We start from the raw sequence: 288,358 nt of genomic DNA on the forward strand, positions 1-288,358 counted from the left end.
AGGAAGCTGTGCCATGTGCCCCACAAGGTCTGTATACCATTTGGCTTCTGGCCTCTCCTGGCTGCATCTGGTCTCGATGGAATGTGCTTATCAATCTCACTCTGGGAAAATGAAGCCAAACAGCCTGGTACCCTGGTAGCTAAGAGGCTTGTGCAAGCTTGTGACATGTCATCAACAAGTGGGCTGACACAGATTTTCAAGTTCTTATCTGCTGGTAATTTCTATCAGACCATCATTCCTCCCCACGTGCACACACACCTCCAGACTCCCACCTCCACCCCTCTCTTCTCTGCTCAGTCTGTTAGCATCCATTGATTGACATTATGCTGAAAGTAATGACTGGGCCAGTGAGGCTCCCAGACTTAAGTTTGGAGATAAGCTTTGTCATCCCCCGAGGCAACAGCATGGGGTAATTGGAGGACTCTGGTGTTGCATAGGCCTGGCTTTAAATCCAGCTTCCTTTGAAGAGTATTTTTAACTTGTCTTCATATCTCTGAACCTGTTTCCTCATCTGTAGAAGGACAGCTCTCAACTCCACCTCAACAGGTATTGGTGGGAAAGAAGAAGACATAATAGGTCATAACTACTATTGCCAGCAGCATCGCTATTCCCCTTAGGATAGTGATGGTCAACTAACAGAAACCCAATTCAAAGCATGCTCTTTTTGAATCTACAACTTGGTTGGTAAAAAACAAAACAAAACTGTAGGGCACTAGAGGAACCAGGTCTGAGTTCCAACATCCATATTGTAGCTCACTACCACTTCTGTGAACACCTGGCACCCACCTGGCAGGCAAGACACCCAAACACAGAAAACAAAACAATGTAAAAGTTAACCATGGGATGCAGAGACATCAATTCATAATTTTTAAAGACAGTAGCACAAGGCTACTGACACATTTCAACTCTATTTCTCTCACTGAACAATTTGGCTTTTCCCACTTTGAAGATGAATGTAGCCAAAAGTAATTTGTGTAAGTATTTGTGTGTGCATGAGTGTGTGTACATACCATGGCATGCATGTAGGCATCTGAGGACAGCCGGGGGTGTCAGTCCTTAACTTCCACCTTGTTTGGGACCAGTTCTCTTTTGTTTTTGTACTATACATGCCAGGCTAGCTTGCCTATGAGATTTTGGAGAGTCTATCTCCACTTCCCTTCTCCCCATAGGAGCACCAGGGTTACAGATGTTCGTGTCTAGCATTTACATAGGTTCTGGAGATCCAAACTTGAGTTTTACATGCTTACACAGTAAGCATTTTATACACTGAGTCATCTCCTCAGGCCTTGTATCAGCATTTCACTAGGAATTTTGGAGGGAAAATAGTATATGTTAATTATATACTTGTGTAAGTTTGCATGAATGTGCATGCATATACAGACAGATACACACACACACACACACACACACACACACAGTGCCAAGAACAGGAGCAGTCAGATGTGGCCCATCACACAATCTTGCCTCTCAAGCTGGGAGAGAGCATGTAGGGCCATGAGTCAGGACGGAACACTGTAGTCACTGGGGCAGGGAGGCTTGCAGAGTCAGATAGCAATTTCTGCTTAATGAAGCCTCTAGGTCTCAATAATTGCTTTGAAATTTGAAATCCACATACATTGCCAGGTAGTTCTCAGAACTTGGCAAGCCAGAACCCCAAATGCAAGGCACACATAGACAGCATCTTATCTGTACACCAAGGTTCAGGGAAGGCCCAGTTTCATCTCCCATTCAGCATTGATGGAGAGCCAACCAAGATACATATTTTCCAGTACAATCCTCTGGTCATCACTAGGAGGTTAAAAACAAAAACAAAAACACCCTCCAGCCATCTAGAAGAGTTGTCTAATTTGAGGTTTGGGATAGGATGTGCTCCAGGCAATCCTAGAGACCGGCAGCCTCAAACACACTCTGCACTGGCCATCCCTATTTGCTCTATCTTTTGGGCTGTTCCCAGAACTCCTATGCATACTGAGGGTTGTTTGTATGCTTGCTTGCTTTTTTAAGATGTATGTGTGTGGTATGTACACATGTGGTAGAGGAATATGAGCATGTACAGAAGCCAGAGGTGTATATTGGTTTTCTCTATCCGGCTCTGCCTTGGTGCCATGGGACAGGGTCTCTAACTGAAATTGGAGATTTCCCTTTCAGCTAGACTCTTTGGCTGGTGAGCCCCCCTCCACCCACCTGTCTTCACTCCCCAGTTCTGAGGTTATAAGTATATACAGTAAGGCCCAGCTTTTCTTTATGAAGACACTAGGGATAGGACCCTGGGTCCTTCTACTTGAACTGCACGTATGCTTCCTCACTGGACCACCTTCTCAGCTTCGTTTTCATTCTTTGAGATGGGGTCGAAGTTCTGGTCCTCCTGCCTCCACCTCCTGAGTGCTGGGATTGTAGGTGTGTACTACCATGCCCTGTTATCAGTGCCAGGCTTCATGCATGCTGGACAAGCATTCTATCAACCAAACCACATCTTCAGTCCTTGAGTTTAATCCACTAAGTTGAAGGGTCAGTTATCACACAACCAACAGTGCGGTGTCTCAGACTTCTAAGCTATAGTCCTTCACTGTTATCATTTATATTTCTCTTCTTTTCAGTGAGGTTAGTGTAGCTGGCTTTTCTATTAGTTATGAATGCTCAGCCTTATCTTATGCTGTCCCACTAGGTCTATAACTTAACCTGTTTCTCTTTATCTCCATGTTGCCTCAGGGCTTTTTACCTTCCTTCTTTCCTTCCTTCCTTTCTTCCCTCCTTCCTTCCTTCCTTTCTTTCTTCCTTTCTTTCTTTCTCTTTCTTTCTTTCTTTCTTCTTTCTTTCATTCTTTCAGTCTTTCTCTCTGTTTTACGTCTTACCCCCCCCCCCCACTGTTTCTCATGTTTGGCTGGCTGGTGACTGCCTGGTTTCTGACCCTGTGTGTGTCTGTTTCTTTCTCCTTTGTTCTCTCCTCCTTCTCTCTCAAGCCTCTATTTCTCCTCCTACTCATTCTCTCTGTCCACCAGCCACACCTACCCCCTTTCTGCCCAGCTATTGGCCATTTTGTATTAAACCTGTCAGGTGCTTTAGGCAGGCAAGGTGAAACAAATATAACATATCTTTACAGTGTTAACAAAGGCAGCATAAACAAATGTAACACCCTTTACACAGTTAAAGTAACATTCCACAACAGGTGAGTTTTTCCCTCATGTATTTAAGAGGATTGGGAGGCTGTGTACAACAAAGCCTGGATTCCAGGGATGGAGAGATGGCTCAGTAGTTACGAACACTTGTTGCTCTTGAAGAGGACCCAGGTTCAGTTCCCAGCACCCACTTGACTGCTCACAACTACCTATAACTCCAGTTACCTAGGGATCGGATTCCCTCTTCTGAATTTTAGGGACACCAAACATGCACTGCACATACATGCAGGCAAAACACTTATATACATAACACAAAATAAATAATTATTTACAAAAAAACTTAAAGGAGCCCTGGGTTCCATCCCCAGCACCACGTAAACCAGGTATGGTGGTGTATAAATCAAGTATGCTTCTGAGTGCTCTGAAGGTGGAGGCAGGGGAATCAAGGTCATTCCTAGATATATAGTAAATTGGAGGCAAGCTTAGACTACATGAGCTCCAGTCTTAAAAAAAAGGGGGGGGGGGACAAACAAAAAACAAAAAGCAAAGGTAGAAAAGAGGGGGAACTTTCATAAATGTATGATTTATGCCTGTGGCCATTATTTCTCTTTCATTGCTCCAAAATAGTAACTATCTAAACAACTACCAAAACTGCCTGCAGGACACATCTTCAGTGAGCCCTGAATGAACTTGGGGTCACACTGAGGTGCCATTATCCTTACAGCCTCCAGCATTAATAGACTCCCACAGTCACCTGCCTGTCCCCTGAAATGCACAGTAAAGAGGAAAAATCACCAGCCTGGCTTGAGAAGCAGAGCCCTGACCACTGTGGAGTTTGGGTTTCCCCTGCAGCCTTGACTCTGCTGTTTTTAAGATGCACATAGGTTCTTGTCAGAGCTCCTGTCCCCATACAGGGTGTGGAGAATGTGGGTGCAAATCTTTTTACACATGGATTTCCTTGGTGTGCATCTACCAACCCATGAAGTGCAGAGCTGCTTTGAAGAGAAGCTGACTCTACACCACAGCTTTATCTTCCATGGGGACAAAGGGCTCCTGGAGGGAGGGGGAATCTCTGGACCACAAAACTGCATTTCCTTTCCCTGTTTGTTTTGTTTTGTTTTGTTTGAGTTTTCCAGTGCTCAAAAGACCTCTTGTTAAAACCCCATGCCCATGCCCAGCCAGCAGCCGTTGCTGGGATTCGAGCACAGGCCCCACCTCCCTCCAGAGGCCTCCTGGGTGGCTGGGCATCCGGTCTCTTGCCTTCTTATCTAGCATTCCTTTTCAGTCCTGCCCTGGACACTGTCACAGGCTCCTACCAGCCCTTCTCTTGCTGGCCCCACTTGCAGCATGTGACGGATAGTTACCCTGCTTGCTTTTCTCACTTGAAACTATGGAGCAGAGTCCTCCCCCACGATCCTGGACTATCATTAGGAGGACCAACACCTTCCACTTCCCACACTACCAGTTAGTTATTGCACTCTAAACCAGGGCTCCACTCTCCCAAGACAGTGGCTGTATCATCACACTCTCACATGCATAGACAACACGATAGAGACAAACCCAAGTGGGACCTAATTAACATGGGCATCTCTGAGAGTTCTGTACATTTGGTTTGGTTTTGGTTTTCTATTTGTTCATTAATGACTGGCCAGACTGATCTTAATGCCTTAGCCTACAGAATGCTAGGATGTGAACTGCCATGCCCAACCAAACAATGCAAATCTTGAACAGCTTGCTCTCTCTCTCTCTCTCTCGTATCCACTCTACTATAGGGGGAAATAGCTGTCAATCAAGTAGAGAGATGTAGTGATGCACACCTATACTCCTAGCACTTGGGTAACAGAGGAGGAGTGGAAATTTTGAGTCTCTCCTGGTCTACATAGGGAGCTCCAAGCTAAATGGGGCTACTTATGGAGGCCCAGGGTATGGTTAATTCTCACTGTCAACTTGATGGGATATAGAGTCACCTAGGAGACACACTTCTGGGTGGTTTGGGGGGGATGCTTCCAGAGAGGTTTAACTAAAGGGGGGAAAGGCCTATCCTGAAGATGGATAGCACTATCCCATATGCTATGGTCCCAGTATGAATAAAAAAGAAAAAGAAAAGGATGAAAGAGAGCTGAACATCTCTTTCTGTTTGCTACCTGGGATCCAATGTGACTAGCCACATCACACTTCTGTGTCCATACCTTCCCCTCTGTAGGGAACTGTGTTCCCTTAAACTGTGAGCCAGAATAAACCTTTTCTCCCTTTTCTCCTTTAAGTTGCTTTGTCTCATGGATTGCCCAAAGAGAGAAACAAGGAATGGGATTCCTCTTCTTCAAGTTATGGTTTTACCTGCCACTTCCCACCCAATGCCATCAGCCTAGAGGCTCCATTCATTCTACAACAAAGGGACCAAGAGGACCATGGTTTTCCTTTCCCATTCAGCCTTTATATTATATATTGTCTCACACATGGCAAGCTACCAACCCAAAACCCACAGTACTCCATGTGCTCTTAGGGTGAGTTTTCCATGTTGAAAGGGTCAGAGAAGGAAAGTATGGACAACTACCCTCCTGTTCCTTCTTCACACACAGAGCAGGGTCACTGACAACGACAGTCTCCACCCCCAGCTCTGATGCAATAGGGCAGAGGTTATACACGGGTAGAGTGAAGTCCCATGGTGACTGTATGGGAGGAACTGTATGTAACAGAGACTGGAACCATGACACCTGTTTTAGTCAGTGTTCTACTGCTTTGAAGAGACACCACAACCAAGGCAACCCTTATCCATTATCATCATGGCAGGGAACAGACAAGAATGTCATGGAGCAATAGCTGGGGTAAGCCTTTTTGAAACCTCGAAGCCCACCCCCAGTGACACACCTCCTCCAATAAGGCCATGCCTTCTAATTCTTCTCAAATGTCCACCAACTGGTGACTAAGCATGCATATCTGTGAGCCTATGGGAGCCATGCTCATTCTAACCATCACCCCACCTATGAACCAGAAGACCTTGAAGATGAGGTGGAGGATGATGAAGAGGAGGCTGTTTAGTCAGTAACATGAGCAAAATAGCAGAACAGACAGAAGTTTGACAGAACCAAGGCAAGAGACCTGCCATGGCTGAGTCAATACTGAGAATCCAGAAGGCTGTGTGCACATGCAAGGCTACCCCACACATAGGATGTGGGGTGAACTTGAAAGGATGTCCCCCTGGGTCTCATATAGGCCGTCAATACAAGGTGAAGTTTTACTTGAACAAGCTACTTAAAGCCAGCCTCTGAGTATATATTCACTGAGTAATAATTTCCCTTGTCCCAGAGGAGCAGCTACTGAAAGGCTGAGCTTAAAAATAAAAGTCACACTCAACCAGTGGATGTCTGGAAGACTGTGTATGCATACTTAGGACTGTAACCTCTTTGGAGCCCTCAGAGAGGAAGCTTGCAAGTTCTGAGGTCCTGGCTGACTGTGGGGCAATGTAAACTTCCTGAACTATTGGAGCAGACTCCAATCCACATATGCATCCAACAGTCAAAGGTAAGTTTCCGGTCTGGCATCTAAAAAGCCAGAAGCCACTAAGTATTCCCTCCTAACAATGACATAAAGCTAAATAAACTGGAAATTCAACCCCTTCTTCCAAGGTCCATTAGAGAAGTGAGATTACATAGCAAACCTCTGCTCCCCAAATTGGAGAGACTTACACATGACCACACTTCTTACCAGATCTGTAACCCTCAAGCTGAAACATCCCTAGTTCAGTCCCTGCCAGGACTGAACACATCTGTGGTGGGTTGATAAAATACTGCAGCCTCTACATGGGCAAGCCTGGGAGATGAAAACTCCAGGGACATATGGTTCCTGGGGCTCCCAGACTCCTGTGAATTTTGCATCCTGGAGCTCTGATAGTTTCTCATGGTGATTGTCAAAGAACCCCCCACCCCCACCCCCCAAACACTCCCCAGTGCTTCTGGCAAAGAGAGAAGAAAAGCCATGTTGAAATACCAAGCACATTCCAATCTTCTTAGCAACTTCTGCCCTGGGGAGAAATGATTTAACTAGAGCTGAACCAGCTGGAGGTTTAGCAGAGCAGAAATGACAGGGGAAGGAGAGATACTCTACTCCAGCTGGCTCTAGCTTTCCATGGAGAAGAAGAGAAATACTGAATTCCAGCTCCTTCTAACACACACATGGACAAGAACAATGCCCAGTCCACTCCTGACTTTTGCCTGAACCAGTAGGGGCTGCTGAGAAGTGCTTGTGATATTCTCAACCTAAAAGCAGAGGTTCACTGTGAGACTGATAGCTAACCACAGGCCTCCTAGAGAACGCTAACATACCCAGTTACTTGCCACCACCTTCTGAGACAGCTATTGGTGACAGTCCCTTGTACCCTAGACATCATATACAATGCCAGATATCAATAAAAGGGCCTGAAGAGATGGCTCAGTGGTTAAGAGCACTGGCTGCTCTTCTAGAAGACCTGGTTCAATTCCCATTACCCACATGGCAGCTCACAGCTGTTGGTGACTTCAGTTCCAGCTTTCATCTGACCTCGGGCTCCAGGAACATATGTGGTGTATGTATGTGCATGAAGGCAGAATGCTCCATACACAGAAAATAAACAAATTGTGTGTGTGTGTGTGTGTGTGTGTGTGTGTGTGTGTGAATTACAAACTGGACATATTGCTTCACAGTTGTAATCTCAGCACTCTGAGGTAGAAGGATTGCTGCGAGTTTAAGGCTAAGGTCACAGAGTAAAACTCTGTCAAGCTCTCTCTCTCTCTCTCTCTCTCTCTCTCTCTCTCACACACACACACACACACACACCATGTTAAAAATAAAAAAGCAGACTTTAAGCATCAGAGTCTGGGAACAGAATTCTAATCTTCAGTGCTCTTAACTGCTCAGCCAACTCTCTAGCCCCCTAGCATCATTTCTTTGCATATGACTGTCCTAGAACCAGGCTGGCCTTGAATTCATGGAGATCCACCTGCCTCTGCCTCTCAAGTGCTGGGATTAAAGGTGTACACCACCCCTCCACCTCCCTGTACATGTAACATTTTATGTAATCATGTGTGTAATCCCAGCACTCAGGAGACAAAGAGGTTGAAGGGCTTAGCTTGGACCACATACAGACCTTGTCTCAAAAACAAACAAACAAACAAACAAACAAAACACAAAACTGGCAAGGTGAAGGAGCCAGAAATCCCAACACCTGAGAGGTAGAATCAGAAAGATCCAGACTTCAAGGCCATCTTCAGCTAAGTAGTGAATTCCAGGCCAGCCTGAGCAACATGAGACCTTGTCTCTAAATAAATAAGCAAATCTCAATAAATGTGTTAACATAGCAATCATGGGCTGGAGAAATGCTCAGCAGTTAAGAACACTAGCTGCGTTTGTAGATCAGTTTAGTTTCCAGATCACAATAAATCTGTAACTTCAGTTCCAGGGTATCCAACACCCTCTTCTGATCTCCACGGGTATCAGGCATACACATGACATACATACATACATACACACACATGCATGCAGGCAAAACACTCGCACCATAAAATAGAATAAATCATTCTGAAAGAAAAAAATCAATACATTAAGAAAATTTAGAATTGTATAAAATCTGAATATATGTAGAAAAGACATTTGAGAAAACTTAGCTTCCTACAGATTAAGACTAAACAAGAACTTCTTGCCTGAGGAGAAAAGATCATTACTCTCCCCACCCTTAGAACAAACAACAAAACAACAATAAAAAACCAACAAAGCCAACCTACAATGTAGAAACATAACACCATAAGCTGTGGAAGTATAGGGCATTTGGTGCTCATATATTGCTTGTGGTAATAGAAAACAGCACTTTTTCTACATAAACTGTTTTAAAGGTTTGTATAAAGTTAGACATAGACTGAATCTATGAACTAAGGGTCTGGCTTCTAGGTATTACCCCACAGAAATAAAATTTAGGACCTGTATAGAAGTATGTGTTTGCTCAAAATTCAACCATCTTAAATGGTCATCAGATAGAAGAATAAAAGTTTATATTGTAATAAAAATATTTAGCTGGGCTAGAGATGTAAGTTGGCGGAGTACTGGCCTAACATGCATAAAGCCCTAGGTTCAGTTCCCCAGTACCATATAAACCAACCACAGTGGTACACTCCTGCAATCCCACACTTGGGAGGTAGAGGCAGGAGCATCATGAGTTCAAGGTATCTTTGTCAATACATACAGGGCACTCAGGGCTATAAGAGCCTCTGCTCCAAAATGACACCAACAAAACAAGCTGGAGATGTAGTTCAGTGGTAGAGTACCTCCCTGCTATACCCAAGGTCCTGGGTTTAATTCCCAGAACCATGCATATCCTCTACATAATAAATAACAAACAAATACATAAAGCAAGCTGCAGAAATCTGGAAATTATCTAAAATTAGCATGACTGCAGAATTAAGGAAAATTCAGCTTCATGAGTACTAAGGGTCTTAGTAAGTGCCTTCTACACAAATGTCTAAGACATTCATTCACCTTTATAAGGGGATAGACTCACTTTGATTTCAGAGTTTCAAGTCCCTATTCTATTGACTCTGTTGCTTTTAGGTCCATGGCTTTATCTCATAGCAGGAATGCCAGGAGTATGTGTGAGTCCAAACTGGGTTCTTCATGGCAGAGAAAAGAAATAAGGGACCTGGGACCCACTGCTACATCAAAGCCATGCCACAGTGGTCTCCACACCTCTTATTAGCCCTTCCTGCTTCAAATTCCACCACTCCTAAATGGTGTCATCCTGGGGCCTCAGACTTAACCCTGTGCAGCATCAAGCAACACTGAGATTCAGGGTAAAGAACTTAGTCCACTCAAAGGCTGGATTCTAACAATATTATTAAGCCAGGAATGGTGGCTCAAGTTGTAACTCTAGTACTTGGGAGGCTGAGGCAGGAGCATTGCTATGACTCCCAGCACAGCTGGTATCCACAGAATGTTATTCTGCCTCAAACAATATCAGTGATTTATACTGAAATTAAGGTAAGGAAAATACTCTTTAATGGAAAATACAGTTACTCATAATTTACATGTATGTTACTATCACAAAGTCATTAGTAAAATTTCCATAAATATATGAGTTCAAATCCATCACTGCTGCTATTTAGTAAATTTTAGTCTTAAAATTCATTCCTTTAGGGATGGCTAGATGACTCATTGGGCAAAGGCATCTGCCTTGTAAGTCTGATAACCTGGGACTCACATGGTGGAAGAAAGAGATGACCCCAGAAAGTTGTTCTCTGACCACCACACACATGTGTCCTTTCACATGTATACCCTTACTCACCCCAAATAAATAAATATAAGGAAAATACTTTAAAACAATTTCCCTTGGGAGTTGGGGATATAGCTTGGTTGGTAGAGAGCTAGCTTAGAAGTCCCAAGGCCCTGAGATCACTCCCCAGTACAACATAAACCAGACAAGATGATACACACCACACCTGCCATTCTAGCACTTGGGAAGTGGAGGTAGAAGGATAAGAAGTCCAAGGTCATCTTTGCCAACACGTGAGTTTGAGGCCAGCCTGAGTTACATGAGACCTCATCTGAAAAAACATTGATCTGAGACCAGGGCCTTGCCAGAGTGAGCAAGTATGTGGTGTAGAGATGGTGACAAAGAAGCAGAGTGGTTTGTGTGCTATGAAGAGAGGTAGGATTGGAGATGGAATGGAGATGAGGAATGGCCTGATGTGACTAGCCTGCACTGCCTCCTGAAACCGTGGTGATATCCTCTGTGCTGCTCTGAGGACCATGTCTGGGTCGTGGTCCTCCTGTAGCCAGGGTTTGTGTTGATGTCTGTGGCCTGTGTTGCCACCAAGGACAATGTGTATGTCCGTGGTCGGTACTGCAGCCTGAAGTCATGTTGATGTCGAAGGGTTCAGCCTCTCATAGGCTTCTATATAGTGATGCCAGCGGGGATGTGGGCTCGGGGAGAGCTGACCCCACCCCTCACCTAGTGGTGAGGATTCAGTGGACCCCAGTGGTCTGAGTGCTGGAGAGTTGATTGCGCACCTTGCCTGACCAGTGGGAGAGTTGGCAGGCTGACCAACTTAGCTATCACCCAGGCCCAGAGCTGGGGCTCAGAGTTGTCCCAGTCTAACACCGTCCCCATCTATGAGCTGTTGGAGCACAGGAAGTAGTCAGTCCTTCATATCCATAGCCACAGGATCTCCACAACTCGGGGTAACAGCAGGATATCTGAGAGGAGTGAGTGTCTGTGAGAGCCCAGTATTGATGATGTAGCAGAAGCCAGAGGTCTCAAACTGACTAGTGACTCATTGCAATGAACATTCACAAGTAAAGCTCTTTGGGCCAAAGGGTATTATACTTTGTGACATACTGCAACTTCCAAAGCCACTAAGATAAACAAGTAAGGTGATGAAGAGGCAGGAAAGACAGAGCAGGGGAATGGTACATGCACAGCAGGCTGTGGTTGATAGAGGAGCAGGTTGTTGGCCGGAGGGGTCAGTGAGATGGTGTTTCCTATTTTGTTTCTTTGGTACTTTTTTCTTCTTTTCTTTTCTAATTTCTTTTTTTTTAATCATTTATTTTCATTGGTTGGGAGGCTACAAGAGTGGAGGGTGGTTATAGAAGGACTGGAAAATGAGTGGGATTACGATGCATGATGTGAAATCCCCAAAGATTCAATACAAAATTCTATTAAAAATGTTGAGTGGAGTTTTTTTTGTTTGTTTGTTTTGTTTTTTGTTTTTGTTTTTTGTCATGACAGTATATTTGTCAACATTGAAAGATAGCACTGATCTTAATCGTGTAAAGTTAGCCACATAATATGTCATCTTTGTGTTCTATAGTGGTCTTGGAAAATATGAACACAAGTGGCTGGAGAGATGGCCCAACAGTTGGGAACATATGTTACTCTTACAGAGGACCTGGGTTTGATTTCTCATCACCCACATGGTGGCTTATAACCATCCATAACCCCAGTTCTGGGGGATCCAACAGGCATTTATGTGGTGCACATACGTGTATGCATGTAAAAATTTCATACACATAAATAAAATAATCTTTTAAATAAATATTTTAATATAAAAAGGTAAGAATTGTCCACAAGTAAATATGGCAAGATATTATCAACATGCAGATCTGAGTGGGTAAATCCAGTCTTGGTTATAGTAATCTATGTGTTGTAAGTAGGAACAGTCTAACTTTTTTCTACTACTAAGTGCTAAGCTTATGATGAGCAATGGATGGTTTTTATTTTACTCTGTGTACTTTTCTCAGTTATATAAATTTTAAAAATATTTAACATTTCCTTTTCCTGAAATAAGAGGTAGAAGGAAACTTCACAAAAGAAAGAAAAAGAACTATGCTGAAATGAAGATTTTTGAACAGCTGGTACTTGTGTGAACCTGTGTAAGCATTCAAATATTTAAAGAAAAACTGACCAAACAGGCCTTGTCAGTCATTCACAGGCCTCTGCAAGTACCAAATGAGGTGGGATGGGGGTGGGTTGGGGATATAAGAATTACAAGAGAAGGTGAGAAACAGTGCCAAGTGACATGAGCTACAGGAGAACTTGCCTCAAAAAATCACATTTTGATAATATATCATGCATACATTAATACATGTCTGTATTTGTACGGTCCCATGTGTTGTTTCAGGCTATGTATGCAGTCCTGGTCAGCTCAGAGTCAATATTTCCATCTTCTTATAATTTGTGTTTAGAGCCTTGAGCTTATTCTATCCAGGTTTTTATAAAATGCATGAAAGGTTATTGTGAGCTACAGCTGGCCTGCAACTGTGACTTGCTTTGCCCAGTAAAATGTGGTGTTTGAGAAGCTGAATGACTTGAAAGCATTAGGCATTGACTTTTTTTAAAAAAATATTCACTTTAATTTTTAGTTGTGTGTATGTCTGTGTTTGGGTGTGTGCTCATGAGTGCAGGTGTCGATAGAGGCCAGAAGAGGGTGTTGGGTCCACTGGAGCTGAGGCTTTAGGTGGTGTTGAGCCATCCTACATGTGTGCTGGGAACTAATCTTGAGACCTCTGGAGAAGCAGCAAGTGTTCTTTACCACTGAGCCATCATCTCCCCAGCCCTTGACATTGGCTTTTTTATTATGGTGTATAAACTGTTCTCACTAATGGGATTTGGTAAAATATTTCAACATGTGCATGAGTGTTCCCTGATCAACCCTGTCTGTAAACACCCACCTCCAGGTTTTCTCTGTGTAGCCCTGGCTGTCCTGGAACTCACTCTGAAGACAAGGCTAGCCTCAAAATTCACAGAGATCCACCTGCTTTCCTGAGTGCTGGGATTAAAGGTGAGTGCCAAAATGCCTGGTTTCTCTAGTTCTGTCTATCTTACTGCAAATGACAGGGTTTCATCCTTTATATGTCTACCGGATATTACATTGTGTATACACATCACATTTTCTTTATCCATTCATCCATTGATGAAGATGAGATTGATTCTTTCCTTAGCTACTTCGGGCTGTGATAGATGTGGGTATACAGTGATCTCTTTGCTACAGAGGGCATTGGCTTTCCTAGTTTTTCAGCATTAAATGAGTTAATGTGTACAGAGACTCAGGGTTGCTGCTGGGATTGCTCACCATCACATTCTTTGAGGCAATGGCTCTTACTTTATGATAAGGCTCACTATACAGCCAATCTAGCTAGCCAGCTTGCTCTGGGGGAGCCTCCCCAGTGCTGTGTGTACAGATGGGGGTTATTTAATGTGAGATCAATAGCTCAGAGGACTGATGGGGGAAGAGAACACAGTCCTTCAGTAGTAAAGTGTTCTCTACTTAGCCAAGGCTGGCTTTGAACTCTAAGTGATTGTTCTATTTCAGTCAACAGTGGCTGTTTCAGGTGTTGCATATAGCTAATAACATTTATATTTATTATATATGGGACTGCCAAGTGTTGGAAAGAAGATCATGGTAGGTAAGGTAGACAGAAGTCTGAATTGAATTCTTTAAAAAATATTTCAAAAAATGTAGTGTGTGTGTGTGTGTGTATTCTCATGTGCATGGGGCATGGAACCCAGAGACTTGTGCATGACAGGAGAAGTCTCTCCTACTTTAGCCCCACACTCCCCCCTCTAACACACACACACACACACACACACACACACACACACACACACACACACACACTTCCCAAGAACTGCAGTTTCCCAGCTAACTTCAGCCAGCACTCTCATGAGGCCACCAACAAGAACCACATAACTGAGCCATTTCCAAACACCTAGCCCACAACCAGGAAGTGATTATTATTGTTTCAAAGTAGCAAGTTATAGAAGGATTTTGTCAGACCTGAATCTGAAGTAATACAATAGGTCGTCAGGAGACAAAAAAAAAGGAGGCCCAGGATAGACTTCCTTTTTTTTTTTTTTTAAATAATTTATTTATTTATATTTTATTTACATTGTTGTTTTGGCTGTATGTATATCCATGTGAGGGTGTCATATCTTGGAGTTAAAGATAGTTGTGAACTGCCATGTGGGTGCTGGGAATTGAACCCAGGTGGTCTGGAAGAGCAGTCAGTGCTCTTAACTGCTGAGCCATCTCTTCAGACCCCGAAAGACTTCCTTTTATGAAGCAACATTTTGCATTAATATCAGGAGAAGAATCATTCGGTAAAAGAGGGAAAGATATTTTAAAGAGCTATATTAAACACCCGATGGGCAAATGATAACTTAGAGGAATTAAAAATGACCCAGTATGTGACAAACACACAGAAGGAAGAAAGAAATGTAAGATGCCTGAAAATGTACATTGGGAAGGTGAGCTCATTCAGGGTCCTAGAAAACCTTTCTATTCTACACATGGCCATGTACTCTTGAAGAACTTAACTTAGGAGGGGGTGTATCCAATCCAGCATCTAGCTTTGTGTGACTTTTCCAGATGACAAATGCCTATGGAAGGCTGAGTCTACATGGGAGGTTGGGGTTCTGCACAGGTTGTTTGAGAAACGTGTGAGATATTTAGATGGTAGTGCCAAGCAAAGGATTTGAAATACACATTTGGCATTCCAGAGAAAGAGATGGATCACACCTGTATGGAGGGAATGACAGCCACAAACAGATAATAATGGAGACCATGGGAGTGAAATACCTAAAGGCTATAAAACAAAGCCAGCAGAGAGTCCACAACGCACAATCACAAACTCTGAAGTTAACTACAAGAGCATGAATCCTCAGAGGAAAGAGCAGAAAAGCCCTGGGGATAGGAAGAAAAGGAGAAAGTGGTCACAGGGAGGTGGCAATCATAACTGACTATCAATCCAGATGTGAAGTAAGGCCATAAATGGATGGAGTAGATGAGCGGGGAAGCCCAGCTAGAGAGGCTGGAGAATCAGAATTGATGGGAAGGAAGCGAAAATAAAGGACAGTGGGGTCTAACAGTTGCTTTCAGAAAGGGTTACAGTGAAAGTGAAGACAGAGACAGAGATTGGGGTGAAGAGAGACTGACAGAAGGTCTGTTTGTCATTCTTTCTTTAAGGATGGGGCAGAGATTTGTGCCCACTTAAATGCTAAAGGGAAAGATCCCATCTGAAGTTGAAGATCTGGAAGGGAGAGAGGGTACAGTGGTTGCAGAAAGGATTTTGCAAGTAGAAGGGCTGTGATTTAGAACCCAGGGAAGCTGCTGGTCCCTGGGAAGAAGTGGAATAGTGGTATGCATCTTAAAGTTCTCAAAAAATGTAGATCTTGGGCTGGAGAGATGGCTCAGTAGTTAACATTTGTTACTGTTCCAGAGGACCTAGGTTCAATTCCCAGCACATACATGGTGGCTCCCAACCATTTGTAACTCAAGTTCCAGGGGATTGGATGCCCTCTTCTGGCTTCTTCAAGTACCAGGCACTGAAGTGGTACATAGCCATACATATGGGCAAAACATTGTTTATACAAAATAAAATTAAAAATTATAGATATAAATGAGGAGGTATATACCTGTTACTCAAACATTTAGGGAGGCTGAATTAGGAAGATCAGAGGTTCAAGGTCATCTTCAGTTCTGTAGTGAGTCTGTAGTCAATCTAGCCTACATGAATCTCTGTCTCAAAACAACAGAACTGTAAAAATACAATAGATACTTGAGAGGCAGAAGCAGGTAGACCGCCAACCTGGTCTACATAATGATTTCCAGGCCAGCCAGGCTATATAGTTAGACCCTGTCTCAAAAGGATGACAACCACAATAACAATAGAAAGGGTTAAAAAAATTGTTGTAGTGGATATTCAGTAATTGGGCAAAAGGAGCACATTGCCAGCCCCACCAAGCCCTCCCCTCCCACCCTGGTTCCTGTCCTCATTGCAATGTACCGGACAACCTAGCTGTATGGCCAATCATGTCATTTGTCTTTAGTTCTTTTTAGTTTGCTTCTGAAATAACTACCTCTGTGAACCATGGCTTCTTAACCTGTGGGTCACTTAACTGAAAGTGGAGGGTTATGAAGACTCTGATAACAGTGAAGGGGTTCTTAGTGTGCAGTGACCAAAAACCATTTCAAAATCAATCCTAATGTCTTTTTCTTTTTCTTGGCGGTGCTTACCTGTGCTGTTTTTTTTTTCAGCCTTAAATCTGAACATACAATATGTACACTTTGTGCTGCACATGCCAGTGTCCCACGACACCAAGGATTGTTGCCTGAATGACCTCAGCTCAGACTGGAGCTGTGTCACAGATTGCAGGGACTTGACTCTACATACACAGATTTCCACTTTCATAGAAACAAGGTGGTTGTACATTTTATAATCCCAGCACTTGGGAAGCAGAGGCGAGAGGATGGGGAATTCAAGGTCATAGTGAGTTTGAGGCCACCTCAGGCTATATAAGACTCTGAAAGCAACAACAACAACCAAAACCAAACTAAAACAATCAAAAAAACTGGATATGGTACAAGTGGTGGTACATGTTTTAATGCCAGCACTGGAGTGGTGTGTGGGGGAGTGGGGGGAGGCAGAGGCAGGTGGATCTTTGTGGGCTTGAGGCCAGCCTGGTCTACATAGTGAATTCCAGGCCAGCCAGGGCTATATGGTGAGCCCTGTCTTTAAAAGAGGAAGGAAAGGAAAAAAGAAGGAGAGAAAGAAAAGGAGCTTGAGTAGTAAAAACAAATTATTGTTACAAATGGATTTTTAGCTTGGAAAGAAGTAACTTTCTTGGCCATGACCTTCCCCAGGGTTCTGCCAGCTCAGAGGACTGGGATCCTCTTCTCTTTCTCAGGGAGGTGTGTCATAGGAACTTAGGGTGGGATGGGGCCTTTGCGGGGCTGGCATGGTCTCTTATGTGTTACAAGTTATCAGTTAGCTTCTTTCTGGGGAAGGCTTGAGGGACATGGACTTTTTGTATCATTACCTAGCATATAAGGTTGCTACATCTTGGGGGGGGGGTTAGTGGCCCCTGTAGGACAGTGACCTTTTAGGTTCTATGGAGTTCACTGGAGGTGCTGAGAGCATGGCTAAGAGCACCAAGTCTTAAGTGGAGCTGCCTGGGTTTGCATCCTTGCTCTGAATTTACTAAGCACACACACCCCAGTCCAAGTTATCTTACTTCTCTGGTCCTCAACTTGCCTGTCTGTAAATCAAGAATAATAACAGTACTTACTTACCCCAGGGCTGGAGAGATGGTTCAGCAGTTAAGAGTGCTTACTATTTTCTGTTCCCAGCACCCAAATGGTGCTGCTTACAACTGTTATAACTCCAGCTCCAGGGGATCTCACGCCTTCGTCTGGTCTCTGTAGGTAACACCCCTCCCGTATATATGCCCTCAGATGGATTCAACCATGCATAGCCCCAGACTCATAGGTCCTATTTATTGACCAGTGAGATGAGGAGAGTGCAATGTATGGCACAGATGGGTAGAGAGATGATGATTGACTTGTTGGTGAGTAGGTTCTAGATAGAGTACCCCTAGCTGAATGAGACCTTGCCACTGTCTTATATGAGTAAGTATGAGCACTAACACACACATACTGTGAACTGATAGAACAAACACATCTGACATAGTAGACCTAGTGGTTTCAAGATCCTGGGAAGGAGACATCCACATAACCAGTTTCCTCCCTGCCCTTTCCCCTTCCCCCATTTCCTTCTTTTTCTCTCCCCTCTTCTTCTCCAGACAAGATCTAATTCATTAGCCCAGGATTCCCTTAAACTTGTGCCAATCCTCCTGCCTCATCCTCTGGATTGCTGGGATAATAGGCAGGTGCCACTATGCCTGGCTCCAGCTGAACAGACTTTCTTGAAGAAAAGGATTTTTGTTTTAAATATACATATCAAAGAATGTGGGTGTTGGTGGGAGAAGTTGTAGAAAGTACTGGCCTAGGAATTATAGCACACCACAAATAGCTTTGAATGTTAGTAAGAATGAAAACACCAAATCACCAGGAACAATTGGAGTCTGAAGGTTAACTAGCCTGTCATGGGCAAGGTAAACAGTGGGTTAGAAATTTACCCACTACTTAGGCTGGCTCTGCTATTGGACTTAAAAAAACTCTTATTTATTTATTTACATATAAGAAGGTTTTTGCATGCCTGTGTGTAAACCATGTTTGTGCCCTGTGCTCCCAGAACTAGGATTACAGACTGTTGGCAGCTACCATATAGGTGCTGGTAACAATCAGTAGCCTGGTCCTTCGCTAGAGCAGTGCTTTCAACCGCTGAACCATCTCTCCAGCTTCTGTGATCCGACTTTTTCCCCCCCCCTTTGGTGCAGTTATAGGAAATTTTCTCGAAAGAAACACATCTGCCATGGTTTTAAAGCGAAAACAGTCGTGCATATTTTCTAATAATCTGTATAGGCAGTTGAGGTTCTTATTGTCAGTCTGTCACATTACTGGACCAGAATAATACACATTTGTACTTGACTGTGGTGGACATATATATATATATATATATATATATATATATATATGTGAGAAAATTGTATAGAATTAAACAGATACACACAGTTGTGTACAAGTAGATCTGAAAAATCTGCACGAAAATTAATAGTTCGATTGTGATATAATTTTGGCTGTCATGGCTTGAGGAAGAGCTGGGCAAAATGAACAAAGAATGTCTCTGTATTACCTTTTTCCAACGGCTTGCGAGTCTTTAATTCTCTTGATATAAACTTATAAAAATACACCAATAAAAGATATTCTTGTCATAAAAACGCATCAGTAAACACTGTTTCTAAGCAAACGCACTGCAGTGAGTCCCACTAGCTTTCCTGAGTTAGGCACTGTCCGGGAATCCTCCAGCACAAAACAGGCGCCATTAGTTTGTTCTGAAGCCAGAGCTGAAAGAAGGAAGTCCCAGTCTGGGAAGGGCTCTCTCTTTTCTGGGAAACTACGGACTGCAACTAGCCCTAGCTGCCAGCATGTCTGTCCTGGCTACCGTTAACTTTACCCGAGTTTCTGAAGTACTGTAGCGTCGCCCACTCCAAAAACAGATTCAAACGTTTATGACTGACCCTTATTTTCTCCATGAAGGGACCGCACGAAGCTGCCTTTTGCAGCAGAGGAAGACTTTTTATTATTTCATATTTTATTTAACCGGGTGCAGGACTTCTGTAGAGTGCAACTCGCAGCACGAGTTAACTTCATTTCCAGAAAGACAGGGCGGAAGGCAAGCGAGAACTCTGGGATGATCCAACCGTAGTTCGCAAAGCCTAGGATTTGTGTGAGCACCATGAACTTGGGTAAAGCGAAAGGGCTAAAGGAGCAGTGGCCGGCTGGAGAAGCCGCCCGCCCGGGCCTCAGTTTCCAGAAGAGCGACCTTTCGTCCAGCCCGGGAGCGCCTGTGCCCGTGCGCACCAGGAAGAAGTAAACTGAGGCACAGCAGGAGGAGTCGCGCACACCACCCTTCCTAGCGCCCGGCCACCCCGCCTCACACCGTACAAAGCCTTGAGCGCGCGCCATCGCGCGCGGCCCGCTCCCCCGTGGGCACCGAGCCCCGCCCCGCGCTCCCCGCCCCACACACATGACGTCACCGCGGCGGCAGGCCCCGCCCCACCCAGCCCCGGCGGCATGACGTCACCGAGGCCCCACCCCTCCGGAGCGAGTTCGGTCCTGGCGTTCATTTCATTCCTGTCCTCATTCCGCACATTCTTCGCATCGCTCGCGCCGCGCCGCGCCGCCCGAGCCGAGCCGAGCCTCCGCGGCCCCGCCGCCCGCCGCGGGCGCCCCCCAGTACTTCGCACACTCGCTTCCAGCCCGCGGGGAGTCCGCGCGCCGGGGCCCGGGCCCGGGGCGGCCGCGGCGGGGCGCAGGCCATGCGCTGACCCCCTATAGCGCCCAGCGTCGCCCGAGCGCGGGCAGCTGCCCCGGCGCGCCCTGCCTGTCCCGGGAGCCGGCGAGGCCGGCCTGGGGTGGCCCGGCGCGGGAGCACCGCGGGGAGTACCGGCTGGAGCAGCGCAGGGGCGACGGCCCAGCCTCCCGAAGTTTGCCGCGCCCGCTCGGGCGGCCGAGGTAAGTTGCGCGCGGGGCGGACGCGGGGGCGCGGGCTGCCTAGGCGTCACCGCGATCGGCGCTTTGTGTGCGGCTCCCAGGGCTCTCAGAGGGGAGCGGCCGCGCCGCCCTGCAAGTTGGGCCGCAGCCCCGCGCGGCAACAGGCGGCCCCGCTCCGCTGTTATGCGCGCCCCTCTCTCCCGCGCTCCTTGCTCCTTGTCCAGGAAGCGCCGAGTTCTGTGCGATCGCGGGTGGGGAGAGCGTCCGGCGCGCAGCCTACAGCCTGCAGCTCGGCGACTCTCCCTCCCGGCGCCCGGCCCCTTCGGGGTCCGCGCCGACCCGGGCTCCTCCTCCCCGGAGATGAAAGAGGGCTCTCTCGCGGTTGCCGCCTCTCCAGCGCTGCCGCCGCTCCAGTGCACATTCAAGTGGAAAATTTTCAGGAGTCAGCAGAAACATTGTGTCCAAAAAAGACTGAGTCGCAGTTACCACCAAACCCGGGAGCCGACTCTCCCTGGAAAACTTCCCCTCGGTAGGAAATACTGGGGGATTTGTTTGTTTATTGGAGGAGAACGATCCCCAGGAGGGCAGAAAATCTGGGGACACTTTTAGCCTTTGTTCCAGACAGCACCACTTGTTTTCAAAGTCCAGAGGCCGGTTTGAAAGAAAGTTCAACTTCTAGGAGTTTCTTTTTTCTCTTTTATTGTATTTTTTTTTTTAAATTAAAGATACATTCTAAAAAGTCAAAACAATGAGAGGCTCACACTTCTTGCCATGAAAATAAAACCCAGGCCACGGTTTTCCTTTCTTTTTAATCGTCTTTCTTTTTAAAGATTTATTTAAAGTTGAATGGTGTCACCCGTATAAAAATATTTATGAAACAATGAAATACCAGCCACCAGCATTTCTCAGGAGACTTGTTAAGTTCTTAGAAGCTGTCTGTGATTTACAGAAATGCAAATTGATCTCAGTCAGCGCTGGAAACTTACAGACAGATATTCCAGGAATCAGGATCGTAGAAAGGCCGGGTTTTAAAATAGCGCATTTGAAAGGAGCCGAGGTTCTTGGGGCAAAAAGGTCTGTAAATACGATCAGATTTCAAAATAGTGAAAGGAAAATATTTCAATTCCTACAGATACTGCAAAGTAACAGAATTCAATCTCCTTCCCGCCTTTTGGCCTGGATTCATTCTGAAAGTTTAGGTGGTCTGTTGGTTTAGGGTGTGCTAAGTACCTGCAGGTGGCTCCCCGGGTGGACAGATCCTTCCCGTTAGGGAGACGCGATCTATCCGGAGCCAAGGGGTGACTTGTCTGTGCAAGCCTGAGCTCTTGGGTGGGGGTTAATCTGCCTTGAGACTGGGGTTGGAATAGTCCTCAGGCTGCACAGGCTGTGCCAGGGGCTTCTGCCTTTCAGCCTAGTCTGCGCTTTTCTGAGAATAGTAGGATTTTTGGGCCCAGGCACATCTGAATGCTTGTAAGGGTCAGACTTAGGTCCAACTTTGGTAAGAATCTTTCCTCTTAAGAAGGAAACAGTAGAACCAGTTACATACAGCAAGGCTCCGGAAAGACAAATGCGTTTAGTTGAACCTTTGTCAACAGCAGGGTTTTAAATTGCTGATGATTTTAAGAGGGGGAAGGCATATTTTTCTAATCTCCCTATTTCCATAAATGGTCACAAGATATTTTTGTGTAGTATTTCTTTGAATGTGTAATTATGCTGGACTCTCAGGTTTCAGGTTTTCAACAGTTTACAATTCTTTTGTTGGTATAAAAAAAAATGAACTGATAAGCTGTCTCCCTTACTGGATCTTGCTGATGTCCTCAGTAAACCATTTTGTTTTCAGTGTAATGGCAAGTATTGTTTAAACTGTATACTTAGGGAAATATTAGAATACTTTTTATTTATTTTTTAACAAGTTTGAAAAAAAAGCCAGAGAGACACTTTGCCTTTATAAAATAGTTAAAAAAAAAAAAAAAAAAAAAAGGTAGGGGAATCTTTGTGTGAGTTCTTCCTTCCTAGGGTTTTTTGTAAACTCTAGAGAGCACTCTGGGATTATTGGAGATTTTGTACAAGCAAAGGCCAGGATTTATGTATATAGTTAGTGACCTTTAATCTGAAGCAGGCAGACATCCTAGCAGTCTGACCAGGCTGCAGTCACTCTGAATGAGTAACTCTGGCTTGTACTGTGGTACAAAAAGAGTGTGCTTCCTACACAGCACTGTGAAATGGTAAGGGTGGGCTTGCAAGGGTCACCTGTTGGGGAGTCAGCTTCCTGCCCTTCCTGCTTTCTCTGCCCCTATTGCTGCATACAACTGGAATTATATATGTTCATGTACTCTGGGTGCTGGTGTCTTCTAATTAGGGAAGAAGGCAGAAAATGAAGAAAAAAAATTTAGTTAAGTAATGCATAACCAGTTTTGATTTTAACTGGTTCTGCACACAGAAGCAAATGTAAGAAGACATATCTTCATGGGACTATCTGGGGAGAAATATCCATTTAATCACATTACTGGATTTAGACTACATATTGTCTGGGGACAAGTATATAACCGGAGCAGTTGAGAGAATGGAGACCCCAAGTGTGAGACAGGCCATTAGCAGCATTAGGGAGTTGCCTGCTTTGGAAATGGATAGATCCCCTCTGTCCCCAACCCAGGGCCGTTGTACAAGAAGAGCCTGAACATTTGTAGGATTGTTTTCCTCTTTAATTTCATGTCTTATGGGTTAATTGTAATCATAATTATACTGCTTGCAAATGGAAATTGTGGTGGTGTCTTATCACTCCAGAGGTCTATACAGATAACTATGATCTCATGGACTTAAAAATAATGACCATAGCCACACAAAGAAATTAGGGCCCTCTCCTGGAAGCTATCATTTTTGGTGCTTGATTCTATTCTACAGTCAAGGGAGTATGAAAAAGCAGAAAAAAGTGTATGTGTGTTTTTCTGAGTGAGACTTGTGCTGAATCTGTTGAGTGATAAAACTTTGAGTAGTGTCTGATTTTTTATTTTTGTGTTTCTTTTCTTTTTTCTGTCTTTTTTTGTTTGTTTTAATGTATGAGGTTTAAGAAATACTGTCTAAAGCAAGCTTTCTCATCCAACTGCAAGAAAACACTGCTTTTGTTAATCAAGGCAGGTTCAGCTTCTCCTTAAGAGTTCAGTGACTGGAATGGCAGACTGCTTATGTCCTACTTCTAAACTCAGCAAGAAAAATACACTGTTGCTCACCTTCATTGATCAACATAGGCTGTGTTTGGCTGTCTGGACATTGGTGATGGCAGCCACCATGTTTCATTTTACCTTTTCTTAGGTGTAGAGGCTTTAGCTCATCTTATTTTTAAGTTGGAACCCAAGTCATGTAGTATTGATATGCTTTTTTTCATATCCATCAAGGTATAAGATGAAGCAATCAGGTCTGTCCTTAGCGCCATTTCAGGGTTGGGCTTTTTGATAGATTCTAATTTAGACCCTGTTGTGTGGCAGCTACTGTGCATATCTTAACAGGGTGCTCCACCCTTCTGGTTTTCAGGGCGTAGTGTGTGATGCTGGAATATTTGGGTCTCTGTCTTTTTTGTAGGATTTTTGTTTAGTTTTAGCGCTGTGAACCTAGGTGCCGGTCCTTCAAGTTTCTCTTTTAAGGGCTTCCTTAGCACTGTTCCATGTTTGAACTTGAGGCTGAAATGTGAAATGATCTGTCTTTGTAGTGGGTCAGAGTAGATGTATTTTGAAATGTGTATTTTTTTTTGTTTTTTTTTAAACTTGGCCCAAGTGAATGGAAGGTCTTGGTTTTGCAGGGCTGGGATTGGGCCAGTGTTTCTCACAGGGTGGGTTACTCTCAGATCCCAAGTTCCTGTTTTGTCCACTTATGTAGCTGGGTGTCTCAGGGTGGTTTCCTCAGTCTGGGGTTGGGGATAATGGACATACACACATTGGTCTCTCTTCTGATTGGATACTGGGAGTGGTTCTCCAGAGAAGCTGTGTTTTCAGTTTTGTGGCTGCCCAACTGGGGAGGGCTATACACCCACCCACCCCTGTTTCAAGCTGGTATTTGTTATCCTGGTGCTTTCTACTCCCTTTCCATACTCATTCTAGTTTCCAGGGCTCTGTCTGTGATTTCATTCTCTTTTTTTCCTCCTTCTGAAGAGATCCCATGTAGCAGACTTTTGGCTTACTGTGTAGCCAAGGATGATGCTCCTGCTTCTGTTGCTCAAATGCTGGATTATAGGCTGGTTTATACCCTTGCTTGGGATCAAATCCTGGGCCTCATGCATGATAGCAACCCCTGTAACTATTGAGCCACATTGTCAATCCTGCATTACTAACTTTTTTTTTTTTTAAACTGGGAAAGACAGGGTGTTGGAAAATTGAGCTTAGATTTAAATGTGGACTAATTTACCAACGCAGAGGCTAAGCATCCACCTCTGGAGGGGTACGGTCTGGGGTCTTCTAGGATCTGGCAGGCTTAAATGTACATGCAAAAGATGACTGTAGCACTGAGGTCTGGGAATACACACAGTACTGATAGGTAAACCAAAAAACTGTTAATGGTGGGAAATGTTAATTATGTGAGAACATACTGAACTTATATTCTCTGGCATGAACTTTTTAAAAAATACATCAACTGTACTGCCTTAAAAAAAATAGAGGCACAGCTTTCTAATTATCATAATTCAGTTCAGCTTCGCTCTTGGATGGAGTTCAAGTGTAATCTCAATTTAACTTGAAAGGAATTTTTTTTTTTTTTTTTTTTTTTTTTTTTAAATCTAAGAATGTTTAAGAAAATTTGAGAAGTTCATCCAAGAATGTTGTCCCCTTCGGTGCGAGGATGGTGGCGGGCAGATGAAACCAGTATACCCTTTTGTAGTAGTTCTGCTGTGGGTATTGAGGGAGAGAGAGCCTTCTGCCTCCATTTTTACTTTGAATTACCTGGGGGACCTGCATCTTAGGCATTTTTTTTTTTTTTTTTTAATGCCACCTGATGCTACAGCTGCAGGGTTCTCATTGCAAACCAGTGTCTTCTCTCTAATAGGTAGTCAGTTAGATAAATAAACATTTTGTGATCATCCACAAAAAGACAGGGGAATCTCTAGGAAAATAGGAAGATGCATAGAATACTTGTGAATTCATTTGACAAAAGACCCCTGTTGGTCTTCCATGCCAACCCAGCCTTTGTAAGGTGACACCTGTTTGCTTTCACACCATGACTTCCTGATGATTTTGACAACATCCATCCCAATGCCCCATATCCTGCAATTTTTCCATGACCTTACTGTCTTTTTTCAAGGAAAATGAAGTTAATGAAGAAGGGACAGCTTAGATGATGCTACTGATTGCCACTGCCGAAGTGCACAGAGAACCTTCAAAAACCAAATGACTTCATTTGCTCTGGCTCCGAAGAACTGAATTCACTTCCGTGGTAGTGGAATAAAAGGAGCCAAGCGTTTTAAATAGCCATTCCCCGAGGCCCGCCTGGCCCAAGTGTTTTATTTTTTTTGAGAAAAGCTGCATTGTCTGCTCCTGCACTAGCCGTGAGCCTGCCTGCTCACCCTCCCCCCACCAGCCATGTTCCAGTTCTGAAGTTGACATCTGCTTTTCTTGTTCACCTGGTCTGTCCCCACTCATAAGTACATGTGCAGTACACCTGCATTCTGTAGGTAGCCCTGGTGCCTGACACGAAGTGTGTATGGTGTGTGTTTCAGGTCCTCACTGGAGGAAAACACAAAGCTAATAGCACAAAATAAAATGTAAACACCACAGCCGCTGCCTCCGCTGCCGACATGCCTCTGCTGCTGGGCTTCTGTCCCACAACGGTGCTTTCTGGGCAGGCGAGCCTATTGTTGTGGCAGCAACAGGCAGCAGAAGTTGGGGCACCATATGGCCCATGAGGGCCTCAGATAAGCTGTCTAGTGAGTCAGCTTATCAATAGCACTTTGATATGCCTCATTTTCAGATCACCCATCACCCGGCCTGGGGTGTGCTGGGACCTGACTCCCAGACCATTGTGAGCCCATGTTTCCTTTGGAAGGCTCTCTTTCAGTCCTTTCCCTCTGGCTGCCTCCTCATCTCAGAGCCTCTCAGAGACAATGGGGGTTAAAGTCATTTTCCATCAGCTGAAGGGATGGACGCTGGTGCCATCCTAAAGTCCTCAGGTGTTGCCATGGACAGACCAGAAGAGAACAGGCTGTCAGTGCTCATTTCATATTGGTGGAGCCAAGAGTTCCCGTAATTCAGAGTTGGCTTTTGTTTTAAGTACCAAGGAGATAACATTGCTGTTTCTAGTCTGATAAGAGGTTTTTGTTATTATGTCCAGAAAACCTCCTTAATTTTCTTTCACCTCATCACAAAGTGCAAAAATGATTGAGGTGTAATGTCTGAAAGGGCTGGCAGTGATTTGGAGACAGGAAGTGGCTGCTTTTCATACCCAGGAATTGTTAAGAAATACTTCTGGAACATCACTCAGGTGTCTAGCAAACCTGAATCCAAGTCACAATCTTCCCGATTGGTGAGTGGCTAGTGCTGCAGGGTTCTGTGCACACGGTAGATGGTTTAGGAAGCTCGGCCATGCACACAAGGTGGCACACAAAACACCACCACTGGTTTATCAGCAGATGTTTTTGCCTTAGTTACATATGCCTGGGAAGCCAGGGTGGACACCTTCCCCATCACCTCCCACATGTATGTGCATACCCATCCTTCAGGACCCTCACCCATTTTCACATTTTGACATTTGGATTAGTAACTGAGGGTATGAAGACCCATTTAGTGGCTGATTCACGGTGCTTCTTTCTGCTTCATACCCAGGTCAGCCTCTACTCCTTCATATACCATGAGCACTAGCCATAAAGACTCAAGGATTGGGTTCCTTAGTGCTCTATGATTCTAAAAGGCTTCTGAAGATAGCTGCTCATGGGAGGGGACTGTATTCTATTTGTTTCTCTTTTAATCCTCTGATGGGGTAAGTGGTTTCTCAGTTATCTGTTAGGTTGTGTGTGCTTGCAAGTTTAGAGGAATCTTCCTGGAATTAAAAAAACAATGTGTACAAAGTCCTACTTTTAAAAAAATTATTTATTATTATTGATTGTGTGTGTGCCATCTTACTGCCCACCTTTTTGTACAGAAGAAGCAATAAAATAGTCTAGACCATGTTCTCTGTGTCGCCATCACCAACTCCCTGGAGGGTACCGTAAGTTGTTTGCAGATATGCAGATTTATGCTCTGGCTGCTGAGGTTCTGCTGTTTGAGCAGGGAAGACTCTAGATCCCCTCTGTGCTTTGGAGCAGTGAGGGGTCAGGAGGGTGAGAGCCCCAAAGCTGCGCTGAATCAAACTCTCAGCAATCATGGTGCTCAGCTTCCTGTCCTCATGCCTCCTCCTCATTCCTCATCTTTATAAAGCTGCTGCTTGCAACTGTGCCTTTAGACAGTAACACTGACTTAGCTATCAGGAAAAGGCAGCCAGTGTGCAGTCTCCAGGCCTGTCCAAGACAGACATGCACAGAGAAGTAGTGACAAGCCAGTGGGGAAGGTACGTGTATCGAATTTTTAACTCCTGAATTCTAACAGGTAAATCTTTATTCTTTTCACTTTTGTGGTGCTAAGCATCACATTCTCTCTGTTTCTCTCTCTCCCTCTCCCTCTCCCTCTCCCTCTCTCTCTCTCTCTCTCTCTCTCTCTCTCTCTCACTCACACACATACTCTCTCACTCTCTCTCTCACTTTCTCTCACATATTTCTACTAAGTTACATCAGGCTTGCCTGGAATTCATGATGTAACCTGAGGATGACTTTGAACTGATTGCCCTGTTTCCATTTCCTGAGTACTTGATTAATGGGCATGTATCACCATGGCTGGTTTATGTGGTGCTGGCAACGGAACCCTGGACTTCCCATAGATAGGTAAGCCCTTCAGCAATGGAACCTTACATCTCCAGCTGGCTCTTGAGAGTTTTGGTTCTGGGGTGTGTAGAAGTGGGAGAATTGTGGCAGGGCATGAGGCAGTCCCGATCTTATATGTGATACAGATACTCTTCAGAACCTGTAGACTGTGTGCAGTCAGTGTGAGATGTCGCAAAGTCAGTATAAGCACACCTAAGAATGTCACATCACTAGGGATGAGATTGTGTGGAAAAGTGTGAACTTTGGTCATTCTGGCCGTCTTGGCTACTATGACCTTGAGCAGATTATTTTTTGTTCTGGGCTTTGGTATCTTCATTTTAGAAGTGCTCTCCCCTTTCTTATCCCCTCCTTTTTGGACAGGGTTTCTCTGTGTAGCTCTGTAGACCTCACATAGATCCACCTGCCTCTGCCTCCCAAGTGCTAGGATTAAAGATGTTGTATCACCACAGCTGCCACCACTACCACCACCACTGACACTGAGTCTTTTTATATAGCCCAGTTGGGCCTGGAATGCTTAGGGTTACAAGCCAGTACCACCATGCCTGTCTGCCTACCAATCTGTAAATCTGGAGAGAAAACCCATTGTACACTAGAGTGTTGGCCTGGCAGGCTAGGCTTGTTAGGGACTGCCTGGAGGTTAGCCTGCAAGGTAGCTTTGGAGCATAGCAAAGGCTGAAGTGGTATCTCAGAAAACCGGGATCTGTCTCATCCAGGCAAGGCTGAAGCAGCCCTGCAGTCTCTACTACCTTCCTTGATTGGAGGCATGCCCCCCTGTGCAGTGAGTGGAGGAATCCATCAGTAAATACAGAATAGTTGAAGTTTCCTTTGCCAAGTGGTAATACAGAACTAAATGGAAATTCTTCAGAAAATAGGCAATTTATATTTGTTTAAAAGAAAAGCCTTTTGGAGGCTTCCACCCTGATTCTGAGCATGGCAGCTACAAGTTCTTTGCTTCTGATTGTGGGAAGGGGCCTTTTTCCTAGGGAGACTGGACTAAGGGCTCAGCCCTACCTGGAACCCTGGGGGTTCTGAGAGCCCCTAGCTTTGGGAGGCAGAGAGCAACATGGCTCATGCCTAACATTATCGTTGTCCTCTTTGTAATTTTAGTCTTTCAGACAGGGTTTTACTAATGCAGCTGTGGCTGACCTATAACTCACTGTGTAGACCAGGCTAGCCTCAAAGTCACAAACCGCTGCCCCATGCCTGGCCCTCTTGAGATTGCGCAAGGCAGGCTGCCTTCAGTTTCCTCAACTGGAAAATGGGCTGAGGCATTGGAGTGGTGGTTCCACCCTTTGGAGTGGCTGCTCTTAGCTCGATAGCCGTGTGCTACCAAAGACCACAGACTGCCTGTTGGTCCCTGTTCCAGTAAGCTTCCTTTTCTGGGCATCAGGTACTTTTCACATGATAACTCTGGTGCCTTGGGGGCAGGGACAGATTTTTTTCTCTCTCTCTTTATTTGCTATTTGCATATTTAAGACTTGGACAGACATTTGTTAGCCAAGTGATGAATGTCTAATCCCAGGTATCCTGGATAAGTGAGCTGACTTGACTCCTTGGAAGCCACAAAGCTGAATTGCCTGTTGAGTTTTTTTTTTTTTTTTTCCTTCTTTTGAATTCTTTCACAATTTCGTGTGGGTAGTTTTTTTGAAGTCAGCTGCTTGTAACTGGTCCTGCTCTGCTCAGATTCTCAGTATAGTTCAGGGTGTGTCACTGACCCTGAGTTTTTAGGCCACTCTGGCTGAACAGTCTGAGCTTGCTCTGTGGGAGCTGAGCCAGGGACCACCTGCATTTTATCGGCTCCCTTTCCTTATCTCCTAGGAAGCCATGCGTGCAAGGGTGTGCTACTCAGTCAGGTTTCCCAGCCTGAAAAAGTTAAAACTAAAAATGTTGCAGGGAGGAGAGTGGTAGTGCTGGAGCGAAGCTTTTGGAGGCGGGTAGACTGGCAGCCAGCAAAATTTCAAAACTTGACACAGCCCCAGCCCCAGCCCCAGCCCCAGTGGCTTTCCAGAAAGCTAGTATGTGTATACTTTCAGAGGTTAAGTTTTACAATGTGTGAGCTGTGTCTTCAAAGTAATAGATCCAGGATCTGGTCACTGCACTGACTGGCGTCTGTTGTACCCCCTGCCATGTCTCATAAATTTTGTGGTGGTTCAAGTGATTAATATTTAGACCTAATGAAAGGCTCTTATATCAGTTTGCTGGGTCTAGTGAGGGGACAGGAAGAACCAGAGAGAGGTCCCTTAAAGGGACCCACAGGGGTATTTGAAATGGAGCTTGTTGGGTTGAGCCCTGTGCCAGCCTGTACAAGGACCTGGGTTCATCCTAGCATAATTTGCTCTGCTAGTCAGAAGCAGGCAAGTCTCTGTGAGTTCAAGGCCAGCCTGAGCTATATAATGAGACTACAAACAAATATGGGAAATCTTTCACCTAGTAAATGCTAGTAATGTTACTGGCTCCTGATGAGACAAATGTTCTGTGTAGTTACTGATTAAATTTATTTATACATTTATTTTTTTGAGGCAGGGTCTTTGTAGCCTAGGTTAGCATCAAAATTACTCACTGTTTAGCTAAGGATAAACTTGAGCTTCTGAACCTCCTGTTTCCACCTTGGATCTTGAGAGCTAACCCAGGGAATTGTGCCTGCTAGGCAAGCACTCTACCAGCTGCTCTTAAACTTGAAAGCATCTAATGAAATGAAATCATGAAGGATCAAGTAGATGAAGTCACCTCTAGAAGGCACACGGGGCTGCTTGCCCATCATGTTCAGTATGTAAGTTGATGTCAGGTGGGGAGGGAGGAGCCCAAGTCACTTTAATTGACAGCCTCTGCCCCTCCCCCCTTTTTCTTGTTTTCCAGACAGGGTTTCTCTGGGCTTTGGAGCCTGCCCTGGAACTCTGTGTAGACCAGGTTGGCCTGGAACTCACAGAGATCCACCTGCCTCTGCCTCCCAAGCTCTGGGATTAAAGACGTGTGCCACCACTGCCTGCTTTTCTTAAGGTTCACGGGGCCTTTCCTGTTCCAATGTCCTCTAGTCAAACCGATTGTCTTCCTCAGTACTGTGGCCACTGTTGAGTTTCTGACACGGCTGCTCAGGTGGCTTGCCTCTTTTACTCCTAGGATGTCCCAGGTCATGCTGGGTGGTCCGTGGTGTTGCATACAGAGAAAAACCCTTTATCATGTCCCAGTTCATAGCATGTGGTGTGTGGCATTTCTAATAGGAGTTTGGCCAACTCCCTATTATTGATCAGAAAGGAGAGTGTGTGGATAGGAGGCCTTTGGTGTTTAGCTTTGTGGTCTGTGGAGAAGGGAGCAGGGGTTGCTAGGCTTCCACTACCTCCCTCTCTTCTTGGGAAGACTGTTGGTGTCCCACACACATGGGTGGGAAAATGGGCTGGAGTCTTACAAATGTTTGGTAGAAAGCTTTGTCCCAAACCAAAAGTTAGTATGAATCACTCAGTCCTAGTGGGTTTTTTTTTTTTTGTTTGTTTATTTTTTAGATAGGGTCTCCCTGTGTACTTTGACTGTCCCAGACCTCTTTACTTGGACCAGGATGGCCTCTGAACTCAGAGAGATTTTCCCTGCCTCTGCTTTCCCAGTACCGAGGGACAGACGTGCCAGGCAGACAGCGCTTATGTGAGAAGTTTTATTAGAAAGGGAGGTGGGGGGAGGAAAGAGGTAAAGACACACAGAGATAAGACAAGAGAAGGGGGCGGGGCGGGGAGACAGCAAAGGTCCTGTGTGCTTTCCTGAGGAACAGTGGGAGAAAAAGCCAAATGGGTGGGAGTGTGTGTGTGGGGTGAGGATGTGGGGTGGGGTGGTGGTGGTGTCTTTCTTTTAAAGAGCCAGGCTATATAACCTGCCATTCTACGGTTGTTTAGAGGCGGACCAGGTTTGCCTGGATTACAGCACTGGAGCCTCTGGACTTGGTCTTTGAGCCCCAGGAACGTGTCTTAATTGAGGCCGTTGACAGAGAGGGGCATTGAAGATACTCGAGATTGGGGCTTTGCCCCTGTTGGCTGGGGAACGTCTCCTATTGTTTCTCCTGTGGCCTTGCCATATGCTGGGGACAGGACTCAAGACCCCACACGGGCCATGGAGTCCTGCCTTCAGCCAACCACGGGACTTTAGATCTAAGGTGATGTTGGGATACCTACCCCTGGAGCTGCTTGGGTGTGAGCGACCCCCCACCCCCCAGTCCACACTTCGGCCTCTAAAGCCAGTTCACCCCCTTGACCTTTTTAGTTGTGATAATTCCTGGGCTTCCCAGCAGGACTTTGGGTAGGTAGGGGGGGTAGGTTCTTTTTAAAGCAGCCAGTTCTTAAATGCCAGTCATTTAAATGTAAAAGCTCTATTTGTATTTGAGGCCCACAAAGATGCTCAGAGAGGTTTAGTGAGCGTCCAAAGGTCACATAGCCAAGTTCTCAGCTATGCAGGCTAACAAAGGATTTAGGATTACCTCACCTGTCAGGTTTTATTGTGGAATTTGAATGAGTTAAGATAGGGTGATGTGGAAACAAAGAGGCTTCTCTGTTAATGATTTTGCCTTGGAAAGGGGGTGGTGAACAGTACTTTACCTTGAGTATAACTGTCCCTGAGATCTTAAAAAGCAGTCGGGTGTGGTTGGGGGAGCTTTCTTTTTATCTGGCAGGAAAGAGCAAAGGTCAGCTCTACCTTTTGGACTGTGAGGACCTGAGACTGGCTATTGGAAGTGAGAGCTTGGGGTCTGCCCGCCGCCTGTGGTTTGTGGGGGAGGAGCGAGTGTGACTGGGAAGCTGGGGACTTCTCTGCCCTGCTGCTCTCTCTGGACCAACCGGCAGTCTGGATAAGTTAGCCCTCGAAGCTCCCTGAAGGCTTCTTTATGCAAATAGATCCTGCTAGGATAGCACCCCTCCCCCCAGTTGACCTTGATTTCATTCCTCGGTGGATTCCACTGCCCACTTTCCCACCAGGTCATCATCTGCTTCTCAGTGGCTGAAGTTTGAGTTGGGGTTGGGAATAGGGTGATACTTGTCTTTGACACCTTGGTTGCTTTGGGAGAGAGAAGGGTTTGCAACTGTTTTCCTCTTCTCTCCCTAGGTGGTGGTTGGGGTCCCTACTTGCTAGTTGTAGTGTAGGTTCTAGTCTTTCCCTTCATTACAGCACCACCCCCTCCCCAATCCCTTTTTAGATGCTTCAGTTTTGGAGCTTTGGTGAGACCCTCAATCAGCCTGGTTCACTATTGTGCTTGGTGCAAATTAAGCTACCAGAGTAGCTTTGCCGTCAGATCTAGTAACTGCATGACCCCACCCAGGCACAGTTTCATCTCCTGAAAAGGGGCGAAGGGAATAGTGCCTGTGGGTATGAGGCCCATGGGGACACAGCCAGCCCCCAGGAAGCTTCCCTCTGTGCTTCTCCAACCTTGCTGCTCTCCACCCCAGGTCTCATTCCGGCTGGATGGAACCTTTCTCGTTTGTCTCCTTTGGGGAAGGAGTTAACTTTCAGGCTTCCCAGCTCTCCTTTTTGCTTGGCTTCCTGCTCTTACTACACACCCTTCACCCTTTCTCCTGCCTTTTCTTTCCCCCCTTTTAGATAATTATGTTTTTGTTAGCCTAGGCTACCCTCAAGCTTTCATCCTTCTGCCTCTGTTTCCTGAGCTCTGGGTTTGCAGATTGCCAGGTCTGGCTTTTCTCCAACTTCAGTGGTTTCTCTTCTGCACGAATGCATGTACATTTACACACACACACACACACACACACACACACACACACACACGGAGAGAGCCAGCACACACACATGGGAGGGGGGAGAGGCAGAGACACACACAGACATTCACGGGGACACACCCATGAGACAGATACACACACCACACAATCTTTCTTCTCACCAAAAATGGCCATGGAGACATCTTCCCTCCTACTCTGTTGGAGCCCTTGGCTTATAGATCACAGCACTCAAATTGTTTTTGCAAAAACAACTAACTCATCGTGATTTTCTTCAACCACTGTACTGGAGTGTTTGGCTTCTCTTGTCAGACTATAATGTTTGACCTTGGCAACTTCATTGATCCTGAGGAATGCTGTTTCTTACCTGTGGTATGGACGTAGTTGTGGGCAGGATTCTGGGTTATTTCAAGGATTGGCATGGTGCCTCTTAAACAGTGTGATTGTCATTAGGACTGTGGTCACTGTCGCCCTGCGGCTATGTTCTGTCCATCCCCTCCACTGTCAGACTTTCCTGTTTCATTCTGTTTTAGATTTTTAGACTTTATGTCATGAGAAAGTGCAGCCTAGCAGAGGGCCAGGAACCCACGACGAGCCATTTCCACCCAGCAGCAGCCTTTTCTTGGCCCCTCTCCTCCAACCCTGTCCTGAAGCACTTCTGAATATCATACTGGTTCATCTCTGAAGTCTCAGTGTGTGTTTATACAGTGATTGCTTTTAAAGGACACTGGCTGTGGGATGAGTGGGGATGGAGAGATGTCTGGGAACTTAAGAGTGCTTGCTTGTGCTCTAAGCAGAGGACTGGAATTCTGTTCCCAGTACCCATGTAATTCTAGTTCTAGGGGATCCTATACCCTCTTCTGGCCTCTGTAGGCATCTGCACTCCAGTCCCAGTACCCATGTAATTCTAGTTCTAGGGGATCCTATACCCTCTTCTGGCCTCTGCAGGCATCTGCACTCAGTTACATATACCCCTCCCATAACAGACATAGACACACACACACACACACACACACACACACACACACACACACACACACTTACTTGCACATGCACCTGCACACACATACACACCTAAACATTTAAAAGACAACTTAAACCCCGCCAATCATATCACAATCCTGCTGGTACCTTAATGATTGCTTAGCATCACTACTCAGAGCTCCTTGATTGCTTCATAAATGTTTTTCTCTAGTTCAATTGTTCAAATCAGGGTCCAAGCAAGACTCTTTCTTAAAACTCTATAGGTTGGGGAGATGACTGGGTGGGTAAAGTGCTTGCCACACAAGCACCAGGACCTGAGTTTTGTTCTTTAGAAGCCATATACCTCTGTAAGAGGCAGCGCAAGTGTCTATAAACCCAGTCTTCCCACAGTGATGTGTGAGGTGAGAGAGCTAGCTCAGAGCACACACCAGTGAGCAAGGCTCCTGCTTCAAATAAGGGAGAAGGTAAGGATCTTCCAACCCTTGAACCCCATCCATGACGTGTGTGTGCCTGCACTTACACATAAACTCTCTGTGTGTGTATGAGAGAGGGGGGAGGGAGAGAGGGAGGGAGAGAGGGAGGGAGGGAGAGAGAGAGAGACTGCTCCCCAGCATTTTTCTCATTGTTGGTTCCATCCGGATTTTGCAGCTGAACACAGAGAGCAGTTTATCATGCTCTCTGCTCCCAGCTGTATTTCAGCAACTAAGAGTTTAGACCTAGAAGCTCATGAACCTCCAGTTTGATCTGTTTCCTGTTGGTTTAATCTTTTAAAAAATGTGTCTGAGCTGGGTGTTGGAGGCAGAGGCAAGGGGATCTCTGTGAGTTTGAGACCAGCCTGGTCTACAAGAGCTAGTTCCAGGACAGCCTCTAAAACCTCAGAGAAAGAAACCCTGTCTCGAAGTGAAACAAACAAACAAACAAACAAAAGTGTGTGTATGCTCGTGTGTGGGTATGTGTACGTGAGTGTGAGTTCCAGAGGAGGCCGGAGGCATGGGTCTTTTGGAGCTGGAGCTGAGATGTCCATTGTGAGATATGCCTCCAGCCCCCAGTTATTTAATTTTGTATTTGACCTACACAGAATGTCTGCCCTGTCTCCCAAAGAGAACATGGTTATGCTTGCTGCCTCTCTCTGGTATTTGATGAGAACTTTACAGATGGATACTTCATATCCCATATTTCAGTTACTTTTCCTTTGTTAGATAGAATACTATTACAAAGATACTTTCACCAGTTGTTTAACTTTGCCTTCAAGTTTCTTAAAAGGAAGGCAGTGTCACAACCAACTCCATGCCTTCCCTAGGCAAGTGTCTACCCATCTGCTATACCCCGCCATTTTTTTGGTTGTTTTGTGATTTTTGTAGTCATAGATTTTAGGTTTTCAGATGTGTTTGAATCCATTCTAGTTCCTCATTCATGCTCATTGTTGGTCAGCAGTGGTGGCTTTCAGTGTCTCCTGTGTATTTTTGCTGGGACCCTATGCTTCCTCTATGCTTAGTCTCTTGTGCACTCTCAGGCTTCCTACAAGTGTCTCTGTAGTTTATAGCCCTTCCGTGGGAAATATTTTGATGGCACATTTTGTTTTGCTGATATACCCTGCTGCAGCTTGGAAGTGTGTATTCCCTTGCCTGGCCACTTGGGTCTCACTTGGCACTTCTACCTTGTGTTTTTCCTGAAGAAAATCTCTGGTCAGGTACAGTGGCATGTGCCTATAATCCCAGTGGAGGATGGCCATGAGACCTGCCTGAGTATATAATGAGACCCCCCACAATCCCACCAAACACTCCCCAAATTGAAGACTAACCTGTGCTTTGATGGTAGTTCATGGTTTGACTTCAAAGCTCATGTTGCCTTCCCCATGTGTCCCTATTAGGTGTGTCACCTCCTATCTACCTAAGCACAGGGGGCATGCTCACTCCATGGTGACTACATGCTGCAGGCTTTATTTAAAGGTGTTACTGGGGCCATTCGCATGCTTGTGTTCAGTAAATGCTAGATTAAGTGTCGTAAGTCCTCTGTTCAAAGTATTGAAAATAGAATATATTTAGTGTTTCAGTCATTTAAGGAATTTATCACTGATTTATTATTTTTATAGGTTAAAAAAAAAAAAGTTGACTTTGTAGTTCCTGGCAGATTTCTGTGTTGAACAGCTATTGCTTTACCATGGTGGGAATGCATGCTCTATATGTCAAAGATGAGTGTTTTTTCATCCAACAAGTCTGCTACAAAATTTATTTTTAGTTATCCCTGCCTCTGCCTTTTGGAAATTCATGCCCATGTTGGTACATCAGTTAGGCAGGAAAAAAAGAGGTTGTGGCGGGGAGAAGGCTCGTTTTTTAAAATACCAGCCGTACTTAGAAGTTAAGTTGGCGTTCAGGCTTTCTGCTTTAGCGGATACTTTTCTCTCATTTTGTTGGCAAAACAAAGCCATGTGCAGTGCAGCCTAGAAACAGCCTGAGTGAGGAATTCCAAATGACTGTTGTCCTGACTCTCCTGAGCTGACCTCCTGGCTTGGGAAATCATGATACACAGTTATTGTTCCCCACCCCACCCCTCTATGCTGGGAGTGCAGTATTGGTTTGTCTCCACTCTCTCTGCTCCATTTGTACCCAGAAAAGGCTGCAGAATTAACTCAAAAGGCAAGCCTCTGAGTCTGGAGGCAAACAGGGTTTCACAAAGGGAATTTTCTTCACTGCCTTGTGGCTCCCCAGCACACTGGAAGCTCCAGGAGGCAGTGTTAAAGCTGTCAGAGAGGACTCTGGGTGGAGCCACTGACTTCACAGGAAATCTGATGGAAATCTGCTGGCTGCTGGCTAGCCCCTGCGCTTTGCCCCCCCCCCCCAGTCACCTGTTCCCCACACTGCCCCCATCCCAGCCTGTGTTCCTGTTTTCCTTTCCTCTCTGCCCCTCTCTCCCTCTGTGCCACCCAGCTTGTGTTTAAATCTGTACTCGTCTATGAAAACCACTCTTGAAACTTGCCCTGTGCCTCTTGTACTGTGTTTAAGAGGGGACTCCGGGATCCATGGAGCTGAGGATTTTCCCCCAGTGGACTTCTCTGTGATGAATAAACTCAAGGAGATCTTTATGGAGCATCCAGAAGCACAAGGTCCCAGTAATTGTAACTAACAGCTTTTCAATTTATTCTTTGACAGTTTCGTAGATTAATAATGCATTTTGATCATATGCACCCTCTGAAACCCACTTAAAACCCTTCATATCCATGGAACCCCTTCTTCCTAACAAGCCCCTCCCTACTTTGTGTTTTTTTTTTGTTTTGTTTTTTTGTTTTTGTTTTTTTTTGTTTTTTTTTTTTTTGTTTTTTTTTTGAGACAGGGTTTCTCTGTGGCTTTGGAGGCTGTCCTGGAACTAGATCTTGTAGACCAGGCTGGTGTCGAACTCAGAGATTCCTCCTGCCTCTGCCTCTTGAGTGCTGGGATGAAAGGCATGTGCCACCACCGTCTGGCATTCTTTCTTTCTTTATTTCTTTTGACCCACCGAGTTTAATTAGGGTTACTTGCATGAGTACAGTAGGTGGGGTGTTGTTCTTGAGCAGATTATTGCTCAGAAATTCTGGGCAATATGTTTGCTTGTATATATGTGTGTGTGTGTGTGTGTGTGTGTGTGTGTGTGCGCGCGCATGAGTGTACATGTGTATCTCCCTGTGTGCACATATGTGCCTGTGTCTGTGGGCAGAAGGGAAAGTGAAGTCTGGTCAGCGTGAGTGGGAATAAAACTGCAGTCTTCTGCATGCACAGTGGACGCTGTTAGCCACTGCTCGTTGGTCAGCTACTCTCCAGGTCTTTCCCTCTCTCTCTTTCTCACTCTCTCACCCACCATGTGCTTCTGCACATCTTGGCTGTATGGAGTCTCAACCCCACATGGGCCTGAATTAAAATATTGCTGTGCTAAATCTATTTTTACTCCTAGGGGAATGATATCTGAAAATAGCCCTATCCCACCTGTTAGGCACTTTGGGGAAGTTGGGCTGTTGTCAAGGCACACCCTGTGGATTAAGCTCTGATCACCGTTTGCCATGTGATGTCCTTCACTTTCCCTGTCTGCCTATGGAATGGTAATCTGGTGTCCTGTTTATTCTGCTCTGAATAGTTATTTGTACTATAAGAATGGAGTGTGCCTTCAGGTTGGTTTTGAAGTTCCCCAGTCTTAGGGTCAGAAACATACTAAAGGCAGAGTCTTATCCGTGAATCATGGGATGAGTCAGTTCCTGAAACCACTACAAGCCTCATAGTTCTTGGCTACAAGTAAAAGCAGGAAATCCAGGCTTCAACGACTTCCTTTCCCAGTCCCAGTCCCGGCTGCAGCGGTGGGGAGGTTCCGCTGCCTGCATGGGTGTCTCAGGAACAAAGGCTCTCAAGTCAATTTGCTGAAACTGTTTATAATTTGTGGTCTCACTCTGAATCTCGGCTGTATTGGCACTCCTTGATTTGCTGTAGAGCCCGGCACAGCCCAGTCCAAAAGGCACAGGCTGAATCCCCAGAGTTGCTGCTGCACACTCTAGACACTTGGTGCCAGGGAATCCTCAAACCTGAGGGCTTGGGAGCAGGGTTCTTTTGTTTATTTCCCTTGTGAGGGAGAGAGAAACTGACTGATGGACACAGAGAAACACAGACACAGGAGAGGAGAGGGAAAGAGGCAGATCAACACTCTCCATACACACTTGTGTGCCCGCGAAGACAGAGACACAGCCCCCCCCTCCCCAGCTCACTGGGAAGGGGGATGGGGAGGGGGAGGGAATCAGAGTTGGATAGGCCAAGGGCCTTTTTGCCTAAGCTCTGGCCTGTGTCCTGCTTTTTTTCTGTAGTCGACTTCCTAATGCAGAGTTCTTTGTGCGTTTCCTTTTTCAGTGTTCCAGCCAGTCTCCCATTTGTTTCTTTCTAAACCAAACTGTTTTGTGAGCTATCTTGAAGGAGTTAGAGAGAAATGTGAAGCGGTTGTCTTTGGGCACCTTGGCTCTGCTGCTACGACTTGCATTTTTCCCCCCTTTCTCTGCAGCTTTCTCTCTGCACAGTCAGAGCCAGGGTCTGTGCCAGGCAGGGACTGTTGCTTTGTGTGTTAGTGTGCTAGGACTTTAGTGTGTTAGGACTTTTCTCAAACTTCAGAAAACCTGTGAATGGTGGCGAGCTTGCCTTTTTATCTTTTTTTCCTCTGATAATTGGTGTTGGTTGCAGATTTTGATTAAAAAAAGGGGGGGTCTGAAGGAGACCCCTGTCTCTAAAGGTTTTTATGGAGTAGTCTGTCCTTGGAAATTCTGATTGGATTCTAAAATTAGAGTGGGTCAGCAGGCCAGTAAAAGCCATGGAGAAAGGAAAAAAGCCCGAGAGGCTGCACAAACGGCTCTGGACTGTCTTTAAGTGGGGACTGTTTCCAGCTCATCCCCAGCAGTCATTCTGAAATGCCAGATGCTCTTTCAGTCCCTAGAAAGAATAAAATCAGCAAATGCAAAAGTTTGCCTGGATTTTTATTTAATTGTATCTTTGGGACCAGAACCCAGGTTTAGCAGTTTAGCATGCAGCCTGGCAGAGGGCCGCTTTATGTCTATTTGTCACTTGTATTCGGGGTATGTAGGTACTTTTTTGTCCAGATTGAAAGATTGTGATGGGCTTTGAAAAGATGAACTTATTTGATCTTAGAGGTTCCAGATACCAGTCTGGCATGTGACTCCCACTCCTCATCCCCTTTCATGTGGATACCGCTATGAAAATCTAGCTGACAGCTGATTTTCAGGGCTTTCTCCTGAGGTTCTTGTACTGAGATCCAATCTTTGTTGTTGTTAGTATTGTCTTGCACGGAGCAGAAAAAGCCCCTTTTTAATGTAGATTCAAGGCTGGTGTTAGAGACCAAATCTGTATTGCTTACTGTCTGTGCACCTAGTTTTTCAGTGGGCCAGGAATTGATTCATTAATTAAAATCAATTTAAATGGATTTGTAAGCCTCCTGTAACAGATTATCTTATTAGCCACCTCACAGAGCAGCCCTTGATCTGTGAGGAATGTGTTTGTTTCTTTAGGTGCAGTAGATGCAGAAGGTGGACTCTATGAACACTCCAGTGGTGTTTGTCAGGACAGGGCCCCAACCTATAACCGTCTCTCCAAACATCTTCCTATTGCAGGAAATTATTCCTGAGATTGTTCTGGAGTGTTCCAGCTTTGTGTGTCTTGTACGTGTTGTGTATATTGTGGGTTTTTTTTTTGGTGTTTGTTACATGTTTTCCCTTGTGTTTATGTGTATCATCTGTTATGTTTTACGTGTCATGTGTGCTGTGTGTTTGTCATGCATTTATATGTGATGTTTGTGCATCATGTTTGTTGGCACTCTGTGTGTGTGTGTGTGTGTGTGTGTGTGTGTGTGTGTCTGTGTGTGTGTGTGTGTGTGTCTGTGTGTGTCTGTGTCTCCCCAAAGGCTTCTAGGGCCTTTGGATGTATTAGCCTTGATTATGCTTCTCTCCAGGCAAGATTCTTTTTGAAAACCTTCATCTAAAGAGACAAAGAGGAATCAGAGATGGATTTCCTATTCGATAAGAAATGGTCCCTCACCAACATGCAAGCTACAAAGGTGTCTGCCAGTCTTTTGAGGATTTGTTGGTAAAATTCTGCTTCTTGGACAAATGATAAAATGGCAGGATCGATGCCCTTGTAAAAACATCGTCTTACAGCAGGGTCGGGGTACTTTTGGCTGCTGTCATTCATGCTTCTGTTTTTTGCAACCACACCTGACAGGTAAATGTTTTCAGTAGAAGACCAACTCTCCTACCTTTCCTCTGATGTTAGGATCAAAGAGGCTACCTGACCCAGGCTGGACTAACTCTGCTCCTGAGGTTTAAGGTAGTGTTCTAGTCTTTGATGCTCACACAGTAGCTCAGGCAGACACTCTCCAGGCAGATGCTACCTGGGGAGTAGGTGTCTGGCACGTGTGTTCAGAGAAGCTTTACAGTGATGCTGTATCCTTTCCCTACGCCTTAGGTAAGGAAGTATGTCCGGTGGAGTGCTTTAGAAAGGCAGCTTCGTTAGACAGTTGCTCTGAAGCAGCTCCATCATGCTTTGTTCTTCACTTGATCTCAGTGGCAGCAATGAAGTCCCCCAGTCATTTTCATAACAACAAAAGGGGATTCAAACCTGCACTGAAGTCCGTTGCCAGCCTCTTGCCTTCCCTTTCTTCTGCTTGCCCACCCTGGGGGTTAACACTGTGCAGAGTGTGGCTCCAGAGTATGTGGCAGGTGAGGGATTCTCCCAGCTGGCCCCAGGACACCATAGAGTTCTGGTTAGCTCAGCAACTGGTGAAGAGGCAAGCCAGGTGTATCATTAGACCCGAGTGTCCTGCCCCTCCCTTGTTTCACTCCATCTCTGAGCAATATGGAAGAAATGTTCTAGAAGTTTTTGGCAAGTGCCTGCCTGTGATCAATTGTATAAATATGCAGTGTACATGCCAAGGCTTCTGTGTCAGAGTCTTTGAAATTCAGTGATTCTCTCCCCCCCCCCCATGCTTCCACAGCAAAATCTGCTTTCAAGGAGACCCATAAGATCTAGATGAGCAAGAGAGGAAAGTGGAAATAGGCGGGGAGAAGGGCTCATAGGCACACAGACCTTCACTCTGGAGGCAGAGGCAGGTGGACCACTGAGTTCCAGAACAGTCTGGTTTACATAGTATAGTAAGATCCAGGCCAGCCATGGCTACATAGTGGGAGACTTAAACTTTTGATACAGTGGAGTAAAAATCATTTATCCCTTCACTTTTTCGTCATTTGTTTTCTTCTTGTGGTAGAGATTGAACTTAGGGACTTGCTCATGCCAGATGTGTTTTCTTCTACACACACACACACACACACACACACACACACACACACACACACCTCTACCCACCCATACCCATCTCTAAAAAAATTTTCAGAAGATAATTTAAAATAAAATAACAACTCTAAAATGGCTGGGCAGTGGTGGTGCACCCCTTTAATCATAGTTAGTAGACATACATATCTATCACTCTCTCTCTCTCTCTCTCTCTCCCCACACACACTTTTTGGTGTCTTACCAATTATTATTGTGCTTTGCCTGTTTTACTCATGAAGTTTAGTTTTACATTTAAAAGTGGAAATATGAAATGTTGTGAATCGAGTGTGGAGATGGGAGCTGTAGGGAGTTACTGGTGCCCGCAGGGTGTGTGGAGATGGGAGCTGTAGAGGGTTGATGGGGCAGGGGCAGGGATGTGAGGCTTGGGCTGCTGTGTTTATAGCTCCTACCCATTTAGTGCAAGCACAGCTGAGGCTTTTGCAGTGCTTTGTGGCATGCCTAACTTTTTTTTCTTGCCTTTTTTTTGGGGGGGGGGTAGTTAATTAATTTGTTCATCATATAGGTTGTCATCTCGTTTGTGTGTGTGTGTGTATGAGAGAGAGAGACTCCCACACCCACCCACCCACACATGCACCCCTTCAGTCATGGACTCCAGAGGATAACTTTGGAGATCTTCCTCAATCACCCTCCATATCATTTTGGGGGGTAGAGCTTCTCAATAAACCTGGAACTTGGGTTTGGCTAGTCTGACTTGTCCTGGAGCCCCAGCTGCACCTGCCTGTTTTAATGTAGGTGCTAGGATTCACACTCAAGTCTTCATGCTTGTGAGGTAAGCACTTTGCCCACTGGGCTGTTTCCCAGGTCCCCTAGCTTGATGTTTATAAATGAGAAAGTAAGCAAGGCAAGGCGGCCTATCCAGAGTCACACAGCCGAAGGGCTAGGAAGACCTGGGCCAGCCACCTTTGCTGTGCCTTCTTCATTTGTCAGCTTCTATTGTGGGGAAATGGGGTGAGAAGGTCTGATGAAGGCAAGTGGACAGGTAACTCCTGTGCAGTACTCCAAAACAGAAGAAAGAGCTGTACCAGGCTCAGATGGTTTCTGCTATTTTTTACAGCAGGCTCACTCAGGAGTCGGGGTGGGGGTGGGGACAGGGTGTTGTTAGGCTGTTCACACCTGGTTTTCTAAATCAGAATGTCCAGGGGTGACGCTCCAGAAGTTTCAGTGGTCTGAGGCCAGGTTATTGTGTGGCCCTATTAATTCTGGCCCTGTGTATCTGGGTACTTGGCATAGATTTTAGCTGCTTTACTTGTCGCCTCGATTAGGAGCCTACAATCAGATACTACCAGACTGCATCAGGTTCAGGTCTGTAGGATTCATGATTGCCTCTTCCTGACATTCCAGATGATCGGGCTGTGTGAGTTAAAATTTAAGAGCCACACTGTCTTACAAGTACCGTAGGGATGCTGCAGATGGAAAATGAATGACTCTTTCCAAATGTGTTGTTTTCCTTGTATAATTTATCCATGCACAAACTATGAGTCAAGTTATCATTTCTTCTTGAGTTTGTATGTAGACTTAGACTTTCCTATTTGACCTAGACAGATGTCCTCTACATAAGATATAAAACCAGAATGTGCTTTATGTAGTTGGATATGTATAGAATATTGTTTGGATGCTATCAGGAGTGAGGTTGGGATCTAGACCTAATGGCTGGCTGATCTCCCACAGAGGTGACATCTTCTCATTGACTTCCCCTTCTGCGGCTCTATGCCAAATTCAGTATATTCTAGTATTGTTATTAGTTAATTACTGTAGCTCTGTAATATGTTTATTTAGTGTATGTGTGAGCCAGTGCTTGCCATGGTGGGTGGTGCATATGTGTGTGCTTGCATGCTTGTATAGGATAGAGGACAACCTGTGGAAGTTCCTTTCCTTCCTCTCTCTGTAAGTCTTGGGGATTGAACTCAGGCTGTCAGGCATGGACACTGAGCCATCTGGCTGACTGGTGCTGTCAAGTATTTTAGTATCTCACAGCTACTCCTTCCTTCCTTCCTTCCTTCCTTCCTTCCTTCCTTCCTTCCTTCCTTCCTTCTTCCCTCCCTCCCTCCCTCCCTCCCTCCCTCCCTCCCTCACTCACTCACTCACTCACTCCCTCACTCCCTTCCTTCTTTCCTTCCTTTTTTAATATTGTTCTCTTGTCTTTCCTCATCAAGTTTACATTTACTGAATGAATTTTAGGAAAAGCTTATTTGGGTAGAAGATTACAGAAGGTCTTTTATTTGTTTTGATTGTCACTTCCCCCACCTTTAAAGAAACAATTGTCTTTTCTAAATCCTGTGTGTTAGTATTTCACTTTTTTAGTAACAAGCCCTTGCAATGCATATTTGAAAGTTTTGTCCTTATTCCTTTCAGTAACAGGAACTCTTCACCTGATTTGCCCACTAGATTACAGCCTCTCAAGAGACAGCCCTGTGTGTGTTGTGTTTATTAGTGTGTGATTGCTCAGTATCTGGTGTAACAGGCTTTCTTTTAGGCCACCAACCAGCTCCTAAATCATGACATGGAGGCTTAATATTGGTTATGAATGCTCAGCCTTATCTTAGCTCTTATTTTAATGTTTCTCTTTACCTGCATTTTGCCTTGGGGCTTTTTGCTCTCCCCCATTACCCTTCTCACTCTCCTCCCCTTTCATTTATTTTTGTGTATGTGCATCCATGTAAGAGTACATGTGTGCACACATCTTCATGCATATGTTAAGGTTAGGCGACAACTTGCTGGAGTCAATTTTCTCCTACATGTTCTTCACAGGGATCGAGGTCAGGTCATGAAGCTTTGTGACATACATCTTTACCAGCTGCAAAATAAAACATTTTTACCAAGAACTTTGGTTTTTTATTTTGTAAGTAGGGATTCCGTGGTGAAATTTGCATTACCTAATTAAGCCATTTCATTTGAGGTACAGCTAGCCAATTTATAAGCTCTCCATTGGCAGGAGTGGAATCTCTTTGGTTTTGTAACTGCTAACATATGGATATTAAAATATGCTTAAATAACAAGAGCAACCAAAGTAGAGATGAATACACAATGCATTTGAAATTCCAGGCAAATTGAGATTATATCTAATTTAGCGTGTGTGCAAGCATGTGAGTGTTTGTATGTAGGTCTGTGTGTCTGTGTCTGTGTGGGTATTGTGCACATGCTTAAGGAGAAGTGCTCCCTGATGACAGAATCTGAACTCAGGTCTTTGTGCTTAAGAAGAAGCACCTTAGCCACCAAGCCATCACCAAAGCATGATTAAAAACTTATTTTGAGCTCAATTACCACGGCCCCTCTCGGGGAATTTTGCTTTCTTGTTGCTCTGTCCACCATTCCCCAAGCAGCTTTACCTTGGACAAGACAAAGCAGGTGCCTGGGCCCAGCCTTTGAGCAGGCCACAGTGGTCCCTCCCCAGGGGGACCCTCCTGCCTCACCCACCCTTTTGGGTTCCTTATGTGTACAGTGTACAGTATTTGGAAAGTGTAGAGCCACCGTGTTTTCTTTAATAAAACTGCTTTTATCCTTATGTGGACAGACTGCGTCCAAATGCTTAGATAGCCAGGGGAACTGTTGACTTAGATTTTTTTTTCTTTCTTTAAATAAAGGTTTCCTCTGGTTCATCAGCTATAAAACTGTTGAAAACTAGCCAGAAAAAGTTGGTCAAAGGAGAAGGCAATATTCTCTAGAGTGTTTTTAATTTTAGTAACTATATTTCGAGGATAATAATAAGGGTTTGGCTTTGCCAGAAACTGTAGCAATGAAAACCAAAACTTTTAGACATCAAGCCCAAAATACTTTTTTCATCTGAGGCTGGAAGTGGAAGTCTGGGGAAGTTCATTAGGGTAACTAATCAGGCCTGTTTGGAGTGGGCAGAAAAGCTGAGTCTCTGAAGGGGGTCTCGGCTCGGGTTCTAGCTCACTCACTGTCTTGCTGCCCCAGAAGGTGGTGTGAAATTTCAGTTCGTTCTCCGTCAGAATATGAGCTGTGTGGTAAAGATTTAGAGAACAAAGAGAATTCCACACTCCATACTAGTGGCTCAAGGAACCTCAAGCAAGTACAGGGAGCAGCAGGAAAGAACGGCTCTAAAAAGAGCATCATTACAGGCCACCACATCAAGCCACGTGATATCAACAAAGCCTTGGAGCCGGGGCTCCTGAATTCTTCCTGTATAGCCCAAAGAAAGTGGATAGGAGCTCGTGGGTACAGAATCTTAAATCATACAGATTTCTATATGAAACCCTATCCAGTGAGTGCCATGGTAATGCAGGAAGTGTAAACACATTGGTTACAGATGGAGGCAGTGCTGAGGGCAGTGCCTGACCAGGGCAGGGCAGACTGCTCCTTAGCCCCCTCGCTCCTTCTGGCCAGCTCCAGAACCTTGTTTTCTGGTCTGCTCACATATTTTATGGCTTTATGACTGGTTATCAGGAGGGGAATGAACAAGGGCTGTTATTTTTTTCTGCTCACTTCCTTGATTCATGCAATGGTTTGCTACCATGAAGTCCCTTTCAGGGCTTGGGGATTGTCCCATAGACCAGACTTTCTGTTATGTTTCCCCTTCTTTCTTCCTGTGGCCACTTCAGATAATCCCTTGGTCATCGGGTGGTTCCAGCCTGAGGTTGTGTGGTGAGTTGTGGGACATAGAGCCTGGGTGTCCCTATCTGGGAACAGGCAGAGTTCAGTGGGGGCTTTCTCTGTCTTTGTTTTCCAGGTTAGTCCCGCCTTTGCTTCATGGCTTTCATTGTAAGTCTGTGGTGGCCAGCTTGAGCCTCCCAGCTCTGCAGAGCAGAGGATGTAAAGCTTGGTGGGTACATTTTAGACTTGGAAGGACTGGGAGAAGTGGGCCTGCATGAATGCAAACAGACTGCAGGCTCCCTTCTTCATTTCTTTCCTTCCTTTCTTCCTTTGAGACAAGGATTAACAAAAATGAGTCCAAGCTGGCCTCCAGCTTCCTGTGTCTCTGAGAATGACCTTGAACTTTGGATCTGCCTGGTCCCACTTCCAATGCTGGGATTGCAAGGCATCACATGGGTTCATGCAATGCTGGGAACCAAACCCAGGGCTGCTGCATGCATTCTGGACAAACCCTTTAATTCTGTTACACCCCAGCCTCCTTGGTCCTTTTAAAAAATTATATTACATTTAGTGTGGGGTAGTGGTGTGTGTGTGTGTGTGTGTGTGTGTGTGTGTGTGTGTGTGTGTGTGTGTGTTAGCGGTGTCTGTGTGTGCGTGGGTAGTGGTGGTGTATGCTGAGTGTGTGGGTTTGGGCATCCATGTGCATGTGTGTAGATGCCAGAACAGGAGGATGTCAGGTGTCATTTTCAGTCACTCCTTATTACTTTGAGACAGGGTCTCTTCAGTGAACCAAAAAGCACATTTTTGGGCTTTTGGAATCTGTCTTCACCCTCCCCCCTCTCCATTTACTTCAGTGCAGAGCAAATGTTCTTACCCACTGAACCATTTCCCCTCCTCCCCTAGCTTTTCTTTTAAAGATATTAAAAATAATTGTGTGTATGTGTATATGCATGAGTGTGGTGATACCTGTGGCCGCCAGTCATGTCAGATACCCCCTGGGGTTGGAATTACAGGCAGTTGTGAACTGCATGGTGTGGTCTGGAAGAACAGCAAGCACTCTCTCCAGGCTTCCAAAGCTGAAGCAGGAGCTAAGCTGACAGGAGCTCCGGGAGTCCATTTCATTGTGTTCTGGCTTGGAAGCACAGTGCCTTCCATATATATATGGTTTCATGTTTTCCATGACCACAAGTTTTTATCTTGTTTTTACCTTGCTCATCAGAGTCCTAGATCTGCCACAAGCTTTCAGTCTCCTTTGGAAAATGCTCTGAGTTCTCGAGTCTGAAGCTGCTGTGTGTGTAGATGGTGCCATTGCATAGTGATATGTCACAGAAAAGAACCCTGGATGCTCCTTATGGGTGAAAAGCCCGTGCTCAGTTAGCAAACACAAATAAGACCCGTTCTTTCAAACACTCAAGAAAGCTTGCTCTGATGTTTCAAAAACAATGGATAGAAATCTTTCAGGCACGATGGTGTGTGTACCAGCTAGGACCCACAGTTGGGTGTCACATACGAAGATTCTGTTATTAATGGATAGCCTTTGAGAACAGCACCACACACAAGTACATGGAGTGTTTGTCATGCTAATATGTCTCTTTGTATTCTTTTGGGCTACTTATGGTAATAAGTATAACCATTCTTAGCTGACTTTTGCAAACCAGTTTGTTGACCACTCAAGGAAAGGCTTGAAGTGCAGATATTTCAACTAAGGTGATAAATGACATTTTTTTTTTCTTTCTTTTTTTAAAGTCATTGCCTCAAAGAATTTTCAATGTGCTAAATCTCTCAAATGTAACAGTTGTTGCTTGTGTGTCTTGTGGAATTGTTAAATGAGTTGATTGCGATTTGTTAGGCAATCCAGGCTACGTGAGTATCTTGCTTATTAAGAGAGGAAGGCTGACAGAACAGAGCCAGTAGTGAAATTGAGACTTAGTTTGAACTGTCTAGGGGAAAGAATACAAATGTGACTCATATTAAAAAGTTTTGCGTAAATATCTGTTGGAGCCAGAACCAAGTGTCTGGGGGTAGTGAGAGCCGACTTCATTGAGCTTTCTGTTTTGTTCAGGGTATGTATGCTTTAACGTGTTTCCCTCAGAGACGAAGCTAAACTGGCCGAGGAAACCCAACTCTGGCTCCTTCTCAGTTCAACATTTCCTAACAAGAAATAAGGCATTACTAACGAAAAGAAATTATTTGAAAATGTTCTTTCATGCACTATATTTTGATTATACCCTTTCCCCCAACTTCTACTAGATCTTCCTCAGTCCCACTTTTACTCAACTTTATGTTACCTCTTTCTCAAACAACAACAACAAAGCCAAAATAAAAATCAAAATGGACAAACTAAAAAACCAAGGAAACACCAGGCAGTGGTGGTAAATGCCTTTAATTTCAGTGCCCAGGAGGCAGAGGCAGAAGGAACTCTGAGAGTTCGAAGCCAGCCTGGTCTACAGAGTGAGTTCCAGGGCAGCTAAGACTACACATAGAAATCCTGTGTTGAAAAACGAAAACAAAACAAAACCAAAAAGATACCAACCAACCAAAAACCTAAAGAAACAATAAGACAAAAACCAACAAAACCAAAAGTGCACAAAAGTACCATGGAGTCTGTTTTGTGTTGGCTGACAACCCCTGGGCATAGGGCCTGCCCTGGAGTGTGATTGATAAACCTAGTGCCACTCCACTGGAGGAAAATACCCTTTTCTCTTTCCCAGCTAATTCTACTTTCCCTTCTAAGCACAGGGATTTTGTTTGGTTTGAATTTGTGCAGGTCTTAGGAAAGATTCATTTCTTTAAACTGTGCATGTGCCTGTCTGTCTGTCTGCATATTTGATGCTTTTGGAGGCCAGAAGAGGACATTGAATCCAGCAGAGTTGGAGTTACAGATAAACTGCCAGCAGTGGGTGCTGAGAACTGAACTCTAGTCTACAAGAGCAACACAGGCTCCTCACTGCTGAGCTGACTCAAGTTTCTTGTTGTCCACCCTGCATGGCCTGGGGACTTTTGCGCATGTGCCTAGGTGCTTATCTCCTTTCTTCTCGAGGATCAAGGTTGATAATATTCTTTTAAAACTCTGGCCCTGAGCCTGGGTCCACCCTTTACTCCTTTACATCCTTTACTCTGGTGGTCTGATGGATGTCTGACCCTGCCTTAAAAACAATTCCTCAAGTAGACGACATATCTGAGCTTTAACAACTTTAAGGCTTGCTTGGTACTCAGATGTTGTTATGTAGCATAGGCTGGCCTTGAACTCACAACAGTACTCCTGCCATCTGAGTTGCTAAGATCCTGGATATGACTCACCCACCAGCTTCAGTATTCAGATTGTGTGGTGGTCTTTGAGTTAGTTTTCACAAATTCTGGATACCAGAATTTAGCTGTTGCACTTCATCTTCTAGAGCAGACCTCCTCACATATAGACAAGCTTCTGCAGACTATCTTCTTGTTCATGTCTTTTCATTTCTAACCTGACAGATTTCTACTTCCCAGTGTTAGTATCTACAAGCAGAGAGGGAGTTTGCTAGGGAAAGTTGGGGGTGGCACACGTGCACTTAGTGGGCTTCTAAGCCTGTGCAGAAGGTCAGTGCCACCAGATCCTGTAGGACACTGATCTTTAGGAAGCATCTGTCTTGAGAAAGATGGAGGATTTTAGAAAACTCAAATGGAAAGTTCTGCTCATCTCAGTGTTGATGAGAATTCATACTGAAAGCAAGTCCCTGAAGGGCAATTTTCCCACAATGATTCTGCCAGCATGAAGTATGAAGTTCCATGCTATCCTGGCCAATAGCAGTGATTTTAATTTTGAAGAAGTATCTTCAGGGCTAGGAAGTTAGCTCAGTGGTTAAAGCACTTGCCATGTAAGCGTGAGGAACAAATCCTGGCACTGGTGTAATTCTGGGTGGATGTGGCTGCCTGCCCACCCAGAACCAGTGTTCTGAAGGTAGAGATGGGGGATCACCATAGCAGGCTGCCTTGCCAGGCTAGCCATATTGGTGAGCTTTGGGTTCAAATGAGAGACCCTGCCTCTACGAATGAGGTAGAGAGTAATCCTCAACGAGCATAGTAGAGTATGCATGTGTTTCAAGACTGGAGTTTTTGGTATTTTCCATGAAAATAGTGTGATGCATTATCCAACATCCACCATGTGCAGTAGCCGTTGGGAAGAGGGAGGCTGAGAGAAGGCAGAGGAAAGCTAATGTTGAGGAAGGATGTAGAAGAGCTGGAGATGCCCCAGGCAGAGGGTGTATCTGGTGTGAGGGTGCAGTGGCTGTGTATGGGAAGCCTGTCCATTCTTGAGGTGCCTATCACAAGGCTGGGGTGGAGTCTGTAGGCTCTGCTCTGTATTTAGGAGTCTTGGTCATAACTTTAGCGACCAGCTGGCCTGCTCGACTTCATACTGGGAAGAGGTGTGGCTACATGGTGGGTGAGGACATGTCCTGTGCTGGATTGAAAGGGAAAGAAGGCAGGATTGGAGCGGACCCCTGAAGAGACCCCTGCAGTGGCTCAGGGTGAGGTAGTCAGGCTGTGGCACAAAAGGTGGGTGAAGGCAGAGCACACAGTGCAGAAATCAACCCGGACCAGATCATCAGTAGGAAGACACCATGGCAGCCAATTCATTCTATGTATTTTAATAAATGTTTGTATGACATCCTTACAGAATTCACCAGAGACTTCTAAGCTATACCTTGGCCTTGTCCAGTTTAACTCCCCGTCTTTAAGGAATATTTCAAGCCAGATGTGGTAGTGCATACCTTTAATCCCAGTACTTGGGAGGCAGAGCCAGGTGGATCTCAGGGAGTTTGAGGTCAACCTTGTCTACAAAGCAAGTTCTAGGATTTCCAGAGTCATTACACAGAGAAACCCTGTCTTCAAAAACAAAACAAATACCAAAAAAAAAAAAAAAAAAAAAAAAAACCAAACAACCCCCCCCTCAAGGAATATTTCGTTCCATCCCACCCTCAGGCAAATGCCAGTCCTCCTCTGTGGGGGGTCTTTCCCTGAGGGGCCTGGCTGAGAATAATAACCGAGGCCTCAAAGTTGGATCAAGCCCATCAGTCTTTCTGGTCTGTTTATCCATCCACCCGTCCATTACAGGGTCTCTCTGTAATCCTGTCTGTCCTGGAACTCAATGGGCAGATCAGGCTAGCGTCGAATTTACAGAAATCCACCTGCTGGATTAAAGGCATGCACCACGCCTGGTCCTCAGGTCCTTGCTTACTGCTCCCTATATCCACTTCAGTCCTTCATGTCCCCTTCCACCAACGAGTGAGGGTGGAACCGCCCACCTCCTCCCCCAGTTGTTCCCTAAAGCCCAGCAAACACGCCCTTTACCCTCCCAAGGTTTCCTAAGAGCCACAAGGAAGCTGCTAAGAGAAGAAGAAAACAGCAACAAAGGTAGCCATGGCAATGAGGTTACAGATTGACAGTCCCAGTTCAGTACAGGGGTCGTCCTCAAGAGCTATTATCCCTGATATCTGGTCCCTGACTCCCCCAGGAGGCATACCAGGCTTTTTTTTTTTTTTTTTAAATCTTACTGCTATCACCCCTCAACTGTGCCTGCTTCCCTCTCTCTCTCTCTTGCACTCCCTACTCCAACTTCTCACTTCCTCCTCTGCTGCAGCTCTTCCCGAGTGCCCACTGCCCACCTGGGTAATTTGCCTATATTGTGGGGCATTCTGAAATAGCCCTTAGCCATTAAGTAAGGGAAATCTTCTTAAAGTATTTCAGGGGATCACCTATCTTAAAAATCTCCTACTGGCCACCCACTTGCCCACCACCAGCCTGTCTGTGTATCCATCTATAGTATAGCTCCTTTTGGGACCATGCCACACTGTTCTTAGTACTCAGGAAATAAATCTGAGTTGGGTTTCTTTCTTTCTTTCTTTTTTTTTTTAATAATATGTGTGTGTGTGTGTGTGTGTGTGTGTGTGTGTGTGTTGGGGCGGGGTTGTCTGTCCGTGTGTCTGTGTCTGTCCATCGCCGCCCTTGTTTTTGGAATTGTTGGTGTGATCTCTCCCTCTTCCCTTGTTTAATCTGCTCAGCTTCACCTTGGTGTCTGTGGGCTAGGACTGCCCTCCTGGATATCTTTGGGTGCTGCATATTTTTGGGTGAGCCCCTTCAACTTGTCAACCCATTGTCCGTTGGTCTGTGAGTTCTCTGTGCTTTTCTTAGTCTGCTCTGAAGGTGAAGCTGAATAATTCATGCACAACACTTGCCCATTGGCTAGGTCAGACTAATTATACCAATATTTACCGTCAACACCAGCCATCATTACCATTAGTGCTGGCACTATCACTATCATTCTTTCTATCCTAGGAAATAGATCTTTGGCTTTTTGTTTAGTTGCAAGGTACTTTTGCGCATGTGTGGACACATATGCAAGCATGAGTGAGGTTGATGTCTGGACCACCACTTACCTTATTTACTGAGGTGAATTGAAACTCAGAGCTCAGCAATAGATGGCATCGTTCACTAGCCAGTTGCCCCTGTGGGTCCCTTGTCTCCATCTTCTGAGGCTGGAATTGTTGGCAAGCATATCAGCTTCTGGGGGTCTGAGGCTTGGTTTTGTTCTCAAGCTTGCGTGGGAAGCACTTTCACTACTGAGCCATCTCTCTAGCTAACAGCTAGAGTTTAAAGGGTTTCTTGGGTATGCTTTGAGGTCTGTGCAGTAAGTGTGGCATTTCTTAACCCCTTGTGCATGCCAGAAAGTGTCTACAGCTCCATTTGGTAGAGGGTGTGTTGTTAGTGGAGACACATGAGTGTTTGCATATGTGTCCATATGCCTACAGAGTGAATCCAATGGGACATGTTACTGAATGGTCTGTTAGGTGATTGGTTCTTTATCATTGCATATTAAAAGTAGGACCATGTTAGATGGGTGGGCTGTAGAATGTTCTGGTGTTAAAAGGGGTTCCCAAATTAGTTATCAAATTCAGAACTGTAGATTGTGGCCAGTGAAACCCAAAAGATGATTCTAGCAGCCTTCTATTGTATGTAGTATGACAGCAGCATGAAGCCCAGGTGAACATGGCTTGATGAAGAGAGCAGAGGTTTTCCAGGATGAATTCCAAAGGTAGACAACCTTAAATTGGCAATTTGGGAACCTTAATAAACACCTGGTTCTTAGCACTTTTCACTCTGCCATCCTTTAAATGTTAGCTTCCTCCTTTCATGGTCCACAGTGGCTGCAGAAGCTCCAGCCATCACATCACCACAGGAATGCCCAGGAGTAGTTGTTCCCTTTTCTAAGTAGGCATCTTGTCCTACAGTCGGTCATCTGTCAGACTTCCTTTGGTGCCTCATTTCGACAGTAAGGTCTAGCTAAAATACTTATTCCTAGATGAAACCAAGGATCCAGTGAATGAAATCATCTCACTCAGGGGTCCTAGTGGAGGATGAACACATTCTAGGATTAGGACTCTGCCTTCAAGAAAGGTAGGGTGAAATATTAGGGTAGGAAAACAGCATCTCTACAAGCAATAATCTGGACTACTGTGGAACCATTAAAGCCCTGGGCAATCAGGTTCTCAGTAGGATAACAGCCTCTCTTGTTGCTCCAGGTGATGAGGTAGGAATAGAGGTTGTAACCCCTTTATTTGGCTTTTGACAGTCTTAGGGATAGAGCCCAGGATCCTGTAAATGCTTGGCCAGCATAATACTTCTGAGCTGAGTCCTTAGCTCTCCCTTTTGACCTTTTCATTTGAGTGCTCACCATGAACTGGCATAGGCCTGGAACATGCAACAGAAGACAAGAAGGGGCAGTGTGAACGCATCTTCCTTTCTTTGGCTGCTTTGTACGGTTGTTCCCAGGGCTGCCATAACAAAACACCACAGATGGGGTGATAAACAACAGACATTTGTCTTCTCACAGTTTGGGAGGCTAGAGTCAAAGATCAAGATGTCGGCACATAGCGGTTCCTCCTGATGCCTTTCTCCTTGCTTGCAGACAGCTTCTGCTGTGTCCTTACATGACCTTGTGGGAGCGCTCGTGTGTGTGTGTGTGTGTGTGTGTGTGTGTGTGTGTGTGTGTGTGTTACAAGAGTAGTGTGTGTGAAAGAATAACATGCCCCTCTGTGATGGTCATCTCTACTTTTATATTTTATATATATAAGTGTTTATGTGCATGCATGCCCAGTGCCTTTGGATATCAGAAGAAAACAGCAGATCCCTTGGAACTAGAGCTATCATGTTGGTAATGGGAACCAAACCTGGGTCCTCTATAAGACCAAGTGTTTTGTTGTTGTTTTTGTTTTTTTCCAGCACAGGCTTTCTCTGTGTAGCTCTGGATGCCCTGGAACTTGTTTTGTAGACCAGGCTGGCCTTGAATTCTGAGATTCTTCTGCCTCTGACTCCTGGGATTTAAGGTGTGAACCACGATGGCCTTCCTAGAACAACAAATTTTGTTAAGCACCGAGTCATCTCTCCAGCCCCCAGATCTCCTCTTTATAGGACAGCAGTCAATTGGGAACTCATTTCAGCTTAGTATCACCTAAGGTCATTTAAGGAGCCCAACTCAAAATGTAGTCACATCTTCAGTCTTTAGTAGATTGGGTTTCAATGCCTTTTTTTGGTGGGAGAGAGGGCCTTAGCTATCATAGGTATCTGTTGGGTGTGAGTGGGTGTCAGGCATTTCATTAGACACTAGGAAGACAGCTGTGACAATAGTAGAGAAAAATCCTGCCCTGTGGAATTGACCATTGATGCCACACTTACTGATCCTGTTACTGCTTCTAGGTTTGATCTCGGAGCCGCTAACATAAAATGACTTCACCATATTTCTCTTCAGATCAACACTGTGGTTGTCAGTAGCTGTGGCCTGCTGTAGCCAAGGAAGGATCCTTTCCAGTTGGAAAGGGCTTCCTGAGAGAATGCAGTGGGGACCAGGGCCTGAGTACATTAGGTATAGGAGAGGCAGGGCTCATCTCTTTTGACAGGGGCTATTTGCATTCCTGCTAGCTGGCTACAGGGGATGATTGCTGTGTGACTGGTGAGATTGGAGTTGCATGTAGTATCCTTCATCCTGTAGTGGTTAGGGGAGCTGCAGTAAGGCAGGACCAAGGTCTAGACAGCTGTCATGTTAGGGTTCAAGGAATCACCCCCTTTTAATGATTGGTTCTGGCTTGACTGCTGCATAGGATACAGGATGCCCAGATACATTTGCATATCAGATAATAGCAGCACTTTACTGCACATCTATGATTTCATTTCACAGAAGCAGTATTTGCAGCAAAGTTTTCCTTTAAAAAAGGAACAAATTAAGCTTGAAGTGATATATTTTTATTTATTAAATCCCCAAGTCTAGGATTTATAATACAAATAGTAATAAAGGAGGCAAGGATTATGGGGAAGAGGAAGCCTGTCTTAATAAAATAAAACTTGTCAAAAATATTGGACTCTTTTTAAAGTGGGGATTTTAAAATGTATTTTTCTTAACAATATATTTTGATCATGTTTTTAATCTTGATAACTCCTTCCAAACCCTTCATGTCTCTTCTCACCCTCCCCAACCCAAAAAACTAATAGGAGAAAAAAAATTTAACTCAGATTCTGTTCACCCCATGTACGGCTCCCCTGAACTCTGACTGCCATGTCTTTTCTGCTAAGAGTCTCCTAGAGGCCATGGCTTGATGCCTTAGGCTGGACTTCATGTCCATCTCTGGTTCTTTGTCTGGCTCTGTCAGGCTGCTGGGCTAGAAGAATGAGGGCAGAATTGTGGCAGAAACTTCCTTCCATTTTGCCTTGCTGTATCTTTCAGTTGCATTTGAGCTGCAGGACAAGTAGAATGTCTTGGTCCCTTGCAGATGCTCCTGGCCCTTAGGTAGGCAGGTGTGTGTAAGCTGTCAAATCCCTGAACCTGGATCCAGAGCTAAGAAGTAACTGTGTATTATCATCCCAGACTCTGCCCTTAGGTCAAGGCCTTTTCCCAGTAGTGCTGTGGCTCTGGCTTGTATGTTAGGAATCAGCAAACTTTAAAAGCTAGACAGTAAATATTTTTGACAACACAGGCCATATGGTCTGAGCTACCCCACCACCCAGCTCTGAGGAGTCAGCGTCCAAGTACCCACAGACAATGTGTAAACCTGTGGCTGTGACTATGTCCCAGCAAGAACTCATTAGGGACATTGAAATGTGAATGCTAAGTAATATACCCTTTGGGTTAATTTTCAACCATTTAAAAATGGCAAACTCATTCTCCCGCCATGGGCCATATGAAAACAGATGGTGGGACCAGATTTGCCCTGTGAGCTTCAGTTTGCCAACCCTTTTCTGAGTTCAAGCTGGCAGCCCCTACTTTTAGGCTGAGTGATCCCCCCACTCCTCCCCAGGTTACAGCTTCTGCGCCTCCCAGGTAACAGATTGGACCAGAATATTAAGGACTGGGTTTAACTTTTCAGCTGCCCATGGATGCAGGTCCAAGCCCACATCTCATAGTTGTCCAAAGAAAGTGCTCTGGTGGACCTGTGAAGAATCTTAGAGAACACACCATTTGTGCTCAAGTCTAGTCAAAGAGTCAGTATTGTAATGAATATAGTTTATAGTGATCACAGACCACAATATCCCAAATAATTTGAGGCTAATAAATAGCCAGCAGAACTGAACATTGGACATGATGTGCCCCTCTGGAGAGATGCCACCTAGTACGCACAGCCTTGTTCATGCTCACCATTGTGTAATCTACATGGAAAGATCAGGTTAGGTTTGACTTCCTGTCACCAGATGGGGCCTAGCTGCACCTTCCATCCCAGGATGGGAGGCAAGACCTTTCGTTCCTGAGATCTGTGATGGATGGCGGCTTTGGCTAACTGCACCTTCCATCCCAGGATGGGAGGCAAGACCTTTCATTCCTGAGAACTGTGACGGATGGCGGCGTTGTGCTTTATGGATAGAAGATGTGCTGGGTGCAGCGGGCAATGGAATTACACCTCCACAGAAATCACCCCTGGACGGAGAATCAAGTTTGCACATGTGCCCTGTAGCATTCACTCTTGCTGAATGCTGAGACGGGCTTCTTATTAGGTTATGTCAGAGTAGTGCTCACCACAATAATACACAATGCTCCTGCGGTAACTCAATAATGCCGGGGGTGGGGGGGGAAGGGTGCTGACTTGCTTATTTCTAAAGTGCTGGGAACAGTGGGCAGTTAGTGTTCTGGGTCCACCCCTCCCTGGAGCCTTGCTTGCTGGGTTTGAATCTGCTAATGCTGGGCTTCAGTTAGGGAGTAGATCTTGGTGGTTGTTGGAACAGCATCCTGCCCCTACTGCCTGGCTTCTGGCCCACCAACCCTCTGCTTTGGCTCACTCATTCATTCCCACCTTCATGTGCCTGTTCTTTGCACAGCAGTTTTGAACACCTGTTCCATTGCTAGCACTGTGCTAAGCATGGGGCATGTGGAACCGACTAATATCTTGTGAAGCCGGGAATAATTTCACTGGAAAAGAAGATGATGGAAAAATGATCACTCTCTTGTGTCCTTGTGTTTTCAGCGCCATAACTCTTTTGTATTGAGTGGAGGAAGCACCAGCCTTCTAAGTAAGCCTCTGCCCCATCCCATGTACATTATGTGTGTGTGGTGGTGTGTGTGGGGATGGGCATAGAGGGGTTTGGGTGTTGGGACTTGGAAGCTGTTGGTGTGATTCATAGTTGGACCTGTTGTGCCTCTCACTGTGTGCCTGAGAGGCTGTTAAAGGTAGGCTGTAGTGCCTCACTGGGATGCTAGCATTTGCTGACTCTGGGCTGGGACAAGTGCTTTGGTCTAACAGCAGCCTGAGAACTGACCTTGAGACAGTGGGGAACCCCTTTTTATTGTGGAAGCTCTTGTCCAAAGAGAGAGAGGAATTGGAAGCTGCAGTGGACAGTGTGGACTGGGCTCTGGGGCTGTCCATGTATTGGCAACATCTCAGCCTCCTGCAGGCAGACTTAGACCTAACACACTTCCTCAGTCTCCCGTCTCCCTTTCTTCTTCAAGCTTCTTGCTGGGAGCCAGAGTTTGGAGAGCCCCAAGGCTTTAGGGATAGGTATGGTGTTTGGCACCCAACCCTACTCCTTAGGCATCTGTTCTCCTTTGAATATGAGCCAGGCAGTTGTCTGTACACCCTGTGGTTTTTCTTTATTTCACAAAAACTCCCGAACAACAACAACAAAAATCCTCTAACCATAATAAAGGAACGAAAACAAAAGGACAGAGGGGGAAAAAAAAAAGTTCCCTCAAGGGCCCCCTGCTTTAAAATAAGCAGTAGCCCTTGACCATAGTGCCAGGGGTTTTGTATAGACTTGGTGTCATATGGAAGCTCGATCTGGCCTCTGCTGTCTCTGTAAACCTTAAGTAAATGCTTTCCAGATAGCTCCCTCATCATCTTCAGAATGACTTTTAATGGTCTTATTCTATCATCCCACAGGCTGAATTTACTTAGCCACTCATCCATTATTGGGCATTTAGACATTTCCCCCACAGTTTTGTGCTGTTATAAATAACACTTTGAGATACAGCTTTGTCACGATTGTAGATTATTTTCTTAGGATTAATTCCCAGAAGCAGGATTTGGGAGTTAACAGGCAAATACTTTTTTGGTTCTCATTGGACATTGCTAAATTGTTTTCTAGAGGGAGCATCTGGAACTCTACAGTGCTGCAAGTGAGGATGAAGGCCCGGTCTCAACTTCGTGCTCTGCTGTAGACCCTGCCCTTTTTGCAAAGGCTTGGTTGGCTTAGGGGTGCACCAGTGTTCAGTTGGCCTTTCCTGGGTGATGGAAATGTTGCATATGGCTTTATTTATTATTTCTTTAAGCTTTTATTTCCTTTGCTTTTTATAGGCAGATCCTAGCTAGCTCAGGTCAAATTTTTCTGTGTAGAATTTTTTAGATTCGAGGATTTTACAGATAAAATACAAACCAACTAAACTAACAACCGAACCCAGTGCCTATCTGTATAATAAATACTTTGGACATATTTTATGGTTGGATTAGTTGTTTGTGATCTTAACTTCCTTGCAGGTCATGAGTTAATAGGGTGACATTTGGAGAGTCGAAGGGTCTTTTCCTCTTCTTAAACTTTTCTTTGTTCTTTCCCTTCAGCCCCCACCCCCATTTCCTGTCCCCCTCCTCCCCTTTTGTGCACTGTTTGTGTCTTTGGAGATAAGAACATAAAAGGATTGGTTTTTAGTCCTGTGTCTTCAACTTATAAAAACTCAGCTTTCCTAAATTATGTAGTGTGGAATGGGAAGAAAATCATGGATGGCATTGTAACAAATTGCCTGTGACTAAAGCACGGAATCTTAGAAAGGTGTGTGTGATGGTGTAATCCTAGCTTATGGTTCAGGGGAGGTAGTGCAACGTGTTTTTCAAGTTGGTCTTGACTCACCCTGTTCTTTCTGGAATGTTTGCCATCCTCACTCAGCTCAGTGTGACAGCGTCTCCTTGATGACAAGCTCTCACTGGGCTGTGCATACCAGGGCCCCAGAACTGGTTTGTTTATTTGCCTGGGGTAAATTGTGGAAACACCTCTCCCCTGCCTTGTAGCACCCAGCATCTCACAGCCACCAGGTGAGACTGTTCTCCAGGCTCACAGTGGGGATGCCAAACCTATGACTGGTCTGACAGTGATTCCCCCACTCCTCTGGCCCCCTCCCCCCAGTCTCTCCTCCCATAGTGATGGTTGTTCTACTTAGATGATGCTGGCCAGGCAGTCGCCTGGTGGGAGAATCTAAAGTTGGCAGTGTAGCTGGGTGTGTGGTGGCTCTGTTGCTGTTTAATTTGTTAATGAAACAAGGAGCACATTTTCCCCTCCTGCACACCTCTTGGCTGTTTGCGATGAGGCACAATTAATTTATTTGTGCTGTCTGTGGAGGCGGATGCCAGCTAATGCAGCGAGAGCTTTTATCTTTACGTTTGTAATGAAGGGGGGCCAGTTGCTGGCAGACTGACAAGGCTTACTGATGACTCACTAGCCGACTGCAGATGCTTTCTTCTGAAATAATAAAATGTACGCACATGTGAGCCTGGTTCCTGTATAAAACGGGCAGAGCTGGTTTGGGAAAGTTCATGCAGGAGAAAGAGGAAGAAAAAGGCGGGAAGCTCCCCCTGGGCAGCTGGGCCTGACAGGTCCAACCAGGGCAGGGCTCCTCTTGTCCTTTCCAGAAGGGGAAGTCCCAGCCTCCCCTCTGTGCTCACTCCCTGGATTGGCTCCTTTGTGCTCCAGTAGGCAGCCATGCTCACAGCCTTCTCTCATGGGGTCTGAGGCTTCCCATGCCTCATCTTGGCTCACTGGGTGAGACTTCCCTGGGAGGACACAGCCCCCCCCCTCCCATTGTGTGTTCACATTTGGGGTCCATTTGGACTCAGCCTGGTGTTGAGGCCTGAGCTTTGGTGTTTAGTGTGAGTTTATTGTGAGTGGCTTTCTGTCACCTAATTTGAAACTTAATTTAGGAGAGCTGTTTTATAAGTTAAAGGCACATGGACGAGAATGACTATTCTCTTGGCTTTCCAGTTAGGGTATTCTGACACTGAAATAGTTTTGTGTGTTGTGTTTGATGTAGTGCACATTCTAGGGACCAGGAAATGGAGGTGAGTAGAGCTTAAAATACTATGTCCATGATCACATGAGAAGATACTGGCCTTAAACCCAGTGTCTAAAACTTAGGTCTTAAGATCTTTATAGCACAGTTATTCACTAAGGGCGAGCAAAATGAAACATTTAAAAACAGCTGATCATTGAAACTCAAAAATTATGTTCTGGAGGTTAGCTGGAAGCCACAGGGTACTTAAAAAGGTCTACTACCCACAGGTCAAACACTTTGAGATAGGTAGATTGTCAAGTCTTGGAGATCAGCCTGGGTTTGGGCTACAGAATGTGACCTCCCCCCAAATGCCCCACACCTTTCAAAAAAAAAAAAAAAAAAAAAAAAAGTTAAAAGTTGGCCCTGGGTCAGAGAAATGCATTGTAAAGTGTAGTCTAGGTAAATTCTCTTTCCTGGATCACTCACCTGGTAGACCTGGTTGTGCTGAGGGCCAAGTGTCAATGTCCAGTTGGCTCTGTCTCCTGTGACAGCAACACTTACATATGCATGCATTTCCTCACTGTGAGTCAGGAGGGATGATGGAGATCTTACAGATGGGCAACTCTTAGGAGGATGCCATTCATTTATCCAACCCATGTACCCCATAAATAACCAACTGAGCTTCTGCAGGGCTGGGGGACAAAGCATGGGCTGTGAATGGAACATACAAGCCTGTCTCCAAGGAACATGCAGCCTGTGGAGGAAAACACAGCTGAACGGCACAATCATGGCAGGTAGCAGGTCCTGTGAGGAGCAAAGTCAGGGTACCAGGGTGCTTCCAATAGAGTAGAGAGACAGTGAGGAAGAGGCACCTTGAATAAGTGGAACCTAACGGGAGACTTAAGGGTTTTGTAGAAAGTAAAATTGAAGTTTTTAGATGAAAAAATTTTGTGCCTTATGAATCTCAAATTCAACTAAAGTTGGTTGTAAGTAGGCACAGCAAGAAATCACTGAACAAAGCTCCTCTGTAGAGAGAGAAGCAGTTTGTTAAGAGCAAAACTGCTGAGCTGCCTCTGATAGTGGAGGACAACATCCAGCAGCAAAAGCTTGTTGGATTTTATATGGATATATGATGGGAGGTACCTTGGGAGCTGGAACAGCCAGGTACTTAGTGTAGTAGCCAGCCACTGAGGGCTTCTGAGAAATGCTTTAGGGTCTGTTTCCTAACAAAACCTTTCCCAGTTAGGACTTGACATCACCCTATTAGCACTGCCATTTTGGGGCTCATTTTATGACCCAACATTCTAGCTCTTTGTTGATAAGGGGGAGAAGGTGGTTCGTTCAGCTGAGGGGGATGTTGAAAAAGGGTTTGGTTCATATCAGGGGCTCAAGCTGGCTAGCAGTGCTAGGAGACCTGAGGAAATGTCTTCAGATGCACCTGACTTACTGATCCTTGGGTCAGGTTTTTTTTTTTCTTCCTGAACACACACACACACACACACACACCCCACCCCACCCCTACCTGCCTGAGTAGTCAGGGCAATCATTACTGTGAGGTGAACATTACTATGAGGTAGACATGGAGCAGAGGGCTGAGGAGAGGCATGAGACAAGGTCCCAAAGGAGTCTTGTAGATGTTTAATCCCCTCCTATACCTGCTAGTACTCAGACACCAACTAGGACAGTCCCATCCTCTGTGAAGCAAATGTGTTTGGAGTTACGGAATGTGGAGGTGGGGTGGGGGGTCTTTGAGAGCCTTTGGAAGTAGTGGGGGTGCCACAGCTCTGAGAGTAGGCTGCCTAGGGGATGAAAGTCGATGGTCCTGCGTGACAACAGGGCAGGAGGTGGCACTAAGGATGGACCTAGTTTTGGTAGCATGTGTCTTAGATTTCCGTGCTTGTCACCTTATTTTAGTGGTGGGGAAGGCAGAGAGAACTTGCAGTGAGAGGGGGAAGAAGGAACCCGTATTAGGTGTCCTCAGGTGTAGAAAGCAAGTGAGAAAATTTAGGCTTTAGGGTCCTGTTGACTGAAGGACTTGTCAGAGAATGGGTTCAAAGCCCATTTGAGCTGTGACAGATGGACAGTTGAGACTTCCTGAGGTTGAGCTGCCATTGTAGTGAGGATGACCACATGTGGACTGGTCCAGCCTGGGTTGAGGGCCTGTGAGCAGGAGGCTTTCAAATAAACCCTGTCTCTGGTAAAATGATTTGGGTGATAGGATCAGTAAAGAGCTGAGGGAGGATGTTTGTTCCCAAAGTCGTCTTAAATGAGAGAAGCCAGCAGTCATGGAGTGGACTGGTTCCAAAGACATAAATGTCTCAAAAGGATGGCCCCCTTTATCTTCAGTGAGGACTAGGGAATGAGAAGGTGCCACTGTACCCCTAGAGCCCTAGAAACTAGCTGGTTAACTTAAAGAGATGAATGCTGGGCCATTACCCCATTGTATGAATCTCGAGTATGAATCTAGAAAGTATGAACCATTCAGGAGGTGGGAACAGTCCACTTCAGCAGTCTACCACGGTTAAGAAGATATTTGTTTCTTGTTAGGAGGTATGTCTGTGAAATCTGCCTGTCCTCCCCAGGAAAGTTCCCCTGAAACAGGTATGGACTGAAGGAAGGAGGGGGTTGTAAGGCTCCCTGTAGGGAAGTTTGGGTGCATGTGTAACATCTCAGGATGATAGCCTTAAAAAAGGCAGAAAGGCAAGGGTGAACAAAAAGAGGTTGGAGGAAGCAGTAAAGAGGTTAGGACTCATTGCGAAAGCATGACTTTGCCTGAGCTCCAGGGAACCAGTACCTGTCTTGGGGCCCTGCAACAGCTCCCATGGATGGAGGGCTTGTCTTTGTGACTTAAGTATGTAGGGGTTAAGTTTGGAGGGGTCAGGAAGAACATGGAGGAAGATGGGAAGGGCTGTTGGCTGAGCCCCCAGCCCCCCCCCCCCCTGTGCAGTCTTGTGCGCAAAAGCATTTCCCAAAGCTCTGTCACTGGTAGGGGCCTCGTGGCCTCAACAATGGGTAACTGCTGCCTGCTTAGCCCGTTGGTAATAGACTGCCTTTAGCGATGGGGAAACTCCCCTCCTGCCATACAGAAGAAGCATGGTAGTGTAGCATGTGCTGTGTATATTTAGAATGTGTGTATATTTTGATGAACTTGTCTTCTGCTAAAGTGAGGGCTAGGGGCTCTGCTTTCGGAGCAGTGGGTGGTAAAGAACAGATTCTATAATCTGGTCAGGAGAGAATTAAGCCTAGTCCCCCCTGGGGGAGCTGAAGGATCTGAGAAATGCACTTCCATCTATAGTTAGGGTGTGGCAGAGGGAGGGGAAGTAGAGTTTTGGATTCTTGTGGGTGAGTGATTCCAGGCCCCAGTGGGTAAGGGCAGTAGCTGTAGGGAGGAGTGTAGCTGAGTTAAGGGGGGGTGGTGGCCACAGGAGAAATTCTGGGAGTTTTCTTAAAAGGTGATGTGGAAGAGGTGGAGGTTAGAGGGAAAAGGAGTAAAAAGGCTTAGGTGTGGTTGTAAATCTGTGAGGGGAGAGGACCACAGTGATCAAAGGTGAGTTTACAGTCCTCCTGGGATAATAGGGAGGCTGCTAGCACCCTTAGGCAAGGTTGTATCCAGTTGTGTGGAAAGATAAGAAACAGGGCCAGAGGTAGGCTTTGTCTGTTCCAGGACCCCTCAGGCCATTCACCATTTGTCAGCAGTAGAGAGATAAAGGGTTAATGAGATCTGGGAGAGTGAGAGCTGGAACTTGTAGGACTAGAGAAAGTAGGTGTTACAGGTATGGTAGGGTCTAGGGTCTCTGCTGGACCCTGAGCCCCTTGATAGAGGGGGTAGCTGAGAAGAGCAAAGTTGGAATCCAGGTTCTGAGATGTCCCATGAAGCACAGGAAGGAAAGAGTCCATCCTTAGTGGTGTAAGGAGAAAGGGGGCCAAGACCTGTCTGTGATGGAGAGTGAGCTTGAGAGGCAAAGCAGAAAACCAAGTTCTTGACCCGAGGGCAGAGAATTGCACCTTGGAAGGAAGGACCCTGTATCCCTTGTTTCCTAATAGTTGAGTGTACTGGTTATGGTGAGAAGAAAGGGGACTATAGAGTAGGATGTTATCTACATATTGAATCCAGCAATTAGGAGAAAGGAGAAAAGAGGGAGGGAGGCTATTTTGGAACCCCTGAGGGAGGATGGTCCAAAGGCAGAGATATTATGTGAGTTTAGGTATAAAAGAAGTGTGTGTGTGTGTGTGTGTGTGTGTGTGTGTGTGTGTGTGTGTGTCTGTGTGTGTCTGTGTGTCTGTGTGTGTGTGTGTGTGTGTGTGTGTGTGTGTGTGTTTAAAGAGGGGAGGGGATGCTTAAAATCCAGGAGGTAGATCTCTGTGAGTTCTATGTCAGCATGGTCTACAAGGAAAATTCCAGGATAGCTAGGGCTGCTACAAAGAGAAACTCTGTCTCTATAAACAAAACAAACAACAGCAAAGATCCAGGATAGTAAAATGAGAAGACAGGGGGAGTTCCAGACAGCAGAGTGTAGAGATTGGACACCATTGGGTAGCTAGGGAGGTTAAGAATCCCAAGGTCCTGGACCAGGCTGTAGGGTCTGTCAGGTTTTACTGGCAGGATAGGGGTGTTGAAGGGCAAATGAGTGCGCTTGAGAATACTTTGTATTCTGAGAAGTCGTTATATGATAGGGTTCAGACTTTGTATGTTTTAAGGGGATGTATGGTATTGATGGTGACAATGGTAGGAGGTATAGGTTTGGAGTCATCTTACTAGGGAAATGATGGAAAGTACCAAAAGAGAGGAAGTAATCCACACCTTGGGGTTGATGAGGGAACCTGGGATGAGGGTAGGGTGAGGCCTCAGTTTTTTTTTTTTTTTAACAGTTTATTTAAATATATTTTATGTGCACTGGTGTGAAGGTGTCAGATCTCGTGGAACTGTAGTTACATACAGTTGTGAGCTACCATGTGGTTGCTGGGAATTGAACTCAGGTTATTTGGAAGAACAGCCAGTGCTCTTAACTACTGAGCCATCTCTCCAGCCCCGAGGCCTTAGTTTAGTCAATATGAAAAGAGACTCTTCAGGGGCGAAGGAGAGCCCATCTCTCTTTAACTACATTTCGCCTCTGGGCATTTTACCTTTCTTTATTCTATATATCTCTCTCTTCTTATTCTGTTACTGGCTGGGTTGCTGGCCCCTGCCCTCCTCCTCTCCTTTGCCTTTTCTCTTCCCTCTCTTCTTTAGAACCTAGCCTTCTCTTTCTATTTATTCTTTCTGCCTGGCAGCCCTGCCTATTCCTCTTCTGTGTAGCTATTGGCCATTCAGCTGTTTATTAGACCAATCAGATGTTGTAGGCAGGCAAAGTCACACAGCTTCACAAGTTACATGCAACATAAAAGAATGCAACACATCTTTGCATCATTAAACAAATATTCCACAGCATAAGCAAATGTAACATATTAAACTGATATTCCACAATGATGTCTCTGCCTAGAAGTGGGGTAGAGAAGCTAGGTGTACTGAGGAAGGCATGAGTGATCATGTGGCCTCAGAGGGAGCAGCCTAGTAGGTCAGGAGCCTAGGCTGGTGGGTCATCATGACCCATGACAGAGGCCCGGGAAGGATAAGTTGCACTGGAGTGAGAAGCAAGTATAGACCAGATGGCCCGTAAATCAATCAAAAATGACAGACTTAACTCCCATCTGGCCAGGTGCCACAGATTATCTTGATAGTTCCGAGGATGGGCAGAGTTCCCAGGGCGGCAGCAGCAAATCTTTAGGCACCAGGTCCAGAAGACCCAAAAGATTTTCCTGGGGAGGAGGAACTTGGCCAGGGCGGCAGCAGCAAATCTTTAGGCACCAGATCCAGAAGACCCAAAAGATTTTCCTGGGGAGGAGGAACTTGGGTGGCTGAGCTAAGTTGGAGAAGCAAAGAGGGGCAGTCCACTCTCTAGTGTCCTGTCTTCCACAGTTGGGCAGTGTCTGGTGGTGGACGAGGCAAGGGGCAGTTCTTTGCCCAGTGGCCAATGTGGCTTCATTTAAAGCTGTGCCTGGGTGGAGTTCTTTGGTGCTGAGCCCGCTGCTAGAAGGGGTATTTTTGCCTATCTAGGAAGGCTTTTTGGCCTTTCCTGCCCCTCCCTCTTTCATTAAACACCTTAAATGCTGTATTCAGCATGTCTCTGTGAGGGCTTTGAGGGCCATCATCCAGGCTCTGTAGTTTACTTCTGATTTTGGGAGATGACTGAAAGAGAGTGGGTATTGAGGACAAGCATGCCCTCCTCAGTATGGGTTTATTTACTAAAGTGAAGAAGAAGCATTTGGGCTGCAAGAAGTTATCATCTGGCCTCTGGAACCTCTCCTGTCCAAATTGACCACTTCATGGATGCCTTTGACTATCTGTCAGGAGGCAGGCAATCTTGTTGGGAGGCCTTTTTTTTTTCCCTTCTTCTTCTTCTTCTTTTTTTTTTTTGGTTATTGGTTTGGTCATTCCAGTGGGATCAGTATGAGGGACGACAATCACCCCCATGGGAAAAAAGTCACCATCAATACTGAGGACATCATCTGCATGAGCCTGAGCAGATGCCCAGAACTCATTTATTCCATCTCTTCTGGGATGAGGGTGGAGGAAAGGACACATAGATATGCCAGGTGAGGTACCTAAATTCCTTGAATACACCTGGTGCTATTGGACAGAAATTCAATCCAGAGGGCATCCCCAGGTGTATTGATGTTCTTCCAGAGAATGGCTAGATCACAAGGGATGGGAATCCCAGACCCAGTGATAGGCACTTAGGAGGGCCCTGGAGACTTAGGGCAAGAAAAGCTGAGCAGGCAGTTCTGAGAGAAGGGTCAAGGTAAGTCAAGGAGAGTAGGTGTGCAGGTGAGAGAGGTGGACCCAGGGTCAGGTGTTGAATGTGATGGATGGCAGAGGCCAGCAGAGGCAAATGAACCATACCACAGGGGGTTGAGTCAGCAGTTTTGTTCTGTTAAGGGAGAGGACCAGGTAGGTCTTCAGGCTTTCCTCCATGGGTGCAAGTAGGTGTAGCAAGAAATCACTGAAAAAAGCTGCTCCCTGGAGAAAAGCAGTTTACTGCATGGCCTTGATAGTGGAGGACAATGTCCAGTTGCAAAAGTTTGTTGATTTTAAAAGGGTATAGCAGAGAGGTGCTCAGAAGTTGGAACAGCATGAGGTTAATGTGGACACACTTTGAATAAATGAGGTGCTGATGGTTATGGTTAAGAGCCTTCAACCAACCGTTAAGGACTTCGAGAAACATTTTGACCAAACCTGGCCCTGGTAGGACCTGAACTGATACCCTAAATAAAATATTGCTATTAGTACTGCCTTTTGGGGGCCCAGTTTGTGATCTAACATCAGTGTCTCTGAAAAGGCTTTATGTGGGTAGGAGCAGCTAATGCAAGGCTGTGAGAACCAAGCATGTGTGAGATGCCCTCTAAGCCTGTACCATGCAGTGTGGGAGCCACCAGTGCTGGGTGCTGTTGGGTGTGTGGGCAGTCTACCCTGAGAAGCACCATATGTTAAGAGTGATCACAGCCTTTGCAGATTTCATTCAGAGGGGTAAATGCAAAAATAACTTATTAAGAATGTTGCCTATGCTACCTCCAAGACAAGGTTGATACATTTTCAACATGGGCTAATAGAAATTAATAAAAATTAATTGTCTTCAGTTTTCTTTATATCTTAAATAAGGTTTTTTGGTTGGTGAGGTTGGGTTGGTAGTGACTTGCAAGAGGAGGTGGGGTTGATGGTTCTGGAGCTAGGTTCTGGGATATACAGTTCAGAAGCAGGACTGAGTTATAACTTAGAGGCATTTTGTACCTCAGCCTCCCTACCTCTCTAACATGGCCTTGTTAGACAGCCCTCACATTGCAGCTAAAATGTCAATGAAAAGCATTTTTAAAAATATCTAAGCTGGGCATGGTGGCACTCATGAAACTGAGGCAGGAGTATTGTTATGGTTTTTGTTTGTGTGTGTGTTTGTTTGTTCTTCAAGACAGGGTTTCCCGGTGTAGCTCTGGCTGTCCTGGAACTGACCTCAAACTCACAAAGATTGCCCACCTCTGCCTCCCTAGTGCTGGGATTAAAGGCATGAGATAGATTGCTATGTTTTGAGGCCAGCCTTAATCAACAGTGTCCCTGTCTCTGAGTTATAATTGAAGAGCTCATCCCACTGAGCCTGGTTCTCTCTGTAGTGAGACAGTGTAAGATAAACACATTATATATACACCGTATTGATATTTTTGAAGTTAGACAAGAAGCATGGTCAGTTAAACAGTAGGAGTCTAGTGTGTAGGAAATGTCTTCCATGCACTATAATTGCAGACTGGGTGTGAGTCTGTGAGGTGCTGCAGGTAAGAAAATTCCTTTTGAGTTGCACTTGGCTACTTGGTGGCAGGAATTCCCTCACCAGGCTTTCATAGTTCTTGTCCCTTTTTAAAACTGAGTATCCATTTTCCCCCCTTAATTTTGACTTTCTGAGACTTGTGAAATTCTTGATAAATGTATTTGCATTTGGCTGCTATTTTTCCTGGAGACCCAGGATGGGCGAGGGATCTACTGGGCTAAAGGGATGTGGGGATGAGTTGGCCATATCTCTCGTACCCAAGGTATTCTCTCTGCTGTTAATACAAGGGCCAGGACAAAGAGGAGACCACTGGAGTATTGTGGAAGGCATCTTCATGTTAAGTCCTGTGACTGACAGGGTGACCTGATTGAAAACCTGGAAGGAAGGAAGGAAGGAAGGAAGGAAGGAAGGAAGGAAGGAAGGACAGAAGGACAGAAGGACCTGTAGTCTTGATCCATTTGTAGCTACTTGGAATCCTGTTTCCTACATGGTCTTCTGTGAACTCTGAAGCCACAGATCTTACTTCCAGGGGCATAGCAACATTTAGCATTAATGTCCCACCTGTCCGTTGCTTCCCACTGCCAGTCTACCTGCTGTAGAGATAAGGCAAACAGCCTTTCCTGAAGAAGAGTGACACAGGCTAGCTGGAAGGCTGTCAGGGGACCAGAGGGCACAGCCTGACAACCAAGCAGGGTCATTAGGTAGCTCTGACCTGGTGCAGTCAGGAGGCAGGCAGACGGTCATTTGAGTGGCTAGCATCTGATACTCATCTTTCCAGGCTAGTCTTATAATGGCAGTGGATAAATAAGCTTGCTTCCAGTGTGTTCCCAGAATATCTCTATCTGCAAAACATCTTGAAGGAGATGTTTGACTTGCAAGCTTGTGGTTGATAAAATAAATTTATTTTTTAAAATGTAAACCTCTTTGGGAGAGGTTTGAGTTTCTCCTGTCCTCAGGGGGAAAAGGAGGTCCTTAGTCAACCTCTTTTCTTCCCCAGTGTAGAATTCTTGCCATGCTTTGTTAGAAAAAGCATCTTTGGAATGTGCCACCTGCAGAAATAGAAGGAGCTCTGCCCAAACCTCTGGGCCTGGCTATTGTTTGGGCGTGTCCCAGCCTGAAACCTGCAAGGCATTTGAGGACCTGGAATCCACAGGCTCTGACATTGTGTGAAGGCAGACAGTCTGGTTCTAACACTAAGGGAGTCTTCCATTCCATTCAGTGTTACCTGGTTAGAACAAACCTTGGGGCCTAGAGCGAGAACCTGGCAAGATGAAGGAGTGGAGTTGCTGAAGAACTGGCTGAATGAATGCGGCAAACTGTCAGGTTGTGGTGGAGTAGAGTTCCCAAGCTCCACCTTGTTTTAGTGTGTGCAGATCCAAGGGGCATTGTTCAGATGCAGATTTGGACTATGGGTCTAGAACAGGCTCTGGGAATCTGAATTTCTCAGAAGCTCCCAGGCAATCTCAACAATGTCTGTCCACTGGCAACAGTTTGAATGGCCTGGTTCTTTTAGGGTTCAGCCAAGTTATGTCTTGGGTAAGTGTCTGGTGTGTGCTTAGGATTGTGGAGAAAGGTGGAAAAATCACAATTCATCCTTGTGAACTGGAGAAAGATTACCCATTACACCACTGTCTGGGAGGGCAGGTGGTCAGAGGAAGCCTGGAGGGGTGGGTGTGCTTTAGATATGTGGCTCTTGAGCATAGTGTGGGATCTTGTGATGAGATGGGTCTGGCATAGTGGAGCCGCTACGCTGCTGGCTGATGTTGGTCATGTGACATCATTGTCAGTGCTTTTGTGTAGAGAACATGCTGTGTCTCTAGTCTCCAGCTCCTGTTGTCCTAGAGATGCACAGAGCCAGGAGTGTGCCTGGGTGAATAACAGGGTTTTGGTTGTGGCTTGTCAAGTCCTCTGCCGTGGATTGACAGTTCTGCACATTGAAGGCTCTGTGGTGTCTTACAGGAAGATGGTCAGTTGGTTAACCTTGTGTTATCCGAGGAAATTGAGTTCAACATATTTGAACTCAATTGGGAGTCCCCGCCCCATTTTGTTAGTGCTTGTTGCCTAACCTGAAATCAGTAATTCATCCCAGCTAGTCAGATGGGACTCACTTGTCACTGTCAAAACATCAGGTAGGGACTGGTTTAGTTGATAAAGCGTGAGGAGCTGGAGTTGGGGTCCCCAATGTTTGGGTCAACCCAGGGCTTTGTGCATATGAAGCAAGCACTCTGTCAGCCAAGCCAAGCCACACTTCAGATCTAATGATTGATGTCTCTTTCAGTCAGGGGTTGGAAAGAAACCAGAGTCCAGAACCTTCTCACTCATCCCTGAGTTGCCATCGTGATGTGAAGGCAGCATGGCAACTTTGTTCTGGGCTCACTTCTGGACCCTGATGTGTGACCGACCCTTCAGTATCAATTTTATTAGGTTCCTCACCTGTAAAAAGAGTAGTACTTCCTTGCTTATTCTCTGAGGCTGTGCAACTAAGTCACTGACCTTTATAGTGCTTTCCAACTCCAGAAGACCAGGGATGGTCCAAGGGTTGTAGTTCTCTTCGCCCGGACACTTTTCTTTCTTAGGCAGTATCTGAATCTAGGACTCCTTTCTCCTCATACGTTGTCACTATCTTAGCTGAAGGGGAGACTTCTCTTGAGGGGTTCCATAGGGGTCCAACTCTGCCTGTAGTAGTTTTAGCCTAGAAGGCTTGTCCAGTGGTCTCCAGGAGAATATAGTGGGCTTGTCTTTGGGTAAACCCTTGCTGTGTGTGCAGGGCAAGCATGCAAGTGTCTGAGGCAGATGCAGTTGACTTTTCCTGGCTCTCTGTGGTGCCTGGCCTACTTCCCTCAGCCATGACCAGGCAAGTTTTCCTTTACCTAAGTGTAAATGCCTACTGCTGACTTGATTTACCCAATAGTGTCTACATGGGAGTGTATGCTAATACTCAAATACCTGAGTTTGGAGACAGAACTCTGTTACAAAAACATCCCAGAACCCAGATAATGATTTCTTTTTAAAAGAAGTTAGGGCTAAGATTAGGTTTGTTAGTCAGCTTAGATCTTTTGGGCTGATCAAGTATTAACATTCTGCAGTTACTCTTAAGTAAAGTCCTTTAGTAAAGGGAGTCAAAATCAAAGATGCTGGGGGGAAAATAACCCAGAGTAAACGTCCAGACTCAGAGGCAAGCCATAAAAGCAGGAGCTGGAATGTTTCAGGTGTCTAAGACTGCTTTTTCTTTAAAGTTCGGGAATGTGAAGTCTCTCATAATACACCCCACATCTTTTTCACGCCCATAGTTAACCAGGAATTCCCTGCCCCCCCTCTCTTCCTCCAGGCCCTTTTCCTGAGACTTTTTGAGTCTACCTTACGAAAGGAGTATGGCAGATGGAAAGGAAAGTAAACTGACAAAACAGTCCCTCCTCCAGGTTCATTCTGTACTGGGATGGTTCTGGGTCATTCTTGGTCCCAGCTCTGGGCAGAAGGTAGCACAGAGAAATTGTCAAGCATTCCCCAGAGCAGGGATTGGAGTGGATGCCTTTGCCTTGGCCAGCATTCTGTGGTCTCCTCACATCATAGACCCCACCCTCCCCCCCACCCCCAAGACCACACAGGGCACCAAGCTTTCAGGGGTGGCAAATGCAATGCTCTGGAGCCCAGCTGCAAAGCCTGACTGGTTCAGACCCAGATCTCTAGGTCTGGGCCATGTTCCATACTCTACCTCTCTTTCTAGTTCTCTGCTTGACTTCCCTGCATCTGTGTTGCTCTCCTCCCCTCCTTTCTTTTCTTTTCTCCCCATCCCTCTTGTGTTTTTCTTTTTCTTTGTCCTGTGTTCTGGGTAACAAGTGTGACTGAAGTAGATAGATACCTGTGTGAGCTATGCTGACATGCATGCATCCCCACCCCCTGCCCCAGCCTCTTGGTCCTTTCTACAAGTTTGTCCTCTCTGTCCATGTCATTGTTACTGAGGTGTCTTTATATTCCCTGTTGCTGTATCTCCTGGGCACTTCACTATAGGTCTATTATTATCTACAGCACAGAGCTTGACCTGAATTTAACCACATGCCTACTTAAGGCCATTTGTGATTTGGTCTTATACAAGGACAACCTATGTGTGGATTTTAATTGTATGAGCCTTATTATTTAAACAAACAAAACAAAACAAACAAACAAACAAAAAACTTGCCTTCCCCCCACAAAAAGTCAGACCAAATTTAGCCAGACCCAAAGTCTGTATATCTCAATTGGAATAGAGATTCTGAAGCCTCATATCTTCACATTGGACTTTACACTTTTACTATCAATATATTTATGCACTTATCCAAGACCAAACACAAAACTCCATGCAGAATTAGAGCTAGAACAATTAATTAGCTTTATGTTTTCTTTTGTAAATCGTTTTCATTACTTCCATTCAGTCCTTTCTTATTCATTAGTATTTAGCCTTTTTTATTTTCTTTTCTTCATGTTACACTGTACTCACATATACATTTGCTTCTATTTGTACATATGTTATTGGCTAGATTTTGCATATGAGAACATACTATTTTTTGAGATTGGGTGATTCCATTTAAAATTATACATTCTGAATCCATCCTTTTCCCTGCAGACTTTTAAATTTCACTTTCTTTATAGCTGAATAGTATTTTATTTTTATGTATACCAGATTTTTCATTATTCATTTATCTGTTGATGGACAGTTAGGCTGAGTCTAGTTCTTTGCTATAGTGAATAAAGCAGTGATAAATGTGGGGTAAATATCTCCACTGTAAGGTATGGAGTTTGTACCAAGGAGAGAAACAGCAGGGTCATTTGCTAGTTCTGTTTTTAGCTTTTTTGAAAAACTTTCAAACTGTTTTCACAGTGTATTAATGTGTATCCCCACTAACAATGAATAAGGATTCCACTCTTTCCATATCCTCTCCAGCTTTTGCTGTCTTTTTAGAGACATGCTGGCAGGTGTTTGTGTTCCTCAGAGCATCCCTGGCTTGAGTCAGGTTTACATGGGCCCTTTTAGTGTCCATCTTAACTGTTTTGTTAATGGTTGGAGGGAAACAGGGACATATTTTGCTCAGTGGCAGATCCAAACATTTTGTTTATCTTACTTGAAACATAAATTAAAAGTCAGCTTGGGCCGGGTGTTGGTGATGCAGAGGCAGAGGCAGGCAGATCTCTGTGAGTTCCAGGCCAGCCTGGTCTACAGAGTTAGTTCCAGGACAGGCTCCAAATCACTACAAAGAAACCCTGTCTCGAAACACCCCCCCCCCCAAAAAAAAAAGTCATCTTGGAGGTATGTGTCCTAGAATAGCTTGGGCATGCATTTAGAAGGTTATGTGGCAGGAACCATGGGAGATGAATTAGTAAATGTGTGGCAGCCTTAAGGAATGGAAAGGACTTGAACCTGGGAAGAAAAGTTACCACCCAGTACGTTCAGTCCTGACTTCAAACTAGCCATAGTGCTTTAGCAGCTGTGACGAATATTTTCTAATTGTAGTCCAAAGAATAGGTGTCTGACAGTGGATCAAGCTTTAACTGAAACTTCTATTCTTGCAAAGAGGAAAATACTGTTGATTCCTAGAGAATTTAAAAGGTGACAAGTGTCAAATCCCCTTTACTGACCCTGGCACCTGAGTCTTAGTCCCAGATTATTAGATGATGGCAGGGGTGCTGACTTCCGTGGATGTGGACATTCTGGACATCATCTTGCTCACAAACAACTTTCTCATTCTCTAGAGGTGGAGGAGGCTGTGCATGCCTCCTGATTGTGTCTCCTCTGCAGCAGGATCCTTTTGTTTGCATTTCACGTGAGAAGCTGTTGTTTCCTGGCTCTTTACTGGCCATGCTGACCACCATGTTAGAGGCCTTGTGTGTGAGCTCTGAAGATCACTCCTGACCCTTGGCCTTCAACACTTCCTGTGCATATTCAGTAAAAGCAATGGGTTCAGGGCTGGAGAGGTGGCTCAGAGGTTAAGAGCACTGCCTGCTCTTCCAGAGGTCATGAGTTCAATTCCCAGCAGCCAAATGGTGGCTTATAACCATCTAAAATAAGAACTGGTACCTTCTTTTGGCCTGCAAGCAAACGTGCAGTTAGAACACAACAACAACAACAACAACAACAACAACAACAACAATAATAATAATAATACAGGTTCAGAGCTGAGTCCCAAGAGAGGACAACAGGAAAGTAGGACACTGTCTTCACTGAGCTAAGTGTTGGGAAGGTGTTTGAACCGGCTAATTTTTTTTGCGAACTTGATACAAGGTAGAGTCATCTGAAAGGAGGGAATCTTGATTGAGAAAATGTGTAGATAAGATCTGCTGTAAGGTATTTATTTTCTTACATTTTTGGTTATGAGCCTAGCCTTTAATAGCTGAGCTATCTCACTAGCCCAAGGCATTTTCTTAACTAGTGTTTGATAGGGGAAGGACCAGCTCGTTGTGACTGGTGGTCCTGGTTTCTCTAAGAAAGCAGTCTGTGTAAGCCATGATGAACAAGCCAGTAAGCAGCACTCCTCCATGGCCTCTGCATTGGCTCCTGCCTCCAGGTTCCAGCCCTGCTTGAGTTCCTGTCCTGACTTCCTTCAGTGATGAATTATGTGGCAAACTTGATTTTGGTGATGGTGTTGATCATAGCAATAGAAACTCTAACTAGGACGATGGTCTTTACAGGCAGGTTTTTAGGGACGGAAGCAGGGCTGTCCAGATGGATATGGGTGCCCAGGAAGGCTTCAAGAGAAATCTAGGTCTTTTGATGGGTGAGTACACTTATCATGGTAAGATGTCTGAGTATACTTTTTGAACTTGTGATAGACATTTTATATGTTCTGCTTTCTTTAAGGTCCCATGTTATCAATCTATCTTTATAACTGTGGAATATATAATACACAAATCCAGAATTCCATCCTGCTTATTTTAAGTGTGTAGTTGAGTGATATTCAGCACCTGGCATAGTTTTGCTGCTGTCACCACTCTCTATCTTCAGAACTCTTCTGCAAAAGTGAAACTCTGGGAGCCGGAGAGATGGCTCACAACCATCAGTAATCCAGTTCTAGGGAACCGGACACTAAGATTTTGTCTTCATGGGAACTGCATATTCGTGGTGCACATATGTACTTGGAGGCAAATAACCTATACTCATTAAGAAAGGGGGAAAAGACACTCGGATTCTGCTCATTCAGTAATTCCCCATCATTGGCAAGCACCATTTCTCTTACCTTCTGTCTTTATGAGTTTGACTCCAGCACCTTACATGAGTGAGGACATCACAGTAGTAGGTCTTTAGTTCCTGGTCTATTTCACTTTATGGTATTTTGTAGCATTTGTCAGAATTACCCTGTTTCTCAAGTATGAATATTTAAGGTCTCATTTTTACCCTTTGCGTGTATGAAATATTCCTGCCCAACACCCTCATTGTCTAACTCTGTCACCGAGAAGTCATCCACACGCTGGTCTATTTAACTACCAAAAACAGGTGATCAGCCCTTCATACATGTTTAACTTTGTGAAGAGAGGGATTTTACAGTTGGATGCTGGATACAAGGATTCAAGTATTTGACCTCTGTACTCTGTGATCTTTTATTCAGATGTTCAGCTGTTTCAACTTCAGTCTGATCTTCATCAGAAATTTTTATTTATTTATTTATTTATTGATTGATTGATTTGGGCAGGGTCTCCCTGTGTAACAGCCTTGGCTAGTTTGGAACTAGCTCTGTAGAGAAGGCTGGCCTGGGGCTCACAGAGATCTGCCTGCCTCTTCTTCCTGAAGGCTGGGATCAGAGACATGTGCCAGCACTGCCCAGCCCAGAACAATTTTTAAGAAATAATTTGAAATTGATTTATTTTGAGCACGTATGTGGTGTGCTTGCTCATGGTACATGTGAGGCGCATTGCTCATGTGTGGAAGTCCTGTGACAGTTTGCAGGAGTCACTTCTGCCTTTTGCAGCACTATAGAAGTAGTTTGTAGTGCTGCATATTTTTATGGTCATTCTAGTCTCCTCTTGAGTTTTTATATAAATTTCTAGGGGGTCACAGAATTTGAGCCTCTTGAGGCTTTCTGTCAATGTAGCTTGTAGGGTTTTCACAGTCACAATGATTTACTCACCATCGTGCTATGGGTGTGTGGCCACCTTTGAAGGTCTGTTGATCAGAAGTTTTAGAATAGGGCCCTAAGTTTGCTTGATACGTAGCTCACTTCCCTCTCTCTTGGTGAAGGTGCATATGTGCTTGCTGCCTGCCAAGGGTTCCTCCATCTGTTTCTAGTTGAGCTCTGTGTATATTTTCCAGTATAGATTTTAATTTTTTCATCACCACAAAGTTTGGTGTAGTGTGGGAGGAAAATCCAGGCCAGGGACTCTTTCCTGGCCAGACAGTGGCAGGCCACTGAGGATGTGGAGTAGCAGAAAAGCCCTGGGTTTTGCCTGGGTATCCGTTCCACTGGGTCCCAGTGGCTAGCTTGACTCTGGAGCAGCTTTGCTTTTCTGTTGCCTTTTCTGGTGTTTGTCTTCAGCTGCCTTTAAAAAAAAAAAAAAAATGTGCTGTGCTTGTACATGTGAGGGCATGTGTGTGGAGACTAGAGACCACCCTGGGGTATTGCTCCCATCCACTTTCTTTGACACAGGATCCCTCAATGATCTTGCCAAGTAGCCTGGGTGGCCAGTGAGCTCCCTAGCACTGTGATTACAGGTGTGCTTAGTGTACCCAGTCTTTTTTCTTTCCCTTTTTCTTTTAGTAGGGCCTGGGGATCAGTTCCTCATGATTGTGTGGTAAGCATCATGCTAATTGGACTGTCTCCCCAGTGCTTGGCTGCCTCCCACCCACCCCCTTTTTATTTGAAGAGCAGAAAGTACTGTGTCCTGTGACCTCAGTGTAAGATGTGTTCCCTTCATTCATTGCTCTTCATGCCTGGTAAGCCCTACAAGCAGACCTGGCATACTTCAGTTTGTTTTCTGCCATTGTAGATCAGAAGATGGAATTAGACAGATCTTCCTTGACATCCTTCTTCCCAACCTGTCTAACATATCCCTGTTAAGACAGCTTGTAGCTGTTTATTGATTATCTCCAATGATGTGAGAGTAGGTACCTCATAATATAGGTTCAAGGTGACAAGGCTTGGGTTTTAGTTTCAAGTTTATCTCTATCAGTGGTATGACTTCAGGTAAGCAATTTAAAGTTTTTGAAGTTTATTTGTTTTTCCAAATACTGGAAAGTAAGATTACATCTTTAACTCATAGTTACAGTGTGGATAAACAAATTAATAAAAATATGATTCAAAAATGTGAAAAATCGAACTTACAGAAGCTGGGCGATGATGGCACACCTTTAATCCCAGCACTCAGGAGGCAGAGGCAGGCAGATCTCTGTGAGTTTGAGACCAGTCTGGTCTATAAGAAGAGCTAGTTCCAGGACAGCCTCCAAAGCCACAGAGAAACCCTGTCTCAAGAAACAACAACAACAAGAAAATCAAAACAAAACAAAACCCCAAAAAACAAACAAACAACAACAACATACTGGAAGGTGGGATGATGGTTGTTCAAAAGCTGGTCATTGGGCATAGGAAGACTGGAGAATACCATCGTGGTTAGAGGGTCAGAATGAAGAAAGCACTCTGATCATCTATTTGACAGAACAATGACAGTAGCAAAGAATGTATATTTAAAGACCAGAGAGGTGACTCTACAGGTGTAGATGCTTGCCACCAAACCTGACAACATGTGTGAGTTCCTTTCCCTGGAACCTACATGCAGAAGGAAAGAAGAGGACAGAGTTCCTACAAGATGCCCCCCATCTCCACAGGTGCCCCAGTGTACATGTCCACACACAATAGATATAAAAAATTTTTAAAGATAATGTATATTTAAATAAAACTGGAGTTTTGAAAAGAGATGATATATATTTGAGGTGCATTAGTCAACCTGATGAGATCATTACATGGTGTGTACAGGTGCCCAAACGTCTATGTTGACCCATTATTATCAGAAAATTACCTTTCAAAAATTCAGGTCTTCATCCTTGTGCCTCATGTATGGAACTGTGGAAATGTAACTGTGAATGTAATGTGCTGGGTAGTTTTTGATCACCTCGGCACAAGCCATGTTTACTCGGAAAGAGGAAACCTCAATAGAGAAAATGTCCTCCGTTAGACTGGTCTGTAGGCAATGTCTGAGAAATTTTCTTGGTTAATGATTGATGTGGGATGGCCCAGCCTGCAGTGGGGTATATGTATATGTGATGTCATTTCTGAGCTGGTGGACCTGGATTATGTGAGAAAGCAGGCTGAGCAAGCCCTGAGGATCATGATAGTAAGTGGTGTTCCTCAGTGGTCTCTGCTTCAGTTCCTGCCTCCAGTTTCCTGTCTTGGCTTTACTTGTTGCTGTGACTTGGGTACGTAAGCCAAATAAACCATTTCTTCCCAAGTTGCTTTTGGTCAGGGTTTTTATTGAAGCAATAGGAACCAAGCTAAGATGCTCGGTGTAGAAGCTGTAATTTTGCTTCTCATTCCCACAGTGGTTCTGAATTCCTCCCCAGTGTAGATGGGGTGGGTACCCTTTTTTTAAGTTTATTCCAGCTGGGGCTATGACCTGCCTGCTGGGCCGGGCAGGGCTCAACTGCATCCAGGGTTGCACCTTCTCCACTTTCAAAGTCTGATTCTGCAGGCCCCTTGTTTGTCCTCTTCCCTTTCTTGGCTGATTTTCCTGCCTTGGCATCCCCACTAGAGGACAGCTGAAAACACTGCAAGGAAATGAAACTCAGTCCACATGCTTTCATCTGTTCCTTTGCAAAGAAAAGCAAGGCTTTGCCGGCAGTAAAGGTAGAGTTGGGCTTCCAGATGCACACACAGTTCAGCCTGTGGCCATGCTGAGTGAGCTTTGCTGCTTCTAGTGCTACTGTGGGAAAGCCCAGATGGGAATGGTTCTGGTAGGAGGCCGAACTCTACCTGGCTCTTGCACTCAGCTCCAAGTCTCAGCATTTCCTTCCTTTTTTTTGTTTGCTCAGGCTCTAGTTGGAGATGTGAGCGTTCCCAAGTCCTCTGATTCAAGCAAACCCTTGAGCTTTCCATGTCACTGAGACTTAATACTGTTATGGCTAACAGGACGGTGCACCGAGCAGAAAACAGTTGCCTGTTAGGCACGTTGCTAAGTATAGTCCTGATGATTGTTAACTTGTTTCTAAAAAGAAAGTAAGAAGCTGGCAAAGTGATGCTGTTTAAGATTTTAAACACTTGGGAGGTGAAGACAAGGGAATCTGTGAATTTGAGGCCAGCCAAGGCTTACATGGTGATGTCTAGGCTAACCTGGGCTACAGAGTGCCCTCACCCCTACAACTTTTGAAATTTAAAAATCCATTTGTACATTAACATTTAAAAAGCAATTCTTGAGTAAAATGTGCCTGTGATGAGGGATATTTAAAATATTACCCATCAGTCTGGAAGGGTAGCCATGTACAGAACCCATGGAGTCCCTAGTATGATGCATTTTATTCACCCTTTACTGGTTAAGGGGGTTTGGGAGCTGGCCACCGGGAGAGAGGGGGCAGGCAGGATCCTTAGGAGGTTCAGGGCGCAGGCTCTTTACCAATTCTGGAAGTGTTTCTATGTTTTAGACAACCAACATTGCTGTGCCAATGAAGTATACTGACAGGGTGCTTGGGGGAACCTGGTATTGTGTGGAGCAGGATTCAGGAGGCCTGGAGGTCTCAGCTCACTGCTGAGAGATAGTGTGCTGGGCCTGATCTTCAAACAGGTGGTTGGAAAGAATCACCATAGAATTAAGGGCTGTCTGGATCAATTGAAACATTCTTACTAATGCAGAAAGCAATTACTGTCAGCACTGTGAGAGATCTGTGGTTGCTGGAGCATGCAACTGTCTGTCTGTCTGTCTGTCTGTCTGTCTGTCTGTCTGTCTCCAATCTGCATCAGTAGTCTTCCAATTGTTCCTGCCTCTTGCCTCTAGGGACAGTCCTTAGGAAACACTTGCAAGTATGTCTAGCACCACAAGAAAACTGGACAAAAAACTAAATGTGACACAAAATAAAACATTGATCTGACTATGGCCTTTGAAATGGTGGTGGTGGTGGGGCTTCAGGCTCAGAAAAATGATGAACATGAGATGTTAGGTGGATAGTAGAACCCCCACCCCAAGCAGCAAGGCAGAGTTACAACAAGTTATTAATGCAAGAACCCCTGAATATATGGTTCATATTGAGTATCTTGGTGATATGAGATGGATGACATTTCCTGGTACATTTCTTCATGTCCATGTGATGGGTGTTTATGGTGAAAGCTATTCCTCAAAAACTAGGTTTTGAAAGAAAAAAAATCCAATTAAATGTCTCAAGCACAAGCTGTCCAGTTTGTATGTGGGTGTGTTGGATTTATACTATTAGAGGCACATTGGAGGTTGTGTTGATAGCTGGTAAAGGAAGCCGCTGACTTGGTGGGATAAAAATAAGAGCCTAGGTCAGCCTCCCCATGCTGCCACCTGGCTCTTCCAGACGAACAGGCTTCCGAGAGGCCCTAATGGGCTTGTTGAAAGGCCCCACTTGGCTTCTTATTAATGTCCCTCTCTGAGCAGTGCTCAGCTCTCTGGCTAACCTTGTCAGAAGGTTACCCTCGGCCCTCCAGGGCTCAGCTAATTTTAACCCAGCCAGCCAGTGCGGTGGCATTGTGCTGCAGAGACATCAGCGGCTCCCCGGGAGACCAGGCTGGGGAAAGATGAGTTGAGCCCGTGTATTTTTCTCATCCTCCTGTAAGTGGCCAGGCACACTGACCAAGCAAAGAGAGCTGGGATAATAATGAGAGCTTTTATGGTAAACACCAGGATTCTTGATGGTTGATATATGTATGTATGCATGGTGTGCTGAGCTCTGCATGGAGTGTCTTCATAATGACCATGGGGCAGGTAGATGCGGTCCTGTGTTCTGGGAACCAGGCATGCCTTGTGAAGATAGGATGGCTTGATAATGGGTCCTCTAAAGTTCCTCACTGATTCAATTAGGAGAGGGAGGGGTTGTTTCTTACAAGCTTTTTAAAAAAAAAAAAAAAAAAAAAATTCAAATCCCCAAATCTCACCATCCCTGCTTGCATGTCTACTGCTGTTGTGGCTTCCACTAAAATATTCTTTGTAAAAATCTTCCTTTTTTTAAGCGTTTGCACTAGTTCTTTGTTTAGAATATTGCGGTGTCTCAGAATACTTGTCATCCCTTTGTTTTAACTCAAAACATAAGCCAACTACAAAGCAGTGTGACTTTTGGATACCCCTCCCCCAGTCAAAATTAAGTTAAAAAGAAAACTTAGCCAGGCACAGTGGAAGCTTCAGAAGGTAGAAACTTCAGATCAGGAGTTCAAGACGAGTCTTGACTGCACAGCAAGTTGGAGGCTCTCCTGAGCTACATGAGAACCCCAGGAATCTGAAGAAAGCTAAACCGTAAAACAAAATCCCAAAACTTAGGGGATCTATTATTTACTTTTTTTTTTTTTTTTTTTAAATCTTACATGCTGATGAGAGATCTGTTTGCCTTCACACCCGGTTTGGGGATCTCCCGTGCTTATTATTAGAAGTAGCTCAGCCTTTCTGATATTTCAAGGCATTCCCAGTTTCTTTCACACCTGTGGGATTGTAGTGGGCGATGTAATCTGTCTGCCCAGTTGATGGCCTGATCTTGAAGGCTACTTGTCGGGTCCAAACGAGAGCCTTGGTGCTGGGTCCACACCCACCCACTTATAAAACAGTTTCCAGGAGCCAATTAAAGAAGCTGTGTGTGGAGCAAACTGAGATGAAAGAAGGGTGGATGTAGGATCAATAACCTGCTAACTCTCTAGGGTGATTGAAGTTCACTTTATTTGAAATGGGCAGGCTGGCCAGACCACATCAAGCCGGCAATGCACCTGTGGGCACGAGGGCAGTGGCATGGGAGTGAACTTTGATTTCATTTTAGAAAGGAACAGAGCAGCGGGGAAATGCTTTTTTACTAGCATTTTCTTTCTTGAAGGCCTCTCCTCTCCTACTGTAGACCTAATTAGCTCTGTGGTGCTGGAATTTTCGTTTTGAGAACATTAAAGCTGAGCAACATCGGGGATTCGTTGAGTTGGGAATCCTTGTATAAACTTTTTGACTCAAATCTGACTTTCATGTGTGCCATAGAAAGAAAACTCTCTCCCCAGCTTGCTCCGAAACAGCTTTTAAAAGCACCTTGGAAATGGTCAAGTATCATAGAGACAGAGTTCCTCTGGCTTCTGAGGGAATGAGAAATACAGGATCTGCAGTGAAGATGTTAAAAAGGCAGCTAGGAATTCCAAATTTCATTTCTTAGAGCTGGGATTCTCTCCTACACCTACTCAAATGCCTGCTCTTTTCCTCCATAGGCCCTTCTTTCTCACCTCCTGGACACTTCCATCTTGGATTTGGCAGGGGTGTAGACAGGCCTGCTGTTATTTTTGTAGTAATCTGATACTTAGAGCAGCCCCCAGGCCTCAGGAGGTGAACTGGCCCCAAGTAGAAAAGGCAGTTTAGGCCCACGCTGTCACAGTCTCCCAAGCCAAGCAGCTGCTTTGGGGCAATCACTAGTAAGGACTTAGTATCACAACCCAGCAGGTGGCAGGTCCTTCTGGGAGGTGGGGACTCAGCCATGGAGTCAAGAAAAAGAGTAGCTATTGAATCCAGCTGGAGTTTGGGGAAATGGAGGACATATCTTCAAGACAGTGAGTTGTTGCTTTTGCTCTGAGAGTCTAGTCTAGGGTGTGCCTGAATTGGTTGGTCCTTGAAGTTGTTTAAATTAGGAGGGATTTTTGTGCCCCTCCCCCCACCTCCAGGGTCTCAGTGTGCATCCCAGGCTGGAGTTGAAATGGCAATCCTCCTGCCTCTGCCTCTTGAGTTCTGGGATTATAGGACTGTAACAAGAAACCTGGGTTGACTTCTTAAAAGTCATTAAAAAAAGGTGTGAAATTTGATGTTTAAATAAATTGAGTGTTTATTGAACTGTTCGTCAGGAGGGGTGCAGAACTGAATGGAAAAGAGTGCTTGCCTTTGAAAATTGGTTATACAAAGTGGACACACATTTAAACTGTAATTATTAAATAGTGTTTCATATATTTATTCAGCAGTTGCTTGAGAACTTGTACCATGCCAACATAGCTAAGATGTTTGTACGCTCAGGCATGGTGTCATGCACCTTTAATCCCATACTGAGGAGGCAAAAGCAGTTAGATCTCTCCGAGTTTGAGGCCAGGCTGGTCTGCAGAGCCTGTTCCAGGTCAGCCAGGGCTATAACATGAGTTTCCAAAAGAAAAAGTGTACTCACACTAATATGTATACATTCAGTTAAAGCAGTGTATAATCTGTTGGTGACAGAGACATATTATCTATTAAGGATTTTTTTTACCATGGCAATAATATTCTAATTTTAGATAAAAAGAAACTGGAGCACAGTTATTAAGTACAGAATTAAAAATTCATGTGGACTACGTGTTCACTTAACAAGAGTAATTCAGTGTGCCACAGATTGAGAGAGAGAGAGGTCATCCTCTTCTCTTGCTTCAGTAGTCATCCCCTTATCTTGCCTCAGCCAGTTTCCAACCAATGCCAAAATTATTTCTCCTAATGAGTATGTCTTGTTAGAGGTCGGGTTGGCTTGGGGCTGGGGTTTTAAATGGCCCCTGAGTTCTCACCTTTTCTAATGTGAGACCTGTCTCAGAGATGCTTCATCTCTGGGCCTCCCACCAGTGCAGATTCTGTTTCTCACTTCTAGGTAGGGATAGCTCATCTGGTACCCACTGAAATTCACACACATGCACTGATGTGTGTTTTTGGTTGGTTCCTGTGTTAGCTTGTGTTGACTTTGCTGGCCTTAGCACATCAACCTGGAGAGGTGAGGCTTGAATTATCACACTGTCACTCATAGCCTCTTTTTAGGGGCCAGGGCAATATGCTGGACAATGAAGACAAAGTTGGGTGAGCATTTTTTGGAGCTGAATGAGCACCTTCTGTTCCCCAGCAGAGTTAATCCATGGTTTTGGGCTGTTCAGACAAGCCACATATATGAACTATCTCCCTGAATTGTCTCTGAGTGTCACTGCCCATGTTTATAAATTCAGAATGATTAAGAAGTATGCCCCACATTGTAATTTCTGAAATGATCCAGAGAGTTTTTCTGTCTTCAGACCACACAAAAATTGCTTTTGATTTAAAAACTCTTGTTTCACTATGATAATCTTTTTTGAATAATTTATTTTTATTTTATGTTCATTGGTGTTTTGCCTGCACATGTTCCAGTGTGTGATCGTGTCAGAAGCCCTGGAACTGTAGTTACAGACAGGTGTGAGCTGCCACATGGGTGCTGGCAATTGAATCCAGGTCCTCTGGAAGGGCAGTCAGTGCTCTTAACCATTGACTCATCTCCCCAGCCCCAATAAAATAATCATACCCATATCCTTTCTTCCTCTGAACAGATACACACATTTGTGCATATACACGTGAAAAGGCACATGTATACACAAACACATGGATAAAACACACGCACGCACGCACATGCTTCTTCTGGATTGTGTGCACAGTCCTGCTGTTTCCCAGCCTGCTTTGTGAACAGTTCTAGCAATGCTCCTGGTCTTTGAAGCTCATGTGCTACAGGCCTGGAGCCTGGAGCTCCATCATCCTCTCTTAGCTCCAGCCCTTTTGCTTTCATGCTTGGCTGTGACTTTAACACATTAGCGCTGTTACATTCTTTGAGAACTTCCTGCTTTGGTTGGCTCGAATCACAGAGTAGACTCTCATCCATTCATCCTCCTGCACCATCTAGTCAGTTGTTCATGTTTTCACCTATTAGCTCAGCACCTTAGTTATTCATTCAGCTAATATTGGTGTGTGTGTGTGGTCAGTTAAAATGTGCCAAGCATTCTATTGACTATCAAGGACAGAAAGATCCCTGTAGGCCACAGAGCAGTGCTGCTTACTTTACTAGCTTGGTCCCCATGACTTGCTCAGTCTGTTTTCTTATAGCACCCAGGACCCCAGTCCAGGGGTCACACCACCCACAGAGAACTGAGTGCCCCCCCCCCCCATAAATTATCAGTCGAGGAAAAACATCCAGTCCTGTCTACAAGCCAATCCTATGGAGGGATTTCTTCCCAGAAAACCTAGTCTGTGTCATGTTCACATAGAAACTAGCTAGTCCACGTATTTATTGATCTCATACCTCTCGTGCCTGCATATGGATAAGGAGACACAGAGTATGGACCTCTTTCAATAAATACTTTGTTATATTAATAACAAAATGGAAATGTTTGTTTTATAAACACCCTATCTTCAGAATCAATTTAAGAGAGCTTGAAAGACTGCATAGTAGCAAAATTAAAAGCACAGAAAGAAATTATGGGATGGAAATGGGCACTGAAGTACACTTTAGTAAAATCCCAAATTTTGAGACTCCTATGGCCTTCCAATTTGCTTGAGGACCCTCCAGTGTGGTTCAGTTCACTTTGGCAGCTGGGATGGGGAGTAAAACCTTTGCTGACTGTATGGTTAAAAATCTCTCTCTCTCTCTTTCTCTCCCTTCTCCCTCCCTTTCTTCCTCCCTCCCTCTCCTTTCTTTAGGGATCTTTGTAAAAAGTGTGTGTGTGTGTGTGTGTGTGTGTGTGTGTGTGTGTGTGTGTGTGTGTGTGATGTTGTGAGTGACATCCTCACCCTCACTGGGGAGGATCCAGCACCTGTTCTCATTGGATGGTGCTTCTGCTATCCTCCGGTGTTCATGGCAACACATGTAAGAGCTGTTGTGCTCACAACTACTGTAATAGACGCTGAGTAACACAGAATATGAAATGCAGAGGTGGTTTTCACTGTTGTATCTCTTGCTCTCCCTAGCACCCTTCTTTGGAGATAAGGTCTCTTTGTAGCCCAGGCTGGCTTCAAATTTGTGACCTTTGGTATTGGGCTTGCAGGCATGTGCCACCATACTTGGCTGGGTTCCCTCCTCCCCCCTGCCAGGATTTTTATTGAAGTGTAACCAACATGTTTAGAAAAAAGTTCATGCGTCATCAGTATAGAGTCCTTGTATTTTTCCATTATGAACACTTACGCATTCAAACCTTTTGTTTTGCTTTGGAGACATGATCTCTTATAGCCCAGGCTGGCCTCAAACTTACTCTGTAACTAGGTATAAAATTGAACTTATGCTCCTCCTACAGGTATGTACGGCCACTCTTAATCTCCAGAGGGGGACAGGGTTTCACTGTGTTGCCCAGGCTGAACTTGAAGTCTTTCTTAACTTCAGTGCTGGAATTATAGGTATGTGCCACTTAATCTGGCTGATACATTAGTCATTGGAACTTGTGAATGGATGCCTAGAGTAGATTTTCCTTTGCATCTGGTTTATGCCATTAAACATCACAGATGTGCAGTAGCAACATCCCACAGAACTTTCATGGAAACAAAACCTCTTACCTGTTCTATATTGCACTGAAGCCACTAGGCACAGGTGGCTCCTGAGCTTATGCAATGCTGCTGATTTAGTCCTAGTGATTGACATTTAAATGCACTCATTATTAATGGTTACTGTGTTGGACTGTGGGTCTTTTCTAGCATCCCATTTTATGAATATGATGCCAGCTATGTATCCTGTAGTGATAAGAAATTGAGCATCTCTGGCTGCCCTGATGAATGCTCATATAAATGTCCTTGCACCCAACCTCCAAAGAACCTCTCTTCGTGGACCTTGTAAGGATTTGAAATTGTCAAGTCAGCAAGTATGCATCTGATCAGTTCTAGTGGTGTATAGTGACTGCCAAAGAGTTGTCTAGAATGCTTGGACTACTTTATACTCTTCTAAGCTGTCTGTGAGTATGCTTTGTACTCAACCTCCTTGACAACACTTGCCCGCATTAGCCTTTTATTTTAGGGCCTGAGAAGATGGCCCAGCAGGTAAAAGTGATTACTATGGGGCCTGATGATGTGTTTGAAACTTCCAGATTCCTAGCTCTTATATAGTAAGATGGAGGTAGAGATGGGAATTATCTAGATGCTCCTCAGCCAGCTAGCCTAGGATATACAGTGCAGCAATAGAAACTGTAAGAAAGATTTCAAATGCATTGGAAGGAGAGATATGACTGTAGTTTTCCTCAGACTTTCACATGGTTTCAGGGCAGACATGGGGAACTAGGTATGTTGAACACCTTCTTATTGTCTTTGTTTTTTGTTGTTGTTGTTTTTCTTTTTAACATATAATACATTAGTTTTTGAAATATATTTTTCTTTTTTTGCTGTCTGACTTCTTTGTAGGAATTTATTATGAATCAAGGAGGTGAGTGATTGTTTAGTGACTTTGCAAACACCTGCTCTTTGTAATTTCGTTTTAAAATCTGAGTCAGGTTCTTACTGTGTAACCCTGGCTAGCCTGGAACTTGCTGTTTTCCATCACAGAAGTCCGCTTCCATCTACCCCCCCTCCCCCGATTTTTATTTACTTAATGCTTCTTGAAGTACAAGAACAGTTTTACTTATATCAAAGTCCCTCAATCCCCTCCCCTCCCCTCCCCTCCCCTCCCCTCCCTCCCTCCCTCCCTCCCTCCCTCCCTCCCTCCCTCCCTCCCTCCATTGCTTTTTTGAAACTTGGTTCTCCATAGGCTGGCCTTGAATTCCTCAGTTCAAGCCATCTTCACCCTCTTAAGTAAATGTGACCAAGTATTTGCTATTTCTGCCCACATTTTGTTTTTATTGTTGTTGTTAATAATGACCAGAGGACATTGGATCCCTGGAGCTGGAGTCACAGGCAGTGGTGAGCTGGTATTGGGTTCTCTGTAAGAATAGTATGTGCTTTTAAATAAGGAGCCATCTTTACAGCCCCGCTCACAAGATTTTAGATTTATTTACTTATTGTGTATATATAAACATGTATGCATGCCACAGAGTAGGTGTGTAGGTCATAGGACAATTTGAGGGAGTGGGTTTGCTCCATCCTTAGTGGTAGGCCCTGGAGTTGATTTCAGTTAATTGGGCTTGGTTGCAAGCACCTTTACCTGCTGTCTGACTCACCAGCTCCATTTTGTTCTTTCACAGTAATAATTTGATACATTAAGTTAATCTCCTGGGTCTTTTTCTGAAGTCTGTATTATTTGCTTTTGAAATTCAGATGTCCAGTCTCTTTCAGGTTGATGGTAGAGTACAGTGTGTGGTAGGGGTCATTTATTTTGCTCAGATAGATACTGATTATCCTTATTTATTTATTGATAAAACTGTGCTTTACCAAAGGCAGTTCAGTGCTGCCCTTGTCACAAACCAAGTGCACTAGCACGCGTAGGATTTGTTTCTGGACTCTTCTGAGATACTGGTCTATTTTGTATAGCTTGGTGACATGAACTCTGTAACCCAAGCTGGCCTCAGACTTGCTTTGTGACCCAGACTGACCTCTAACACGGGATCCTCTGGCCTCAGCCTCCTGCATGCTGGGGTCACAGGCTGCAGTGCCTGACGTGCACATTTTAATATAGGCCTTTGAAAGCCACTCAGCTTGGGGCTTCAGATTTGTGTGAATGTGGATTGTTGGCAGCAGGTGCATCTTATCCACTGCTTTATCTGTTACTTATTAGTGTCCTGATGGTCACTGTCCTGGGTCCTAGAAACCACACAGTATCCGTATCTGTACCCAAGGTGTTTGAGAGTCAAAACTGAAACCCAAGTGTAATTTAGGTCAACTGTCAGGATTTCTGGGGTTCTTTAGAAACAGACCCACAAGGGATGGCTCCCCCACATATAGTTGGAGTGATATCTCTGATACAATGGTAGTGGGCACTCTGAATCACCCATGGGGTGGGGTGGGAGTGGGGCCGCACATTAGGGCAGGTTGGCTACTGGGCTCTGGTGTGAGTCTAGAGCTGACATATCATTAAGTTGGCTGACAGCAAGCAGTGGCACTGGGTGAGTCTCTTTTGTAATCAGAGCTGGCTCCTGAGGCATTTACCTATAGATCTGCCACCTAGGGAGCTAGTACCCCTTGGTATGGTGCACTTAGGGGACCACTTCAGGATGTGGTTGAGGGTGGACCCTCTGGAAATGTTGGTTTCTTCAGAATTTAGCCTGGTATGTCTTAACATATGAACCCAGATAGATGGCCCAGATAAATGGTTCATCAGTTATGAGCACTGGCTGATCTTCCAGAGGACCTGGGTTGGCTTACAGCTGTTGGTAACTGCACTTTCAGGGATCTGACACCTCTTCTAGTCTCTGTGGACACTAAGCATGCATGTAGTATACATACCTACACACAGACAAAACACCCATACTCATAAAAAGACAATAAAAATTAAAAAGGACTAAAAACAGGAATTGTCTACTTTCAGAACTTTAAAAGCCATGAGTATCCGTGTGAGTATAGGTGCCCTGGAATCTAGAAGAAGGTGTAGGACTCCCCAGAGCTGGAGTTACAGGTGGTTGTGAGCTGCCTGACATGGGTGCTGGGAACTGAACTCTGCTTCTCTGCAAGAGCACTTCATGCTCACAGAGAGGACGACCCATCTCTCCAGCCATGCTAAATGCTAAGATAACCTGAGGGTGAACTAGACTTTCTGATCAAGGAGGATTATGGTTATGTTTAGGTTACTGCTTGAGACTGTTAATTTTCTGGTGTTTGTTTGTTTATTTATTTATTTTTAGCATATATTGTGGTTGACTTGTCTAACCTGGAACATGCATTCTTTTCTGTAGACCATTTGGAATTTAGGAGGTATTCTTGGCGCTATGTCAGTTAACCTCTGGGTAAGGTTGCTGGTTTTCCTTTCAAAACACTGATGGCTGCTTGAGGGGTGAACTCTTACTGTGGTCTTCTCTTGGAACTGGAAAGACCATCTGTATCTGGGTTGAAATCTGTTTCTTCAAAATAGTTGTTTACACTTTACCTTGCTGTGACAAAATAGCTGGGAGAAGGAAGGGTCGATCATGCCTCATGTGGCTAGGAAGGCACTGTGAGAGGAATTTGAGACAGCCACTCACATGAAGTCTGCAGGCAGGAAACTGAGAGTAACAAATGTGTGTTCAGCTTTCTCCTTTTTACTCAGCTCAGGACCACAGCTCCATGGATGGTGCCACCACATTTAGTGTAAGCCTTTCAGTTGACCCAATCTAGATAATCTGTCACAGACATGTCATCTCTCTAGGTGATTCTAGGTCTTGTCAAGTTGATAAGTCAATATTAACTATAAAACCAGAGGTTCTGTACTTGGTCTGCTAACTGCATCATGTATTCCCTGATGAATCTTTACACCAGAGTTTTGCACTCTGGGTGGGATAGACTGCCCGGCACTGGGTAGGTAGCTGCATCCTTTTTGGAATTCACAAAATGAGATCACTTCAGATGGATGGTGGAGGTGGGATCATGGATGGAGAGGGTAGTTAGTTCTCTTAGTGATTGGTAACAGCATGGTAGAGGCTGTATCACATGAAATCAATCAAAGCTTTTCCTGAGCTACCACCTGGGCTTATACTCAGGCCTTACGGAGCTGGAAAGTAGATGGTGATGTCATGCTCTCCAATGGGTGCTAGGGAATGGTGGACTGGGTGAAGAAATGTTGGCCTGTGTGTGGATGGGATTTTGTTGATAGGAAGGTGACTTTTGAAACACTTAGGGAACAATTATGATTAGTCTTTCCTTCCTACCAAATGTAGAGGGAACCTGTTGACAGTTGAGCCCATGACACCAAACAAGGCTCACTGGTTGCTGCCTGCTGTGTGACAAACACTGCTTCAGAGACCGTATTCTAGAGAGTTCTGCCATCTCTGACAATTACACATATTCTTCAGCTCCACCCTTCTGGCTGCTGAGCCTCACATGATCAGGCCACTTGTTAGTAAGGTTTGTGAGTGTCTGAGATGATAGGAAAATAATTAGATGCCCCACTTTACATATGCAAAAGCAATTAACTGTCATTAGTGCCCAAAATTCCTCCCAACTGCCCAGGGAGGTGAGTCAGTGGCATCACTATTCATTAGGAATTAATTAGACTGTTCTGTGGTGATGTCAGCTGTGGACAGAGCCCGGAATTGAGCACCACCTTCCTTCGGCAGGCTGAGGCTCCTGAGTGAATCTGATGTGCCTATGGAATTCACCCCATCTCACAGGAGACTCAGATTCTGTGAGACTTATGACTTTGGGCAACTTCCATCTCTGGACCTCCTAAGGTGGGGATAATACCCAAGGGCAAAGCAGTGATGAGGGCAGCAGTCAAAATCTCTGTCACTGTGTCACTGTTCTTCACCTGGGATCCCTGGGAAGCTGTGGAACTGTATTTAGATGTGTCTGAGATTACATTGGAAGGAAAGTTCCTTGTCTCCTCAGGATTTTGTGTGTGTGTGTGTGTGTGTGTGTGTGTGTGTGTGTGTGTGTGTGTGTGTGTGTGTGTAATGGGGTGTAGATTTTTTTCTTAACATAAAACATCTGGACTTTTGTGAAGATCACTGTGACCTTCAAGCCATCCAATTCGTGGTCAAGCTGAGTGCTATAAATATCTCCCTTGTGTGATTTCCCTTTCCCACAATTCCCTTCCCCCAATGGCTCCTGCTTCTGGTACCTCTTGAGTTAGTGAAGATCTCGGCTTATTAGCACTCCTCCCCTCCACCCTGCTCCCCCCACTTACTCCCATTGGCCTTACCAGTTCCTCTCCCGTTGAAGAGGGGCCTCTGGTCTTTACATCTTTTTACCCCTCCCTTGCTTTTCTTACAGCTTTGAATTCTAGTTCTTTCTCTTCTCCAGTAGTCCAAAGAACAAGGAAAAAGTGTCAGCAATTCCTTTAAGAAAGGTTTATGATGAAAGCAACCATCTCTTAGGATTCAGACCTTATTGTTTCTTGCACATAACTGCTAGCTGTCAGTAATAATGGTTGGGACTGTCTGGCTTGTGTGTCCTTTGACATGTTTCTAATATGGCGATTCCCCAACTGCCATTTTCTTGTGGATTGTGGATGACCCCAGGACCTCAAAGTGCCATTGTGGATGATCCCAGGACCTCAGATGCCATCCCTGAGCTCCACCACTATGCTGGAGTGGTTTCTTTTAGTACTTACTATTCCGTGGAAACTTAGCATGAGTTTGGGGGATGAGCTGTCACATTATCAGAACATGCTCGGGTCCATTGGGTGATGTTCGCTTCTTTCTTAGCTGTTCCTATATCAGGTATTGTGTCATCGTTGGGGTGGAGATGTTATGGTGAGTGTAATGGTTTTTTCCCTGGATTTCACTAGGGTGCAGTTTAAGGGCACAGAAACAAGAATACAAGATGGTAGGTAGATGGATGAATTGGCCTCCTTCATGGCTAACAGAGGACACTGAGGCACATGGGATGTGGTTCTAGGTACTTAGGCAGACATCTAAGTCCAACTGATAGTCTAACTCCTTTCCTACATTTTCATAGACAGTTAAGACACTGGCTAAAACAAGGTTCATCGGTGTTTTCTGACCCTCATGCTCAGTGGTGTTTTATTAACCACGAGGGCTAATTTTAATGAAGGGGTAAGATGTTTACATGGTGAGAGCCTCATGAGAATCTGAAAGGAATAGTACCTTCTCTTGTCACATGTAATCCTATATAGAGTTGGTGTCAGAAGTGTCTGCATTTGCTGTCCCCTCCCTGTATTCCTAGGCTCTTAGAATAGGCTGTGCAGGTCAAGTGCACTTGTGACTCGTTCCCCATGCTCTTGTGATCCTTCTTGAAGTATCAGTGGGTTCTGAGAAAGGAATGTCCATGGTGGGAGGGCGGCTGTCTGGCTAATTTATAGGCTGCTTGGCTTATTGTTAACAGCTGTGTTTTGAGTATTGCGAGTCTAGGAAATTTCAGGAGGAAAGGGGCCTATAGAATGGTGTTTCTGATGGAAACCTGGCTCCTTTTGATTGCATAGCACATACATGTTTCTGTTGGTTTCAACAGTCTGTCCTCGGAGACACTTGAACCACCTTGTCCAAGAGAATATGAAATTTTGTAAGTTTGAATTAAGGTGGATATTAGGAAACTAGTTGTCAACAATCTGAACTTTTTTTTGTTCTTCTGAAGACTTAAGATGCAAATCCTTTGTAAATTGATTTCCCTTTTAAGTGAACTTTCAGGGGAGGCACTTTTATTCCTCTGCTGTATTTTTTTTTTTGTAGGTATTTTGGCTTCATGGCATGCTGCTGTCTAGAGAAGGTGGACTGGATAGTAAGTAAGTGAGGGCACATGGTTTTTCAGAGGACAGAACTCTTCCTTTTATCTCACTTAATCTCATGGGGTCAGGTTTCAGCTGCCACCCCCATTGTTTTTCTGCAGTAGGATAGAATCTAATATCTCCATTGTGTAAATGAAAACTTGAGCTTTAAAAAGAACCATGTGACTTGTGAGTGAGTCAAGTTTTGAATCCAGATCTCAGTTTGAATGTTACCCCCCCCCCACTTCTTCATTTTTAATTGAGGGAAAATGAACTTCCCGCATTCAAAAGATGTGTGGGATACCAGCTCTGCAGATGGTCTGTGAATAATCCATTGTATTCTGTAGTGGTACTGATGACGATGGTGATCTCACTATGTAGCCCTGTTGGCCTTTATTTCAGGGTCCTTCCAGTCCCACCTCCAGAGGTCTGAGATGACAGGTGTGTGCCACTGTACCTGACTTGATTCACTCTTAATGTTGGTTATTAATAAGCAGGTGCCTTTTGGTTGGCATACATTCAAATCAAGGTAGATTGAGCGGTAACCAGCTCTACATATGCAGGATGCTCGTAAAGTGTGACTGATACTCACAGTCACTAGAGCGACAAGGGCAGTTTCCAGGATGAGGTGGCTTTGGAGCTGAGGAGTGGAGTGCCAGGATGGTTATTTTGGTATCTAGTGTGGGGAGCTGCCTCAGCCAGCCCCATCAGCCTTGTGATCAGAAACTCTGCCCATACAGGGGCTCATCTTACAGTTGGGTTGTAAAACAAAGAACCCGAGTATCTCTGTAGATTTTATATCTGTTGTTTTCAGGGGCTGTGTGCTGCTTCAGGTGCAGAGGAGATAACTCCACCCACCAAGATCCAGGAGACTAAATTGCAAGAGCCTAATCATAAAGTTCTTTGTTATACTCCAAATGAATCAAAATGTGGGAGTGTTGAGAGCTGTGTTTGTGCTTCCTGGGTAGATGGACCAATTAATGTGTGTGACTCTAGCCTTAGACAACTCTAATGTTGTCTGCAGGACTTTGTTGTCTGAGGCCATCCTTGGTGGATAGTTTGGTTACCGTCCCCTCTCTTGAGATTTCAGATGCATTGGTGAAGGGTCAGTAGAGTTATGACGGTCCATTGGGACCCCAAGGGTTGGTCAGGTTGTAGGAAATGGATCTTGGAGGAGAGGCTGACCTGAAGGGTGGATAGACCCTCAGGGATGATAGGGTAAAGTCAAGTGAGGAAATGGTGTTGACCTAATTGGCTGAGCACTTTCAGCATACCAGTGGGAAGGTGGGAGGTGCTGGGGAGCCAATGAGTGTCCTCCCACTGGGGAGTTCTGGCATAGCCTGTGTCACCAGCTGATGAGATAGAGGCTCTTAAGGCTTTGGGTGGGGGTTGTTGGTATGTTTTCTTCTGGAGACTATACTTTTAGTTGCTTAAGAACCTTCTTCCTGGGCCTGCAAAGGCCCAGACCCCTCAGTCCTAATGCTGCTGAATTCCATCCCTTGGCTATAGTGGTTGAGCACCCACACATCTAATATGTATCTTTAAGTACAGCTTCCTTGAGTGAATTCATTCTGCTGTGATCTGTCCTGGCTTGGCCTGTGGTTTTATATGTGTGTGCATTGTTTTGTTTGTTGGGAGAGAGGCTAGCCACTATCACAGTGTTCCCTCCTATTCTCGTAATTTCTCCAGTAAGCAATCACTAGGGTGGTTACAGCTTAGCTCCAATTTTATGGTACTCTCAGATCCCAACCCAAAACGTAATCACTTGAAAATTCAAAAGGCCTACGAGGAAGGAAGGCACCCAGAGTTCATCTTGGCTACTCACAAAATCCTTTCTTGTCTCATAAGTTAAACCTTGATGTTGGCAAGTTTTGAAGTCCTGTGTGAGTGTATATATGTTGGTAAGGGGCTGTCAATATCATGTTCCCTGAATGTTGGTTAAGACCAAGCTTACAATGTTTTCTTTTAAAAATATAAATGTTGCAAAATTGAAGAAAGTCAAGTCCAGGAGTCCAAAGCCACCTATCACTTACACCTGGGATTAGGCACCATTCAGAGTTTCTGTACCTGGGTTCTGTTGAAACCCACAGGTTGGTGAGAGGACACAGTTGGGAGAGGCAAGGAATAGGAGCTCAGTTGTTTGTGCTTACCTGCTTTACTCTTGCTTCTTGTGTTGAAATATTACAGGGACGTGAGGGAAGCAGCAGCATGAGGCCCTCCCTGCTCAGGCACACTGTGATCCCTTTCCCATCGTTCCCCAGGAGCAGTTCTCCTCCCTCCTTTTGGGGGAGCCCATTGCATTAATGATCTAATGTGGTTTTCACAAAGCAATATTGATATGTTAGTGTGCAGCCAGCAGGGAGTACTGGATTAGATCATTTTCACCTTGGTGTCAAGCCAGTGTGACATTTGTTTAGAAAGCTTATCCCCTTGTGACTATAGGGGGCATGTATAATTGAAAGGAACTGCGTTTACATTTTGGAGGCAGATTTCTTATGGTTCTGTTATCTTCACTGCCCAGAAAAATGAAGGAAAGATTGCCCCACAGTTTCCATGTGACCAGGAGAGTATGCTGCAGGACCAGCTGCTGCCCCATGGGGATGGGAACAATCCTACAAGGGTGGCAGGTGTGGGAAGGAACTGGGTTGGTCTCTGCTTCATTCAGGCTTAGAGTTTAGGACCGAGTGACCTGACTCCACAGGGTAAGAGCCCCAGAGATCAATGTGCTAGGTCCAGGTCAACTGGCATCACTGACTCAGTAGGATGAGTAACTGTGGCACTAAAGTAACCTCGTTTCTCCTGTCTCCTACTCTTGCATGATCTTATATTGAGTGTTTGACATTTCACTGATGTCAATTTCTACAATGAAGCCGACACCTTTTATTTTACTTTATTTTCTTATATACTTGTTTAATACGGCACACAGGGAACAAAATCATCTAGGATCCCAGGATCCTGTATTCTTCACAGGAGTTAATGTCTGCAACACTGGTAACCAAGAACCTGTAGTGCCGCTCATAGGAGCATTGTGTTTGTGGTGGACCTGTCCTTATACTATTTTATGATTTCTCTTTCAGGTTTGTTTTCTTGAAAAGGCTCCAGGCTTCGGCTTGGAAAATCCAACCGCCAAAATTGAGCCCAGCAGCTGGAGCGGCAGCGAAAGCCCTGCCGAAAACATGGAAAGGATGAGCGACTCGGCAGATAAGCCGATTGACAATGATGCAGAGGGGGTCTGGAGTCCTGACATCGAGCAGAGCTTTCAGGAGGCCCTGGCTATCTATCCGCCCTGTGGGAGGAGGAAAATCATCTTATCAGACGAAGGCAAAATGTATGGTAAGTGGCCTGGAACATTCTTTTCAGAGACTACAACCTGCTGTGATGGGAGGGGATGTTCTCTGAAGCCAGCTCAGATGTTCTTTGTAGAATGACAATTGGATATCCCAGGGACCAGGGCCATACTACAGAGGAGTGTCGATAAGGGATACTGGGATATCATCCCTTGGGATTCTCTCTTTCTTAGTGCTTGACAGGCGTTCTGGCAGATGCTTTGAAGGTCCAGGTGCCGCAGTGGCATCCATGCAGAAGGGAACGAGTTCTTCAGCACACAACCCCATCTCAAGGGAGCCATGCCATTTAGCTCCATGTAGCTGGTGTTGGGAACAGGACTGAGTCTCTTGCATCCTTCCCATCCTTGCAGGAAGAGCCTGTGGTTTAGATTTGTATATGAAATGTATTTTTATTAGCTGGGGATGTGGCTCAGTTGGTAGAGTGCTTGCCTAACAGCACAAAGCTCAAGGTATAATCCACAGCACTTGGGAAACTAGGCATGGTTGTGCACGCCCTATAATCCCAGCACTCAGGAAGTAGAGGCAGAAGGACCAGAAGTTCTGGGTCATCCTCAGCTATATACAGAAAGTTTTGGGCAGCCTGGACTGCATGGAGCCTGTCTCAACACTATGCCTCTCTACAAAACATATTCATACTGCATCCCAGGAACAACCCTGAACTATCCAGATAAAACATACATGTGGGCTTGATGAGCCTGCTTGACTCTGCTTCCAGCTTGCAGTTGAATGGCCAGCTGAGATGCTGTTGTCACAATCTCCCTGCCATTTCCCCCTAACCACCAGCGTCATCTTCCCTGGGTGAGGTCCCGTAGGTAGGTTCTGAAGGAAGCTGCATGAAGGTGAGGAAGGCAAGCCCAGCTTCCCAAATGCCCACAGCAGTAGCATGTGTCTGTGCCCTAGGTAGTATGATGCTTACTTGCCCCCACAGTGTTGGAGTGTTCCCTCGTCTTTACCAGCATGCTTCCAGCTGCAGACCTGCACTTTTTGGCTGCCTACCTTTAGGGAAGCAGATGGCAGGTGGTTGTTTGTATATAGTGCTTGTCTAATTGAGTTGACAGAGCTTGTGTTGTCACCAAGTTCAAAGCATAAATTCCAAGAACACCAGCTCATCAACTACCCAAGGCCGTTAACTCAGAGGAGTGATTTATTTCTCAGTAATTCCGACTATTTCTGTAATAGGATGTTGTACCTTTAACCCTGCGCTTCTCTGTGAGGAGCCCAAGGAGGTTGTGCTCAGACCAGCAAAGGCTGCTGAGGGGAAAGCAGATGGTGGCACAGCTGCCACCAGCTGTGCCCCGCCTGCCCTCCCCCTTCACCACGGATGATGTAATGGAAACAAAGACACTTTTGCTTTCTGTGGCACTGAGCCTCAGCCTGTCATGCACCCGGGAGTGAGAACCCAAACTTGTGGCATTTGTTTTAGGCTCTTGTGAGTTGTGCTGTAGCCAGTGAATCCTCTTTGTATCTAGGGTAGCAAAGTCGGGCCAGAACTGCTCAGCTGCTGTGGGTGGACAGTTTCAGGGCCTTAGGTGTCCTGAGTCCCTTGCTTCCCCTTCGTTGGCTTTTGGTTAAAGATGACTTTGTTACGCGTGGTGAATTGTAGCTTTGGGGCATTGTGTGTGCAGCTCCCACTTGTTTGCTCAGAAATTGTTTTAATCAAAATTAATGGCTTGTTGTGTGATGCTAGTCTACGCCTGTAGTCCCAACAACATTCAGGAGGATATGTGGGGTTTTAGGGCTAGCCTGGGCTATCTAGTGAGCCCATGCCCCAGAAAAGTGACTTATTTTTCTCCATTGAGATTTTTCCTTTGTGAATAGCTTGGCTACTTTGTTTGTAATTCAGTTGAAAACTTGTTCTGTGAAAATGAATGTTAAGATTTCTTGCTGGGGAACTGAATCACTGGAAACTTCAGATTTGAGTTGTCCTATCAACAATTAACCCGATCATCTTTGCCCTTGATGTGTAGCTTTGAGCTCCTGGAAATCATGGTAAGATAAATGATGACCACAGGTCTTTGGGGATTTGCCACGTTGGACATCAGGGTTTTAGGGCTTGGAATGTACCAGGATGATTGGATATTGGTAAGCTTGGTTTTGGCTGTGGGACTCATCTGTATCACTAGGGTACTTCCTGGTCGTTCCTGTTTTCCAGATGGGTTTCTTTTTCCTTAAGTCAACACTCTCCGATTATTGTCTGTGTTGGTAGCCAGCCAGATTTTAAAATGAGACAACCCTTTTGAGGGAGCAGTCTAAGGAATCACAACTCACCAGGGAGGAAGAGGCTAGGACTGAATGTGGGTTTCCACAGGGCAGAGAGTACACAACCTGTAGGATTTTGTTTGCTGACTGGGAAGGACAAGATGGACTGTCTGCAGTGAACTTGCAGTATCCTGGTCTCCCCAGGGAGGAAACAATCCCCTCAGCTCTCTCTCCATTTTTGTGCCATGCTCTCTTGGAGGGAAGTGTGGTACTGGGGTGGTGGAGACTGGACCCCCACTTCCGGAGAGCTGTTTTTTCCCTGCCAGGGACTTTGAGAGAAGAGAAACTTGACTTCCCACAGTGATACGTCAGCCACTTGGGTACAGTCATGTGAGCTAGTGTAAGGCCAGAGCCAGCTTTTGTGATCAAGCTTTTGCCATCACATACGTGAATCAGAACTTAGGTGGCCCAAGAGATGGCAGTCCCTAAGTGCTTTGAAAATGAATGCTCTGAAAGTATCTGGGGTTCCATTCATCAGTCAAAGCCATGTCCAAGTGAAAACGGGTGGGTTTTCCTTGAGGGTGTTATCTCTCCATTTCTGAGCATTTGTGTGATGTCACTCATCCTGAAACCCTGGAAGAAGCAAGGTCATTGATTTACTTTGTTAATGAGACTTCCATCATGGCTGGTAGGACAGTAAACGGAAAGTTCTTTATGATACGATTTCCTTCTTTGGAAGAGGTGGCTTAATTTTCTGTTAACTTGGACTTGGGCAGCTGAGGTTGTGTGCCTGGCCATCCATCTTCTGTGTCCCTGATATACGGTGCTTATTCTCAGGTACTGCCTCTGTATTTGCTCTAAAGGCTTACAGGCCTTTTATCACTTTAGCTCTGCCCTTCATTTCTTATCTTATTTTTGCACAGCTGTGTGCTTCTTTTTCTGGTAGATAGTGGGAAGATGGGACAGGAGGGAAGTTTTTAGTGAACTCGCTTGTCTGAAATTGCATATCAAGGGAGTACACACCATAGTGAAAATGACAAAACAAGGCACTTCTCCATGGGAGCGAGTACCTGAGTCTCTTTCCTCTGTAACTGAAGACATCAGTCTGGCAGTTTGGTCAGATGTCCTTGGAATCCTACAAGGATTGGGACAGAAACCAGTTGCAGTGATTGTCAGCCCTAGAGGCAGACAGGTGCAGCACTTTAGCAGTTTAGACTGTGTAATTAATACGAACCGTGGCCCTGTACTTAAGGTCTCAGGCTTTGGGCGGGTTGCCTTCGTTCTCTGTGTCTCAAAGGCTGAAGCTGCAAAGGGGAATGCTAAATAGATCCAACTTCAGAGGATTGTTACAAAAATTTACTGAAGATATTGTGATCTGGTATTGCACACCATGATTGAAAAACAATTTGCATACAAGTGCTAAATAAGTGCTTGTGAACTGGAAACATGGCAGAGGTTTCTGCCTTGGGTTATACTAAAGGCTTTATATGTTATTTCCAGCTAACATCTCTAAGAGCTCTCTGAGGTGCTATGATGAGGGGGGGGGGGACAGTGAAGCCATAAATGTGGTTTCTAGAAGGTTTCAGGTCCTGGTCTGTCTAGCTTGAAAGCCTGGGCTGTGCTTTCCATCCTTTCCCGGTAGAAGCCTTTGCACATCAGTCCAGCAGATCAGTGTTTAGCACCAGCTGTATGCCAGTCTCATGCTTGGGGTTGCCAGGATGACAGCAGGGAACCAGACAGACAATCAGAGTCCCTGCCCTCATGGAGCTGTCACAAGTTCATTTGCCGGCAACTGACCTGAGGTCAGGGCAGGGTGCCAGAGATTTCTGGGAAGTCTGAGGACTCTTTGAAGATGGTCACCTTCCACTTAGCCTTTTGAAGCTTGTTCTTGGCTACCAAAGTCCAGGACACCTGGCCTGCTGCTGGCAGGAAGAGAACACAGCAGGGAGGGTCCAGATCACAAGGCTGGCCCTGATACTAGCCAGAAAGATGTCTGGAAGGTTCTAGTGTCCTAGGACGCTGCAGGCTGACTGGGCACAGCCACTGCTAGGCAATGACTTTCTCCTTCTGTGAGCAGATGCCCCTAGCCTCCTTCTTGAGAGCAACTGGGTGGGGGACAGCCCCCCCCCCCTCTTTTCTTAAGTGGTGCTAGGGATTGAACCTGGATCTCATGCATGTAAGACAAGGATTCTGTTCAGTGATTCATATCCCCAGCTGTATGTGTATGTGGGGGTGTCTTTTCTTGTAGGGAAAGAAGGTCTTGCAGGCCTCATGGTCAGTCCTAGAGAGCTAGCTAGTTCAGGAGGACAGGGAAGGTGTATGTGTGCCCCTTTCCCACTTCTGACCCAGGTCTTGCCTGGCATGAACAGGATTTGGGATTGTCTGCTTGCCTGTTTCTCAAGAGGAAGGGGCTTGATCATTGAGTCAGGGCATCTTCCCAGGGCCATCAGAGTGGTTCACGTGGGTGATCACAACTGTGTACCAGCCCACAGTTGCTGTCAGGGGCCAATGCTGTCAGGTTCAAGGCTCTACCCAACCCTGCATTTACAGAGGGTAGAACTGTCTGTGCTTCCACATGAAAACTGCTTTCATGGTTCATGTTGGGATTGAGGACAGTGGATGAGTCATTGGAGCTCCCAGAGGCCCTGGTGTGTAAAGGGTTATGGACTCCAATGGCTATAGTCACTGGTTCTTAGGGAAGTGTATCTTGAACATATTTTTACACCCTATGCTGTCTTTAACTTTTTCTTTCTTTCTGGCCTGTTGTTTTGATGATTGATTAGACTGTGAAACACAAAGAGCTTTACCCTGGAACAGGCAGGAAACAGACTGTGCTTCCTGCAGGCTTTTGTTTGTAGGGTCAGACGCTTGTGCTCTCAGGATCTCTGTTGTGGGGAGAAATGGTTGGAAGGGGAGAGAAGGAAAAGGTGTTTGCTTACTTTGTTGCATAGATGAAGGCAGAGGACCCTTTTTTGCTGCTTATGTTGGCAATTCTTTCTTGAAGGATTAGAAAGGAATTCTGATCCAAATAGGTGCACAGGAGAGCCAGAGTGAGTTCTGGGCTCCTCATTGCAGATGAGTAATGGGGGATTTTGACCCAGCTTGGTTCTTGTGAGACTAGCTGGTGTCATCAGTATTTTGATTGGGAAATAATGGGGTGGGGGTTGGGGTAGGCATGCAGAAGTTTATTCCCAAGGTGTGTGGCTTAGTAATGGGTCATGAGGGAGGAAAAGGAAAACAAAATGCTAAGTCATTCTCAATTCTTCTATTTCTTAAGGTCTTTGGGGTCAGAAGGTAGATTAAAAGTTATTCACTGAGGGCCTGTAGTGTGTTCTGACCATGAGTGGGACAGCATAGGGAGTAATGGAAACCTGTTTGAATTGCTTTAGAATGTATTCTTTGTTCAATCCTCCTAATAACCCAATGACAAAGGAAGTCTAGGGGGTCTCCATTTTATAGCTGAGGAAGCTTGAGGTCACCAGCAAGGTCAACCTCCCCCCTCCCCAAGGTCACATAGCAAAGAAGCTGTGGAGTGGACATTTCCAGCCAGGTCAGTCAGCACAGCTAAGTATATCGAGGAAGTGTATTTTGTTGTCAGGGTACACAATACAGTTTAGTGTTGGGGGAGAGGGGTGTCAGGAGAGAGGGCGAGAAAGTGATCGGGAATTTCCATTTGTATATTTCAAAGTAGACGTGTGGGCAAGTGAGAATGGGAGATAGATAATTATCTGCTCTAACTTTGAATTTTGGGGAAGAACCACTTAGTGGTTTTTTGGATTATAGGTGCCTTCTGGCCAAAGATTGTGAAGGCATATTTGTAGGTAGTTGCAGGGTTGTAGCCGATGACTTCACACAAGATTAGTCTCATTTAGGGTGGTATAACCATAGACCTTGGCAGGTAACTTCAAATGACTTACGGAACCTGACTTCAGAGTGGCAGGACAGCATGATTCTGAGCAGGGAAGTAAGGGTGTCGCCTGGGCAGGTGGTATAGAATCTGCCAGTGTGGCTGCTGGGTACCGTATCAGGAGGGCATGTGCAGCACACCAAGATGTCTGGCACTCATTTCGAGTAGACTGAGTTCTCTGCAGTGTTTCAGGAGAGGTGACATGATTGACGTGACTCACCCTGTGTTATGAAGCCACCTCTTTAGACAGAGATGCTTTCAATGCCTCTTAGATCTTCCGTTGGTATCAGAGCTGATGCTGGAGTGTGGACCTTACAGATGGGGGAGGTTTCCAAGGAGGAACCCACAGAACTGGCTGACTGGAAGTAGTTTGTAAAAGAATAGGAGGTTTATGTTGGGGTTCTGCTCCTGGGTGATGGAGAGGTAGGTGGACTATGAAATGAGATGGGGAGTGGAGACAGGAGAGGCAGGTTTGGGAGAGGATGGGAATGAGGTACCTTGCATCATAGACTTGTCCTAGGTATCTGTCAGTCAATAGGGCCTGTCCTGTGGGTTGTTGGAAACTCAGGTCTATACTGTAGCTCAGGTTGGAGATGGACACAGTGGAGAAGTACACTGTCATACTCCAGGAGTGGTGCTGGCTGCTTGTGTTGCCAGATTAACAGTTTAGCAAGGCCAAAACTAGTATGGGTTAAGAAACAATAGGCGTGTGTTGTACAGTGCATACACCTGGATAGAACTCAGAGGATGAATAACTTGCAGCAGTCAGTTCTTTGCTCCCACCAGGTGGGTTCTAGTCACCAAATTCAGGTCATCAAGCTTGGAGGGGCACAGGCATCTTTACCTGCTGAATTACCTTGTAGGCCCTTGGCCTAGATTTTAAATGAATTGTCTAGAATTGTGGGGAGAGAAAACAGATTGCTTCCTATGGGTCTCCCCCCCTTTGCCCCCATCCCATTTTCCTTCCTCTCTTTCTGACAGGGTCTTATATAGCCCAAACTTACTATGTAGCCCTGGAACGTAACCTTAAACTTCTGTTCCCAATACCTTCACCTACCTGGTGCTGGAATTGTATGAATGGGACCCTATACCCAATGTGCAATGCTGGGCAGTGACATACCAACCCCAAGATCCTCCCCCCTCCCCCTTGAAACCAAGGAATGGGTCTATGGTTCCTCAGCCTGATTATCAGCAGCAGAAACTTGAGCTGAGAGGAGGGAGGAAGAAGGGAGAGGGGGGCAGGGAAGGAAAGGAGAGCAGGAACAAATACTCAAAACAGTCTCTAGCAGTGTGCATTGAGTACTTGGGTGAATTAGGTGGGCATCCAGGTTTGAAAACTGCAGGGCTGGTGGACAGTAGTAAAGTCTTTCAAGTTGCCAAAAGTGCTCCTGATGTCGTCCTCACACTATGACCTGAGTGAATGACTTCATCCAGTCTGACCATGATTGTGACCCAGGCTTTGGGGTGGGCTGAGGTGGTAGTTTTTGACCACATGTGAAAGAGACATGATATTTTGAATGGCTATCAAGTTAACAGAAGACTAATTTTTAGGGTAGGGACAGGTGTGGCCACATGGTGAGCCAGGGAGAGCAGTTTGTGATTTTTTTTTTTGTTTGTTTGTTTGTTTTGATAGGGTAAAAGCTAGAAGGGACTTAAAAGGGTAGAGTTTCTCTTCTCCTGCACAATGGAGGAGATGAGTGGAGGGCTGACAGTGATTAAGGCCACATGGCTGAGCTGGCCCATAGCCATGGAGGAGTGGAGTAGGCTTAGTGCAGCTGTGAGAGAATGGGACCTAGACAGACAGGGTGAACAGAATTGCTGGCTGAACCACAGAGGGCCCAAGGGAAGTTGGAGGCTATTACTTTCTTTCTTTGTTGAAAATTTTATTGAGATAATTATAGATTCACATGCAATTGTAAGAAATAATACACAACGGGTTTCTTTGTGTGCAATTTGGCCATTGCCCCCAGTGGTTAGGTTTTGCACAATTGTGATACCAGAGCCAGGATGTTGACATCAACACAACCCATTGAGCTTACTCAGATTTTCCTAGTTATATTTGTGTGTGTGTGTGTGTGTGTGTGTGTGTGTGTGTGTGTGTGCGTGTGCGCGCACGCGCTCGGCGCGTGTCTGTGTGCATGTGTGCATAGTCAGGGTCATTGGGTTATGTGCAGTGTCTTCTCTGTTCCATTAGTCAGAATGCAGAATAGTTCCAACACCACAAGGGACCCTGGGTTGCATCTTACTGACCATGTCACATTCTGTCCTGCCATTTCCTTACCTATCTGTGTCTTCTGGCAACCATTGATGTATGCATAGTTCTCTGACAGTGACATTTTCTACCCCACTCAGCCCCATTCAGTCATTTCCTGGAGATGATCCAGTTATATGTGCATATCAATAATTTATCCCTTTTTATCATTAAGAAGCATTCCACAATGTATGTGAGCCACGAATCATTTAACCTTTGTATGTATGTAGATGAGTGTGCAAGCATGTGTGGGTGTGGGAACCTATACACGCACATGTGAAAGCCAGATAACATCAGGTGTCTTTTTCTATTGCTCTCTGCTTTATTCCTTTGAGACAGCATCCCCTTATGAATCTGTATTGAGGCTCACTGCTAGCAAGCCCTTAAGATACTGTCTCTGTCCCCTACAGCACAGTGACAACAGGTGTGCACGGTACCATGCCCTAATTTTTATGGGGGTGCTGGGATTTGAACAGAAGTCCTTATGCTTACACAGCAAGCATTCTTAGCCACTGATCCATCTCCCCATCTTAGGTTCAAATGGTTAAACATATTTTGGAGGGCATCTAGATTGACTGGCTTTTTGCCATCTCCTCTCTGCTGTGAACATTTGTTGGGGTTTTAGTGGAGTCTGTGGGGTAAATACCTCAGGAAGTGGACATTGAACTCCCTGGCTGTTTTCCAGGCAGGCTGCACTATTTCCTCTTCTCACCTACATTCTTCGCATCCTCACCACCATTTCATCATAACCATCTGTTTATCTTCTCCATTGTAAAAAGTGTGTGTCCTAGCTCTTTCCAAATTCCCATTTCCTTAGTGACTGTTAAAGTTGACTGTCTTTTCCTGGGTACTTTTTAACAAAAAGCAGAAATTTAACTTCCATGCTCTCTTGGGTTAGCTTTCCCTTCTGCCAGTCATGCTCAGTGCCTAGCCAAGAGTCAGTCAACTTAAAGGTGTCATGTTTCATACCAGCGTGCAATCCGTTTTGAATTAAATTCTGTGTAAGGTGGAGAGCTATTTCTTTCAAGGGAGGCTATTGGCATGATTAAATCTTGCGTTTCTTCATAGCCTGACATCAGAGTGAGAGCTGTTGTGAGTGGGGATGGAAAACATGGGAGACATGGAGGGTCCCATTCATGACAGATGAAGACTGTTTGAGGCCCCGTTGGATGTGAGAGTGGGGGCAAGATTGCAGCTCTTGAGTATACATCATGGTTTTGTGGTAGGGAGACTGGTATAGCCAGGATGTGTGGATGTGGGCTGTGGCCATGGAGACAAGGAAGATGAAGAACATCTAGAGCCATTAGTGATCTGTGTTGGGTTTGTTTGGCTAACTGCTCCCATCTGAAAGAAGTACAGTGTGTATTTGTGAATAAGTTACCTGAGTCACTCTTACTAGAGAACTTTAGGTGACCCCTTGGCTATGGGTAGAAAGAGCTTGATAGATTCGAATAGCATGATCCCAATAACCAGCAGGTGGCAGAACCCAAGGAACAGGGACTTGAGGGTTAGAAGACATCCTTTCTGTCTGGTCCCACACCTTATGTACTTTTGGGCCCGCTAGCATCAGCAGAGTGGAGACAAAAAAGCCAGGGAATTTTCCCTACTTCTCAGCAGTGTCTGCAGAGAATGCAGTCCTGTGTGAGAGCATGCTTCCAGCAGAACTGGTCTAGGGCCTTTTGGAAGGCTCTGCTCAAGGATTGTGTTGTTAAGGAAAGATCGGGCTGAGTTATCCTTTGTATAGAGAGTGGGTAGAGTGGACCTGAGTTACATATGATAGGAAGGCCGGCAGGAGCCTGTTGTTAGGTAAAGGGGAGGAGCCTTATAGCATGCAGGAGGTTCTGCAGCCCCCTTTTCCTTGCCAGCTTCTACTTCTTGAGCCCTAGGTCGTTGCTTAGTGGTTGCTTGCATTTCACCAGAGAGTGTGGTCTAGTTATCTCTTTGTATCCCATTCTGTTGGTACTGAAATCTATCACCAAGTCTAAAATTACCATTTATATATAACTATTGCAATGCCTTGTTGATTACTAAGTAAAAGTTCTGTCTTCGGTATCTTTCAACTTAGTAAATTTAAAATAAAATTGTAAATGTAATATGTGGGTGGGATCACAGAGAGCAATCTGGAGTCATTTACAGTGTATTCACAGTAGGTGCTGAGGGAGGCAGGGCTGCAGCACTCCTTTGTATTGTAGGATTTGGTATTAATGGAGTTTTAAAAATAATGAACATATGTTACTTTTGGAATTAGAGGGAAAGATATAATTATATCAAGTTTATTTTTTCTTCCAAGTAAGAACTACTCATTAAAGACAATTGTGAAGAACAGCAAATAGTAGAAAGGGAGCCATGATGCCTGGGTGCACTGTGGCAAGGTGTCCCCAGGGTCTTGCTTTGGAAGCCACAGCAGGGTCCCAGGGTAGAAGGGTAGGGTTCAGAGAGAATCTCTTCTCTCACTTGGGGTGGCTGGGGTGCTGAGCTTGGGGCACAGGGGGTCACAGGGTCTGTGCTGGGGTGGAGAAGCAGAACAAAGTGTTCTCATCATGGGTTTTTAGGACACCAGTGCAGGAGTTAAACAGGTGCCCAGACACTTGGGTCTGTCAGTCAGCTGTCCAGGCCAGTCAGCATTGTCCTGTATTATGTCTTTTGATAAAGTGCTGGTGTATGGGTGGGTGGGTGGGTGGGTGAACAGGCACACCTATTCCTCAGATGCCTGGAGGGTGGGTGCCATCAGAGGGAGTTGGGATCTGTGCCAAGCTGACATTTTCTGTCATTCAACCTGCACTTGAGAGTAGACCTGGTTTATTCCGGGGGTGTTTAGAGGGAGTGTTTTTTGTTTTTGTTTTTGTTTTTAATGCCAGTAGTTTTTCTGATGACATGCTATTCTTTGTAACAGATTCCTGGCAGTGATCTCCTACTTGCCCTGGCTTTAGGCACAGTTGGTGCGGTTAGCATTTGAAAATGCTCCAGGGACTTTATGGCATTGCAAAATCTCACTTGACTCTAATCACTCATTAGATTTTAGCTCATTGCACATGGGTTTCATTGACCTGATGCTGCTGTAAGAGCCTATCTGCCCTCCTTCCCTTTCCCTTCCTAAACACTTCTTCCATTTCAGGGAAATAACAAAGTCAAACTTGTACTTTGAAGCTCACCTGGATATTATTTCTCTAACTTCTCTTCCTGTATCAATATTCTTTCTCTTCCTTTTGCCCTTCTAGAATGTAGACTAAAAGGTGTGGTGTGAAGCCTGCTGCCTGGGCCTTTAGGTTTATTGGGGTAAAAAAGAATGAAAAGAAAAGAAAAAGCCAGTCATAGGCACACACCTTTAATCCCAGTACTGGGGAAGCAGAGGCAGGTGTCTGTCCTCTTGTTCTACCTAGTTAGTCCTAGGATAACAAGAGCTACATAGTGAGACCCTGTCTCAAAATAACAGGGCTGGGGGTTGGAGCACACATAAGCTCCACAGCCTGGCAGCTTTATGTTGTCCTTGTTATTATAGGAGGGGTGGGGGTGGGTAGCCATTGCTGTCCTGGAACTTATTCTGTAAACCAGGCTGACCTTGAACTCACAGAGATCCACCTGCCTCTGTTTCATGGGTGCTGGGACTAAAGGTATGTGCCACCATGCCTGGCACATCCTCTCCCCCCCCCCCCCTCTCTCTCAACAAAGGAAATGGATTAAGTCATTACCTGAAGTTTTTCTGTAGAACATTGTTCTTTTTGATAGTGTAGAGAAACTTTTAGACAAATTAAAAAGGAGAATCCTATGGAGGATATGCAATCGATGAGCCCAGTACCAGGTAACACTTACTGCATATGACCATAAGTTAATTTTTCTCCATGAACTGTTCTTGCCTGTTCTCTTCCTCTGTCCCCATGAGTTGCTTTGTATTGAGATGGCCCTGGCAGCTGTCCTTCTCATGAATGATTCTATTCCAAGCACAGTTGCTTCCATGACAGCTTAGGAGAGCTGGCTGTTTATAATACTTTACTGAGTGAGGTCCTGCACTTCGATGTCCTGATAAGGACATGCAAACCTCTAAAGTAGCTGCAGCCTGAAACAGTTGATGGTGAAAAGGGTTTAGAGAGGCAGAGTGACTGGTGTTAGGTATCAGATTGCCTGTTTTTCAGCTTGCAGAGTCCACACTAGGATGTGTGGTTGTGTTTTCTGTCTTGCAGCAACATGTCTCTTGCAGTGCAGGGAGATGGGCTGTTGACTATGAGAGATACTATCAGGTTGCTTAGGTTACTGGGGTTATAAACTGTGTGGGCAAGCATTCTCAGTGCTTGCATGTCCTGTGACAGCACTTTTGGGCATTCTAGCTTCAGAGGCTTCTCAGGTAGCTTGAATGCTGGCATAGCCTTTTGGAATGTGTGTTACTGTGGCTGGGTATGAACACTTGGGAGACAGAGGCAGGCAGATCTCTGAGTTTGAGGTCAGCCTTGTTTACAGAGCGAGTTCCAAGACTGCCAGGGTACACAGAGAAACCTTCTCTAAAAAACAAAAAGAAAGTTGTGTTCCTGAAGCCTGGACTTGAATAGGGCAGGTGTTGTAACAGGAAATCACAGTAGTAGTAATAATAAGTACATTAATTATTCTCATTGTGTGTGCAGTGTGCCAGGTAAATTTTAAGCCTCTGGAATTTTACAATGGCTGCTATCATCATTTATGTAATACATGCAGAAAATGACTTCTAAGGAGAAGTGTGTGACCATGTTTTGTGAGAAGAGGTCCAGGGCATGGTAATGTCCTGATAAGGACATTCATTCATCTGAAGTAGCTGCAGCCTTGAACATCAGCATGTTTCAGAAAAGCCTAGTGAATTGTCTGGGATTATATAGCTGGTTATTGTTCCAGCCAAGGCACAAGGCACAGTTTGAGTCCAAAGCCAGAGTTCTGAGAAAGCTCTTTGCTGTCCCAGGAGCCTGGTGTTCCCACACTGCTACCTACTCTAGTAATTTTGGCTCCAGGTAACAATGGAAGAATGGAGAATGAATTTTCCTGGATCTGGAGGCATCCTCGATTCCACCCTCTGCTTGGTAAATTTTTACTGGACTTTCAAGGTCTTGTAGAAATAAATATCCCATCTAGGGCTGGAGATGACTAAGTAGTTAATAACATGAGCTGCTTGTACAGAGGACCTGAGTTCAGATCCCAGCACCCCATGTGTTCGTTCACAGCTGCTCTGGTTTTAGGGGCATCTGACTCTCTTGGCATCAACAGTACCAGGTGTGCATGCACTTAGGACACATGAGTACATTCGTATACATATACATGCAGGCACTCATAGGTACACATAAAATGGAAAAGAAATCTTTTTAAAAAGACATTTGGTCGCTGGGCATTGGCAGTTCATGACTTTAATCACAGCACTCAGGAGGTAGAGGCAGGAGGATCTCTGTGAGTTCAAGGCCAGCCTGGTCTACAGAGTGAATTCCAGGACAGCCTCCAAAGCAATACAGAGAAACCCTGTCTTGAATCCCCCCCCCCCCCCCCATAAGGCACTTGGTCTCTGAAGCCTTCCTCAGTCTCTAGTTGCTGTTCTAGCATACTGTTAACCATCCGACAAAGAGCTTGGCAGACTCAACTCTCTTAAATTATGCTAAGAACTGTTGAATTCAGTTTGGGTTTGTGTGTGTATGTCTGTGTGTCCCCAGTCCCTAAGGACTGTCCAAGGACAGATGCTGAGTCTGTATCCTTGCCTCAACAGAGCAACAGCTTCACTGCAGACTTTCAAGCATACTTGGCTCAGTGGAAGGTGTTAGTAATACGCCTACCGTTTATCCCGAGAGGATTCCCTTCATTACATCTCACAATTTTTTTTAGATCACATTTAATAACATTCTGATGAAATAATGAGGGCAGCTATTCATTTCTTAGATAAGAAACAACCCAGGAGCCCAGGCTTCTGCTTCTGGTGGGAGGAAACCCCAATGGGATGGTGACGGCCTCGTCTCTGTGCCTGAGGTCTTTAAAAATGGCAGGTGTGTGGTACACACACATGGATACTTAACCTGCATGTTGCTTTCCTCAGGTTCTCTCTGGGTTCAGTTTGTGTTGTTTGAAAGTCGTTTTGAAGAGTGGTCATCCTCAGATGACATTGTATGTGTAAGCTGTCAGGGAGCTCAGCAACCAGTAACTTACCAGGCTGTGATCCTGGCTAGCCTCTGGCTCACTTAGGGACCTGTGAGCTAGCTCATGGTGTCTCAGGAAAGCACAGATTCAGAGTAGAGCTAGATTAGAAGTGAAGGGAGAGTCAAGACAGAGGAAACACCATAGAAGAGTTCAGTTTCCCCATGGTTGTCCACACACATGGGTTAGGAACCTTGTGCTTTAGGATATTCACCCACTTCTTGGGGAGAATTATTATTCCCTATAAGAGGCTGTCCCTGTAGTACTCTCTGTAGATGATCAGTGTTGAACCCACCCTGCCAGAGGCTGTGAGAGTGGCAAGGACAGGGTATAGGATAGGAATGGGCCTTTAGGACTTTATAGCAGAGATTGAGCTTACAGGGCTGGGGTGGTAGGATGGAGGATTTTCACCTGCATGGCTGGCAATCTCATTTGTAGAGAATGGTAGGCAGATGGAGGAACAGGTTTTAGGGGGCAGCTTTGGAGTGGAGCATTTAGATTGGGGAATTTCCATGTAGTGGGGCTGAGCTCTCCACAAGCACGGAGCAGGCGAGGGTTCTTTGAAAGACATCAACAGTTTGGAGTTAGGACCTTGGAAGTAGACAAGATTGTGTTGGTGATATACAGGATAGAGAGGAAGAGCGAGAGGACAGTCTAAAAGAAGCAGTAAAAGCCTCCCATCATGGTCAGAACTCTGTCTAGTTAAGCTGTATGGATTTCTTAATGATCATCTGATGGCTTATGAAACCATGTAGATGTGATCAAGGAGTCTGGGGTCCTTTGTTGACTGTACATGTTGTGTTCAGAATTTAGACATGCTACCTGGCCAGGTGGGATGCAGGCATAGTGATTTTCCTGCCAGCCTTGGGGGAAGCCTAATGCCTTGCCATGATCTACTCCTCTCTACTCTGGGGCTTCCCACAGGACATTCACTGGTCATCCCCATGATCCTAACTTTTCCAAACACCAAAGCTGTCTGGGCCCAGTGTGTGTCTTCCTTTACTCCAGCCTCCTGGTGGAATTTGACTCTTTGTGCTGTTTTCTTTTGCAGTCCCCATTTCCCCACTGGCTGGCTGGCACTCAGCAGGCGATGGTTCTCCTTTCTAAGCCCACTTTAGCTTGATGTTTTGGGGCCAGCCCCAGATGCTATGAAAACCCAGAGATGGTTGGTAGGTGGGGCCTGTCAGTGGGTCTGGGCCTGCCCCTTCTCTGTGTCAGATCAAAGGTGGCTTCCCAGTCATCTGATACCTTTGTGTGAAGATGTGCTTGAGCCCCTGTTGGGGCTTTCTGGGGACCTGGGATCTCAGAGGACGTGCGAGCCTGCATGTGTTCCTGTGGGCTGGCTTGGAGGGGAGGGCAGGCTCACAGCAGCTGCTCCTGGAACTAAGGCTAGGGGATCTGGAGAGGCAGCCGGACGCCTCAGCTTTCATAGAAGCTGCTTCCAGCGAGGTTCTTTCCTGGTTCCATTTCTGGGGACACACTGGCTGCCTTGTTTGCAGCTGCTCCCACGTGGCTGTCCCCTTCTGACATCCCACTCCCAGGGCTCAGATGTTTTTCCCAGTGTATCCCCAGCCTAGGAAGGATATCCTATCTAAAATCCAAATAGAAACACTTTGGAGCCTAAGTGTTTGTAAGGATACTAGGAGAACCAGAATCAAGCAGGACCATTTCAGGCACAGCAGGAAATGGGACCAGTCTCCACAGCTCCCTGTTGGGCTTACACTGCCCTTTGTAAACATCTAGGTGTGGGTAATTTGATTTTCAGGACTCAGGATAGATATTAACATTGAGTAGTTTCTTTTTATTTGAAATAAATGCTTGGGCTTGCCACTGCCAAGATAGATGGCCTGTTGGTAGCACATGGATTGCAAGAGCCACATTCTCCTTCAGGGTTCTGTGACTAGCTCAACACCCGAAGCTCAGGCATCATGCAGGTGCAGAGCAAAGCCCGAGGCTGCAGGTCCCTGGCAGGAAGGAGAGGGGAGCTGGTTCCTTGCCCCTCCTGTATTGTTTCCATCTGAGCAGCTGGGCCTCTCAACCCTTGGCAGAGTAGGATCTTTGACAACAGAAGAGGTGGGCGCCAGGACTCTGTCCTGTGGCTGTTTGTAGCCAGCACCAAGCCATTTCTCATCCAAGTCTGGCACAACTCAGATCACAACAGGGCCTCAGTAATAAAGGACAGAAAAGGTCACTGAGTCTTCAGATTGCACCCTAGAGTTCCGCCTCCCCTGGGGGTTCTGGGTGGTCTGAGTCTGACCATTCATTCTCTCCTGTAATTAGTACTAAGATTGCCATGTCCAGTTAGATTTTAATTGCGGATGAAGTCAATTTTTATGGTTGTGTTCTGCATGGTAACCCCAGTTCATAAGAACAGTCCAGCTTTGCTCTCTCAGAGGCGCAGGATGCCAGTCTCTGCAGAGAGGTACAGGTTGGCCAATCACTGTAGAGGCATGGCGGTGGGGAGGCAATCGATGTGGAGGTACAAGTGGACCAATCACTGCAGAGGCTCAGGAGCCAATGGCAATGATCTTTTATTTAGCCCAATGGCAGGATGTTGAATGTCAAGAACAACTTATGGCTGATGCTGTCCTAGGCACTAGGGATGCCACAGTGAGAAAACCAGGTGTGAACTACTTAATTGGTGGAGATTATAATGGAGTGTGTGGTGGAATGTGTGACAGGTAAATGGAATATGGTAACCTGATACCCAGTGTAGAGAAAACATATAACAAAGATGACTACCTCTTCCCACTATACTCTCTCCCCTTGTCTTGCCTGTCTCCCAGATAAGCCCCTCCCTTCTACTTTTACGTATATCTAGGTATATATAAATGTCATTGGATAACGTATGTATGCAGAGTCAGCGCATGGTCTCTCTCTCTCTCTCTCTCTCTCTCTCTCTCTCTCTCTCTCTCTCCCTCCCCCCTCCCTCCCTCCCTCCCAGTGCCTATATGGAGGCTCCTTTGGTGCCTTGTTCTATCACTTCTTGAGACAGGGTTATAATTCACCTGTCTCCACCATGCACAGCCACAGTGTTACAGATCCCGTGCTTTCACAGCAAGCACTCTTACCCATCCAGTCATCTCTCCAGCTCTAAAGTTGTTTTTTGGTGCATGTCTGTGTACCAATTGACTTAAATGGAAATTGTTAAAAGAGCTGATGACCCTGACTCCTCCTCTTTTTTTCCAATCTGGAAAGGCAGGTAAGGCACTCCTTGTTTTACCTGGCCAGGGAGGTCTGCTTTGAAGATCCAAACAAGTTGGAAGTAACCTGCACACCTGTAACCCCAAAACTTGTGGGCTTAATTGAGAAGATAAGAGTGTTCAAGACCAGTCTGAGCTACATACATATCTAGACCTGACCTCAAATGCTAATCAAACAGGGTCAATGTAATGGATGGCTCTACAGGTAAAGAAGCTTGCTGCCAAGCATGATGACCCAAGTTCGAACCCCTGAACCCATACCATGGAAGGAGATAATAGACTCCTCTATGTTGTCTTTTGGCCCTCATACCTGCACTGTGACATGCATGCCTGTGTACATAAAAACAAATGTGAAAACATTTAAATGGCACACAAACAGTGAATGTATTCAAAAGTAAAGATACTCATTTGATTTCATAAAATAAGTATGTTCTTTGGGAGGAAAAAAAAAACCATTGAGTTTGTAAAGGCTTGGCTTTTAAGTAGTGAAAATTATTCTAAATGTCAGCCAGTTTGATGATGAGGATTTGACAGCAGAGGCAAATATTTTCCAAAACTCGTTGACAAGCCTGTTGACTAGAGGCAGACTGGTAAGCGAGCCTTGCCGAGGACTTACTAAGTGTTTTCAGAATACCCACAAAATGTGCTTGAGAAGGTACAAACAGAAGACACATTAACATGTCTACAGCACACAGATTTCAGATAGGAAAATAGACTGGTGCCTCACCAGCTAGGAAGTCATCTGAAGACCCAGTTGGTGTTCAGAGTGAGAACTGAGCAGACCCCAAGCCAGTGTGTGTCCTGCACCTCAGGCACAGCCCAAGGTAGCATGGAAGGGCTGACTGCTTGGAACACTTGGAGTAAAGTTAAAATCCAGGTGTGCACAGTTAATTAACAGGAAGGGCAATTGGTTTACAATAGCTTCCCATAGTAGGCCAGGGATTTTTTTTTTAAGGGGCGGGTCATATATTAAGACTCACAGTATTAAAGTGTGATTTCAGCTACTCACTGTGACAGTGCACTCTGCTCACTTTAGAGAAGAAAGCTCTAGCATTATTTCCTCTCACTTTTGATGGTCATTTCTTTGAGTCATAGAACCTTTTCTGTAAAATGGGAATAATGGGTCTGGCCAGATGGCTCAGTGGGGTAAAGGTGCATGTTGCCAAGCCCTGAGGCTCAGTTCTGTCCCTCTCTGACCTGCACACACAAATTCTGGTGACACCCCACCCCCAGCAAACAAACAAACAAATAAGTAAGTGAGATTTTTAAAAAAAGAGTGTGAGTAATAAAACCTGTGTGAAAGATTACTTATACTGGGTGAATGAGGTAGCTTGTACTGGCTCCTTCCATGGCCGGCACCAAGTTTTATGTAAGTTGCCAGTATGTGGCTGCCAACACCATCCTTACCAGCATTGTTTTTTGTTAGTAAAAGATTTTCATTTACTTTTTTTTTTTTTTAGTTAAAGTATTATATCCTTTCCCTCTTCTCTTTCTTTCTGTCAACTCACCTCATCTTTTCTTCTATTAAATTGTTGTTGCACATACAAATGTGTGTATGTATGTATACACACACACACACCCTGCTAATTAATTTTTATTACTTTAAAATTGTGTGTAAAATTCATGCGTGAGCGCACACATGAATACATATTGCTGCAGAGCTCAGAAATATCATCAAAGCTCCTGGACTTGCAGTTATAGTCAGTTGTGAGACGTCCAATATGGGTGCCAGGAATCGAACCTTGGTCCTCAATAGCAGCCACATACTCTTAGCACTGGACCATCTCTCTAGTCCCATTATTTGTTGACTGAGACCGGTTGATGGAATATTCAGGGCCACCCCAAACTCAAGTTTGAGTGTAGCCAACATCTTTCTAATGCCTTGAGGGGGAACAAGCAGGTGAGACAGAGTTGTAGACACAAAATAGATGGAAGCCCCAAGTTCTAGTGAATGTGCCTTCTCGCCTGCTCTATCTCTCCAGATGGCTGCCCAGACAGTTTGATAATTACTATCAACAAACATAAGCCTAGAGGAGAGTGGAGCTCGGGACATGTGGAGATCTGCTTCTGGCTGGGGGTGTAACAGGGCTCAGCTGGGCTGCTGTGGGCATCACCCTGAATTGGGCCTATCCAGGTCTCAGCTGGTGTGCAGGCACCACTTCACATCCTAGGTCTTGCCCAGTGGGCTCAGGGAGCAGAAGGGCCCCAGTTGGGGGCTGTGGCCTCCAGCTGCTTTGAAGCCTGTGTTAGGCCTGAGCTCCATGAGTCTCTGCTCTGCTCTGCTATTTAAATCTGGCACTTGCTGGTGATAGCTTCAGCAGTGACACTGAGTGCTACAGGTTTCAGATCATTACCTCTGCAGGGCACTGTCCCAGGGGGAATAACCATCATTGCAGACAGGGCCCTCATTCTCCAGGGCCAGTTCCTGAGCCTCCCATGGGCCCTGAAGCCTCTTACAATGCTTGTTCGCTGCCTATAGGGGTCTTTTCTCCCTAGCATGGCTGGAGATGGGGTTTTTGTTCTGTTCTACCATGATGCTTGGGCATAACGCCTAGACATTGCCTCTACCACCTAGCTGAATTCTTTGGTTAAGTCACCCTACCTTGTGGGGCTTGCTGCTTCAACAGACAGCTTGAAAACTGTTCACATGTATTCATTTCTGTGCTCCATGGGACAGCATTTGGCCAGTGAATGACTGGTTAAATTTGGGCAGAGAACAGTAGTGTCCTCACCCCTGTGTGAGGTTGAGGTGAGAAGATACGTGTAATTTCCTTAGCTGTTGCCTAAGGGAATCTAGTGAAGGGTCACTTGTGTTCGTTTCCTCTCTCCAGTGTGAGGTAGGCTCAAAGAGAAGCTCTTATGCTCTTCTCATTTATTGACCCAAACTTTCGGGATGTTGCTAGTGGGTCTAAACAGGCCTTCCCTCTTAAGGGAATGTAAATCCTCAAAAGGCACACGGAAACACTGGATCCCACTATGTATTCCAGACACAGACACACCTCCTTACACACTAGGACACGGTCAGTAAGCCGATTGATAGTGTGGGTGGGTGGGGAACTGGGGCTACCCCTCGAATCACAGGTGAGAACATGAGCGGTGAGCTTTCTTGAACAGCAATCAGGGAGTTCTCAGATGTTCAGCAGAGAGTTCTATACAGGAGAAGCAAGCAGACTCCTGTGCAGACTCACACATGCAGGGAATGCCATTGTCACGGGCAGCCTTTGAATGCCCTGATCTAGGGTCTGGGCATGAGGACACTGTGGAGATGGGCCAGGGATGGTTTTATGTAATGGGTCTTGTAGCTAGCAAGTGCCAGACACTCAGCCTCCTTCCTTTACAACCTTCCTCTCTGTTGCAGGAAAAAAAGCTTGGTAAAATCCTTTGTCAGTGAAAGGTATGTGAGCCTTTGCAGCATTGGCCCTGAATTCCTCAGAACCAGTGTGGTTCTTGTTATGTGGGTTGCAGCCTTTGGAAGAGGGAGTCCTGCCTGATTTGGGGGGGGGGGGGGAGTTCTGTTAGGAATGGGATATCTCTGAAAGACTTGATAAAGCCTTGTCAGTTTCAGAGGTGGGCAGGGCCCCTCCTTTGAGAAGATTCCAAAGATTGAGATACTTGGGCAACAGGCTTTTCCTGGCTGCAACCAATTATAGGTGACAGGTGGATGAGTGAAGGGCAGGAATTAGGTATCAGCCCTAGGGCCTTTTGAGAGAGATTGGGGACCAAGCTAAGATAGTTCTCTAAACAAATGTTCACCTACATTTGGGATATGAGTTCTATTAGGTCTCTCAGTGGCTACCAGGATAAAGGTAAATGGCCACAGGAAACCACAGAGCTTAAAGAACCCTGGAGGTCTAGTAATAACAAGCTCAACAAAGGGAACAGTTAGAATTGGAGTTATGGATTCTTCTTTCTTAAAACTCAGGCTAAGGGATGGAAGGTGAGGCTGTAGGCCTGACCTCAGGTCTTAGGACACTCCTTCAGGTGCTGGGGGATACTTTAAGATCACCTTCCTGATGAGAACCCATGATGGGTGACCCACAGTGACCTAAGATGAAGGTAAGCATTTTAAAGAGGGATTTCCATCACAGCCTGGTAGATAACAGTGTGTATCCCCTCCAGGGCATTTCTTAGTCATCTGACCTTGACCCTTCATTGGGTTGGGAGGGAGTTGAGGTTTAAGGCCTCATGAGAGCAGTAAGAAAAGGAAAGTAGGAGTCCACTGTGTCCTGTTCAGCATTGTGAAGAAAGTCTGAACACCTGTTTTTGTCCTTGTTGCTCTTGTCTTTCACAAAAGCTGTCTATGCCTGTGTGATGCTCACAGATACTTACATGTATGTGGGGTGGCTCTCTTAGAAATCCTGGCGTTAGAATATGAGGCTGGGGTGTGCACAGACTAGCTTTTGTCTGCAGAACCTGTACTTGTCCCCAATGGATCATCAGCTTTTTAACACAGGGCAGTTCTGTGGAACAGTTGTCTGGCTACTGTGAGGAGTACATGAGACAGGAAAGTTGATATGATGCCAGGAGCATGGTAAAATGATCAAAATCAAGTTAGTGATCTTATCTCCCATACAAATTATTCTTAGTGAAAATTGTAGTTCAGATTTTCTAATTTTAAAGTACACTCCTTGTTTTCCATTTTAGTTGCAGCATTAGAAGTTGAAAAATATTAAAATAAATTCAATTCTTATTCTGGAAATTAATCAAGTGAATATTAATTTGTTTATCCATTGACTATGCTATAGGAATAGTTTATTTAGCTAAGTTTAAGGAGCTAAACCATGAATATTGACCACAGCCTAATTAAGTTAATTTTTTTTATTTATTCTACATTTTTTCTGTGCCTATATCTTTTTGTAAATTTGAATATTGAGATTGTAACTTTTTACTACCCCTAGACAGAGTTTCTCTGTGTATCCCTAGCTGTTCTGGAACTCCCTCTGTGGACTAGGCTGGCCTTGAACTCAGATCTACCTGCCTTTGCCTCCCACATGCTGGAATTAAAGGCATGTGCCACTGTACCTGGTTTGAAATTATAATTTATATGCCTACATATCATTGACAGAAATCTCTGAAGTTATTTTTAAAATTGTTTATATGTATCAAATGTACATAGGGAAATACATATATATTAAAATATGCTTTACTTATTAATTACCTATTTTTGATTGTGATTAAAGTTATTTTTTCCCCTTCCAAATGTAGTAGCTAATGTGAATATCCTATAGTAATAATCTTGGTAATATCCTTAGTACCATTTCCAAAGTGTAGTTAAGGTGGATTATTTTCTTTAAGAGCTTTGATAATCCCACCATATTACCAGTATCCACCCCACTACAAAAGTAACACACTCATTCCCTTTTCCAGGTTGTGATCAGTGTTGGGTCTTTAATGTAAAACATCTCTGATAGCTAGAAAATATCTTTTGGTTAGTTTGATCTGTATTTCTAAATGCACACACATGTATGCTTACTTTCCTTTCTCTTGCTCTTTGTCTCTGCACGCACACACTTAAAAGCCCCCGGTGTTGGGAAGTGGAGAGATGATGTCTTAGTGGTTAAGAGCTGCTTTTCCAGAGGTTCTGAGATCAATTCCCAGCAATCACATGGTGATTCATAACCATCTGTAATGGGATTGGATTTTTCCTTCTGGTGTGTATGAAAACAGAACACTCTTTTCTTCAGATAGTAAGGGCAATAGGTAGTCTTGTGGTGGCATTTGTTTTGAATCATTTGGAGGTAGAGGCAGGTTGATCTCTGCCTCAAAAAGGTGGTGGTGGGGGAGTAAACTCTACCTGTATTTTCACCTTAGGCTCCTATCCTGGTGGCCTCAGCACCACTCACCTGACTGTTTGTGCTCACTTTATGATTTCCTCCTGTACCTTTACTTCAGCTGGTGTATAAAATCCCCATTTATAAATGCTTGTTGATTGCTGATTGGAAGCCGTACATGCCTCTCCTCTGGAAAGCTCTGCTTCCTGTGATTGAGGACTCTGGCTTCTAGTTCCACTTCACCAACCCATTCCAGACCACTCTGCCTTAGTTTTGGTCCTTTTCCTGCAGACTCAAGGTGCTCATATTGTCTAGCGTGTTTCATTAACTTTGTTGTAACCTGATTTAACTTTGGTTAGCACACCACCCAGCTGTTACCCCCAGTTCTTTAGTCAGGCTCAAGTGGGATTAAGCTGTCTTTAAAGGCTAGAATTTGATTCATTTTCCCCATCAGATACAAGGCATTGATCCACACACAGTAGGATCTCAAGGCTTCAGATCAAAGACTGCATGAAGGGAATTGGAAGTAGTGAGTACATGTCTTGAAAGGAGCAAACCAGGAAAGGCTTCTGGTGTGTCGAAGGCAGGGTGCTCTGTGTGATTCCTGGAGGGAAACAGATCTCACATCTACAGAACTTGGCACAGAAGCAGCCCTGGCTCCTCCTTTCCTTCAGATACTGTGAGATTCTAGATGCCCCGTCACCATAAAAGGAGCTTGAGTTTCTGTGGCGGTAGTGATTAATGCCTCACGACAATCCCATCACACCAAGGAGAGAGGGAGTGGAGATGTAGGCTCACCAACCGAATTACTTTTCTCTTTCCATTCCTTCTCCTGTAAATAAACAATAAACAGAAACACAAGCCGGGTGTTGCTCGCTGGTACCATGTTGAGAATAGAAAGATGGGCAATCAGTGCTATCCTGAGGTACAGTTGTGTTCTCATTGGGTGGCTGCTAATGGCACACTAAAAACTGAGAGCACAGATTTATGAGAAGTATTTATCCACTATTCGCTTGCAATTTACTTGCAGGTCTCACTTTGAAATTAGAAATAACGGTGCACTGGTTTTACCTTTTCTTTTATATAAGTTAAAAAATTTTAAGTTTAAATTTTAAATTATTGAAGTTTTAAAACAACCCTGAAAAGTGTCCCTTCTACAGGTGCCTGTCAGTGCAGATAAAAAGTAGTTTTAAGGGCTGGAGATTTGGCTCAGCAGCTAAGAGCACCTACTGCTGGTGCAGAGAGGACTGACACTGTTTCCCATCACCCAGGCCAGGCAGCTCACAACTGCTGGTAACTCTAGCACCAGGGCATCTTGTGCTCTCTTCTGGCCTCTTTGGGTACTGAATCCACATGCACAAATCCACATACAGACACAGGATTTTAGAAAATCTTAAAAGAAAAAGAAATCTCTTTGAAAAGGGTATATTTTTCATATTTCTTGACCCCCTAATAATTATTTAGATGATTTTGAGGCCATTATTGCTCACTTTAATTCCCAACTCTGGCTTTTATGTCCATGAATCTGGTTCTTTCTTCCCTCTCATTTTGCAAAGTCTGTGGCTTTGTGGCCCAGAGTGGGCCTCCATTTTCCTCCCTCATCCTCTTGAGTGCTAAGATTGTTGGTATGCTCCTTCATACTTAACTTCAGGCCCCTTTCCCCTTAAACGAGAGAGAGACGGGGGGGGGGGGGGGGGGGGGGGGGGAGAGGGAGAGAATGAATCTATCTTTGTGTATTATCATTACAGAGCACAGCTCCCCAAAACATAATTTTCACACTTTATAATTTAACTTACAGTTGCCTTTTCAGATACTGTATCCCTTAGTCCAACAACTAGAGGACAAGAGGAGTCGTCATTTATTTCCATTCAACAGAAGAAACTGTTTTAGAAAGGTAGAAAGACACCTGGGCTATGTCTCACATTGCAGTGTGAACCATAGGGAACTGTAGGACCTTCTAGCCCTTGTTCTGACAGCTCTGTGTGCGTGTGTGACATAGCCTCTGTCTTGAGGTGACTTGTGTAGTTGGATAGGAACAATGGTTCGTTCCATCAGGAATTCCATGTGTAGCTACACTAGATGGCAGAAGTAGGTTGCTGCTAATTTTTTGTTTGTTTGTTTTTGTTTTAGAGAGGGGAAATTAGGTGCCGCAGTGAATTTTTTCCTCTTTCTTTCTTTCTTTTTCTTTCTTTCTTTCTTTCTTTCTTTCTTTCTTTTCTTTTCTTTTCTTTTCTTTTCTTTCTTTTTTTTTTTTTTAAATCCAATTTGATGACATTCCTTTTCTGAGGTTTTCTTGGGGCCCGTGAGAGTTGTGTATGGTGGCCATCGGGAAGTTCTTGAGTTCATCAGCACAGTTCACCAGTTTGAATGAGGTGTGGTTGGTTTATGGACAAGATTGGCAGTGGGCAAGCCGTGCTTTGGGTGAAGACACCATGGTTGAAGTGTAGGGAATTGCTTTTTAACTCCAGAATTAGGCAGACTCTGCCTAAAAGGTCTGCAGCCACCCATATCTGAGAGTGATGAGTCAGAGCCTGGCTTGCAGTCTAGGGTTACTGCTTATTTTGTGATCTCAAACCTTGGTTTATTTCAGTCTAGAGACTTTTATTGTACAGTGGTGGCATCTCCATGGCTACTCTGGATGGAAAGGCAGGTGAACAAGCTTCTGCTCGGGGACCATTCTGTTACCAGTAGAGGTGGCTTATGGGAGACATGGTTATTGTTCCTAGCCTGGCCCAGGGAGTTGACTAGGTGGTGGAAGACAGCTCAGCCACAGAATGTCAGCAGGAGTGGAGACTGATGTCCAGCCCCAATCCCACCCCAGTATTGGTCCCTTTTGATCATACAGATTGGGACGCAGGGAGCATGGTGAGCATGCATGATGGTACAAAAAGAAAAAGTGCTCTGACAGCCCTGTTTTTTCTTCTAGGAAGACTGTGGTAGGGCATCTCACCTTCCTGGGTTGTACCTCTGTCCCTGAGCACATGTGTTTGTTTTATAAGGCTATTCTTGCTGTTTTGTTTCCTTATTTAGATCAAATCTCCACTTTGGTATGCAGCTTTGAACACTTAATTCTCCTGCCTCAGCCTCCCAGATATCCATATTACAGGCATGCACCACCATGCCTGGCTTCTCATAGGCTTTTGTTTGTTTGTTTTGTTTTAATTCCATTTATTTATTTGTTGGAGGAGGGTACCTGCCACAGCACTTGCATGGAGTTCAGAGGATGACTTGTGGGAGTCAGTTCTCTCTACCACATATGGGTTCTGGGCATCAAAGTCAGGTTGTAAAGCTTGCAAGAGTCTTTCCCCAGTAAGTTATTGCACCAGCTCCTTTGCATAGATTTTTAAGGCTACTATGTCAGTGACACTGGCCTGTGACTTGGAACCAGTTAGGTTTTTGTGTTCTCTGTATTAGCACACTATGTTTGCCACAACTTTCATGGCTGGCAAGCTCTGTTGAACGTGTGGATGGATGGATGGATAGATGGGGACAGTCTGGAAGGAGCAGAGGAAACTGATTGAAATAAGATGAGGTGAGATGGCCCTTGGGCACTGGCTGATGAAATTTAACCCAAGCAGGGAGGGGCTTGGGCTGCAAGCCTTATTAAAAAGCTGCTTGCTGCAGAACAAGTTAACTCCTTGCTTTCTCAAGAACAGGTCCTGTTTATACCAACATTCGAGCCTGGGTGACAGGTCCAGTGCCCACAGTTCAAAGTGTGGACATGTCACTGATAACTGTGGGCAGAGGTCACAAGTCTGGTATCTTTTCCTACTTTCTAAGGAATTAAAATCTCCAGCAGTTTTATGACATTGTAAAGGAAAGTAGTTCATTAATGGAGACTCCTGTAAGCAGCTATGGTGTCTTCACTGCTTACTATAGACTGGGGACTGTAGCAAACACCCAGCAACTGCCCAAAACTGGTATCTTTTGTAAACGTGAAAAACAGAGCTCAAAGGAGCCAATAAAGACAGGGCTACAAGAACCTGGGTGTGACCCAGCATGTCTGCCTTCACAGCTCATGCTCTTGGGGAGATGTCAGCCCTGCCAGCACATTATCCTGCTTTTCTAAGGTTGTATATGAACCTAGATGCCTCAGGGCCCATCTGAGCATCCCCCTTTTGTGTCTCTGAGCATCATGGCCTGCCTAATCCAGATTCTGCCTCTGGTAATGAGGGTGGCTACTCCAACCCATACCCATCTGAGATTGTTAAGAATAATGAGGAATGCTTGATGTGTTCTCAGAGGCAAAGCTTGCTGGACAGTAATGACATTTATTTAATGCACATAGGTTTCATGTAACTTGGCATAAACAACTACTTGAGTCTCAATGAAGGTATCAGAGTCATTCCAAGTCCTTCCAAGACTTCCTGGTCACTAGCTGTGATATGCTAATCTCTAATTCCCTTTAAGTGTTGATGTCTGTAAAGGGCTACAGTACAGGTAAGGCCAGTCCTTCAGAACATAGCATTGCTGTCTAAAGACCAGCCTGGTCAGCTTGGGGTCATGATGAGGGAAGACAGAGCACACACGTTTTGGTTGCACTTTTGTGCTTGTTTATTGGGTGTGTATAATGTTAGGGCTAAAGAGTATGTTGTGTTTATGGGTTTTATTGTTTTTTTGAGCTCTATCTAGGCACTGTTATCCATGGGGAAGTTGAATCTCAAATGATTTATCTCTCTACTTTGAAATGCCTTTTTTTTTTCCCTGAAAAGTTAACCCCACCAATGATATGAGGGTGGGGTGGGGCCACTGAGGTGATGATGCCTTAGTGGGTAAGTGCTTACTATATTAGCCTGTGATCCAAATTTTATTCCCAGCACTTTTGCAAAAGATAGGACCAGTTGCACATGTCTGTAATCCCAGGGTTGGGCTGTACAGACAGGTAGATTCTGTGGGCTCTATGACCAGCCAGTCTGGCCATATTAGTGGGTTCCATACGCAGTAAAAGATCCTGTCTCCATAAATGAGGCAGAGCTATAGAAGAAGACATCTAGTGTAGACTTATGGCCGCAACACATGCACACACATTTGAAACACACATATGCATGCAAATTATTGACATTCTCTTGCATTAATCTGGAGTGTGTAGCTCTATGATCATTGCGTACTTAGCATTGCACGTCTAACCCAAGGACCCCTAATACAAAGCTTTTCTGCCCAACCCTTCATTCAAACACCTCTCCATTGTCTCCAGGCAGCAAGGAAGGTAACTGTTTAGGAAAGGGCTAGGCCCTTTATTGGCGCCCTTGAGTATGCTATTTCACTGTGTAGCTTGCTTCTGTGGTAGATTCTGGTGGCCAGGTGCTGTTAATCCAGGTCAAGATGAAGAAAATGCACTTTTGTCAATTCCCCAGGCATGTAGCAGACCAGCCAGATCTTAGGTATTCCAGATATGAGCGACGTGCTGTTGCGCAAGCTTGCTGCATCGCTTGCGAGGAGATACAGAGGCCTGCCTGCCCCGAGCCCTTTGTTCTCCTGCTTGAAAGCAGTTAATTAGCAACTGTCTCCATAGCAACTACCTCATAGTCCAAAAACATTGTCTAGTTTTTCAGTTTAGCTTATCACACTGTTTACCTGAAGGGCTTTTCAGTGCTCTGAGTCTCATTTGAGTTGGCACTGTGCCTGTTAGGGAAGTGAATTGTCAAGAAAGAAAAAACACCATGGTAGCCAGGAGCCAAGCAGCCTTTTGACCGGGGCCATCTTGGGTGCTGGATGTGTAGAAAACAATAGTTACACAGGCCTAATCTTTTTACCTATATTTTTCTGCTTGGCAGAAAACTGCCGTCCTTGCCCACCTGGCTCCAAGTCGGGAGGCTGCTTTCTCTTGAGCTTTCTGAGCGCTTTCACATTCCCTGTTTATGGTAAATTTCCCATTATTGCTCATCTTGAAACCCCAGGTATTCTCAGCCACACAGAACATTCTAGGAACTTTCTTCCTCTCCTGCCAGCATTTCTGAAGGCCCCCGGGTTGGTGGACTTGGGGGGCGGGAGAGAGAGAGGAGGGAGAGGGGAGCCACTTTGTTTTTCTATCCTAATTAGGAAGGGCTCCTCTTTCCTACCTACCGGTAGCTTCCGTGGCTTATGTAGGCCATGTTTGAGAAAAGACGACTTCAGGTGGCTTTGAGTAAAATAGGAAGGAGAATTATGGCTTTTCATAAGCCACAAAGATGATAATACTTTTCATGGCTTTTGTTGATTGAGTGCTGTGTGTGTGGCCCACCTGAAAAGACAAGGTGGGAGGTGGGTAGGAAGAAAGGCTCTCTCGCTTCCTGAGTGCTTGCTGTGGTTTCACCCAGAACAAGTCTTCACAGAACTGCCACTCCTGGACTGCTCATAGTGACCCTGTAATTTGACTATGCTGTTAGTGGGGAGCCAAGGTCGGGAGGTCATCCCAGGCTCTTACTCCACAGTCAAGTGCTCCATGGGATTGCTGAAGTGGGTTCAGTTTGTGTATAAGTAGACTGCAGTATTCTGCACAGCTTTGCTAAGAAGGCTGAATAGAGGGGATGGAGAGATGGCTCAGAGGTTAAGAGTACTTGTTGCTTTTGTAGAATACACAGGTTCTATTCTCTTAACCGTCAGTGACTCCAGTTTTGGGGATCCCACTCCCTTTTCTCTTGCAAAACACTCAAACATAAAATAAAAATAAATAAATCTTAAAACATAGACACTGGATAGAATTGGGTGGTATATATACATTCTCACATTGCTTAGGCTGTGTCTGGGAAAAACCATGAAGCTTTTCTTGGGCCCTGTGATAACAGTACAATATGGGTGGCAGTTCTTGCTGGAGAGTAGCTTGGAATAGCCTCAAGGGTAATAAGCAGGTACTTCTTTGTCGGGGGAGATGGTTCCCTTCAGTGTGCAGCCTGGGGGGGGGGTCAAATGCTTAGCAGTGGGGATGGGAGGAGACACCCACAAAGCTAACCAGATCACCTGAAGCAATCCTGGGCATTTTCTGGGTTACCCTCATATCTAAAAGGATATTCTTTTGAGGCATACCCCTGCTCAGTTTATGCCTAGAATAAATGTTTTCTACAAAACATTTACATTCTTCCCTTTCCATCTCACAATATAGCTCAGGATGGGCAGGAACTTGCTCTGTAGACCAGGCTGGTCTTGAAGTAACAATCTCTTGATTCTGCCTCTTAAATACAAACATTATTTTTCAAATCTTTTTGGGAACCTGAAGGGTGAAGTGCTTGTGTCTGATCTTGTATTCCCAGGTTTTAAATTCAATTCTGTGGCTCATTCATGAGTGTTTAACGCCTTTATATATGGGCCAAAAAACCTGACTTTCCCCTACTGGAGGTATCTTGTACCCTGCATAGGCTTATTAAGACCTGGCCAATCCAGGCAAGCTGTCTTCTTTTCTTTGAGAAGCACATCAAGCAGAAACTGAGGTTAATGTAGTAAACAAGACATTTGATATGATTTAATCATGTCTCCTTGTTAAAAATAGATGCATATTTTATGGGCTGAATGCAGAGAGATCTGAATTGTAGCTAGTTAAGACTCAAGGTGAGAGCAGATGAGGAGAGCCTTTTATGGGGTGTGTCTATGCTGTCTTCTTTAGTGCCTGGCCTTTGCATAGTGTCTGGAGTTTGCACCTATGTTCTTTACTCAGAATGCAAAAAGGAATCTGCCAGTGCTGGGACACTGAGGTCATCTCAGGAAGGAGATGGTATAGATGTCCTGCTAGAATGCAGACATGAACACCAGACTGAGCAGCTTGATTGTGAGAGCCCAGTGGGCCATACACATGGCTCCTGCACAAGTGATGTCACCTCAGGTTGCACGGCTGGAGGAGAGGGTGCCTTCCACTCCTTCCTTCATGTTCTTGGTACTCCTGAATATGTTGGGCATACATAGGTGGACAGAAGGGAGCCTCCTCCCTCAGAGAAGGCAGAGGTTGTAGTGTTTCTTTAACAGAGGACAGCTCAGATAATGTAGAGAATCAAATATCCTGCATGATATTGAAGGCATGGGGTGTATTTAGTGTGGCTTAGACTTGGCAAAAACGGAAAAAGTATCTTCACAGTATGTAGAAAGTGCTCACAACTTAGGATGAATCAGATTTGGCTTCTGTGTTCAGTTGTAATGAATGCATCTTGAAGGCAGCCAAATCGTGCTTCTGCTGCCTCAACCTCCTCCCCCTCTTTAAGTATTTTTCTAATAGTCCTACAAAGATAGACTAGATTTCTGCTTTGGGATACAGTGAGCCATGTTTGATCAGGGGTCGCATGACCTTTTGGTGTGCTTATGGGTCAGTATCTTTAAAAATGTATAGCCACAAAAGTTCTGTCCAGAGAAGGCATGCAATCCATGTGAGAGAGATCCTCGAAATGAGCATGATCAATACAATTAACACACCTACTTGTCTCTTGGTGTATCTGTGTTTGCTTATGTACTTGCTTACAGGTGTGTGTGTGTGTTCATTCGTGTGTTCGTTCGTGTTCTCCTTCATTCAAGGTTGTGTACATAAACCAGAGGCAGGCTGTGGATGTCTTTCTCTGTTGTTTTTCCACTTTGTTTACTTCAAGACAGGGTCTCTCACTGATCTCACTGAGCTTGTTTTTCAGCAAGAGCTGTTAAGATCCTCCTGCCTCCACCTTCTCAGTGCTAGGATTATAGGCACTCACTGCCATACCTGACTTTTTAGCTTTTTTAAAAACATAGTCTCTGGGGATCCAAAGTCAGGCCTTTGTGCTTATGTGGCACACACCTTACCTACAGACAGAGTTATCGCATCCCCTATCTCTTTTGAGAGGGAGTTTCAGTTTAGAGACATTAGATAGAACCTTGGTAAGTATTGTTTATGAGGTGGGTAGTTTTTACTACAAGAAATTCTTTTATTATTTAAGATCATAGTCCCTGTCCAATTCACTGTAACTGTTATGCCATAATTAGGCATTGTGGCTGTTTAATTCCTTTTTGACTCTAGAAGTAAAGATTATGTAATGTTACCTAGTGATTGTAAAAGCACTGCCACTATTAAAAGGAAACAAAACTCCAGGTACCTCTGATGTAGACTCACTATAGTTGCGGCTCGTTCTTTGCATAGCTTGGTATAGTTTCATTTGCAAAATGGTTTCTCTTCGTAGTGGCACCTTATACCACAGTGAGAGATAGGTAGTGACCCTTTGCCATGCACCATAGTTTAAAGATGGTCCATGGAGGTTTTGCAGTTGAGACTCTAAAGAATTATGTGCCCTGTGATTGGATAAAGATTAATAGGCACAAAAGCATTGATTGATACAGCTTATACCTTCTTGAGGATTGGTCTATTTAAATCAGGTTAGTGTTATAGCACATGTATTGCATTTCATGGTTGATTGAGTGATCTCAGGAAGTTTCTTTTATCAATTAATTATCAAGCAATTAATTTTGCTGTGGGTTTGTTGAGGTGATTTATTTATTTATTTAATGCATTCATTGATTGATGGTTTGTGTAGGATTCTCACTAGTCCAGTTAAGATGACAAAATTCTCATGTTGGAATGGGATCAGACCTGCTCCCTAATGTTCAGGGACCCCCTCAATAGGTCCCTTGGACTACTTCTTGTACTAGAGGGTGCACAGAACAGTGATATTAGTTGAGCTTCTGGATGGTGACCTTCATCGGCCCTGGATGTGTTGGTGGAGTTTGTGGTCAGAAATCCTGGTATCTTGTCCTAGGTCCCTGATATAAAAGGTGAAAGGGAGATCGTCTCGACTCCCAAAGACCCTGCACCACTGTAGGAGTATGGCTAGTTATCAGGTTCTCAATATTGTACTGAATATATATTAAAAACACAACCAGGACTTGGTTGACTATGAAGATTCCAGAGCTGACAGCATGGTTTCCACCATTTGATTGGATATGAAGACCGATCTTTGCCATCTTGCCTTGTGCATGATCCCACCAGTCAAGCATTCAGTGGCAAACGTACAGCTACCACCTGGTTGTTTGAATTTGCTTTTCATCTTCAGGTTCCAGACACACAGACATGTGCTGTGAAATCCCCACAACTGTGAAATTGCCTGTAAAAATTGCAGGATATATCAAGCAATCAAATGAATTGGTAGATTGGCTCCCACAGGCAAAGACCTGAGGCTGCTTTTGGGGGGCTGGTGTTGACAAACTCTAACTAGTGGGTACAGTAAGGACTGATTGTAACACTCTTTGGATAGAAGCAAATCACATTGCAGGTTTTGGGGGAAAAATGATGTTGGGGGGGGGACCAAAAAACCATAGCATAACAGTGTAGTCAATGTTATGCTAATTTTCACGATAAAAGCTTGAAGTATGAAAGTGCTCTCTTTGGAAAAGGTATCTGGAAGTGGTAATGTTTGTGTGCATTATTGAGTTGATAGGGGTTGTAGAGGGCTATCATCTGAGTCAGACAGACAGACAAAGTAAGATGACTTTCAGGGAGCCTCTGAGAGTGGACCTGTTGATTGTTGACCTTCCCCTATAGAAGAAGGGATGGTCATTGGCCCCTCACCTGAGACCTCATCCGTTTGTGTGTGATTTTGTCCCGATTGCATGTAGTCTCTTGGTCAGGTGCCTGAGTATATAGTGTGGAAGGTCAACTGATGGACTCCATCTGTGCAGCTATGGGGAAAGCATCATCCATGCTGGGATGTGACTTTATGGTGTAGCCTCTTTGGAGTCGGACTTTTCCTCCCTAGACCTTCTGGGTGGTTTCTTAGCTTTCTGCTGGGGGTGGGATGGGGAGAGACTCACTGTCTTTAAGTCCTTTGTATGACTTTTAATCAGAGAGGCCTCAGCCTGTGCCTCTGAAGGAGCTTCTTGTCATAATGCCTGACCCCCAAAATGAATTCTTTGCTTTCTCCCTCTTCTAGTGACAGCTCTAGTTCTTTTCCTTAGCTTGGGAAATGTTGCTTTATGTCAGCCTGGAGGCCAGTAGACACTTGTGCAAAGACGATTGGAAGATACCTAGGTGTGTGTCCCCTGGCTCTGCAAGACAGTTTTTGCAGCAGCCTCTGCAGCACACATTCTTATCTGCTTACCCAAAGCCTCCCGACTGGCCTCTTCTGTGTATAGTAGATGTTCTGGGTGAACTTTAGAGGTGGATTACAATGTACACAAGTCAGATAGCCATGCCCGTGGTGGCTGTTCAGGACTGGCATTTGCCATGACTGTCATTGCTAGGCCAGAAAAGGATCTATGTTGCTGGGCCTTCTGGTAGAGCGGTGTTGTCCCTGGTTTGAGCATTGTCAGGAAGTGAACCCTGTCTCCTGTGGTGGTTGAATATGAGGATGTGAAGCCTGTAATATGGCAGGTGACTTTTATGCATGTCTGGTCACTGCTGAAAATTAGTAACACCTGGCGGGCAAGGTCTCTGATGGTGCTATGGAAGCTGCAGGAATGAGACTTCTTAGTTAAACGAGTCATTCAACCTTCTTTCCCCTTTCTTTGCTTGAAAGCCAATTCTATTACCGTTTCTTAGAGCATATGGTCACTTGCCACTGGGAACTGGAGTTTGTAACAACAGCCTGCACAAATCATGAGGATGACCCGAACTCCTGAATCAGAGGCCAGGGTCTTCCTCTTAAGTAAATGTACTCTACCTTATGCTAAAGGGGTCCACCAAGCAAGAGTCAGATAGAGGTGTCTAGTTAGAGTCCCATGGAAAGGCTGCCTGAGATGGTACTGGCCATAACCCCACCTCTTAGGGGGTTCCAGGTCATTCTCAGCTATGTAGGGTGTTTAGGCTAGTCAGACTATGTGAAATTTTGTCTTAAAAACAAAAACCCTAACAAAACCCTCCAACAAGAATGTCATCACTATGTGTACTGAATTGGGGATGTGAAACTAGTTCCCTTCTGAGCTCAGGTTCCAAAGCTAGAAGTTCCCTCCTTGTAGATTCCAGGGCAGAAGGTACTGGGTTCAACTAGGCAAAGTGCTAATGTGGGAGGCTGAAAGGAAAATCTGGCAAGTGACCAGGGTTCTGTTGGTGACCACTAAGGTAGTGGTCTGCAAGGGGGTAGAGTGGCTAGACACTCCTGGGGCATTTTGGCGGAGGGAGGCTGCTGGTCTGTGAGAATGGATGCTTATGCCAGTGGCTGGAGAGAGAGCTGGAGGAAGCCAAAGAAGGCAGGATTTGTTATTGTTGGCCTTGTTATTTGTTTTTCTTTATACAATTATGGAATAGCAGCTTCCAATCACCCAATAGGATATCCACAGTTAAGGGAGCTTTAGGTGAGTCATGTTGTAGGATTGGAGGGAGGGCAGTGATTGTGGAGGAGGAATTGTGAGATGGATGTACTCTGTCTTCCTACTATATTACAATCCATTGTTTGGATCTGGGGGAATAATGGTATGTTTTCATGAGAGTTCATCCATATGTTCATCCTCATCTGTTTGTCTAGGTGTATATATCCCCCCCCCCCAAGGTGCTTTAGATAGGTGCTGTTAAAGCCATGGGCTTTGATTTTTTTTTTTTTTTTTCATTCTGGTTCTTTTTTTAATCCCACGTACTAGCTGTGTGGGTTTGTGTGAGCCCCTTCCTTCACTTCTCTGAACTCCAGCTCCAGCATACCTCTTCCGAGGGTATTTGAGGGCTCAGGGAGGCGCAGTCTTACCATGCATGTGGCTCAGTGTGGATGCTGGGATGCTGCAGGTGTATCAGCTCTTCTCCCTTCCTGACTCTAGGTGGAGTGGTGCTGGGCGATGGTACCCTGAGCCCTGCACACTCTTTTCACTCTCCAAGTTCTGTTAGGACTAGGCTGGGCTGGGTCTTGAGTCGGTTCCAAGGGTGGAAAGAGAGAAGCCACTGCCCATCACAGGTCTGGCTCTGCTGGGTGCAGTCAGGGTGCTGACGTTGCACTGGTCCACTGAACTAGTTCTCCACAAAGGATGCATTTCTTCCTGCTGGCATGTTCAGCATCTTAATTCTGAGCAGTTGGCCACATACAAGCATGCTCTTCTGGGGACTTTTCTCATTTTCCTCACCTCTTACTCACTGGGGCTGATTGTGTGGGAGACATGGAAAGTGACAGTGTCATTGAGCACTCTCCTCCATCTGAACATCGACTTCAGTGCAGGATGTCCTGAGCCACTGGGATTGTATGTACCCAAGTGCGGTTCCCACCCTAGCTCTTGAGGCAGTCTGTTCCTTTGAACTAGATGTCTATATAGTATCTTGATAGGCTTTGGAGTGTGTAGAGGGCCCTCTGGCCTGCACTAAAGAGGTGCAGTTGGAATCTTGGCCATCTTTGACCCAAAACCTATGACCCCCTCCATCTCCCCAGTCACTTTTAGTCTAGCCAGAAAAATTGCTAAGGAAGGGAAGTCTGAGCCTGGGGTGGGAGGGCTAGGCCCCAGTATCATGGAAGGGAAGACCAGCTTGAGGGGGGAATTCAGAAATTAATGAGGAGCCAGATAGCTGTGGAAAGTCTTCATTCTGGTCCACTCAAACAGCAGGGATAGTGGAGAGGTGAGGTATGACCTCCAGTCTGGCACCTCAGTCCCAGAACTTTCCCCACTCTTACCCCTCACCCCCGTGCGTGCGTTCATGTGTGTGTGTGTGTGTGTGTGTGTTATGTCCTGTCTGCCTCTATCTGTCTGTGGCAAGGAGGGGCAAGGCATGTGCTTGGTCCTCTCTGGAGAGGCACCTGGTGTAGAACTGGCCCCTAATGGTTGCTGACTAAGTACTTACTGGAGATACAGCTGCTGATAAGCAGCCATTGAAAGGGGTGCAGACCAGCTTGGCAACCTCAAAGCAAGTTTTGTTTGTAGATTAGGGTAGGTTTCATTCTGTGGCTCTAGAGGCCTTTCTCCAAGTTGATGACTTTGAAAGGGAGGCTGGTTTCTGTCATTTAGGAGGCTGCCAGGGCTGTAGAGCCTTTGTTACTCTGAGATGGCAAGGCCCACTGTCTTCATTTGCTTGGAAGGTGGGAGAGCTCCCATCCGCACCTTTCTCAGGGTTTCCATTTGTTTTGGTTTTCAGTCATCACTCAACTCATAGCCAGACACGTCAATGCACTCCTGCAGTCTTCACACCAGGGAGGCTGAGGCAGGAAGACAAGAGTTCAAGACCAGTCTCTCCCACGATATATGGAGACTCCCATCTCCAAGTAATTATTTTCCAGTCATTCTTCATTGTAGGTCATTTAAAATAATTTCAGAAGTATAGTTATTGGTAAAGGATGTGGCTGGAGAGATGGCTCAGTGGTTAAGAGAGTGTGCTGCTCTTGCAGGGGGCCCAAGTTTGGCTCCCAGCACCCGTGTTGGGAGCCTCACAACTGCCTGCTACACTGGTTCCAGAAGGATCTGATACCTTTGACCTGTGCAGACATCTGCACTCCTGTGAACATGTAGGTGCACACTCATGTTTGCGCGCGCTTGACAAAAAAATTGTAAAAATAAATACTTAATGAAATGAAGACTCTGAAGAGTTTAGAACTATAACTGAATTAGAATACATCAGTGTTTTCCTGTGGTTGTGTGTGCCCTGACTTCATTCCTCAGTTAATACTGGGCCCCAGCTTGATGCTGTTTCTCTGAAACCAGTTCTAAGTTAAAAATTCAGTCAAATGTAACCAAGTAATTCCGATGACTGGGGGATTATTGCACTAATTTGTAATATATTCAGACGCATTGGGGACCAGATGGTTTTAGAATTGGATATATCTCTTATAAGTTTTTCAGAACCTAAAAGGAGGGGGTGTGCTTTTAGCCCTGGGGTGTGTAGGGGAGAGCAGGTATTGGCAGCAGCCATGCATAGAATTGTTGATTGCCTTACAGATCAATGAATTCCTTCCTGGCACCACCCTGGCTCAGGAGGAAGCACAAATGCTGTCCTTTTTTTCAGCCACTTATTAATTTTCAGCCACTTAATTGCTGGGTTTGATTGGCTCCTGACCGAAATCTTTAGTGTTTCAGAACATAAAGGGTTTATGAAGCCAGGCAGGACTTTTGTTGAGGTGGGCAGGCTCGGGACCACCCTGTCTTCTCTTCTCTGGTGGTAAGCTTCTGAGGGAGCAGATGCCGTGCTCACACATGGCAAATGATCAGCTCATGTCCAAGTTCCACATGAGGCTAGATGGGAGACAGGCCGCTGGCCTTGTCAACTCCTACGTTTATGCCAAGGTCTTCCTAGTCACATTTCCACTGTGCCACCAGTAAATACTGGCAGGATTTTACAGAGGCGTCATGAGGATGTCTGTTTCAAACATGGCTCAGTTTCTAGGATACCTGAGTCAAGACTATCTGCCATTCATGCAGGGATCCCCTATTCTTTTGCACATGTGTTTTCCAGGGTCCTCAGGGTTACTCTACCAGTTTAGTGCTTTCCCCCCCACCAGCTCCTTTGAGGGTGGGTATTCCTGTTCAAGTCTCAGCCCTGAGTAATTGGGAACATTTGTCCTGGTATCCGGGCCATTTCCACACTAGACCATAATCTAGGAGCTCAGAAAGAGGTCATTTGGGTGACTCTTTCAAATTCTGGTGAAACAGTTCAAGGAGGAAGTGAGACTAGGAGCACAGAGGGAGGATGCACACCCTGTGGCTGCTGGCTTACCACATCTGTGCACATCCTCCCTGTCCGCAAAGGGTGATGAGCAAAGGTCACGGTGACTCCAGAACAGCTGGCCACAGATCACAGCAGCATCAGAACGAGAAAGTAGACAAGGCAGAACTGACAGTGCCCCTTCCCTTGTGGTCCCCCCACCCCTATTTCCTCGACGTCTTCTGTGACCACCTGGGCAGTTGTTGCCATAGGCCTGCTGGATTACAATAGTGCTTATCCTGTGGCTGATGAAGTGTTTCCCCAAATTTCTGTGGGATTTATACATAACACACGTGGAAAGAGAAGCTCATACATGTTCACTAGCGCCTGGATCAGCACCTGGGGCTCCTTGGACTCACACTAGCTAGGAGATAGGGTGCTTTCAGGCTCTATGCTGTGAGGACTAAGTCGTAAGCCCTGCTGCACTGTTGGTATCTCACTGTTCAAAATCAGTGAATGTCAGGCATGGTGGCACATGCCTGTAATCTTGGCTAGGGATGTGGAGGCAGGAGCATTGCAGTGTGAGGTCATCCTGGGCTGCACGCTGAGACCTTATCCCAGCAAACCCAAACAAACAAAACCCAGTGAAACCAGAGTGTAAACTGTTTGGAATAAAAGAAGTTCAGAGAAGAGACAACCAGGAATCCCTCCTTCTCGAATCTAGGAATTAATCACTTTTTTCTTCAGAGGGAGGTATGGATGGATAGGCATGCAGTGGTTAACATGAGGGGACTAGATCACCAGCATTTGGGATTTCCCTGTTCTTGTTCTTGGAGAGAAACTGGCATGGGCTTACTAAGCACCTTGTTGATCTGTTGTGGCCTATTTCCATCTTCCTGGCAGATGTAAATGCCTTCCGTTCTTTGTGACCGCTGTGTCTACCCATTTGTCACATATGGAATGTGTTCTCTGCCTTGGTGTTCGAACCTCTTCAAAACTGCTGGTTTCATCACCTGAGTGCCATCCAGCAATGAGATCCCGATGCCTGCCCCTCCCCCCCAAATGAATTGTGAAAAGCTTTTCATAGTAATATAATCGATCCACTGTTGGCCACACTTATAAACAAAACCAACGTGTCATGTTAATATTTCATGAATACTCACGTTGCCAGCTTCTTGAAACGGGACTGAACTATAAAGAATGGGAATTGTTTCCCAATAGCGGAGCACATGGATAGAGTGCCAGGAAAAGAGAGTTTGGGGTTGACTTTAAAGTTGGAAGTGCAATTGGGCCATTGAGAAACAATCCTCTGACTCATGTCAGATTGTTATAATTATTTAATGCCCACAATGCAGCCTTGTCCCCATGGATTTATACTGGAGAGGTTTCTTACCCACACATTGTGGTTATTAGCTGCAAAGAAAGCGGCGTTTGTTTGTAATGACACAGGGTACCATCAGTGTGGCAAAGAAAACACTGCAGATTCTGTCCTAGGAAGAAGGCAGGAATCTGGCAGGCAACCTATAGGAAATTAGAAGACATGCTCCCATTAACTCTCACACATGTGGGCGGAATCATCCAATAACCATTAAGCACCTTTGATTTTTAACCTTTGCTCAGACTGCTCTTATGGTGAAAGTGCACGTCCACTTTTCATCCACAGAGTATTCGGCGCACATCTGCAGTGTTTAGTGTGTCATTTGTTCCTTGGGAACCCTGTTCTTTAGTGTTGTCCTGTTTCACCTAAGTTTGTGGTCGCTGACATTGTCTTTGGGAAGACGGAACAGCGGGTAAAGTGCTTGGTGCAATGCACAGGCAATGAGGGGCTGGTTTCAGATCTCTAACTCAGGAAATTCTGTCGTGGCTATGTGTACCTGTAACCCAGCAATGGCACGAAGAAACAGGAAGCTCCCTCGGGACTCAAAGAGTGAGTTTCAGTGAAGGCCTTGAAGAAGCAAGCTATCCCATCCCTGGCCTCTACCATCTACACGTGACTGCACAGACAAGTGTACACAAACTCACACACAGATGGGGTCTGAATAGGTCTGACATTCTACACCTCCTCATTAATGGCTTCCAGAGATAGAGTCGAAGTGAGGCTTAGGATGTCCATGGAAATGTGGCAGCCTTAGAGGTGAATGGTGTCACCCTGAATCATGATTCAAGCTGTCCAATTTCTTGGGTGATGTAAACCCTTTGTGTTGGAGAGGTAAATGGCTCCACATTGTTGCCCTTCTGTGTGGGCACCCTGCCCTGTTCTCTCCATCATTTGCTTGAGCTGTCGAAGGAGATTCATTATCAGTGGGGTTTCTGAAACTTAGAGGGCAATGAGGAGACTAGGAGCCAGAACAGTGTGCACTAACCCTGGGGCACTTGCAAGCTGGGGTATGCAGATGCCATTTAGAATTGCACCGGAAATACTTGTAACCCTTATCAGCTCAGTGGTGAAATGAGAAAACCCCATGACTCAGCTGAATACCGATTTGGGAACAATATGAAGCAACCGAGTCCTTTCAGGTTTTGCAAGAGTACAAGTAGGAAACAGACACACAGACCGTGGACTCCAGGCATGTTCCAGGATTTTGCTGTTTCTTTTTGGATCACGGGAAGTCTGGACACTCTGGGTACCATTGAGGGTTTCTGGAGAATAGAGAACCTGAACTTTGAAGCCGTCATCGTCCTGGATAATCTGGGGGTGTGTTTTGGCTAAGATGCAGGCAGTGCAGTGGAGAGCTAGTGAAAGCCAGGCTTGCATTTCCTGGGGACAGGGTGGCTGCATGGTGGCCGTGTTGATACTTAGGTACTTAGCATTTTTTTAAAATTATGTGCATGTGTGATATTTTTACCCCCCTTTTTCTTCTCCTCCATTATGCCCCCTGCCTTTGTTACACTCTTCCTCCCCACTTCCCATCATTTGCTGGGGAATCACATACTAGACAAGAGTTTTGTTATAACACCATATCCCAGCCCTCTAACCCTTCATTTAAACATTCCAGTTTCTCACTTTAGCTCCGTATATGTTAAAGGAAAATGAAGGAGTCAAAGAGCAGCCTTACTTTGCAATCCATTGGGCCAATTTTAGACCATTGGATTTAGTGAGTCAGGACTGCTCTGCAGACAAGGAAATGGCTTGGTAGCTGATTTATGTATTTATTTATGAGTGCTAACACATAATTCTTTTCTTTCTTTTTTTTGTTTTTGTTTTTGTTTGTTTGTTTTTTTGTTGTTGTTTGTTTTTCGAGACACTGTTTCCCTGTGTAACAGTCCTTCCTGGCTGTCCTGGAACTCACTTTGTAGACCAGGCTGGGAACTCACTAAGATCCTCCTGCTGCTGCCTCCCAAGTGTTGGGATTAAAGGTGTGCACCACCACTGCCTGGCTTCTTGCTTTTTCTTGAGGGCAACAACAACTTCTCACCCTTCTTGTTACTAGAGATAAAAGAACCAAGTTTCTAGGAGCTAAGCCTGTTTAGTCAGAGGAGGGGGCAAAATGGCCTAGGGGTCATGGTGACAGGTTATGAAGGATATTGTATACTACCTTCATCAGTGCAGAGCCTTAGGACAAATGTTTTAAGAGGAAAAGTATAATGGTGAATGTGACATGGTCCAGCTTGAATGCCATATGCTCAGGGCTCTTGCCTTACAATAATTTCCTTCAGTCCCTCAGACCCTGCTGCTATGGGGCAGGGAGAGCAGATTTTTCATGGCACCCTCATGGCTGTGTGTCACCCCCACCCTGTTCACCCACAGGCCCATCTACAGCTCTGGTCTGATAGCACTTTGTCTTGTGAGAAGAAAGACACAGTTGTATGTCCCTCCCTCTCATCCTACTCCTAAACGTCCTCTTTTTCACCCAGACCATGACCTCAGAGGGTTACGAGTCAGACATGTCACGGACCCTGTTTGGAAGCAGTTGTCTCCATTAATGATGAGATCGCAATACTGTAAAAGAGGGCTTTGGAGTGGGGAACTGATTGAGAGGGGAAGTGCAATTATGGAAAGAATCAGAACACAGAGTAGTGTCTGTTCAGGGTCATGGCTGCTGTTCTAGGGGCCAGGGCAACCCAGGCTGGTGAAGCCCCTTTGTTTGTTTGGGCAATGGGAATGTGAGTGCTGTCTTCCCAAACTAACTCTGTTATCATCATGTTTTGAGCTGTGGGTGTACATACATGAACTTTGGTCAACATAAACAGTTTCAAGGTGACATTAGCATGGGATCAGAAAGTATAGTTTGTAGTTTATGAAATACTGGCCGCCTCTTTCAGGTGTTAGCTGCTGGCAGAGGAAGGGTTGAAGCAGAGGGAGTGTGTGCAACCCTGTTTGTGCCCTGTCCTTTCCTACTTGCCTTGTTTTGCCCCTGCCTTAGCATTGAGGTACACAGCTGGTCATCTGTGTACCAGGTTCTTCAGACACCCATAGACTATTCAGGAAAAAGAATTTGTAACAATTTACCTAATATTTACACCATACTAGGCATTCTGAACAATCTAGGGGATATTTAAAGTGCACAGGATATTTGCAGATTGTGTACACAAAAGACACCATTCTGCAGAAGAAACATTAGCATTCAGATTTTGGTACTCAGGATACTCCTGGAATCAGTCCTCCACAGATACCAAAAGATGCCTAAAGATAGGTGTTAAAAACATAATTCATACCATTTTTCTAACACTTATTTTATATAGGTCAGCTAATTTCAATTCTCTGAGTTACCTAAGGGGTAACTAATAGGCTGAGCGAAATGTGGGGCATGCAAGTTAAACTCCTGAGCTACTAAATAGAATACTAAATAGAAAGACTGGGATTTGAACCAGGCATCCTGGCTTCAGACCATTGCTTAGTTAGTCCCAAATATGCAGGGTGTAATATCCCCCTCACGTACTTTTGACAATTTCCGAAATGTGATGTCACCACAAGAGGAAAACTTAGTTTAAAAAACAAAACAAAACAAAAACCAAAAAACACCCCCAAAAAACAGTGTGCGCCCATCCCATGCTTTTTGCTTTTCATTTTGGTGTGTGTGTGTGTGTGTGTGTGTGTGTGTGTGTGTGTGTGTGTGTGGTGTTATGGGTGTGCACACAGGCACATACACAGGGTGGCCAGAGGTAAGACAGAGATGGGTTGCTCTCTTATCACTCTCTGTCTTATTGCCTCAATACAGGAGCTCTAACCAAACTGAAAGCTTATCTTTTTGGCTAGGTTGACTGGCCAGTGCGCTCTCAGAAGCCACCGGTTTCTATTCTCCAGTGCTATGATAACAGCTTTTTACATGGACACTAGGCATTCAAACTCAGGTCCCCATGTGGGTAGGACAAGTGCTCACTGAGCCATCTACCCAGCCTTTTCCAGGGACCATGCCTTATGTCCTCAGATCCTAGCAGCCACATAGCAGCTAAGCAGGAGCCTAGAAGTTTCTCTCCCCTGCTGTGCAACTTGGAGAACAGGATGTCATGGAGCAATTTGAGTTTCAGGAGTGCCCTGGTTCTGATATCAGTGTGGCTGCACAGAGAAGATTAGCATCCATATTAGTAACGCCCCACCCGGAGAACCCTGCAATTATCTCATGATTTTATCTAATGACTGCTCTTTTCAAAGCTTATTGGGGTAATCTCCCGAGCATGCCTGATTACATGTTGTACAGACAAGTGAACTGAAAAAGCACTTCAGAACCTAGCCTGAGTTTAATTTGTAGTTTTCACATCTCAAGACAACATTTTTAGTAGGTAATTGTCCAGTAATTTTTTTAAGAATATATGTTAGTTGTAGTTTTCACATCTCAAGACAACATTTTTAGTAGGTAATTGTCCAGTAATTTTTTTAAGAATATATGTTAGTTTTTTCTTACTTTGAAGTTTCCGATCCTTTAGCACATCTCAGCTGTGGTAGTTACAGTGGGAAGAGAGATGCTGTGTGGGTTGTCCCTTGCTTTATTCACTGGATGGTGTCCCCTGAGCCCTTTAGGAAATTAAAAAAAAATTTCTTTTAAATTCATATATTTTTACTTTATGTGTATCAATATTTTGCCTACAAGCCTGTTAGATCCCCTGGGACTGGAGTTATGTATAGTTTTGAGTCACCATACAGATACTGGGAGTTGACCCAGGTCCTCTGAAAGAGTAGCCAGTGCTATAAATTTCTGAACCATCTTTCTAGGCAAATAAAACCTTCTAGCACTTGGTTGTGTTGGGGTGGGGGTGGGCAGAGTAAATTGCTAAGTGCCCACTAGCCTTGTCATCTAGGGCAGGTTACTTGGTCTCTTGAGCCTGGAGGATGTTTCCATTTATAGACCTGGCCTACTCTGAAAGGTTGTGTTTGTGAGGCCATTGTCAAAGCCATTTGGAAGTAATCTGGAGAGCAGGCCAGAGACCTGTTTCCCTAACAGCTGTCCTGCTGAAGCTACTGGAGATCTCTGGTGTGACCCCGGTTGGTCATAGCACTTCCCCACCCAGAGGGGCTCTCTGTAATGGGGACCTTCTTGAGCAAATGGATAGGATAGTAGGCACAATCTTTCTTTAATACAGTGGTTCTTAACCTGTAGGTCATGACTCTTTTTGGGGGTTGCATTTGGGATGTCCTGCATATTAGATATTTACATTGTGATTCTTAACAGTAGCAAAATTACAGTTATGAAGTAACAGTGAGATAATTTTATGGTGGAGGGGATCACCACAACATGAGGAACTACATTAGGAAGCTCGAAAACCACTGCCTAAGCCATTCAGGGCTGGCACTAGCATTTCATGGTAAAAAGCTTTCAGAAGGAAGATGAGGCATTTCCTGGGTCCTGGTGGTGCAGTGACAGTCATTGGGAAATACACTGCCTAACGAACATGGTGAGCCTATTAATGGAGGAGCAGGTGGCTCCCAGGAAACCAGTGTTTCCTTCAGAAGCTGGGGACCTTCCCACCCAGTCCCAGTGAGCACTACAGAGGGCCCCTCTGGATGGGAAGGTACTATGACCAACTGGGGTCACCCCAGAGATTCCCCAGCAGGGAAACTGTCAGGGAAGCACGTCCCTAACCTGCCCTCTGGATTACTTCCAAATGGCTTCTACAATGGGTTCAGGCAGGGATAGGTGGTTAGGGCTCCTCATTTCTCCAAGGTTCTTTAAAGTGTGAACTTCATAAACTGGGGAAGGTAGCCATAGAATTCTGCTCCCATTCCCAACTTCTTTCATTCTTTACCTCTCTCCTGCTAAATTTTAAGTTCCCCAAGGGACTCTTTTACATTTCTATTTATTTTCTGTGAGATCCTTGTGTGTCATCCATTTGTCTTTCTGTCTCAGATGTATTGAACTGTCCAATAGAATGTATGACACTGAGTAAATAAACATGCTGTGGGTTCCCGTTTCTAAGTGTGGTAGGTATCCAACCGCAGCAAGCAGCCTGTCTGGTTGTATAACCCTCAGTTGTTCTGTGCAGGTACTGTGTACAGGATAGAGTCTGAGAGTGTCAGAGCCAGGACTTGAGCCAATAATCACATTCTCAACATACCCCTTGCTGGGCCATCTAGACTTTTGCCTTTTTGAGAAAACAAATTCTTTGGAACCAGTGTGTTCTTTCAAGCAATGTTGGACAATGTTGGATGCTGTCTGATTGTTTCCATCCTGGAATTCAGGTTTTTTTTTTTTTTTCTTTTTTTTTTCCCCCTTTCTTTAAAGTGGCCTGATTTGGTAAGATAAAGACTTGTGTGCAAGCTGCTAAAGGGTCCCTGCTGGAGGCCTCTTGTCTTCCAGAACACTGTAGACTCACTCCCACTTGGCTCATGGGGTAGGTAGCCTGAAGAGGCTTTCTCAGCAGCCCGAGTCCTGGACTCCTAGGTGAGCAGGTGGTAGAGGCCATGGCTAGGGCCGCACTCCTGTTTTCACAGGGCTAGCACAGCTTGAACCCTGCTGGAAAGCCTATAGTAGGCAGATTTCTTCACAGGCCACAGCTGCCCTGCCTGCCTCACTTAGATTGTCTCATCGTTGCTTGAGATGTGCTGTCTTTTCATATATTTAGTTATTAGTAACAATGCCTAATTTTTTAAAAAACTATCTGTTGGTGTCTTTTGGTTCTCCTGAAAGTTAAAACATACTTTAATTTTTTTTTTAAGTTTTCAAGTATATTTTTCATTTTGGAATGCTCAGGGTTTATAAGTATAAGAAAATATCCAGCTCTGTGGAGAATAGAATCACTTGGGGTGACTTCATGCAAATGATGATTATGGCTTCTTCCTAAAATATTGTGGAGGGCAAGACGCTGATGTCCTCTCTTGCTACTTCTGTTCAAAATGACACTGTAAACTCAGGATGACAGTTATCAAGACTATAAAGTAGTAAAACTGTCTTTGTCTTGGTAGGTTGGTCTGGTATTGGGTAATCCTGAGAAGTACAGAGAGAGATGGGGGGAGAGAAGTAGAGAGAGAAACAAGTTTATAGGATATAAGATCAGTATACAAAAATCAGCGATATTTTTATATCAGCAGTAAACATTCTGGAAAGAACATTAGAGAAGCAGCTCTAGGGACTGGTGAGATGGCTCATTGGACGCAGGTGCTCAATATCATGTCTGATGTCCTGAGTCTGATTCCTGGGACACATGAGGTGAAGGCTAGAATTTATTCACCTCAAGTTATCCTCTGACTTCTACATGCTTGATGTGTGATAGACCATGTTACTGGTATAAGTATAAACAATTGAATAGAATCAAGAGTATAGAAATAAACTACTATTCGTTGTTGATTTTCCTACAAAGGAGCCAATGTAATCCAGAAGTAATACAGTTTGATACTGTCACCTCCCACAAACACTGCTAGGAAATTCGATAGCACCCCTTCCCCCCAAGATAATTTTAGAACCTTATCTCACATTCCATATACAGAATGTAGTTAAAAATGGGTTGTAGGTCTAACTGACAAGCAGAATCTCCCAGAAGCATTGCACAAAATCTTCATGACCTTGAAGTAGTCAGAGTGCTTAGATATAAAGCCGGGAACAGCTCATCTTTCTTTCTGGGATATTTGCTGTATTTATTTTTTGTGTGTGTGTGTGAATGTGTACTTGGTGGAGGCTACTCATGCTACAGTGAGTATGTGGAAGTCAGAGGAGAGCTTGACAGAGTCTCCTTCCACCATGTTCTCTGAGAGATTGAACTAGGGTGTTTAGGCATGATAGCAGACAGCCTTGAGTGATAAACCTTGACCCACTGAGGATTTACTTATTTATTTACCAAGCACTCACTCAATAATTAAAGGCATTGGCTGTCCTGGATTTCTGCCATACTTTCTTTTAACACACCAAGCCTTTCTGGAGAAGAGCTTGAATCAAAGTGGGTGGGAGTTGTATGTTGGATTACATTTTTCTCTGCTATCTGTGGACCCCCAGAGTATGGGGATCTTTGGTCTTTTGGCAAAGAAGATTATACGAGGGACTTTCAAGACAGGATTGATAGAATGAAAACTGGACACAGCCCAAACCAATCAGCATTCATGATGGGATAGGAATTCGAATGGATCCAGAAACCACTGTACTTGCCTATATTCGCCTCAAGCCCATGATTTTTCTCCCCAAAGGGCCGCTTTGACTATGAACTGAAAATTTTGTTTAAAGGATTAGCATTGAGCCTGGTAGTTCAAAACCCATTATTCATATTGCTGAGCAGTTGGTTTTCAGGGTTAGGGCACTCTGGGCTTAGACTCTAGAGCTTCTTGACTCAGGTTCCAACTCATAAGTGTTGCCTGCCATGTTCTTAAAATACAATTCAACCGAAAGTCAAAGCAAGTTCTCTTGTTACTGCAGACATGATTTCCTTTGGGCTGTAGCTCTCCCCATGGCTTAAATTCATAGAGTAACTAAAGCCCAAGAGGGAATTCTCCTCTAGTCTCTGTCTCAGAGAATCCCCTTGGTGGGGTTGGGAGGTGCCACTTTGTTATTGTTTTCAGGGCTGCAAGCCTTCTGGATAGAACCCAGTGGAGTTTCTTGAGTGCGGAAGAATTAAGTGACTTGAATAAGACCATTTAGACTCATTATCTTCGGTGACATATGCCTGATCTGGCTTTCTTTCTCAACCTGCATAGTCTGGCGCCTACTAGCATGTGTTCTCAGTAGGGAACTGTACCTTCTAATTGTCTTTGCATTTCTTTCATTGCAAGGAGACTGTCCGGCGTTTTCTGAGTTTTGTCCTAGATAAGTAACAGAATCACATCTGTGTGCAGAGGTTTTTAAATCTCTTCTTTGTGCTCTCAACAGTGCTGGAGTGACATGAGTGTGAGGGAGAAGGAACATGCATGTGATTGGGTGATTTGGTGACACTGAGGGGTGTGTGTGTGTGGAGATTTGAACTTGTACCTGCAAACTCTGAGTCCTGAGGTACCCACTGCTGTGCCTTGAAGCTTCTGGAGGCAATAGGAACCCCTATTCCCTAAAATTCTAGTGGCATTCTCTGCATCCCACGTTTCTAGTTTTACACCAGAAGGGTGGACAACCAGCTTCCATGTGTAGTAAGAGATGAAAAAGGTCCAGTACTCTTTTCTCCCAGCTCTGGACAAACTTTCACAGGCATGTTTTCTGGTTTGCCTCTTTGTGTCAGGATGGCTCGGGTGGATGCTTTGGTCCCTCCCCAACCCCTTTGGCACAAGTTGTTATATCCCTAGCCAGTGAAGTAATAAATGAGAGAAAATGACCCTTTCCAATCATGGAAAGTAGCAGCTGGTGAAACTTGAAGAGGAGTTTGCGTTCCAGAAGGAGAGGTGGCTGCAGTGGAGTGTGTTTGGCTGAAGAGTATGCTTGCCTCCATCCTTGTCAATAAAAGGTCCTTAAAAATCCAGCCTTGATTCTGTGTATGTGTCCCCTGCCTATGTGCCTCTGTACCTGTGTGGAAAACTGAGGTACATACATGTTGGGTGTTTTTCTTAATGGCTCACTGACCTTATTTTCTGAGACAGGGTCTCTCATGGGGCCTGGAGCCTACCATTTCATGTAGACTAGCCAGGCGAATGAGCTTTTTAGGTGTTCTCTCTTTCCTCCTGCTGGGATCTAGGCCTTGCTCCCCTAGCATGGCTGGGTGTTACGGATCTAAACTAGGGTCCTCCTGCCTGAACCATCCTCCTATCCCCCAGCTTGACTTTTGAGGGCCAAAGGTGCAGCATTGGCAAGGCCCGGATGGAGATCTCTTCCTGGCAGACACTTGATTCACAAGCTAATTATTCCTTCTTCCTCCAGTGGCTTTTCAAACAATCACCCTGCTTGTTTGGTGCTCAGTGTGGTGTTGGACAGTTGGGTCTTTTTGTTTAACAGTATGTTCATATTGTTCTTTATGTACTTAGTTTATAGCTTATGCAGCAGACATTCTGGTCAATTAGCTTCTTGTCCTGCAAACTGGGCATTGCTGGGCTCCTTTCTTCTTATGTTGTGTGGGTTGGTTTCAAGTTACAGGGTTTTTATTGGCTCCTCTTTGCTGAACCCTGGTCTCCAAAGCCTGATGTTTATGAGCTGAATTTCTTAAAGGTACAGCTTTCCTTTTTTATGAGTTGCAGTATTCAGTGCATCAAAAAACAAAACAAAACAACAGCAACAACAAAAATTGAGGTGTTTGTGGAAGTGTTTGGTGTGTGTGTTTTAAAAGGAACATCATATACAAGCCAAAAAATTTAAATGAAGGATAGAAAATTGGCTCAGTATATTCACCCATTCCCACCCTCAAACACCATTAAAGACAAGTGTCACTGTGTGACCTTGGCTGGCCTGGAGCTCCATTTGTAGATCAGACTGGCCTCCAACTCCATAGTTGAGTGGAGAGCAATTGAAGAAGACATATGACATTAACTTCAGGAATCTGTATACATGTGCCCATAACATGTAAGCATGTGTGCGCACACCCCCGCCCCCAAGACTTGAAGCAAATGGTTTTCACCTCCTTTTTTCCTTTATTGGTATCCGCCTGGGCAGCTTTTTTCTTAGATTATTTTCATCTTTGTTTTCATTTTCCCCTATACACCCCCACTCCTGACTTCTCTTTGGTAGGGTTCTTGCTGTTTCTCTTCATTGTGAGTTTTTGGAACCTGCCTAAAACACTTTTGGGAGCAAGTTGGAATAGAAGTAAACTGCTTAAATTCTGTTTCATGTATTTAGATGCCAGTTCTACAGATGATGATACATGATGGGATATACACAGCATCACACACAGCATCACTGTAAAAGTTTGTACTGCTGTTTAAACATTGGAAAGAAAAATTTCCATTTCTTCTCTTTGTGGCTTTTTTTTTTTTTTTTTTTTTCCTTTCTTTTAAAGACATAGTCTGGTGTAGCTCATGTAGCTGATACTGGCCTTGAACTCATGTTCCTCCCACCTCTACCTCCCTAGTCCTGAGATTGCAGGTGTGCACAGTCATGCCCAGCTCCTGCAATGCCTTTACTTTGTTAATACTGGTGAGTGATACGTATGGCACAGGTACATTCGGAGGCATTGTGTCAGAGGCTCTCCTCCTAAACTAAAGCATAACAGGCAGGGTTTTACCCTGGTCTCTTTTGATCCAGAATATGCTAAGATTCTACATGATAGTCTGAGCTCTATTCTTGACATCCCATAGTTTCTCATGCTACCTAGCCTAGAAAATCTGTGAGAATGTTGGGGTTACTCATACCAGCATCTCCTTCCTGTCCTCTTGGAAGTAACCTGTAAGTGAAACTCTCCACCCAGCTCACTGGGCCATGCCCTGGACCCTGAGGTTTTGTTTTTGTTTTTTTTTTTTTTTAAAGATTTATTTCTTTATTATGTAAACACTCTTCTGCCTGCATGTATATCAGAAGAGGGCATCAGACCCCATTATAGATGGCTATGAGCCACCATGTGGTTGCTGGGAATTGAACTCAGGACCTCTGGAAGAGTAGCCAGTGCTCTTAGCCACTGAGCCATCTCTCCAGCCCCGGACCCAGAGGTTTGTTGGGGATAATGATGAGTTGTCAGTGCAAACTGTGATGAAGCATAAGGTGTTGCTCATCTTGGTGCATTTGCACAGAGAACTTATTCTTGCTGGTTTTGAACAATAGTTGGTAATGTTCATCTCTGTGTTTATTGAGCTTTGTTGTTGCATGAGAAGTGAGGAAGCATGAATACTAGATATGAGCCTGCAGCCCCTACCAACCCTTGATAGTCAGGGCTAGTGAGCTTGGGTTCACCATATACAAAACACCACGATTGCTAGAGTCAGCATATACCAGTACCACACTACCCTGGCATCGGCACCTGTGTGTTTTTACATAATTCTTGAGATGGGAACACAACGCATGTTGGTATCATCAGACTTCCAAGCCCTTTTTCAGTTCTTTTTACCACTTAGTATGACATTTAAAGACCTTTAATGGGCAGGCTGGATGGGGGAGAAGTTTGCTGAGATGGGTTTGTTGAGCTGAATCTTGGGAAAGAGGCACTGAACAGGGTTAGATCCAGGAACAGGGCAGGGAGCCAGTGGAGAAAGGACCCCGGGGGATGTGCTCATGTGCTTTGGGGATCATGAACTTAGCCTTGGAAATTGAACAGAGTCCCAGAGAGTGATGCCTTGGTTGAGAGGGTGAGAAAGATGAGCTAAAGAGTGAGGGCATTCTGGGAACTTTCTGATAGGATCCCTCAGTGCTCAGGTGAGGAAAAGCCCAGTGTCAGGTACAGCCAATGCATAGACAATGTGATCTGGCAGGGGTATGTTTGAGGGGGCTCAGCTTACCCTCAGCATTTCTCTCTGCAAATCATTTCATTAACATCTTCAGTGGGTTCGAATATCTTATTTATTTTTTCTAGTATCATTGTTTTAATTTCTGAACTCCATGGACGAGTAGGCCCTGGCCACTTAGTTTCTAATTTGTGCTGTATTTGTCGTTGCAGGAAGTAAGGTAGTTTCTTCCTGGTTAGCTTGGCTGCCCTACTGGGTGATTTATTTGCTGCTGACATCATGGCTCCTAAGTTCTGGGTCCTGTAAGGACTCAAGCCTGGGCTTGGTCTCTTCTCATCCTCAGAGATCAGGGAGTGAGAGGTCCCAGAGCCTTGGTTCAGGTGAAAGTGCTGTCTCTCACCTCTAACTGAACTCCTTGTTCTTAGGTCCTTGCTGCTTATGTGGTTTAATAAAAGCAGTCTACAACATATTCTTTAAAATGAGAAACATAAATGTCTTCTGTCCACACACAGAGACATTGTGTCCAGTTCAAAAGAGAAACTCACACAGTAGGTGTGGGCACAGTGTGTACAGCATGCCTCTCCACAAACCACTGGGATCTCTATTCTGTCTGAAGTCCTTGTGTTCCCTTGTCAGTACCAGGGCCCAGTGCTATCACAGGAAGCTGATGGCTTCCCTTCCTCATGTGGGTCTTTCTCTGATTTAAACACCACCCCCCTCACCCCCCCTTTTTTTTTGGGGGGGTGGCCCAGGCTTGCCTTGGGCTTGCAGTGATTTATTTGGGCTCTTGATTTGGAAGGCTCCACGTGCTGAGTGCTGGGATTACAGCCCTTACTCAGATTGTGCAGTGCTGGGAACTGAACCCAGGGCTTTGTGCCTTCTTTGGCTCACAATTGACCTCTCTCTGACTCACCTTTCTGAGTCCAGTCTACAGCTCACCCAGCACATTACTGCTGTCTTCTGTGAGTTTTCCCTGTGGAAAATTTGCCGTTCCTTGCCCCTGCCCAGCTGAAGTCGGTTTCCTTCCTGAATTCCCCCAGTGCCTGCCTCTGATCTCACATCTGCCCTGTTTACTGTTAATTGGCACATACTCCCCTCTCACCCCTAGAGGGTGGATGCTCTGCCTCATTATCCTGTCTCTGAGATCTTGCTCCGATACAGTTAAGAAATCCGTGTTTGGATTAGTTTTTTTTTTTTTTTTTTTTTTTTTTTTAAAGGTTTGTAGAGGACCACCCCCATAGGAAAATTATGATAGTTTCCATTTTGCCTATTAATATTTACACTGGCCTTGCATTTCATTTTACATAATATTGTTTCTTTACTTTGAAATGTGTGATTAAATAGAATGTAAGGCATAGACCTTTGCACCTTTAAATTGATATGTGAGGCAGGAGCTTTCCTGTCCTCAACAGGTGTGAGAGGATCTGCAGCACAGTGGGAAGTGACTAGCAGGTCCAGATGGAAGCCATGTCCTTCCCACGGAGCACACAGGACCTACCTCTAGCCATCCTAGTGTTGGCTCACAAAGGATGTATTAGTTTCACATTTTTATTTCTTTATTCCAACCTTCCTTTAAGTGTTATGGACCATAGTACCTTTGTGTCCTTTAAAGGATTGTCTGTCACAGGCTGCGGAGATGACTCAGTCAGTAATGTGCTAGCCATGCAAGCATGAGGGTGTGAGTTCTATCCCCAGACCCATGTTTATTAACAAAACAAACAAAAACCAAGGATTGTCTATCCCTAAATTCAAAGCAAGCAAGCAGACATGAGACAAGACATTGTCAGAGATGTTTCAGTTAAGATGTTCAGGGTAATGGTCCTTTCCTGAACAAACCTGATTACTTAAGTCAGTCTCTGTCTCTGTTTCCCTCCTTCCCACTCCCTCCCTCCCCCTTCCCCTCTCCCCTAGTCTCCCTCCCTCTTTACCTCCCTCCTTCTCTCCCTTCCCCCTTCCTCCTCCTCTTCCACCTACTAATGTAATTCAAAAATTTTAATAGAAAAAGATGCTCCACAAGGATTATAGAAGTCTGGGGAGGAAACTCAAAATGTTTGGTAAATCAAGGCTAGACTGAGTCTACTGACATAGAAAAACCCACAGTGTTCCCAGGGCTCTGCTTAATCTGCACACTGTTGTTAAAACTGCTTCTCCCTCTTGCTAGCCAGGCTGACATTTTCCTTCTGCATTTTGCACTAATCATTAATAACTATACTGTTGTCACAGCTCAAAACTTTCCCATTGACACTTCAATCATTTTGTAAAGATCTCAGATGTCCAACCTTTATAAAGCTAACCTTTAGTACTCTATTAAAATGTAAGAACCGCTTGATTCCCAGCAAATGCTCTGGCTACTGGATCATGAAAGCGTTAGTTTGTGCCAAGGGCATGAGGCAGTACACTTGTTCCCTTTTAACAAATAATAAGAAGTTTGACTTTTCATTTACACATCCTGCCAATTGCTAACAAGTTTCCATCTCGTTCAAACACCAGATTGATCCTAAGAAATTGAAAATATTGATTGAACCCTCTGTCTGATTCCTACTGCAGGCACCTGCTAGCGCAGCCTTAGCACATCGCAATTGCTTGGCTGTAATTCCTCAGGGGACCACTAATAACTACCACATCTGTCTTTTCATCTTTCGAAATTATGCTAGCAGTTGTCCGAGTCAATTGTGATTCATTTGATAGTGCTCTCCTCCAAGACATACTGCAACCAAATAGACTTGCTCACCAGTAATATATCTGATGACATAGTTAGCTCTCGTTAATTGACAGAATGATTCAGGCTTTTATGGATGGCATTAATTGGTCCCTCGTGTCCATGCAATAATTGACCAGACAGAGGCAGCAGCATTAGCTCTCATCTAGTCAGGCGAGTTTGAAGATGAGGTTACTGTAGTAAGGATGACAAAATGTCTGTGTTTTTTAATCAAGACTTTATCAATGAGTTGGGGGGAAAAATAAAAACAACATTCAAGGGGGATTCAGATCATCTTAATTCTGAACGTTGCATTCCAGCCTGCAGAGATGTACTAGAGTGCAGCTTGCCCCTTTCCTTAGTCCTAGGTGTACCAGGTTCTAATTTATGCAGTGCTGGATGCCCCAGAACTTGAATCAAGGTGACATAAAGGAGAACCTTAGGCAGCTGTTTATGAAATTTGTCCTTAGGAACCCAACACCCAGGGAATGCAGAATCTGACTATGTGGAATCAATCTTCAAGCCTCTTAACTGTGGAAGAGGTACAGAATGTTCCACTAGGGCTCTCTGTCTCCTGTCACCGTCTTGCTGGGAACCCCCCCCCCCTCCATACACATACACACACACCAAAGATACAGTTCCCACCCCCGCCCCCAACATCTCTGGAGAGATGATGGCTCAGCAGTCCAGCGGTCTTGGTTCCTGAAATCCATGTTGGAAGGTTCACAGCCACCAGTAACTCCAGCTCTAGGGGATCTGACACTCTGGTGCCCTCTTCTGGTATTGGCAGTCACTTGCACACACCTGCACATACACACATGCAACTATAAAATTAATAAGTCTTCTCTAAAAAACAAAACAAAACTTCATAACGAAGTCCTGCAGTTTATCCCCTTCCCTGCTTAGCCATACACACTGGATAATCCCAAGTGATAATTTTAATTTACATTTGTATTTTACTTGGTGTGCTCTTTGTGACAATTGCCAATCTGCAGTCTTCATTTTTCAAAAGATCCTGAGGTGCCTTCATGTCATTTTCTAGACTAAATTAGCAGGTTCTTCTTGTGTTTACAGGTTACATACTTGTGGAACAGAGCAGACCTAGAGCTTGCCTTGGGCCAGGGCTGTGTTTGAGGACTTGACACATGTAATTATGTAAGGGCTTAAAAGGTTTTTTGAATTGAGTTGCAATCATTACCTTTTGAGGAATGAGAATTTGAAGTTTGAGTCCTGGAAGGACAGCTTGGATCAGATTGGATATTGTGAAATCCTGTGTGCAATTGGCTGGCCACCAGCCCTGGGACATTATTACAGAGTGGTGTAAAACTATTTGAGGTATGGGAGGCAAATCAGTTTCTTTATGGAAAGAAGACAAGGTGAAGCATAGGGTAGAACTGACAACCCCCCCACACCCAATTGATTAGCTTAGACTGTTCACACAACCTCCATCCTGTGTACTGTGGGTGCCTCACACTCATCAGCACGGGCAGTGGGACCTAACAGACCATGCTACCATTGGACGATTGCTGTGCTGTGGGTGAGCTTCTCCATAGGTCTTCATAGGTCTTAGGCTCACTAGTCAGCCTGAATGCCATGGCCTAGGCATGAAATTTTCACAGTAGTGAACAGCTGACTGGACGGACATATGTTGACTATTGCCTGAGGGTTTACACAGCAGATTTTCCACAAATGATTCTTTGTATTGATTAAACATGAGGCTTTTTGTCGTGGTGATGTTACATTTTTTTACTCTGGATGTGTACACTCAGTGTGTATGTGGTAGTTAAAGGACAGTCTATGGGAGGGAGTCTGTCCTGTGGGTCCTGGGGACTGAACTCAGGTTGTCAGGTGTTGCTACAAGCTCCTTTACCCATCTTATTAGTTGAAGAGGGCTTTCCTGATCCTCCTGCTTCCCTTTCCTGAGTGCTGAGACCACAGGTATGTACCATCATGTTTGGTGTATGAGGTGCTGGGGGTCAAACCCAGGCCCAGCCCCTGACTAACCCAGCTACGTCCCCAGCTCCTTTGAAATCCTCCCTCTAGTTGCTTGTGGCTTCTGTTGTCCTAGAAAGCATATTTTCTTTATCTACTACCCAGCAGCAGCCCTGAGTGTGGGGATGGGCAAATGTGCTTTTCTGGTTGGTTGGTTTGTTTGTGGCCTTGCCTGGTCTAAAACTCATAGACCAATCAGGCTGACCTTTTGAGCTTGTAGAGATCCACCTACGTTTGCCTCATGAGTGCTGAGATTAAAGGCCAGCACCATCATGACCCACCAGACCTCGCTCTTCTAACTGGAAAACATGCTGCCCTGTGTATGATGGGATTGGGGTGTGTGTGTGTGTGTGTGTGTGTGTGTGTGTGTGTGTGTCACTGTTTTGGGTGGGGCAGGCCTGGCAAGAACAGTAGAGTTCTACAAGAGTAATGTCAGTCTAGACATACCTGAGGAATACCTCAGGTTGTTTTCATACTGGTAAGAGATTGCATTTGTTTCTCAGTGAGATTATAAATGGTGAAATGAGCTGGGGGCTGGGCCATGGTGGCGCACACCTTTGTTACCAATACTCGGGAGGCAGAGGCAGGCACATCTCCGAGTTTCAGGACAGCCAGGGCTACACAGAGAACCCCCCACCCCCAGTGGCAAAATGAACAGGTGTGTACTAGTCCAGTGCTCTCACTCTACAGTGTGTGTGTTAAAGCCGCACCATTTACCTTACTATAAAGCTACCAATCACAAAGCAAAACAAAGTTTGTTAAACAAACAAACCCCCCAACATTCTGCTGTCTGTTCCTATTCCTAAGATACTGGCTAATGTGGTTGTGTAGCTTGAAGGAGTTCAGCCAGAATGCTTGCTCTTCATCCCAAATTTGGCCTTAGAATACATGATGGGAGAATAGAGAATAGGTCTAAATACAGAGGGGGCTTTTGGAGTCCAGCAGACCCTTGGGTTAGGGCACTTGGCACCAAGAGGTAACCAGAAGGAAATGACTCCCTTCTGTTAGGTCAGTGACAAGAAAGTCTTCCCCTGCAGTGCCTGGAATGTGTTCCTTGGAGCAGGCTTGCTTTCATGACTTTGCCTTGTACTTCCAAGCTCATGGAGATGTTGAGAGCCAGCTACAAGTCAATCTGGATTTGCCTGCCTGCCTCCCTAGTGCCCAGCTCATAAATGTGCACCACCACATTGGCTTGTACATGGTGGGAGGGCTTGCACTCAGCTCTTCACTGCTGCCCCATGCTGGCCGTGTTTATACTGGTAGTCCCAGGCAGCTCCTCTGCCTTGACAATGGTTGTGACAAACCTTTATCACATTTTGGACATGGTAGGGTAAAAGCTACATGTGTTGTAACTAGAACTGTTCCACAGGGCTACAGACATGGCTCAGGGGTTAAGAGCAAATGCTCCTCCTGCAGAAGCCTGAAGTTCAGGTCCCCAAACTCAAGTGTGACTCCAGCTCCAAGGAGTCTCACTCTCCAGTTAGACTCTGTGACTACCTGCACTCATGCAGATAATTATAAATAGTAAAAATAGATTTCTAAAAAAGATCTACCTTTCTTTACAAAGATAACCTTTGAAGTCCTTGTTTTGTGAAATGCAGTTTCCTTTAATCCAACTAGCTCAGCATCTTCTTACTTTTTTTATGTTCAGCAATTAAACACAAGATAATTAATGCTGAACATCCCGTAGTGATTCTTTCCCTCCAGCCAAGCAGCACATATACCCTAATGCAAAGGCAAACAGCTTAATTAACTTACCTCTATCTACTGTCAGTCATCTGGAAATTTATAATGCTCAGGACTATACTAACAAGAGTTGGATTTTTTTGTTTTGTTTTTGTCTTTTTGTTTTTTTGAGACAGGGTTTCTCTGTGTAGCTAGCTATGGAGCCTCACCTGGCAGTCACTCTGTAGACCAGGCTGGCCTTGAGCTCATGGAGATCCACCTGCCTCTGCTTCCCAAGTGCTAGGATTAAAGGCCTGCATCACCACTGCCTGGCTCACTAGCAGAGTTTTAAATCTGCTTAGGGTTACCAGGAACCAACACGATTATTTCCCACCCATTCCTCTCTCGGTTTCCTACCTGTTGATCTTTCATGCTTGCAATGCCAGCATTTGGGAAGTGGAAGGAAAGGGATCAAAAGTTTAAGGTTATGTCTAGGGAGATGTCTAAGAGGGTAAAGAGCTTGTCATACAAGTTTGAGGACTTGATTTTGGATTCCCAGCACCTACGTGTGTGTGTGTGTGTGTGTGTGTGTGTGTGTGTGTGTGTGTGTGTGTCCGTCCTGCATATAATCCCAGAATTTGAGAGGTGGAAACTAACAATTTATAATGCTGGAAAATAAGTGTATAATTAGTCTGGTGAGGTGACTAGCTACACTAATGAAATCTATTCTGTGGTTCCCCAGTGCCATCCTGTTTTTCACTTCTGTGCCTACACACATGTAAGCACACATTACCCACTCAGACATACACGTAAGCACATACACTTACACAGACACACATCACATACATGTAAAAGAGAAAAGTATCTAAGGTCATTCTCAGATACAGAATGAGTTTGAGGCTACCCTGGCTATACAAGACCACCTCAAAATAACAAAACAAAAAAGTAGCTATTCTCATCATACTCTAGTGTTGTGTTTAAAGTTCTTAGCTGAACAGCCATGAGAAAAGGCATCCAGGCCTTGAACTTCAGTTTCCAGACTAGGAGAAGATGACTGTGGTCTGGGATCAGTATTAGCATAGCACCCCCTTCCCTGAAACATTTAGGAGACACTCACTTGGTGACATTTGGGATGTTGTGCTGTCCTTTGGTCACCAACAGTGTGACAGCCCCACCAGACTAATTTAAGGCATCAACAGCTTCTACACAGATTCAAACTCAATGACACAGCCACCCAAATGCCATGCCCAGCACCCCACTCCACCCTGCTGTCTCTCCTTCTTAGGAAGGACATCATCTCCATCTGATCAGAGCTTCGCTCATCCTCTGTCTTCCTTTACCCTCACTGCAAGTCAGGCCTCAGTTCTTCCTGGCTATAAAGGGCTCAGTGTTCAGCCCATGGGTGTGTCTCTTAGTATCGCTTTGCTTCAATTTTCTTATCTGTGACATTGGCATTGTCTGATGGACCTCAGGTGTCTTCTGGAGTCAGGCTTTCTATCTTCAGGGGGTTCCTCCCAGTCCAGGCAGAGCAGTTTCAGAAACTCATTGTTCAGGCTTTGGTTTTTGAATGGTAATGTTTTGTGATTAGGAGGCTTGGAGAGATGGGGAGCCACACACACATGCAATTACAGTGTTTCTCAGCAGAAAGAATGTGTGTGGCTCAAACTGGGGAAATAGCCTAATAAATTTCTTTTGTCAGAAAACATGTTGCCACAGAAAGCAGTTCAAAAAAAGAAAAGAAAAAACCCAAAACAAACCAACTCTGAGCAGCAATGTTCACAGACATGGGGAAATTCCTAAGTAAGCCTCTTTTGAAAATAGCATTCTCATTCCAAGTTAGTTTAAAAAGAGTCCACACATTTAAAAAGAACCTTATTAGAAAAAGCACTACCTATACTACTTGTATTTCTGGCTTTTTAGCTCTGGGAAGTTACTGATCATGTCTGCTGTGCTAGGCTTTGTGTCTTGGGAACTTGGGAATACAGAAGTTATAGGAAAACACACTCGCCGTGTAGTGTCTCAGATAGGTAGACAAGTGTCTTTGACAACAAGGACAAATGAGGCTTTGGGAGTAGAAGGGATTCCAACAGCACGTAGTGGAGGCATTATTTTAGTTGGTTCTTGGCAGGCAAACGGAGGTTTGCAGGTAGCAAGGAGTACTGACATTCTTGTAGTATGTTTGTAGAGTAGAGTAGTGTTCTGGGGTAGTGGCCCCAGTAATGAGTAGAGGCAAGGAAGGCCACAAAGCAAGACTTAATTGAAAGAGTGAGAATGGTCAGTTCCATAAGGAAAACAGGTGGAAATGTTGAAGGCTGAGAAGCAGCCATGTGGGATGCTGGGCTGATTGTAAGTGTTGCCTGGCTCACCCTTGAGCAACTCCCAGGCCAGGAGGGGGTGATCTGCAGGTGCTCAGTGAGACATTATTTGTGGACCCTGGAAACCTGCTTTTCCTTTGAAACCTAGTGTCTAGAATTCAGTGGCTGTAGGCAGTAGTATGCTGACATTTTATAACCGTGTGTATGCACACATATACACGCCTAAAAACTACATGTTGATGTTGCTAATGTCAATGCATTTGTGTTACGCAATTTCCAAATACTATGATTTTTACTGTAAATTCTACATAGGCCATTGATTGTCATGGAATACTTGCATTGGATTCCTTTTCCTTCCAAATCTTGTACTGGTAGCTCAGCAGCTAAGGGACAGGTGAGTGACCACCGTCTACCTCAGATCTTAAGACACACATTTGGGGAAGTATCTGTGTTTCCTCCCCTTATTTCCTCTACCCAAAAGGATCTACTGTGTCATCACCCTCTCTAACCATGTATCCATGTATCACCACCCAGCCTCTCTACCTTAGGTTTCATTTCCATTTGTAGTGAGACTGATGAGTAAGCAGCCCCTGAGAAGGTCTTATTTTAGCATTCTAAAGGTGTCGCAGTGGCTCTTGGTGTGCCTCTGCCCAGCATCACACTGTTGAGATGTGAAGTCTTTTAAAGGGTTTAACTCAGTCACGTCTCGTTTCCCTCTCCGCGGCTGCTGCCTTTGCCTCTTTTCAAGCCCCTCTCTGCCTCCTAGCTTCTCTCCCTTTATGTTCTGCTGGGTGTCATCCTTCACTCCCTTGGGTTCAGTAGTCAGAAATGTGACCTTGGGCTGTTAGACTCTGCTCTCTGCACAGCCGGCGGCCTCCTGGAGAGCTCCACAAGGATGGCTTTTACTCTCAAGTTCATCTACTTGAGATACAGCTCCCTCCACTGCTTTTGCCTCCTTCTCCTGTTACTGTTTGTTTCCAAGAATTGTGGAGCTGAAAATGCCAGGTGCCACTGAAATCCATCCCTTTCCGTCTGTTTTCTTAGTTCTGTTTCCTTTTGTTTTGTTCTGCCCTATCTTGGGGTCTTATTTTGTAGCCCAAAGTGGCCTGGAACCCACTATGTAGCCCCTGCTAGCTTTGAACTCACAATAGTCCTCCTGCTGCAGCATCCCAAGTGCTAGGATTAAAGGCTTATGCCACAATGCCTGGCTGATGACCTTTCTTTGTGTCTACACTGAGTGAGTCATGAAGGCTACTTCAGCCCCCCAGTCTTGCTTGCTCCAGCATCCAGGAGTTTGTGCATTCCTTTCTTGAGTTCCCCATCCACAGGTTGGAGCCTGGTATAGCTTTCCCAAAGTTCACCTTCTGTTGTCTGACAGAAGCGTTATGCTGAGATACTCAGTGTATGGCAGCAATGCAAGAGTCCTCTAACTTACCTTTGCATGATGCTAAATAAACACTCAGTTGTATTCATGTAAAGGTCTCATTAAATCGTAGAGAAAGGTTCAGTTGGCATATTGGGATGATTATCTGTGGTAATGTTTCCCACTTAACTATTATATCTTCATCTTCATGAAGTAAGTGTCCATCTGTAATGGTTAATATTGGTCATCAACTTGACAGGAAGAATCAAATCTGGACATATCTGGATGTTCTGGATTGGGACATTTGCAGTGGGCATGAAACGTGAGCAGTCCCATCCCATGGAGCGAGGCAGGAGGAAGCCAGCTCTACTTGCTGGCTGCGTTTGCTGTGTGGACAATTGATTGGCATTGCTTCCCTCCACTGGTGGACTGTATCCTTAAAATGTGGACCCAAACAAACCCTTCATTTGCTTTGTCAGTACAGTAAGAAGTGGCATTAACACAGTCTCTAAGCTGGCTGAGTGTTCTTTATGAAGTGAGACACTGTCTCTGTTGGAATTGGTGGAGTTCCCGCATGTGACCTTGCATGGAGTAGAGTAAGATCTGCATACAGTGGCACTCAGAATTCTGACAAACATTTGACAGCACCCTATGCTCTTGCTGGTGCCTTTGTGACTCTCATGGGATGGAGGAATGTGCACAGAAAACATTTCCTGTCCTTTAGCTGGGTTGTCCTGAGTCAGCCATGTCTGGAAGTAAAATGGAGTACCTTCTCTTGTGTTGCTTGACTGTAGCCACCAGGACTTGTTACCGTCTGACAAAGCCTTTTAGCTTGAAAATCTGCTATGTATGAGAGTATTCTGTATGATGCTGCTTATCCTGTGGTTACAGAGAGGGACTTATAAAATTAGCTTATTCAGAGATTTTAAGAAGGGAGGGGTAATTTAAAAGGAAAACCCTGAAAGAAACTTAGCCACTGTGCTATGCCTTTCCCCTATCTACATTTGCTGTCCACCGTGGCAAGGAAGGATAGGATTCAGTGGATGTCTTTCCTCCTGTCCTGCTAGCCGCCTTCTTCTGAGACATACCTGCATCCTTTGTCAATAGCTGCTGGTGTGCCAGTCTCCGCCCAGCACTATGTTTGAGAAGACTGGTTCCTGAATAAGAAGTGAGTATGTTACCTTAGCAGGTAGACACCCTTCTCCAGGGAGAAGCTGGGGGCCTGCTGGTTCCCATGCTCATTTTGGTTTGGCATGGTAGCCTACTTCCTGAGCCCTCTGGGCTGCTGACATTGCAGATTCACTCATCTTGGTTTGCACTCTTGAAATACAGTGTTGAGAAGGAAATGGGTTATTCATTGAAGGTCCCCAATAAAACTGGGACTGCTTTCTGTTGCTGTCTAGATGTGTTTGGAGGGACAGCAGCATTGATTTAGACATGTGAAGTTAGTAACTTTGCCACAAGCTGGTACCGTTAAGGGAGAGCTTTAGTCTCTGTTCACATGGAGAAAAAGTCTCTTTCAAAATGTATTGTGACCTAATTGAAATACAGTTGTCAGAGTTACAGAGTTATAGAACTATAGTCAGGGCTTGGGGATGGGGCGCAGGTTGGAAAGTAACTACTGTGCAACCATGGGGCCCTGGGTTTGGATCTTGAGCACTCATATTAAAAACTGGATTTAGCTACCCTTGCCTATAATCCTAGTTCTGGGGAGGCAGAGGTGAGGGGAGTACTGGAGCTGAATATGTGTACCCCGGGTTCAGTGAGAGACTGTCTCGAAAAACAAGGTGGAGAGCTGAAGAACACACGCGCGTGCGCGCGCGCGCGCGCACGCACGCACACACACACACACACACACACACACACACACACGGTGTGTTCAGATTCTTTAGTCTCAGAATTCTGCTAAATCAAGCTGTTACCGACCCTCAAACCACTCATATACAGGGGGTGGGAGGGAAACACAACTAAGCTAGTGTTAATTACAGGAGCCTATTATGTTGATATATAGCTTGTCATAACACATTATAATATTACAGCAAATATATTTAACTCACTGAACGTTCTCAGGGGGCTCCTAACTCCCTTTCAGATTGTTCTCTGAGCCTCTACTGCAAGGTCTAGCTGCAGAGCCTTGTGATCCTGCCAGGTCACTTTTGCCAAAGACCAAGATTTAGAATCCCTTTTTGGAATGGGAGGTGAAATCCGTATGCTGTTTGTCTATACTTAAAAGTCTGTCTGGTTTTGTCACCACCTGCAAACAGGAAGTTGAGATTTGAGGAGAAACCTTTGGCAGTGTGCACCAAGCTCCTTGGCGAGCAAGAGTCCCAGTTGCCCTGGAAACCACAGTGCTGCCTCCTGCATTAGTGGAGAATTGGTGGGCTTCCGGAGGCACTCTCATTTGGGCCTGTAAATCTTTCCGGAGAAATGAAGGTTGACTTTGAAGACATTTCCCTGTCCTCCATCAAGCATCTCTCACCCCCACTCAGGCTCTTCATGAGCTCAAGAAATTGTATGCAGCTTCAGAGCTGGTGGTTTCTGTCTGGCGATAATATCTGAAGGCTATTTCCTGTCCTTCATGCTTAAATCACGTTTATTTCAGCCCTCCTTCCCCCATACATGACTTTCTAAAAGTTATTGTGCTGCCTATTAGAATTATGTGGGTAGAAAATAAAGGGAGAAGGAATGGAGGCATCAGCCATTCCTGCCGCATGGAAAACCTTCTGATGCTGGGAGGTGTTCCTGTGCTTCTAACCCTTTCCTAACTTTAACATTCTAATTTCCCTAACCCTTTGTTTCTTCTCATTCCAATGAGGTACCTTAAGATAATGTCCTGGATGTTTTAAAAGTAAACTGGCCCTGGGGACCCCCTCCTCCACATTTACCCCCAGCTAATTGTTTATCTGGGAGAATGCAAATGGTGGTTTTATGTCTTCTAAGTCATCTATCATGCCTGGCAGCTTCCATTGTCTCAGTTTTGGGATTGAGCCAAGCCAGACTCTTTCTGTTGGTCGGGGGTGGGAGGGGGTGGGGATTTGTTCATCAGGCTCTGCCAGATCTGTTCTTGGGGAGCTGAGCCCTGGTGTGAGCTAGAGCCTTGCAGGCATGTCAGTCGTTGTCCCTGTGCATTGAGAAAGGGAACTCATGGTCCTCATTTTTTAAGGTCATGTTAATCGGAAGTAGCTCCCCATTTCTAGTGGAAGAGGCGGGGCTTGCTCTCTGCCTGTGTCATAGTTCCTCTTAGCTTTTAAATGCATTTTTGTGGATGCAATAAAATTCTGTTCATGGAGAGCTACAAAATAAGTAATTACCATGCAGCCAATGAAATTCAGCATAGGTTTGTTGTAGTTTTTTTTTTTTTTTAAGTTTTTAATTAAACCAGTCTTCAAGTAAATGAGAAATGCTGCCACTTTTGTTGTGACAAGTGACATTAACAAAATATTAATCTAATGGTTTGCTTGTCTGTAGGCTCTGGGGGTGGGATTTGTTGTTTCAGTTTGTGCCTTCTGAAGTGCACAGAGAAGAATAAGCTCTTTAAAATCACATGAAATGAGAACTCCATGTATGGAATATACCATCATTGATAACTGGCCAGCCACAACTGCATGTGTCTCCTTTCTGGCATGGAAAAAGATTTTATGTTTTTAAACCAGATGTCTCTGTGGCTCACTTTTTTTCCATATCACTAAAACTGTAGCTGAGATAAATAACCAGCTCTTGACTACAAAGCCTAATATTAAGGAGCAACTGGCTCGTGTTTCTGTTACATCATTTCCCTTTTATTTTACTTATAAATTATCTTGTGGCTTCAAAATGACATCTTGGTGGTGGTGGAGGATTCTTTTTATGGTTGAATTATTTAAGTCATTTTCTTTGGAGAGTCTTTTAACTTGAACTTAGATAATCATCTGGAAAGAACATATATTAAATGTTTAAAATGAATATCCTTTCTGTCAATTTCTTCTGCCTCATGGGGCCAGGATTTGATATTTGTTTAATTGCAGATTCTGTTAGTTCTGAATCCCTATTACAAAACAAATTTTACTCAAAAGGTAAAAATCTTAACATTTTCTTGTTGTCGTCAGTGCTGACCTAAAGCCCAAGGGTTTAAGAACAAACAGCTTTCCCTGGTGTTTTAGGAATTTGTGCCTGGCAAGTGGCTGCTACTCTTCCTGCATGTGGGTCAGCTGGGAAACGACACATTGGGTTTCTGTGAATACTTATGTGCCTGATTAGACTGCTGCTGTCTCCCTCACCATCACCACCATCCGTTGGTGGGGGTTTGGGATGCATTTGGGGGTGTAATACGATTGATTCTAGACGTCCAAGTATGACAGAAAAACCTGCAAAGCAGCATGTCCAGGAGCCTGTGTCGACTTTGAGTGCCAGATCAACCCCTGTATTTTTTCAGGGATGCTAACCCTCTTGTAACTGCTAAATTGGATTTGATGTTGAATGAAGTATCAGCTGCTGTTGGACAAGGCCATAAAAGCCAGCCGGCTGGCCCCTTTGTAGGCACGGCTTAGCCAACGATTGATATGTTTTAGCACTTTCAGAATTATTGTGATTAGGAGGAAACCATTGTGAATGAGTGAGAGAAGGGGGGTTGGACAGACAGCCACAGCTGGTGAGCAGCATGTGTTTGCAAAGAGGAAGTCACCATTATGGCTTTCTCCTGGTTCCTGCCCTGAGTGACGAGTGTGAAATCTTTAAAGGCCACAGCCACGTCTCTACTCCCTGCACTAGAGTCTTATCCTGAAGCCAGGCCAGTAGCATCTGGAATATTGTGGACTTGAGAAATCTGTGCATTCAGAGTTAGGACATGCTGAGCCTCACAATACACAGTGCTTAACAGCACTGGTCTCCACATGAGGGTTAATTGAGTTAATTAACTGTAGAGATTTCAATAGTAACAACAGTGAGTTGTCTTCCATTTTCTACACCTTAGGTTCTGTGATATGCTTTTAAGTTATGGCCTGATTGTGTTCCTGCAGGCTGAATGGGAAGACACAGCACCTAAGGTAAAGGGTTTAGACTGCCCAGGTACAGTGTTTTTAGGTATCACCTGGTCCAGGAACTTTTGCGCAGTTTGAGTGGATGAGAGTGATGCAGCTTTCCCAGCCTCCTAGATGCACATGGATTGGTTGTCTCTCTGGCAGTCCCCGAGGGCACCCCATCCCCGTTCAGAGTTTGCTCAGCAATACAGCTCAGGAAAGAGGCCAGCTTGCCAGGTCCTGGGGAGAGCCTTTCCAAGCCTGTGAAAAGCACGAAGCATCTAGCAGCCTAGCCTGCTTACAGCTGGCCCTCCTGGCCCTCTGCTAGCTTTGATCTGCGAATCAGGCCGCACCATGAATGCCCTTATTGTCATGTTATGTGTACACAGTGTGTGAATTATTGAAAATAGGGAGGCCTGGGCCTCATCTGGTAGAGATTACAGTGCAGGCATGCTGGGCGAAGGTCTGTAATTGAAAATCCCCAGATGCTGTTTATTTGGCCTTTGTCACATGACCTGCAGCAGGAAGATTGTCTGAACAAAACTGTTGCCTGCATGGAGAGTGGAGCCTGCCATCCCCCACCTCAGAGCCTCTACAGGCACAGTCAGTACACAGCTTAAACACCTGCCCGAAGGATTTTAAAAGGCTTAAAATAGATTCGCTCATAGCATTTAAATAGAAGGCATCTTGCTTGTTGGTTTAAACTGCTTAAGCGGTTGTTGACTTGTGGAACCTTCTATCCACACAAGGGTTTGCTGTAAAATTTCACTTTGAGATATCTTTACAAAGCAATATTCAAGGCTAGAGCCATATAAGGATATGGCGTTTGGGCTCTTGAGTGTAGTGAATGAGCCAGCAGATGTATATTCCTTCTATCTTTAGAAAACATTGTGGATACCCAGAATGTGGCCCCGAGTAGAGAGTTGATTCACAATCTGTTTGACCTGTCAAAAAGAAGAGATGTTTCCTAGAAAATATTTCATCAAAGGTTGACTTATCCTTTGTGGGTGGATTGAGGCAGGATGCCAGTTCTAAAAGCTGTGAAGGCCACTGAAAGTTTTAAAAAGGAAGCCAGGTGCCCCAATACAGGCTTGTCAGTTCACTGTTCCAGGGCTGTTACTACAAAGATTACTGATGCACAAGGGGAGAGTCTGTGTCAGGAAGATGGATGGGTGGTGGATGGATGGTTGGATTTTGAAGATAGAAGATTCTAAGTTTTCCAAGTTCATTCCACTAGAAAATAGAGTAGGCTGCTCACCCTACCTTATGGCCCTTTGTCTCAGCTATTTCTCAGGGGGAGGAAAGCATTCCATGATCTTTTTCATCCAGACCCTGTGTGCCTCAAGGACAGGAGCCCTGGTTTTTGCCTCCTCTTTGCCAACATGAAGCTCTTTTCCTATTTTCTGTCCCAAGAACACATCAAATTTCTGTTTCCTGTATGCCTCGATCATTTATTCAAAATAAAATAAAAGTATGTTAGGAAGAGACAGACCATCATCAGTCTAATCATCATTCAATAGCATCCTCTGACCACAGTGCTGGGATTTGGGAGGACTGTGGGAATAGCACATGCTCCCTGCCTTCGTGAAGCTCAGCACTTCCAAAATTCATGAACATACCACCAGGTGTTTCCAGTTTGGGGTTCCAGAGATTGAGGAGCCAGTGGTCAGGATGTTGTAGGCCTTGATGTCTTTGCAACTTAGAAGTTACTGTTGAGCAGATGTGGACCACAGGGCTAGGGAAGACAGCATCCAAAAGGTACGAGGTATAAGGATGTATCAGGGAAGTGTGTGCACAGAGTGGCAGGTGAGAAGGCCAAAGGTGGTGTGCACACACAGCCTCTTACATTTTTGTTTTCTTTTGCAAGGTGGGGGGTTATGTATGGTGCCTGGGTAATTAGAAATGTAAGATATATAAAAACGACCAACTCTCTTGGAGAGGTGATGTATTTTAATGTGATTGGTCACTATCTTAACATGAAAGGACATTTTCCAAGCCAATGCTTTCCCTATACCTTGGCCTCACAGGGGCGAACTTAGGAGACATCATCACAGAGTTTGTGTCCCCGACTGTTCTTCAGCAAGACTCCTCCTCCCACCTAAATTGGTCTGATGCCAGCACTATAGACCATTTTGCTTCAATCTAGGACTCTTTTGAGGGTGGACTATTCCTTATTCCAGAGTGTGTATCTCATGGTTTTGTTGATATATGAGATCTGCAATGGTGGGGGAATGTCTCCTGTCCTGTGAAGGCCTCACTACATGGACAGCAACTGAGACCTTCTCTGTATTGTTGTGGGTGGTGTGCAGAGACCACTTACAATGGAGCCTATGTAATTCAGTCCATTTCTTGGTTGTCCCGTTCTATGATTTTGTTCCTTTGAACATTTTGTAACGGTTGTGGGAGATGATGGGCTTTTTCAGAACAGTTGGTGGAAATTAAGCAGTAATGAGCTTGGGAAACAAACACTGGATTCACACTCCTTGAAGGAAGTTTAGAACTCGATTTGTAGCTTCTGTACAATGGGAATTGGGTAAAAGGGGTCGCTGTGTGCACAGATAGAGCTTTGCATGGTACTGTCATGTGGGCAGGCACCCAGCAAGCTTGTGTGACTCTGCCATTTAGCTTAACCCCCAATTTCAGATTCTTCAGTTTGAGTGCTTTTTAAAAAGTACTGCTTGAGCCAGGTTTAATCTCAGCACTTGGGAGGCAGAGGTAGGTGAATCTCAATTGAGTTCAAAACCAGCCTGGTCTACAAAGCGAGTTCCAGGACAGCCAGGACTGTTGTTATACAGAGAAACCCTATATCAGAAAAACAAAACAAAACAAAACACAAACAACAAATACTGCTTGAAAAGCATTATTAAGTAGTAGGCATTTTTGTTTGACATGCTTTCTAAGCATCAGGTGATCATGCGTGAAGCTCATTTTTATTTAAGACTTTTGTGACTCACTTTTGTGTAACTCTTGTTCAGTAGCTTAGACATTGTTTACTGATTCTTCTGGGGAGTTAATATTTTCACACAAGAACTATGTTGTGGAGTTTCTGCTGTTTGACATTCTTCCTGCCTGGCCACACAGAGGTGACTTTAAAAAAAAAAAAAAAAAAAAAAAAAAAAAACTGTCACAATTTATAAGGTATTTGGACATGCTCAGCTGAGGCAGCAGTTGTTTCTCAAGGCAGAGTTTTTCTCTAGCTCTGGCTATCCTGAATGAAACTGTCCTATAGATCCACCTGCCTCTGCCCCCTGAGGGCTAGGATTAAAGGCATGCCACCCAGTCCTTCTGGTTCTTAGCCTCCTCTAAGAACTATCTGTCTACTATTTTATCCAACAAAAAAGAGCTGTTTTATTTTTACAGTTTGTGTCGTTTATGTAATTATTTTGTGTGGGTACTCTTGTTACCTTTCAGGCATGGAATTCAGAGGATACTTTGTGAGTCTTGGCGATTGAACCCCCAAGCAAAGCATGCCATCTCACAGACTAGAAGAATCCATTTTAAATGAAAAGATCAATAACATGGGAGTTGGCTTATACCAGATGGTGGTGTCCTGGACAGAGCACCTTTGTAACCCCCAGAAGAGCTTTCTGTATAAATAGATTCAGACTTTAGAAGCACATGCCAGTGCACTGGCTTTACTTGACAGGGAGAGGCCTACACTAAGGTGCCAGAGCCTTCCCACTGTGGTTGCTAACACATGCTGCAGACCCTCAGAGATCAGAGACCATGCTGTTTGCACAGCATCACAGTTGTTCAGATTAAGTTACTCAGAGTCTCCAGGATTTACAGTCATGTCTTCATTGGAGGGAGGATCTCCGTGAGTTAGTCTGGTCTATATAGCAAGTTCCTGGCCAGCCAGGGCTTCATAGTGAGACCTTGTTTTCAAGAGAGAGGAAGAGGGGTGGGGAAGGAGGGAGAGGAGAAGAAAAGAAGCAAGCAAGCTGGGGTAGAGAGAGGGTGGTCCTGTCCACATGAAACACTGAGTGTAGCTCCAGCACTGGAAGAAGACACACCCAGAATTGTGGATCAGTGCGTCAGTAAAGAGTCTCTGTGAGGACCTGCAGTTCTTAGCACTTCACATGTGTGGATTTCACACTTCTCTAGGGCCAAATAATTAATAAACAGACAGAGTGTTCTTAGCAAAGTTTTTCATTAACGGGGCTTTCCTAGGTTAATGTTGAGATTAGCTCTCCTTTTGGACTAGGTCCCTATTTCTGTGGCAGGTGGGTGGGGCATGAAGAAGGAAGGAGCGTGTGGTGGCCACAGTGGTGGCAGTATTAGATATCAGAGCTTAGGTCTGGAAAAGCGTACATCTCTGAAACTGTGAACAGTGTTAGAGATCAGAGCCCAATCCTGGAAAACTACATCTCTGAAATTGTGAACGATAACACTTTTGAGATCAGGTGATAATGGTTGTGCTTCCCAGCTTCCAAGATCCTTTAGTTTTCTTCCTTTTGTTCTTCCTCACACAAAAAGAGAAGAGCTGATTCATTTAACTAGTAAAAAAATAGGTATTGACACGTGCAATTGGAAGGTGCCAAATATGGGGTCAGAAGGAAGTAAGTGGGCTCTCCGTGGAGTGAGCTCTGTTATAGGAAGTGAAGAAAGCAGACTCACCAGGGATGTGCTTCATACTTTAGGATACAAAGGAATAAACTACTGGCTTCGTTTCTATTCCTTTAGACCACCTGGAGGAATATGGAGGTTGGGATGCATGGTGATGAGTAGGAGTTGCAAGCAAAAGAGGAGGGAAAGAATGTTGTAGGAGAATGGCTACACAGTGGCCTAGACAGAGATATAGAAAGCAGAACTGTAGTGTGAGGAAGTCTCTCCTCTTCCCCCCCCCCCCCAAATTCTTGAGCAGTAGGAGATCCCTGCTCAGGAATGTTCTGAGGAATTGTATTTCCCTCATAATAGTCATAGGAAGGATATACTTGCTACTTTTCACATGGCTCTTTTAAAATACCTACCTAAAACAATTTAGTGGATGAAGGATTTATGTAGCTCCTGGTTCAGGGATACAGTCCATCGTGAAGGGTGGCATAGTGGCAAGAATGCCTCAGGACTGATGCTCCTTAATGGTACTGACCAGGAAGTGGGATTGGGCTATAATCTCATGTCCCTCCTTCCCCATCAGCCCACTTCCTTTAATGAGACCCTGCTGCCTCCCAGACATCATCATCAATTGGGGACCAAGTGTTAATGGCATTTGCCTGTTGTCTTACTTTCAAACCATTAACAGAACTGAGCATAAACAGATGTGGGCCTGAAAAAAAAGATGAGTTGAAAGGGACCATCAGATCTATCTCTGTTCTAAAACTCCTGGTCAGGAGTCCGTTCAGATTGCTGCAGAGTTTAAAGCAACAGGTTGAGACTCCAGTTAACCCTATGCACATTGTGGGCATGTGGGATGCCAAGATAGTGAAGATGCTGGGTGCCTTTTGGAAGCCTCCCATGTGTAAGTTAGGCACTTGTAATACAGCCACGCTCTGGGCAGTGACCAGGCACACCAGAAGTGAAGAAGAGCTATAGGACCAGGACCAGGGAGACATGTTGGTTTCTGTGCTGCTTTCCTGGTGACAGTCAAGCCATCATTCGTCTTGCACACTAAGCTGCTTGTTCCTCACGTCTCATTTTGCTTTGTAATCCCGTGGTCTTCCTTGAGCAATCCCCCCACCCCCTAGCACCATGACCTGTGTGTTTCAGATGAGGTGGACCTGGACAAATTTTGACTGATAATCTGCCCTAGTTTCATGGGTCACTGTAATAAATCACTCTGACAAAAGATAAAGGAGAAAATTATTAGCTCATCGTTCCAGGTTTTAGTTCAGGGATGTCAGGATGGCAAGAACTTCAAACAGCTAATCCCATCACTTTATTTCTCACAGTCATACCCCACAGGCCAACCCAGAGTAGACAGATCCTCATTGAGATTCTCTTCCTGGGGAGCTCAGGGTTTGGTCAAGCGGACGGGGATAGTGAAGCTATAACTTTAAAATGGTTTCATGGACCAGGAGCTGGATATATATTTTGATGGTAAAGTAAATGAAATGATGGTAGAAGGGTACCATGGGAAAAAAAAATAAGTGGGGGGGGGGAAGACTATAGTGACCCACTATAGGACATCCCACTAAAGCTATTAATTTATGCTGGAGGCAGCAGAGACATTGAAGATCTTGATGCTGTGGATTGTCTATCCCAGAACCATATTGTTAAGTCACAGTGGCCACTGAGGTATGGACAATGGCTTGAAGCACAGGTGGACTATTAAAGCTAGCACTGTCCTCTTGCGGATTAAGAAGATAAACGAGTGGTATATCTTCATTGCTTCATGGAGAATTAGCCATTAGAAAATATACCCACTGGGTGGTAATGGCCACATGCCTTTAATCCCAGTACTTTGGAGGCAGAGGCAGGTGGACCTCTATTGCATGGGAAATAAGATTCTTGAACACAATATAAGCTGATGTTTATTTGGGGAGAAATTACTTACACCAGAAACCTTTACAGGTTCCTGCTCCGGATGTCCCCGGATGCTCTCTGTGTCAGACCAGGAAGTAAGACCTGGGAGCCCAAACCTAGAACCCACAGGTCACATCTGCACCTGTCTCCATGCACCAGTGGGCATGGTCAGTGCAACAGGTGTGGGCAGGCGGGGTGGGTATATCACTGCAGATCTCTGTGAGTTTGAGGCCAACCTGGTCTACAGAGTGAGTTCCAGGACAGCCAAAGCTATAAAGAGAAACCCTGTCTTGAAAAGCATACAAACATAAACAAACAAAAAAACAAACAAAAGACCATCATTTTTACTTATTTTTCTAAAGTGTAGATTGTATGTATGCAGAATCAGAACTGTCACATTCAACAAAGCCTGAGCCATTTTTACCTGTTCCCCTGCATATTCTGTGTACATGTATTATAAGCTATCTTACCCCAGTGATGAAGATACTTTATGGGGCTGTCACTTGATAATGCTATCCAGGTGGTGGACTGATGACAATCCCGGGAAGCTAGAATTTGAGTTATTACGAGGCACATTACTGAGATTTCTAGGGAGACCTGAACTTCTGACCAACCAGCTGTTCTCCTGTGCCCCTGAGTGAAGAGACCCCTCATCTCAGGAAACCACCACCAGTTCCTTTAGCTCAGGAACATGCAGTCCTAACCTCTGACAACCTAGAAAGGTGCCCTGGCCTTTCCTGGTGATTTTCCATGTTGGCATTGGGTTTTGGTCAATGATTTATATTGGGGATTAACTGAGACAGTAGCCTGGCTATTTCCTGCTTGACTGTGCCCAGGGACTGATTGAAATGCTCCTTTTCATGAAGTCACCCTCTGACACTGACCCTGTATCCCTCCCATGGAGACAGCCATGTTATCTGTTCGTGCCTATCTATGGCCTGCTTCGGTACACTGAGCAGAAATCCAGCTTGGCCCCATGCGCCTGTGGAGCTTCCTGTTTGGTATGTCCTGTTTAGGCATTTGGACGTGGACGCCTCATAGCCACAAGGAGACTGGGCACCATGTAAGCACACAGTAGGACCACCCAGCCAGGTCCTCCTTGGAGAGTCTCTAAACATACACTCCTAGGTGGCATTGCTTTACCCTTGTCTTGCCTGTGCTCCATCAAATATGCCCACTCTGGTTTGACCAGTATGTGTCTCCTGTTCTGGGCCTCCCCCACTCCTCACTATGCCAGGGCAGGTTGCAGTGGTGGTAGTGGCTAATTATTAACCCTTAATGTTAGTAAAGCAAGACCAATGACTGCCTCCTCTGGCCAGGGCCACAGATGCATTCCCACCCCCACCCCCGACCTCTGTTAAGCTGGTGACACTTGGTTCCTGCAGTGTTCCCCTACTCCTGTGCCTTTCAATTGTTAGTTTTTATATTCTAGGTTAGCTTTCACTCTCTAAGATGGACTCTGGCTTAATGAGAAGATGTTAATACCATCTTGTCTGAGAAGATCCTTCGTGAACCTCCTCTCCGCTAGTGTTGGAAGGCAGAGCCTCCATCTAACCCTCCCTTCCCTCATCTCATAGCTGTGGTACTGTTGGAAGGCTTCTTACTGCTTCTTCCCTCTTTTTCTTGGCTTTATGGTGATGGTCTGTGAGCACATTTGGTTTTAGGGCTGTTTATGTCTCAGGCGAGGGCACGGAGCTGCTGGGTAGGGCAGGCAGGGAAGACAGGAATACTGTCATTTTAAGAGTCAGAGGTATTTAGAGAAGGGGAGGTCTTTGGTGGTCTTGTGCCAGGTCAGAATCCTGGGAAGACGATGTTATCAAAATGGTGGATGGACTCTAGACATTCAGAAATCATGAGAACACTTGTCCACCAGTTACACAGGAACTTCAAAGTGTTCTTAGAGAACAGCCTAGTAATTGATTGCACTTTTGGGGGGGATTTGGGGGTGGTGTATGACTAACCCTATAACTGTACCCATAGATCAATGACTTTCTGATAACAGCATTGGTCAATATGTTATCTTGCATCTGTTCTGTTTCCCATTCTTTTACATAGATGATGGGGGTGGGGGTCCTCACAGCTCCACAATGGGAGGAGAAAGGGCAACAGAGGTTTCCTTCAGTATTGGGCCAGAGCCCCATTCTATACTTCTGAGGCCCTGGGAGCCATGCCTGAAGTTGATTTCTTTATTCTGGCGGTAGCAGGGACACTCCATTCTTCCTATCTTGGGCAATCTGACTCCATTCAATAACAAAGTGGCTCTTACTCTGTTAAAACTGAGTGTCTCTGGGCTACAATTTGTAGCCACAGACCCAGAATTTGCTGTGCCTCAAACACGACCTTGAGGCCACTTTCCTTCACATATACAGCCCACAACCATGTTAACCAATCCCCTCTGGGTTTAGAAGCCCAGTGTGGATGCTTTGCTTTTCAGCAGATTCTCTCCATCTTGTCCGTTAGCAAGAAGGTACACTATGGACAGGAAAAGCTAGAGAGCAGGCCTTTTGTCAAACATTAAATTCAGACATGTAAAGGACTAGGGAGGGTGGCAGGATAAGCTAAGCAGTCCAGGCTGTGTGGGTTGTGACCCTGGGCTCTGACTGTATGAGAAACAACCCTGGTCACAAGGTTTCAAAACAGAGAGGGAGAGTGTGTGTACGTACCCATATGCATACTTGCGTGTACCTCTGTTGGAGTTGTGCCACAAAGTGACATTTAATAATGAAACATGACAGTGCTCTTAGGAGTAGGGATGTGGGAGAATGGGTTTAGCAAACTCAGCAGGTCTTGATGGCCAGTATAGTGTACAAGAGTCCCAGGATCCTTCCTGCTTGATAAGATAAGCTTTTATCTGTCACAGTAGTTAGCATCACTGGCCTGCCAGATTGCCTTTGTCATTCTAGGTAGTAATATGTTCCAGAGAAGCTTTAGATGCCTTCACCTTAAAACAGAATAGCAGGTCTTGGTGGCTGTGGTACTGCATACACCTACAAGATCAGCTCTTGTAAAGTGGAGAAGGATGTTTAGGACTTCAAGGTCACCTTCCTGGGCTACATGAGACTCTTTCTCAAAAAACCTAAACAATCAGGAAGATTAAATATATCCTGACTATCCCTAATAAAGAAAAATCTAGAATGCATTTGAAACTTAGTGGAAAATTCCAGGCCTGACCATATGTGACAGGTTATAGTTAAACCTTGTTGTGCATGTAGTACTTTTAAATGTATTATATTTCCTACGGGCTAGTTGATAAGGGCATATTTATTTTAAACATACATGAATTTCATGTCTAGATTTCATGTCCACAAGATGTTCCATTCATATAATAACCACAATTGTTTCAGATAATGTGTGAAAACTGTGGGAGATGTGTAAAATTAAGTTTCCCTTGTTGGAAGTTCATTTCACAATGTGTTTATAGAAAAGCAAAGAAGAACTAGAGAAGCAAGAATGAACATTTCTAATGGTTAGTGGATGATCAGCAAGAGCAAGAATGAACATTTCTAATGGTTAGTGGATGATCAGCAAGACCCCGGAGTGCGATTGCTGGGTTGTGGTGTCCATCCCAGCTCTTAAATAGGAAACTTACACAGTTCAGCTGAGGGTTGTGGGCTTTATAGACACTGTGCTTTGAGAGACAGTTATTACAGAAGTCTAAGTGGGAGACTATGATGGCTTCGTGGGTAAAAGCAAGGAACTGAGTTTGTATCCCCAGAGCCCATATTTAAAAAAAAAAAAAAAAAAAAAAAAAAAAAGTCAAACCAGGTTTTGCAGCTAGAGTAGAGCAGACATAGGAGAAGTATCTGGCTTCCTGTGAAGCTAACCTTTAGATGAGAAATGCTGAGCTGAGCTTAGGGTTAATGAGAGACCCTGTCTCAAGGCAGTAAAAGGAGATTGTGCTAGTGCAATACGAAAATGTCCTTCTTTGGCCTCTAAATGCAAACACTTGAATCATGTAGCACTCAGAGAAATCCAGACAGTTGGAATGCTACTCTTGTTTCCCAAGTAAGTCAGAATATTTTAAGATTTAGAAATAAATGTAAAAAAGTTTAATAGATTAAACCATACGGTTTCTATTTTGGTTTAAAAGATTTCTATGTATTTGCTATTTTAAATAATTGTTTAAAATAATTTGATCCAGGTAATGGATTAGCCTGTACTTCCAAATTAAACCATATATTACAGTAATTGAGATAGACAGAGAGGGTTGAAATCACAGTTTACAAGCCATATTAGGACATTGCTTGCAAGAGAATTACTCAGGCTTTTATGCATTGTCTTGCACAAAACAGGCTGTTTTAATATGTAAAAGACAGAAATAATTCTGAAGCAGGGCATGAAAGAAAAAAACCCAGGCCTTATAAAGTGGTTTTGTTAGCTGGGTGTAGTGGTTTATCCCAACAGTGAGGAGGCAGAAGCAGGGGGATCTCTTTTGCATTCCAGGACAGCCAAGGGATACATAGAGAAATACCTTGTCTCTAAAATCAAAGCCCCCCCCCAAAAAAAAAGAAGTTCTTGTTCATTTCTGGATACAACAGCAAGAAAAGCTCTTTTCTTATTTTAATGCAAGTTCTCTGTGTAAGCAGGCTGGTATCCCACATGCCCTCCTTAAACTAAGCAATTACTGAAATGACCAGAGGGGCGTGCTCAGTACAGTAAGGGCCTATTGTAGAGGAAGTGGCCTTTAGAATCACTTTCCAGCATGATTAAAGCGCAGTGCCATTTGCATTGGCTCTGGGATCTTGGGTGATTGTGGCTGTCCTAAATAGAGATCTTTGCTCCTTCAACCTGATGCTATGAGAAATCGAAAATCGTTAATGTCAGTTTCATGTCACATCTCTGAACCACAGAAAATAAGCAAGTTTGGGTCAGGAGCCTCTTTTGTGCCACCTGGATGAGGTCCAGGTGAAATTGCATGTTGCACAGAGTCCTGGCCACTCGAACAGCCCTGAATGGCTGCCCAGAGAGGGCCCTGGGCTGGAGGGTGCTTGGCTGATCTATGCTTTGAATTCCATCATTTTTAATGTTTTGAATCCTTGTCTCTATGCTTTGAATTTTATCATTTTCAATGTTTCGAATCTTTGTCTCTATGCTTTGAATTTTATCATTTTTAATGTTTTGAATCCTTGTCTCTATGCTTTGAATTCTATCATTTTCAATGTTTCGAATCTTTGTTACTAAGTCTCCCATGGTTGTTATTCACTGTTTTGTATATAGTTTTGTATTAAGCCTAAATCTTTTCTTTAGACTAAAAGGGGAATTGTAGTGAGGTAGTCCTTCTGTAGCACTGACCACGCCCATTGGGGGGTGGAGCGATGGGCGGAGGTGACCTGAGGAAGGAGGTCGGAGGGGGCCAGGAAGGCGCTCTCTTTCTGGCGTGACTCGGACAGGAGAGGATCGGGTTGAATTTCCTGGTGTTCATCTGTCTAGGTTGTAAGTTATTTCTCCCTGAATAAACATCTATTCGGCCTATTTGTTTATCCTGACCCTTATTTACCGCAATACTCATCCACCAGCTGGAGTCTGTGTCCTTAAGGCTACACAACCTTCCCAGACAGTGCCAGCATTTGGGGACCAAGTATTCAAGCACAAGAGCCTTTGGGGGACATTTCACATTCAAACCAAAGCACCGTTTTCTCATCCCTCTGTGTTCAGCAAGGTCCTTGGTACCCAGGACAGTTTGGATAAGAAGATAATTCTTGAGCTCTTCTGGCGTACCTTGTATCTGGAAAATCAGACACAGAATACAAGCTATGTTGACAGTGTCATGTTAGGGTTAAGGTTAGCTTCCAGCATGCCATGTTAATATGTGCCTTGAAAGTGCTGCAGGGGCCAGGTGGTGATGGCAAACACCTTTAGTCCAACACTTGGAGGCAGAGACAGGAGGATCTAGGTGAGTTTGAAGCCATCCTGGTGTATAGATCAATGACAGCCAAGGCTACAAAGAAAAACTCTGTCTCAACAAAACAAAACAAAAAGATTTTAAAAAGATGCAAGATCTAGCTCAGCAGGGCTAGGAAGCTTATGCCTGATTTATTGGTCTTGCCAAAGGAGTGGATTTTTAAAGGCCACGAAATTCTGAAGCTGGAACAGGTTGAAGTGAGTCACTGGACCACTCTCAGAAGGGTCCATGTTTTCATTCTCAGAGCATTGTTCTTCCACATTATACTGTCTAAAAATTTCAGTTTTCTGACAACATAAGAAGGAAGTTTGGGTGTTTTTTCCTTACCTCAGGGCTATGAAGCTTGGAGAAGGTTGAATCACTCCCCCCTCTATATAGGCATGAGAATAGTTAGCTGCTTGTGCAAAGACCACATTTTGGGGTTTTCTGCTTCCATTCTGTTGAGTTTCTCTTCATTGCTCTACTTGACAGTCATAAGAGGCTCACTCTCCTGTGTCTATAAAAGAGGTGACCACGGGGAGAAGCTTGGGTGAGGAAGAATGACATTGAGAAATAATAAAGACTAAAACAGAACTGAGCTCATTTTCTTCGTGTGTGTGTGTGTGTGTGTGTGTGTGTGTGTGTGTGTGTGTACACCTGACTGTCCTGAAATTTTCTTTCTCTGTACATAAGGTTGGCTTCAGAGATTCTCCTGCCTCTGCCTCATACATGCTGGGATTTAAGGTGTGCACCACCATGTCCATCTATACTGGCATTTCCTTAAAAGATACATTTCAATTGTTGGTGGCTGGGCAAAATGGAAAGTTAAATGATATTTATCTTAATTTCCCTTAGTAAACATTTTTCTCAGTGTGCTGTTTTTCTGTTAGGCATTAACTGGAAAAGCTCCAACTTTGCAATTATGAGTTGCAACACCATACCTGGTTTATATGGTCTAGGGAGGTAGCCCAGGGCTTGGCAAGCACTCCACCAGCCACCCCTTAATTCAAAATTCTGTTTTTCTTTAGGATTTATTTTTATTTGATATATGTGAGTATTCTGCCTGCATGCACTTATTGACATGCACTGTATTCGAGCAGTGTCCATGAAGACCAGAAGAGGGCGTCAGATCCCTTGGGACTGGGGTTCCAGATGATTGTAAACTACCATGTGAGTTCCCTAGAAAGGGAACCTGTGCAAGAGCAGCCACTGCCTTAACCATTGAGCCATCTCTCCAGCTTCTCTGATTTAAAATTCTTGAATCATTCTTGGGCAGTGCTTCTCAACCAGTGGGTCTCTAGCACTTTGGGGTTACATGTCAGATATACTACATATTAGATATTTACATTATGATTCATAACAGTAGCAAAATTATAGTTACAAAGTAGCAACAAAATTATTTTATAGTTAGTCACAACATGAGGAACAATACTAAAGGGCTGCAGCATTAGGAAGGTTGAGAACCACTGTTTTAAGGGTTTTGTTTACTTATCCTTAAGTAGTCTCCTTATTATAAATTCTTCTTTCTTGCAGGTAGAAATGAATTGATAGCCAGATACATCAAACTCAGGACAGGGAAGACAAGGACCAGGAAGCAGGTACAGTACCCGCCTGCAAGGTTTGCATGTCAGCGAATGGCCCGGAGATGTTGGGCTGCCTTGGCTGCTGTGCTTCAGCTCTAGGAGCCCTAGGCCCAGTGCCCTGTAAGGAGTTCGCCCTGTAGGTGTGCTGTGGCTTTTTCCACTCTTACCACTTCTGTGGCCCTAGCACGCACTAGTGTGCTATCATACACACACTGCCAAACCAGTGTCTGAACCTCTCCTTGCTCAGGTGTTTTCAATCCTGCCATCTTGTTTCCACCTCCCTAACATCTGCCAGAGTTGCAGAAGGCTGCAGGTGCACTTACCCTGGCAAGCCAAGACACTTGGAGGTTCTGTGCATTTTAACATCCCGAAACGATTACATAATTGTCATGCTTTCAATGAAGTCACACCAGTGGCCTTTGGCAATGGCCTAAATACGATACTGAGCGATACACTTCCAGGGCACTGTGGCTTCTTTAGCAATGGCCTTTTGTCAGCCTCTGCTGCTGTAACTATAAAGCAGTTACAATCTTTAGATGCTGCAGAACAGGATTGGATATTCTCTTCTGACTCTGGCCAGGGCTCTACGGTCCCTGGTTCTTTTGGACACAAAGCAGCCCATATTTCTGATGTGATCAAGTTCACAATTGGAATGGGTGGGAGAGCAGTCTCTAAAATCAGAAAAAAGAAAACAAAATGACCCATGTAATGGATGGGTCATTGATGGAAAACTTTCTTTCTTTTTCTTTTTTTTTTTTTTTAATTGTTAACCTATGTGGAATGACACAGCACAGAGTTCAGCAGCTGCAGCTAACCAGATGTGGTAGCATATACCTCTAATCTCAGCTACTTGGGAGCCTGAGGCTTCAGGATCTTTTGAACACAGGAGTTCAAGACTGCTCGGGCAGCATTGTGAGAGACCTCATTTCAAAATAATTAAAGGGGGTGAGGGGATAGCTGAGGCCTGAATGCAGCCAACTCACCCGTGTCTCTTTAAGGCTGAGCAGCAGTAGCCCTGTCCCCCCCTTTCCCCAGATCCCCTTTCTGGAGTGTGGATCAGGGGGCTGGGCTGTCCCCCAGAAATGCTGCCTGTGCTGGCTCTGTGCTGAGTCAGCAGAAATGGGTGGCCTCCTGCCAGCACAGAGGCAGGCAGACCCTGTCTGCTGGGGATGCACCCAGCCATGGTCCTCATTGAGTCAGGGCCTCAGACAAGAGTCTGGGTGAAAATGAGTGTCAGCTGGAGCCAGATGGAGGGCTGAAGAGGATGGGGAGCCCTGCTTCTCTGCAAATGGGAAGAAAGCGAATTATTGAAACTCAAAAAACAGCTTTAACCACCAAAAGATCCTTGCTAATGCTGAGTCCTGTTGTCAGAGTCACTGGAGAGTTTGAAATGAGGTAACTGCCAGAGAACCCAGGCCTTAGAACTTATAATGGGAAGGTTCAGAATCTCCCAGTGCAGACAGCAGTGATGAGCTGGCTTTTGGCCAGTGAGTTCTGCTCACTTGTCTGCTGACCCCTTCACTTGGGGCTTTTTAAAGTTTAATCAAGTCCCACTGAAATAGATGCTGGTGTGCCTGCCCAGTGTGTGTCAGAGGCCTACCTGGCTGGGTTTCCACACCCAGCACCATCCTCAGGGTGCCTGTAGGCCCGATTTGGCCACACCTCTCCAGTGTGTTGTTCAGCAAAGCAGAGTGGTTTTTCAACCCAGATTTTTAACTGGCTGGCTGGCCTGGCTGTATTCACACATTTCGTTTTGTAATAATATGCAGATCCACTTGGCACCCAGTTGATTCCCAAAAGAGTAGAAGGATTAAAGAAATTTTAAGGAAGGGGGAAAAAAGAGCTCTGCTAACTGGGTCCCATTTGTCTCGGAGATCTAATTTATGTGTCAGGGTTATTTCAGCAATTGCCACAGCATCTACAGTCCTCCAGGAGATCAGAACACCCCTCCCAGCCTCAGCTGTGATTGTGTAGGACAGGCCAATTTACGGACAGTCCTCTCTAAATTGAGAAAGGGGGATTTTACCTCCCCATACCAAGGCGTAAATATTTTCATATATACCTCTACTCCCGCCTTTTTAATTTCATAAAAAAAAAAAAAAACACTCCTCCCCTCCCCACTAATGGCTCTCCAAATGAGGTTTACCTGGACACTCACCTGTGATCTCTTCAGGTGGGAACAAGGGAAGTGAGCCTGCCCAAGTCACTGCATTGAGGACCCTATGGTTTGTAAAGCTTAAGATCAGTGCTGGGGGCTTGGTGTCTGGCTGGGACTGTATGTTCCTAACTGCAGAGCTTCATTGAGATGCAAATAACCTTCCCCCACCCCGCCCCTCCCAAGGAATAGCTATTTTATATTTGATTTCCTTTTTTTTGTTTGTTTTTTTTTTGTTTTTGTTTTTTCTTGTTTTGTTCCCCCCCCCCCCCCGCATAAACCCGAAAAATGTAGGTGTCTAGTCATATACAGGTCTTAGCAAGAAAGAAAGTTCGAGAAATTCAAGCCGCCATTAAGGTACGTCTGGCTTGCCCAGTTGTAGGGGGCTTTTCATCTCCATGGTTACAGGCTTTTCCTTTGTTTTCCTCCCTTCCCCTACCCTGCAGGTGTCTAGTCACATTCAGGTTCTTGCCAGAAGGAAATCTCGTGATTTTCATTCCAAGCTAAAGGTATGCGCTTTTCTGCTTTTTGGCTCGTGGTTGCTATGCACCTCACTTCCTGTTTTCCATGGTGACTGGTGAATGCCTGGTGCCGGGATTCTTGTAACCTAGCTTCCTAGCATGTGAGGGCTGTTTACATTTCTTTGTGTCTAATCTCTCTGTTTCTGGATTGGCCTCACATTAAACTCCCTGTGTGTGTGAGCGTGTGCGTGTTCCCAGTAACAACGCAATCGCAGCAGAGAGCTGGTCTTGATAACTTCAGCACAGAAACGTGATTAAAAAAACAAAATAAAAATATGCTAATAACCTCCCTGTGGCACTGGGCTATCAATCTGTACCTAGAGAAACAGTTTAAAAAAAAAGGAAAAAGAAAGGGAAAGAAAAAAGAAATCATCTCAAGTTGTGAAATGACTCTATGACACACATTTAGAAATGATTCTAGTTTGGGTTTTTAATGTATTTAAAAAAAAAAAAATACTTACTGTGCTGGAGAGGATGGCTCAGTGGTTAAGAGCACCGGCTGCTCCTCCAGAGAACACAGGTTCAGTTTCCAGCATGTTGGTGGCCAGCTCACAACCGTCTGCAACTCCAGTTCCAGGGGATCTGATGCCATTTTCTGGCCTCATCCACAAAACACACATATACATAAATAACATAAATAACATAAATAATAGTAATCTTAAGGAAATACATTTTCACCTTCACAGATTTTCATCAGCTGTCTTCCACATTGTCTGACATGCTGTGTTTTTTTTTTCTTTTTAAATAGGTCTTTGTAGTAGAGAAGTCTCAACCAGGCATGGTAGCTTATACTGGTGACCCGAATACATAAGAGGCAGAAGCGGGGAGGATTGCTACAAATTCGTAATGGAATACCATCTCAAAAATACAGAAAAGGGATAGAGAGATAAAGAGATCTACCAGTATGGGTCTTGGAGATAACTAAATTCTCAAACTGGTGTGCAGGTTTATGTAGAGCTTTTTCATATGTGCCTCATTTATAACCAAGTACCTTTCACATTCATAAATAAAACTAAGACATTGATAATTTTTTAATTTCTAGTTTCTTTTCCTGCTCTGGAGATTATAGTAAAGCGTGCACGACCTTTATGTCTTTGCGATGCACTCATCCACGGCTTCTGGGAAGGTCTTTAGTTCACAGTAAAAATTAATTTAGGACCATATTGTTGCTATTCTCACACAGCTCCCCTCCCCCAACTCACTCATTACTTTTGTGGTTTTCTTCCACACCAAAACAGTGTTGAACACTGGGACCCCTTCCCCAAAGCCACCAACTTTAAAAAAGCAAACCTTGCCGACTGGCACAGAACTAGGGTAGGAAGGAACGTAGGCTGTGCGCTCTGCAGTGGGCAGCATGCTTGCTCGCTCGCACGTGTGGCTGACGGTGGCTGGCTTTGAGCTGCACTGGCTGAGCAGTTGGAAGGCTAAAGGAACTTTCTAGACCCTGCTTTTTAACCAAAGGTGCTATACTCTCTATGTGGATGTGCTTGCTCAAGTTCTCACTCTGATTCTAGTTTCTCTAGGCTGATGAATTAATGATGTACAAAGAAGTTTATAGATACCAATTTTGTATTTCCATCTGTGATGTGACAAACTATTTCTTCACTATGTGTGTGTTCCCTGGAGGATTATAGGGTGGGGGTGGCCTTGGGGCGGGGGCTGGATGGAAACCTCAGAAGGTGATTAAAACCTGTCTGCCTCAGAAGGGATCCCCTTAAGGTATGAGAAATCACTTGGAGGCTTTTCAACTTTCTGCATACACCTGTATTCAGACAGACATGTGTGTGTGTGTATTATATTTGTTCCTAAACAATAAAAAAGAGTGCTTCCTCCCCACTTTCAGCATGCCCTTGGAGGTACATAGGAGGTAGGCTTAGCTTTTGACCCTGAGAAGTGCTGCTGCCTTCTTGTGGCCTTTTTCATTCTTTTCGAAATAGAGTCCTTGAAGGGTAGTGGTGTAGCACGCCTTTAATCCCAACACCAGAGGCAGATAGATCTCTTTTCCAACACAGCCAGTGCTATACAGAGAAACCCTTTCTCAAAAAACAAACAAAACAAAACAAAACAAAAAAAACAAATAAACATAAAAGAAGAAAGAAAAAAATGGAGTCCTCTGTGTCTGTCTATCTACATCAGCTAATTTCTACCAAATGTTCCAGGCTTGGCACTGATAGGTGGATGCTTGGTAGCCAACTCCCTGTCCCAGAACTAGCCATGTAAATGGGACTCAGATACAGGGCACTATTGGCTCATAGTAGAAAGGGCTGCCCTTTGATGTGGAGGGACCATCATGACCATGTGCCTGAGGAATGCCCTTCAGTCTCTGGGCTTTCAAGGACAGATGTTTAAGCCCACAAGTTACCTGTACATTATTCTGATAGCAAGAAAAAAAATTGGCAAGAAATTACAGTTCAATGGGTTAGGTCCCTAATTGACTTGACAGAAGCTACCCAGACTCACAAGAAAGTATTTGAACCTAGTTCTTTCAGAATCCTAAACTAGCAGAAGTCTTCATGCCAGCACAGTATAGAGGAGTGGAGCCAGATACACAGCCCTTCTACTAAGTGCCTTCATTGTACAATGAAACTGATATATGGAGGTCATTTGGAGTAGACACTGGTGGTCACCAGTGACTTAGTGATTGTGGTACCTTGTCATCACTGGAAGGGCTTTGGGACAATCAAGGAGAAAAAAGGCTGGCTGTTGGTATAGCTGCTTATCCCATGGACATTTTAATCTGATGTTGCTTCACTAGCCATCAGCAGAACATGGGTCTTGCAAGGGAGGAGGTGATCTCTGAGTCCTGTCTCAGCTCTCTCTGCTGGGCTCTGGTGTCTTGCAGCACACTGGAAAGACACAGCAATGGGTATCTTCACTGAGTTCGCCACAGAGACAGGCTGATTGTCCTAGTTGAACTCCCACATTAAATGATGAGATAAGCTCACTAAGTAATTTGAAATCATATTGAAAATAACACAAATAGCTTCCAGGTATGCAGTGGGGGTGGCAGGAATTGGCCAAGATTACATGAGATACTGTGTTTTCCTTGAGAGAGATGTAGGAAGCTTTTGTTGGAGAAGATGGCAGATGACTTGGCTACCACTGGTCTATTCTCATTGGCAATGCATATGCCCAGATATCAAAGTGGGCTGTGTGTTTGGAGTAGGTGGGTGAAGGAGGGGTGGTGTCTGTACACCTCCTGTGAATACTAAAACCAGGGTCTCATTTCCTTGTCTTCCCACAGAGATGACAAAATCTGGCATTATATGTCTAGGTCTTTGATGGGTACACTTTCCAATGAGCCTACTTGCTTTAAGTGTGTGTGTGTGTGTGTGTGTGTGTGTGCAGGGAGATCAGAGAACAACTTTTTGGTGTCTTTTTTTTTTTTCTCCTTCTAGCATATGGGTCTCTTGTCAGACAGTCACCTTTACCCCCTGAGCCATCTCTCCATCCCAAGTCTAATTGTTTCTCCTTTATTAAAACAGGGTGTGAGGGAATTCTTTAGACTACTGGTTTTCTAGTAGCCTTCTTGTTTGCTGTGGTAAAGCTCTGTGACAAAAGCAGCTCTTGGGTCACACTCCATCACTCATAAAACTCAGGCCAGGGACCAGGAGGCAAGACTTAAAGGAGAACGGGAGGAACACCACTTACTGGCTTGTTCAGCCTGTTTTCTTATATAACCCAGGACCACCTGCCCAGGGGTGGCCCCACTTCTAGTAGGCTTGGCCCTCCCACATCCCTATCAATTATTAATCAAGAAAATACCCCTAAAGTTGCTATGAGGCAATCTGATGGAGGCATTTTCTCAATGGAGGTCCCTCTTTCCTAATCACTCTAGCTTGTGACAAGTTGACAGGGCACCTCTCCTTTTATATTTGTGGTGTGTATGGGGGGTGGTAGATGTGTTGACATTGGATGTTTTCCTCAATCTTTCGCCACCTTATATTGAGCCAGAGCTCCAGAGCTCACTGACTAGGCTGCTCTAGCCATCCAGCTTGCTCCAGGATCCCTTGTTTCTGACTGTGTCGGGATTACAGAAAAGGCTATGATCTCCACAACCCCCCCCCCCATTTATATTGATGCTGGGGAATTCAGACTCACTCAGATGCTAGCCCATAGTCATCTTCCCAGCCCATAAAAATCAGCAAAACTTATATTTTAAGTTGGAAATCTTACTGAAACCGTGAAACTATAACATGAAATATGAAGGTGACTTTGACACCCACTGTCTCAGATCCTTAGCATTACATTGTCCTTTGGTTGCTCCATGGAATACAGTTTGAGAAATCACCGTCCCTACCTCAGGCAGAAGGCCAAGGAGTCCTCTAACCTAGGTGGGAGATATTGTTTCATCCTTAGGGTCCCACTTGCAGTGTGTGTTCCTGGCTCCTGTTTCTCTGAGCAAAAAAAAAAAAAAAAAAAAAAAAAAAAGACGACTCACAGAGGTGACAGAACTCTGTTATAGCATTCTCAACGGAAGTTCCAGCTGCAGTCACTCCGCTGAAAATCTGTTAGCATAAATTCTAAAGGTCAGCTGTTTTGCTGCTGACTGGTTCTCAGAGTGACTATAGGCTCTGTCTGTTTCCATCTTAGCACACAGGAAAAGGTCCTGTTGAACTTTAAAAACAAGGGAGTGATTGCTTCATTCAGCCTCTGGGGTTTCTTCATCCCTGGTGCATTATAGGCCTTGACTTGGTAGAGCTGGTAATTTTGGAAAACACTAAACTTTGTGCTGATGCCCTGGTCAGTTTCTCACAGCCAGGAATCTGCAGTAGACCTGAAACAGGGCCCATAGAAGAAAGAATGCCCAGTCCAAGAGTGGGACATTGGAGACAACTCTGTGGAGGGGAGACAGTTAGAACTGGGCATAGAGGAATCTCTTAAGTTTTCATATGGGTAGGGTATCTAGAGCACCCTGAAGAGTACAGTGGAGGTGGTTCCTGGGCAGTGATTGGAGTAGCCCTGTGTTATCTCACTGAAGCGGGGAGCACACAGAGGTTATTCATAAGATCTTTCTGGAAAGATCTTGCAACTTGCTCTAGGAAGATAGCTAATAAGAGAGGCCAAGCTGGAGGCACCAGCCTAATTAGTGGTTAGTGCCTGAACTATGACAGTGTAGTAGGAGAAGTAGGTGCCTGGACCAGGGGATCCTGTACAGCCTGGGCCCTCCTCAGTTGCCTTTGGTTGTCCCTTATGGTCAGCCTCCACTTCCCCTACTGTGACTGCTTTGATCTCCCTTCCCAGTTTTGGTTTTTCTTTTCCCCCTGAGACAGGATTTCTCTGTGTAACAATCCTAGTTGTCCTGGAATCACTTTGAGTACCAGGCTGGCCTCGAACTCCAGAGATCACCTGCCTCTGTCCCCCACCGCCAGTGCTAGGATTAAAGGTGTGCACCATCACTGGCCCACCCATCTCAGTGTTTTTAAAGAGAATTATGGATACTAGTCCTGTTCTTAAGTCTATAGAATATATGATAGAACTTCTAAACAATATTTATTTATGTACACAAGTGTTCTGTACAACAGAAGATGGCATCAGATTCCATTATAGATAGTGGTGAGCTGCCATGTGAGTGCTGAGAATTGAACTCAGGACCTCTGGATGAGCAGCCAGTACTCTCTCCTGCCTCCTGAGTAAGATTTTCAGTAACACATTTAAAAAGTAATGTGTTAAGAGCTGGGGCATGGCAGTCAGTAAAGTTGCCAAGTAAACAGGAAGTCCTTACATAGCACCTATGTAAAAGCTGGGTGCAGGGCATACCACATGTCTACAATCCTACTGCTGGAGAGGTCCCTAGGAGTTCCTTAGGCTTCCTAGGCAGCCAGCCAAGCCTTGTTTCAGAACAATAAGGTGGAGAGTGATTGAGGAAGGTGTGTACATGTGTGCAACACACACACACACACACAGATGGGGGGGGAGACCCTGAACTTCTTAAAGGTTGGGTTCTTTTAAGCCAAGTACATGCATCAGAATTAACTATGAAGCTTTGACTTTTTGCTAAATTGTAAGTATATAAAGGTCAGTACATGGTCATATATGCTTACTCTTACCTGTAATGACAGTACTAGGAGACAGGGGTATTGTCACAAAGTATGGTCAGTCTCCTAGGCCAACCATAGCTAAGCCTCAAAAAGCAAAATACAATACTTAGGTTTGTGTGCTCCAGAAGTCACTTTGTTGTTGTTACTGAACAATCAAGAGGAAAACCATTATTCTGTGCTTTTTCTAATTTCCTCCGACCTCTCTTCCCTAACTAAACTTAGTCCCCCTCCCCCTGCTCCCAAGACTTTTTTTTGTTACTTTGATAAAATAAAACTAAGGGGAAAAAAACCTCTTTCCCATCTTGTCCTAAAATTGCATTTAGCCGGATGCCCCTCATTGTCTACCAAGAGTTCTTGCTGTTGCCCCTGACACCAGCCAAGACTCCCATGCGTTTATAGCAGCCTCAGAAGACAGACTTGGTCACTTGGGATGACCCCAGCAGCTGAGTACTTTCCTGCTGTGGTTGGATTTGTGTAACAGAGTGAAAAGGGGAAAAGAAACATGGAAATATGGAATGACACTAAGAAACAGTGCATCAGAGCAGGGAGGATGGTGTCAGCCACTGAAGTAGACACTCAAGAAGAACCCCTGAAGATGGAGAAAGGAATGAAAGGCATTTATAGCCAGAGCACCAAGATAGCAGCAATTCATGATGTCAAGGGCTTATCTTATCTTGATCAAAATGCCTAAGAAAGAAGCAAAAGTGCTTCCTCCAGGCCTCTGGGAGCTTATCTTTGAGGATGCTTCCCTGCTTTGACAGAGCGCCTCTGACCTATGGCTCTTCTGGGAGTGAGTGTTGTAGATGACCCCTGGCTGTGTAGGTGTCCTGATTCCTTCAGCAAAGCTGAAGAGGGACCCATACAATGCAGTAGGCAAGTGGCCTCTAGAGGTCTATGGTGTAGGTGGATTGGAACTCACAGATGCTACCTTGGAGCTGCCTGTTTGATGTTTGATTTTTGTTCGGCTGCAGCCGAACCTGCGCTGCTTTTATTTCTTGCCATTGATACCCTAGTCCCCTCCAACTTAGAATCTTAGTGAAATCTTGGATAGCATATAGGAGACAGCATAGTGGTCTGAGGATCAGCTTGTAATATTGGAAATTCTACTCTACTCTGATACGTTTTACTCTCCACGAATTCATCAAAATTAGCTCTGGTGGAGTTTATACAGTTTGAGACTCAGTCTGGCATGGAAAAATAATGCAGCTGGTTTCCTGTGTTTTGCGTATTTCCTCTGCGGAGTTTTTACACAGAGATTTCTGCTCTTGAGTTTCTTTCTTCACCCAAGATGTCCAGTGCCATCACGGCAGAGACTGTGGGACCCATACCTGGCTGTGCAGATGGTCAGGGAGATGGCTGGAGCCAGCCTTTCAACCTCGTGTTTGTGTTGAAGCGATTGCACAGCATGAGAAAATATGAAGAGGAAATGAGGCCTTCACTCTGTCCTCACCTTGGCAGGAATCTGTCTTGGGCAGATTTGTTTGTGTCCGGCAGTGGCATGCAATGAGGAAAAGCTCTAACAGTGCCTTAGCTGAGCATGTGCCTCTGATCTGTCCAGTGAATGCCTAAATTATTAGCTATATGAACTCTCCTGAGGCCTTTCTTAATTTCTTCCCTGGGCCCTTTGTTTGTGATTTGATTTCGACTAGACCTTTCTTTCCAGTTCACCATTCCTTCTAATAAGCAAAGAGCTTGAAGTTCAAATCATTGATTTCATTCTTCCAAGTTCAAGAACGTATTGCTCAAGTGCTCCCTGCTGTATCCAGTCAGTGTTACCAATAAGGCCTCCTCCATAGGAGGCAGACATGCCTCACTCCCTGTGGTCCACTGAGCCACACATAGTGGGACTTGAACAGAGCACAAGGTCCCAAACCTTGATGAGAACCTGCATCCTTCTGGCTGTGTCTTGGGTTTGGGAAACCATGCCAGCTTCCTTCAGGTTCCAGTCTTCAGGTTCTCTTGCCTTCATGACCAATCCTTTGACCTCATAGGTGCTTTAGCTGATGTGGGGTGGAATTAGAGTCTCCAACAGGAATATGGCAATCTAGGACTGACTTTGTGAGTCCAGCATTGGATCTGTTTGCCTTTCTGTGCAGGGTAAACCAGACCTCAAAGATTTTTTTTTTTTTTAAGGGTAAACTGAAGCAGTTCTGTTCTATGTTTTTATCCCTTAATTGAGAAATCTCTTGCTAAGCAACCTCCAAGGCCTGTCAGAGAACACTCTAGAATAACATTGGTAAGCAAGATTGTACAGCGAAGACCAGAGCTCCTGAGCTGCAGGTCATAGAAGGAGAAGTCTGGATGGTGGGCCAGTAGGTTGCCATCTTGTCTGATCTGGGCTGCCCTTGCCCCTGTTTAACAACAAGGCAGTAAGGGCTCAGAAAAGCTTTGTAACCTGCGTGGGGTCACAGATCTCACCCCTAATCTTTAGCCTGCCTGGTGCCAAAGCCCTGGTTCTTTCTCAGAGGTACCCAAAAGGGTTCTTGTCCCTGACTCAGGGTGCTATACATGGGTTCCCTCCAGCTGGCCTTTCTCCTCTGAGTTTGAAGGAGATGACAAAGATGAGCAGTGAGGGCTAGCTCTCACTCCAGAGCTCTGCTACCAGCTCCCAGACAAAAGGGCACAGCACAGGAAGGCATCTTTTCCCAGGACCTAGCTCCAGACTACAGCTGGCCTATATCCTTGATTCCTAGGACAGTCTCAAGGCTCACTTACCCAGCTCCTCATCTGCAGTTCTTTGTGAAGCCTAAGGCCCACATCAGAAGAAAAGGACGACTATGGACAATGACACAGTGCTAAACATAGCTCTGTACATTTGAAAACGAACAATGTGTAAAAGCCTTGAAAAATTTTTTTCTTTGATGTGAATGGAGTCTTCGGCATTTTGAAATACAATACCATGAATTAATTGCTACTCATTAGGCAGCAAGTCAGGCCAGCCCTGAATGTGGCTTCCCTCCTCCACAGGAGCTGTGGCCTGACCAGAATCGCCTCTTTTGTATTTGCTCCCGCCTTCTGCAATGATAAGCAAATTAGAGATCGTAGCTAGAAAATGTTCAAGTGCCCCATCTTTTGCCCAGACCACCTTATGTTTTTGTGATGTTTATCTGCTCAAGGGTCATGGCTAATTATTGCAGAGGTCACATGAATCGGCACTTTGATTGATTAGAAACATCTGCAAAAGTAATTCTTAGGGAAGTATTTTGTGTTTTGTCTTTTTCTGGTGGGGGAAAAATTGGTTTTACAAGCAAATTGCTATTTTCCCTCCCTTTCATTGTAATTTCATGTTGCTAGGAAAAATATGTTTGCAGGAAAGTGTTTAATAGCTCTTGAGAGCGTTTTACTCTTGGTCTCTGTGATATCATATCCTAGATGATAGTTTATGAATAAATTGGTGTGTTATATGGTTTGTATACACACTCTATATATATTAGGACTTTACAGGTTATCTATATATGCTATATATGTATATATGTGTATATACATACACACACACATTCATTAATGGATGGCAGCTGAGATATACTGTACATGGGAGCATTCATTCTCTTTAAATTTATTACCCTTAAAGTTTGTCTGTGGCTAATGTCCAGAGACAATGAGATTGTTTTTTGCAAACCAATGAGAAAGGAGGGAGAAACTCATTTGATATCTAGAGCCTGGTTCATACAGTGTCCTGGACTAGAAGAGTGTCGTCTTTAGCCTTGCACATTCCCATTGCTGCCTTTCTAGTATGTATATTGCATATAGGTATTTTTCTAATCCCACATTTGGTCACAAAGAGGAGGCACTCAGCAGAACAGAACTTGTCTTCATAAAGTAAGAAAGCCTGTTATTAACAGTTTGTGAAGTTTCAGGTCAGGCCTAGGAGTTTGAGTAATACTGGGCTGTGCAGATGGGGTAGGGGCAATGGAGCCTTTGATGGTGTACGGCATAAATTGAATGGTGGGGAAAAGAGGGTAGATAACAAGACTTTTACCTCTAGCTTAGACTTTCCTGGCATCTTTGGCCCATATTTGCTACTCTCTGTCAGCTCACCAGGCCATGGGCTCAAAAGGAACAGAGAATATGAACTTGTCCCAGGTGCCCCCCCAACACACACACACAACATGGATTTTCTTCTCCTGTGCTCCTGTGTACACACATACTCAGTATTTCCTGACGGCAACAGGCAGAGTATAACTCAATATTGTTTTACTAGTGTTTCAAAATAATGCAGTAGGTTCATTCTTTGTAAATCTCATCCTCATCTCAGAAACATTGAGAAGTGCAAATACATCTTAGATTGAAATTAATTTGGTATGTGTGTAGCTCACGTTTCTTATTTCTTACATGCACTGAGACTTACTGGGTCCACTAAAATGCACCAACCACATTCCACACTAGGGCAGGCAGGATCACTGCTCTCGTCAGCATCTCATAAACACAGAACTCACAGGTCTCTGAGAGGCTGCAGGAGTTGCTCGCGGAGCAGAGCCAGGTCCTGGAGTGATTTTGTAGTTCCTCAAAACTCACACCAGCTGAGCAGGCAAAATGTCTGGACCTCTCTGTTTTAAATCACTCAGCCCTGGTCCTGAAGAAGTTGTGAAGCATGGGTAAGCACCTGTGGCCATTCCTCTGCTATTACCTCCATCTCAGCAAATTGCCCTGAGAGCTTTTATAACCTTATCAGGGGTTGAATGGCTTCAGGGCTGGAGTCTAATGTGATAGGCCCAAAGAAAACTAGCAAGTGTGTATTGGTGTCAGACATTCTCCACTGTGAGTAGAGCCAGATTGCCCATAGATTCCCTTCTGAGGGGATGAGTGGGGCCAGGTGAAGCCATCGGCCTTTCAAAATGAATTCACTGTTAATGACATCTGTGTGTGTTGGCTCAGCTCTGCTTTAGGACACATAAATGTTCCCAGTCTATCATAAAATTCTATTTCCACATCTATCTGTCTCTTTAAATTTTACTTGCATCAACTTCAAGTTAGACAAGCTTCAGGTTAGAGGTTTGACTGGCTAGCCAATAAAACCTGGCTTGAAAGAGTGCCGGCCAAGATGGTAAGCTTCTTTTCTAGTCACCCTAGGCCATTCTAGCAGGGACCAGCAACCAAACAAGCTTCCCCAGACCTTCACTGTGTCCTTGATGCAGAAGGTACCATAGCATGGTTTCTGTTATCAGTGTCTGAGTACAGCCTGGAGAGCTAGTATAGGGCTCTCAAGTACAAAGTACAGAAATGTGAAAATGCACATTTAGCTCCTCCTACTCCCCCTTCTTATTTTTCCACTTTCTTTTAAGACATTTGTGATAGAATATTTTTATTCTTTGAGAATCTGTCTCTTGGTTATGAGCTTTCAGAAAAATTCTCATGGTGTTCCTGGTGTGCTGGGCAAGGTGCTGTCCACATTTTGGATAATCACATGCATCCTTGTTAGAAGCTTCTAGAATTGTTCACTAGTTTTATTTTATTCTCAAGCTCCTCTTGACCTTCTCTTTGGCAGCCTGTCCTATTTATTCCTTACCTTTGGTTAACTCTAAATATGGAAGCTGCCTCCTGACTGACTCTTAATGTCCTCCCAGTCATTGGTCCTTTCGATAAATTCTGAGTGGCAGCTGAGTGGAAGGCACCACAGTATGTGTTGGTGTTACTATTTTGTTCCTGCTTCAGTGACCTCTGGCCTATGAGTATAGACCCTCATTCCTCAAGCCTTGATGGACCCATGGAGCCTGCCACACACAAGGCTTGACAGTTAGTTGTTCCATCTATAATGGGGGATACCACATAGCCACCAGTCAGGGAATTGGGGGAGGGGGTCAATTCTGTCAGTGGTTGTTGTTGGATAGCTATCTGTATGGTACTTTCCTAAATTATAGAAAATGACTACGTTTCACATGCATTTTTCTAGCACCTGAATGTTGTGTTTATATACATATGTATTTTTTAACTAAAGAATAAAAGTAACCCTACCTTTGTATGTGACCCTTTTAACAAACTGTTTATTATTGTATCCAGGTAACAAGCATGGTAAGTATATTCTCTAACCTGAATATTCTGTATTTTAGCTGTGCTTGGCAGACTTTTTTTTTTTTTTTTTTTTTTGCTAGCTTTATGTTATCAGTCTTGGCTTTGTAGAAAAGACCCATTTAGGAAAGGAAAGACTGTAGCATCCCTTACACCCTGAGCTTGGTAAAGGAATCACTGTAGCCTTAGCCCCATAGCATGTGCCCCCGACAGCATGCTGCTTGGCTGCCCCCCAACCCCGCCCATCTGCTGCTTCTGAACTGCCCCTCCATAGATGTTTGCCAGGGTTCCTAGGCCTCGAATGACCCAGCAGGGCTGGCACTGTGTCCCAGTGATGGCAGGTACCCAAATAGTGTTCTCTACCTTCTGTAGATGGCCCTGCCCCTGCTAATAACCATTGTTCTCACCTTTCACTTGAAAGCAGGGTCACCCCTACCCCTAGTATGGTAAGACATTGAGAATTTTTCTGGAAATAGAAACAATGAATACATTGTTTGGCTTCCTAACTATTGAAAAACGGATTAAGGGTTTAAAACCCAACTTTGCCGCTAGGTATTGCTTGCTAGTGGCCCCAGTTCTATAAGCCGGAGTCACAGCCTCCTGGCCATTTGATTTCTCTCTGTGCATGTGTGCTTTTTTGGCCCCCCGTGTGGCTCTGTATTTTAGTCTTTGTGCTCGTGGCTGTACTGTTTAACTCACGTGGTAGCCATGTGTTCTGTATTAAGTCAGTGTGTTACTGTCATCTTCAAGGATCAGACTGCCAAGGACAAGGCCTTACAGCACATGGCTGCCATGTCATCAGCCCAGATCGTCTCGGCTACTGCCATCCATAACAAGCTGGGGCTGCCTGGGATTCCACGCCCTACCTTCCCGGGGGCACCAGGGGTAAGTAAGCAACCAGATCCAAGAATGACGGATTACTGGGTATGATGGTATAGCTACTCAGGAGACAGATTTAGGAGGACCACAAGTTTGAAAGTCTGTTTGGGCAATGTAGTAAGTTCAAGGCCATCCTGGTCATCTTGATGAGGCCCTATCTAAAACACAATTTAAGTGGACTAAGTAAGGATGTGGCTTAACAGTAGAGTACTTGCTCGTCATATGTGAAGCCTTTAGGACAAACCATAATATCACAAAGTGAAAGAGAGAGAGAGATAGAAGATGGAAAGATAGATAATAGGTGAATAGGATAATAGATAGATGGTGAGTAGATAGATATATAAGGCAAGGGAGATGAGAGAGATGAGTCTACAAAGAAAAGAGAAGGATGGAAGGATTGGTAGGGAGGAAGAAAGGAAAAGAGATGAAAAAGGGAAATAAGAGGAAGAAGAAAATAGGGAAAGTGGTGAAATTAAGTATCTTGTTTTTGGTGTCCCATTTAGTTGTGATCAGCCTCTTTCACTCCTTTTCCTCGTTCTTAGTCCTCAGGGTCCTCAGGGTCACTTTATAGTAACCACAGGGGCAAAATATTCTTTGTAAGATTTTCAGTTGACAGCTCCAGGAGGCTGAGAAGCTACCCCAAGGCCATCTTCAGTAGTCTCAGTGTCATGGCCGTTTTGTAGATGCTGAAGCTGGGGTCACTCAGTAATGAGTAGAGGTGACTTGTTCAGTCAGATGAGTAATACTATAAGGATTCTGCATTTCTCCCTTTTGGTGGGGAATAGCAGACACCAAAGGTCTTAGGGATGCTCACAGCAAAAATGAGTACCCTAGTTGCTTCTCCCAGCACTGGCTTCGTTATTCCAAAATCCGTGTGTCACTTCATTGGACCTTGACAGCTATGTATTATCGGTGTACTGGAAGTATTTGTGGTAGAGGAGGGCCAGCCCTTGCAGAATAAATTGAAGTACTTCCACATTGCCTCTTGGTTTAGGAGTTTTCAGGATGTGGTAGCTAAAGGAAGCCCCCTATTACCAGGTCGGGGGTAGGATATGGTCTTAAACACAGTACCTGTACTCCAGAAAGATGATGCCACAGCTGGTGGGTGGAAACAGTCTGGTGTTTTTCAGCAGGGGCATAATTTGGACACATCCCAAACTGTGCTTTGACAAGAACTTATAATCCTGAAGCCTTTGCTTTTTGTCTTCCAGTTCTGGCCTGGAATGATACAGACAGGACAGCCAGGATCCTCACAAGAGTAAGTCTGTGAAGGGCCCAGACAGCAGGGTTAGGCAGCCCACCCTGGGGAGTTCTTCTCTGCCAGGCTTTCTTAGGGGATAAGGGAGAGAAGACAGTCAAACGGAAGACCCTGAATCTGCCTTTCCTTATGTCCCTATATGGAGAAGACCTGTCCACCATTGAGAGTTAGTACAGGTATAGATCCCTTTCTCCTACCTTCAGTATTAGCAATGACACAACCAGAAACTTGTGGCTTTGGCTGTAGTACCAGGGTCTCCCTCACCAGCCAGAGGTCAGCAAGGATACTATCTCTTTCTATTGTGGCTGTCCCTGCAATAGGGGTGCCTGATAGAAAATCGCAGAGACCCCTTGGATTCAGGGAGGAAGCTCAGCCTATGAGTCAAGGGCAACTGGGGATGAAGCAGAAAGGAAATTTTCTTTGTATATATTGAGCCACATGGTCTGGAGAATGGAGATCCTGACTTGTGGCATCTTAAACCTTCCTTGGGCTCTGACAGATGACCTTGGTCTGTGTGGGTAAGACTTCACTAGAAAAATCTTCCTTTTTGTAGATCTAGTTCAGCATGGGATGGGCAACCCAGTGCGGGCAGGGATCCAGGCAGTGTGATGGAGTCATGGGAGGTTACTACAGGAAGCCAGAGCCTGCCCTGGGTGGTAGCCACCACTGCATCCATGATTTTAACTCTTGCTAACCATTTGTCTTTAGCGTCAAGCCCTTTGTGCAGCAGGCCTACCCCATCCAGCCAGCAGTCACAGCCCCCATTCCAGGTGAGTTTCCCTGCTTCTTCTTCAATGGGGAGTGAGGGGAAGCTTGGTCTCTTTTGTCACTACAGTGCAGTGGTATTAGTCTTGGCCACCAGCCGTCCTTCTTCTTTTCCCTTCTAAGGGTGGACCCTATCATGAAGCCCAGAAAAGTTCCAGGCATCTCCCATCAGACGCTTGGTCTCTTCACTCAAGAGTTCCTTTCCCCCGTGGCTAGAGAGATGGCTCAGTGGTTAAGAGCCCTGATTGCCATTGCAGAGGACCTGGATTCATTTCACAGCATCCACATGGTATCTTTATAACTATTTGTTAATCCTGTTCCAGGGGATACTATTCCCCTTTCCTGACCTGTGGACACCAGGCATGCACATGGTGCATATACATATATGCAGGTGAAACATTTAGATGGTAAAAATTAGCAAATAAACTTAAAAACAGACATTTCTTCCAAGAGCTTTTCCTATGAGATTGTCAGGAACAGGAAGCCTGGGCACTTTCACTTAAGACACTGGGTCCCACTTAGAAGGGGAAGTTGTTGTGGTTGCTGTCTTCACAGCCAAGTCCTGCAAATCTGAGTTAAGCACAGATAACTTAAGCTTTCTTAGTGAGTTTCACTTCCCTCTTGGTTCCCTTCTGTAATGAAGGGCTTACAGTAGAAACTGTGAACCTGGCTGGCCCATCTGGCTCCGCTTCTCATGAACTCTCTCACCCAAATATACATAGTATCACCCAGCTGAAATTTCTGAGTTTCCCTATAATTCCTGATCTACCCCTTCCTTTAGTGTCCCAAATCAAATTGCAGTCCCGGGTTGCCCTCTGTTTGCATGAAGCATCCTGAGGGAATGTTCCCAGTCTTGAGATAAAAGATGAGTCAATAGAAGCAAGTGTACCATGGCAGGACCCAATGCACCAAGCCAGGATGCTTCACTGGATTCCTTCGCAAGCATTTCCTTAGGCACTTCAGCAATTCTTAGCTTGCTCTCCAGCCTGCTCCCTTTACCCAGGATTAACTACCTATGTTAGTTGCTTTGACAAAATACCAATACAAGGAACTGAAGAGGGGAAAGTTTTGTTTGGGTTCACAGTTTGAGGGTATAGTCCATGGTGGCATCTGTCACATGGCCTCCACAGTCAGGAAGCAGAGAGACGAATGCTGATGCTCAGCTCTGTTTCTTTTATACAATGTTCAGGACCGTTGCTGTGAGATGGCGTTATGCTCATTCAGGGCGACACTTCCCTTTTCTTGAGTTAAACCTCATAGATACTTAACCGTAGTGATTCTAAATTTAAGCAAGCTGACAATGGACATTTACCATTAACCATCACAGTGTCCTCCTGCCATAGTCCCTTAACCTTAGCTGAGGCTGTCTTCATGGTGAGTCTCAAGCAGTCCACTTAGCTGCCTCACTGCCTGAGTGCACTAGTGGAGGGAGTTGTCCTTTCCTTCTAGGTCCTCTGTGTTTGGAATAATGCCCCATGGAGGTCTAGGAGGACATACATGTGGACTTGTGTAAAGGTGACAATTGTTATTTCAGGGTTTGAGCCTGCATCAGCCCCAGCTCCCTCCGTCCCTGCCTGGCAGGGCCGTTCCATTGGCACAACCAAGCTTCGCCTGGTGGAATTTTCAGCTTTCCTTGAACAGCAAAGAGACCCAGACTCGGTGAGTATGCTCAGAGGGGTGTGGCTAGTGGGAAGTGCTTCCATGCCTGCATATTTCTGCATCCTGTGGTCTGTCCCTTCCGGACCCCTTTTCTCTTACACCAGTATGAAATGTCCTGTGTGTGAAAACAGACATGGGACAGCCAGGCAGCCCTTCTTCGCGTAGGGAGAAGGACGCTCTTGGCAGATAGCTCTAGCTTCAGACGTGGATATTTATTGCTGCTTGAACCACAAGCTTCAGGGAGTACTGGCTAATGTCTCATAAAATTTAACAACAGGTAGCATTTATTGGTCATTCTTGTGTGGCTGATGTGATATAAAGTATTTGGATACGATTAGATAAATGACAATGGATTAGTAACTTCTTTGGTTTTATAGTTATCTCTGGATTAAAGGTTAATTCTAAAACACTAAAGCCTAAACTGTCAGCCATCATATTATCCAGCATTTCTAAGTCTGTGGGGTTCCCCCTTCCCCAAAAAATATTATCTTCAGAAGTAACGGTGGTGCTCTGATAGCTACTGTAGACTGCAATGTTTTATCATATTGGAATTACCAGAAACACAGGCATCTGGACTCTGTTTGTCTTTTCTTCTTTTTTCTCCCCACCCACTCCATCTTGTACACATCATCCCATGCATATGTTAGCCTCCCTTCTTCCCCACCCCATAAGCCGGTACCCTTTGTTCACACCCACTCTTTGGCTGTGAGTGTGAGGGTTGCATCTGTGTGTGGGTGAGCCCCAGGCAGCAATTGAAGCAATCATGAGTTAGTGTTTGGGATCCTCACCAACTCCTTTCTACTTCTGGCACTGACCTCTTTGGGGACCATCCTGGACATGTGGTTCCAGGGTTCACTGTGGGTCTTGCTCTCATCTGTTATCAAGAGAAGGAGTCATAGACCACGCATGTTGGCACATACAGAGGCAGACAGACATCAGTGAGTTTGAGGCCAGGCTGGTCTATATAGTGAGTCTGGCTCCATAGTTAAGAACTTGTCTGAGACACACACACAGAAAGGAGGCAGGTAGGCCGACAGACCACAGATAGAGGTGAGTACACACCGTGTGTCATAAGTATTAAAGGTTACCTTCTGAGCGTCTGCTTGGCTGGGTGCAGAGGTGCCCAAGGCAGAGGCACTGCACCAGATGTTCCAAGAGTTCATGTAGGGCCCTTTGGTATATCTGCTACTCTGAGGGCTGTTAGAGAATAGGGCCACTCCAGAGTTAAGGGACAATGAAGTAAAGTGGGTACCAGAAATTGAAGATGCTCTTGAGACCAGAGCAAGGACGCAGCCTGGTGGTCTACTCTTCTCCAGTGTCTGGAGTCTATCTGGGAAGAAGGGCCTGCTGGGCTAATCCACACGATGGGGGCATTGTGATGATAGCAGAATATCAGTCTTGTTTCTGTCGGGAGGCCAGCCTTACCATCTCCTTTCTGCATCTTCTGTTTGTTCCCAGGTGCTTTGCTATTGATTCTGTCCCCATAGTGCCCCTTTAGATGGTTCTGTTTTCCTCACTCTTCAGAGGAGGAAACTCAAGCTAGGTGACTTAAGTTATACAGTTGGCAAACAGAAGGACCAGACTATATCCTCTCCTCTCATTACTGCTGTAAATCCCATCTCTGGCTTTGTTATTGATGAAGAACCCCTGAACTGCCTGTGTGGTCCTGACCAGATCTCTCCCACTGTACCCTATTGTTGATGTTTGAAATCTGCCTAATGAACACACATCAGGTTTCTTTGACCATGGTCCCTCAGTGTGGGCAGGACATCTCCAAAGCCACAGATGCTTAATACCCCTATAAACTACACACACAAACACACACACACACACACACACACACACACACACACACACAACGCACACACTTCCCCGTACTTTAAATCAAGGAGTGTTCTCTCTCTCTCTCTCTCTCTCTCTCTCTCTCTCTCTCTCTCTCTCTCCAATCCCTTCCTTCTTCCTTCCTCTCTCTGTGGTTTTTCAAGACAGGATTTCTTTGTGTCGTGGATTTATTTTAAATAGTCACATACCGCACTGTTTAGGGAATGTAGATAGTACTATCCCATAGACTGAGGTCCTAAACTAAATAAAAAGGAAGGCTACTAAGGGCGACCTCTAAGTGCCAGTGTAGACTAAGACTGTCTCTCATCACAGTTGAAAGTTGCTTGCTCTTCATGAACTGCTCCTGCTGAGAATTCACTCACCTACTTGCAACTCCAGCCTCCAGAGATCTGATGCCCTTTTCTGCCCCTCCCCCCCAGGGCATGTGCCTTCAAAGATACATGCATACAGAAACGTAATGAAAACTAAAATCTTTCTAAAAATAAAGTTAACTGGCCTTTAGTTTAAAAATATCTGTTTCAGCTGGGCAGTGGTGGCATACACCTTTAATCCTAGCACTCAGGAGGCAGGCAGAGGCAGGTGAATCTCTGTGAGTTCTAGGACAGCCAGGGCTGTTACACAGAGAAACCCTGTCTTGAAAAATGAAAAGCAAAACAAAACAAAATGTCTAGTTTCAAGGTTAGAGATGTAGTTCAGTGGGAGGTTTATTTAGTATGAATGTGCAAGACCCTGGGTTCTACCCACAGCATCTCCACAGGAAGATAATTTCTAATGTATCTGATGTTTCTGCCTTGGGGTATGATGTTTATATCAGATTCACCAACTGAAATCATAACAGTTATTAAATAATTTTGTGTTACCTAGTCTGTCTCAAAGATATTTTTTCTTAGAACACCCATTTGCAGTTAAATGTATACAGATGAATGTATGGGGGTTGGCTCAGTTGATAGAGAGTTTGCCTAGCATGCACGGAACCCTGGGTTTGATTGCCAACACCACATAACCTCAATGTGGTGGTCTGTGCCTATAATCCCAACATTTAGGACACAGGAGGATCAGGAGTTGACAATCATCCTTGGATTGATAATGAATTGCAAGCCAGCCTTGGCTACCTGTGTAGCAGATTGAAAGTTGTGTGTCTTCAATTTTAGTGGAAGCATGAGGGCCAAAGTGTGGTCTCTGTGCTGGAAAAGAAAGATGGTAATTGACTTCTCGAAGTGAGTGGGAATTAACCTGGTTATTTAAAGCATCTAACAGTGTCTGATGTGGCATGGCAGCCTTTGCAATGACCTCACCTACCACTCACTAGGCAAATGCCCTGTGCTGTCCCCTGACAGGCCGAAGTGCTGCTTCAGAATCAAGATTAGGCTGAAAAATTTGAAACATGTGGATGATTTCTTTGGCTCTTGAGACTTCCTGTAATTTCTGAGACATTAATTTCATTGTATTTTTGTTCTATGATAGACAAGTTATAGTCATTTAAAATACTCAGCTGGAAAAAAAAATACTCAGCTGGTATGTTTAAAGACATTTGGAAACACTTTGTTAAAATTTAACACGAAAACATTAATCACATTAGTTTGATAAGGAAATCAGCAAAGTGACCAGTAATTCTAGGCCCTTAACAAACTTAAAGGTCAAAGTTGGAGTGTCTAAATCTTTGCTACATATCTACTTGCAGGTATATTTCTTGTGTATCTTTGCAGCAGTGTAGGCTCATTTAAACCATGAGGTGGTGAGATATCCTCAGTAGGGTCTGGGGAGATGGCTCAGAGCGTAAGACCACTTTCTGCTATTGCAGAAGATGAGTTCAGTTCACAGTATTCATATCAGGCAGCTCATCAGGGGTCAGCAGGCATCTGCGCTCACATGTCCATCACTGCACACAGACACACTTGCGTACATGAATTGAAATGAAATAAATCTTATCTGTTTGTTTATTGGTTCTTTGTTTTTGTTTATTCAAGACAGAATTTCTCTGTATAGTTCTGGCTGGCCTCAAACTCACAAACATCTGCCTGCTTCTGCCTCCCGAGTGCTGAGATTAAAGGTGTGCACCACTACTACCAGGTGAAATGAAATCTTAGAGAATAATCTTAGTAGGAGAACTTAAAGGTAGCATGAGCAAAAAAAGGTGAAGCAGCCAGACACAGTGCTGGGGAGTTAATTTACTCTATAGCTTGGTACTAAAGTAGGTCAGTCTACCTCTTTCTAGATAAGAGGCTTGACTGAATGCTGTCTCATAGGCAGCTTTGAACCCTGGTCTTCTGTAACGTGATTGCTTAGCTGTTAAACAGCAAAGCCCAAGAGCTTGAAAACTAGCCTGTCTCCCTGGTACTGGGCTGTACACTTTGTACCAGCCTTTCTTGAAACCTCACTGGCTTACCGCCTGATGCTGTTGTCATCACTAAGGACTTCTCAGTTTTGCCACTGTCATGTGGACAGTGTTAGTTCCAGTAGCCGTTCTGGCCAGTACCTCTTAAATCTTTCCTATGTGCCAATACTATATGTTAGCTTATTTAACCCTTATGAAGTAGTGTGCCTCGTGTTAGACTGCCAACTGATACTCAAGATGGGACTCATATCCAGGTCAGCTGACACTGAGTCCTGAGATTGTGACCGAAAGGCTGTCTGGTTCATTTATGTCTGAGGAATAGCCTGTGTTCATGGCCCAAGGCTGTGAGGGACTAATGGAAGAATAATAAATGGCTGCACGCCCCCTGCTGGCACCAGGTCCTGCGTGCAGCAGATGGCAGCATTTCCCCAAGTTGGTGGTTGTTTATGTTGGTAGAAAACCAGCAAGGCAGTCCCTCTGTTACCTTTGGCTCCACTAGAAGTGAAGAGAAAAACAGCAGAGGGTGAAGAAAAGACGGAAGAACCTAAATAACAAAGACTGTTTTAGAAGTGGTTGGGAGTGCTTGAAAATACACTTTCTGCATGGTTTCCATGTTGTACATCAAAGTGTGAAGTACAAGCTTCTTCAAGGATGTGGAAAGCTTAAGGGCCAGTTTTGGGATTGGGGCCCAGCGTCTGTAGAGGAGAGTGTAGGCAGCTGCTTCCTCATATACACAAAGTCTCGTAGTAGGAAGCTGTGAGTGGTGTCTTGTGTGTGCCTGATAAAGCCTGGATGTTTCCTCAGCCCCCACTCCCAACCCACTCCAGGGACAAAGAAGGTTCCTTAATGGTGTGTTGCCTTTCTACTCACCTACAGCACAGCCCCTCCTTGTCGCTCCCCAGGTTCCTTGTTTCATGTCCACTGTGCTCTGTGTGCTAGCATGAGCAGGAGCTAAGAGCAGGAGCGGAAAACGTGCAGGGTTGCTTAGGTGAGAGTTGTGTTAGAGAAGGGGACACTGGGAGAGGAGATGACACAGGGTCCGTCTCTGTGGTACTGGAGCATGCCTGATCAGGCAAGACCCTCCTGCGCCTGCACGGTGGACATCACCGTGCTTAGTAGCTGCGCTGTCGGCACTGTGCTAGGCAGTTTGCCTCCAAAGTGTGAGGCTGGGTGGATTTGCATTTGTCGGGGCTCCTTTTATAGCTCAGTGTTCTGTGAAGCCAGAGAAGTGAAGAATTTCCTCATGACTCTTCTGCCTCACTTTCTTGACATCTGTATCTCATACAAAGATAGGATTCCTTGGCTTCTTAGTGTGTGTGCCCCAGTTTCCAGGTTTTGGTGTGAGCACAGCAGGGTTCTCCAAATAGCTGACTATGTTAATTGCATTTTGCTGCTGTCTTTAGGCAAATCAAACATTGCCAAATGATTTTTTTTTCTTTTAAATCTGGTCTTAAAGTACTAAAATGGGAATTAGGGCCAGATGGTGGGTAGTGAGGACAAAACCTTGGGGAGTAGTCTGCTGCAAAAGGCGTGGGTACCTGGGATGGCTGAGTATGCTGATGGAATGCAGAAAAGCCATGGATGGACCAGGGGAAGAAGCTCTTAATGCATTTTCTTGTCATCCTTAAACTAAACAAGATACTGACATTGGCACTGGGACCCGGCCTTAGAGAGTTTATGTAGCATTGGAAGCAGTTTATAGATAGATGGAAGGGTTGGCTATTTGAACTTTGAATCAAAAGCCAATGGTTTGAGGCATTTTAGGGAAAGTCCAAGCAATAAATTACTAATATGTTGGGAGGTCTCTGGCTGGACATGTGCTCTCCCCCACACTGCCTTACAGTGAGAGAATGTTATTGACCTCAAAATAAGGGAGAAAGAGGATCAGGATGGACAGTTAGTTCACAGATGGGTGTGTGGAGGATGCCGGCAAAGTCCAGACATTTGTGTTCTGCTAGATGGGAATTGCTGAAGGGTAGCTCAGGCTAGGGATCTGACAATGCCTGGTTTCTGCTCCTTATCTCTTAAGTGGCTGGGAGCGTCTAGAGCGTGGGACCCTGGGGCTATGGTGTGAGTCAGCAGCCCTACTTGCCTGAGGGAGCCCAAGTTCTCTGCTGCAGGAGACTGTGGGCCTCTGACCCAGCTCTCATTGATGTCCCACTGATGTTCTCTCAGATAACCCAGTTCCTTCCAGTAAAGTGGTTGGGCCAACATAGGCACAAAGATGATTTAATTTTCTTATCTTTATAGCTTCTGCAAAGGCTTAAATTCCCAGATCCAGTAAAATTCCTTTGTCAGACCATAGTTCTGACGTCGGTTGGTTCAGGGAAATGTCATCAGAACAAGTCAAAAGAAATTAGTATCTAGGAGCCTTAGTGTGACAAGAGGGCAGAGGGTTGAGGATGGGGTGTGGGCTGGAGCTGTAGAGTTTAGAGTTGATTTCTAAGCATCCTTGCCTCTGTCCAGGGTGACTGCAGCAGGGTAGTGTGTCAGCTGTGAAGCATCCAGACCCAGTAGGGGCTGCTAAGCCAGTTACTGTGTCTCCCATGAGGTATGTGGTTGACTGGGCAGATTGTGTAGCAGCTCTCTTTACACTGACCCTTACACTGACCCTTAGAGGTGACCCAACCAGGTATGTTATCCTTGTGTTCAGATGACACAGCCCAGAAAGGCTAATATGCAATGTGCTCCAGATCACACAGTTCTACAATAGCAGATTCCTACCTGTGCATCCTTAAACCTCCTTAGAATGCATGCTCCCTTCCAGGGCTTGAAGGGCTGCTGTGACTTTATTTGGTGGCTGACTGGGTACAGGTGGGTGGGTGTCTCCTAGGTTTTCCTGTGGTCCTCTAGGAGGACCCGAGAAATGAAGTAACATCCAAGGTTCTGCATGATGCCTGGGTATGGTGCAGTTCTGCTACTCTGAATGATGCTGAATTGTCCCACACCCAGCACACAGCTTTGCATGGCTGCAGCCTGTCTGCTGGGTGGTTTATATCCTCTGAGCTGGTCTGGGAACTCCCCCTCTTTCTTCATTAGCCTTTGGGGAAGAGGCAATTGAAAGCATCTGGAAATGCAGGTTTTATAGACATTTCACAGAGACCCGGCCAGGCTCCATCTGCTTTCTTTGGCGGGTCAGCATCCCTCCAGCTTGCCTTCTCAGGGGCCGCCCTGCACTTAGCCATTCTATCTTTTCAGTTGCACGAGGTGGAACTAGGAAGCAGGAAGGCGGCATCCTGGTATAACATCCTTAAAGTAAAGGGATAGAGCACTCTGAATGCTTGGCTCAGGGGGAAACTCCTGGTTCAGGTTCACTTCCTACCCTGGCAGCTGCACAGAGGCCGTGCAATCCCCCAGCCTCTCCTGCTGAATCTACAAGTTCCTGCCATTAAAGGCTGTCCAGGTCACCCTGAGGGTGCCTGGATAGACAGTTCAAGCTAGAGCATGACAGGAAGCAAATGCAGGTGATTTATCCTCATTTTGATTCAGCTTAGACATTAGTATCCTTCAACATGAGTTATTTGTCTCCATTTCTTTAAATTCCTAAGTGGATTATAATTTTTCTCTTGGTATTATTTGACAGCAGTCATTTTTCAAGGTTTTACTAAGTTCTTCAAATACTTGGAATTTTTGGGAGAAATTTAGGAGAAGATCGCCATCTTCAGGTTGTATGGCAAAATGTAGATCTCGGGCCACAGAGGTTTATTTGTAGAGCTTTTCCCCTCCCTCCGTTTCTAAAAATGAAACAGCGACATCAGAAATCTCTAAATAAGAGATTTGTGAAAAGGAAAGAGTTTGGGGTGGGAAGAAAGAGAAAACAGTGAAGTCCCAATAACTGTTGGGAGAGTTTCTGTTTCTTTGTCATGGGTTAGGTACAGCTACTCCATCTCATTTTAGAGGACAAACCTTTTGTGCTTACTCCAGTGCTGGAGTCTGCCAGCCTGAGGGAAATTAGGAGACCAGGCCACCAATCTCAACTCACTCCAGTAGTGATGGTGACTTCCTGACAATGGGCTCACTCACCCTGATGAGTCTGGACTTCTCACCCTCCATTTCTGTTTTAAGTCAGTCTTTCTGTGTTGTTGCTGTCTGGGGTAACACTACTTCAGATTGTCTCAGCCTAAGCAGAGAAATGTCACAGTTACGGAGTAAGTGGCATTTGTGACAGATCCTTTGTGCTCAGTTGATGCATTTTCTCACTTAATCCTCTGGAGTCTTGTCAGGCAGGAAGTGCCTTAGAATGGAGGCAACTGGGTGGCTGAAAGCCATTGCCCAGAGGGAAGGTTCTTCTAGGAAGAGGATGGAATCAGAAGCAAATCCAGACCCAGATCTCAGTGGACTCCAGGGCCCAGGTTTCTTCATTTTTCTGTGGCTTCCTTTAACAGCAAAGAGCAATTGGAGCTTGGGCAGAAGCCTGGCTTCAGCAAAGAGGAAGGTCCTTTGTTAGACCTTCCACCACCTCCTGTTCTGTGAAAATCAAGGATTTTTATTCATCCTTTTAGGCCCTTAGTGACTACAGTGAAGATAGAGTAAAATCACAGCAGTAGAAAGAGGAACTAAGGGATTCTGCCAGTCCCAGGTTGATTTGCCTTTTCTGGGGATCCCATGTACACACAGTCACCCTGAGTCCTGTAGCCACGTCTTTGTACTTTTCCGATGTAATTTACTATCACTGTGTGTGTATGTGTACACGCCATGGCATGCAACCTGAGAGTCGGTTGTCTTCTTCCACTGGTGATGGAAGATCCCTTGTTCGTGATTTTCTGAAAATACTCATTGAGTTCTTCCTATGGGAGAATAGCATTTAGCTCTCTATATTTAGCATATTTTAAGTATGAAATACCTGCTTCCATTCTGCTTTTCACCCCTCAGTATAGTTTATCAGAATTCCTGGTTTAATTCTCATATGACTTACATTACAAATCAGTTTTATTTTCATATAGTAGTGTGAATTATTAGCTCTATCTTCATTCTTAGAGACTGCCCCCAAGAGTATATGGTTACCTCTAGAACTTTCTCTGGATGGTTTGATAGAGAAATCTTCCAGATCCATTTTCCTTGCTACCACCTCTCCAGGAGCCCACAGCCTACATGCTACTTGACCCAGTTACTGGCCAGGTCCTTCTGATTGTAAGAAATGTATCCTATAGCTAATGTAAAACTTCAGGGAAGGTCAGTTTTCTCAAGCTTCCTGCTTGAGAAAAATGGACTCTGCTCCAATATAAATGGGTAACTGGTGCTTATGGTGTAGGTTTGTAAGGTCATTTACATTTTCTGAGTGGATTCAGCACACATACTCCTTGTTAATGAAAGACACTGTGATTGATTCATATTGGATGATACCTGGTTAGGGGTTTTTGTTTGTTTTGTTTTTAGATTTATTTTTATTTTATGTGTTTTAAATGTTTGCATGCATGCATGTGTGCATGGTACATGTGGACATAAGAAGAGTCTTCAGAGGCCAGATCCCAGGAAGAGAGTTACGGATGACTGCAAACTGTCATGTAGGTTCTGGGAACCAAGCCTCTGTCCTTTCCAAAAAGAGCAAATGTTGAGCCATCTTAGTCCCATAGTCATGGGCGGGGGAGGGGGGGAGGCAGGTTTAACCGTGATATGCAGGAAAGGAGGAGGAGGAGACAGCCTTCAATGTCCTCATGTTCTCAGTGCTAGTCTGTGCATGGGTGCTTGCTTAGGAGGGTACTGTGGTTCTGATGACAGAACCATAAACTAGTAAGCTGGCAGCACAGAGTCTCTGTGCCAAGGTTTCGAGGCAAAGTAGCTTGTAGTGTTTGCTTATGGGCTTAGAGTTCCTAGCTCAGTGCCTGGTAGACAGTAGGTGGTAGGCATGTAGTCTTTCCTCTAAAATCCATGGAGAAAATACAGAGTAAATGCCTTTTCTGTTGTTGCTCTTGATATTTGGATAACTGTTTATAGCTATTAAGTGCCTAGGAAACTTTTATTTCTTTAAAAAGTGTTTTTCTTTTTCTTTTCTTTTCTTTTCTTTTCTTTTTTTTTTTTTTTTTTTTTAATATTTGTCATTTGTCGTGCATGCATGTAGTGGTCAGAGGACAATTTTGTGAAGTTCTCTCTACCTTTCCGCCTTCCTTCTCGTCCTCTTCCCTCCTTCAGGTGATTTAACTCAGACTCACATACAGAATGTCTTTACCCACTGAGACATCTCCCTAGTCCTGTTTTTTTGATGTTTACATATTACTGTTTCAACTGAACAGATTGGATTTTGAAGAATAAAGTCCTGGGCCTGTTAAGGACCATTTCTTGGCAGCTACTTCCTTTTGAAAGTGCTCCTGCTCTATTTTTTGTTGTATGTACCACCTTTTGGGCAAGAGCACCATGCATTTAGTTTCTTGGGAAAGGAGGCAGCTGTTAGGGCAGTGTTCACTCATACCCCATTCCTTTAGGAAGAAGTTACAGCTCACCTGGTGGCCTTTCGAGTTTTGATTTTATTTATACTTAGGCACTAGCATATCAGGTTTGTCCCTTTTGCCCTTTGGGTTTGCAGCCAGAAGGCCTCCTGACCTGCCCAGGTTGAGTTGAAGAGAAAGTGAGGTCTATTTGTTTGGTGCTGTTGTCTCTAGGACACCTTCTTCAGCCCTTTGTATTCTTAGAAACAAAGTCACTCCTTGGCAGTAATAAAGCCTGCATACACCACTGGCCAGGGTTTGGTTTCACGTTCACGGCCTTGGAGAGACAGCGCCAGCTTCTCTGTCCGTTTCAGCTTTTCGGGCACAGAGGTCACATCCTCCAAATAGAAACCTTTGAAGTCTTGGTCTACTGCACTTCGTGACTTGATCTAGAATTCTTATTTAATTTCACAGACTTGGGAAATGCTGTTCAGCTTTTTTCTCCTGGATTCAGCTTTCATGAACAGTTGACTGCACATCTGGGAGGGCATACATAGATGGTTCCTCGGGAAAATAGTATCGATATCTTTGAGACCCAAAGCCTGGCTCTCACATGCAGAGCTGTATTCTTGACTCCAGGCCTATTCTGGAATGTGTGACTTTAGACAACAATGTGCAACTCTGAGCTCCTGTTTTCTTTTCTATAAGCGGAATGTAAAGTTTACTACAAGGATGACCTGAGGTCATATATGTGACAAGAATGACTCATGACAGAACACAAGAACTGGTCTTCCCTTCTTCAGTTCCCCATGAGCAGCTGGCTCTGAGGGTGGGGCTCCAGCATTAAAACCCGTTACACACCTTCTTCTGTTTGCTCCTAGCTATCGAGTGATGGATATTTGCTTTCCTAATCCAGGGTGGCGTGAATATCTATAACCAGACTATTAGTGGTCTTAGCGGCTAGGTTATTGACTGCTCCGTGACTGGCAGGCCTTATGCCGAGCACCATCTGCCTGTGATAGTTACCTCTTGTCCTGGGACTCTTCTGCTGTACAGGCAGCACACTGCCAGTGTGCACAAGAGGGTTCCTTCCTTGTGCTCAGTAATTACCATGGTTTTCAACTTGAATGGGCCCGTCTTGGGAAGAAGAAGATAAACGTCTCCTGACCCCAGGTTAGACATCAATGACAAAACAAAGTAAGGATCCATTCAAGTCCACCTTGGGAACTAGTGAATCCACTGGGTTCCTTTATAGATTATGAGTGAGGCTTTGCTTACAGTTGTGTGGTTGACTCCCTCTCTCAAAAAAGCTACACCATCAAAAAACTTAATTTAGCTCAGTATCAATGACAAGTGCCCCATGGCTGCATAAATGAGGTTCCCTTTCATTTAACCTGCCACATTCTGTTTATTCTTTGTAGAGACCTCAAGGCCATGTACAGCTCAGGTAAAGTTAAGTACATCTGGGATAGAGTGGGAAAGAGTGCCGAGATCTCAAGTAGGGGTCTGATGATCTTCCTCATTCCCTCCTTCCATAAAGAAACCACAAGCTGGATCCTGAAAGTGTCCAGGGGTGCAGCCACAGCTGCTCGCATGAAGATGCTAATGGCTCTTAGGCTCAAAGGACACATTTCACAGCATGGCCCCTATGAGTATGATGAAGTTTGCCCTTCTGTTTGCCTTCCTAACCTCTTGTCAAGGAGGAGCTGTAACACTTGTGTGGGAACATTTCAATGTTGAGAACAAGAAGACTTCAGAGCCTATTAACTTTGTTCCTACTCTGCCCTAGCCTGTGGGTCATCAGTGAGTCAGAAGAGCTGGGAATGCCGGCAAGTCACCTGCATTCAATTTACTGTGTTCTCAGGGCCCTGCTGCACTCCATTCTCTTCCATGACTCACTGCCTACAGGAGGCAGCAAAACTGGCAGAAACGGGACTGCTCAGACTTCAGGCTAGAGGCTAGTAGTTCCTTAGCCTTCACTGTACCTCACCTCCTTCTGTGGCTTTTATTTTCTTGTCATTGAGAAGATGGCCTTGGGATTGGAGAGATGGCTCAGTGGGTAAGAGCCCCCCGCTGCTTCTGTAGAGGCTGAGTTTGGTTCCCAGCATCCATATGGTAGCTGACAAACCATTTTTAGTAACTTCAGCTCCGTGGGATCTGTACCCTCTTCTGGCTTTTGTGGACATCAGGCATGCATGTGGTGCATGTACATATACACAAGGAAACATCCATACACATGAAAGTAAAAACGAGAAAATAGTGTGACAGACTCCACACAGATGCACCCCTCCCTGTGACCTTGTCTTCCTAATACAGTGGCATTGCCTTGGACTTTGCAGGCCTTTGAACATAGGCACACTCTCTTCTTCCACAGAGGCTTGCAGGTTCTCAGTCTGACCACAAAACTGCCAGGCATCTGGTCCCTAAGCTGAGTGTATGTAAGAGTTCTACAGGGTCCTGTTTCATCTTATCTGGAATCCACTAGTCTTGAAAGCCTTGGTAAGGTTAGCACTCGGAAGTTGCCTAAGAGAGGGTTTGTCCATATGAAAAGGGAGATCCACCTAGTTGTATTCTGCATGTATAGGAAACTGGCATCAGATGAGACGTCCATCCTTCTGCTTCTCAGCGTCATGGCCAGAGTTCTTCAGTTGGATAGCAGTCAGAGTAGCAGCCAGTATTCTCTCCGGGTATGTTTTCTAGAGTTTATAGCCAGTTAGCCCAGTTGATGAAACTGGATTCATGGCCTCAAAGCACTTCTTTGTAGTGGTACATCTATTCACTGTGAATCTCAGGAATGTCATTAAAATGACAGCAGCTAGCATTTGAGTGCTTGCTTTTCATTGGCTCTGGGATCTACGACAGACTGAAGTATAGCATCATTTAACCCTTCTGACAGCCCTAGGAGATTCATTCCATCACTGACTGTTACTACTTTGGACACTAGGAAGGCAAAGTCACTGCCACAGATAGCATACTTTGGGTATAGGGTTTTGTCCTTGAACTGGCCGAATCTGGATTCCACATTCTTTACTAGTGGGCAAAGCTGTAGGAACATTTGCCAAGCCTTCAACAATTTGAATATTAACTATAATAGTCTAACTCAGGGTCATAGTTGGTAAGCTATTGGTGTAAACTTTTTTAGTGTGTGTGTGGGGTGGGGGTGGTCTGCTGTATGAAGAACTGGAAATAGAGTGTCCCTTGTGATTCCTTAAGTTCTCCTGGAGACCTTGCTCTCCTGGACATTCCTGGGCCATGTGTCTAAGTGGGAAATACAGGCCTAAAGTGGCAGAACTTTCTAAATAGTGGCTTCATATTTGACTACACATTGGACCTCATCAAGGAACTTTAAAAATGACCTGTGCCTGGCCTCAGTTCTCAGAGATTCCAGTTTAGTAAGAATGGGGTACAGGCATTAGTGATGTTTAAATGATTGTTGAGGGTCAGGACACACTTCTTTGTATTCCATGTACAAAGTCTTAAGCTAGGTGTGGTGGCAATATGTTTTATCCCAGTATTTAAGAGGTAGAGGCAGGTGGATCTGTGTGTGTTCAGCTTGGTCTACATATCAGATTGCACACTAGCCTGGGCTATATACTGAGCCCCTGTCTCCAAAACAACAAACAAACCAAATAAGGTCTTATAACAAAGCAAGGGAAGAGTGTCCTTAGTCAGTAAATGACTTAGTAGAATTTGAGCTCTTTGTTTCTTTGTTCCCAATTGACCTATGCATTTTTCTTACTGTCCCTGTTTGGCCTTGGAGATTCTTTACTTGTGGCCCTAACTTTATACTTAGCTGTGTTGACCAGCCCTTCATACATAAGTTTTTGTTTGTTTGTTTTGGTTTTCAAGACAGGGTTTCTCTGTGTAGTTTTGGAGCCTGTCCTGGACCTTACTCTGTAGACCACGCTAGCCTCAAACTCACAGAGGCCAATCTCTGCCTTCCAAGTGCCTGAATTAAAGGTGTGTACCACTGCTGGTGCACACAGAAGTTTTATATGGGTTCCTATGGTCTCATTTCTGCCAAAGGAAGGGAACACTTGTTTGGAAAGCTAGGGCTAAAAGGGCATTGTGGGTGATTTTACTAGCAGCTGTAATAATACAAGGTTTATGCTGTGAGTAACGAGCTGCAAAGGGTGTTGATATCAGTTTCAGGTGAGCCAGGTGACACTGGATAATAAAATTGTTTCTTGGTTTGGTAGTCAAGACATTACTGTGGTGTCTTATTTACTTACATAGCTTTCCTTAGGTATTTTGGAAACTACGTGGCCTGGCCCATCAGTGACAATGCTTGTTTTCCTCTAGGCTCTTCAAAGGTGGGATTTCACGATTCCTACTCATTCTCCAGTTCACATAGGTGAGTCCGTGTCCTATGAAAGCATTTGTAATGGGAATATCTCCGTTGTTTTTTTGCAGTACAACAAACACCTCTTCGTGCACATTGGCCATGCCAACCATTCATACAGTGATCCGTTGCTTGAGTCTGTGGACATTCGTCAGATATATGACAAATTTCCTGAAAAGAAAGGTGGTTTGAAGGAACTGTTTGGAAAAGGCCCACAGAACGCCTTCTTCCTCGTAAAATTCTGGGTGAGTAGACAGTGGCTGTGGTTCCGCTGGTTCCTGTGAGTGAGGGGGCAGGACGGCCACACTGACTGTGAGTGGGCCCAAGTCAGTGACTCACAGGTGGCTGGAGTCACAGTACAAAACTTGAGACCCAACACGGCTCCCTTATTGCTGCATTTCACTCCTTTAAGCCAAGTGGCCTGTGATTTTCACTAGAGTGTGGAACTTGGAGTCAGGATGAAGATAGATAGTTTGTGCCTCAGTGCTTCTAAGTATCAGAGAGGCTATACAGTGGCTTTGCCTGTGTAACTGTGTCGCTGGGCTGGAGATGTGGCTCTGTCAGTGACGCATTAGCCACACCAGCATAGGGATCTGAGTGTGATCTCCCACCCTCTTGTCAAAAAGCCAGGTGTGGTAGCGTGTGCTGTCATCCTAGTGCTGGGGAGGACTTTGCTGGCCAGCCAGGGAGCTCTGCTGAGGGAGCTTCAGGCCAGTGAGAGACTGTCTCGAAAAGCTAAGGTGGATGGCTTCTGAGTGAGCACACCTGAGAATGTTCTTCCTGCTCTCTCAGGATGTGATCCACGTGAATCGTCCCTGGTACTCAGGCTGATGTGTGCCTTCACTTCTAGTGGCCCAAGTGTGGGCCAGCTGCTGGCTGATAGGGCTGTGCAGGCATCGGTATAATTTGTGGGTACTGAGTGGGGAGCACAGGAGACAAGCCTCTAGCATTGAGAGTTGGTCAGTTCCCAGTCGACTAGAAGAACCTTCAGGTGTTTGTGCTTTCAGTGTGTCATTCAGAGCCCTCGATGACCTGCTTCCAAGGTGCTTTCCTCCTGCCCTTTCTGTGTACCTACACACCCTCATGTTCATCTGGACACCTTTGTCTTTTCCTCTTCTGTCGCCAAGCCAGCTACTTGCTCTCTCAGCACCTTCCTTACTAAAGCAGAACATTGATTTTTTTTTTTTTTCCCTTACTCCTGTTTCATTTTGTGGTTAATCAGTTCCCATGCTGGGTCATAATTATTGGGACGTGTATTCAGCTCCCCTCTGGACTCTGACTGGCCCCAGGGGACCTTATTCACAGAGTGGCTTTCATTTATTGAATGCCTGCTGTGTGCTAGGAGTGGGCTAAGTGCTTTACATGGATTTCATGCTGTAAGTGGAATTTGTCTCATATCCAACTAAGAAGTCAGGCCTGGGGATGACAAAGGACAAACTGCTTCAGGCTGGGGACCTGGTGCTTGAAATCATATCTGTCAATTTCAATACACCTCCCAGAGTTCAGACAGTTTAACCTATAGGCCACAGAGTTTGTCATCCTAAGACTCTCCATATTTGTGATACCAAGCATATGTCCTAGAGAAAAAAAGCCTAGCCAATTTGGGAACAAATGGGTGGATTGGGGAGGGTGTATGTTTTAAATTCCTTGGAATGTGCACATTAAATTTATTCAGGTTTTCCATTCTTACTTGATGACCAGGTCACACTGATTATGCCATCAGCATTGAAACTTGGATGGATGTGGACAGCAGTAACATTTAGGGCAGCCTGAGAAAGCTGCATGGGCCACCTTCCTAAGCTCTGGTGGCTGTTTGTAGAGACCTGCGTGCTCAGTGATTTGTTAAAAGGTGAAAGCTTGCTGGGTTCCTCAGAATCCTGCTTGCCTGTTTGCTTTCATTCATTCTCCTGTATCACAGCCTGGTTTTGAATTTCCATGTAGCCAAGGATGACCCTGAACTTCTGACCCTTCTACCTTTACCTCCGAGTGCTAGGATTGCAGGTATGTGTTACCATACCTGCTTTTTTTGGTGCTAGAGACCCAACCCAGGGCCTCATTCATGCTAGGCAAAGCATACACTTTACCAACTACATTCCATCACCTGCCCTTTCCCAGTATCTTGTAATGCATTGCTAAGATCAGAAGTGTACTTGTTAGAATACTCAAGTATGACTCACCCTGACTTGTAACCTGCTGCTGATGCTCACACAGGTAGCAGCAGTGTGGTGAAAGCGGTGATACAGTAGGACCCAAGGCTAAGGCTCTGCTCCTCAGAGGTACCATCATTTAGAAGTCCTGTGTGCATTTGATTACACCTGGGGCCTAGACCACATCTTGGCAATGAACACCGAGCCCATCTGGACATGGAAAACTATAGACATTATTTATTTCCAAAGATAAAATTTAAGTTTGTAAAGAGAAACTAGAATTTTAGGAAATTTGTCCCTATTTCAGTGAACTTACTAGGTGCCCAATACTTAAAGAGTTTTCTGATGATAATCCACAGTAATAGTAAGAACTATGCCAGGGAGACCGATGGATTTTAATGTTGGAAGAGGCAAAGTTGGTGTGAGTTTGGACTGCTCACACACCAGAGCTAACTCATGAGAAACCCTGGCTGAGGAGATAGCTGGGTAAAGGGCTTGGGGTACACGCTTGAGGGCCCAAGTTTGATGTCTAACACCCATATGAAAAGCTACCTGTGGTGACATGCACTTGTAATCCCAGTGTCAGGGAGGTGAGGCCTGCTGGATGGCTCAGAGGGTGAAAGTGTTCACTACGGAGCCTGATGACCATGGTGGGAGAACCAACTCATACAAGTTGTCTTCTGGCCTTCCCACATGTGCTGTTCTCCCAGTGGAAACAAAGAAGTACATGTCATTGAAATAATTAAGAAAACAAGGGAGGTGGCTCTTAAGGGCTAACACCAGAGGTTGTCCATTGATTTCTGGACACAGTGAACATACATCCCCACACACAAAGAAATGATGGCTTTTGTTTAAGAGAAATCGATGTAATCACCTGAGTCACCTATTACAAATGTCAGGCCATGCTGTTTATAACCCAGGCTGGCCCTAAACTCAAAGAGATGGGACTGCCCCTGCCTCCAAGTGCTGGGATTAAAGATGTCTGCCAGCACCCTGGTTCTCCCCTTCTTACTATTATAAAAAAATATAGGCATGGCTTAGATGGGCCTGGTGGTGAGGCAGGGGCAAGTGGGTCTTTGAATTTGAGATCAGTCTAGTCTACAGACAGAGTTCCATGTCAGCCAGGATTTCACAGAAAACAAAAAACAAAAACAAAACAAAAAAAACCCTGTTTGAAAACAATCAAAACACAAAACAAAACCTCTTTCTCCCTCCTTCCCCCCCCCTCTCTCTCTCTCACACACACACACACACACACACACGATATACATGTATGTTTAAATTTTAAAAGGTGTATATTAGCATATAATTTATTTTTTGAGGGCTACTATAAGGTAAGATAAAAACTGTAGTACATAAAAAAGATATGAACTATGAAAAACAAAAGCTGTGTTGTAAGCCTAAGAGTGGCCCTTGAGTCAGGTTTGACAGTCCTATTGTCAAAGATAGGAAATGGGTTGTTTATCCAAGTTAATAGAAAATATAAGATAATTAGAAGAAACCACTTTCAGTACTTCAAAGTAAAGAGCAGTGGGTTTTAATGGTAATAAGATTTCTTATAATTAACATTTATGTAGAAGGTGCTTGGAAGAATTTATTTTTGGGGGAGATTTTTTTTTTTCTTTTGGCCTTTGCTTTCAAAATTGCTCCTTTTACAGGGGGTGAGCTGCTTTCCCTGAGGGGAACCGTGGGTCATAACTCTCTTGATAATATCTCCTGATAAGGAGGCCTAGGTTGCAGATGTGTGGCTGGTGGTGTGGAGACTTATGTTACTCCAAGAGCCCCAGATACTTATCTGTTCTATTCAGATTTACAGGATTAAAATTGAGCACTTCCGTGAATATGATAGAAAACGTGACTCATTCAGCACCACTGTTGGGAGTCCTTAACCTTTATGAGGAAATTCACTGGGACTGTTAGGGACAGAGGAGAAAAGGCAGCTTCAATCAGCTGCCGTTTGGAGTCTCGCTGGCTTCTATAATGACTTGGTGAGGATGGGTTGCGCTCTTAGCTTCTTCATCCTTGGGAATCAGCAGGTGCGTGCCATTCTCGTTGCTTGAGAAGGTTTAACGCTCCCTTTGAAACAGTCTTTATATTAGCAGTTCATTTAGTGGATTCTCTCTTAGTCTGAATTCAGTAAATTACAACAGAGACCCCTATGCCCAGCCATGCTCCCTTTTGCCTTTTTCTCAAATCAGGAGGACCCTTAATTTGCTCATTTGATTGCTGTTGAAATTCCATTTTCAGAGTTTCTAACCTGGTTCAGTAAGGCAAGACAACCTGAGGTGTTTCCTATGGCAAAAAAATACATACCTGTGCTGCCATTTCACAGACCCACAGCCAAAGCAAATGACAGAACCTAGCACACCAGTGTGGGCACCTCAGGTGATGAAAGCTTAAGCTCTCATCACCCTGGCAGACTGGACTGGACAGAATTAAAGCCAAGTAACATCTACAGAGGAACTGAACTTAAAGGTTTAGCCAAGTAAGGAATGCAGATGAAGTTAGTATCTTTGAGGGGATTTTAGATTTCTACTTGCAGTCCTAATAGTGCTCCATGAGTATCAAGTACGCTCATGTCAAATACTGTAAAGAAAGTTGAGTGTTTTCACCTTACAGCCCCAAACTGTACATAATAGGGTTTAATGAGATGAAACCTTATTCTTAAACTTATTTGGAGTAATGAGTAATATAACATCGTAGCCAGGGGCTAGAGAGATGGCTCAACAGGGTTCAAATCGCAGCACCTACATCAGATGGCTCACAACCATCTGTATCTCTAGTTCTGGCCTATGAGGGCACCTGCACAAACATGTATATACATACATGCATATACAAAGTAAAACAAATCTGCATACATGTGTATATACTATACACATAAGTAAAATCTTTTTCTTTTATGTTTTTGAGAAGGAGGCCTTAACCTGGCTGGCCTTGAACTCATTATGTAGATTAGGCTACCCCTGAACTCACAGAACCCCCCCCCCACCTCAGCCTCCCAAGTGCTGGGATTAAAGGCCAACCCAAAATACAATAAATCTTTCAGAAACTTCTAGTTGTACAGATGTGTATCTTATTGCCAGTAATAAAATTTTTCAGTGTACTTTTAATATTTTGTTTTATTTCCAAATCATTATAAGTGATTATATTTTAGAAACTAGGATTATATGTTATCTATATTCTTTTTTTTTTAAAGATTTGTTTTTATTATGTATACAGAGACTGCAGGCCAGAAGAGGGCACCAGAACTCATTGCAGATGGTTGTAAGCCACCATGTGGTTGCTGGGAATTGAACTCAGGACCTCTGGAAGAGCAGTCACTGCTCTTAACCCCTAAGCCATCTCTCCAGCCCTGTTATCTATATTCTTAATAATGCTTTTCTCTGCAATGTTTTTGGAATTACATGCACTATAAATAACAATATGTTCATGCTCACTTAATTTACCTATTCACCTTATTTTTGGTTTTGGTGTTTGAGACAGACTCTTAATGTACCTTAGCTGTCCTAGAACTCACTGTGTAGATCAGGCTGGCCTTGAATTCCAAAAAGACCTATCTTCTGTTTTCCAAGTGCTGGGATTAAAGGTGTGCACCACCATGCCTGAATAACCACTTTTTAAAGGAGCAAGGTTTAAAGAGCAAGGTTAATTTATTAACCACATGGATGTGAGAAAATTTTATGAACCAGGGAAAGGGTGAGCAAGTTATCTCAAATGGGAGAATCCTCTAGAGTCCATCCGGAATCTCTTCATTTGGGAGTTGACCACACTGGGAGAATCCCTCTGCCAGTTGGCTGGCTAGTCCTCAACAGCTTTCTCTCCTGGATCATTGGTCTTAGTGTTTGCTAGCAAAACCGAGGATAGGTATAGCCATTCCTATGTGTGGCTATTTAACAGTGTTGCTGTCCTAGGGGAGCTGTCACTGAACAGGGGACCGGGGTTGGGGGCTGGGAACCCACACACAGGGGCACTGCCTTTCCCACACTTGTTTGCTTTTTGTTGTTGTTTGTAGTTTCAAGGTATTGTGTTAGCTAAGTGGACACTACCAATGAGCTACATACAGCTCCAGCCAGGGGGACTAGTTGCTTAAAACTGAGCTTTCACCCTTAGCTACAGAGGAAACCTCTAATTTGTTGTGTGCTGACAGAGATACAATCTGTGTCTCCCTCTCCTTCCTTCTCTCCCTCTCTCCTTCCCCCCCTTTCTTTCCCTCTCTCCCTTTTCTTCTCCAGCTCTCCTTCCCTCTCCCTCACCCCTCTCTCTTCTTCTCTCCCTTTCTCCCTTTCTTCTTCTCTCCCTCCCTCATATTTGAAAGTAGGGTATAGAGAAGGCTTGGTTAAAAGCATGTACTGCTTTTCCAGAGAACCTGAGTTCAGATCCCAGTACCTACATTGGGTGGCTCACAGCCTCTTGTAGCTCCAGCTCCTGTGGATCAAACACCCCTGGCTCCCCAGTACACAGACACATAATCAAAAAATAATCAGTTTAAAATGTGAGACAGCCTCTTGGCCCAGTTACCTGTCTGTGAAGTCTGGGAGCACAGGGCTACTCTGTGTATCATCACCCCACAGCTCCACCCCTGCCCATTGTGCATGGATACAGTGTTTTTACTACAGAAAAGGACTACTCCCATGTATCATCGCCCAGGAGCTCTACCCCTGCCCCCACCCCACCCCACGCTAGGGGTTTATAATGTTTTCTTAATTTTTGTTCTTTTTAGTCAAGATAACCGGTTAGCTTTAGTAGAATTACTGGGTTAGTAACTAGCCAGTGCAGGTTTCCCGTTTAAATTCCAGTGCTGTGTAATGTTTATTTGCCATGCAGATATTACTGGGTGGCTCATAGCTTCTTTACATGTAATTCTTATTTCACTGTGTGTGATTGGTTGCCTGGCTGTTTATTTAAGAAAGACATTTTATGTATGGTAACTGCAAGCTAGAAAACAGTCCCATTTCCTGGGAAAGCAGCAGCATTCACACACCTGATGAACTTGGATCAGGCTGCCTCTGCTGGGCACCAAGACTCATTGCCTGGAAGGTACTGGCCTAAGCAGAGACTTTGTTCATGGGCTTAGACACTGACTCTACCACAGTCCCAGTTGTTCTTACCTGGAGTGCCGGTGATATTAATTGCATTTTTGTAAATGAATGCTGGTATTGGTGGGAAATTTGCAATGCAAACACACAGTCTTTTCAAACCAGGCTTATTGTAATTAGAGCAAGCTTTTAAGATTCTTTGAAGTACTAAATGTTTATGAAATTCAAATAGGGGTGTGCAATCTGCACAATAAAGGGGCCTTGGTGGTGTTTTTAAAAATCGTCTATTTTGTGGATGTAAATATATGCCATAATTAGTGGGAAGTAACTTGAAGAGCTGGGCTGGCTGAGTTTATTCCTGTTATTCTTATTTAAAACAGCTGTGGCCAGAGAGCTGCCTCTGTTTCAGTTGTGTTGGGCAGGGGCACAATGGCTCCAATGAATGGATGCACTCAGGGGCCCACTTCCCTGCCTGCAGCTCCTTCCTTGTCCCCATAGGCAGCCTGTCTAACTGAAGAGGTGTCCAGCATCACTCCAGCCTCTCTTGCCCAGACCCTGAAGCATGTGGGGCTGACTTCAGGGGTCTGGGCCAAAGTACAGATGCATGCAAATGAAGCAGGCTGGGAGGACTCTGGGGCTGCCAGCTTTCTTCAGACCCACCCCTTCACCCCCCAGATAGGACCAGGCTGTTAGGCCCCCTTTTGCCCTGTACAGAGCAATTGTCCTTTGGCGCCTGTGGGAGCAGCTGGGAAGCCCACAAGGCGTGCCCTGCCTGGCCCAGCCTCACCATGTGGCAGGCCTGGACAGCCGCCCACAGCAGGGCCCAGCTCCCGGTGCTGCCTGCCAAGCAGCCAGATGCTGCCATTGGGGGAAAAAAAAATTGCTTCACAATTTGAAATCTTGGTCCTTTGATCGTGGCTTAGAGAGGATGCAGAGGAGAGATTCAAAGTGGTGGTTTGAAAACAGCCCATCCATCAGTACCTATTACACCAGTTCTTGCAGGAGTAGTCCTAGATGGTTTTCATTTTTGCACGCTCATAATTCCTCCCCAGCCCTTTGCACACTCAAGAATGATGGGAGATAAGTAGAAAGGGAGGGTCTACAGCCCACCCCTATCCCTTTATGTCTCTACCTTAGGGGTTCTGTCCTACCCACGGCCTAGCAAACTTTGCCTGTCATGCTGTGACACAGCCAAATGTCCTTACTATGTATGTGGGACTGCTAGTTCCCAGCTTTCACTGGCAGCATGGATCTTAATTCCTTGCTCCTTTGCCCCTGCAACCAATTTTCCAGAGGCCATAGGTTTTGCAGGGACAATTGCTCCGGTCTTGGCCTATCCCTCTACCCTGCCCCCCTCTTCAGGGTCTGGTTCCCACACACCTGGACTAGACTTTATGTTTTCAAAGATGAAGTCTAGTCCAGGTGCATTTTTAATGTTCACCTAAATTCACACCAAAAATAAATGAATAAATAAAGGCCATGAAAACAAACAGTGAACCTTAGCCTAGTGAGCAGACTCTGTGCCCTAAAGGGTCTCTTGTAGCAAAGACTGCCCTGAAACTCGGGATCTCCCTGACTCTGCACCTAATGTGTGTAGATTACAGGCATGTGTCAGCACGCATGGTTTCAGCAGCAATCCTGAGTGAACCCAAATCCCTACGCAAGCTCTCTCCCCACTAAGTCACATCCCTAGCCCCAGGAGTGCTTTGTGGTGGTACATTTTTGTTGTTATTCTTTGATTTGCCTTTGAAACTTGCTCCTGCCCTTATCTTGCTTTCCAGAACTTGTCTGCAAATAGGTCTTGGAGTCTTTGATCTATTCAAGGCATATTGGTGAATGTAGCAAGCTTTTTCAAATGTAATTGGACTTTTTCTTTGCGGGGGCCGCCAACCCCCAAATAATGACATGGAGACTTCATATTAATTATGAAAACTTGGCCTTTAGCTTAGGCTTGTTCCCAACTAGCTCTTATAACATAAATTACCTGCTTTTATTAATCTACATTCTGCCAAAAGGCTTTTTTTTCCACCTCTCCACCATTCTGCATGTCCGACTTGGTCCTGGTCTCACTGCCTTCTCTGCCTCTCTTCTTTCTTTCCAGAGTCCCTTCTCTCTCCGGAAGTCCGCCTATTCTCTCCTGCCTAGCTGGCTATTGGCCATTTAGCTCTTTATTAAACCAATCAGAATGTGCCTTAGGCAGAGATACAGCTTTACAGTATAAACAAATATTCCTCAACAAGTGACTTCTTTTTTGTTGGCCACCAGAGGAAATTCCTAATATCTCAACTTGTGCCTTTGTAGAGAATCGGTGGGTTTATACCTGTTTGAGCAGTTATACCCAGTGTTCTGGGTATGACATGAAACAACAAATCAGGCAAACGTGCTACTTTGTTTATCTGGGAAAAGCCAGCCAGCCATTCACACACGTGTAGATTGAAGCTAAGCCTTGTATCTTGATGGTCACCATCACATTTATTGATTGTATGGTAAGGTCTCTGTAGATGGGACTTCAGCTCTGTCCTGATCCACATTGCAGTTATGGAGTTAACAGGAGTGATGGCTGGTGCTGCTTACTTACTATCATTAGTACAGCACTTTGCAGCTTACAGGTGCATCAGTGTGCACCCATTCCCCACTGCACCACAGCTGCTGTTGGTCATGTCATCTTCTCTAGTTAGAGATGAGAAATGTGAGGCCCTCTGCCCATGCCATTGTTCAGATGACAGCGATGATGCAATGACGGGTGAAGCAGCACCCAGAATATCTGGATTAGACAGGAATCTAACATGGGAGGGCTGGGCTATTGAAAATAGCCTATAATTTAAGTCCTAGGATGGAGCCCACTGGAGAGACTGGAGATAACAGGAGAGCCCAAGAGAACTGGAGAGAATTGTCTTCTAACCATGGAGGTCTGGGTGGGCCTTACCAGAAGCAGTGATGATGCCAAGGAAATCAGGGTCCCCTAGTGGAGACTAAAAGTCTCATTAACAAGAGAATTTAAGAACAGACTAAATGGAGTGAGAGGGCAGTTGTTTATAGAGTTTTAAAATCCCCGAGGCAGACAAACTGCAAATCTCAGCACTGCTTTGAGAAGGAGGAAGGAGAGAGTTCAGCCAGCCGCATGGCTGGGAGGGGAGCTTTAGAGGAAGCATGCTTAGAACAGAGGGAGACAGAAGAAAAGGGAAGAGGAAGCTTTTCTGAGTAATTCAGGAAAGAAATCAGGTTCCTGTGGCCCTGGTATACTGCAACCCTGGGGCAGAAATTCTGGGAGAGAAGTATATTATCTCATTAAAGCCTTATTATTAGTCCTTGAGAATGGCTTGAGATGAACCTACCTTACAGGGAGTAGAGCCATCTTCTTGAAGGGCACTCGATCCCGATCCCTTAGCCAGGTACTTGACCCTGCCCATCTGACTGGACTGTTAGGGCTCCACCCAGGTCAGAGATTCCATCTCTGAGAGAGATGCTTTTCTCTTAATGGACCTTTACGGCCAACTTGTCAGCACCTGTGCTAGGCAGAGTTGTGATGCCGCAGGGAGTGCGTTGTCTGTATCTGTGGTGGGAGGAGATCAGTGGAGCTAAGGTTCAGGGGGGAGGATAGCTTACATTTCTGACTGAGGCCAGTGTAATCATGGGGGAAGAGCAATGCAGAAGACACACCCAAAGAGATGAGAAGGAATGGAAGCGGGAGCAACAGTTGAAGAATTTGAGTGTCCCTAGATGCTACAAGAGGAGGATAAGAAACAGATCCCTCTCCCCCCCCCCCCCAAAGTCTCCAACGAGAGACAGCCTTGCTAATCCATAACTTGGTTTTAGCCTTGTGAGATCTAGTGGGATTTCTGGCCGCCTGAAGTGCAAGATTGGTTAATGTTTTAAGCCTCCAAATCTCTGACAGTTTGTTGCAGCAGCAGTAGGAAGCACATTGGACAGAAAAGGAGCTGTGTGACCATTGCCTGCCTCCTGCAATGCTACTGAAGAAATTCGTGGAAGAAACATTTAGACATTGGGTAGCACTGGCTGAGGTAGCCTAGGAGGGCTTTCTGCGTAGAGGAGAAAGCTCTGAAGTTCATTCACCATCCTTAGGGCTACTGAGTGGGTCCCTCAGAAGGGCTGGTTCCTTGGGCTGTCTGTCCCTACCGTTTTCAGAATGCACTTCACAGTCAACCTGTTCCAACTAGTCCAGAGTCCAGGATGTGTTTCAAATCTGGTATGCAGCAAGAGAAAGGATCTTCTTCCACTGTTTCTTGTATTTTTGTGTTTACTTGCTCTCAGAAAACACCCTGTGGTTAGATTAAAAACTGGCAGGAATGGTTTGATCTCCCAAGAGCAGCATAGTTTGTTTGCTTTTTTGTTTTTGTTTTTTGTTTTTTGTTTTTGTTGTTGTTGTTTTTTGTTTGTTTGTTTGTTTTTCAGAATTCTATGAGTTAGGTGTTTGTCTTTCTAAGATTTGTTTATTTTATGTATATGGAAGTATTTCTGCCTGCACATCTGCACACCAGAAGAGGCCGTCTGATCCCATGAGACTACAGTTACAGATGGTTGTGAGCCACCATGTGAGTGCTGGGACTTGAACTCAGGACCCCTGAAAGAGCAGTCAGTGCTCTTAATCTCTGATCTATCTTTCCAGTCTGAGTTAGACATTTTAACAACTGAGTCTTTGATTGTGGGGAAGTCAACAGGGTGGGTAGGGGGTTTCTGTGAACCCCAGACTCAATACAACTGTCTGCTTTGTTGCTTTAATGTTATGTTTTCCTTGCTCTTGGGGAGTTCATTGACTAAGTTTCTTTCAAGAATAGTTCTCATGCCATCAGCTGACAGGTAATTTTCCATTTCACATTGGTGCCTTCTCCTAGAATATCCCTAAAGAACATCTGTGACACAATTGATGACTGTGTGATTATTTTTCATGCACAGGGATAGCTTTTGTAAAGCAGTTGTGATATTGCCAAATGGGTTATTTGCCATATTCACCATTCTCTGGGGAAACCTTTCAAAAAATCTAAATTCCGAAATTTGAAGTTCTCTCAAAATTTTTGTTTTGCTTTAGTTTTGGTTTTTAGTTTTCTTTCTTTTTTCTTTTCTTTTCTTTTCTTTTCTTTTTGAAACAGGGCTTCTCTGTGTAGCTCTGGCTTTGCTGGAACTCGCTCTGTAGACCAGGTTGGCCTCAAACTCACAGAGGTCTGCCTTCCTCTACGTCTTGAGTACTGGGATTAAAAGCATGTGCCACCACAGCCTGACTTATTCTTTCAGAATGTGGAAGGAAGGAAGGAAGGAAGGAAGGAAGGAAGGAAGGAAGGAAGGACAACATAGGTTCAGAACCAGTCTATGCTAAAGTAACAAGGGTGAATGAACCATGAGAAATCACATGCTGAACCCCAACAAGTAAAACTCCAGAAGATCCAGGTAGTGGTGGAGCACACCTTTAATCTCAGCACTCAGGAGGCAGAGACAGGAGGATCTCTGGGAGTTCAAGGCCAACCTGGTCTACATCTCGAATTACAAGACATGCTCCAAAGCTACAGAGAAACCATGTCTCAAAAAAGCCAAAAAAACAATAAAATAAAATGCCAGAAGAGCAAGCAAAACACCAGGGTGAACACACCTTGTGACACTGTTCTTGAAGTTTTTTTGTGGGGGGGGAGGGGGGAGACAGCATCACATACATCTCAGGCTGGCCTCAAATGCACTGTGTAACTGAGGATGACCTTGCTCTTCTGATTCTTCTATCTACCTTCTGAGTGCCCAGCTTTTGAGGTGTATGCTTGGTGCGCACTCTACCAACTGAACTTCAGCCCCAGCACCTTGAAGTTTCCTTTCCTTCTTTATTACTCATTTACTTATTTAGTGAATCTAGGTGCATCCACACTGGTTGTGGAATCTGTGTGCATACTCAGGAGTACCTAGTACACAAAGAGGCTTGAAGAGGGCATCAGGTACCTTGGAACTGAGATTACAGACAGTTATAAACCACCATGTGAGTGTTGAGAATCAAACCCAGGTCCTCGGGAAAAGCAGCCAGAGCTTTCAGCCTTTAAAGGCTGAGCCAGACCTTGAATAACTTTATTTTTTGACACTGAGTCTCATGTAGCTCTGGCTGGCCTCAAACTGGCTGCAATCCTCCTGCCTCAGCCTCCAGAATGCTGGGATTACAGGACTGTGCCACCATACCCGACCAGTAACTTCATTTTTAGGGGTAGTTATAATGGTAGATCATCTACTCCAAATGAAAACGTGTCAGCAGTATCTGGATAGTCCTAAGACACAGCAGTGATCCAGGGCATGGCAGAAATGAACATGACTTCGTGTGGGCGTAAGCTGGGAGGGTTGCTTGTCTGTGGGGAATTGACAGACAATGACAGGAACCTCTGTCTAAGAAAGTCTTTTCATTGTTATCACGTGCACACAGCTCTACAGTAATTCTACTGGTGAAATACCCCTCCAAATTGTTTGCCTAATTCCTAAATAATTAAGGAAATGATAAATTGGAGTTTTATTTTACTTATACAGCACATACATGCTTTAAATTAGCACTCCTAGTCTGTGTTATTAGCCTTCAGTAAGGCACATAGATGCATTGTAGTTCTTTTCTGGAGTTATGTGTAACAGCTGTCTGAGCCTGCTACAGCTGCAGCCTCATCGTGAGCAAGCATTGCCCCATGTACAGCCTCACTCATTGGTTTCCTTTAACTGATTTGTAATGAGGGACAGTTGGGTAGTGATGGTGAGAATGAAGGAGCAGACCCAGCCACTCCTTCTGTTTGGGGTTTGAAATTTTAGATAGAGCTGAAATAGATGGATAAACAAAGAGAGCACCTAGTCCATTCTTGTAAACTCTAGATTTGTGGCCACCATGAGAAGCAACTTTTCCTTTAGCTTATATGGATGGGATGTAAATACTGGACACTGTCATCATCAGCTTTGCTGATGTCAGACCATAAATGTCATTCTAACTTGGTTAGCATTTTCAAAACATGTATTAATATTGACAAATTATGGTGCGTATTTTAAGTAACTTGAGTAGCTGTGATTTAGCATCTTTGTAGGGTAGTCATTAATAGGAAGCCTTTCCTCTGGATATGGTGTCATCTGTAGGGGCCGGTTTTTTTTTTTTTTTTTAAAGTCTTTTACAAGATTGGCAGAGTACACAGTCAGTTCATGCCTTGCTTTTCTGTACATTTTACAGTGTTGTTCCAATACAGAATGCAAGGAAGTCAGACTGAATACATGTTGGTAGCATGTCCTCATAAGGGCTCAGTTGGTGGAGTGCTTGCCTAGCGTGCACGGGCCCTGACTGGGTTCAATCCCTGGCACGTGGGAACTGGGTATGGTGACACATTCCTATAAGCACTTAAGAGGTGGCTGTAAGCAAGTTCCAGTCCTGTCTGGAAAGGAAGTGACTCCCTGTCAAGGTGCTGTCTGTGGAGAGGTCTCTCTTCCCCTACTGCATAGCTGTTTGGTGGTTTACTCTGTTGTTTGCCACCATGATCCTAGGGTGAGAGAATTAACCTGCCCCCACTTCCTTCCAACAGGCGGACTTAAACTGCAGTATCCAGGATGATGCAGGGGCTTTTTACGGTGTGAGCAGTCAGTACGAGAGCTCTGAAAACATGACGGTTACCTGTTCCACCAAAGTGTGCTCTTTTGGGAAACAAGTAGTAGAAAAAGTAGAGGTAAGTTGACCTCTGTAGAGGAGAAATTCCTCTGGGCAGCCTGTTGCCTTCCTTTAAATGTCCGGTAGGCGGGGGTAGAGGACAGAGCTCTTTGAGGATGCCTTTCTTTTACTTGCACCTTTCCCATCACATTATAAAGGTAAAAGGATTGGGCAGCACCTGGAAGCAAACAGGGTGCTCTGTGAGGGAAGCCCTGCCCAGCTGGCCAGTGTTAAAGGCCCCCTGGAGGTTCTGGAAGGGCCTCTGGGTCAGGCTGCTTCCCCACCTCCATGCAGGCATTGTGGGTGATGACCAAGGTGGCTGCAGCAGCTTGGTCCCCCCTCCCTTGCATCTAAAACCTGACACCTTGGGTTTGACATTGTTGCTTTTGCTATCTTACTTTTTTCATTTTAATTGTTTTTAGTCTAAATTTCAGTGGGAAATGCTGACCCATGCCTGTAATCCCAGTACTCAGGAAGCTGAGGCGTGAGACTCCCAGGTTCCAGGCCAGCCTGGGTTATTCATCAGAATCCCTTACTCAAAATGTATACAGAAACGCAAACATTTTATCCTGGCATTAGGAAATATCTACATTCAACTTGCATATATCATACCCCCCTTCTTTTACAAACACATTTGTCCTATCAGGGTTAGTTACTTTTGTGAATAGGTTTGCAGGTGGCATTCCCTTAACATATCTAATTTCCAGTGTCTTCTGCCTTACCCCTACCACCTGAAGGGTCAGGATTTATTTACTGCATTATGGACTTTCAGGGCTGGGACCTAACCTGCCTGTAGCAAGACTCCAATTTCCAACCAACCTGGAGGATGCCTGGTAGGAGAGGGAAAGGTTTAAGAGCCTGGCAGAGCCCTGAGGGTGTGGGCTGTCCCAAGCCTCCCAAGCACAGCTCTGGCTGTGTGAGAAGGACATTAAAAAAGCAGGGAAAGATATGGGTGGATTGAGTTGATGCTGAATTTGATAGAGGTCATGAGCTTTCTTGAAATGGCTTCAGTGGGACTCCAGTAAGAGGTTTTAAATGGAATTTAGTAACTGTGTATTAAAGCTTAAAGAGGAGGGAAAGCCAGAGGTCACCCTCTTCATGTTTGCTAGCAGCAGTGACCAGAAAGTACATTTTCAAGGGACAAGTAGGGAATAACAGGAGATATGAGACTACAGAGACTGGAAATAGCAATTGGGAATCCTGAGCTTTGGGGATAATTAAGGATGGGAGAGGAGCTAGCTGCTCTGACACAGTAGTAGGGGCACAAAATTAGGATTAGATCTGGGGCGTGGGTATCAGCCAACAGGATGGCTTAGCAGGTAAGACGCCTGCCGCCAGACTAAGGGCTTGAGTTCAGTTCCTGGCACACACATAGTAGAAGACGAGAACTAACTCCTGTGACTTGTCCTTTGACCTCCACATGCATGCAAACTACACAGATCATACACTCAAAATAAATGTGAAAATAGTTATACTTGTTCAATATTAATCTTCTTTCCAGCTGAATCTGTCTCTGTAATATTCTGAAATATCCTCGAAGCTTTGGGCAGAGGAGATGGTGGTCCTGTCCCTATTCTGTGTGTCCCCATCCCATCCTGGGCTTAGTCACAGTGACTTTGTAACTAGGTTTTGGGGTCAGGTGTAACAAGTCCATCTTAAGATTCCTTCCCCCTTCTTTGCTAAGCCAAGAACCAGTCTTCCTATTTGCAAATAATGTGTAGTCTATTTAGTATAAAGAAAGACAGAAAATTTGTGCATTTCCAATAAAATTGGAAATGATATATTATTAATATTAAATCTATTTGCATTTCTGTCTCATTGTAGGTTTTATAATAGGTTTTTATGATTTTTATTATATTGTTTGTTCCTTGTTGGTTTTATGATTTGTGTCAGTTTCATGTTTCTAGATTCTGGTTTCTAGAACAGTCAGACTTTGGGTTTTAAAGCCTGATTTGATCCTAGCAGGTTCAAGGCCAGCCTGATCTACATGTATAGTTCCAGGTCAGCCTTGGGTACATAGACTTGTCTCAAAAGAGGATCTGTCAGCAGGTGGTGGTGGCACCACCTTTAATCCCAGTACTCAGGTGGCAGAGGCAGGTGAATTTCTGTGAGTTTGAGGCCAGCCTGGTCTAGGAAGCAAGTTCCAGGACAGCCAGGGCTGCATAGAGAAACCCTGTCTTGGAAAGGAAATGAGAAGTATCTATCTTCAGATTATCTGTCACAGCAGATTGTCCTGTTCAACCCCAGTGGTTCCTCCCTTAGGATCTTGCGTTCTCCGTGTATTTGGGCCTATTGGTCGCTTCTGTGGTCTCCTTGACCACAGTTGGTTCAGTACTAGCAGTTGTATTTTGAGGGGCCAGAATCATGTCCTCTCAAGTTTCTGTTACTTTGCCTTTTACCTAGAGTTGTGTGAAGTTGCCCCCTACACACACACACACACACTCATACTCACACTCACACTCACTTTGGCTAAAAGGATCTATGAAGTCCTTTAAAGGTCGCCATTTGAAGCATTTTTTAAACTTTCAGAAAGGTAGTAGATTCTGTGTATAGCAGAATTAAGTAATCTACACAAGTAACAGAACATATTAACTAATGATTCGTGTTGAAAAGTGCATGCTTTCAGAAGCAGATGTTCTCTGTATTTTGAAGTATAAAAACATACTCAAACTTCTTTCCCCTCCCAGACGGAGTATGCAAGGTTCGAGAATGGACGATTTGTATACCGAATAAACCGCTCACCAATGTGTGAATATATGATCAACTTCATCCACAAGCTCAAACACCTACCAGAGAAATACATGATGAACAGTGTTTTGGAAAACTTCACCATTTTATTGGTAATGTTTATTCTCTCTTCTGGTTTGGCTTGTTAGGACAGTGAGGAAGCTGCGTAGGGAGGGAGTAGGGTTTTCAGAAAGGGAACTTGGCTATTTGGTGGTCAGGCAGCAGTTGAATTACATGACCTAACCAACAAACTTGGGCCATACAGGGGGCTTGGGTTAGAAGACAGGTCCATCTGTCTTCAGAATAGAAATAATAGGAAATGGTGGTCTAGGCTCTTCTACACCATGACCGCCAAGTTACCAGAATCAGAGGCTCTTGTCCTCAAAACATGTTCATAAAATATTCTGTAATAGATTTTATAAGGCCTTTTAAAAAGGAAAACAAAAATCTTGATTAAACTGGAAGGTCAGAATACCAAAATAAAACTCACTGAGAACAGTTTTCCTGCAGGGCAGAAAAGGCCATCTATGGTCAGACAGTATTCTGAATGGCTGCCACGTTAGTCTGTTACTAGAATGGTGAGCCTGAGTGTTGACCTCAGAATGCCTTACCTGGCATGTTGGGTCCACTGGGATGTGATTCTCAGTTAGATATACAATGTTTTGTTTGGTTCTAGAGCTCTTTTCTACCTGCTCCTTCTCGTTTAACACCAAACTCTCATTTAAACTTTATGTGGCAGCACATGCTGCCTATAATCCCCATACTTGGGCAGCTGAGGCAGGGGGATCAGGAGGTCAAAGGCAAGCTGGACCCTCTCTTCAAACAAGCCAGGTAAAAACCTAGCAACCTAACTAGTCATGCTCTCGACAGAATTAGGAGTCAGTGTTGTTAGGAACTCAGAGCTTAGACATAGGGCCTATATGCATTGTTGGGGTCTTTCCTATAAGCTTGGCTTACTCTAGAGGGAGACTCTTTGTGGAGTCTCGGCTGTGCCCATGTGCTCCTGAAGCTTAGAAATCACCTGTCTCTAGCCGTCACCAGTGTCCTTTGTTTGCAGGGGGTGTGGTGGCAGGGAATAGGTGTGTGTCTCAAACTGCCCTGCTGTAGTCCACGTACGTGTGTGGGAACTGGGGAGATGGCTCAGTCAGTAAGTGCATGCCACACAAGTGTGAGGACTGTTTCTCTACACCATAAGAAGCCAGGCCTCATGGCACTGCCTGTGATCCCCAGCACTGGGGAGGCAGGGACTGCTCAGTCCCTGGAGGCCATCGGCCAGCCTGACCTAATCAATGAGCTCCATGTTTAGGTAGAGATTACATCTCAAAAAGGAAAAAAAAAAAGAGAGAGATGAACTGGCAGAGTGATCAAGGAGGATATGCAAGTTCAAACCCTGACCTAAATACACACAAAAACCAAGTAAATGCAGGTCTCAGCACTTGGGATCAGGCAGGGAGGGTGGTGTTCTTTCCTAGACTTGAACTCTTAAGTGGGTGGCCACCCACCTTTCTTAGCAGGGATTTCAACTCTCTCTGTCTATGACTGCACAGTGAGGATGGTGATAGCCCCAGTCCCAATTGTGCCTCAGAGAGCCTGGCTGAATTGAATGTGGCCCTGAGATGTCAAAGCCAAGTCCCTAATTCTCACAGAGCCCAGGTATCTATCAGCAGCATGCCTCTGGACATATGACTTCCACCAGCAAAGCTATCCTGAGACCTCATTGGGTTTGGTTAAAAATATGTCATTAAAGCCAGTCATAATGGCACCTGTGTGTAATCCCTGCACTTAGCAGGTGAAGGTAGGAGGATCAGGAGTTCGAGGCCACCCTAGGCTATAGAAAACCCTCTCAAAACAACAGTGTCATTAAGCAGGTAAATAAAATATTTTGATATAAGCAATTAATAATTGCCAAGAAACATTTGTTAGAAATAATATCATGGAGCTGGAAAGATGGCTCAAAGAGCACACTGGTTGTTCTTCCAGAGGACCCAGGTTCAGTTTCCTACATGGTGTCTCACAGCCACCTATAACTCCAGCTCCAGGGGCTTTGATGTCCTCCTTCTGACCCCTGAGGGCACCGAGGACATGTTACACATATTTGCATGCAGGCAAACACTCACCCATATAAGATGAAAATCAAATAAAATATTTTAGATATTTTAGAAGAAAACGAGAAAAGATCTGGGAATGCTCAGTGATAGAGAACTTGCCTACCATGCACAAGGTCCTGAGTTCTCAATCTTCAGTATATGTAGACAAACAGAAGATGGAAGTGTCTCAGTCATTTCTAGCATTATGCTAGGTACAGAGATCCTTTGTAAATGCTGTTGTAAAATTCTTACCATAAACTACAGTATCATTTTTGTGGTTAAGGAATCACTATGACCCATTCAAGGTCTAATTCAAGGACTAATTTAAGTCATAAGAAAGCTTGAGCAGAAGGTCCTCTCTGCTTTATGTGCCTAGCCAAGCCATTTCAACTCTTCAGACCTACATAGCTGTTTCCAGTCATGAATAGATCACTCAGATCTATATTCTTTGCCTCAAAGTGACCAGTAAGATTTTCCTCAGCTCACACCATGGATATAGCATTGGCCGCTAGGAAGCAATTTAACAACATAGTGCTTGTACCATGACTTATGGCCTGTTGAGTCAAAGAAGCAAGTGAGTAGATTGTGATACAAAGTCATATAAATTTCTGAACTAAGCCCCACCAAAGTCCAGAGAGATGCAGGGGCGGTGTTCTCGGGGATGTAAAGAGGACATTTAAGTTGAAAGAGTAGACTTTTTTCACATTTACCGAGCAAGTAAGACTTTACTTAGTGCACATTTAAGTGTCTGGTGCTAGGAATATTGTGATGAACTAAATGAGCAGGGCAACCATCCCAAGGTCAGGTGAGGGAAGTGGGCATTCACCCAGTAAATGGATGTAATATAAAAGAATCACCAGTGTCTGGCAGAGAGGGGCATTGTGCCTAAATGGTATAATGTAGCTCATAGGTGGGGAAGACCCACAGGAAGGTTAACAGCCTTAACTAGTTAGTCTAGAGCACACAGTGCCTCAGCCTCTCTGTCATGGGGAACAGTAGCACCCAGTCACAGAGCATCTCATACTTTGGTAGATGCATAGTGAGCACACAGCATTGGTGGCCGCTTTGAGTTCTGATCACTCATCAAACCCTTGATCATGGCATATCAGGCCTGAGCTGGTTAAGTAGAAAACGTGGTCCAGTTCTTCATAGTCCACTGGGTAAGCTGGATATTGGAAAACACCAGTCTATATGAACCACAGGTCCATGGAGAAAATCAGAAGTGAGGCTTTCTTTTTTCAGTCGGAGACCCTGAGCTTGGGTGCTTGAAAGTGAGGGAAACTTAAATGGGTGAAGCAGACCATTGCAGAGGGGAAATTAGGCCCTTGACAAGCTAGATAAGGCACTGAAGTTCAAAATGTTTTTGCACATGAAAGCCACAGAAAACCATTGAAGCATTATGAGGTTGTAAATTTGATGGGATTGGCCTTCAGAATGCTCCTTCTGAGGTGGCACAGGGGCCTGGGGCCAGTGTGAGAAAGAGAGCCAGAACTCAGATCTGAAAGAGGCCAAGATTGTGGGTGTATGGGAGAGTGGCCTGGGGAGGAATGAATAGGTAGTTCTTAACACATTGTGAGAGGTAAGCAGAAAGAAGCATCTTCAGACAGGATTCCTTCCTTCTGTCCTTCACAGAGCAGATGCTTCTGCTACATCCAGGTACTGCTGGTTCATGTGATAGACTAATCAAGGTGCCCATCAAGTTAACTCTGCAGTTGACTGTTGTGAAGTAGAATTTAGCTCAAGTTAAATGTAAGATGGGAAAATAAGATTTTAAATGTTTTTAACAGAATAAATAAATACGGTGACTGTAGTAATTATCTTGACTTAGCCATCCCACGATGTATCATACCATCACTCTATAATACATACAGTTATTAGCCAATTCAGATAAAGATAAAAACACTGAAACATGTGAATGTCCTGTGAGAGAGGATTCTTAATGATAAACACAGAAACCATACCAGTTCTTACAGGTGACCTGACCATCTTTGGTGTTAGTATTTAGGCATTTTACTAGCCTGTCTTTGGAGTTCTGACAAGATACTCTCTCAGCTGCTGCCACTAAGAGCATCACCTGTGCCTACTCAATATGTTCCCTTTTAAAAAGACCCTGCTCACCTGTCTCTCCCTCCCTCCCGTCTGTCTGCCCCCCCCCCCCTTCCCACTGCTCCTGTCCGTGGAGGCTGGTCTTTCTTCCCCTTCCTCTTTCCCCCTTTTACAATAGTTTTTCCTTAATTAAAAACCCCTCTGCTTGAACTCTGTTGCATGGTGCGAGCCATTTCTTTCAAATTACAACATGTAGGGTCTTCCTGGTACTGGGCTCAGGTGGGCTTCCAATGGGACTCATAATCTCCTGAATGTGTTGGAGGATACAGAGCAAGGCTAAACAGGTCTCTGATCCACCCATCCATCACCTTAAGATGGCTACTCTTCTGTCAAATCAGGCTCATGCTCTCCTTTATGTGGGGTGATGATACATATGCTTTTTTTTTTTTTTTTTTAAACAGGTGGTAACAAACAGGGATACACAAGAAACTCTCCTCTGCATGGCCTGTGTATTTGAAGTTTCAAATAGTGAACATGGAGCACAGCATCATATCTACAGGCTTGTAAAGGACTGAACCCGGTTATTTATATATATAGATATCTGTATATACACACACATATGTGCACACACACACTCGCTCCATTATCGAACGACTGACTGTAAACCTCACCACAGTGATGCCCTGGGCCAGGTGATGCCTGGGGTCACGCCCTGACTTTTCTAAATCCTGTTTGAGTGAACTTATTATTATTATTTTTTCATGTGTTCATGCTATCATTGTAGCTGTGAAGTTGTGATGCAGTTTTTGTGTATTCCTCAGATCTGCAACCCACAATTCCTTGGGGAAGGTGAATCATACCAGGCTAAACCTCTCTCTCTCTGCAGACCTGTTTCCTGTTGTGGTAGAAAACAATGAGACAGAGGGTTGGCCATGGGGCATTGACTGCCTTTATACAAATGTATTTAGTTCTTTCTCGTTTGTTTGTTTTTCCAACATAAAATTCTTGTTTTAAGATACAAGTAAAATTAATCTTTAAATGTAAATTAGTACAAGAAAACTAAGATTCTTTAGACTTATCTTTGTAACTAATTAGGGTGGAAGTTATGGAAGAATGTAATTCACTAAATTATTTTTTAAATGATTTTTTTTTTCTTTTTAAAACCAAATGTTAAACTATAGCCTTAAGAAATACTTGGTAGAAATATCCTAATGAGACAAATTTTGTATCCACCCCCCCCCCAAGGTTAAAACTAATGTCCTAATTCATTAAACTCTTGAAACAGGTGTTGCAAAGGAAGAAAATGTTACCCCTTATCCTTAACATATATAGTATATTTAAAAGTGTAAAATTGTATTGTACTAATGTGATAATTGATTATTTAATGAAAAAAGAAAAGATGGCTCTTTTTGCAATAAGTAGATAATACTGAAACAAATCTAAGCTTACAATGTTATAGTCTTGTGTGTGCAGTTACATTTTATATGGTCAACCAAATTTTTTTATGGAGAAGAGTTCACATTTTGAACCACTGAAATTTAATAGCAAAATTTTAAAATTGGCATGAATACTGCACTGTGAGTTGCAAAGGATGCAGAGTCCTGTGGCTGGAAGAAAATTGTCATCATCTGAACACGTATAAGGCTCATCAGGCTTGGCATCTCTGCTCCCCATAATTGTCATTATCACATCCTCCTCACCAGCCTGTGGGTAGTTTGTTGCTAGTAACCCCACGTGCATGTAAAGTATCTGTGATTATAGCTCTGTGTTCATGCACATGTGGGTAATCAGTTCTTTGAACTCCTGTCTCCTGTCAGTTTGCTAGTTGCTCATCGCCTCTCTTGGTCTGCATTATAGAAATGGATATATTTTCTCTAAGGGCATCTCTTGACGTCTCTTCATAAGCCTCAGTGGCACTTTATGCACTCTCTCTTTCACTGGCCTCCCCACTCCTCTGATTTCAATTCCCAAGCAGACTCCCTCATCCAGGAAGTTCTGTTTCCTAGAGAAAGAGATTTCACATCTCTCATCTGAGTATTCCAAAGTATTGCCCAGCAGAGTTGGTCTAATGTGTCCTGCTGGGTTACTCTGTAAGTGCTTTCCACTTCCTAGGGAAGGTACGAGGAAAGTATGAGTTTCCTTGCACACATGCACCCAGGCACCTACAGATGCACACACCCACACACAGGAATACGTGAACATAATAGAATATACATAAACTTTAATTAAAAAAAAAAGACAGCATGGCAAGTTTTTTTGTATCAAGGCTATCTAGGTGACACGCATCCCTTCTTTGCCCCAACATCTGCTCTGACTGCTTATATTGTATTCAGCAACTTGTGATCTTCAGTAGTTGGGCATAACTGGCATGTAGCTAAAGGAACCACACTGGATTGACTGTCTCCTCCCAGCTGCATCCCTGGGAAAACCTGAGGAGAATGTGCAAGACGTCATTAGCAATATGGGCACTGTTTCTCTTCAGGGGAACTGCCTTGGTTCCATGAGTCTAAGCCAGCCCTCAGAAGAATGGCTGCCCTGGGTTTCTCACTGTCTGTCTGTCTTCAGATCAGATGTTTAAGGATCTGTCCTTAAGGGATACCATTAGTTAATCCCTTAGGGGTGTTCCTTTAGCTTCAAGTTCCTACACCCTTTCTCTACAAGAATGCCATACTGCCTTGAGACCAGGACTATATGAATGGGTACAAATGATCTTCTGTGGCTACAGGCCAGGCCATCCCAGAATGTGATGGGGGAGAGGGCTCTCACTTAGGAGTGGAGTTGCCCCAGGCTCTGGGGGTTTATTTCCCAAGTACCACCTAGAGAATAGTGGTTGGCAGTGGGAAAGGGTATGACTCTGTAGAATTAGGATGCTGTCTCTGTTGCCTGTGTGGTCTTCTTCCAAATGCCTTTCTGGGGGTGGGGGTGGATTAGGGGTTAGGAATGACGCTGACTTACTTTTTGCTCTAAAAACAACTATAAACTAGTATATATTCAACTCCTATTCCTCCCCCTAACTTAGTTCTATCCCCCACATCTCCACCCATTCCAACTTCTTGTTCTTTAAAAAAAAAATAGCTACCATCTTAGTTAGGATTACCATTGCTAAGATGAAACACCATGACCCCCCCCCAAACAAAACAAAACAAAAAACAAGTTGGGAAGTAAAGGGTTTATTGGCTAACATTTCCACATCATAGTCTATCATCGAAGGAAATTAGGGAAGGAACTTGCTTACTGGCTTGCTCCTCATGGCTTGCTTGTTCACCTTGCTTTTTTATAGAACCCAGGATCAGCAGCCCAGAGATGGACCTTCTACAATGGTCCCTCTCTGTCACTAATTAAGAAAATGCCTATGGGTCTGCATAGAGCCCTTCCTCCCCTGTCCCTCTCTCTTTTGGGACAGGATTTCTCTGTGTAATAGCTCTGGCTGTCCTGGTACTAACTTTGTAGACCCGGCTGACTTTGAATGTACAGATATCTGCCACCACCACCTGGCTTTACAGCCATTTATTATGGAGACATTTTCTCAATTGAGGTTCCCTCCTTCCAGATGAGTATAGCTTGGGTTAAGTTGACACAAAACTAGCTAGAACATCCACCATGCCAATTTTGTACTGCCCATATACTCAAGGGTGTGTGGACATCCGTTGAAACATGGTTGGCCTACTGGGATCCACACTCTTAAAAGAAAACTGGTTTCCCCTACCCCCAAAACCATCAGCTGTCAGTAGCTCCTTGGCCCCTTCCACCCTCAGTGCTGGGGTTTGAGCAGCTTGTTCTCACAGCTGCTTTGAGTGTGAGTGCATGGTCTTTTGTGTCCAGAAGACACTGTTTTGTTCCTGGACACCCCACCCCACCTCCTGCTCTCATAGTCTTTCTGCTCTGTCTCAGTGCTGGTAGCTATGTGATTTGTAGGCTTCTGGAGTTTCCCCTCTTAATCAATGGCCCAGTTGTCCCACTTGCTTTATTTCCCAGTTGGAAGCCTGGGGTGGGGTTTGTGTCCTCACCTCTACTCCCCATCTCTCATCATTCTCCGTTCCTTCTGTGCTCTTTCCAGCTAGCTCCCTGGAGCTTAGGGGCCCTTGTTGAGCCCTGCCTTCTCTCTTCTCTTGCCTTTCCCTTCTTAGTGTTGTCTCACAGTGACTCTAGGAGAGATCGTTAGAGACTATGTTAACATCTTGCTCAGTCACTGCATAGTTTAGAAAACATGTATCCAATGGAAGAGATCTAAATGTCTGGGGACCCCAGAGCCCAGCTAACTGGAGGCAAGGGACATTTTTGGCTAGTTAATTGGTCCTTACCCTGTGCATTGTCATAGGCTTTTAGAATTCTTGGCCACTCTCATACAGCTTATTACCCTGGGTTGTACAAAGTTCAAAATGGCTGTCCTTTCCCTTATTTGTCATTAGCATTGTTGGTAACCAGTTTTTTTTTTTTTTTTCACTATCTGGTGGGGTGAGGATCAGGAAGAGGCAGGTAGGTGGTATTCTTCCGCAGCATCCTTCTTCCTGTTTAGAGGTGTCTCCTGTATAGCCACCATCTCTTTTCCTACTGCCGTACTTCCTCTCATGTCTAGCCAGCACCCTCCCTGTAGCCATCTGACTTCCATTTAAAGAGCATTTCAGATTTGGCCTGTAGCTCTTACTCTACCAGGGCTTAAAAAGAAAATCCCCCCAGATTTGGTTCTTTCTCACCAGTTCCCCATTCTCCTCACCTTTAAATGTTAGGGTGTGTTTCCTCCGTACTGCTTCATGCTGTCTGTTGTTTCTCTTTCAGCTTTAGGGATGGAGCAGGCCTGGATCTGTTCCAGAAGGTGGCTCATACTCAACCCAAAAGAGAGCACAGTCCGTTCCCTTTCACCTGGAGGGGATGGCAGGTGCCTGGTCCAAAGTCTCCTGGCTAGTTAGTCACAGACAAGGGTAGGGGCTTCTCTTTCTTCCAGCCTCTCCTGGGTGGAAGCCATCTTTCCTCGGTGCTCTCTCCTTAAGTGATCCCTGAGGATGCATGGACAGGGTCACTTCAGATCCCCTGTAGCTGTGTGGGGACCACAAGCAGATGGCAGGTCTGATGTGCCTCTTCACGTTCTCGGAGGACAGTTCTCCAGCCACAGGCTTTGAGTCAAATTTCTATTTGTCACCCATCCCAGCAGCAAAGTTCTGCTCACACACCAGCCAAAACAGAACCTTTGGTGTTGAAATTCCTCAAAGGACTTTTAGATCCGGGCTTCATTAGGCTTCAATACCATGGTGGCACCAGCCACTGTTTTTATACAACCATAAATGAGTGAAGTCACATGATGGTCAGTTTTACAAACCAGGTACCTGTAATTTATATAATTTTGTATATGCTCTGGTGTACCACACCTGTCCTAAGGAGGGGTAGAATAACTGTGTGTCGGTGTCCTCACTGTGACATTAGGAGGATGCTTGAGTTACTGACTTCTGTGTTGATGTTACTGTGGCTAAGCCCTGCACGTGTCTTTTCTGAAAAGCCTTAAATCTTGGAGACGTCACGTCGTAGGGTGTCGGTGTGACAGGCTGCCTGGGAACCGTGAGCCCTTTTGTAAGCTGGAAGCATTTCTCTTACTACTGTTACTTTTCATTTTCTTTAAGGGAGTTTTCACTTCACAGCTGCCAAAGCCTCCCAGTGAAGCAGTGCCTTAGTAATAACTTAGTAGCCGCCAGCCTTTTCTCAGGCCTGCTCTCGGTGTCCACTTGCTAATTGGCCCTGTATCCGAAGCAGGATGAGCCAAGATGGTTCTCATTTTTGTTTCAAAAGCCCGTTTTTAGATCTAACTCTATAGGAAGCTGATGACTTGGTTTCAAACAACCTGAATTGGAAACCCAAGTCAATCCTTTGACCATGCTCTCACGTACGTGTCCATACCAAAACTAAAGGCTGCAACTCGGCAGTTTACTATGAAGAGTGAATTGCACTTTTCATTGATGCCTTTTTCAATCCATGACCAAATACTTAGCTACTTGTGAATCTTCTGCACTCCAGCATGAAAGTGCCTTTGGCTCGAGATTCCAGCTTAGAAAGTGCCACCGTAATAACGACAATTTGTAGAGAGACCAAAAATATTTTGAGATCACCATAATGCCTTTGGTTAACCGGGATGAGTAACCAATAACAGGCCTCTATTCATGAGAGCACCACGTGTGGTCCCTGCCTGCTGTGAGTCTGCCTGCCAGTGGGACTCTACCACCACTCACCTATGGCACAGTGCAGCAGCAGCAGCAGCAGCAGGGAACCCCACAAACTGTTGTGTGTGTTGTGCCGACTCCCCTCCCCCGGCATGTCCGTCAACTTGTCACCCAGCTCTGCATCCCTGGGAAGGAACTCGCGCACAAGCACGGAATCCCGGCCAGTGGACAGACACCACGACTTTGCCTTCTCCATGTGTCCATGTCCAGTCTGTGGAGACTCGTTCACTGGGACGACAGTGCGCACTTGCCTGCTTTACACAGTGATACCATTTGGTTGTTGGAAGCCTCACATTGAGATGACAGTGCAGAACAAAAATTAAAAATGGGTTCATTAGGGTCATTGCAGTTGAAAAGTCTTTAGACAGATTTGCTGGCTCTGGATGTCCGAATGTGCTGTGAGAGACTTCGAAAGAGCACATTTGCAATTCGGCATTTCCAAGAATGTCCTAGTCCTCAGAGAGCCAACTCTTTGAAAGCTGTGTCAGCTTAGAGTAAAATCCTTGTGCATCTGGAGACCCCATACAGTAAGGAAAAGGACAAAGGAGGCAAAAAGAAGCCAGCCAGGAAAGAAATAGGTTTTTTCTGTTTTTTCTTTCTGTTTTAAAATTCCTTTGCTGATGTAAGTGTAAACATAAGTGACAGACAACTTTGAAAGTTAGCCTTGAAACTCTCCCATATACTTTATCCTTCCCTGATGGCTAAGGATAGCCCCTCTGGGCTCTGAATTACAGGAGTGATTTGTATCCACCCCAAGTTGTATAAAAGCCTTGTTTTGTTTTTAAAGAAAAACAACTATCAAATGGAAAGGAGAATTCCTTAGCACAGGTTAGAGTTAGTTGTTTGGTGTCTTGGACTCCTCCCTGGCAGGAATACACACCACAACTTGAAGAAATTAGTCAAATGTGTTTTCTTGTGCCTCCTTCTAGCCATTGCTGTCTTGTTTGGTGGTAGTTGTCTTTTCTAAACTCTTTGCTTATATCCTTAAAAATGAAGGTTTTGTGTTTAAAGTGTACCGCATTGCAAAGGGTAGGCCTCACTGAAGTCATGCACCATTGACTAAGATGTCTGTATTTATTGCTCCTTCCTAACTTGTTTTCTCTGTGAATCAGCATTGGGCCCCTGTGCCCCACACTACATCATTTAAGGTAGAAGCAGCATTTGTGTGTGTGTCCTCACCCTCGTTCCTATCACGGGGTCAGATCCCACTAGGCTCCGGCCTTGCTCAGCCTGACCCTTGCCAGTTTTCACCATGGACATTTTATTTCCCCTCTTTCTTAGAAAGGAGGGCAGAATCCACACACACATCTATCATTTTGGGAACCCTGTCCATGAATTTTGTTGTTGGGTTTTTTTTAATTAATTGTTTTCTGTGATTAATTTCACTGTGTAAAATAGATATTAACTGCACTTCTTTAAAAACAAATGTACGTTTCCTGTTACCTCCTTGAAGATCAACTTCTCTAGGCCTTTTTCAGTGGGCTTATGATTTTAGACAAGGGAAAAAAACAGTAAAAACAAAAACAGTACGTGCCTAAAAAAATGACAAAAAAAAAAAATCTTTTTTTTTTTTGTAATGTTTAAAAAACCTGAAAAGCCTTTACTTCTTTGATATGCTCAAATTTTATGAAAATTGGTTTTTGCCATGTGTGTTTGTTCACATTCTAAGCAACTTCATGGCTTCTCTGTTGTCTCTCGTGTAAAGTGTATAGGATGGGCTTGTGGCATTAGCATTTCATCTGGTCAGTGGTTCCTTTGAGATTGTACTGCTGCTGGGACTGGGCCAGAACCCGAGCCTTTGGGTGACTGGGTTCCTCTTTGGGGAGTCTGTGGAGAAGAGGGTGCAGTGGCTCATCCACATGTTTTCTTAAACTGTTTGCAGAAACTTTCAAAAGGCATTTGGCTAAAGCTCCCGGCAGTACAGTATTCTTGTATTTGTTAACATTTGTGTTTAGGTACTGGTACCTTTTTGTTTAAAAATGTTGTAAGTGTTGGCTTTAAAGTGAATTTATCTTTAGTATGATAGTTATATGAAAATTATAGGGTTTGTGTGCAGAGAATTTTTTTATAAAGTGCTTTGTAAAAAAAAAAAATGTATTCTAGCTTTCGCGGTACATATGTGTGATAACTTTAATATCCATGACAGTTAAGTGCAATTATTTCATCACTCTAAAAATGCTATTTTTGTGTCAGTTCCTGCAGGTGTTTTCATGTCTTTGCAAAGTGACACATTTTGATGCCTTCTTGATAAAGTGGTAGACATTTTGTAGCTTTCTAGAAACTTTGTATCCATACGGTATCAATGAAAAATAAAGAAAATGAAAGTGTGGGTCACCTTTCTTGTCTGCAAAAGTCTGTTGTTGACATGACATCTGCCTTCTATTGTCTTGTTAAATTTACTTTGTTGGGATGGGAAGTCTACAGCAGCCTTTGGCATGTTCATTCCTTTCCTTCCACCATGTGAATGTTGGTGGTTGAACTTGGGTCATCAGGCTTGGCAGTCAGTGCTACCCGTGGGGTTAGCTTGTCCTGTGTGGGGCTGGGAGTTAATAGGAAGGACAGAGGGAAGTGGGTTGGAGCTGTGGGTAGGGTCCATTGTGCCTGATGACTGGAGATTTAGGTGTGCCCTACAGGGTTCCTTAAACAGCCACAAGTTCAGTTGCCCTCCAGCCTCTCTGTCTGGTGCTTTGTTAAAATTGACAGAAGGGTGGAGCTCAATTGGTAGAATGCTTGCCTAGCATACAAAGAGCCTTGGGGTTCTTTCCCAAGCACAGAATAAATAGGTGGAGTACTGCATGCCTTTGATCCAAGCACCCTGGTGGTAGAGATGGGAGGATGAGGAGTTCAAAGCCACCCTCAACCACATATGTAGTTTGAGGGCAACCTGGACCATGAGACCCTATCTCCAAAGTCAACAAAAGTTTTATGGAGTAGCTTAGCTTGTCTGTGGATTCCAAACACATCTTGAGAAGTCATATCCTGTGAATCACAACAGCCTTAGACTAAAAGGCATGCACTCTGTAGTGAGATATCCAGCCCGCCTGCCTATCTTAGTCAGTAGAGTATGGGGACTCTTAATCCCAGGGTCGTGGGTTGTGCCTCAAGTTAGGCGGGAATCAAGATTCACTGGACTCAGTATAAGTAAAGTGAGGTTTATAGGGGAGAATTCACTTACACATTAAACAGATGACCACTGCAGCTTCCGGCTCCATGGATGCTATCCGGATCTTTCCACAACCCAACCAGGAAGCAAGAGAACGAGCTGCAGACCCCAGACCTAGCCACCTCTTTCCCCCATGTCTGCTCCTATGGCCACGCCTGTGGGCATGGTTAACACTAGAGATGTGGGCCGGGTGAATGTCTCAATACAGCACTCCTCTGTTGTTAACTTGCCATATACATGCTGGGGACTAGGGTAGAAATGCAGAGGTAAGTGCACTGTGAGCTTCCTGCTCGGAGTTCTTGCTGTTGGTTGCATGTTGAGTCATGACCTCTGGTCCCGGGTTCCTGTGTAGCAGTAGGTCAGTGCTGAGTGGTACATCAGGCACTGTGCCCCTTGTGTTGGTACAACCATTCTGTCCTATATGCCTCACTCCTGTCCCGATGGCATTGCTTCCTAAGACCCAGACAGGCTAGCTCGTCCATAGTCATGACTAACAAGTAATGGAGCCTGATGCTTGGGCCTGATCGCTTGGCTTCTGCATCTTGGTTGATTATATAGTGGGAACAGCTCAAGGCTATGAGGAAATGTGAGTGGGCAGAGGGACTTCACTAAACTGATGATGGGGACTTGTGGCAGTGACCGTAGGAGCCCTCAACTTGGGTCTTGCTTCTCTTTATTTCTACCTGGGGTGCTAGAAATGCATCTCTCTGCCAAGAAGTAGTGTATTTTCAGAGGGCTTCTGTTCCTGGGTGCTGTGATCTGGTGCAGTGCAGAGGAGAGGCCCATGGGAGCTTTTTGTCTTAAATGAGACCCCTTCCCTGTTTCCTTTAGTCCATACACTATTAGAGAAAAGGAGACCTTGACAACTTTCTTATAATCTAATTTAGATCTAAGGAAGTCATAGGCCTTTCTTAGGGTCTTTCAGGCTGATAAGTCGCAGCCATATCTGCTCCAAATGCTTCTAACCAGACCCTAAAGTTGGTATTTGCTTATGTCAGAAACATTCTTTGTTAGTGCTGGAGGTGTTCCTGCAGAGTTCTGCAAAGAGTGAGGCACCAGGAAAACAAACACCAGAACACTAGGGCATTCAGGGAGTTTAGGGAACAGGGGGAGGGTAAGTGAAGATCTGAGGGGACAGGCAACTTCTCTGGGAATTTCCAGTGCTTACTTGCTGCCACAGTATCTCCGGTTACTAATTAATGCAAATATAGAAAGCCACATTATCTCTTGTGTAGTCACTGAGTGACTGATAGAAACCCAAATCAAAATCCATAGGGAAGTTGTAAAACATTGCAGCAGAGATGTCTCGTTCTGTGCAATGCCCAAATCAAAATCCATAGGGAAGTTGTAAAACATTGCAACAGAGATGTCTCGTTCTGTGCAATGTCTGTTCAAATCTGTCTCCGTTGTCATAACAGCAGAGAGGCCACTGACTGCCTGGCTCTTCAGTAAATGTTTTCATTCACTTAACCTCCAAGATCCTAAGACTTAATATTTGTGCTCTGTGCTATTGAAGATGACAAATGTAGCTGGCAAGGTGGCTCAGTGGGTAAACACCAGCTGCCAAACCTGACAAACTGAGTTCAATCCCCAGGACTCACAGGATGGAAGCAGAAAATGGACTCCCACTAGTTAGTAAATAATATAATCTTAAAGGGGTGAAAAATAGCTACCAGCAAGCAAAACTCCAAAAGAAAACTAATATACCCTTAATAATCTCCAACTACTGTCACTCAAGTTGGAAAAATTCTCCCTAGAGTCAATGAGGATTACTTCCCAATGGTACAAATGTGGTTGATGCAGAATAAAATGCAAGACTAATGTGTGCTCATTAACATATCCACAAAGTAAAAAGTGATAACAATGGGTTGTAAACAGTTATAAAACCACACATACAGCCCAGGATGTGAATATCAGTAGTTGATGAACATGTTCTAATTTACTAAGTGCAAGATTATGAGCCACACAATTATAGGCTTTAAATTATTTTCAAGAGCATACAGAACTTTTATGAATATTGGCCATACCCAAAGCCAGCAGTCAGGAACCTGGCTCCTGCAAAGTGACCCGATGTACAAAGTCTTATTCAGACGCAGCTATTACTATTTGTTAACCTGCTGGCTGTGGCGACTTTCACACTGTGGTAGCAGAGGTAACATGACAAAGGCCCTGTAGTCCACAGAATCTAAAATAATTATTATTTGGCTTTTTGCAAGGTGCAAGGGATAAACTTAACCATAAAACAATGCCCTATATTCAGAAACCCTAAAGACGTGGCTTTTCTTTCTTTGGTGTGTAGAGACCCTGGTAAATGGTTATAACTCTCTCCCCCTTTTTCAATCCACCCAACTTTCCCTTCCATCAAAAGGCTTCAGTGTGAGGAAAACCTCAAGTTTGGACAGGGTGAGGAAGGAAAATGTGTGTGTGTGTGTGTGTGTGTGTGTGTGTGTGTGTATGTGTGCGTGTGCATGCGTAAATGTGTGTAGGATGGCTTGTGGAGATGTTTGTAGACTAGAGAACAACCTCAGCTGCCATCCTCAGGTACATTTACCGCATTTGAAATAATCTTCCTCAGCCCTAAAGCTTGCTGATAAAGCTAGACAGCTGACCAGTGAATCCCAGAGTTTCTCCTATCTCCTCAGGGCTGGGATTACAAATGTATTCTACCATGCCTATCTCTTTTTATAATGTGGGTTCTTGGTGTGAAACTCAGGTCATCCTAATAAATTGAACAATCCTTCCAACCCCAGGAGTGGTGGTTTTGATTGCTTGCAGACCTGAATCTGCTCTCCCAATCAGAAATCACTAAAGCAGCCAACAGCACCTTCAATGGCTGCCATTCTTCCTTGCCTCTGACTTGCCCTGTCTACTTAGTGTTTTCCCAGATCACTGTGGGCTGCACTCCTTGGCTACCATTCTTTGCCCCCTGTCGTTTTTATTTTGCCTCAAACAGCTGCATGCTGTACTGGAGCCCTAATATCTCCACCACACAGTTCCATGTCACTGTCCTCTTACAGTATTGATCCCCACTCACTGTAGTTTTAATGCAGGATCAAGTCATCAGTCCACCTCAGGAGTATGACCTCTGAACCTTGAGAGCCCTGCCTTGATTACTCTAGACCACAGTTTTCAAGCAGGAAGGGGCTTCTGAGAAACACATTAGAACTAGCACCATGTTTCCACTAGGATATTGAATCCTGAATTGCAGAAGGGTGCCAGGTATACCAATGTGCTTTCTGTAATCTAGCCCAGATTCAAGTTCTCAGGATTCACTCCAAGTTCTCTAAGCTCAAGTCTCCCAGTTGCTGCTGGGGGGAATTCAGATTGGGCAGATCCTGCCGCTGTTGCTGATCCCATGCTCCGGAAGCAAGGATACAACTTCTTGATTAGGCCATATTGAGGATTTATCCTTAATCTAGAAATGGTGATAAGAACTTTGGCAGATGTTAGGGAGATGTTCTAAATTTAAGTGTGCACTTAATAATTGTACCTTATTGGACATGAGACAAAAATAGCAAAGTGCCCCAAATCAAACTCAAACATTTCTCCCAGTCATGAATGAAACAAACCAATATGAAGAAATGTATAGCTATTTTGTATTAGTGAGCATATGTATATGTATACAATATATCCCTAAGTTTTCAAATTTAAGGAAACAATTTATTCTCAAAAATTAAGCAAGTCTCTGTACATCAAAGGATTGCTATAATAGAATAGTCACTGGTGTCAATACAAGTGAGGTAGAAATCAATATAGAGAGGTGTTTTTTTTTAAGCTATGCATACCTCAGTATGAATAAATAATTCCAATTCGTGAGAAAAAGTAGCCATGGAAATTAAGTTAGACTTAGGTTAAGAGGTTGAGTATGATCGCTCATGCCTATAACCTTCATACTTAATTGAGTATGATCGCTCCTGCCTATAATCTTAATACTCAAGAGGTTAAGGCTCTGTGGGTCAGAGGCCACTCTAGCAAAAATAAAGTTAAGAAAAAATGCTGTGTATTAAAATATATAGAATGCCTCTAAATTAATCTCTAGGAGGTGTTATGGAATATTCCTTCAATTATGTAAAGGTCTGTTACATTTGTTTATGCTGCATTTGTTTAAACATATAAAGATATATTGCTTTGCCTACCTAAGCCATCTGATTGGTCTAATAAAAAGCTGAACAACAATAGCTAGGCAGTGGAGGAGTAGGTGGGGCTGGCAGTAGAATAAGTAGGAGGAGAAATCTGGGCTCAGAAAAGAGAGAACAAGGAAGAAAGGGAGACACCCAAGGCCAGCCAAGCATCTGCCAGACCAACACAGAAGAAGCAGAAAAATAGGACATACAGAATGAAAGAAAGGTAAAAATAAGCCCTGAGGCAAAATGTAGATGAAGAGAAACAGGTTAAAATAAGTTACAAGAGCTAGAGGGACAAGCATAAGACAAGGCCAAACATTTATAATTAATATTAAGTCTCCACATCATGATTTGGAGGTTGGCTACAAGGAAACATGAACATGGTATAAGAAAGAGGTTAAAGTTGAGCCAGATATTCATTTCCCATAGATAGATGGGAGGACCTCGTCGTGACTTTTTAAACTAAGTAGGAAACAAACAGATCAACAAAGTTCAAAGTTGACTCTTCAAATGTACAGAGAAATCTTGAGAACACTGGCGGGTTTGGAAAAGTACCAAAATAACAGCAGGGAAATGGAACACCACTATAGCTCTTACATGAGACTCGTGAAAATATGATCAATAATAAAAGCACACTTTTATAAATGTTTATACCAATGAAGTTTGAAACAGGTAAAAGAGTTAACTGTTAGAAAAAAAAATAGGTAACTTCATAAAATTGTCTTATGACATTGGTGGCCTTAAAATCATCAAAGACAATGAAGCAGTAGTTCTTATTGGTAGCATACAAACCCAAGGAAAATAATCCTGCATTCTCATATCGAGAATTCTTAGTTTATTTAGATCTTCTAGCTTGCAAAATCAGAACAAAAGTTAAGCTGCTAATATATAGGAGATGCAAGTTCAGGGCAGGATAAACAAGAGGGCCACTGAGGTTAATTACTAGAAACAATCGAAATGCTTCATGATGTGTTACTATACAGACTTTGAGGTGTCCAGGTCATTTATCTTACTCAAGACATGTAGGATCTGAAGTATTTCAGATTTTTAAATATTTGGATATAATAATAAGGTGTTTTGGAAGACGGGACTCAGATCCAAACTGGAGATTCACTTTCGTGTGCATTTTCTCACATCATTTGGAAGTAAGTTTACACATTTTTAATGCAGTTGCATGTTGGTCAGATGTGGGATTTCTCCCTTGCAGCCTAATGTCAGTACTTGGGAAGTGTCATTGATTAGAATATTGGGGTGTTGGGAATTTACAGTGGAATTACTCACTTTAGGTCACTCAGTGTGTGTGTGCTTTCTGGCCTTTGGGCTTTTCTGGGACTGTTGCAAGGAAGAAGGCAATCTTTTAGTTATCAATGGAAGAGAGAAAAGGGAGCAATTGGCCTGTCCAGTAAGGCCCCACCTCCTAATTCTCATTGAGTAATAGTCTTCCAATAGTGTTATTACTGCTTGTCCATCTCTGTCACAGTATCTACCATGTAGTAGCTATTGAAGAATCCATGGCCTGAGTTGTGAGTCATGAAAAGTCTGAAAGTGGAAGGCTAATGTAGGAAATGTGGAATGTCAATCAAGCAGGGGAAGTGGTGCACAAGATTTGTTTCTAAATACACTCCTACAGTTGTTTGAGATGAATACCATACACTCACAAGAATAGTATATCCCACTCAAGAGCATAAATGGGTCAAAATACTACAAGTTGAGTGTAGCAGGCCACTCATGAGCATAAATGGGTCAAAATACTACAAGTTGAGTGTAACAGGGCAAACAGATCATAATGCATGACATAATGGAGCCCATTCCAAGGATGCAAGGTTGGTTTAACATTAGAAAATCTTCCCATATAACTCACTGAAGATAAAAGGAGTAAAACCACAAGAAGAGATGGATACAGGTGCATCCAATAACAGTCAGTGTCCACTGTGGACAGAATGTGTGTCTCTCAACCCCATCAAATCACCATGCTGAAGCTCTAATCCTCAATGTGAGACAGAGCCTTAGGGGAGCAATTGTGGTTGCATGGGTTATAGGATCCCCTAAATCCTGTGCAAAGGGGTTTAGGGCCTAATCTTCTTAGATTAGAGCCCTCTGCTTTCCTCCACACAAGATCATAGCAAAAAGGAAGCCCTCCCTCTGTAGACGAGGAAGGCTGTCATCAACAGACAGAATCTGCTGACCCCCCCCCCCCGACCTTAAACCTGGAAATGTGAGAATTAAATGGGTTTTGTTTAACCCTGAACACTCATGGTTTTTTTAAAAAAATATTTCTTATTAAATTAAGACAGAAAGACCAGCTGAACAGTGGTGGTGCATACTTTTAATCCCAACACTTGGGAAGCAGAGGCAGGTGGATCTTTGAGTTTGAGGCCAGCCTGGTCTACAGTGAGTTCCTGGACAGCCAGGGATACACAGAGAAACTGTCTCAAAAACAAAACAAAACAAACAACAGAAAAACTAGAAAGACCTGTTCTCTACTAATAGCTATTTAAAATATTAGCTGCTAGTGAAATAATTCTGATTTGTATCATTTCAACACAACATATTGAGCTTCCACATAGTGAAATAAGACCAGAAAAAGAAGCAAACTACCTAACATGTTAATCCAATCTGCCATTATTCTTAGAAGACAAGGTTGTATATACAGAAAATGCAAAAGAACATACAGGTGTATGACTAGAACTTGACAGGAAGTTAAGCATAGTATGTGTGCAAAGCAATGTATGATACCTAGAATTGCATTTTGGGTCACTGAAGGTGTAGTTCAGTTAGTAGAGTGCTTACTGCATGAAGCCCCGAATTTGATTTCCACCATCATATAAAGAGTGTCGTGATGTATGCGTGCCATCCTTGCAGTCGGGAAATAGAACCAAGAGAATCAACAGTTCAAGATCATCCTCCAGTTACATAGCCAGTTTGAGACCAGTTTGGGCTAAAGGTCGTGTCTCAGAAAACAAAAAACAAAACATAACATACTTGCTTTTATACAGAAAAGGAAATCTAAGTACCATTTCTTCAAAGTTATGAAGTCATACCTTAAGTGTTGGCAGGCAGAGGCCAGCCTGGTTTACATAGCAAGTTGCAAATTCCCTGCCAGCCTGAGCGACATAGCCTCTGTCTTTAAAAGGGGGGGGGACACTATTTATTAAAAATATTTCGTTTGATTGTGATTTTCAAAATAGGGTTTCTTTATATAGCTTTGGAATCTGTCCTGGAACTTGCTCTGTAGACCAGGCTGGCCTGGAACTCACAGAGATCCTCTGCCTCTCTAGCACTGGGATTAAAGGTGTGCACCACCACTGCCCAGCTGCTCCTGAGCTGAAACCAACAATTCCACCCAATGAATCCTTCAATTTACTTTCCCTTTGTAGCCCCTCGCTTGTGTAGTATAGAAATTCAGAGAGGAAGAACAAGTTAGGAGAATGTATGGACTATTGATTGATTTTCTCACAGCTCCAAATCCAGTGTCCCCATGCTGCCATCCAGGAACAGTGCTCTGGGTAGGTGCACTCCAGCTTTGTGGATGGACAGCCCTTGGGTCACACTGTCAGGCAGTTTGGTAAAAAGTCACCTCTTCTGGAACTCAGGCTCTGCTGTCAGCACAGGAGCCTTCGTGGGGAGTCCCAGCTGTGCCCCAAGCTACTGCTCCCCACCAGGTCATTTCCAGGGCAGTTCAGACTTCAGACACCAACTGCCCTACCAAGCAGGCGAGCTGCTGCTCACTTCCATTCTGCCTACACCCCATGACAGCAGTGGCCTGTATCCATACATCAGCTCTGGCTGCATGTTTTAACGACAGGTTGCCTGCTCCTCCTCTTTTATGTGATAAAAATCCCAGCTTCTGATGGCAAAGGGCCAGGATTCCAGTCTTCAGCTTTTCAATTGCTCTCTGTTCGTCAGTCTAGGAAGGAGAAGCTTCTTTCACCTTCGACTTTCAGGATCCCTTAAGTAAGTGTGAGAGAGAGAGAGAGAGAGAGAGAGAGTGTGTGTGTGTGTGTGTGTGTGTGTGTATGTGTGTGTGTGTCCACACACATGCCCCATTTGAATATAGAAACAGAAGGCTGGATAGATCCAAACTAGGGTGTTGGTGTAAGTTTAAGTTGGGTTGACCTTGAAGGAGGCTTTGGTATATCTGAACACACACACACACACACACACACACACACACACACACGCACACGCACACACACGCACGCATATGTGCATACATGCCTTCTTGAGCACGCATGCACCATGTGAGTGCAGTGCCCATGGAGGCCAGAAGAGGACATCGGATCCCCTGGATCTGGAGTTAAAGGCAGGTATTGAGCCACCTAACATGAGACCTGGGAACCAACTTAGGGTTCTCTGCAAGAACAGTACCTACTCTCAACCTCTGAGCCATTTCTCCAACCCCATAAGTTATTTACTGGCACAGAGGATCATGATATGAGTATAAAGGACATGACAATCCCAGTTGTTCTCTTACTACAGTTATCGCCTATGAAACACAAACACGAGACTCAGTACCCGCGTGGAGTTTATTGGTGGAGAGGAGGGAGGGGGTAGCTGGTGGCTAACCAAAAGCTGGACAGAAAGAGACAGAGACAGAGAGGAAGAGAGGAAGAGAGCAAGCAAGAGGGAGAGAAAGAGAGAGAGAGAGAGAGAGAGAGAGAGAGAGAGAGAGAGAGGAACAGAGAAAGAGGGGGCGTGCTTGCTTTAAAAGGGAAACTGAGTCCCCCTACGCCCGGCGATGAGTGACAGCAATGGCATCATGTCCCGCCCATCGTCAGGGGGCGGAGTCAGCAGATGGTTGTTTTCCAACACTAGTATCTTTTTTTTATTATTTAAATGAGAAACAATCTTGTTTTACATGTCAATCCCAGTTCCCTCCCCTTCTCCCCTGTCCCCTAAGATCTCCCTATCCCACCCCTTTTCTGCTCCCCAGGGAGGGTGAGGCCTTCCATGGGGGGATCTTCAAAGTCTATCACATCGTTTGGAGCAGGGCCTCCCCCATGTGTCTAGGCTGAGAGTATCCTTCTATGTGAAATAGGCTCCCAAAGTTCATTTGTACACTAGTGATAAATACTGATCCCCTACCAGAGGCCCCATAGACTGCCCAGTCCTCCTAACTGACACCCACATTCAGGGGACCTAGGTCGTTCCTATGCTGGTTTCCCAGTCTGGGGTCCATGAGCTCCCCCTTGTCCAGGTCAGCAGTTTCTGTGGGTTTCTCTAGCCTGGTCTCGACCCCTTTGCTCATCACTCCTTCTCTACAACTGGATTCCAGGAGTACGGCTCAGTGTCTAGCTGTGGGTGTCTGTTTCTGCTTCTGTTAGCTACTGGATGAAGGCTCTAGGATGGTATATAAGGTAGTCATCAATCTCATTATCCTGGAAGGGCGTTTAAAGTAGCCTCTCCACTATTGCTTAGATTCTTAGTTGGGATCATCCTTGTAGATCTCTGGACAGTTCCCTAGGGCCAGATTTCTCTTTAAACCTATAATGGCTCCCTCTATTATGGTGTCTCTTTTCTCGCTCTCCTGCATTTTTCCCCCAACTCAATCTTCCTGCTCCCTCATGCCCTCCTCTTCCCTCCTCCCTTTCTCTTTCTCTTAATTCCCTCTCCTCTCCTCCCATGCTCCCAATTTGCTCAGGAGATCTTTTCCCTTTCCCCTTCTGTGGGGGACCATGTATGTCTCTCTTAGGGTCCTCATTGCTTCCTACCCTCTCTGCTGGTGTGGATCGTAGGCTTTTAATCCTTTGCTCTATGTCTAATAACCATATATGAGTGAGTACATACCATGTTTGGCTTACCTCGCTCAGGATGGTTTCTTCTAGTTCCATCCCTTTGCCTGTGAATTTTAAGATTCCATTTTTTTTTTTTTTTCCCACTGAGTAGTATTCCATTGTGTAAATGTGCCTCATTTTCTTTGTCCATGCTTCAGTTGCTTCCAGGTTCTGGCTATTACAAATAATGCTTCTTTGAACATAGTTGAACAGATTTCCTTGTTGTATGATTGTGCATCCTTGGTTATATGCCTAAGAGGTAGACTGATTCCCATTTTCCTGAGGAACCACCATACTGATTTCCAAAGTGGCTGTACAAGTTTGCACTCCTACTAGCAGTGGAGGAGTGTTCCCCTTCCCCACATCCTCTCCAGCATTAACTGTGGGTTTGATTTTAGCCATTCTGACAGGAGCAAGATGGTATCTCAGAGTTGTTTTGACTTGTATCTCCCTGATAGCTAAGGATGTTGTTAAGTGTCTTTCAGCTATTTTGGATTCCTCTATTGAGAATTCTCTATTCAGTTCTGTATCCCACTTTTTAATTGGAGTTCTTGTGTATTTTGGAAATCAGCCCTCTGCAGGTGTGGGTTGGTGAAGGTCTTTTCCCATCCTGTGATAGTATCTTGTGGCTGGGAAAAGAAAGCTCCTCTACTGTGATTTCATTGTTGATTAATTCATGCATGTGAGTACATGCATGAGCATATGTGAGTGCACATGCCCCCATATGCACATGTGGAGATCAGAAGTTGACACTGGGCATCTCACTGAACCAGGAGTTCCCTGACCAGTTCTGGGGAGCCTCCTGCTTCCACCCCACAAAGCTCTGAGGTTATTTACAGGTGCCACCAATCCTGCCTTTTATAAGGATGCTTTTACCCACTGAGCCATCACCCAGCCTATGCTGTTTACCTTCAAATCCAGCTTTTTAAAAGTATAATTTGTTCTTATTGGAAGTAAATCATGAATTTGCGAAGTTGTATTCAGTTGCATAGCCATCACCACATAGGCACATACGCCTACCCCCAGTGCTTCCCATATCCCTCTGCAAGCCCTATCTCCAGCTGGTGAGCACTGACATGCATTCTGTTCCTTTGCCATTGGCTTTTCTAGGATTCCATGTAATTAGAGACACCCAACCTACAGTCCTTTCTAATTGTTTCTTTTTCCCAGCTCCATTAATATGTTTCAGGGTCATCAATAATGTCCCTTTTCGTTACCAAGAGTGGTGTCCCATAGCATGCATGCTCCACTGTTGACTCCTCAGCTGGTAAGCATTTGACTTGTTCTTGACTTTGAGCTTTAATGTATCCTGCTGCCATAAGAAGTGTCTGTGCCAAGCCTTTGTGAGGACATGTGTCCATGTTTCTAGAAGGGGATCATTGAGTCATTGACAAGTGTGTCTTTATAGGTTCCTGTCTCTCTTTTCCCCCCACACAACTGTTCTATTTCCTATGGCCTCCAGCAATGAATGTCATCTTTGGAATTGGCAGTTGTCATTCTGTACCATTTAGCCTTCTATTGGGTACATAATAGCATCTCTTTGTGATTTTAACTTGAACTTCCTGGATGACCTAATGAGGCTGAGTACTTTTCATGTGCCTCTTGGCTACTCATTTATCTTATGAAGTGATCACTCAAATCTCTTGCCCATGTTTATTTCTTTTAATCATTGAGTCTCAAGGGTTTTATAGAGTCTGGATACAAGCCTGTTCTTGGATAGATGCATTGCCAATCTTTTCTCCCAATCTGTGCCTTCTCTTTAGAGTTTCTTAGCTTGGCCATTTGAGAAACAAAAACCTTGAATCTCAGTGAAGTCTGTTTTATCCTTTTTTTTTTTTTTTAAGATGTGATTCTTTTTTTTTTTTGTTGTTGTTTTTTAAATCTCATTTTAATCTACCCATCGTGGGCATCAGTTGAATTGTGGGCTGACCTTGTATCCACCCTTTGTAAAGTTGTTTATTAGGTTGAATAGCTCTTTGTAAAGGGTCACAGGACCTTGTCATCTGCAAATTTAGACAGTTTGTCTCTCCCTTCACAAGAAACATGTCTGTCGGTCCGCTTGCCCTGCCTCCATCTTTTAATGCAGGGTCTGGCTGTGAAGCTGGCCCAGTGACCCATGTTCTTGTGCAGCCCAGCTGCCTCTGGGCTTGTTTTGATTCTTCTGTGCCTTGGCTGTACCACTGTGCTCAGCTTCGTGGGCATTTCCTTTGACTGAATAACCATGGTCTGTTTTGGGGGCAGTGATTTCACTCTTCCTGAGATGCTTTTGTCTTTAGCTGAGACACTTTATCTCTTCATAGTCATGCTCAGTTTGGGGGTTCGCCAAAGGCAAGAGCAGGTAGCATTTGGTGTGTGTGTGTGTGTGTGTGTGTGTGTGTGTGTGTGTGTGTGGGTGGTGGGGGATGGGTGCTCTGGCCCTCTGCCTTCCTGAAGCTAGCATTGCTCTGAATGCAGCCTTCTATTTCAGGGACCAAAATGATGGCTGTCTTTCACTAGCACCAACAGTAGCTCATATAACACTGGGTATACCCCCTGACTCAAAGAACAGAAGCAGGGAGGGATCCTGCTTCTGTAACACCTCTATTTCATGCCTGGCTTCTTCTAGAACTTTCCTGCTGGCTTCTCTCTTCAATGCTTTTGGGTAGCTGCATTTCAAGAGGACCCACCTGGCAGATGTGTCTGGAATCATTACTGTGAGCAGAGTCTGCTTCCCTTGATGTGGGGTTTAGATGTCCTTTCCTTTCTATACTTCAGGGTCTTCCCAATTCTGCCATGAAGTCAGCATCGAATCTGGTCACTTAGTAAAGGAAGTTTGGGTGGTTTTCATCAGCACATCTGGACATCTGGATTTGGGGCTTTCTGGGTATAGAGGATGGGGTGGGGTCAGTAGTCACACCATGTTTTTATGCCCTACTCCCTTTCTATTTAAGAGGCTATGCCCCAAGATTCTTTTCCTTTTTTGGTTGGTTTTTGTTTTGTTTTTTTCTAGACTGTTTCTCTGTAGCTTTGGAGCCTGTCCTGAAACTGTCTCTCACAGAGATCCATCTGCCTCTGGGATCAAAGGTGTGTACCGCCACCGCCCGACTCCACCCCAGTATTCTTATTGGATGTGTGGCCCACGTCTACACAGTGTTTTCTAATGTGTCTTTCATATAGCATGACCACATAGTCCCACAGTTGATCTGTCCTTCCACGATTTATGCTCTTGTATTTCAGGGCCATTATTAAGTAAAGTTAAGGTGGCTTAAACATAAGATGGGGATGTGCCATAGCAAAGATGATGGCTTACCAAGTAGCAAACCGTCAGGTAGTGTATACACTGTGGATGCATTGGACAAAGGGGACAGTCGTGTCCCAGGAAGGATGGAACAAAGGGAGATTTCATCACATTCAGTGCTACAATCTAAAGCCTCATTAATTGATTATTTCTGAATTTGTCCACTTGCTCTTCTTCAACTTCAGTTGATTGCAGGAAACAGACCTGGTGATTAAAACCACAGGAGGCGAAACCACCAACAAAGAGGGACTTCTGCCATTGGCTGCACAGAAATATGTATTGGAAAACAATGCCTAATACACATAATGACTTGACATCAATGTACACATTAATAGGAAAGAAAGTGGTGGAAAGAAAAGAGAATGGAAAGTGAGATCAGAAAGGAAAAAGCAAAGAAGGAAAGAAATAGGAGGAGAGGTGGGAAAAGAAAGCGTGAGGACAGGCAGCCACAGAGAGACTAAGGGCCTTTCCGGGTGGACACGGAGATGTATGCTTTGTCTTGAGGGCATTTGGCAGCCACACAGGTTTGTAGCCACCGAGGATGAGCTCTGGTGCTGGGTAGGTAGTGAGCATACCAAATCCTTGCTTTTCTGTCCTGTCTCTCAGAGGCACGCCTCCAGGCTCCCATGAGGGCTGCCTGTCAGCTGTGTGTGGTCAGGGGAAGTTAAGAATAGAAACGGTGGAGAAGCCGGATGCTGTCCTTTCTCTGAACCAGCACAGTTGCACTTGCTGAGGCCCTGAGTTCCAGTCTGACCTACCATCGGGGTGTACGACTCCAGCAGCGGCCTGATCCCTGGGTCTGGGCACACCACCTGTGTGTTCATCTAGAACTGCAGTGACTCTCCACATCTGCTAACCTTGTGTTTCATCCCTTTTACCTCATCACCCTCAATCCACGCCAGGTCATCCCTGACTCATTGCCCTGATTTCCTGCACCCCCACACCACCCACCCCACGCACCCCCAATCCTTCTGGTCCCCTCCCTTTTCTCTCCAGATGTACACTGAGATACCAAGTATGGTATCAGGGACAGCAATGGGCCCAATTCTCTTTTGAAACATCTCTCTTGGAGAAATTTGCAAGTGGATTTTCCCACCCTGTGCTCTTAAGTTGCCTCTGTCCTCAGTGGCTCTGTACAGGGTTGACACCTGAATCCCAAATAGTCCAGCTCCAAAGGCTGACTTGACTCCCAGGACCTGCACGGGGAGCGCTAAGTTTTTGGCCCCTCCTGGCCTTTATAGTGAGTTGGAAAAAGACATATATTTGTGATGCAGTCTACCCAAGGGAAATCTGTTCCCCAAATGGTCATGTCTGCTCTCCCCCAAAGTCTGCTACATGAAAATCCTTTAGAGGATTAGCAACACTATGTCATGGGCCCAGGAGTTTAATATCAGGGTCAGGTAGAAATGAGGATATTGTAGCTTCAGGGCACAAGGCTCCAGTGGATGTAAAGATGTCACTTGTCACTTTCATAAGTGCCCAAAAGTAACAACATTCTGTGCCACCCTTGGGCTTCTTTTGAAAATTTTTATCTTTGGTGCATGTGCACACGAATGTGTGTGTGTGTGTGTGTGTGTGTGTGTTTGTCTACACATGTGTGAAGGGGTAGCACTCATGTAGAAATCAGAGGATAACTCACAACACAATATTTTAGCAAGGTCTTTGGGCCCCTCAGACTATGTACTACCATTTTTGGGGCCATTTCCAGAGGGGTAGGGCAAGCTCTGCATGACTGGGTCTGCTACCTGGGGCCACAGATTTCTTGGGAATTAAAAACAAACAAACCAAAAACCCCAAAACCAAAACCAAAACCAAACACAACAGGAGTTTCTGATGTGGACAGCAGAGGGCAGCAAACTGCCACGGCAATGCTGCTCCTTCTGGAGAATGGAGGAGCTTTTCTGAGGGCTTCGAGGGGGCATAACAGGCAACAGGGATGAGGACTAGGGTTGGGTGGCTTCATATTTTTAGCCATTACAGGTACATGCTTGTACTCTCAGAACTTAGGAGGCCAAATCAGGAAGAGCATGAGTCTGAGGAAAACTTGGGCAACATAGTGAATTGAGTCTGGCTTCAGCGGGCTGTCTAAAAAACAACCAAAACACCACCACCCTGAAAAACAAAGGCCGGAGATGTAGCCCAATTGACAGAGTGCTTTCCTGTATACATGAAGTTCTGGGCTCCATAACCAAATTCAGCGTCACAAGTTCAAGGAGGTCTTCAGCTACACAGCAACTTCAAGTTCAGCCCCAGATACATGACATCCTGTTTCAAAACAGAACAATATCCCCCCCATACACACAACACCCAAAACCCAAAACCAAACAAGCTAAACCCAGAACCCCTCAGGCCCAGTCACCTGCCATTCCTGTGAAGCCTGAACTCATTCCCACACCTCTTTTGACCTTGAGACAGGAGGGGTTTACAGGGTCATGGCCATACTGCTCCTGAAACAGACAGACCTATTCTAGAGTCTTCCTAAGGACCTGGCATAGGGTCTCTACAGGACTGCCTCTCATCCTGACAGCTTTCCAGCATTTTCTGTGTTGTCATCTCCCCTTTCCTAACGAGGACCCTGGACTCCAACCCAAGGCCGCATAGCGGTGACATAGTGTAACAGCCATTTGAACTCTTCTCTACTGACTTTCTGAAAGAGATGTTCTCTCCACAAATCCAATTTGTCTCTAACAAAATAGAAATAAAAATGCCATCTTGCCTCCATGAACTGTGAGTGGAAATAGGTTTGAGATAGCAGCCCCTCATGCTGTGTACTTTCAAGGAATTTGTGCTACTGGGACAGCTGGCATCCAGGGAATGCCCTTCACTAAGTGTGTTGGGTAGATTTTTGCTGACTCGACACGAGCTAGAGCCATTTGGCAACAGGGAGATTGCCACCATCAGATTGACCTGTTGGCAAGTTTGTAGGGACATTTTCTTAGTTAATGATTGTTATAGGAGGAGGGCACAGCCCACTGTGGGAGCTACCACCCTTGGGCAGGTGATCATGGGTGGTATAAGAAATCAGGCTGAGCAGGCCAAGGGGAACAAGCCAGGAAGCAGCACTCCTTCATGGCCTCTGCATCAGCTCCTGCCTCCAGCTTCCTTCCCTGTGGAGTTCCTGCCCTGACTTCCCTCAGTGATGGGACAGTGATCAACACATATAAGCCAAATAAGCCTTTGCCTTTCCAAGTTGTTTTTGGTTGGCATTTTATCACGGTAGTAGAAAGCCCACTAGAAGGCTAAGAAAGGGCCTTTGCAACCTTTTGGTTGACACAGACCTGTCTGAGTCCACTCTGCTCTCCCAGAGCTCTGTGGTTTTCTGGAGCTCAGCATTGATTGGTATAATGATATATTATTTATGATTTATTAAAGCTTGCCTGAAGATTCAGAAAGCAAAGTCAGTCTCAAGCCATAGAAGCCATGCACACACCTTTAATCCCAGCAGCCAGAAGCTAGGAGGAGGTGGTACACACCTTTAATCCTAGGACTCAGGATTAAGAGATAGATGGATCTCAGTGAATCTAAGGCCACCCAGACATACACAAGATGGAATCAGTCTAAAAGAGAATTATAGCTCACACCTTTAATCCCAGCATTAGAAAGGGATAAAAGAAGCAAGTATTCAGTAGGAGGCATCCATTCTCCAATCATGCTGAGAAGAGGTTACAGTCTGGGGTTTGCTGAGAGCTTGTGGAGACAGGATCAGACCATTCAGCCTGAGCTAGAGGCAAGAAATTAGTCCAACTGCTTTGCTTTTCTGATATTCAGCTTGAAATTTGAACCCCAATATCAGTCTCTGGGTCATTTATTTTTCGTGTTACAGATTGGAGTGCCATGATAAGGTCTTTCTAATGTACCCACATTTCTGGTAGCCTGGGACAGTTTTGTTTCGATGGGTTTATCTAACAGCTATATAGAGGACTCAGTTACCCTTAAGGTAGTCCTAAAACATATCAAAGTCCAAAAAAAGATGGAGCTGTAAAAATGTTCACATCCAGTGGAAGTGTAGTCTAGGCACGTCAGGTCCCAAGGCATGCTCATATCAGGGAGAACTTGTCAATTTGACAAGCAAAGTCCATTTAAGAGACAGGACATATGTTGTTGCTGACTCCATGATTTTCACCCATCTGAGGAGCGAGGCTCCTGGTCTGGAGGGAGTTTGCTTTGCCTTAGTGGTTATTAGATACAGACAAGAGTGTGTGTCTGACAGTGGGAACTGCACATGAAGGAGGAGTGGAGTTACTTAGCCTGGACTTAAACCTAAACACCTTTGAACATGATAGCCATTAGCATTTTCAGAACAGATGTGTGAGCATTACAGCCATGACAATCCTCACAGCAGCCGTATGAGCATTAAATGACAGCATTAGCATCTTGAGAGCTGCTTTAATGACCCATAGGAGACTGCCAAGGTGTCTCTGAATGAGATGAAGCAGTCTTTATGCAAACAGAGGATGTGCTGTCTTAAAAAAAAAAAAAAAAAAAAAAAAAGAGCTGGACAAGCAGAGGAACTAACCTAAGAGGGTTCTCTGCATGGCACTCACATTCCTTTGTGTTTTTACAATACCTGTTGGGGCTCTATCATACTCTCACTTGAGATTCCAGCCACTCCTTCCCACACCCCCCACCCAGCTGTATGTAAATTTTTCCCAGCAGCATGTGGTCTCAGGGTGCCTGGAGGTGAGAAAGTATATAGAGTATAGGATGTTAGCTATAGGATGTGTAGCTCCAGGGAAGTCATCCTCCATGCAGGGGTGAAACTTTTGGTGATACTGGTGGCTTTGGGATCACTTGGGCTCCTATAAGTTATCTCTTAGTTTTGCTCTGGAAATGCACTGGCTGGCTAAGCTGGACTTTGGTGCAGTTCTTACTTTGGTCTGTTGTTGGTCCCCCATCTGCGGTGAGAAGTTTGATTACTTCTCCCAGGAAAGGTTCGCTACAGCGCCCATAAAATGTTGGTGATATTTATCCCACGGTATTGTGAAAATGCAAAGGACTGGGGGTGCCGTGAGGAGATGGCATACAGAAAGCCTTTAGGTTAGTTCCCTCTCCACGCTCAGCTCTTTGGACCGTGTGTCTTCTGCTTGTTCAGGAGCTCTGCTTCATCTCAAGCCGTGCTTTTCTTAAACCCTCAGAAGAAAGGCAGCCATTGTAAACTCATGAATGACTGATGCAAACAAAACTAAGCGGAAAAATCTTTTTAGTAGTCCCCATTGTGACCTGTGAGCTGACACAGCAGGTCTTGCCTGGGTCCCTGGCGGAGAGAAGCCCTGCTCATTGGCAGGATGAACTACGTATGGATTTTTTGGCCATTCTGAGGTCTGAGGGTGAACCCAAAACAAACACAGTCTCTGTGAATGTGGGAGGGGGAACACCCGTGAGTTTCCCACAATATGGGAGTTCCCAAGATTGGGACTCTCTCGGAAGATTCCCCAGGACAAAGCTGAACCCTCCCCTACTCAGCTGGGCAGTGACCAAGAGGCCTTTTAGCAGAAGAGTGCATTTCAGCCAGCTCTGGTCAGTTGGAACCTTTAGGCTGGGTTCCCTGTGGGCAGAGTTGCAAATTTGGCCAGAAAAGAGCTGAAGAGGTGTGAGCTTGCAGGTCCGGAGCAGGGCGTCCCTACTCCTCCACACACCTTCCAAAGCAGTCCTGCAGCAGTTTGCTCCACTCCTAACCCAGGGAAGACTGCTGTGTGTTCAGAACTGAGTCCACACTGAGGGGCCACACTGGAGGAGACTAAAATGCTGCAAACGGCTCTGAAACATAACTCATCAATGCCACTCTCAAGGTTACTTTCTGTGGCCAAGACACCATAATAGTGTGTAACAACTTAGGACACTAAGTCTCCAACTTGGAGCCAGGCTTCAAAAGGGGATTTGGCACTGGTTTTACATTTAAACCAGAAACAGCACCTCTACTCTGTGGCTGTGGGTGCAGGTGTTTGGGAAGGGGGTGGAGAGCTGTGTTTATCAAAGCAGTACCACCTGCAACGTTAGGAGCTGCCTCCAGTCCTTTTTGGAATTAGGTTGGCTATGAAAATCGATAAGAGCAAATCTGATTAAAATATTATCATGAAAATGTAGATCACTGTCAGCAGATCTGAGACAAGAAGGCAGTTGGGGATCTATGCAGGGAACCTCACAAGTGCTAGGATCCTAGGGATGCAGGCACTGATTTTCAGATCCGAAGGGGAGACAGGGAAAGCAATGGGTTGGATCTTGAATTTCCTCTCAAACTGCATCTCTGTTGGGGGGTGGCCTGGGGCAGACTCTGGAGCCTGAAAGTCCACAGGAGCAACTGGAATCTAAGGGGAAGTGGACTGTCCTTGAGAAGATCCTGCTGTTCTTAGCTGCAGAGAAGGGCAACTTAAAACTTAACCCTTGACTCCTCCCTTCCTGCTCTTTCTTCTCTAGTCTTTTTCCTGCCTCCTTACACCTTCTTTGAAGGTCCAAAGCTGTTCAAGTGGCATTCCCTCCACTCCCCTTCCCCCAGCTCCCTGCCCACTCTCAGGTGGAAATTTGAAGTTCCTTTCTTCTGCCTTTTGCTTTGATGGGGGCATGCCCCCCTCCAATTTTATCTTCCTTTTATAAATATATCCTACATTCTTGTTCCATGAATGTTCCTTTAAACTTGGACCTGTCTACAGAGGAGTTAGACCTGAGAGTTCTTGATAATCGGCTGGCATGACTATAGTCTCTTTTCAGCGCTAACAATGCCACCAGCCTCCTTAACATCCTCAGTTGCCTTATTGCGTTTCAGGGCTCTCAAGTCACAGCTGGTGTACCATCCTAGAGTACTGTGCATTTCCTTAAACCAAGAACCGACATCTATCAAGCACATTGAGTACTTAGGGTTACAGCCTTCCTGGAGGGCAGTGTTGGTGTGCTCCAGGTACAAGACCTCAGGAAATGTTTACTGAAAGAGAAAGCAAGAGCTGGGAATGTAGTTCAGTTGGTAGAGGGCTCCCAGGCATGCACGGTTGGCTCCCCAGCAGTGCATAGACCAAGTGTAGCAGCACATGCCTGGAATCCCAGCACTCTGGAAGTGGTGGCAGGAGAGGCAGAAGTTCAGGGTCATCCTGGGCACACAATGAGTTCAAAGCTACGTGAGACCCTGTCTCAGACACAGACAGACTGACGGACAGATGACGGACAGATTATATAAAAGAAAGGGCAGTAATTGAATTGAGGCTGGAGATGGGGTACAGTCCCACAGCTTTCAGTTTAGTCTGCTGATGAGATAGTAACAAAAGAGACACTGCGGGTCCCAACAGGGTAGTCTGCGGGCCGTGGCAGGTGGCCTCTGCATGGCAGCAGTCCTTCTGCGGGCTCTGCACCTGCAGCCCCAGCTTCGGTGCCCCCATACCCTCCCTCTCTGATGTGATCCAAGCGGGAGTGATGCTGCGGAAAGTCATTTGCAAGCTGACTCCCGTGATTTCAGCAAGTCCTGGCTGGTGTGTCTGCCTGCTGGGGGCTAAGAAGGGGGGTGGCATCCCTCACTGGCTGGCATGGAAGGGAACACCTGCAGGCCCTAGACCTGTCCCCAGCCCTCCCTCTCCAGTAATCTGCTGCTGATCTCAAGAGGGGGAGGGAGATCAGACATTAAATTCCAGGGACTGAAAATTCCTCCCACAAGGGCATCCCCCTCCCTCTCCATTTTTAGTCAAGTAGAACATTTAACTCTTCAAAGCAAAATTTCAAAGCCCAACAACTACCCACTAGACACACAAGTCCTAGCTTTTGATAGCATTTGAACCAGCAGCTTTGGAAATGTATTTTGAACTTGGAGAGCGGGAGAGATTAGAGTCTGTGTGGCACCTCCTACAGCACCAGGGGCTGTTGTGAATTGGTTGTCCCAGGTTGCAGCAAATGACTTTCTTTGAAGAGAATGCAGCCTGATATGGCTTTCCAGTGGACTGAGAACAAAGAGTTCATCTGAGCTACAGGGACAGTGTCGCCCTGCCTGAGTACTCTGTGCTGGTGGTTCTTGACCTGTCTGCTAGTGGCCTGTCCCAGGGGTGTGGGAAGGAGGCTTGCACTTCTGAGAGACCTGTTCTGAATATACCCTGAAAGCCCTTTACCATCCTGTTCATTCTTTCCCCAGCCCGAGCCAGGGCTGAGCTTGGTGGTAGAACCCTGCTGCAAAAATGGGGTGTTTTGGGTAATGTACTATAATATACTTCCAAGCACCCTAGAGTCCCTGCATTCCATGGAAACCTCAAAGCTGACAGTCAAGGAAGGGTGCTCCTTGTAGCGAAGGATGCTGGCAACCCGGGAGATATTTGAAAGCAGGTTTGAAGCACAATCCCTTGGTGCCATAATTCCAATTGTTGAAAGCATGGAAGAGTTGAACTCTGTAAAATTTAAATATTGAAAGGTCAAAGTCCAAAAATATAAATCTGGAAAAAGAAACTTAAAAATTCATAAAACATCAGACATTTATATAGATTTCTGCTTGTTTGTTTTAAAAAGATTTACAAACTATGTGGGGTGGCTCATGTCTATAATCCCAGAAGTGGGGGGGGGGGACTGAGGCAGGAGGATCACTGAATAGGCTACATTGAGAGTTTCAGGCCAGTAAGGATTGCAAAAAGAGAATAATATCTTTTCCTTCTTTCTTCCTCCCCCCCCTTTTTTTTTTTTTTTTTTTTTTTGGTTGTTGTTGCTATGCTGCTATTTCCTTAAGGCAGAGTCTCACGGACTGGACTAGAGTGTAGCCTGTTGCTTTCTGTATCCCAAGGGCTGGGATTGCAGGCACAGGTCACTATCTTGCCTGACTTTGAGAAGACCTGTTATAAAAAACAAAAGTTACAACAAAATTTCTCACAATAAGAAGATACATTTTGAAAGCTTTTATCTGTTAAATGGAAATATAAAACAGCTTTTTAGAGGCCATTTCACACAATGAAATGGATAATCATCACTTACTTCTGTAAACACAGCAAACACCAGGTTTATCATTGAGTAATACCCATGGGAGCAGCTGGAGGATGGGCTCTATCACTGCTGGGAGTCATCTGAAATACTGGAATGGGCCTTTAAATCTTTGGACAGAATCTATCCAAACCCTGGCATCTCATCAGCTGAAGGAATACTAAAAGAGATTAGTGACACATTATTTTTCTTTCAAAAGGTCTAATTTTAGGAACTGAGTTCATCACTTAAAAAAATAGCATAGTCCCTGGAGGCTGGATCAAAGGCATAGCATTTCACCAGGACAACTTTTCTCACAGGTCACAGGCCGAGGAGCAATATTCAGATGACACATTTTAAACTGAAGGTTGTGCCATGCTCTGTCACATGACCTTTCCCTACACTTTTCATAAGTGTTCATTCTTCTCTCCCTCCCCCCCCCCCCCGTAACTTCTTGCCTTTTCCACCCCTCCATGCCACAGGAATTGTGCCTTTGGATACTTAGAATTTTGATCTCTTGGGTTTGTGACTTTGGTGGGAGGGACTCTGGCCTTCTGGAATTTCAGTACTCGGGCATCTGAGCTAGAATTTGGAGAGTAGAGCTGGTACCAACCACAGGTCTGCACCATCTCCTGAGCTCTGTGCTCAGCTCACAGTAGGAGGTAGGATGTTAGGAATCAGGGTTTCCAGATTGCTGTACAGATGACTCATGGCTGTTCAAATTCTTATTGTGGAAATCCTGCGTCCCTTCCATGATTCCTCACCCCACCCACAGGAAGTTAGAACCTTGGAGGTGTCACCAGTAAGGCTGCAGGTGGTCCTCTTTCTGCTGATGTTGAGCCTGCTATGCGTTACCATCCCAAGATTTCTTGCTGCATGGCAGTAGGGATAAGGGATGACTTTCTGGCTCCTGTTTGGAAACTGAGAAGGCGCCAATTCTCCTTCCTGTCCTCTGGCTATCGGGGTAGCTTTGGAAGTAGAATGCCCCTCTTCCTGTGGCAGGAGGCTACAGCATAACCAGCTTGATGTTTTTGTTTTCAACTTGGCTTTGGCTACTTCTCTCTTTGTAGCCCAGGCTAGCCCTAACCTCACTATTCAGCCCAGGGTTGCCTTGAACCTACTCCTACTTCAGCCTCCCACGCACTCATTATAGGCACAAACCTCCATGCCTGAGTAAAAATCTTTAGAAGTTTTTCAAATGTAGTAGAGAAATATTTTAAAGGCATGTATCTGACCTTGGCAGCCCTTTCCAGATGCTGCAGCCTGTGTTAGCACTTGCCTTAATCTACTCTCAAACACACATATATATTTTAACATATTCACATGTACATATCTCTACATAGACCCACACACATTTTAATATTTATATGCATATATACCTATATAATCTCTTTATACACAGACATACCTATACGTATATACATACATGTATATATAGGTAATATATGTATATATGTATGTAATGTATGTGTATGTATATATGTAATATATGCATTTTTCTGAACCCTTGAAGATAAATTCTATAGGTATGTTTTTCTATTGTATGTGCCCCTTAACTTTTTTTTTAAAGGTTTATTTATTTATTATGTGTATAGTGTTCTGCCTGCATGTATCCCTGTAGGCCAGAAGAGGGCACCAAGTCTCATTATAGGTGGTTGTGAGCCATCATGTGGTTGCTGGGAACTGAACTCTGGACTTCTTGAAGAGCAGCCAGTGCTTTTAACCTCTGAGCCATCTCTCCAGCCCCTGCCCCTTAATCTTTTAAATTTGGGTGTTCAGGCCCTAGAATATTGTTCTCAAAGTTAGTGAAATTTCCTTCCTTTAGACAAGATTTCATATATCACAGACTGGCCTCACACATGCTTTGTAGCAGGGGGTGGCTTTGAACTTCTGATCCTCTTGCTTCCTGAGTGCTGGGATTAGAGTTGTGCACCACCACACCCAGATAAAAGGACTGCATTCTAATGGTTTTCAGTATCTGTCATGTCATGTCATGTTATGTCATGTCACGGTCACTGTGTTTTCCATGGGATCCAGCTGTGGATCTAGCACTATCATTTGATAGAAGTTCTTTATGATAACCTTGTGAGTGAGAAACACCAGGCACGATGTCATCTTGGGTGGAGCCAAGAAATATTTGTGCAGTAAGTGAGTAACCCACAGATTGAATGAATAAACTGGTGTGTGGATCACTGCAAGGGCTCTTAGCTGGTCTTATTAAATAGCCCCACCTCACACACATTTTTGTTTTTTGAGACAAGATCTCACTTTGTAAAATTGACTGTGCTGAGCTCACGGAAATCCAAGGGCCTCTACCTCCTGAATGCTGGTATTAAAGGTGCATACCAGTATGTCTGCCCCCCACCCCCATTTTTCTCAGCCCTCTAACTAGGATAATTCTTTGGGAGACATAAGTAGTTGGCTGGGAATGTGCATCAGTTGGTAGAGCATTGATCTGGCATGCACCAGGCTCTGGATTTGATCCCCAGCACTGCAGAAGCCAGGCTACAAACCAGGCAGGAAGGTCAGAAGTTCAAGATCATCTTTGTTTACATAATTTGAGGCCAGTCTGGGCTACATGAGAGTCTATCTTGGAAAGAAAGAGTGCAAGAAAGAAAGAGGTCAGAGTATGAGAGTGTGTCCCTGTCCACCCCACTATTCTCTGTGATTTCTTTACTCATCCCATGCCAAAACTAGCATCATCAAGTCAACATTATTAGAACAGCCCATGTGATCTCCTCTCCAATGCCATCCCTTGTCTGTCCTCTACTGTCAGCCCACCCCGTTCTCCATCTGCTACAGTCATGCTGAAATCCCATGTTTCCCTGAAGATACTAGGAATACTTCTGCCCCAGGATCTTTGTACTTGGTGCATTTCTGTTCTCCGCACACCTGCCCTTTTCCCTTCAGTTTTTCAAGTCTTTACTTGAGCCCCAGCCCCCCAAGTTCTGCTTTCCAAAACAACCCTCCTTGTTCCTATATTTGAGTGGGCATTAAGAGCACCACAGTATTTATAGACCACTTAGAGTTCAGGAGAAGGTAGAGACCTAAAGTTCGAGTTCCTCTCTTTAAATTCTTCCTGCAAACCATTCAGTACTTTACAAACTTAGATGCTGACTGTAATTCCTTGCCAAATGCCACCAGTGCTAATACAAACAGCATTCTGTTATCCAAATACCCTAGATCAGAGGACGGCAAACAACAGCCAAGGGACCAATTTTTGCCTCCTACCTGCCCTTGCAAGTAAGATTTAGTCCCATAAATCTGTTGGAGGATCCCTGTGGATTCTCATTGCACAACCTGCTCCAGGGTTGGGGGGGCTTTCCTGTGTCCACCCCAAAGAATTCCTTTTATCCTAAGAACGTGGGGCATAGGTAAATGTGATTAGCAGGAGCAGGGGCTGAGTAAAGGAAAGGGCGATGTGAAGAAGATGGGAAGGAAGGAAGTGAGATACTTGAAGTAAAAAAGAGACCAAAGGTCTTCAGAAGCCTGTGAACTGCGTTGCAAAGGCATCATTTAAAACCAGGGTATCATTAGGACTACAAAGCTATCTGTTCAATTCAATGTTAGTATTTAACACAGTGAATCAAACTTTTTATGACTTGAAGGAACTTCAAAAATAAACGTTGCTTTCCCTGTGCCATTGAAGAAGAGTTTGGAGTTCATTCCTGCTTAATAGATCAAGGTAACAAATCATGTTTTCTACAGAAAGGGAGTGTTTGGAGGGCTTTGAGGGGAGGGCTGGGTTCTTGGCCTGATAGAAAGGAATTTGGGCTCTGTGCCCGGCTCTTTCTTCTGACCCTGTTCATGACCCTGAGAAGTCACATAAACCTTGTTGGAACCTCAGTTTCTCTCTTTGAAACAATCACAGCTTGCCTCCCTGGGCAAGCTGGATGATTAATAATGACGGTGTGAGTAAAATTTCTTTGAGGTCTTTGGATGAAAGACAGCTATAAACCATGCTGAAGATTTACTGTCTTATTAAAGGAATTGCTGCATATAGTACTCCACGGATAAACGTTGGCAAAGTAAACAGGTTTCATTCATCCGGGAAAGGGCAGGCTGTTCATCTCTTGCAAGGACAATGACAGAGGTGTGTTCCCAGCTCGCAAACACGTCCATTAATGCCGTCTGTCCAGAAATGTGTGCTGGGCCTGTGCTGAGATGGTCACCTGTGGTTGGAACAAGAAGAGGCAGCCACCTGGGCTTACAGAACAATTAATCATAAATGAGAAAAAGCACATGACATAGCTTTGTCTCTTGACTTGGAGGTGAAAAGAATAACAAGGATTGCTACCCAAAACATTAGAAATGGAGTTCAGGTAAAACCAGAGAACTAGCCATGAGAGGGATGTGGAGCGCTGTGTAAGGAGTGAAGTGGCAGGGATGACAAGTCACACGGGACGGTGTATGCTGGCCGTGTAGGAGGGTCACAGAGACTTTACAGCTTCTATCCATTCTGAATGTTTAAGCTTCTCAACACCTCAATCTGCAGAAGCTTAGACATACGCACCTAAATCCATGTCACTTAGAGACACTCTAGGGGTTTTTCTGGCCCCATGAAAGTAATTAAAGATGAATTTAAGAGATTATTATCACAGGCTATGCAACCTTGAGCAAAGTGTTTTCTGGACTTTAAGTACATTATCTGTAACATGAAGGCATTGGACTAGTTGGATTTATTGAAAGTAATATTGGACAACAACCAATTACCAGACCTTTTCCATACACTGGTTGTCTTTTCTTATTTAATCCTCTGAGGCAGAAATAACCATGGTTCAGAGTAGCATGTAGTTGATAAACATTTTGTGTTTACTAGATAGCAATATGGTAAGAGTCAAGGAAAGGCATGTTATCCCATTCCTTGAGACAACTTAGGAGTCAGATCCAGAAAGTCTAGGGAAGTCTCGCTATAGCCTCTTCAAGCAACCTGCTGATAGTGTATTCATAGAGACAAGCCTGTGACTTCCCCCTGCTTCCTCCTGGCTATCATGCTCATCTTGTTGCTTCTCTTTTTCAAATTCTTAGAATGAGTAGACTTCCAAGTCTCTGGGGCCTAGCCTTCTCCTCTCTCAGACTCACCTACCCAAGCTGTTAACACACACACAGTCTCATTGTGGTTACTGGGGGGCTAAGTCCAGTGTGTAGTTCTCATCCTTCATCTTACTCCCAAACATCTGTCACTGTTGAGCACCCCTCTTCCTGTGATTTTATTTTTCCTCCTGGCTTTCTGGCCACCCCTATTTTTTTCTGACTGTCTTTGGTCACTGTTCATTGCTTTTGTTTGCTGAAGTCTCTATCTCTCACAAGATTTTTGGTATTGTAATATTTTGGGCCTCAGACTTTGGACCACTTCACACCTGCTCCTTGGTGAAAGCATACTGTTTCATGGTTTTTCCATATCTTATGTCTTTTAAATCATTAATAGTAACTTCTTTCTCAAATCTGAGCTGTTACTCAGCCTCTTGACTTGGATGACTTATGGATGGCCAGAATTCTCCTGGACAAAGGAGAACCTCTTGTCTATTTCCAATTTTCTCCATCTCAGATGATTGCTTACCTTCTAGGCTCCTAAGCCAGGACCCTGAGTTACCTGCTCTTCTATCTTGTGTCCTCAACTCAATAAGGAATCCTTTTGGCTTTGCCATCAAAACATACCTAGAAGCTCCCTGTCTCCAACCACTTGCCCAGCCCCCACCCTGGCCCAAGCCAGCATTAACTTTTACTTGGTCATTTTCTCCATGCTGGGCTTTGCACCATGTGTAGCACATAGATGGTAGGCCTGGCCCACACTGAGAGTGCTCAGTCTACTGGAAAGGTGGACAGGAAGCTTAGGAACCACCAAGAATTGGAATTAGGTGCTGTGGCAGATCTGGAGCTTTAGATGGAAAACAATTTCTACTTCTCCTCTCTAGTTCAGATGTTAAAGCTTCTCACTTTATCATGTGTGTGTGCATATATGTGTGTACATGCATGTGTGCTTCATATGTATGTGGTTACATGTGGGTGTGCACGTGGAGGACAGATGTCTTTCTCTATTGCTCTTCACTTTGTTTCTTGAGGGAGGCTCTGTCACTGTGGGTCTTTCCTATTTGGTCAGACTAGCTGGCCAGCAAGTCCCAGGGATCCTCATGCCTCCACTGCCTCAGCACTGGGATTACAAGCACACACCTGGTTTTTTTGTTTGTTTTTGTTTTTTGTGCTTGTATGGCAAACATCCACTCATTTATCTTTGAAGTGAGGTGATCCACAATGTGCCTTCCCTTTCTGGTTGGTACTCATGAGATAAGAGGCACAACAGAACTCAGGTTTGTCAGTTGTGGTTCCCAGAATATAGCCTTTTGTGACCCTGGAAACTTTGGCAAAGTGCCCAGTGGGCTATCTCTAACCCCAGGAACTCAGTCAGCCCAGTAGCCTGGCTGGATTAAGTCTATGGAAGATGACAATGACCTTCTATCATGATATTGCAAATTCCAATTAAATTGACTAGCTTTGGTGCTTAATTAGGGTGTGGCTTTGATACCCTTTGCGTTTGATTTTTACCTACTCCCTGTATCCCACCCTTTCCTGTTCTCCATTTTTCCCCCACCCAGTCTACCTGGTTCTGCAAGGTGATCCAAAGAAATTGTTGCTTGAAAGGCAATGGAGTTCTCAAGAGATTATCACTTATACTCTGAATACAGCCTCATCATCATGAATACTAGTCCTCTGATGTGGAGGGTCAGTCCTGTGAAGTTTTTGCTGTTCCTAGAATCTGAGGTGATGGCACACTTATCATTGTGTCTTCAGTTAAAGTGAAGAAGATTGACATCAAATGTCTGCAGAGATGCCAGGTTTCCTGCTGCTTTCAGTTACCCAGGGAGGGGTCTATGCTTTTCAATCAAAGAAGCTCCCTTGAGCTCATGGGCATCAAAAACATGTGAGTGAATGTCTTATCTCCTAGATTTATGATTTTAAAGTGTGTGTTTGTGTATACATATAAGTGCAGGTGCCCACAGAGGCCAGAAGAAGTAGTTAGAGCCTCTGGAGTTACAGGTGGTTGTGAGCCACCTGACATGGGTTCTTGGAACCAAATTCATTGTGTGAGAGCAGTATGCACTCCTAACCACTGGGCTATGTGCACATGCACACAGAGCATGTGCTAGTCAGAGGCAATTTTCAGGAATTAGGTCTTGAGTCTTGAACTTAGGTAATGAGGTTTGGCAACAAGTACCTTTATCCTGTGGGCTATTTCAGTGGCCCAAGAATATATTTACCAAATTCGTGATCCCTGCTACCTGTCTACCTCTTTGAGAGGGTTCATATTTACATGTGCATGCATACATGTACAAGCATTCGCACACACTCATGCATGCATCCACATGTTCTTCCTCTAAGTTTCGAGATTCTTTCTGCTCATCTATGGACACACTTCTGTTTGTTTATTCATTTAATTCAGTGAAGGAAGTCTCTCCACAAGCTTGGGCAGTGATCAAGGCCAAGGTGAGACAGTCCAATAAAAGCCAAGCCTGCATTGACCTCTTTAGGCAGCCAGCTACTTCTGGAGGTTTAGACAAAGGAACCTGAGCCCACATCAAAGTGTTTAAGTAAAGAGGACTCTGTGGAGTTCTGTTGGTGACAGATGAGGGGCTTCCTCTCAGTACCCTGCTGGAGCCCAGAGAGTTAAAAGAGACATCCACTCCCAGTCCCGAGCCCCATATGCTGATGGAACCCAAAAGGTAGCCGTACCTGCTCCCTGGAGATTGAGTGGTCTCCTTTCCCTTCCTCCTGATCTCAACAGATAGCAGGTCTCAGAGCATCCTCAAGTAAGTCTTTTATGCTTGCAGACTTAGAGAGGAGAGCTTAGAGTTTTTCCCTGTGCAGAAAAGGCAAGAAGTAGATTCTTTTGATGTGTTAATTCAGGGATTTGTTCTGTGTCTTAATAATAAAACACAATCAAATCAGGGTGTGTGTGTGTGTGTGTGTGTGTGTGTGTGTGTGTGTGTGTGTGTGTGTGTGTGTGGTCTCTTGTCCCATGGCTATCTGTCTGTCTCCTTCTCCTTCCCTCTCATCCTCCCTTCCTTGTGTTTGTTGGACCTGGATTCTATTTTGGTTTCTGCCAGTTTGATTCTACTTTGTCCCCTCCTCCTCAGTCCCATCATCCTTGCCCAGATCCACTCTTTCAGCATCTCTTACTAATACAGTAACCTTATGTTGGGCTTCCACCTCCACGATCTGTTATCTTTTACTCAATTTATGTAAAGGAAAAAAATGAGAAGTTTCATGTTGCCCAGTGCCCAGGCTAGCTCTGTGAGCTCACTATGTAGCCACAGATGACCTTGAAGTCCTGATCATCCTGCCTTCAAATACCAAGTGCTGATATTAGAGATGTGTACCACCCTGCCCAGTTTCTTACATCTTAAACAACAACAAAAAACTACCTTTGGGCTAGTATGATAAAAACACACATTGTATCCATGTGTGAAATTCTCAAGGCATTAATAAGCTATATAAAAATTTGTAATTTGATCCATTGGTCAGGGGTTGGCTCTTCATTGCCTATAACGTCTTAGTCCCAACATCTTAGACAACATGAACAATATCCCATACTGTGGTCCTTGGGTTCCATTTCTGTTTCCTAAGCATCGTCTTTGCATAGCTCTCTTCTGTTATTTCAAGAAGTCCAAATGCTGAGCTGTGGCCTCCAGGGCTGTACAGGCTGTGTCCTTCCTCTTATCTCCAGGTGAGTTTCCACTCATCCTTCAAGACCCAGGCTGGAAACTCTGGAACTCTGAAAAAGTCCTGAGCTCAGCTGGGGTGGTGGCAGTGGTACACAGCTTTAATCCCAGCACTGGGGAGGCAGAAGCAAGAAGATCTCTATGAGTTTGAGGCCAGCCTGGCCTACAGAGTGAGCTCTAGGATAGTCAGGGCTACACAGAGAAGCCTTGTCTCCAAAACAAAAGAAAAATTCAGAACTTGTGTTACTATTGAAATAGTTTCAATGCAATGGCTTAAAGTCACCAGCCCATGTTCTGTAAGGCAAGACCCAAGTGTGCTTTAGATGGGTGTTCTAGTTCACTGTGCCCCATTAGGACATAGGTCTGGCATTAAGAAGAACTGCAAGCATCTGAAAGCTTGAGCAGGGCTGGAGGACACAGCTCTAAGCTTACGTGACTCAGGAAGAAACTTCATTCTTGCTAGCCTGATCTGGAAGTTCTGCAGAAAAAGGCAGAAGCCACTGTGTCTTTCTTGACCTGATACCCAAATGACTTCTAAGTGTTTGACATATTGCTACTCTGTTCATGCACATGTGCTTGTGTGTGTGCGTGCACACATAGGGCCTCATAAGATGGACACCAGGAAACATAGAGCTCTTTGACTCTGGAATTTCAGGTCTTTTCATAATGTCAAGTTGCCAACCTAAAGGTTTAATTATTTTCAAAATCTATTTCTAACACATGATCAGCATTTAGGAGACTGAGTGTACTTCTCAGTGACCTCTGTGGGCCCCTTGGGCAATTTGTCAGTCCTGAGAACAGGGGCTGATTAGCGATCAAGGATGTATAGAGTGTGATTCAATTATCCCCAAGTGTCTTTTTTGAATTCCTTGGAAATATCAGGCCAACTATAGGGTTCTGAAGGTGTCCCTGCTCTGAGCTGTGACTGATGCTCAACCTGAGAACATCAGATCCACTTTCAAAGCTTTTGGAAAATATCGATTTTCTGGGTTCCATTTTAGATCAATGGCATGTAAACCTCAGGGGAAAGATCTAGGCACTGACACACTGCCAGGTGATGCCAGGCTATAACCACAGCTTGGGGCATAGTGCTATTATCTAAAGGTCATACTTAACTGTCTGTAAGCTGGTAGATGTAGTTCATGTACTTCAAAGTCTATCTTCAAATCCATTGTTACTCACTCATGGAGATGGTTCCTTGTTTTTATGATCAGCCAAGCCAATCATCCACTCCAGTGGTGAATTCTACCTGCTAGGTCTCCCAGTCCCCCTCTGCATCCCTCAAACAGATGCCCTGTGTCTCTTAGCCAAATCATCATTTGCACACTGGCTTCTTCTAGGCTCAAGACATGCATCTCTAATTAGACTTTAGGTCAACCTGTTTGCCTTCTACAACCACAGATGACTCCCCAGGCCATTAAATGGAGTGGGCAGTCATCAGAGGAGGATATAAAGCAAACAGGACCCAGAGTTTCTGAACCCATGTTTTACCCTAATTTATATTGCCTTGCCCATTTAAATAATCCATTCATTGAAAAAGGACTTTAAACTAGTTTGTGTATAGATTTGTAAATGTGCCACACAGTACAAGTGTGAAGGTCAGAGGACAACCTGTGGGTCTCTTCCACCATTTGGGCTCAGGGACAAAACCCAGACTGCCCAGCTTTATGGCAGTGCCTTTACCCTCTGAGTCAAGTCACTGGCCCTCACTCACTTTTTAAAAACTTTACTTATTGTCATCACATGCATGCACATACACATGGGTGTGCATATCCCAGAGTGTTCGTGTAAAAGTTAGAGGACAAATTTGTAGCATCAGGTCCTTCCTTTTCAACTTTATGGGTTCCAGGAATCAAGCTCAGACCATCAAGCTCACTTGTAAGTGGAATACATTCTGTGACCAGTGTCCTTCCTCTGAATGCCTTTTCAGGACCACCATCCTTGCAGATACATCACCTACAGTGTGACCTGGCACAGGGCTAAGAAGCATATCTTCAAAGTGTCAGTTTCCATACCTGTCACTCGAACATCTTGACACCTCAGTCTCTCCAGAGAATGACACGGTCACTTCACTCTGCTTATTCACGTGCCATACTATGAGCTCAGAGCCAGCCTGGATGGTGCCATGTGAGTGGCTTCTCTAAACAAGTAACTGCAGAGTGTGCATCTGTGGACATAAGTGTCAGTGCTGGTCTGGAGGAGGATGCTGGGAAGTCCCAGTGGGCTCTAGGCGTAAGGGTGGGTACAGGTTCATTCTGGACATGAGCTGCCAGCTGTTCTGATTGATTACCTCCAGGTATACAATGGTGACTTTCAGTTTTCCCACATTTAAACTAAAAATGCCAGTGCCTCTTTTCCCCCAACAGAGTCCAATTGCGAACTTCATAGCTAAATTCCTTGGTACACCATTTCTTCCTAGAAAACCTCCAGGTGTGTGTGTGTGTGTGTGTGTGTGTGTGTGTGTGTGTGTGTGTGTTAGCTTGGAAGACAGGAGGCCTTGAGCTCCTCAAAATTAGATTCAGGAGGCCATAATCATTTGGGATTCATGTAAAGCAGTGAATCTATTGGCTAACCCCAGCAGTTCAAGAAAAGAGATTTGGAACCACCCCAGGGTTTTTGTTGTTCTGTTTTGTTTGTAGTACTAGGGATTGAACTCAGGACCTCCTGCCTGCTAGGGAAGTATGTGCTCTGCCATTAAGCTATTGCACCCACCCTTACACCAAGATTTGAAACCTGACCTTGCAACTTAGCTAACTTCTTTATTGCTGGACAGGAAGTTTCTACCCACTTCCTACAGTGTGAGAATTAAATGAGAAAGGGAGGGAAAACACGAAGTGACTGCTTCTAGCACAGTTTGTGTCTGAAGGTGAGTTGTGGATGGTTATAATGGCAAAATGCTCATCCTGGGTGGAGATCAAAAATGTCAGTGAGACACACACGGCACATGAAGTTTCAAGATGTATGTAACGCAGCTTGTGTGGGGAAGCCCACACATGCAGTGGGGTTGTCTGAACTACTAAACAGTCTCTTCCCTCCAGCCTGCTTCCTCCCTGGGAAGTGTATCTTTTCTTAATAAACTGTCCCTGTTTCTGCTGCAGCTAGGTTTCTCTGCCCAATTCCTCGTTCCAGGAACAAGAACCTAGAATCCCATTAGACATTTCCTCTGAACCCCGAATCAGTGTCAAGCCACCTCATGTACCTGTGTTTACTTTGTCTGTTGATTGCATCAAGGGGCCACATGTGGTGACTGGGCCATGCCACTTGAGATCAGGGCAGTTATACTTTGCACAATGACAACATCAGCCAAGAAATTTCTCAGAAGCCGTCTCCCAGTGCGTGTGCACGCAGCTTTTCTAGATGACCTACAGATGAAGGCTTAGCGCTTTGTTCTGTCACTCCTGAGACAGGAAACCTGCTGAGGTACCCAGTGCTCCAGGGGACTGGGATGAAGAGCCTCTGAATCCACCTGACTCTTTTTTTTTTTTTCTTCCTATTGCTTAATAAGCAATACCTGCTGGAATGGTGTGTGTTCCCGATCACAGTCTCCAGGTGCTTTAGCAGGCGGTATACTGTTGTTTCTGTGAACAGCTTTGAGAACTAGGAGGACCATCAATCTTAGAATAAAAATGTGCTATGTCAACGTAGAGAGATGTACAGGCTCCTTAATGCAGCTGTTGGTGCCCAGTGTCATTTATCAAGCTTAACAGTGTGTGCAAATACCTACCTAAAGTTCTGATAAAGACCAGAGCAATGAAGCCACAAACAGCGCCCATAGCTAACACATGCTATGCAGAGCCCCGGGGAAGTGGGGTGAAAGGAAAAGGAAGACAAATACCTTATTCAAATGAGCGGTGACCAGGAATTTGGGGAAAAAGGTGGGGGGGGGGAGTAAACAAAGTAGAATACTTTGCAAGTCATATGAAAAGTACTTTACTTGAAATTCCTTGAAAAAGTTGAGGGATCTCTCGATAAGAAATACAGCATAAAATCTTCAAAACTATTATTATTTGAGGCTGGAGAGAGGGCTCAGCAGTTAAAAACACTGGCTGCTCTTGTAGAGGACCCAGGTTTGATTCCCAGCACCCACATGGCAGTTCACAACTGTCTGTAACTCCCACTCTTTTCTGGCTTCTGTGTGCTCCATACAAAGAATATAGACATACATCAGGCAAAACATCCATGCACATACATTTCTTTAAAAATAAAAAAATATTGTATTATTCCCTTTTAAAACTTTATTGTGTATGTGTACCTGTGTGAATTTATGTGCCTTGTATGCTTCTAGGTGCCTCCTGAGGACACCTAGAACAGGCGTTATAGGTGGTTGTGAACTGCCTGATGTGGATGCCAGGAGCTGAAACCATGTCATCTGCAAGAGCAGGAAGTGTTCCTAATTACTAAACTATGTCTCAGCCCTTTGCTACGATTTTCAAAAGTAGTAAAATATACACAACTTAACACTTAGTAACTTAACACTTAGTACCTGTATTAGTTACTTTTCTATTGTGGTGGTAAAATACTACCACCAGGGCAACTTGTGGAGCACAGGCTTATTATTTGACATACCCTTCCATCGCCGTAGCATGCAGCAGGCTCCCATCTTGAACCATAAGCGTGAAGCAGAAGGGATGAACTGGAAACAGCACCACCTCCAGTGACACACTTCCTCCAATAAGACCATACTTCCTAAGCCTCCCCAATCAGCAACACCCACTGGAAACGAGGTTCCAAATGCCCAGGGCTATGGTGGGCATCTTAATCAAACTGCTACAGCGTCATACCTGATTTTTTTCATAACTGATTTTAAATGTGAAAGTCAGCGGCATTAAGTATGCATATGTGTTGTGCACCCATCACCATTATCAGTGTCCAAACTGTTTTCATATTGTGAAAGTGAAGCTGTGTATGTGTAAGAGGGCTCCCCACTCTCTCCCTCTGCCCTGGGATGCCACTGGATTCTCTGGCTTTATCAATTTGATTATTCTGGGCACCTGATATAAGTAGAGTTATAGTAGTGTGCCTTTTTAATAATTGCCTTGCTTTGTTTAGCATTATGTTCTCAAGGTTCTAAAACTTATAATAATATCCCCCTTAAAGGCTGAGTAACAAACCATTACATATATGTATCACATGGTACTTATCCATCTATAGAGCAATGAACCCCACAGTTGCTTCTTCTAGTTTTGGTACTGTGGATGATGATCATGGGTGTATGAACGTCTGTGAGGCCCTGCTCTCAGTCCTTTGGGGTATGTACCTATTCAAGAGAGTGTTGTTGTGTGTATGGAGGAAGTACATTTTACAGCATGCATAGTTTTACAAAATTCTTAAAAGGTCTATTCTAAAGCAGAAAATATCCTCAGGCTGATAATCCAGCCGATTTCATCTTGAAACTTAACTGGTACGAAAGAGAAAGCCACCCCAAAAGACTTTTGTAAGATCAAGTGGCTTCTGCACTATTCAGGGACATTTCAGCTAATAGGGTCCAATTGTATTCTAGGCTTGCATTTGTGTGGGTCTCTCAATCACAGGATCAAGTGTAAGAGATCCATAGTCTAACCCAGGGTTAACCCAGAACCCAGCCCAAGCAAACAAGGCTGCACTTCAGGAATGGAACAAAGAGAAGCTTCTTCAGCAAGCAGGGAAAGAACACTAGGATGCCAGATGTAACCTATTTTCCTTATCTGGCTCACAGCCTTCCTCTTCCATCCGGATGGATGTGGTGACAAAGGAAAAATATCTCCATGTCTTCCTCAGTGGAGAAAAATCAGAACATCTTGTGATGATGGTTTCCGCATTCAAGGGTAATTTGCATCCAAAGTTCTGCTCAGTCCAATTTAATTTCTTCAAAACAATGTGCTTTAAATGGACTTGCAAATCCTTGCAGTTTGTACCAGTTTCTAAAACAACCACACTTCCAAGCTGATCAATGTGGTATTGAAACTCCTCTCAACTCAATCAGCTTCACTGCAGAAAGAAAGCTAGCATTCTGCACACACAGAATAGCAGAAACTCAAGCACAGGCCTCATGCTGTGTTCTGAGAAGAAAGCAGCTGATACACAGTAATTTGGTGTTGAGGATACTTGGAGAGAATGGGTAGTGTTCTCTACAATGGAGAAAGGGCATGCGTTGGATCTGGGCTATTTTACCCTGACAAAGCTGGGAATGGTTCAGATGTGACATTGAAGACACTGTCTGGTTCGCATACTCATTAACAGTATCACCTTTCATTACTGAGTAACAACAGATAATGAGAATTAATCAAACAAAACCCCTTTTGACATAGCCCTCAAAGGTGATGTCACCAACGTTGAATAGGTGACAGCTCTGCTCTGTATGTACTGAAAATTCCCAGAAAGACATCTGCCAAACAGACGCCAGGTTTCTTTGCTTGGAACAAAGATGAAGCATGCTAACTCACTTGCAGAATGTCTTTCCCATACCTGGAGTGACTGTTCTTCAGAATCCTTTACCTAAGCATTGCTGTGTCGTCAACTTCATGGCCCAGAATTCTGCCAACATCCACCAGTCCCAAGAGGAGAATGGATAAGCAGCTCCTCCCGCCCCCCCAGCTCTGCTTTTTCCTTCCTGCCTGAGGCATCTCTTTCTAACCTGCTATATGCTCCTGCCATTTTCTTGTGTACAGATGTATATCATTGTCTCTATGGAGACAAAATGGCCAAAGCATGTTCTCCATTAAGAGTTCACATGTCCAGTTCTGAGATCCCCATATGTCTGTGTCAAAGTTAGTGTATATAAGAATCATTAGGGGAGGCTAGATGGTGGCTCATTAGGCAAAACCATGCAAGACTGACTACCTGAGTTTGATCTCTGGAACCCATGGTAGAAGGCAAGAATGGACTTCCAAAACTTGTTCTCTGATCTTCACATGTGTGCAGTGGCATGTATGTGCCCACACTCACAAATCAATCTCTCTTCCCCACTTTCTGTCACACACACACACACACACACACACACACACACACACACACACTTTAATAATAATAATAATTTTTAAATTAAATTAATGTTGCCTTTTGAAAAATAACCATGAGAGAACAAGAATTCTCATTTACTAGATCCCAGTAAACAGCTTTTTAAAAACCACCATGCCAGGTTTCCCCTCACTTTAAGAAACCACCTGCTCCCATGATCCATGATGACAGCCCAGCATTCATGCTCCAGCCCTGGGCTTAGCTTAGTCAGAGAAGGGGTTGTCTGTAAGGTGCACAAGAGTAGTGCTGCTCAGCTCCACCAAGTCTGAGAGGTACCACAAGTTTCTGTAAACAGTTTGCCAAATAATTTTCTGGAGCTAATCATTACAAGAAACCTATTCAGTCAATAAAATCCAGTCACGTTTTTGTGTGGCTCGACATAATTAAGGGCGGAAGTTCCTGTTTGGGGTGTTCCGGACGGCTGTGAACCTTGACTGACGGATTGGAAAGGTAGAAAGTTCCAGAGAAATGCCAACTTCCGCGGAGCTGTGTGAGCTGGGAAAGTAGCCAGCCTCTCCCCTCTGGCCCCAATTTTCTCATGGTAAGAGAGCTATGCTTTACCTCTCACAGGTCTTAGGAAGGTAAATGACTGAAAACACTCCCACAGGCTCGAATGACGAACCACCTTTGAGAACCAACATGAGAATTTCACAAAGGGCTCTGCCACCCCTCTGAGAACTGATATGTATTTGGAGAGTGTCCCTGGAGAGAGAGGAGTGAAGCTGTGTAAGGCACACACTGAGTCTCATGCTGCTTTCCATCCCTTTGCCAGGGGCATCGTTATTCTCACAAGCTTTAGCAGAGTCAGGAGCCACATGATGCCCTACAGGGAGAAGGGAACAGGCACAGCCAGCGTGTAGTGGCTGGGACCACAGAAATGAGGCATAGTCAGATGAGGGAGGGGAGTAAAGGAAAACTGGCAATGGGTGGTGATCCAAATTCTAGCATCTCCACTTTTCACAGAGATGGGTGTGAGGGAACTTGCCTGTAATACTAGCACTTGGAAGGCTGAGGCAAAGATGATCATCTTGAGTTCAAGGCCAGGCTGAACTACAGAGAGAGACCCTGCTTCAAGCAAGCAAGCAAGCAAGCAAGCAAGCAAGCAAACATTTTTTTGCATTACTCATTGTGACTGCATAGTTAATAGATGACTAAATTCATATAAAATCATTACGACATGAGGCTATATTTGACAGCCCCTCTGCCCGGAGTCATTTCTTTGAGCTGAGTGTTTGTTAGGACCATTATCTATACATGTCCATACAGGTGTCTGGACTCCTGGAAAACACAGAGAGCAATTTTATGTGTATATACGTGTATATATGTTCTGTGTGTATCTTTTAAAAAATAACCAAGGTCCTCTCCCATGCATGTTCAGATGCATCCATGCATCTGAAATTGTCATTTTGCACTGGCCAATGCATGTTGGGGGCTCATTGTTGCCTAGACAAATAAATATACTTTACCAGATTTAATTGCTGTAAACCTTCAGAGCTAGGGGCAACTTCTTGTTTGTGGAGTTATCTCCTAATGGGTAGGTATTTATATAGTCTCTGTTAATTTGCTGCAAGAACAGCCAGTGTCCCTCATGTGCCTCCTGGCACTGTGTTTTATTTAGTGTTTGTTAAGTGCCTTTTGTTCTGGGACCCTGGTTCACTGGATGGTGCTGCCCAGATCCAGGGTGGGTCTTCCCCCTAACTTACTCATTGGGAGCACCCCCACAGATGTGCTAAGAGGTGTGTCTTTTAGGTGATTCCAAGCCTAGTCAAGTTGACAATGATTAACCTGGACACAGGTATTTTATATACTCTACATTGTTTTGTTCCATGTAATGTCAACTCTATAAAGGTTCTGTTATCGTCTCTTTACCCAGATGAGAAGATCATGATTTACAAAACCTGTGGCAATTGTGATATGGTGTGTGGATTTTTAAAAAAGATGTATTTATTTTATATGAATGTCTGCATAAGTTTATTTGTGCCACATGTGTAGAGAAGCCCACAGAGGCCAGAAGAAGGGGTCAGATTCCTCAAAACCGTAGTTTTGGGCTTCTGATTCATCTTTTGAGTCCATATAACATACAGTTTTATATTGCTGAACGACAGATTGAAGGGATCCATTCTGAGAAATGCAGTAGTGGGTGAGTTTGTCACTGTGAAAATGTGCAGAGCATAGTCACACAGACCTAGATGGTATAGCCAACCTCACACATGTAGTCTAAAACACACACACACACACACACACACACACACACACACACACACACACACACAAAACCTATCGATGCATCGATGCTAGGGGTCATGAGAGAAAATAACACAAAATGAATTCAAGCATAAGCAAAAGCCTTGCAGTGGAGTGATACAGTAATTAGGAGATGTCTGAGCTGCTTCCTGCACAGGGTAGTGTGCTGTTCTGTAGCCAACTGTGTTTTTGTAAGTACAAGTTCGCTCTAAAACAACAACCAAGAGTGCAGTATACTAAGAACACAAAACATAAATGCAAAACAAACACAGTCATTTATTTCTGTTATTGAGTAGTAACTGCACATGTTTTGCTTATTTAGCACCGGCAGCGTGGCAAATTTGTTTACATCCACACATGACCCAGAGTGTGTGATGACATAATGGTGGCCACAGCATCCCTAGGCCACAGGAAGCATTGAGCAATTCCATTTGTTCTTATGGGACCACCACCTGATACGTGGCCTGTCCTTGGCAGGAATGTCATTATGCAGTTCGTGACTGCACATACTTCTTTTTGCATACCAGCTCTTGGCTTGAAGCCATCACAGTCTTTGTAATTTCCTAAATGATTTATAGGGGGGGCGGGGGGCAAACATTTGTTCTTTTGTCCTTGATTCTTGAAAGCAGCTCCAGAATGATGAAAATGACAGACAAGCTATTGTTTTTTTTTGGGGAGTCCTTGCAAGTACACATGAGATGGTATTATGGAAAGCCTTTAGAATGAATACTGGATGGGAGGGAAGGTTGCCAGAGGAGCCAGTCAGACTCAGAGGGCTGCAACCCTCATTCACATTCCTCAACATCCTGGGAGGGAAGAGGGGCTGAAGATTAAGTTGGCCATCAATGGCCAATGCCTTCCTCCATCATGCCTATCTATCTCATGACACTTCCACAGGACTCCCCCAAACCATCGGGTTGGAGAACTTTGGACAGAAGAATACATGGAGGTTCCCAGAAGGTGACATGGAAGCACCCCACTCCTCCTACGTTTTGCCTTGCACCTCTCCGCCTGACCCTTAGTTCAAGCCTGAGCTTGTAGCTGTCATCTGAGGTAAGGTAGGAGGCAGTCTCAGGGACTGAGCTCTCAACCTGTGATCTCTCTAAGTAGAGTGTCAGAATGATGCTGGAGTAGAAGGCGCTGCCCTGCCATCTGCTGCAGAACCGATGGCCTGCTTGGTTGGTAGGAGCCCTTTTCTCCTGCTGTCTGCTTCTGCTAAGTGAGAGGACCAGAGGGGGTGAGTTTGTTTTATCCCTTTATCCTCAATGCAAATGTAGTTGGGGTAAACTTCAGAACCCACTCTGAAATACTGCTAAATGACCATGCACATACCACCTTGATTTGTCTTTCTAGAGGGCAATGTAGCCCACCATCTCTTCCTTTCATGAGTGGGATTGTCTGTTAAGGGCCTTCTAGGCTGTCACTACACTCCTTCCTGCTGTATGGCCCCTGCACAATATAATGGTCCAATAGTGAAGATCTGACCATGGTGCCACTAAGCTCCATGATGGGAAGTATCCACCTGGCCTCATGCTCTCCACCACTCCCACATCCCGTTACTACTCTGGTGACGGATACAACACACAATCAAGGTGATTGTACAGACATGGTTAAGGTGACTGCCTTAGTTGGGGTTACTATTGCTGTAATGAAACACCATGACAAAAGCAACTTGGGAAGGAAGGGGTTTATTTCACACAGTTCCATATTAAGCTCATCATCAAAAACGGTGAGGGCAGGAGCTGATGTAGAGGCCATGGAGGGGTGCTGCTTACTGGTTTGCTCTCCATAGCTTGCTCAGCCTGCTTTCTTATAAAACCCTAGACCACCAGCCCAGAGATGGAATCACCCACAATGGGCTGGGAGCTCTGCCATCAATAACTAAGAAAATGCCACACAGGCTTGCCTACAGCCCAACTGTATGGAGACATTTTCTCAATCAAGGCTCCCTCCTCTCTGATTATTTTATCTTGTGTCAAGTTGACATAAATGTAGCCAGCATAGTGACTAATCAGGCGACCTTAATATAGAGTTTTTCTAGCTGGGTCTGCCTGGTGAAGCCAGCCTTTTATAAGCAGAATTTTCTCTCACTGCTAGCAAAGGGTGATGCCAGGATTAGATACCCAGAGGACTGGGCGATTCTGACCTGCCACCACTACTTTAAATTGGGCAGACGCTGCCTCTATAATAGGCTGAGAGAGGTTCTGATGAAGGCCACCAAAAAGATGGGGACTTCTGTGCTTCAGTGGAAGTGAAGTGGTTTCTGGAAACACATCTGAATGGGTTTGAAGTGGCTTCCCTTTCCAGCCTGAACTAACCAGCTGGAGCACCCTGCCTTTAGCTTGGGACGCTGAACAGTCAAGCCAAGCACAACCTATGACCTTCAGAACAGTGAAATCGTGTGGGCACTGCTTTCAGCTACCAAGTTCGTGGCAATCCATTTTACAACAATAAAAAAGAAAACATATACCTCCCAGGTTTCTAACCCTTCAATTAAAACTGCTATGGACTTACCAGGTCCTGACATTTAACCTTTATAGCAGTTACTTTTGAAGTTGTCACCATTTTACAGATGAGATTCGGAGATATTACATATTCTCCCTGAGGTCACAGTAAGTAAAAGCACCCAGTATAACCCTAGCACCTGCAGCATGCTTCTGATAGATTCAAAAGCACACGCTTGGCAGTGAAGACCCCCTCCTGCCCTGGCTTCTGTTAGTTCATCCTTG

The 288,358-nt window shown here is 44.7% G+C and overlaps 1 protein-coding gene across 6 annotated transcripts; it reads left to right on the plus strand.

Annotated features, from left to right (window-relative positions):
* Positions 1-20,406: 20,406 nt before the first annotated feature.
* Tead1 (TEA domain transcription factor 1) lies at positions 20,407-237,355 on the plus strand. 6 transcript variants are annotated; one of them, XM_051192703.1, is made up of 13 exons: positions 20,407-20,551; positions 98,572-98,827; positions 180,307-180,371; positions 182,806-182,868; positions 182,958-183,020; positions 195,830-195,964; positions 197,170-197,216; positions 197,925-197,986; positions 199,516-199,640; positions 214,593-214,766; positions 229,234-229,374; positions 232,043-232,195; positions 236,677-237,355. In XM_051192703.1, the coding sequence occupies exons 2-13, from the start codon at positions 98,671-98,673 to the stop codon at positions 236,788-236,790; spliced, it is 1,299 nt and encodes a 432-aa protein (XP_051048660.1). In that variant the 5' UTR covers positions 20,407-20,551; positions 98,572-98,670; the 3' UTR covers positions 236,791-237,355. The 6 variants fall into 6 exon arrangements, with proteins under 6 accessions (XP_051048660.1, XP_051048662.1, XP_051048661.1 ...); XM_051192705.1 differs by lacking the exon at positions 20,407-20,551 and adding an exon at positions 20,928-21,059; XM_051192704.1 differs by lacking the exon at positions 20,407-20,551 and adding an exon at positions 82,966-83,091.
* The last annotated feature ends 51,003 nt before the right edge of the window (positions 237,356-288,358 follow it).

This window comes from Phodopus roborovskii, unplaced genomic scaffold (assembly GCF_943737965.1).
Source record: "Phodopus roborovskii unplaced genomic scaffold, PHOROB, whole genome shotgun sequence".
Taxonomy (NCBI): domain Eukaryota; kingdom Metazoa; phylum Chordata; class Mammalia; order Rodentia; family Cricetidae; genus Phodopus; species Phodopus roborovskii.

Bases quoted from the DNA above. Each gene is read 5' to 3' on its own strand.
- Tead1 (XM_051192699.1), top strand. The intron at 183,021-195,829 runs GTATGCGCTTTT...GTCATCTTCAAG, and splicing joins ATTTTCATTCCAAGCTAAAG to GATCAGACTGCCAAGGACAA. The intron at 195,965-197,169 runs GTAAGTAAGCAA...TTTGTCTTCCAG, and splicing joins CCTTCCCGGGGGCACCAGGG to TTCTGGCCTGGAATGATACA.